The 288,358-nt window shown below is 42.8% G+C and overlaps 2 protein-coding genes, 1 long non-coding RNA gene and 1 pseudogene across 6 annotated transcripts; 1 reads left to right on the top strand and 3 right to left on the bottom strand.

Annotated features, from left to right (window-relative positions):
• Nucleotides 1–127,242: 127,242 nt before the first annotated feature.
• dusp7 (dual specificity phosphatase 7) lies at nt 127,243–132,747 on the bottom strand. Its single transcript, XM_078543404.1, has 3 exons — nt 131,967–132,747; nt 130,753–131,187; nt 127,243–129,149 (listed from the first exon to the last, which is right to left on the bottom strand). Exons 1-3 carry the CDS (start codon nt 132,355–132,357, stop codon nt 128,842–128,844), a joined length of 1,134 nt encoding a protein of 377 aa, XP_078399530.1. The 5' UTR covers nt 132,358–132,747; the 3' UTR covers nt 127,243–128,841.
• LOC144681626 (POC1 centriolar protein homolog A-like) lies at nt 131,049–273,918 on the bottom strand. Of its 4 annotated transcripts, none has more exons than XM_078543402.1 (12): nt 273,769–273,902; nt 273,287–273,371; nt 266,757–266,928; nt 252,537–252,716; nt 250,661–250,768; nt 247,676–247,791; nt 242,768–242,901; nt 220,637–220,705; nt 215,059–215,208; nt 167,828–168,028; nt 154,113–154,198; nt 131,049–131,187 (listed from the first exon to the last, which is right to left on the bottom strand). In XM_078543402.1, exons 1-11 carry the CDS (start codon nt 273,781–273,783, stop codon nt 154,118–154,120), a joined length of 1,311 nt encoding a protein of 436 aa, XP_078399528.1. In that variant the 5' UTR covers nt 273,784–273,902; the 3' UTR covers nt 131,049–131,187; nt 154,113–154,117. The 4 variants fall into 4 exon arrangements, 3 of the variants coding, with proteins under 3 accessions (XP_078399528.1, XP_078399527.1, XP_078399529.1); XR_013576812.1 differs by lacking the exon at nt 131,049–131,187 and adding an exon at nt 158,942–159,064; XM_078543401.1 differs by lacking the exon at nt 131,049–131,187 and having other exon boundaries at nt 153,815–154,198; nt 273,769–273,918.
• On the bottom strand, nt 176,873–177,376 carry LOC144681628 (peptide YY pseudogene; annotated as a pseudogene).
• Nucleotides 229,333–251,448, top strand: LOC144681629 (uncharacterized). Its single transcript, XR_013576813.1, has 5 exons — nt 229,333–230,054; nt 231,861–232,007; nt 237,388–237,467; nt 250,462–250,595; nt 251,252–251,448. It is a non-coding gene; the product is annotated as an uncharacterized LOC144681629 (long non-coding RNA).
• Nucleotides 273,919–288,358: the final 14,440 nt, after the last annotated feature.

Here is a 288,358-nt window from a genome sequence, read left to right as displayed (position 1 = left end):
AAGAAAAAATTTTAAGACATGTCCCCTCATGTGACACTGTCACATGAGCTGGGACATGTCACTGAACGTTAATGAAAACATTTATTTAATTTATAAACCCTTCATGAAACCTCATCCCGCCCATGGATGAGGTTCCACGAAAAGTGTGAAGGCTACCTGGGCTTTTTGCTTTTTGCCTACCCGCCAACCTTGGACGGGCAGCTCAGCTAATTAGTTTAATTGATATTTAAGTGGCCTTAATAGGCCTTTGACAGTTCGGTGGGCGCGTGCCCGCTGAACTGAAAATCTAAATGACGCATGGTGACATCAGGAGACCTGCCCTCATAACCTCTTGCAGTACCACTCACAGAGAATATGCTGTTTTTGAAGGGCAAGAGCATTATAACCATGAACTGACAATATATTATTGTTTTGCTAACGTGTGTGTGTGTGGCCTTGAATTTCTTCCGAAGTTGCACCCAGGGCAACACATAACCAGGGTGCAATCAAATCTGTGGCCCAAAAATTGCAGAATTTTGGATATAAGTGAGTTACAGGCACAAGAACAATATGCCCAAATCTTGATTTTTTTTATTACCTATCGACCCCTCTGCCAAAGACATTTCCATCTACAAAACTGGTTCCATCCCCCAGTTCATAGAGTCTTATGTATAATTTTCCTACACTTGCACTCATTCAGGGGCACTCTTCAATTTACAATCAGATTTTCCAGGTGTAGGAGAAAATAGCCATATTTTTTAAAGCAATTGTAATTAGAGCATTAAAAAAATATATCTTCACTGAGATCTTCTGTTTTTTGAATGCATTTCATGGTATAATTTTACATTTAAGTGTATTCTAATGAGAATTGAAGGAAATTCCATCTTGTGGGGGAATCTAGAACTAGGGGGCACAGTTTAAAAAAGAAGGGTCTCCCATTTAAGGTGGATATGAGGAGAAATTTCTCTATGCCACAGGGAGCAGCGGAGGTTGGGTCATTGAGTATATTCAAGGCTAAGCTGGTCAGAGGTTTGATCGATACAGGGGCCAAGGGTTCTGGCGGGTGTGGAGTTTAGACCTCAATCAGGTCACCACCCATGATCTTTTTGACTGGCAGAACAGGCTCAATGGGTCAAATGACCTACTCCTGCTCCAATTTTCTGATGGTCTTATGATCTTATGAGTTGCAGGAAATTTGATCATCAATTGAGACAGGCAGAATGTGCATGGGAATGGATGTATTTTCAGCTTGAACTTTCATGTTATACCCACAGTAAGCCCCTTTGAAGGCAACAGGGTATATAGGTCATGTTCCTTCCTGGATCAGTTAGAGGCTAATTGCTGTTGGACGACAGGAGCAATTATTATCACTTGTTTTTTTACTGCCAGTAAACTTGAAAATAACCTACCCTCTGTGCAACATCAGTGGAGATTGTCTAAAGACATCGGGCAGAATTTTGCGCTTGGTGTGCGAGCGCGCGCCCAACACGCCTGAGCATAAAATGACATGCGATGAAGTCAGGCGTGTCCCGATGTCATCGCGCACTCATGCGATATTTGGTTTGGTGGGTGCGCACGCCTGCCAATCATTAAAAGGCCTATTAAGGCCATTAACAAGATAATTAAATTCAAATTTACGCTGCCCTGTCCAACCTTCTGGTTGGTGGGCAGGCGAAAAGGCCAAGCGGCCTTTACATTATTTAGGAAACCTCATCCACAAGCGGGATGAGGTTTCCTAAAGCAAATAAACATTAAATAAAAACTTTATTTTGGAATTAAAAACATGTCCCATCTCATGTGACAGAGTCACATGAGGAGACATGTTTTATTAAATTTTTACTGTCTTTACTAATTTTTTTAAAAAGCACTTCAATCTCCCTGAGGCACGGAACTGCCTCAGGGAGATTGAAGCACTCTTTTGCGAACTTTGTGAAAGGCCCGGCTCTGCCTCTTCCCCTCGTCCACACAGGCAGCGTTCAGCACTGCCGCTCGCGATCCACAGAGCGGAGCCAATTGCTGGTGGCGATTGGCTGCCCCCGCCAAGGGCAAAATCCTGCCCATAGTATTATAAACATATATGATATATAAACTCCTGTAGCTAATACCGATTGCATGCAAGGCCAACCTCGTGTTGCTGGAAGAAGTTTGCCAGTTTGTCCCCTCCACTCATTTTAACAGGATCATTTTGTAGTCACGCCTGGGACAGGACTTTAGGTCCCACGGGCGGGCACGCGCCCGACCCGATTGGGCATAAAATAGCGTACGATATTTCAGTGGGTGGGTGCGCGCGACAGTCTGCAGCACACCCGCTGACAATTAAGAGGCCTATTATGGCCATTAATCAAGTAATTTAAGGCAATTTTTATCTACCCATCCAATTTTACGTTCGGCGGGTGGGCGGATCAGCCAGGTAGCCTTCGGGTTTTTTTAGGAAACCTCATCCATGGGTGGGTTGAGGTTTTTATAATTAAATTTAAAAAAAAGAAAGATTTTGTGGCAGAACTTTTTAAATACACAAGTTAAGGCGAGTGTGTCCGCTGTGCGTACATTTGTTCTGGATTTTTAAAAACTTTATTCAGCGGTTTAAAAGGCAGCTCAGGGATTCCCTGAGACTTTTGCACTCGCACTCCTCCCGCTCCCACCCGGGCAGCGCTGAGCATTTCAGCGCACATTTCGCACTGGCTGGCCATTAACTGGGCCAGCGGGCTGTTTCCCAGCTGCTCCCGGGCCCACCTGCCGCATTCGCCCACTGACCTGAAAATCCTGCCTCGGGAGTGTAGGAAGAGTAAAAGCGTAACTTTTATGCAACAAAAAAAAAGGAATAAAAATGTTTTGACACAACAATGATTAATATCTATCATTTTAATTTGTAACATAATGATTAATGCATTTCTATGACCTAACCACAGCTCTCCATGTAAACAGATATATGCAGGCATACTCCCCAGCACTCAGGAAATAAAGCAGGGTCTTCACAAATGATGTACCTATACGTAGAAGACAAAGGCCCAAGAGACTGCTGAAGCCACCAGAGAAAGGCCTAAGATAAAAGCAAAATACTGCGGATGCTGGAAATCTGAAACAAAAACAAAAATAAAAATACCTGGAAAAACTCAGCAGGTCTGACAGCATCTGCGGAGAGGAACACAGTTAACGTTTCGAGTCCGTATGACTCTTCATCAGAACTAAAGAAATATAGAAATGTGGTGAAATATAAGCTGGTAGAGAGGGCTGGGACAGGTAGAGCTGGATAGAGGGCCAGTGATAAGTGGAGACAAAGAAAGGCCTAATTTGTTCTGCCATTATCACATTCTGCTTTCTTACCTTTATGCCACTATCAGCACCTTCTTAGCCCTTACCACTACCATTAATACTTCCTTTGTCTTTTTGTCCGTGACATCTTTGTCAATCTCTCCTTAGCCCCCACCTATCACTGGCCTTCTATCCAGCTTCACCTGTTCCACCCCCCCTTAAACAGTATAAATTTAATCACATTTCTACTTCTCTTTAGCTCTGAAGAAGGGTCATACGGACTCGAAACGTTAACTCTGTTTCTCTCTCCACGGGTGCTGCCGGACCTGCTGAGTTTTTTCAGCATCTTCTGTTTTTAATCCCAACAATAAAGCAGTCTAATTTCTTTCTAATTACTATAATGGTAGGGATTTTCCGGTCGCCGGGCAAGCTCGGTGGGGGCGAGCGGGAGGGGCCGCGAAACAGACCGCCGCCCGTGATTGGGTCCCGACCGCGGTTTCACGCTGGCTGGCCAATTAACGGCATGAATCGCGCGCTGAAGCGCTCAGTGCTGCCGGTTGGTGGCGGGGGGGGGTGGGGGGAGGGGAGGAGGGCGAGCTCGGAAGTTTGCGCATGGGTGCGCGCAGTAAAAGTTCCCCGAGGCACAGAGCTGCCTCAGGGAGCTGAAGATTTTTAAAATAAAAAATAAAGAATTAATAAATGTTAAAACATGTCCCCTCACGTGACTCTGTCACACGAGCAGGGACATGTTAGAAATTAGTTTGAAATTTTTAAAAATATATCACTGATTGAGACCTCAGCCCGCCCGTGGACGAGGTTTCGCAAAAAAATCCAAAGTCCGCTTGGCCGCTCCGCCTACCCGCCAACCATTGAGGTTGGCCGGGCAGCGAAAATTTTATTTTAACAATGACTTTAATTGCCTTAATGGGCCGCTTAATCGTTGGCGGGCGTGCTGCTGACTCCCGTGCGCGCCCACCAACCAAAATATCACGCGAGCGCACGATGACATTGGGGTGTTCACCCGACATCATTGCGCGCCATTTTAGGCTCGTTTGGGTCAGACGCACACCCGCCCGACAAGCGGAATATTCTGCCTATTGTAAATATTCAATTGAACTGTATCTAAGCAGGTGGAAACAACATATAACAGAATCCAAGTAGCCAAGCTTCCTTGGCAAGTAACATTGGAGCCTCTTCATTAAGTTTAATGATATTTTGTCAATTTTTGTCTAATTTTGCCCCTGTGAAGCACCTTTGTGGAGATTTTACTACTTTAAAGACATTATGCAAATAGTTGTGGTTTAGAAAAAACAATTTAGTCTTTTACTTCAGTAATCAATATTTTTTATACCTTTCCTGACTGAAAAACAATCTTCATAGCTACATTAGACCCAATCCTTACTGGGATAGGGCCTCGGAGTGAGTTCCTTGGTGGAGTGGGGTGCGGGTTTGCAGAGCTGGAGGAGGCGGGTGGTGAGGTTAAGGAGAAATTATGTTCAGGAAACCCAGAAGTGGGAGTTTTAACTTCAGGGCGTGTGAGATATTTTTCCCAGGCTTCCCACCTGGGTGCCAGCCTGACTGACAGAATTGGCTGCTCATCAGATGTAAGAAAACTCCAGAAGAGTTGCAGTTTACCAATCCTAGATATTTCTTCTACTTAGGTATGCAATATTTGGTGAAACCAAGTGAATTTTAATCATTATTAAATACTCGAGATGTCATCATGAATGAAGACAGAATGTGTCAGAATTCATTTGATAGTATTAAACATAACAAATATAATGCTCACTATCCATTACTATTTCAGAAGTGGGACGGAGGAGATTTCATGTATTCATGTAAAACTGTAAATGCATTCTTTGTGCACGTGTTTATTATTTAGCCAGTGATGTCAGAACTGAAAATATATGTAAAGCTTTGGCTTTTTACTCCATATACTGAGAACGCAAAACAATGAAATGGATTAATTCAGGAATCATTTAAAGAGAGGTTTTCATTAAAGGATGAATGGCAAGACAGTTTCGGTTAGCAAACGTATGGTTACATTCTTTCAGTCCTGAAAATTTACAAACTTTTTTCGATTGCAGCCAAAAATGCAAGGATCGTGATGCATGATTAACCTGCGCCCATTCGCTGTAATGCAGGCAGCATGCCAACTCTGTGCTGCTTGCCAATTTAAATGATAGTGATGAGCAGCCCAGTGCTAAATTGAATCCTCAGCCAGGGGCCCAAGTTTACGCATGGCCCGCACCACTTAAAGACAGCTTGCTCTACTTACGCATGGCCTGCACCTCTTAAAGGGGAGGTACGTTCTGGCTGCAGTAGATACTGGAAGTCATTGTTGAAGATTGTCTGACCTACACAAGGGTCAAAATAGTGCAAGATGGCAGACAGCAGGCTCCAAGATATTCCAGTGCAGCACTTGAGGCCCTGGTACAGGAAGTGGACAGGAGGAGTGAGGTCCTCTTCCCAAGGGCCTCAAGAAGCCCTACAGATAAGCATTCAGAGAGGAATGGGAGCAGACAGCTAAGGAGACCAATCTGAACAGTGTTGCTCTGAGGATCTGGATTCAGTGCCACAAGAGGTTTAATGGCCTCGCACAAGCGATCAAGGTCAGTGAATTCACCTTCAAATGCCACGTCCTTACAACTGAACACTAGCCATATGCAAGGCTCAGTCCACCACATGCCCTTCACTCAGTTACCATCATTCTCTATATAAACATAACTTATAACACCCTTATAGTTTATCCTCATCCTTAAACACTTAGCACTGGTGTAAGCTTTACACCCACATCTCAAAAGCTTATACACACTGCCAGCTATTCAACCATGACAACTACACCATCCAATGATTTAGATGAAGAGACAGAGGGTAATGTATCTAAGTTTGCTAATGATACCAAGCTTGGTGGGAAGGTAAGCTGTGGGGAGGACAAAAGAGGCTGCAAAGAGATAGAGACAGGTTAGGTGAGTTGGCAACCAAATGGCAGATGGAGTACAATAGAGGGAAATGTGAAGTTATTCACTTTGGTCATAAGAATAAAGAAAGCAGAATATTTTTTAAAAGATGAAAAACTTGTAAGTGTTGATGTTCAAAGAGACTTGGCTGTGCTTGTATGAGGAATGCAAAAAGTTAGCATGGAGGTGCAGCAAGCAACTAGGAAGGCAAATGGCATCTTAGCCTTTATCGCAAGTGGATTGGAGTACAAGAATAAAGAAGTCTTGCTGCAGTTATGTAGAGTTTTGGTGAGACCGCATTTGGAATAGTGTGTGCAGTTTTGGTCTCCATATTTAAGAAAAGATATACTTGCATTGGAGGCAGTGCAACGAAGGTTCACTAAATCGGTTCCTGGGATCCAGGGGCTGTCCTATGATGAAAGGCTGAGTAAATTGGGCTTATATTCTCTGGTGTTTAGAAGAACGAGAGGCGATCTCATTGAAACCCACAAAATTCTGAAGGGGATTGATAGGATAGATGCGGAGAAATTATTTCCACCGGCTGGGGAATCCCATACACGGGGTCACAATCTCAGGGTAAGGGGCAAATCATTTAGGACTAAGAAGAAATGACTTCACTCAGAGGGCTGTGAACCCTTGGAATTCTCCGCCCCACACTGTTGTGAATGCTCCATCAGTGAATACATTTAAGGCCAAGTTAGACAGAATTTTGGTCTCGGGGAATTACGGGATATGGGCGGAAACTAGAGTTGAAGCCCAAGATCAGCCATGAATGGGGGAGCAGGCTCACTGGCCCGCGTTGTCTGCTCATGCTGCTGTACCTAGTGTTATGACACTCACTAAAGACACTTCCCTCTCCCTTGCAGCCCAACACAACTGCAGGCAGCAGCAGGTAATCAGCAGGGGACTAGCATGTTTATACATCCTTACTCCCATAAAGAAGACAGTGATTGCCATAATTGGAGTGGCCATCACTGAGGCCATGCTGAGTTCAAAGAAGATAACAATATGTTCCTACCAAATCCACTTTCTTATATCCCACTTTTCTTTCATCTCACAATCCCTTCTGATGTCCAAGCTGCAGGTGATGTCAGCATGCACCTCTTACTTCCTCCCCACTCCTTCACCAAAAACCTACCCTTGTGCCTTTCTCCTTTTAGATACCCAAGAACTGCCACCTGGCCAGGTAGTGGTGCAGGTATGTGAAGGCCAAGAGGGGCGGGATAATGATAATGAAGCACCATCACTTGAACTCACACTCGCAGCCACCAGTTCAGACACTGGCATTGCGCCTAATTTAGAGGGTAGCATAGAGATGGGGTCTGCACATGGTGGGCAGAATTTAATGGTCATAGTAGTGGGCCTGTCCCCCAGCTAGACAGTCGGTGACAACCCTGCCCTGGTGATTCCGGCCCCCCAACTAATGCCAACCTGGTTGGCGACAGGGTGCTCAGCGTCTGCAGGGGGAATGTCACAACTCCACAAGCTGCTGGCCAGTCATAGGCCGGCAGCTGTCCAGTACCAGCAGTGCCACCCGAAGTTCCAATGACAGTAGGACCAGGATGATCACAGGAGCCCTGGAGGAGAGAAAGGTGGGGCAGGATTTCCAGGGCCAGCCAGGAAGGCCCTGGCAAGGGAGGGTAGAGGATGTCAGTTTAAAGAGTCGGCAGGGGTTTTCCCACACGGGACGGTCCTTGCCACCAGAAGGCCTCTCCGTCGGGCACTGCCTGCCCAAGTTGGAGGGACCCTGGCCCACCAGGCCGCAGGTATACCCGCTAGGGTTTCCTGGAGGTTCGCCCACATAGCATGCCCCCCCTCCACCATCTCTGCTAATGGAGTACCAGCGGCAGTGAGATGAGGCCCTTATGTGGCTACTTAAAGGCCTCAATTGGCCTCTGAGCAGGAAGGCCGTCCTCGACCCAGACTTAATTGGAGGGAGTCAGGAAGGCAATGAGGTCTCCACCCTGCACCTTCCCACTCAACTAAGCAGCACCGCCCCCATCCCCCTCACCTCCCAGGCTGCCTCCAAGGGGCAGGAGATTAAACTCTGCCCACTGGGTCACTGGGCTGCAACCAGGACAGAGGGAAAGGTTAGCACAGATGAGAGCTCCCAAAGGGTAAGGTAGCACACAAGTTCTGCTGCAGAGAACTCAGCCGAGGAATTCATTGGAGTGGTATACAGGAAAAGGTCGATAGGCATGCACGCAAAAATGCTTGGTGTATTGACAGGCTTACCAGAGAGCTTGCTGTCCCTATCAAGGAGCATGGAGGAGTCTGGCTTCAACTTTATGTAGAACCTGGAGTCCATCTTTTCCAGCATTGATGTGGTGGCCAGCTCCATGGGGAGCCCACCATGGTGCACTGTCTGATGGCTGATATCTCAGCTTCAGACTGCTGCCGTGGTGGCTCTGGATAGCAGTGCTCAAAGGGGCTTTCAGGGTCTTACAGCAGTCCAGTCACCTGTGTTCCAGTAAATTACTAAGATTACTGAGGCACTGAGCCGAAGGAATGGCAGTTACTCCGTGAAGCACAAACCCGCTTCCTCTCTGAGCATTCATGCTCCCACTGCTGCCACTCCACCAGTACTCCTGCTGTTGCCAGTCAGGCAGCCAACCAAGACTGCTGCTGCCCATGTGGTGATGGCACCGTCTGAAGTCAGGTCTTTAGCCCAGAGCTGCTCAGGGACATGGTGCCAGGCTATCTGCAATATCCCCAGTGAAAGTCAGCAGTCTTCCACTGGCCGTGATGCAGTCGCTGGAGTAGCACTGCAGAGAAGCACTAGGACAGACAAAGACACCTATAAGAAAAGCACTAAGGGAATGCTAAGGGTGAATAGTTCAGTTTTTCACTGAATAGTGGATGTTTTGGTGGATAAAGTCAGTTTGGAATGGTTGTTTTGTGGTGGTTTTTATCTAAGCATTATGGCCATGGGGACGCTTTGATGATCTATAAAAGAGGGATGGGCAAGGTGTGGGATTGTTGTACAATGAGAATTTGGGTTTAGGTTCACAGGAACTTTAGTTGAATAAGGTGATCATGGACATCTCAGCCATGGTGTGGATATGCTGGTTGCCTCCTCCCTTCCTCCTCCTCCTCCATTTTATTCCTAATAGCCAGTTGGTGAAGGAAGAAACCAGAGTCAGTCTTTACTTGGAGTAGATTTATTCACAGAGTGAAACATCTCCTGACTTCACTCTACTGTGTCAGTGTCTGTTTATGTGTGCTCAAGTAACCATCCAATCAATGCTGTCCATCTATATGAACTTAACCTCAACTGATACAATTAACTTCCTCTTCTTCCTCCTCCTCCTGGTTCTGAGCTGCTCGGTAGCAAGAACTGGGTCCTCATAATGACCAGGATTTAAAGGATAGAAGAAATCACCATGAATCAGGGCACCCATTAGAGGGTTCCTCCAGAGGAGCTGAGGCAGAGGAACCATTGCTCCAGCAGTCCAATTGTCTGCTCAATGATGTTTCTCATGATAGCATGACTCTCATTGTACACTAAGATAAAAGCAAAAAACTGCAGAAGCTGGAAATCCAAAACAAAAACAAAAATACCCGGAAAAACTCAGCAGATCTGGCAGCATCTGTGGAGAGGAGCACAGTTAACATTTCGAGTCCGAATGACCCTACAGTTCTGTTGAAGGGTCATTCGGACTCGAAATGTTAACTGTGCTCCTCTCCACAGATGCTGCCAGACCTGCTGAGTTTTTCCAGGTATTTTTGTTTTTGTTCTCATTGTACACATGCTGGCCAAGTGAGGTGCAGAGTAGAATCATAAGCTGGGTGCTAAGTGGATAGGCCTTGCCACCCAGCATCTGCCCTCTGTGGTGTTAAGACTGAGGGGACAGTGGACTGGTGCAGAATTAAAGCATTGTGACTGCTGCTAGGGTAGTGGCAATTCACTAGAATGATGTGGTGTGTGTGATCACACACCAACTGCTCAGCAGGCAGTAACTTTCGCGTATCTCAGCATTTAGGTGCGGTGCCCCCAAAACTGTGTGTGTGCAGTCAATGGTACTCTGCAGCACGAGGAAACCCGCTATCCTGGTGAAGCCACTTGCTTGCTCCATCTCCTTCTCTCCAGTCAAAGAGAATACTTGAACTCTCCTCTCTTGGCATGAAGTGCCTCTGATGCAGCAGTTGTGATGACCAACTGAGAGATGTCAGCTATATCTCCTGCTTCAGCCTAGATGGATCCTGACACAAAGAAATTCATGGCCATGGTCACCTTCACCCCACTGGCAGTGCATCTTTGCTCTGCTCTGAGGCTGCAGGTCTGCTTCCAAGGTGTAGCAGTGTTCTGTGAGCACCTGACAAAAAGGGATGACCTGAAACACCTGCTTCTCTCTCCAGAGCTGCTACCTGACCTGCTAAGCATTTCCAGCATTTCTGTTTTTATATCCGTGAGCACCTGATTTATAAAGCATAGATGATGCACACACTGCTCATCCTGACTTAGGTGGAGGTAAGAGAAGTGTTCCCCGAAGACCCTAGGGGAATATAGCCTCCCACCAAAAGCCCTTCTCCCCCTTCTCCTTCTCCCTCTGCAAACAGCATACCCTCTTCTTTACTACCTCTGCTCCATTTCCCTTTCATTCTGCATTCCAAGGGAAATTGCAACTATAGCACCCATAACTAGGAGCAAATGGGAATCATAACCAAGGCCTTCTCCATGTACAACACTACTTCCTGCAGAAGTCACCAATTGTACACCTCCAAACCCCAGCACTTCCAAAAACTCAGAGAGCCAGTAAAAAGTAATTATTCTGCAATTGTCAATCATTCTTTTGAATAGGGCTGGTGGGGGAGTCCTATCTACTGCTGAACATCTGTTCAGCTGCACGAGGTTAAGAGGGTGTGTGAGCTAGAGCGACGAGATTGAAAATGACATTGCTGCTGTCAAATCAGGATTAGGTGCTGATTTAGGTCGCAATCTGCATAAATTCCATGCACACTATTAGTGCCCATACTCATCCCCTCACCAAGATGGGGTACAATGCAGGGTGTGTCGGATATACGCATGCAATTTTGCTACCAAAATGATACCCTTGGTGCTAAAACCACAGGCATTACAGAACCAATGGGAGCCAAGGTAAATCGTGGGAAGAGCGAGGCCATGTTCTTTGGGAACTGGGCTGACCGATCCTTTGTCCCCTTCACTGTCAGGGCTGACGGCCTGAAGGTGCTGGGGATATGGTTCGGAGGGACCGGGGCATGCGTTAGAAACTGGAAGGAGCGAGTGGCTATGGTGAAAAGGAAACTGGGCATGTGGGAGCGACGCTCCCTCTCCATTGCGGGTAAGAACCTGGTCATCAGGTGTGAGGTACTCTCGCTGTTGCTGTACGTGGCGCAGGTCTGGCCCATTCCAGACTCCTGCGCGACGGCGATCACTCGAGCCATCTTCCGCTTTATCTGGAGGTCGAAAATGGATCGTGTCCGCAGGGACGCGATGTACAAGCCTCTAGATAAAGGGGGAAAAAACGTGCCCAACATCGCCCTCATACTGATGGCCACCTTTGTGTGCGGCTGCATCAAGCGGTGCGTAGACCCTCAGTACGCAAACACCAAGTGTCACTACGTGCTGAGGTTCTACCTGTCCCCGGTGTTGCGAAGGATGGGTCTGGCCACGCTGCCGCGGAACGCTCCAAGTACTTGGACCGTGCCGTACCACCTGTCCCTGGTGGAAAAATTTATGCAGAAAAACACCTTTGACCACAAGTCTATCAGGCAGTGGTCAGCACGTAACGTCCTAGAGGCCCTGAGGGAAAAGGAGAGGGTGGACCCTGTGGGATGGTTCCCCGAGCAGACTGTCAAAGTCATTTGGCAGAATGCCTCATCGCCAGAACTTTCCAACAAGCACCAAGACGTAGCTTGGCTGGTGGTGAGAAAGGCCCTCCCCGTCAGATCCTTCCTACACGCCAGGAGGCTCACCCCCTCTGCACGTTGCCCTCGAGGTGGCTGTGGTGGGGAAGAGACCGTTGTTCACCTCCTTGTGGATTGTGCCTTTGCAAAGAAAGTCTGGAGAGAGATGCAGTGGTTGCTGTCGAGGTTCATCCCGAGCAGTTCTGTGACACAGGACTCTGTGCTCTACGGGCTGTTCCCAGGGACACACACCGAGACAAACATCAACTGCAGCTGGAGGATCATCAACTCGGTGAAAGACGCGCTTTGGTCTGCCCGAAACTTGTTGGTCTTCCAGCACAAAGAGTTGTCCCCGACCAATTGTTGCGGACTGGCACAATCCAAAGTCCAGGACTACGTGCTGAGGGACGCACTAAAGCTTGGGGCAGCTGCCGCAAAGGCGCAATGGGGAAGGGTCGCTGTCTAAGACCTTTCTACCACAGCGCACCGAGAGACTGGGAACTGTTTAGAGCCCCTCGGGCTGTACAGATCAAAATGAAAGGCTGTAAATGATTGTAATATTGTTTGTACTGATGCACCTGGTGATACATTTTGTAAAAGTTTAACCTGGATTGTACCCTTGTAATGTTGTTTTTGAAATGGTTTGGAATGTGATTGAAGATATTTTATGAATAAAGTATATTTTTACAAAAAAAAAATTACAGAACCAATTTTGCAACCTTTCAACATTTACTAATGAAAGGTTTCAATGTCTGGTTGTTTTTATACAGCTGTGACTGATTGGCTAATAAGAAAGCAGCTTATGTTGGATATATGCACTGCCTGACAGATATTACAATGACAAGGTGATATAAATCATGGCAAAGCCAGTGGATTTCTTGCTCATTGTGGCATTATGCTTAAAGAAAGGCAGATTCTGTTTTGCCCTCATTCAGTCAATATATCTCCAGCAATGATTTCTTTTCCCACATCCAAAAATTCACGTTTGCAATTCCCCAAGAGTATATCCTTTACCCCTGCTCTTCCTCACCTACAATCTGCCCTTGGTAACATATCTGCAGCCTCACTTAATAACACTTAGTTGTATCTCTCCTTCATTTCTCTTAATTGGATTATAAATGGTTTTGGGATACTGACCCCAAATCTGGTAAATGATAATTGGGATGAGGAACTTCAGTCACAGAGATAGATTGGAGAATTTGGGAGTGTTTTCCCTGGAGAAGAGAAGGTTGAGAGCAGATTTGATAGAGGTATTCAAAATCTTAAGGGGGCTGGACAGAGTAGATTGAGAGAAATTGTCCCCACTTGTGGAAGGATTGAGAATGAGTGAGCGCAGATTTAAAGTAATTGGCAGAAGAAGCAATGGAGGTGAGGAGAAACCTTTTCACCCAGGGGTTAAAGATCTGGAATGCGCTGCTTGTGAGTGTGATCGAGGCAGGTTCAATCTAGGTATTCAAAAGGGAATTAGACGGTTATCTGAAAAGAAAGAATGTGCAGGGTTACAGGGAGAAGGCAGGGGAATGGAACTAGATGAGTTGCTCATTCGGAGACAAAGTGCAGGCACGACTGGCCAATTGGTCTCCTTCTGTGCTGTAACAATTCTGTGATTGATTCTGTGAAATGAGTTTCAATTAGGAAAGTGCTCAGCTATACACGTAGGTGCTAAGAGTAAGAGCATTGTATATGGCATGTTAGCGTTGAGTAAAGGTAACTGTGAGAGAGGGGAAGCTTTTGTAGTGATCATTCTCTCAAGGCTCAAATTTCTTATCAGGAAGCTATCTGGTATTAACTGGATTATTCATTAAAAAGGAAGGACCAGAATAATAGGGTTATATAAGGATCTGGTTTAATCTTATTCATAATACTATCCCCACCATCATCAGCAAGGGCATTGTGACTTTGACAAAGTTTCAGGAAGGGGCATCAAGGATATTCCCAGCATGAGAAATAGAGAGATAAATTTGAGGCTTTGAGTTTGTATTCAGTGAACAGACAAAGATTTAAAGGGGATCTGATCCAGAAATTTAATGATTGAAGGCATCATGCAGCTAGTTGGTATGATGTGATGGGGTTGGTTACAACTGATGTTGCATGTCCAGAGGTTGTACTATTCTCAAACTTGAGCATCAGGGGATAGTAAATACTTTTCTTTTTGCAGTCCTTGCAGAAGGAGTTAGATGGAGTTCGAAAAAAACAAGTGACAACTTCATATGAAAGGTAAGAGTCTTACCTGACCAAGCTATGAGGGAGCAAAGATTTTTTTTTCCAGAGGATTCCTGGATTTCATGCAGATCTCAAAGTTCTTCCAGCAGTGAGATGAGTGGGGGAGGTGGGAGGCTTAGTGAGCAGGGAATAAATTATCTGAAAAAGAATAGTGAGCACTTATGGGCCTGGTAGTGTTTCCTTGTTTTAAAAGCATAAACAGACCATATGCTTTTAGCCATATGATATTGGGTTGCACATGCAGGGACTGACCTTCACTTAACCACTTAGAATTTATTTTAAGGGATCATGTAATTTTGGAATTAGCCTGCAAGTGCAAGTGCTTAGGGAAAGGAGATCTGCTTCACAGCATTTCAGATGCAATGGGAGCACACATCAGACTAATATGGAATCAGATAGTTCCACAGTAGACTTCCTGAGGAACATGTGATCCCTTACCACAGCTGTCTAAAGTGAGAAAGAATGCCCTGATAATTGCAGAACCAGTATCTTGATTTTATTTACTTTTAAGCTTTTTTTTTACATTGCTGTTATGATTAGTTAAGGTGACTAATTTTACAACTTTTACTTATTGCTTCATTTGTATTCTGTTAAAATTTCCTTCCTTCATGTCCTGTTAGTTTTATATATTGCAAAACCCCAATAAACATTTTTAAAAAGCCACATTAAATTTACTGGAGGTTCTTACTATGCATCACAACTGCTGGTTGGAAGCTAAACAGAAGCAACGTTTTTACACATAACTTCATGTGACACTGCACTCCAGTGACATTTGAAATGAAGAATTGTTTCCAAGGTCCACTATTCCCAATTTTGGTGTTATTGGAGCAGAACATCAATGATGCCACATATCACCATGAGTCCACTGTTTTAAAACATGGTAATGAGGAATGACAGAGATGCTGAGAAATATTCAGGTATGCAACAATTCACTAGAATACACTTTCTCTTTAAGTATATGGTTAAGGTCTGTCAGAGCTACACACCTGCAGAGCAAATGGAATATGTCACCACTAGCAGTGAGCTCCAATTATTCTCCTTATTTTGTGAAAGGTTGCAGAATAATTGGGCTTGCACATTCATGAGAACTTCTATAACTGACTGTCACTGGTGAACTATCCCTCATTTAATCCACAATGAGTGTGCATGCTTAGAAAGTAAGCAGGTGGCTAGAAAATCTTTTTGAATATCATAAATAGGGTTTCTATGGAAATTATAAAATTGGTAAATTACTTCCTATTAGATCATTGTCATTGAAAAAAATGTTATGATCTTTGATAAAGCCTCGTGTTCTTTTTAATTAGTCAAACTTTGTTTCAAACAAACAGATATGCACATCCCTGATCAAATGTTATGAATGATCAAAGACAAGGGACAGTCCAGTTTCGAAAAATAATCATTTACTGAACAGTACAGCAGGTTGCCAATTATATCGCCAAACTGCAATCGCTGCTGAGACATCAACTAACTCTTAAAATACCTATCAGCGGAATGCTAAAACTATCCTTTCAAATAGAAATCGTTCCTTGAAAGCTTAACAATCCGACAGATGAGAATGGAAGGAGAAGAAAGTGTTTTGCTTTAATGAAAGTGTCAAGTTCTCCCATGGAAATTTCAAATTTCACTTTGCCATCAAAATATCAGATGATGTGGTCCAAACACTTGAAGCAAGATGAATTGTTCATCCCTGATGCCAGACAAGGTCAATGGAGTAAAGTTAACTGGAACTGCTTGTTAATACCAGAGTTGGTGCCAGTCATTTATTTTTAAGCAGACCAACAATATGAACTCAACGGTTCTTACAGCCAATCTGAATTAGCCATGCGTGTCGGTGCAATAAACATAGACCATTGAAGATCTGTAATCCAAAGGTTACCTTGAATCGGTCAGCTTGGTCAAGCCAAATTAAAAATGATTTGCTTAGGATTGGATTCAAAACTAACCAGTCGGGAATGATTAAGATTTTGCCATTCAGAATATCAAGTCTGTTCCTCAAAAACATGAAGGGTGTGAGGATCAAACAGTCCAGAAAAACAGTACTGGAGCCAGAATCTTGATCAATTTAAAGTGGGAGCTGGATTGCTTTTTGTTGTAAGCTGTAAGTGATGAATATAAGACAGTGGGGGTGAAGTTGATTACCACCATGATTATTAAACAAACAGAACTGCTTTTGCTGACAGTTATGTGACATGTCCAACATCCAGTTCGATTGAAGTCAATGGAACCGAACATCAGGCAGAGCCTATGACAGGCAATCGATGCAATGTTGCCTACATTCAAACCCATGTCCGATTATACACCCAGTGTACATTGTGATATCTTTTGAAATTGGGGATTGGCCCAAGAAACACAATGGATTTACATTCCTATGTTCCTGCTAGTTGATCAGCTGATATCAGAATAGAAGTTTCCAATTTTTTTTAAACAGTGGTTATCTTATAAGGCAAGGCTGGACAGGTTGAGCCTGTGTCCATCGGAGTTTAGAAGAATGAAGTTATCTTATTGAAACATATACGATCTAGAGAGGACTCAAAAGGGTGGATGCTGAGAGGATGTTTCCCCTTCTGGGTGAGACCTAGGGGTCACAACTTAAAACTAAGGGGTCTTCCATTAAAGGTGGAGACTTTCAGAGATTCGTTAATCTGTGGAATTCTCTTCCCCAAAGAGCAGTGGAAGGTGGGTTATTGAATAATTTTAAAGTTGAGTTAGATAGATTTTTGACTGACAAGGGAATCAATGGGTCTAGGGAGGAGGCAGGAACTTAGCGTTAAGGCCACAATCAGATCAGCCATGTTCTTATCAAATGAAGAGCAGGTCCCAGGGGCCGAATGGCCTACTCCTGCTTCTACTTCATGGCCAGGATTTCGCAGTCAGTGAGCGGGGAGCGGGGTCCGCTCGCCGACACATAAAATGATGTGAGATGGCATCGGGTGGAACTCCCGACATCACCGCGCCCCATTTAAATTTTCTGGTAGGCGGGGGCTCAGCAGAATTAGCTGTGCGCCCGCTGACCTGTCAATGGCCAATTGAGGCCATTGACAGGGTCATTAAAGTAATTAATGGACCTGTCCGTCCAACCTTAAGGTTGGCGGGCAGGCCAGGAGCCCTGGTGGGCATTAGAAAAAGAATAAAACCTCATCCATGGGCAGGATGAGGTTTCATGTAGGTTTTAAAAAATGTAATTAAAGTGTATTTATAAGTGATGGACATGTCCTAACTCATGTGACAATGTCACATGACGGGACATGTCAGGGAAATTTTTCTTATTTTTCAAATTTTTAAACTGTGGAGCCGATCTCCCTGAGGCAGCACTTGGCCTCAGGGAGATGAGTGCGCATGCATGCGTGAAAGAGTGCATTCTCAGCTCAGGGAATTCCACCCCCACCCCGCCCGCACAGGGAGCACATAGCACTTCTGTGCGGACATCATGCTGGGCGGGTCTTAATTGGCGGGGGGGAAAATTCTGCCCCATATGTTTGTATGTATGTTCATGGTAAAGATAAACAGCCACAGATATCAAATTCAGAATTGGATATTTGAATCTCTTCCTGATCTATGAAAACAAAGCAAAACGCCTCCAAGACATCAACCCGACATTATTAAACCCTTGTTGCATTCCACAGATGTCGTGGAATAAAATGTTGAAAATAATGAATGGTTAAATCAAGCTTGGAGTTGAGCCAAGTTTTCACTTTGCCGTTGGGAACAGCAAGTTTAATGGTTCACATTTGACTCTGACTTGAGGAGAGGCCTGTGACTCACCAGAAAAAGGAAATGCTTTAGCTATTAATGTCAACAGATGATTGGGATTTTTTTTCTCCTGAAATGAGAGATCCTTCATTCTCGAGCTTCCAACTATGGCAAAGTGAAACAGTGCCAGATCTCGTGTTTCTATTTGTTTGTTCTAAAATGTGATGTATAGCAGGATTACCCTGGAATGATTGGGGCTAGAGCTGTGTAAAGCTAGCATCTTAATAAACATGCCACGAGTCCTTTTATTTTACAAACATAGCCCCGATTGTATATCCAGGTTCAGAAACAATAACAACTTATACTTACATAGCACCATTAATGTAAATGTCCCAAGACACTTCCCAGGAACATAATAAAACAAAGTTTGACACCCAGCCACTTATAAAGAGATATTAGGTCAAGTGACCAAAAGCTTTTTCAAAGAGGTAAGTTCTAAGGAGCGTCTTAAAGGAGGAAAGTGAGGTAGAGAGGTGAAGATGTGTAGGGAAATTATTCCAGAGGTTGGGGCCAAGTCAACTAAAGGCACAGCCACCAATGGTGGAGAAATTAAAATCGGGAATGCTTAGGAGGCCAGACTTAGATGAGTGCAGATATCTTGGAGGGCTGCGGGGTTGGAGGAGATTACAGAGATCGGGAAGGACAAGGCCACAGAGGGATCTGAGAACAAGGATGAGAATTTTAAAATTAAGCCATTGCTTGACCAAGAGTCAATGTAGATCAGTGAACACAGGGGTGATGGGGGGACAGGATTTTCTGTGAGTTAAGACACGGGCAGCAGGGCTTTGGATGACCTCAAGTTTCTGGAGGGTAGAGCGTGTAAGACCAGCCAGGAATGTGTTGGAATCGTCAAATCTAGAGGTAGCAAAGGCGTGAATGAGAGTTTCAGCAGCAGATGAGCTGAGACAGGGGCAAAGTCGGGTGACATTACGGAGGAGGAAATAGATGATGGCATGAATATGTGGTTGGAAGCTCATCACGGGATCAAATGTGACACCAAGGTTGCACACAGACTTAGCTTAATCTCAGGCCAGGGAGAGAGCTGGAGTTGATAGCTAGGGAACTGAGTTTGGAGTGAGGATTGAAAACAATGGCTTCAGTCTTCCCAATATTTAATAGGAGGAAATTTCTACTCATCTAGTACTAGATGTCAGCTAATCAGTCTGATAATTTAGCAACAGTGGTAGAGTTAAGAGAGGTGCTGGTGAGGTAGAACTCGGTGTCTGTCATCAGCATACATCTGAAAACTAACACTGTGCAAATGGAATGAATAATGTGAATCAAAGGCAAAGTATGACATAGACTTAACAAACATTATGCACTTCAAATTAACAATAAATTTCACTTTCATTTGTTAGTAGTCAAAAATATGAAATTATAAAAATTAGTATTGATATATGCTTACTTCAACATTTATGCATTAACCCACTGAAATCAAGTCAAAATAATTTACTTAGAATGTAATAAAGACAATAATTTTATTAAATGTACCAAGATTAACCACTATGGTATGTAAACTGTGTGTTTTCTGTAGGTCAGTGCTTTTTATTCCGTTTCTACCCCTTTAGATGAATAAGCAATGTCACACAGAGGAGTAGAGGACACTGATGAGATATTCTAGGTAATCAGGAACAATAAAATCAAGATATCATTGGTACAAAATTATGATGTCTATCTAGCAAGACAAAGTGGAAAACTAATAGAAAGAAATGCATGTCGTGTGCCTTATCAGCTAAGGATAGTTAAATAAACTGCAAACAATCTTTATCTTACTTGCTTAACAATCTTTGGCCTAGTTTTTTTCTCGGCAGTAAATGGGTGGAACAGTGTTAACAAATAAAAATCAGTCAGCTGGCACAATGAGAAAAGAGTTGTTCTGGGGTCAAGCATAGCAACATCATGAAGACATCAATTGGAATGTATTTACACACTGACAGGAGCAATGTATTGTCTTTAGTAAAACTATTATACAACTTTATAGCCGGTTTAATGTTCTTTCTCATTCACCTGAAAATATTGAATGTTCAACTATCATCGAACACACACAAAACATGAGGTAAATGGTCATTTCACCAGTGAAATTTTTAATCACATTTATTTTTCTGCCCTTCCATCTGAATGTCATTAAAAGGATTTATGAAAGCATCAAATATAAATTTTCTTTCATGAAAGCCATAGAGCCAAGCACATAGAATCATAGGCTGGAATCTTGTGCTCTCACTGATGGCGAGTTTGGAGGTGGGAAAGGCATTTACTTAGGTAGGATGGTGACATGCCAGAACTCCACCGTCTTCCCGCCCCAACCTGAATTAAGTTCTGGGCAGGGAGGCCTACAGCCGACCTTCCCGCCCTGCTGCCTAGTGAGGCCCTTAAGTTGCCAATTAATGACCATATAAAGGCCTCATCCTGCCGCCACTGGTTTTAATACAGCTGCAGGCAGGCTTGTTGCCATGCGGTGTGCACAGCAGCTAAAACCGTGCGGCCAGCTTGTCACCTCCTGTTGCTGGGGGAGGAGTCCCTTGGTGAAAGGGGGACTCAACGTTGGGAAGGGAGGGGAGCCACACCCTGCCCTTGCTGCTGACTCCCTCTACATCCCTCTCCCTGCGACCCCCACTCCGTGAAACCCCAGCCCCCCACATGACTTACCTGTGGCCTGGGTCGCTCCACAATCCTGGGACTCCAGTGCCTGTCCTTCCAGCAGCCATGGCCTTCCCATGGCACTGCTGAGCTCAAGAGCTGCCAGCCTCTGATACAAACATATGAATTAGGAGCAGGAGTAGGCTACTCAGCCCCTCAAGCCTGCTCTGCCATTCAATAAGATCACAGCTGATCTGATTGTACCCTCAACGCCACATGCCTGCCTACGCCCGATAACCTTTCACCCACTTGTTAATCAAGAATCCATCTAGCTCTGCCTTAAAAATATTCAAAGATTCTAGTTCCACCACCTTTTGAGGAAGAGAGTTCCAAAGATTCCAAGAGAAAAAAATTCTCATTTCTGTCTTAAATGAGCGACCCTTATTTTTAAGCAGTGACCCCCCTAGTTCTAGATTTTCCCACAACAGGAAACATCCTCTCCGTATCCACCCTGTCAAGACCCCTCAGGATCTTAATGGTTTTGTTCGAGTCACCTCTTACACTTCCAAATTCTAGTGGATACAAGCCTAACCGGTCCAACCTGTCCTCATAAGACAACCCATCCATTCCTGGTATTAGCGTTGTGAACCTTCTCTCAACTGCTTCCAATGCATTTACAAATTTCCTTAAATAAGGAGACCAGTACTGTACACAATACTCCAGATGTGGTCTCACCAGTACCCTGTACAACTGAAGCATAACCTCCCTATTTTGTAATCAATTCCCCTCACAATAGATGACAACATTCTAATAATTTCCTAATAATTTGCTGTACCTACACACTAGCCTTTGTAATGGACCAGCAGATCCCAGTAAGCTAGACTAGGTCAGTTAAACCATTTGAGCCTGTTCTGCCCATTCAGTGAGATTGTGGCTGATCTGTAACCTAACGTATAACGTATGCCCACCTTTGCCCCGTATTCCCTTAATACTTTTAGTTACCAAAAATCTATCAACCTCAGATTAAAAATTAACAATTGAACTGGAAAGAATTTGCAGAAGAGACTCCCAAACTTCTACCTTTATGTGCAGAAATGTTTCCTAATTTCACTCCTAAAAGATGTGGCTCTAATTTTTAGATTGTGCCCCTTAATCCTTGTTTCCCAACAAGCAGAAATAGTTTCTCTCTACCCTATTTGTTCCCCTTAATATCTGATCAAATCACTGCTTAGCCTTTTAAATTTCAGGGAATACAACCCAAGTTTATGTAATCTCCCCTTGTGATTTAACCCTTGAAGTCCCATTATCATTCTGGTAAATCTACGCTACAGTCCCTCAAAAACCAATATATTCTTCACAAGGTATGGTGCCCAGAACTGCTCCCAGTACCAAAGGTGCAGTCTAGGGCTTTGTATAGGTGTGATGTAACTTCTACACCCTTGTATTCTACTCTTCTAGATACTCACCATCAAAATTGGCACTGCATAGCATCAAGCACTTCAAGGTCAAAGGCACCAATGTGGCTCAGGAATGGCACATTTAATTAGTTACAAAGACGAGGTATCTCAACTCAGACAAAAGGTTGCTATGGAGAAAATGACAATTTTACAAATCAACATCCTGACGCTACAATGAAAGGAAAACCAGCAAATGGAAAGGCTTTCCTGCAGTAATCAAATTGTGTACAATACTATATATCTGGAATATTCTCCATAGTTGAGCCATGCTAACTCCTTGCCATAAATCCCTGAATAACCCTTTATAAAGGAATCCAGAGTCAAGTGAGTCGAGGTAATTTTAAAACCTGGTGTAGGTGGGAGGTTAAAAGTAAATGGATAAACCAACCCCACCCCACGCCCACCCCACATTCTGATTTTCACAGAATCGAGTCAGGGTGAAGGTGATCAGCCCACATTCAATAGGCGGGACAATCCTTAAAATATTTTGAAGCTGTTTACCTCCATTTTATGTCATTTTTATTATTAATACCCAGGCTTCAGGTAATCAAGCAGCTGAAGAGACCATGAAGGATCAGATCCCTATGGATCTTCAGAACAATACTCGTGGGTCAGGAAGAGCAGGAATTATATCCCCCAGGCTCAGCTAGTAAACTTGACACACCTCGACAATCTGTCCACTGTCCCCCCCCTCCCCTCCAGTGATCAACCCAATCCACTTCATCGCAATCTACCACAGACTCCTGTACCCAACCCCCCCCACCGCCAATGACCTGACTAACCCCTACCCATCACCTGAATGATCTCTGTTATCAGACAGGCTCCAGCACACAATTTCACCACTTATCCCCACCATGAGCTGACCATATACCACCCCTCCATTCACTGGCTGATGCCTCCCCACCCTGTGACCTGTCCAACTCCCCCACAATCCGACCAACCCTGGCTCGTGGTCTGACCAAAGGCCCCATATTTCCATGATCTGACCACCAGTTCCCTGCCATGATCTAACTCACCGCCACTGATCTGACCAACAAACCCCACCCCCCCACCAACCGATCCAATTACTCACTCCCCACCTCAATCTGACCAACGCTTCCGAGACCTGACCACTGACTTCACCCATCCCGCAACCATCCCCCCTATGCCCCTGGTGGAGACGATCAGTCATCTCTCCTGAACCTTCCATAAAAATTCAGCACCCCCTCATTCCTTCCCAGTGATGTCCCTGGGACAATGTTTTACTTAAAAGGCACTGTATAAATGAAAGTTACTGTTAGTGAATGAAAGCCTTTCCCATTCAAAAATGCCCTGGGTTAATGTTAGCAATGAGACGCTACATTTTTGGAAAGCCTGCCTCCCTGTAAAGGTGCTATATCTTCTCACGCTGTTGCCTCATTTTTATGAAGAAAACAATGAAAGTGTTTGACAGGGTGTTTACTAAAACCCGATATCATCACCGCCTTCAACACCTCTTTGTCCTTTTGTCTATGACATCTTTTGGCTACCTCCACCTATCACTGGCCCTCTATCCAGCTCTACCTGTCCCACACCCCCCCAACCCCCTGCTTAAACCAGCTTATATTTCACCTCTTTTCTATTTTTACTTAGTTCTGTTGAAGAGTCATACGGACTCGAAACGTTAACTGTGTTCCTCTCCGCAGATGCTGCCAGACCTGCTGAGTTTCTCCAGATATTTTTTATTTTTGTTTTGGATTTCAAGCATCCGCAGTTTTTTGCTTTTATTATAATGAAAGTGTTTCCTCTGGCAAACAAGACCGAAGGCTAATCAACGTGGTAAATGTCATCTGTGGCTCAGAAGGGTGGAATGCTGTGGTTACCTTTAGGCCACAGGCAGGGTCACTCCTGAGGGAAGTTCTGTTAGGGCTCGAGAAGATGTCACAATGCCATGACAGCACAGCTTGGAAAGGGTAGATGTTAGGCATGCCTGGGTCTGAAGACTCAGCTCCTGGGATGAGAATGAATGGCGGCTGATACTGGAGCTGAAATTAGACATGCTTCTGTTCCTGTTGCATGAATTCCTCCTCCACCTCCACAGCGATCACTGTTGTTGGACCGCTGAAATTCCCAAACGTGGTTACTTGTTACAAAGCGGTAGCTGCCAGCAATAGTGCTGAGGTAAAAGATACCTGCAGAAGGAATGTTGCAGCAGCAAACAGTTCACCAGCAGTAATGCAGATTCAGCGATTGGAAAAGCAAAGGAAAAATCAGTTTGAAACACTAAACTAAACTGTTGATCACACCTTCCAGGGTCAAGGCTAGAACAGGAAATCCCAGCAGTATATTTTTTAATTGGGTGAATAACACTGAAAGAAAGCACAAATGGAAAAGATTGAAACAAATTTACAAGCAATTGATTAAATGACAGTAACTTGCATTTAATGTGTTTAAACAAAGTCCCAATGGGCTTTCCTAAAGTGAAAAGAATACTCGTCACTTGGCCAGTGAATGAGTTAGAAAGATGGGTGACCAAAAACTGGGACAAGAGCTGGTTTTAATGAGAATCATAAAGGACAGTGGAGATGTGGAATGGCTTATAAAGAGGGAATTCTAGAGCTTTGGACCTAGATTGGTGAAGACACAGATGGATGAAGGAATGGGGAAAGGTGAAGCACATTGAGACTGTTGACATCTCAAAAAAGTTGGAAAACTTTGCAGGTTGCTGAATTGAATTTGGCAGTCTGCAAAAACAAGTATAATTACCCAATTCTGCAAGCTACATTCCTGGAATGTGAAGGTTCACTTTGTGAGCATAATGTGCTTGAATCAGCCCTGTCAGTATAACTCTGATTTCAATGGTGCCCCAAAAAGTAGAATATGCTAAATTTCAACAGGGTTGCCTTCTTATTCACTGCAAGTTAACAGACTGAGGTTACAGAAATGTCCTGATGTTGAAGCATATAAGCAAATCACACTTGTAAAGGAAAGGTTTTCAGGGGTATGGAGAAAGAGCAGGGGAGTGGAAATCAATAGATAGTTTTGTCAAAGAGCCAGCACAAGCACAATGGACAGAATGGCCTCCTCCTGTGCTGCAACATCCTATGATTCCAATGATTCAGCATGTTTATGGAAAAAAAGAAGTTGGGCCTATGTTTTTATGGCTGTATACAGCTGTAGGCCAAAGCACCACAAACATTATGCAAGGGTGAGGTTTCTGATTTCAGCCCAAGTTCTGTCTCATCCTGTTCTCTATGTGGAGTCATGTATCAGGTTGGCTCTCCCATTCCAAAACTAATCTGATTGCCTACTTCTAATCCAGTAGTTGGACATTGACTACAATAGGAAGCGGTTCCACAAATAAAGGGATCCATGCTCAAAGATGACAATTATAATGTGATCCTTGCCACACAGCTCAGGTCTGCACATATAAAGCCTGAGTTCTGCCTCAAAAATCATCACACACTGAGTACAACCATCTCAAAAAACCATCTCAATGCACCCAGGAGATCATTTAACTCAGGGAAACCCTCCCAGCCTGAGACCAGATCCAGAGAGAAAGCTAGCCAAATGATTAGATCAATAAATCTATGGGTGTTGTAATATGTATTTAAGGGATGACAGCATGCCATCACTAGAAGGGAAGTGTGTCATGTGATTCAGTCTCCATTTCACTTTGGCCTGTGAGCAGAACACAGCAAAGTCCTGATGTCTTCAAGTTTTCTATCCATGTATATATGTTCTCATGTGCCTAGTTTAAATAAATGAACCCACAAGGTGTTTACACAATCCCTTATGAGTGATTGGTGCTTTTATATCATTATAAAACATATCAATGGACACAGTAACAAGGGAAACACATCAATGGTGATTAGACAACCTACCCACAAGCATGGCCCTATTAATAGTCTTCAGCTTTTTCAAACAGCAGGGAAACTAGTCATAGAGACTGAAAAAGGTAATACTGGAGAAAAACCAGGTGCGGTAGTACTAGCACAGCCAGTTTCAGCATAGCAAATCAACCACTGTGCCTGCCCTGAAAACCTTCGCAAGCCACAGGCAAGCTCAAACTTAGCCATTGGTGAAACCTAAGCTAAGGAGCTTTCCTCCATTAGTAAACTATCCACAGCACAGGGCATCAAACAGCACAAAAGCCAAGACCTGATTACTGTAATATATACTGGGTTTCATATTTTGTGCTTATATGTGTAGTTGCAACAGGTTAGTGTGAACTGTGTCTGTAGCACCCCATTGTTGATCAATGATGCTGTAAAATATTCAGCAGATATAATATCATTGCCACTTCCAAATCTGTCCATCATTTAATCCCTAATACAACATTACATTTGGCACATTAAAAAAAATCAGTGAAATTGAGACAAAGTATTTTAAGTCATACCAAAATTAACCGCATTGAATCACGCTCAGTAGCAATAAATAAAACTGTATTTTTCCACCTTGTAAATCATGCTTTGCCATTAGCACTGCAGAAACACGAATAAAATGTATCTATGTAATTAACTACAGCAAGATATTAGTGCCTGCCTGTTCTTAAAAGCTTGAGACAGAAGATACTAATGACCGTGTCTTTTATGTATGGAATAAGAATGGCCACCTAGCTTTTGAATGTCACAAACTGTGATAAATTATCCAGATCTGGGACCCAGTGGAACATCAAGCAGACTAAATGGCTTGACTATTACCCACTCTGCATTTTGAGTATGCTTGTATCTTTAGAATTAAATTATTTTACTTTTTATTTTAAAGCCATTCCGCTTGGATGAAAAAAGCAATTGGCACAATTAAGCATCAAGATATAAGCAATATTTGTGTGTAAGTGCAGCACCAGATTTCCCTGCTATCATATGCAGGCCAGTTATCAATTTTACAATTCCATCTTTAACATGTCCAAGATAAGTAAGAGATTCCTTTTATGTTATTTATCCCACTATAGCATCACCCTTGCTGTCTGCCATCCGCCAACACATTCACTAGAACAAATGCCAATTTTCCATTTATTTCCTCCTCATTGTACACCCACACAACACTACTGCTTAGTGAATTCAGTCACGATGTGCTGAAACGACACGGAAAATGTACAGTAATTATAATGGCCTGGCTCCGGTCTAGTTTTATTAACAGCACGACTGCTGAAATGTGTTACAATACCTAAAGTCTGTCGTGTTAAACCTGGCAACATAAAGAGACCTCACTATAATTAAAAATCACTGGGGTAAAATGAGTTGGTAAAAATAAGAAAATGTACATTTAAAGCTCCTCATCATTATTTTTAGACAGCACTGGGCAATTGGAAAATGATAACAGAGCTGATTTATTTGACAAGTCTCCCCACAGCTCTTAATAGGGTTAACAAGTAAATCTATTGTAAGTGGGAGGTAGCTTTTACTGGCAAACATTGCCTAAAATAGGAAAAGGTCTAAAGCAGTAAAGCCTTTGGTAGATGACTTTTAGCAGGGATGGACACAACTGTGAATTGTAAAGCACAGTTGTCATAACAAACAGAAGAGCAATTAACAAGGATTTAAAAGATAAAGTGCTGTAATCTCCAGGATAATGTACTTTATTTATCCACAGAAATCAGTGGAAGTCTAAAGCCTGCGTACATTAGACACAAGATGAGTAACGTTAGTTGAACTCTCTCCACCAGCTTCAGTTGCAAACAGAATTGAATTTTTTCCATTGTCCTGCAAATCCCTGTGCAGAAATGGATTAATGTGAGTCATCTGTTTCAAAGCGCGTGTACATTAGCAGCAATTAAAAGCAGGAAGGATCCTTTCCTAACTCTCATTGCTCTCAACAACACTCACTGTTACTGATGTGAGGTGCAGTCACCGAATAGAAGCACTCCTTTATCTCTTTCTAATCTTGGACAGTACCAGATGTAAAGTTGAGGTGGTGAGCAAAAACAGCCTGAGTCGCTTTTATTCCACCATGTGCATTAATAATTAGAAACAGCTCTGAAGATGGTGCATGCACAAAGCAAAATGTTGCTCATTTTAAAGTACCAGAGAGCATTCCCAATAAAAAAACATTCTTAGTTTGCCGATTGTGCCACAGGTAAATTAAGGCCAAACAAAGCAAAAACTTAAGAATGAAGCCATACCACTTTAACTGCTGTCAAAAGAATTTCCATTGAACTTTTAGCACAGAAACAGACCAGCTAGAACAACTGGTTCTTGCCAATGTTTACACTCCATATGAGCCTCCTCCCATCTTAATATATCTCATCCTATTAGTGTATTCTTCTTGCCCTCTCTTCCTCAAATATTGATCTAGCTTTCCTTAAATATATTCACGCCTTTCTCCTCAACTACTCTATGTGAGAGCAAGTACCACATTCTAATCACTCTCTGGGCATAGAGGTTTCCCCAAAATTCCTCATTAAATTTTTTTAGCACCTAGCTAACATTTATTTTCCCTACTCTTGCAAGTAGAAATATCTTCTCTATGTTTTCCTATCAAACACCTTCACAATTGTGAAGGCCTCTATTAGGTCATTCCTCAGCCAATCTGTTCTAGAGAAAAAGCCCAGCCTGTTCAGTTTTTGCTAATGGTTATAACCCCTGAGTGCTGATGACATTCTTGTAAAAATTTGAAAACGCTGCAGTTTTTTAAGTTTGAGCTGAACTTGATTGGAAGCATCACAGGTGACAACCACATTTCATAGGTGATTTGAAATAGACTGCTTGCTATGTTCCTGCTTCTGTTTCTCTTTCACAAAGCATGCGGGACCAGGGAATAATTTCATTAACTAATCCAGCAGTGATAGGTTAAAGCTAGACAAAAGTCTACATGTGGAATAATCTTAATTTGAAAGGTCAATCACTTTAAAATAAATGGTGTCCTTTTGCCCAGAGAGACAGTTATCAACTTTGAGAGGCACATCAAATTCTGTAGTCTCAGGTCCAATGACAAACATTGGATAAATTGGTGTACTGATTCAGAGATCCCAGATTAAGATCACGATTTTCCAATAGATTGTCCAAGAAATTCATGGAAAAATATATTGTATCCTGTACTTATCCATTATGTGTTGACAAAGGTGAAAATGCACCAAGGAAAATATAGAAATAATGTAATCGTTATGCTTTGATAATTAGTCAACACGATAATTACACATGATTCAAACTGACACTTCCTCTCTAACTCACAAGTGCCACTTCCACAAGGAACCCATGCAATGAGAATTGCTGGTTTGAGGCTGCCTGGTTATCCCCTCATGGAAGTTACACAGTGGCTGCCTGTTTCCAGACAAGGGGTAGTTTCTCAATTTTAAAATAACTACAGTCCATCAATATAGGACACAGTATGACCCATTCCCCATTAATTACCAGCATTGTTCATTTTATTTCCAGTACTTCTAAAATGTAGGAACTCCCAAAGATAATGTTACACTGGATTTTGCAGTCTGTGTCCATCCTTATTTATAATTTGGTGGAGGTGGATATTTGCCACTGAGGAAGCTCAAAGATGGTCTGACTTCCTCCTTAATTAATTGCTGGATCTTTTCCAAAAACAACCTTCATAGTATCTAAATACCTGGTGTTTAAGAACCTGAAATAATACAGGTGTTCATCTCCATTGCTGAACATCTCACTCAAGGAAAACAATCCAGAATGTTTGTGTTCATGTTCATAGCCTTATTTTCAAGTACAGTACTGAAGGCACAAAAGGACTGGATTCTAAAATAGCCAAACTAAAGAGCCCATATAACTTTATTAATCTAAGTTCCTAAAGTTATGAAAGTTATGAAAATGAAATTATCCCTCTCTCTCTCACTCTCTCTTCAGATACCATGCCCTAAGAAGGTGTTAGTGGCCATGGACCTCCATGTTAATCGTGCTCTGGATCATCTTTGTTCGTGGTACATTCATCCAGTTTACGAGGTTCTTCAGAAAGATTGTTCTTTATCTACCTCAATCTCTTTTACCATCAATCTTTTCCATCAGCATCAGACTTTCTAATTTATGGATTTCTTATTACCTGCCCAAGAAATTTCAAACTTTTTCTTTTTGACCTTGGTCAGCAGGGTTCTTTTGGTCTCAGATTTTACCAGCATTTCTGGGCAGGTATCTTCATTATTCAGATCAAAAACCATAACTCTGCAGCCTCAACTCTTCTCTGTATTGCTTCATTGATCACCCAACACTTGCTTCTGTATATCAAAATTGGTGTGATGTAGCATTATAAGGTAGTATAAGCTTACCAAAATTAAATAAAAAGCAGCCTAATATAAAGTTCTCTTGTGCTTTCTGTATTTATCACTCCAATTGACCCCCCTACATTATTGACATCAGTGAGAATGAATTGCCTGGGTGAATAACCTAGTAACAATGATGAGCGAAGAATTTGGGATGTTACATTCAATGGCTGGAATTTCCTGTCCCTGTTGGCATTAGGTATTATGGCGGGCGGTGGGGAGTAATATGGCGAGAAGGCCAAAAATTGGTTTCGCACCAGCGTGAAAGCGCAACAGGATCATCCAATGGTGCCCGGTATGGCATCATGCCAATCTCACTGGAGGGCAGCGTGAAGCCACTTACATCCCACTAATGGGATGCAAAGTAAGGCCCGATCAGATTCATCCCCCCCACCAGATTCACTGCTGTGTCGGCAGGAAAGCACGCCTGCCCAGAACACACCTGGACGAATGTGATGTGCAGAAGTCGGGACTTACTGTTAGGGCCTTGCTCAGGTTGCAGACATCTGAGGAGCAGAAGGCGATGGACCCCTACAGCTACCGGACCTTGGAGGAACACGTGCATCATATGCTGGGTGGATTCTCATGGACATAGCCCTGCTATCAAGCAGCTCTGAGAAGATGGGACATCTCTGTTGATGTCTCGGGTCTGCTTCGGAACATCACGGTCTTGGTCATGGGATGTTATGGATGATCAGCGAGCTGAGGGGAGGATGGAGAGGAAGGTCCAGCTGTGAGTGGGAGAGGAAGATGTACCGGGGTTGGGGGGATGGGGGAGGGGGGAGGGTGGGGAAAGGAAGGTGTCAGGGGGAAGTGAGGTTGGGAGAGGGGAGGAGGGAGTACGGGGAGGAGGGGGAGAATGCGATAAGGTAATGAGGAGGTAGGTGTAAGGTGGGGAAGGAGTCCAGGGGGAGGAAGGAGTAAGGGGTGGCAGGTGTCCAGGTGAATGTGCAAGGGAGGCATCTGTGGAGTCAATGACTGCCTCCTGGGAAACTGAAGGTGGCATGGTAGGAGAGAATGGTGAATATGAGGTGGGGGGGGTGGGGGGGGGTGGGGGTGGCTAGAACTGTGGGAGGATGAGGTAGCAGTAGAAGGGACAGCGAGGAGGGTTGGTGTGAACTCGGAGGCAGACACTGGGAGTGGGAAGAAGGAGGTCAGGGAGGTCAATGTGGATGGGGGTGGGATTCTCAGGAAGGAATGGAACGTGCACATTCACCTGGACAACCTGGAAAGAAAAGGGTTTGGGTTGCTAGGTGATGGGGAGGTGGAAGGTGATGCAAGGGGGGTCAAGAGTGATGGGAGAAAGGATATGACTGACTTGAGGAGGGGGAAGGACAGGGGAACCGAGCAAAAATTGATCTACGATAGTCATTATCGAAATTGAAAGTGAGCGGAGCCTCGTATGGACAGGCACAGGTGCTGCATGAGAGTGCGATCAGTGGGTGGGCGGAGATGCAGGTCAGCTCAGATGGACAACTGAAAGAGAGACCCAGCGGCAGCATTGAAAATGCTCAGGACAGTAAGATGAGTGTGATGGAGGAAGACCCCGTGTATGTGGAGGAGTGCTTGCACAAGGCTCCAAAAGGTCCTGCCACACACACACACACACACACACACACACACACACACTTCTCCCTCCAGAATCATTCATGGTCCGGCTATGTGCAGCTGAGCTGCTAGTGGTAGGGGGATGCAGTGGGAGCTCTCACAAAGCCTGTAAATGAAGCTGAAAGACAATATTACACGTTATAATCTGAGAATATATTCACTTTCTCTGAATAAAGTGACAAAACGTGTTCACCCATGCAGCCACTTGTGCCCAGAATTTCTTAACTTTTCTAAGCCTACAACTTCTTCTAGGTGCTGCCCTGACATCCGCAGCAGAGGTGGAGACAGCCTGTGCAACGGTTGGCCCTGTTGCCTCTGATTACTTCAGTGTGGGTCTTCTGAAGAGATGAGGCCTGGAAGGCCCCGGCTTGCTTTGGCTGTTCTCTTGTGGGCCAGCTGTTTCCGCTGCAGTGACAGAGGATGAGGTTAAGAGGGTTACAGGCAAAGGGAGCTCAGAGGGAGTGGGCATCCTCTGAGATTCCCAAGTGGATGACCCAGGGGCATCCAGCTGCCACTCCTTTTCCCTTCAGGTGCCCAAGGGCCCCAGCCTGACTCCTTGAGGGGAAAGAGCACCTGGAGGGACGTCGAGGTGCCCCGTTTCCCTCTGGTGTTGCCACTGGAGGAACTCACCCATGGCTAGTGCAATGGAGTGCGGGTCTGCGCGCATCTCCGCATTCTGCTGGGCCAGGGTCTCCATGGCATCTGCCATCCTCCCCATGGAGACCTCCATATGCGCACATGTTGGCACCACTTCATCTGAGGCTGGCAGACACACTCCTCTGACTCGCGTGCCACTCTGTTGAGGGCTTGCAACAGCTCTGCATGATATTCTCCTGCCTTCTACTGACTCTCCACGATGAGTTGGAACGCCAAATGCAGAGGCTTATCATCTGATTCGGACCTCACAGATGCCTCGTCCCTGGCAGTCCTCCGAGTGCCGGGGAGCTCAAGTGAACCTGCCTCTTCCTGCTGTGGGCACGTGCGCAAGCAGTGACCATCAGGTTGTGAACCCAAGCCTGCTAGATCTAGGTCCCACCAAGGCGCTGGTGGAGGGTGTGGGTAAGTGCTGTGTCAGGTCTTCCAGGCTGCTTATTTCCAGTTCTTCAAAAGGAGGATATGTCCTCTTGGCTGGAGGTGAGGACATGAATGGAGCTGAGGGACTGGCTGGCTGAGGGCATCAGTCACTTGGCAGAGCTCCCTGTGAAGCAAAGTAAAGATAATTAGTGCACGGCAGCAGAGTCAAAAACAGGAGAGAGACCACTTGCAGTTGCGTTGGGAGAGGGATGATGGGAAGCAGGATCCTCACATGGGTGTTCACCTCTGACCTCGCCATCACCACAGGCACGGTCTATATCCTCACCAATCAGCGCAATGGCATACTGCTCAAAGTGAGTGAGGCAGCCTAATGTGGGCCACTCCACCCACCCAGTCTGGGACCTCTCCCTGCTGTTGTTAGCCAGCTTCTCTTGCATGAAAACAGATGGAGAGTGTGTGTGTACGGCACTGCGTGGAACGTTTGTGTGGTGAGTGGAGCCATGGATGGGATGAGGATGCGAGAGAATATGAGCCTGATGGAGATGTGAGGGTGTGTGTGAGAGTTAATGGTGTTGCCACTTGAGGCGTGAGATCCCTGTGGATGTGTGAAGGGTTTGGGAGTGTGTATGTTGAGAGTGATGAGGTGGTTTAGTTACCCTGGCGAAATGGATAAGAGCATTCACCTGGAGCACTGGATGGCTGACCTCCTCTGTGCTCCGTTGGCACTGACCGCCACTGCCATCGCCGCCAAGGCCAGATTGGTGACTCTGGTAGACCTCCAGCGGCCAGAGCGGGTGTAGAGGACATTGTGGCAGCCTTCCACTGTGTCCAGCAGGCATCCCAGTGAGGCTGCCATCATCATTGCTTTCAGGGCCATCTGTCGCCTGGAGCAGTCCTGGTTTGTAGACATGAAGTAGGCATGCGCTTTGATGTGCTTTAAATATGGCGCCCAGAGCGTGGAAGCACTGAAGTCACAGCAGGGAGGGCAAATCTGAGCCTGCCCACCAGCAATCCAGTGTGTTTCCCATGAATGTATTATGAAGGAGGTGGAACACTCTGGGAATGGGTCGACACAGCATGAAAACCCAGCAGGTAAAACAACTTTCCTCCTGCCCTGCTACCACACTTTGTGCAAATCTGGGATGATTCTGCCCAATGTTGCAACAGATGTCTAGTGCATCAATGAAAAGCAAAAGCTTGAATTCATATGGTACTTTTCACATCTTCAGGATCCTCAAATTGTTTTAAACTAGTGAATTAAGATGTGTGATCATTTTCGTTTTGTGAGCAAACATGGTGACTTGCGCACAGCAAACAGCAAGTGACATAAACAACCATTCTAAACCTCCTTTTATGGTGGAATCACTATCAGCCAGCTATACACTGGTAGAACTCCCTTGTTTTTCTCTGGATAATGCCACACAATCTTTTACAGCCACCTGAAAAGGCAGAAGGGGCAGCAGTTTAACAATTTCACTTAAGAGACAGCATCTCTGGTAATGCAGCAATCCTGCAGTATGGCATTAGTGTGTCAGCCTGGATGCCTGGATTACGTTCAAATCCTACAGCAAACCCACAGGCCTGAATTTTCACTCCCAGGTTGGGAGAGCAGAGTCGGGAGAATTCCCGGCTCCATGAGCCTGACTCCTGAAGTGGCCCAGAACTTCTATTTTTCATTCCTGGGGCTGGGTTTTATAGAATCGTGCCCGCTTCCCCTGGAAAGAGTTCGTAGGCAGCACAGGGGCTGGGTGCAGAAGTAGGTTGGGCGAAAGACCGGCCTCCGTGATCTTTGTTCCAACTCCAAAAAGAACAACAAAGCAAAAATATCTTTTTAGCCTTCATCCCCTCACCCCATACACACTCCCCGTGCCCCATCCATGTCTTCCCATGCCTCCTCATGCTGCACACCCACCCTCATGGCCCCTCATACCCTCCATACCAACCTATGCCCCTCTAACCAGCCCATCTCCTCTCATGCCCTCCATGCCAACCTATGACCCCTACCATCACCCCTTACTCTCCATGCCAACCTTGCCCCTCCACTCAACTCCCCATGGTCATTTATAGCCACAATGCCAACTTAGTGCCAACTTATGCCAACCCATGCCTCCCCACCCACCACCCTTTGCCCTTACACCCTCCATGCCAAATCACCCAGTATCCATCGAGGGCATACCTCGGAAGCTATGCTGAGAGGAGATAAAATAAAGCTCTCAGGGCAGAATTCTCCCATCCGCCTGCGGTGGGTTTCGTGGCGGGCGGGAGTTGAGAATCCAGGCAAAAAGTCGCAAATCCGGCATCGTAACAATAGTTTTTTTTATTCGTTCGTGGCATGTGGGCGTCACTGGCTAGGCCAGCAATTCTCCCAATGCTGTGTTTACGGCGGGTCGGTTATCCTGCCGACTAGTGGAGCAAATGCTATTTGCATTCATTAATATGTCACGAATGCCCATTAAAACAGCAGCTCGCCGGAATCGTACCGAGCCTTCCAATCTCGCCAGCGGGAACTTACATCGGCCTCAAACCCATTTGGAAAGGGTGATTTGCACAAGTCGGACCTCAGTTTGCTGGTAACTTTGAGGTGAGTGGAACATACGTAGCCTACCTGCCATAGTGCTGCTCTGGTCTTGTTACGATGAACACCGCACTGTTGGGGCTGTAGGGTTGGTCTGCTCCTGCTCTTTGCCTATGTTGTCCCGAGGAACGCCACTGTGCTGTGGCACTCACGCAGGCCTCCACTTTCAGAAACTAGCACATCAACCGGTGGCGGAATGTGAGGCGAGGATGGGGTTGATAAACACGAGATGTGCAACGGGTAGGGTAGGCTCTGTAATGGCAGTGAGGGAGAAGGGCAAACATGAGGGGAGCAATGGGTAGGGAAGGCTTTGGAATGGCAGTGAGGGGGACGGGTGAACATGAGGGGGCCTTTCTGGGGTCTCTCTCTAACCTCTTGTTGCCGCAGGAGTGAGCAGGAGTCTGCTTAGAAAGAAAAAAAGTAAGACTTCTTGCGATGAAAGCCACTTAAAGCCAAAGGCTTCTTTAGCACTGTTAAAGGGTTACTCAGAACTCAGTGGCTTCACATCACAGACGCTGCATTTCAGGAGTAATGCATAGGAATATAGAATTTGGGAATACAGGCAATAGTGAAGGAGGCACAGCTGTATCATATATGGCATTCCATCAATGAAGGCCTGTCACATGTTCACCTGAATTTACACTCCTAATGGGCCAAAGGGCATCCACTCACTGACCATGAGCAACTGATTGGTCATTAATATGCCACATCAGAGATTGGAGCACAGAGCTAGGTTGGGTCAATCATCTCATTTAAACTTTATCACCCCACACAGGGCTCAAGGTGTTACATATCTATTATGCCACCTTGGTCACCTTGATGTGTGGGCGAGCGTCTCAGGGACAAGGCAGCATCAGCCACTATGCAAGTAGGGCAGGAAAAACTATGGACCCTTACAGTCTCCAAACGTATCATCCTCTGACCTTCACTTTCTTGCCCCTTAAGTCATTAATGTCTTCAATGTTTCCCTTCAGAGAGAAGGCAAAAGCAGATATGAATCCAGGGCTCAATGCTGCTTTTGTCAGGGTCCTAATTCAATGGAGGAGGTGAAGCAGGGAGAGGCGACTCCATGCGCAGCTCCAACAGGAGGTACATGCTCGAGCAGAGCCACAGCATGGACAGGAGGGTCAGGAGGAGGCCCCCAAACAATTGGGGGGGGTGGGGGGGCGCGACTCATCAGACCTAGGATTTACCGTAGAAGGGTCTCCTATTACAAATGAGTGAGAGACAAAGCCACGCACATCTGTGCTTGTCCCGAGATCTGGTACATCACATATGCCACATTCTTCGTGAAGACCTGATGCCATGTGGAGTTGGAGGCTGTCCCTGCCAATGGCTTTGAAGGTGACCACAGTACTAAATTTCTTTGCCTCTGGGTCTTTCCAAGGATCAACAGGGGACCTATGCGGCATCTCTCAGTCTGCAACACATCGATGCATAAGCAGGGTCTCAGATGCCGTCTATGGGAAGGCCCATCATTAGGTCAGGTTTGCTCTGGATGAAGATAGCCAGGCTGCAAGATTCCCCGGCTTTGCCACCATCTCAGGCTTCCCAAGAGTGCAGGGTGCAATAGACTGCACCCATGTGGCTATACAGGCTCCATGGCAACAGGCTCTCATGTTTATAAACTGCAAGGACCATCATTCCATCAATGTACAACTAGTGGGTGATCACCAGAAGCACATACAGCACCTTTGTGCATAGTACCTTGGGAGTTGCTATGACTCCTACATCCTGAGTTATTCCCAGATTTTCGAGAGGCCATTATGTTTGCAAGGATGGCCACTTGGGAATAAGCAGTACCCACCAGTGCATCGCCCTCAGAGTCGTTCCGAGGAGAGGTACAATGCTTGCTCACAGCTCCACATGCTCCCTTTTGGAGCAGACCATAGGGCTTCTGAAGATGTGCTTCAGATACTTGGACCTGTCAGGTGGCTCACTCCAATACGCTCCCAACAGGGTTTCCCGCATCATTGCAGTGTTTTGCGCCCTTCACAATCTGGCAGTGGAAAGAGGTGAACCCCTGCCAGAGGATGACCTGGAGGAGGATGAGGGCTCATTGGAGGATGAAGATCCGGAGGCCCAGGAACCTCAGGAGGCTGCTGAAGGTCAGTATGAGCACGATCACGGCATGGAGGAAGGAAGACGTGGGGGAACGTGCCTGTGATACATTAATTGCTGACAGGTTCCAGGAAGAGTCAAGCTAAATGAGGTAATATGGCCACATCTCTCCTAGCCGCCAATGCCATTTTCTTTCAACTCAGGGGATGTCCACCCACTGCATTCACTCTTGTGCATTTTGACCTCATGAATCACCAGGCTATGATCTTCACTTTGGTCCGTGGGACCCTGTGAGTGAGCTCACTCTGGGAACTGGGAGTCCACTTCAGAACAAGAGCAGTGCGGGAGAAGACTTGAAGCCTTCACCGCCATCCATTGATGCAAACATTGCTGCGACTGAGATGTGGACATGCCAAGGGATCTCCTCCTCCCGTGCATGTCTTTTCATCTGCCACTACCACTGAGCTGCCCTCACTCAATGGTGTTCCTTGAAGAAGAAGGGTTCGAAATGGTTACATCACACACTTCAAATAAATATTTAAACACATCTCCCTGACATCACACAAAGGTGCGGAGACTAGTTCAACCTAGGTTGACATCACAGTAATATAAATCTCACAGAGGGACACTATCTCCAAGTGGGAGCAAGGCTAAACCAAAGTACAATATCACAATGCCTTTATTGACAGGAACATTCACATAACCATCAAATGTGTTAACAAGTGCAATTTCCTTACTTGTCCAGCATACCCATGATCCAAAAGTGACATCAATTTTTCTAAACTTTCCTAACTCTACAGCTATGCCTGGGTGCAGCCCCAACATCTGTAGCAGAGATGGAGGCAGCCTGCTGACTGCTTCGTCCTGATGTCCGTGATGAAATTGCCGGGCGTCCTCTGGCAGCCCGAGGCCTGGAGGGCTCCAGCCTAATAAGGATCGCCTGCTCAGGGACAGAAGTGCCCTCAGTGGCCTGAGAAGCTGGAGTGAATGGGGTCAGAGGCAGAGGGGGCTGAGCAGTTGCACACCCTTAGAGTGCCCAGAGAGGAGACCCCCAGGGTATCCGGCTGATGCTCATCCTCCCTGTGGGTGCCCCGGAGCCCCTCTCTGACTCCTGCAGGAGATGGTGCATCTGGAGGGAGATCAAGATGCCTCGTCCCCATGTTGCCCACATCTAGATGGTGTCCAACAGGGTGTGTGGCCACGGAGTGCAGGGCCAAGCACAAATCTCACAAGACCTGCTCGACCAAGGTCTCCATGGTAGTCGCCAGCCTTCCCATGGCGACCTCGAGGTGCTCGCATGTCACTGCCTCGACAGCAGACAGAATGTGAATGGACTCCTCCACCGTTCGCTCTAGGCTGCTGAGTGACACGAATCTCTCCCTGATGTTCTCCCGCCTGTCGTTGCATCTCCAGCATTGATTTGGCAGCCGTTTCCAGAGGCTCATCATCTGACTCAGCAGCCCTCAGAGAGCCAGAGCTTGGGCTGTCCCTGCCTCCAGATGCTGTGGGGACATGTCAGCGAAGTGATGCCAAGCCTAATCTACAGCTGTGCCCCACTGGCGTTGTCTCTCTGAGCTGGTGGAGGGTGCGTGTGAGCGCCGTGACGGTTCTTCCGGAGCTTCCCCTTCTGATGAAGTCTGTGGGCTTGGACTGGTGGTGCCGGACTGGCTTGTGGGGCCTCGATCTGCTGGTGCCTAGAAAATAGAGTTTCAGTTAATGAGCATGAGCTAGATAAGACTGCACGTGGCTCACTGTGAATGTCAGGATTTGATGAAGCGATGGGGCTGTGACCCGAACTGGGTTGGTGGGTAAGGCCAATCTACACTTCCCTACAGGAGTGATCCCCATCCTCCCCTTACCTACAGGAGCGATCCCTGTCCTTCCCAACCAGCTCAGCTGCAGCCTCCTCAAACTCAGTGATGGCGAAGATGTCGGCCGTTCCTCCCCCCGATCTGCACTCTCTCGTGCCTGTTGTGCGCCAGCTTGGCCTGTATGAAGAAGAAAGAAAGACGTGTGATGAGAAGGGATGGAGGAGAGGGGTGAGGTGCATGTCCCCTGCCTGTGGTGAGTCCTCCCCACAAGGGCCAGAGGATGGAGTGTGAGCAGCACAATAGATGGCTCTAAAGAAGAGACATACAGACCAGAAATGTTAACTCTGTTTCTCTCTCCACAGTTGCTGCCAGACCTGCTGAGTTTTTCCAGCATTTTCTGTTTTTATGTCAGATTTCCAGCATCCACAGTATTTTGCTTTTATGTTATGATAGATGGGATGACGATGATGTGAAAGTCCTGGTAAGAGAATGAGTGCTGATATGTGCCCCCACGAATGGTTGTGTGAGATCCCTGAAGAGAGTAGCCGTTTGAGTGCATGATGCCATGATGAGAGTTTGATATTACAGAGTGTTTAAAATGACTTACTCTGGTGAAGCGGATGAGATCATTCATCCTCTTTCTGCACTGCGAGGCATTTTGGGCACAGCTGCCAGCTGTTCTGACCTGCTCCTCCATGGTCTCCCAGGCCAGAGAGGTGAGGCTCTTATGCTTCCCGCAGCCACCTCTGGGATAGAGCGTATGCTTTTGTGCCTGCACCCCTCTGATTAAGAGGTCCTGGTGCATGGCATGGTGTGCTGCCTTCTTCTTGAGGCTCTTGGCCTTCCTCTTCTGGCTGCCAGGCATCTCGGGTGGGCTGGAGTGGTTGAGATTGTGTGTTGGGCTGGCCTTTAAATATGGCGCCTGGACCTTCGAACCTGCCAGCTGATGGCGGCTACATGAATCAACTCCCGACCCACCAGGCGATTCAGTCCAATACGGCCTTTGCATAATTAATGAGGCTCCAAGTGCAAAATCGGGTGCGAGTTCCCGCCATTCCGGACTGTGGGGTGGGCACTAACTGCACTTTCATTTTTGAGAAATTCTGCCCTAAGTGTCTATTGATGAATTCACTATATTAAAAAAAAGAATGCTTGCATTGATAAAAAACCCATTCACTACTTTTATATCCCATTAACCACTTAATCCCTCATAACAACAAACATTTGTATTCACAGACCCACATCAAAGGCTTTATAACAACTTAGAGCTGTCAATCAAACTGTGAACTGACAGGCACCCCCCTGTGATAATGACAGGTTGTGAAATTAGTCATGCAACACAAATCCTATAATGAAAGCCCTCAAAATTTGAACAGAATGAAAAAGCAAACAATGAATTTTTTAACAACAAACAGCTTTTTTTTTAATTTAAAGGCCAGGGGATTTAAATCTCTTGACAGTTCCAATAAGCTTTAAAAGCTCCCTTGACAGTTCCCTTGACAGCTCCCATGACAGTTCCAATGAGCTTGACAGGTTCTGTGAGTTTATCCACTTTTCATGCAACTTCATGTCTATTTTTAAGAATCTCTAAGGACACATCGGCTCTTCCAAAGGTTTCCCTGGGCCTATCCAAAAGGGACCCTACCTTTCCAAAGGGGTATTGTTATAACCAGGTGATGAAGGGTGCAAGGAATTGCCCTCTTTTTCCTACTCCTCAGTTGATCGCAACAGGTTTTTTGAAATTTAAATGGATCAATATGCTAATTCAGTGTGTGTACGTACTTAACTATTTGACTCTAATTTTAACCAGACATGCTGATTGCAAAGAACTCAGTCAGACAGGTTTCCTTCAGTTGAAACAAGGGGTTCATTTTTATTGTGCTAAAAAAACACCCAAGTAAAGATATTAAAAAGGTAAACACACGTCCCAACTACACACACACATACAAGCATGCAACAATATATGAGTTACAAAATAAAGGAGGTTAACTTTTGGCCGAATTAAGACAACAATGTAAAAAGAGTTCACTGGCTTTAAGTAGCTGGCTGGTCTGGCTGTAGCAATTCAAAACCTTTGGCTCTTGGCTGGTGAAGTTTAAAGGTGTAGCTGTTGTTTCTTCTTTCCTGGAATGTGGAAATCGAAGTCTCCCTGTTCCTGTCTGCTGCCCACAGTCTGATATAAGCAAACAGGTTTCAACTTAGTTGAGAGAGAGAGAGAGAGAGAGAGAAGGGGCAAACTGCTTTCTACCCTGTTGCTGGTCTTCTGGTTTCTGATGTTACCTCTGTAGGCTGCTGCATAGCAAGCAGGGGTTTTATAATAAAAGGGACTTCAAAAAAGATAGCAAACAGTTTTGATCACATTACCTCTTTTACCTTGACAATTGTATTTCCTTGACAATTGTATATTGTACAAAAGGTAAATCTGGACAGACCTTGGCTAGGTGATTAATTTTTTTAAAAGGTCCAAGCAATCACTTCTGAATGGCCCATTCTTCCATTTGATGAGTTAGGGAGAAAATACCTCCATGGCAGCAATTGTTTCTGTAGACACTGTGGATCCATCCTGGAGAAATGTTATATAAAGATGCAAATTGTGACAGCCATTTTAGATTTCAGTCCATCCTTGAAATATTCATTGTCATTAGCAGGTGTGAAATTCTGAAGGATGGTTGTCTAGCCCTGTCCATTTGTGATCCACATTGGAAGGTTCCAGAGACTTGGCTAACTTACAGTTGCAGGACGGTCAGGTGGCCTTTTGTTGTCATCCTAACTCAGTGTCTTTGTTTCAACAGTTGAAACTCTCTTTTAAAAAGTTCCATTTATGTGTCCAGCAGATGAAACTGAAATTTAATATTTGAAATTAACTCACCTCCGTAACAGGCACCCTACCTCGCCAAAGAACTCTGCTAACTTTAGACTTACTCCTGATGGTCTAAAGTACCCAAGTTGTGGGTTTTGGGGCCAGACCACTAGCCAAAACTGGATCTTTAACATGTGCAGCTGCCTCCATGAGCCCTGGATGTGCAAACCTCAACCCACTGCCCCCATTCCACCTCCCCACACCCTGCCCTGCCCCCCGCAAAAATGAAGGGGGCCAGGTTCGGGGGGTGGGACTTCCATTTTCACAAAGATGGAGATTCTCTCCGTTTGCATAAAAACCCAGGCAACAATTTATGGCTCAGAGGCAGCCCCAACCGCTAATCCCAACTGATACTAGGAAATGCAACATGAGTGGGCATAAATAGCTGTAAGGTCATTTGTCTTCCAAGTATTTGTTGAAAATTACATTCCAGCAAAAGATATGCCCCACCATATGGGAATGTACAGATGAGTTGCACTAAATTTACTTGTGTATCAGGCAGCCATTGTGTGGCCACATTCTTCATCGCTACACTTCTCTATCTTCATAGCAGATCTATTTTTGCTTCTAAAAGTGACTCGAAAAATTCAAGAAATATGATTGAGCAATTAATTACAGATCTGCATAGATGGTCTGGACTTGTGTTGATGGCAGCACCCAGTCATGCACACATTGTCATGAGCTGGTTTTGAGCCATTGTTTTGCAAACCACAATATTCTGTACACAGTCTAAAATTTATGATACAAGAACCTATGATTTTAGCAAACACCGAGCAGTAAAAGAATTACGTAGATTACAGTTTAATAACATTCAGCTGTAATTTGTTGATACAGGCTTTCCTCTGTAGAAAATGGCTGGGACTTATGGGTAGTCGCTGTTTACTTTTACTGATAAAGTATTTTCAAAAATTGGCCAATTGACATAATGCGTTATCTATTATTCAACTTATAGAAACAGACAACATTCCTTTTCATTGGTCTGTAAAGATCGGATGTTCAGCTGTCAACAAATCAACCACACCCAGCCTGTGCCTAGTGATTACATTCTGGATGCTTAACTTCCGTCATAGACCAGAATAGTTTCCCTGCAGAGTGTAGATGTCATTAGTACATTGAATAAGTAATCTGAATTCAACCGGAATTTCTAGAGAAGCTGTGTAAAGTGTTTTGATTTTTTTTCTAATTCAGTATGAAATCATGTCTATGGAAGCTGTTAAAAAAGGCGTCTTCAATAGGTAGCTAATAATAGGAATGATACAGAAGTGGAGTTAACCTCATAAAAGGAAGTGATCAGTATCTAAATCACCAAGTTAAAAGAAGCTGTCAGCAGCATGGTATTAGCTGCTACCTTCTCCTCGCACAAGATTAGCACACACTGTATTCGCCTATGATTCTCTTGCCCTGTTTTATTTAAAGAATTTCTATCCAGCAATAGCAGTGATCATCATGTAAATACATTTTCACAAGTCTGGAAATAAAGTAATATGAAGCAGGGAGGTGGATTTAATCACCTCCTTCTAATTTTATATCTTAAATAGATCATTGGAGATAAAATCAACCAGAAATAGATTTTATTTCTGTACAGTTGAGTTTGATTTGTTTCTTTCTAACATGACACTTGTCTCCTCTTTTAGATATAGCTAGGCTCCTGTTCTCATTGGGGCTGGGCTTCAGCCTTGTTAAAACACCATGAGGGGGGATGTTGCAGCAAAAGAATTTGTGCTTTTGGGATTCAGAAACCATTTGCAATATAATCTCATATTTACCAGCATCTTGGATTTCTGATCTTCTCTTCCGTCAGTGGTGGCTATGCTTCTTTTTTAAAAAAAAAAGTAATGTGAAAATAAACCTGTGCTCAGATTTGCTGCAGGCTGGAAAAGCATCCAGGCCATCAACCCTTAGAGAACACATTACTAGATGCTTAAGCTATGCCTCTACTTTCAGTACACATTAAGAATTCTATCCTACCCTGCGAGTCAACTAATTATACTCCTGTCACAAGAACAGGTGCTTATAAACAAGTCTGCATTCATTTTTGGGAGTGCAAAGACTTGACTTATTTTGACATGAATGTGACTGTTGCTGTGAAACCCAGGTGCTCTCTTCTGTCTTTAGGAAAGGACTGTACAATTTGCATTGCTTTAGCATCATATTACAGTGAGTCATATAGCGGGAGTTCAGGCAGAATTCCACAGCTGAAGCATTTGTGGAGAGGCTGCTTCATGAGTTTATCAATTATTCATGCATTCGGTCTGAGTGCTGTGAATGAGCACACACTCTTCATTCACAAGATATATTCTGCACAGGTGAGGTAAAGTGTGGAGTTAAGAATGGAGATTGCAAGTACCATTCTTTGGCTTCAGTGTATCTTTCAGCACCTGTTTTTTTGAGAAAAGCAACATCAGAGACTGATTTTTAATACCGAATCTTTTTCTGTTACAAATAAATAACATACAGAGCATGACTTGACTAGTGAATAGGTTAATATAGTGAATATTCTGATTAATTGGTTTGATCTAGCGCAGTTTCTCAGTGATACTGAATTTTTCTTTCAGGGCAGCAATCCCCATTGTTTTTTTTTAAAAGTAACCTTACCTTTTCGGGTGTCTCTATGTTAGTGGTTGAGAGGCTCCCAAGGATGCACAGGAAGGGCACCTAAGAACAAGCTCAGGATAACGTTCCACACCTTCCCAGCCCCACATGCCTCTGGGTTTTCCCACACTTCTGAGGTACCTGGCCGCCAATCAATGGTTTGAAGAGTTGTGGATGAGAATCTGCACCCAATTATCCTGTGGTGAAGCGGTGTTACATTGTACCATCACAATGCATATGAGTAATTTGAGACATGACTAGTGGTGAGTGTAGCATGCTTGAGTGTAGCTAGATGAATAGGTGACTTAGCATTCAAGGTTCTCACCAATGGGGCTTTCCTCACATCCTGTGTGGGTTTGTTGCAGACTAATTGATAGAGATTGATTACCATGTTTACTCAATTATCATTGTATCATGTGACTGGCAGGAATGTAGAACGTAAACTAAATGGATCCTTGTCCAATTTCATCCAGCAGTTCCCATGATCCTATGTACAGCATTTGGTTTTTACACAATTTGGAGCTTGTTTATGGAGCAGTAAATTGAAATGGCAAAAATCTTTCTCAAAGTGCAGTGTAACAACGTTGAGATAACAAATTAGCCAAGAGATGGTATTCATCTTTGTTGTACAAACTACATATTTTTTAGAAAGTTAGAGTTATACAAATTTTTACTTCATATTACTTCAGCCACTTTCTGTATAAGAACATATACAAAACATATTCCATTCCTCTCATCTCTCATTTAAAATCCTTGTTCTGTACTGCCCACCCATGGGCCATGCCAAATTTCTCACTCAAGTACCTTCACTGCTTTCATCCCTTAGCCTCTGTACTAAATGACTTCCAATCTTTGGTGATTTAAATTTGCATCTCAACTCATGTTTGTTCTCCTCTAAGTTCACTGACTTCCTATTCTCCCTTAACCTCACCCTCCATATAAACTTGCCTACCCATATTCATGGCCAGCATTTTGGCCTTGCCATCTCACTTGGCCTCCTTACTCCCATCATGCAATGCTTCAATGTTAAAATCTCATGTTTTTTGCAAACCTTTCAATGCCCTCTCCCAACTCCATCTCTGTCATCTCCTCCAGGCTTACAACCTTTGCGCTTCTTAAATACTGACCGCTTCCCTATCTCCTATTTTAATGTGTTCTCCATTGGCATCCATACCTTCAGATAGCTGGGCCCTAAAGTCTACAGTCCCACCCTAAATATCTCCACCTCTACCTCTTTCTCCTCTTGTAAGATGTCCCTTAAAATCTACCTCTTTAACCAAGCTTTTGTTTTCTCACCAGTAAACTGTAGTAATTCCTTATGTGGTTCGGTGTCAAATTTTGTTTGTTAATGCTCCTGTGAAGCACCTTGGTATGTTTTATTATATTTCTAGGTGTTACATGAACCTAAGTTGTTGTTGTTTATAAGAAAGCAGGAGAAGTTGTTTAGTTCAGTTTGCTTGCCTTATCATCTGGGCCCGAGTTTTGAATTTCTTCCGACCATATCCATCTCTCCCCTATGTTGGGCAACAATTGTATGTCCACCCATTTGTTGTTTTAGCTGGGGTTTGTCCATTTCAATTTGGTTGTTCCTATTGAGTTCATTACAAAATAATATTCGAGATTAGTTATCAAAACAAAGTAGGAACTCACTGGATCAATTCTTGGTCTTGCTGGCTCAACTGATATCAGCCTGGCCAAAGATAAAAATGCTACAATTGACCTTAATGCCCCAGGGTTGGTGTGGGTGGGGGGAGAGAGAGAAACCAGACATGGTTCCTTAAGCTCCAGCTAGTGCCCCTTGCGGATAAAGTGCACAATGAGCTACGGGTGCAATGCCTTCTACAATTGAATGCCTTTCATCGCAACATCTAGGTTCCAATCAGATAATTACAGCACAGGAGGCCATTCAGCCCATTGTGCCTGTGCCAGCTCTTTGAAGAGCTTTCCAAATAGCCCAGCCCTTTCCCAAACACCCGCAGATTATTCCCCCGTCAAATATTTATTCAGTTCACATTTGTGATGAATTATCACTTAGATGATGTGAAGGAAGCTGGCAGCTGGGGATTTCCAAATGTCTTCACTCATTTTCCTCACTGGTGAGAAAACAAGCCATGTAGAGCCAGAGCTTGTGAAGTGAAAGATCTCGATTACAACTACACGACCTACTGCATTAATAAAAAGTTTTCATTACCTCCATGAATTATTCCTTTCTTTCAGGTAAGAATAATGCCAGGAATTACCAGCAATGGTACTTACATGTGGGAACACAAGAGACCATGAGAACTTGTGCTCTTGAATTGTTTATTTTATAATAGACCTTAGTATTCTTCTCCAAATAAACGTCAAGCCAGAAAGCCTATAATTCCTAGCATCATGACTGTGAACAATTATCTTTGAGAAATCTGCCTCTTCCATTTTTGCACACACAACATGCCTTAAAAAAGAGAGATTCTTTAGCCTACTAAAAGGCTAATATGCATTATTTTTGTATATGGATATAATGCGTCAACTCAATTTGTAACTGTCTTTGCATTCCTGAGCAATGTTTTTCTTCCGAAAGCATAGTCTGTCTTCAGCAGGTATTCTACCACAATGTACCTTTGAGTCTGTTGAATACTCCTAGATGCAGGGTTCTCCAGAATCTTCCTTGAGAGATACTAAGTCAAAGCTGTCCTATATCTGCAATTGCCATTGGTTACAACCCTCAGTTTCTTATTATTCAATTAAAAATATAGTTCACAACTTCATTTTGGACCTTGCTAGTTTTCATTTTAGCATTAAGTCGCCCTCAAGGAACCCTGCATGTTTTTCTAAATATTGAATATTCACTATTTTGTCCTTACTTGCCAACTGTTACATCCTTCAAGAATTCTAATAGATTTCTACGTCATTGCCTTCTTACCTTAAGCTTGTGCTGGTGTGGATCAGCTGCCTTTGTTCTCAGTAAAGGTTCTTGAAGTACTCTTTGTACAACAGACTTTGTTACTTTTCCTATATAAACCTATAATGTCCATGATCATGCTTGTGGAAGGTTGTTTACAGACAACCCTGCCCTTTCCATTCCCCACACGCAATGCATTTCAAGAAACTAGGCCTCCTTTAATCAATTAAAAATTAGCTTAATAGATCTTTCAAAAGATTCTACAGGCATACTGCTATGTGCAGTTGCATTATTATTGTAAATTAAATCATTCAAAAAAATCCATGGAGTCATACAATGAGGATTAAAATAAGGCTACATTTCAAAATGAATGCTCTTTTCTGATCATAATTACTGGGGAGATCATCTTTACATCTGTGTCACAGGATGAGAACTCAAAAGTATCACAGGTTATGGTCCACTTTGGAAGATGTACCACATTTGCCTTCTGTAACTTTTACTGGCAATTACTGATTCCTTAGTCCACCCCGCTTTTAAAGTATTTGACAGAACCAGTGCTGCTCTTGTATTGGTGAGTCATTCATAAAAAATGTACACAAACAGAATGGGCCAATAAATTTTTCATTCTACTCTGTCACTGTTCACTTCATAAGACAGAGCTAAACCAGATACGGGCAGCAGCATAATTATTTTAAAACTCTAATCTGCAGTAACTTTTCAGAGTTGCATCAAGACAAAATAGTGCCAGCTTATTTTTGGTCCAATTTTATTAATTCTTTGCCTTTGTGAAAATATGTGTCCTTAGATATAGTTCAGGGTTACCATGGGCCAATAAATCACTTAGGTTTTTCTGACAACACATTTCTAAAACAAGATAAATTGGATGCAGTTGGCAGTGCAACAATATTAGCAAAAAAAACCTACTTAAAATGAAAAGGAAAACTAAAATTTGAAGTCCACAATTCCAAAATGGAAAGTTCAGGTTCTCATTGTGGTTCCAACAGAAAACTCCACAATGGAAATCTCACAAGAAGCATGTGGTACACCCACGGTTACAATGCAATGGGACAACTCCGAGAGAGTAAGAATAAAGAATATGAGACTCAGGAAGTGAGTTATTGCCTGCAAGTTTCAACGGAACAGTTTCATCAGTATCCTGAGAAACAGTGATAATCCAGGAATGATATGCTGCAGAAAAATACTTCAAATAGCAAAGAAGAAAAACGCAGAGGTGGGAGACAGAATTTTGCCATAATGTCCTAAATACCCTGTAAGATTAAGATGAACAACTTCTTCATCGCAATTTTATACAACAGCTTTAGGGCAGCAAGCTATTTGCCATTTTCTTCTTCATAGCTACAAACCCTTTATTAGCATTTCTCTGATGAATATTTCTTTCATTTTGATTTTGCTGTTAATCTTATAAACAGATTAGTGCCTGCTAAAAACAAAAGAAAAAACTTGCCTGTTTTATTTTGGATTGTATTCAGCTGGACAGAATCATTACATACAAAGATCTCTTGCTCCTCCTCATTTTACATTTGTGAATTAACGTTAATCCTCTATTGTCAATGCTTTGAAATCCATTACTGAGATGGCCCGGGTGTGCTAATGGCTTTAGCAATGATTCATAGGATTAACCGTAATCCTTACACAGCAGGAAATGAAAAGAAATGGGACTAGATGGATACTTACACAAAATATTTTCAGCAAATATTAAATCTCCAAGATTATTTCCTGGTCCTTCACAAAAATGCTGTTTTAAAAATATATTTTGTTCTGCTGAACACAAAATATCTCTCGTAGGGATATAATCTCTGTTTATTATTGTACGTTTAAATCATTAGCCTTCTTTGTAAATATTTTTGTTATTATCATTTTTAATATTCTCCTTCCCTTTCCATCCTCTCCTCTCCTGATAACTTTAACCCCCTCAATGGGGAATGGTTAATACTGCTTGGGGCAAGTGGCCACTCACATGTGAGCCTTGACGATGAATGCTGGCAGCTTTTTGACAATGGAGTACATCACACCTGAGCCTCACCCCTGTTCAGAACAGGAAGAGAACTTTTGTCCCCTCAATTCTGTGACTACTATTCCCCATGTGAGCCACATAGGCTAGCCACTGCTATCTTCCTAAACTGATTAATATTCTTCCTCAAGCAACCATCTAACTGTCTTTTAAAAGTCTTCTTAGATGTTAAGTTTCAAAAGGACAATCAGGTGTGAGTACGTTGTGAGTTGTCCCTACTCTACATCTTGACACGATGGTCAATTGTGACTGTGCTCTTATAAAAGCAAAGAACTGCAGATGCTGGAAATCCAAAACAAAAACAAAAACAGAAATACCTGGATAAACTCAGCAGGTCTGGCAGCATCGGTGGAGAAGAGCACAGTTGACGTTTCGAGTCTTTGAAGGGTCATGAGGACGCGAAACGTCAACTGTGCTCTTCTCCACCGATGCTGCCAGACCTGTTGAGTTTTTGTGACTGTGCTCTTGCTGGTTTGGCTGAATCAATTCAACTCACTATTTACCAGAGAAAGATGGACAAAACTAGAGCTCCTTTTGTTACAACAGAGAATGGCAGAAGGTAATCTGATAAAAGTGTTCAAAATTCTGAGGGGTTTTGATAAGGTAAATAGGGAAAACTGGTCAGTGTGTCAGTAGCCAGAGGGCATAAATTTAAACTAATCACAAAGGAAATGAAGTAAGAGGTTGGGGGATATTTTTTTAAACTTATATTACAACAGTCATATAATAATGTCCTGGGATCTTTTACATCCACCCCAGGGGTAGGTAGGGTCTTGGTTTAACAACCAACCTGAAAAATGGCACCTCCAACAGTGTAGCACTCTTGTCAATATGTACCCTTGGATCTTTCTGCTCTGTGAGGGAGGAATCTTAGATCTCAGGCATTGGGGCCATTTCCGGATCCTGACCCCACATAGATCAGATGTGTGCCAACAGGTGGAATTTTCTGAGACACAGCCAATTAAGAGTGTTCACAACAGGTGCAACAAGTTATCCTGTTGCAGTAAAACCAGAGGGAAAGGGCAAGACTCGCTCCTCCAGAGTCGGTCTCCAATTCCCTGGCAGCCATATCCACCGGCTGCTGCACAAGGGTCACTATGCCGAGCAGGTCGGGGCCAGAGCCCCCATCTACCTGACCACAGTCCTAGAGTACCTGATGACCGAGATCCTCGAGCTGGCCGGCAACACAGCCCAGGACAACAAGGCCACCTGCATCATCCCCCGCTACCTGCAGCTCGCCATCTGCAATGACAAGGAGCTCAACAAGCTGCTGGATGTTGTGGGGGGGTGGGGGGTCACCATAGCCCTGGGTGGGGTCCTGCCCAACATCCAGTCTGTGCTGCTGCCCAAGAAAACCGGCCACCCCAGCAAGGCTTATGCCTGAAGGGGCAAGATCAGGAAAAGATCAAATTAAGGACAGCGGGCAGATTCCTGAGGCAGGAGGCCACAGCACTGAATGGACAGCAGCCCCACTGGGAGAGGTGGGCGCTACTGAGGTAGGTAGGAAGTCTGAGAGCACCTCAATATGGAGGCGCCCTTGGAAGCCTACTGAAGATTTAAAGATAAGGAAGGCCCACAGCTGTTAGGTCTGTCAGTGTGGATGGAAAACCCCACCCCCTCGGGAATGGTCACGTACCCGGCTAAAGGCCTTTGGATTCACGCGGCTCAATAATGGGGCCAGTGGGATGAGGGACAGCTGGTCCTCTGGCTGCCTCCCATCTGCTGCTGGCCTCTCGGTTCAGTGAGGTGCTGGTCTGACACCAGAAAAATTCCAGCGGCATCTGCACCTCGACCCTAAGTGGATCCTTACCTGACCCTGGCCTGGCTGGATAGCCGTTACTACTTAGACACCGTCTCCAGCGAAAGTACACAATGGTGTGAATACGTCAGGGAGTCGAGTCAACCCAAAATGTTCAGAATTTAGTGCGGTCTCTAAATCCACCTCCATGAGGCTGGGAAGATTTTACCCTTTGTCTCAGAGATAGAATGAGTAATAGAATTCAAATGGAGATCCATTATTCTAAACTTTTATAGAACCTTGGTTAGACCACACAGAGTACTGTGCACTGTTCTGCTCTTCATATTTCTTTTCTCTAGAAAAGATATGGCTGAGGAGTGACCTAACTGAGGTCTTTAAAATTATGAAGGGGATTCAATACAGCAGATATAGAGATGAAATTTCCAACCTATGTGGCGAGTCCAAAACAAGGGGCCTTAAATATAAGATAGTCGCTAACAAATCCAATTAGGAACGAAGGATAAACATCTTTACTCAGTGGTAAGAATGTGGAACTTGCTACCACATGGAGCAGTTGAGGCAAATACCATAGGTGCTTTTAAATGGAAGCTAGATGAGTACATGTACAAGAAAGAAGTAAAAGGATATGCTTATAGGGTAAGATGAAATAACATGGAAAGAGCCTAATATTGGGCATAAAGAGTGGCAGAGACCAGTTGGGCTGAATGCCCTGTTGCTATGCTGTAAACACAATGTGAAACTTACATCGCATCTTAGACTAGGCTCAGGAGCAGTCTTAAGCCTGAATTGTCACTGGTTCAAGGCCCAACTCCAGAAACTTGAGGACAGAATGCATCAGTATAGCAGCATTGTGGTTATGTTACTGCACTAGTAAACCAGAGGCCTAGATGAACAATCCAGAGACACGGAGCAGGATTTTACCAGCCCTCTGAAGATGGACTGGGATACGGGAGGCCTCAAAATAGCAGCAGGAGGCGTTGGGTGGGGAAGCCATGTCTTCCTGCTCTCAAGATATTTTGATCAGTGGGAAAGTCAGCGGTACAGCCGCCCACCGACTGGAGATAGACAACCAATTAATAGGCCAATGAAGCACCATTTCCTGTCCCCACCAGCATTTTACAGCTGTCAGGACAGTCCAACCATGCGGAGAGACCGCTAGGGGAATTATGGTGGCCTCCCAGCAAGTTCCAGGAGTGGGAGGGTCTTCCTTTATGGCTGCTCCATGGCCCAATGAGCTAGGGGCTCCCTGGTGGCAACAGCCACCCCCATGGCTCCAGCACCAGTATTGGAGCGTTCACTCTTCCAATCACCAGGGCCTGCTGCCTGGCTCCAGCACATTGAATAAAAAAGAGCTATCTTGCCTTCAAGAGTGCCTCAACATGAAGGAACTCTCCTTTTCTCCCTGCAGCCTCAGCAGCAGCTAGCTCTATTTGCAGTGCTGCTGAGGCTTTTGAGCTACCAGCCCTCAGATTGGGCTGGCAGCAGTCTGAGAGGCAGGCCATTGTCCTCAATTGGACGGCAGTCCTGGCAGTGAACTCATAATTGGCCACCACTGATAAAATGCCACCCAAGGACCCATCGCCTGTCCACTTGGGCTCGTGGCCTGCTATTGGTCCCCATGGCAGTGCAACCCTAGAGTGAGAAAATTCTGGCCACAAGTTCAAGTCCCATCATGGCAGCTAGGGAATTTAAATTCAGTTAATTAGATAAATTTGAAATAAAAGCTGATATCAGGATTGATGACATGAATCTACTGGATTGTTATAAAACACCAAGGGCGGGATTTTCCATCCCTGATACTGGCGGGCATTGTCGTGGATGGAAAGGAAAGATTTGGAGGGCCATTAAAAGTCAACAGCTCTCTAAATTTGCCCGTCCCACCCACTCACGGTGATGCCCACCACTGGTGGGATCGGAAAATCCCGGCCCAAATGGATCGCTAATGTCCTTGAGGGAAGGAAATCTGCCATCCTTACTCAGTCTGGCCTATATTTGACTCCAGACCTACAGAAACGTGGTTGACCTTTAACTGCCTCTGACATGGCCCCAAAAGCCAGTCAATTGTACCAAAGGCATATGGAAGGGGCAATAAGTTCTGGTTTTGCCAGCAAGGCTCATATCCTGTGAATGAATAAAAAAAAATTTAGACAGACACTTCAGTGTAATACCCCAGAGACTTACTACACTCTTTCCAAGGCCTTAATATATTTCTTAAAGGATGGCACTTGCAACTGGGCACTGACCCTTCCGATCTCCCCCCGAGGTTTCTGATCTCTCCCTCCCTCCCTCCTCTCCATTCCATAGCTGTGGCCAGGGGTCAAAGGTCTACTTGCCCAACAACCAGTTAGCCTCTCAATCGAGTTGGCTGTGGCAGGAAGCTCAGGTGAAAAATGTTGATCAGGTCCTACCTGAGATTTAGGTCAGTGAGCAGATATTACAATCACCCCATCACTTGCCCAGCTGAAATCCACTCCAGCTTAAAAACAACTCGAGAGCTTTAGGTGGGAGTTTTAGGTCTGGGCCCACTTAATTGCGGGGAGGCCCCATGTCAGCCTCCTGGTGGCTAAACTTCACCTAACAGAGTCGGAGGGCAGAAGGGGCTGGCATGGGATCCCCAGCCGTCGGTGATGGGATGTCAATTAGGCTTGATAATGAGCCAATTGACACTCACTATCCCTGAGCCCATCACTGTTTGGTGGTGACTCAGGGGTTAAATGGGAGCTGCACGGCATTCCTGCACCCTCAGAAGGCTGCCCAGCAAACCCTGTTGTGTGGGGGGACAGGGGGTTGGTGAGGGCCACATCATCGGGCACTGCATGCCTGATTCAGGGACCCAGCATCAGGGTGTTGGGGGTGGGGTGGGGGGGGGGGAGGGGGTGTGTGTGTGTGTGTGCTAAAAGCCACTCACTGCCCTTGTCTCTAACCCTGCTTCTGCCCATTTCAGAGAGACCCCCATCCTGTCCGCACTCACCTTTGTCCTGGAGTCCCTCAGCAACCCTGGGCCTCTGATGAGTGCCCACTTCCAGCGGTGCTACCTGTAATGGAGAGCTGCCAGCCTCTGATTGGCCAACAGTTCTCAGTGGCAGGACTTCCTCTGTCAGGGACCTGAATCCCAGGAAAGGCCTGGTGGTCTGAATATCATCGGGCCTCCTATATGGAACTGACAGGAGTTCCCCATTGGTGCTCTGATCAGTGGGCAAGAGCCCCTTTGGGACAATTAAATCCTGCCATTAGAAAACGTATTGATCTTTTGCATTGAGAAAATAGGAAGCCAAGCTACAAACTTAGGATAATAGTGCTTCATCTTGTTTCTCTTAAATACAAATCACATCACTTCATACAACAACAACAACTTATAGTTATACAGCATCTTTAACGTAATAAAACAACCAAAGGCACTTCACAGGAGGACGTTATGGTCTTGGTAGAGACCAGTAACAGACTTTTTTTTAAAAGAAGAAATATAAAATCCCAGTTCTGTACTAAAAGAATGAAAGCACAATATTCCACAGTTTAAAACAGAAGAATTTTTACTATACAAGAGTCAACATAGCAAATGCTAAATACTATCTATCCTATATTCTAACATCCAGAATTAATATAAGAGTTAAACATGAACTAACAGGCAAATTGCGGTTGATCATAAACTATAAGTTGCACACTAAATTTCAGATTCAAAAAAGGCAGATTTTATGAATTGACTCAGCAGTCTACTCAGATTTTGGTGATCACAATCAATCACAAAGTCCTTCAAATTCCGTCTTCCTCATGGGTTGTTTCAGCTCCTCCCCTCCTAGCAGCTAATCTGATCCCCAGCCAACTGCTGTGCACAACCAGGCATGGTCTTTGCCACAAATGGCACACATCTGCAGAACCTGCTCAACTCAGTCTGGTGGGGATAGATCTACCAATGTTGTCTTCAATTAACAGAAACAGCAGCAACAAGTTATCCTCAGATTATAGGTCTGGGCTCTGCCTTCTTCAAATTGTTTGTTCTGCACCATTGGACTCATCAACTGCTACTGCTCAGCTTGGAATGACCAGTGTCCTTTTATGTCTTTCAACCAGGGTCAGTTTGTTTTTTGTTTCCTTAGAAACTGGGAGGGTCAGTTTCCTTTCTATGTTTACCTGTTCTGTTTCCCTTTCTGTTTTCGTTTTCAGTTCAGTTTCTGTTTTAGTTAGGGTCTGCCTCAAAAAACATACAGAATAAATTTAAAAACACAGATTCCCTGACAAGCATGATAAAACAAAATATAACACTGAGCCACATAGGTCAGGTGACCAAAAGATTGGACAAAGAGGCAAATTTGAAAGAATGCCTGAAAGGAGCAAAGTGAAATAGAGAGGCAGAGAGGTGTAAAGAGGGTGTTCCAGAACTTAAGGACGAGGCAACTGAAGGCACAGCATCATGGTGGAGAGATTAAAATTAAGATGTTCAAATGGCTAGAATTAGGTGAGTGCAGATATCTCATAAAGCTGTGGAGCTGGAGGAGATTACAGAGAATAGGTGGGTGTGAGGCAATTTGAAAACAAGGATGAGAATTTTAAAGCCCAGATTCTGCTTGACCAATAGTCAATGTAAGTCAGCGAGCACAAGGGCGCCCATAATTATTAGTTTGATAAGTAGCAGTGCAGTTTTACCTTTGCAAAGAAACATGGGTAAGAACTGTTGCTATTTTCAGATTGCCTGCAGGGTTTTAATATTTAGGTACTAAATGCTTAGAGCTTAGATAATGAACAAATGCTTACCCACAAAGAGTATTTGAAATCCATATCTTTAGCTCAAACTCTTCCAAAGATTGTGAGCCTTTATTCAATCCTTGTTTACAGGGAATTAATCATAGCATAGTGAACAGACTCACAATAAGCCCATTGGAAATGAAATGGGAATTTTGCCTTAGAAGTGAAAAAAAACAAGACTTTTTGCGAAGGATACACTTCGGTCTGGAATGAAAAACTGTAAAGAGATTAATTGTATATGGCAAGTCAAATGGTAAGCAGGTGAATGGATCTGGGCATGTATTTTAATTAAAAACAGTGATACTTGGTTAAATGAGACCCGTCTTCATTCAAAACAATTGCAAGCCCAAGCCATTGTGATTCCTTTCTGCCATAAAGCCATGACGCACAAATTACACCCGATATGCTTCAATGGCGTGTACAATATCACATCACACATTTGTAAGAAAGATTCATCCAAAACATTTTCATGAGGGCTGCACCCAAAAGGAAGGTATCTTTTATTCAGTATCATGGCCATCTTAAAACCAAGACTGGATATACTGGGGACATTCTTAATTCAGTTTTGCCAGCTGACAACAGGCACTGACTATCATCAGACGAAGAATTTTACATGAAACTGTAAATCATTGAAATCAATTTTTCTGTATCACCAGAGTGCAAAGGGCATCTGATTTCCCTTTGTCAACAATCCAGCCAGTTCACAGATTATCTCTTAAATTCTCTCTCACCGATCCATCTGTTATTCAGAAGGAGCTTAAGGCTCTCTCAGCTTCTTAAGGTTACAGGTCTGGCTTAGATTGATACAACATAACTTACGTTTGTTGCTGATGCTCTTACAGAGCTATTAGGTCATATTGTTAGGTTATATAATCAATTCATCTTTTGACCAAAGAACGAAGTAGAAATGTGCTTAAATTAATCCACTCGATAAAGGTGAATTAAGCACTGTTGTCTACAATTATCACACAATTTCATTTTCAAAGTTATATTACAATTATTGGTAATGTAACAGGTTTCTGGACTCTAAACAATCTGACATTCAATCTTTCTAGTCAACAGGTATTGCTTTTTCCGAATTCACTAATCAAATCTATTCAGTTGCCGATTCCAAGAAACCTGACGTGATTTCTTAGACCTTTAGAAGCCATTGAGTACAATGAGCTACAATTTCTATTGTGAGAATCTATTGAATTTTGATCCATCACCTACTGCAATGACTGTGCAGTTTAAATCCTACCCAACACTAGAAAATGATAACAATTATTGAATCCAACTTCCAAACTTAGTCCAACTGCCCAAAGACCTCTCTAATAGTACTTAGAATCAAATTCTTCTTTGCGAAACATAATTTTAAAATTGACAATTAGTTGGGAAAATAAAGGGTCGTAGTTAAATCCGAAGTGGCAAATGTGACATATTCCATCTGTAACAGTATTGATAATAAATGGCACTCAGGTGGCTATCGTCAAATAGTCCTGGCTTCTGCATTACAGGAAGAATACTTGCCTGTCAAATAACATAATAACAATGTCAATTCAAGCCACAAGAATGAAATTACAATGATCCATTTTCCCCCCCCCATCAGATGTAAAATGTTTTTAACACTTAATTTGACAGCTATTTGATTCTAGCTGTCTGCTGTCAACACAATCAAAAGTATAAACTGTGCACATTATACATTTACATAGTACATTTACAAAACCTAGCTGGTGAAATATCATCAATTTGTCCTGAGCTGCTTTTCTATCTGATTTTACAACCAATTTACTGCTGAAGCAGTTTGTCTTACCACACAACAAGCATACTGGAGATAGATCTGCTTTTATTAGTCTTGTCAATGCCTGAGGCCAGACAAGCTCACCCTGTTAGTTGAAGAAGGAAGTGAGGAGGTGAGCAGTCAGTCACATGGGACAAAGGGTCTGACATTCAAATAAAATAGCAATAACATGTTAAAGACTGGAGTCTGCTCACTGGGACTCACATTACAGCATCGGGCCACTCAAAAATCTTTTGTTTTAATTGTAATCTGGAGCACAATTTCAACTCAACCACTCATCGGTGAGGTCACATTTGGAATCCTGTGTACAGTTTTGAACTTCAAAAGGAAAAACTTACAAAACAGAACTTTTTTTCATTAGAGAAAGAAAAGATTGTCAGGGCACAAGATCTAAGCTTTGTCTTTAAAATATAAACATTGGTCAAAAACCTGGCTGGGAATGGGATTGAACACTCCCAACATAAATACAGGTACAGATAATTAAATTGTGTGTGGAATGTGTTGGTTTTTATGCAGTTCAAAATCAAGACAGGCTGCTGGCCTAGTGTCATAATTTAGGGAGACTTTATAAAGGTACTGTGCAGTTTAGCTTGCTTTACTTTTGTGAATGGGGTGTGGAGAAAGTTTGCAGATTCTTTCTGTATTCAGTACATTTAAAATAGAATAAACCATGCAAAGCTTTGATGCCATGGCTAGATAAGTCAAGCGGCCCTTTCTCATTCCATTGTTTCTTTTGCCTTTAATCTTATGTCATCTCTACCTGATTAATATTTTAAAGAAATCTATTTGTACCTAATACTTTTTGGCACATTTCCCTGAACCATGTGTGGGTCTATGTCACATTCAAACTTCCTCTATTTCTTCTGTTTCTTTAACATATGGTTTCATTCCTGTTCTTTTACTTAAGCCAACTATGTCTCAATAATAATACTTTCACCTGTGTCAGAAATGCAAATTGTTTCTTTCTTTTCATTAGCCAGAATTCCTGATGAGGGAATGTTGCATTGCTGGAGTCTTTCAAGTAAGAATTTAAACTATCAGTTCTCTCAGTTGGATGCAAAAAGTTCCAAGGTACTTTTTTGAAGAACAAGGAAATTTTTCTGTTGATCTGCTCAACATCTCCAGCAACACTCCCTCGTCACCTCACTGAAGTATCAGCTGAGATTATGTGCTCAAGTCTCTGGAGTACGGCTTGATCCTATGGCCTGCTGACACAGAATTAGAAGTATTAGATTGAGCCAGAGTCAATATTTACCTGCCAACTCTCACTAAAACAGATTCTGTTGTCATCTACCACGTTGTTGCACGTGGGACCTTGATGTATACAATTTGGCTGTTGCATTATTCTCAGTTCAACAGTAACGACATCCCAAACCTTTCAGCGCATCCTGAGGTCATGAAAAGTTCGATATAAATGCAAATTGTATCTTTCTCGTCATTAGCTAGAATTCACCATCAATAGGGGACTTGCTTGGAAAGGTCAAGAGAATAATTTCAGAGTGGTCCGATTAAGTTAATTAATTTGTATAATTGTAACTTGAAACTGATTGGAAAGTATTTCTAGCAGGCTAATCCCTGGATCTAACATGGAAAATGGCACACTGGGACTTTGGAGATGAGCAAATAGAACATATAAGAGAAAACTCGGGCCAAGGTGGGGTAGTATAATAGGAAGTATCAAACAATAAAAGGATATAAAATAATTTGTAGGGTTGGCCTATTTGCCATTCATTAGCATTTAAACTTAATAAACTGCTCATTTAAATCCAGCGTGGATGTTTTGTACAATAATATCACACTGAATAAAACCCAGTATTGGACAAGTGCATGCATCAACTGCATAAAAAAGTAAAGATTAAAAAACTAATTTCAGTTTATTAATGCACTAGATCCATAATAACGCCATCTGGCTTAAGCACAAGATGATAATTCAATTGATTAATATCCCTTCATTGAAGGTTTATGATTGGTAGGCAAGGGGAGAGTATTCCAGCACACTCCTGGCTTGTGTCTTGCAGATTGTGAACAGGTTTTGGGGAGTCAGGAGGTGAGTTACTTGCCACAGGATTCCTAGCCTCTGACCTGCTCTTGTAGCCACAGTATTTATATGGCTAGTCCAGTGTAGTTTCTGGCCAATAGTAACCCCCAGGATGTTGATAGTGGAGGGGGGGGGGATTCAGCGATGCTAATGCCATTGAATATCAAGGGGTGATGGTTAGATTCTCTCTTGGTTGGAGGTGGTCATTGCCTGATACGTGTGTGGTGTGAATGTTACTTGCCACTTGTCAGCTCAAGCCTGGGTGTTGTCTAGGTCTTGTTGCATTTGCACATGGACTGCTTCAGTATCTGAGGAGTTGTGAATGGTGCTGAACATTGTGCAATCATCAGTGAACATCCCACTTCTGACCTTATGATGGAAGGAAGGTCATTGATGAAGCAGCTGAAGATGGTTGGGCCTAGGACACTACCCTGAGGAACTCCTGCAGTGATGTCCAGGAGCTGAGATGACTGACCTGCAACAACCACAACCATCGTCCTTTGTGCTAGGTATGACTCCAACCAGTGGAGAGTTTTCCCCCTGATTCCCATTGACTCCAGTTTTGCTAGGGCTCCTTGATGCCCCACTTGGTCAAATGCTGTCTTGACGTCTCACCTCACCTTTGGAGTTCAGCTCTTTTGTCCACGTTTGAACCAAGCCTGCAATGAGGTCAGGAGCTGAGTGGCCCTGGCAGAACCCAAACTGAATATCAGTTAGCAGGTTATTGCTAAGCAAGTGCCGCTTGATAGCACTATTGATGACCCCTTCCATCATTTTACTGATTTAGAGAGTAGACTGATGGGGTGTTAATTAGCCGGGTTGGATTTGTCCTGCTTTTGTGCACAGAACTTACCTGGGCAATTTTCCACATTGCTGGGTAGATGCCAGTGTTGTAGCTATACTGGAACAGCTTGGCTAGGGGTGTGGCAAGTTCTGGAGCTCAAGTCTTCAGTACCATTGCTGGAATGTTGTCAGGGCCAATAGCCTTTGCAGTTTCCAGTGCCTTCAGCCATTTCTTGATATCACGTCGGGTGAATCTGTGATGCTGGGAACCTCTGGAGGAGGCAGAGATGGATCGTCCACTTGGCCTTTCTGGCTGAAGATTGGAGCAAATTCTTCAGCCTTATCTTTTGCACTGATGTGCTGGGTTTATACTGACCTAAAAAAGTACATGCACAGAAACACAAAAAACAGCGCAGGCGTCAGTGAGGATAATTTTTTTTTTAATTGCTCATAAAGTATGATGTCAGAAAAATGACATCGTTTCATGCTGTGCCTAAAATTCTGGGCTTAATTTTACATCCATTTTGAACCAGCAAAGCTGCATGAAATCCATGTGTTTGGCTCTTTATCCTGGGAATGGAGCCATTATAATAAACTGAGATACATTCAGGGGCAGGGATCAATAGTCAGACATAAAAGAGTGAGAAAACTTGGAAGTAGCATAATATCACGGATAATATACTTGCACTTGAATCTGCTTAAACTTTTCCACTGGGTATTAGCTTTACACCCTGATTAGCCAATATCTGGATTCAGTACACAGAATAATCCAACCCAGAGTCTTGTATACTGCGCGTTGGCTATTTTACTGAGCAGATTTGCCATATACATGTTGGATGTTACTGTCAAAAAGCTTGATGTAGTTGGAATGCACTTCTGCCTCCCTCTTTAGTTATTTTGTGTTTGTTTATTGATGTACTTATGCATTGTGAAAGAAGAACAAAGACTACTTGATGTTGACTCTGTAAATGCCATTGATCTACATTTTTATAGTTTTCCATAAAGTTGTTCAACGAATGGGCATTCACAGCCAAGTGGGTTAATGTGGGTTACCTTATGAACAGGACATGGGACAGAAGAGAGAAAAGTACATGTTACAAAAGAAAATGTATAACTTTCAAATATACAAACATTGTTGAAAATGGGTCAGAGCTGCTGTTTTTTATTCTTGCTGAGATAGATTACAGGAATAAAGACTTGGGGCAGAATTTTACTGCCCCGTCGCAATATGGGTGGGGCCATAAAATGTGGCGAGCCATTCAAGAGTCCATTGACTTCAGCGAGACAGGAAAATGCCACCAGCGGGAGGGGCTGTAAAATCCCATCCTTGATGTGAGTTTTATTCAACGCATACTTGCATTGTTTGACGCATGCTGGCTCAATTTATTTTACTTAATGTGAAATCGAATGTAACATTATTTCACAAAATATGAATGAGAAATTGTCTCCCAAGCACTCCACAAATAGTGTTTCAATGCAATCATTAATCGAGGCTGAATCTGATTAAAACAAATTTACACATTTAATGATTTAATGAATGAGGCCTGGCATAGATTCCTAACATGACTAATGGTGTTGTTAGCCACCAAGAAAGCATATACATTAATCACTTTATAAATTCTTTCCCTAATTAATCAGTCAATGTTTTCCTCTTAACGACATGATCTATAGTGTGAAGATTTTCATTGCTATGCACAGCCCTGTCCTACAAAGTGCCAAAGTTGCTAAGATGACAAGTAAAACAGTAGCAGTTGCTATGGCAACATGATTCACCTCTTATATCACTCCGGAAGACATGGGCTTCACCCATGCTGAAGTTTTAATTAATAAGAACTCCGTTTTCATTAAAAAGAAAATCTTACCAATAAGACAATATCACATGAAATGCCAAGGTACATAAAAATTGTGGATGGGTGCTAAGAAAGTGCTACCTTTAGAAAAGAATTTGTGCCATAAATACACATTATCTTTATCAGATCTTTTACATGATTAAGATAAAGACAAGTCCAAGTGTTGTATCCGTCCATTGAGGATTATGGTGAAATCAAATGTAATATCACCTTAAGGAAGAACATTTTTCTGCCCATCACAGAGGGAGCTGATGATAACACAATCTACATTGTTATCAGTGTGTCAGCCAAGCCTGAGCCAGTCTTAATCTAATTCCTGTAGGTTCAAGGGACAGTCACCATAGGACTAATTCAATATTGGGCCTAATCCAATGATATCACTTTGCTACCTAATACTATTTCTGCTGATAGTATTTTAGAATAGATATCTCTAACATCAGCCTGTATCTGGTTTAGAAACAAGCTCTCATGAGGACTTGCCACCTCATATTAGGTAGTGCTTCGATGGGCAGTTTGCTCAGCAGGATGTAATGTTGAATGTTGAAATTATACTAAATACTTCTCCTGTCTTATTTTTCCAACAGCACTCACACACACTTAGGCAGTTTTAAATTCTTCTTCTCCTGTTTAATTACCTTCCATGCCAATTCCGAGACTAAAAGATTGGGCAAATTTCTTCTCAACATTTGAACCCCTGCAGGGGTGTGTACGTGTATGTGAGAACAGTTAACTTATCTTCCAATTCAACTCTACTGCCGAGAGAGCTGTTCACTGATTTGTTTTAGTGAGATCAAGAAGTTACCATGATGGGAATCACAGCTATGAGCCTAAACACCACCACGTTGGTGCATATATGCACTCTGCTAGTTGAAGTGCTTTTCCTTAAATGCTAGTTGAAGTGCTTTTCCTTAAATGAAAGTGCCAACAAAGACCTGGAAAAGTAATAATGAGTGTCAGAGTCTTCACATAGGCTAATGCTTCTCTTTCACAAGAACTTCCTGATAGGAGCAAAGTCCAAGTGACAATATTGTGAGAGAGATCCACACCCCTGACATTCTCTGCAGGCTTTGGTTCAAATTGTTGAGTTTCAGTCATAACTGCAGCAGCACTTATGTTTCATGTGAATTTTGAGGTCTGGCTTGAGTACTTGTGTCTCTTCTGATGCTAATCTGGTTATCACCTTGTAAAGTACTAACAACCCCATGTTGACCCAGCCAGCCATATTTCCCCATTGCCCTAATGTGAAGCAGGCATTCTTATCAATTTCACTGTTCTTAACAACTCTGGACTATTCAGAGGTCAGGAATTTCTCGTTCTGTAGTCTCCTTAGCCCATTCCATCACTGCAGATAAAGGTTTTGCAGATACTTAGGCTCTGATTGGAGTGTTGCCAAAAAAATAGAGACATTTTTGTCAAAGCTTTTTGTCTTGCACTCATCAGGACAATTTGCAAGAATACCAAATATAAAGGGAACAACAATTTATACTGTATGAGAATAGAGTGCTAATTGGTTAGCAGATGGACTCTGATTGGTAGAGTCATTGCCATGGAGAATGCACCAGTTGATGGTGACTGACAGTTAACTGCCGATCATTGTTTCAAATTTAAACCAGGCAGCTTGACTCTGATTGGCCAAAGCATCACCCTCAGGAATGAATCAGTGAATGGCTGTTCATATGTGCTAAGAATTACGCTGGCACCAATTTAAGATCATCAGTCGGGCTCGCACTGTGGTGCGCTTGCAGGTACTAGAAGCTACATATATTAAATACACAGGGCCCTGTTCTTTGCAGACGGAAGAACATGTACGCACACTGCACCTATTTCAGCTAAACAAAATAAGTGACAGTCATGACCAGTTTTCTCCTCCCTAAATCGAAAACTCAAGAATAAAGAGCGGTTGTCATCGACACCCTCTTGCACGGGGCTAAATCATGGGTTCTCTACAGAAAACAAATGTGCTGCCATCAATACTGTTTTAGGATCACCATGAACATCAGAGGTAGGACTACATCAAAAACAATGAAGTCCTCAACAGCACCAATCTGTCCAACATTGAATGCATTCTCTTGCAATGCCAGTTGTACTGGGCTGGACATGTAGGATTACAGAATGCCAAAAGCAGTGCTTTATGGTGAACTATGCTCTGGTAAGCGAGACCATGGTACACCTCGCAAATGCTTCAAAGACCAGCACTCTCTGACTGACATTAACAAATGGGTGAGGGAGTAGGAAGCTGCCAACAGAGACAGCTGCCACAGACCAACAAGGAAAGCAACCTACAAGGTGTGAGGCTGCTGAAAATAGGCACAGACAAAGGAAGGGGTCTGCTTATATCAGAACCCTTCCAAACCAGGAGTTCCTGTGCCCCAATTGCTCAAGAGCCCACAGACTGAAGAGCCTGCTCTCTTCAGTCACTAAAGATCATGCCAACCACCAGAGACAAGCCTTCCCATGATCTTTGCCTGCAAAGAACTTGCTATCACCATCATTGTCAATTATTCATCTGGTCACCCTGGCTGAGCAGAGCCCAGTGATTCAATTGGATACCTTGGAATTCCCTGAGGGCTGAGCGCATCCAAATATAATTTCCATCTGTGAAGAACTGCCTTTGGAGACATATATGAGCGGCCAAGTGCCTCTCATATTATGAAAATGAGGCCCAAGACTCAATTTCAGGTGATCCTTTGGCTTCTGGTATAAGTTTGCTAATATGACTATTCCAACAGGCTAACTACTGTACACCAATATAACAAGCTAATAACTCTGTATATTTTTTTTGTAAGTAATTTTTATTCATTTGGCATCAGGGGAATCATGGTTGTGGACTGACACTGGGCAGAATTTTCTGTGCTCGCTGGCGTTGGGCGTGTTCAGCGGCATGAGCAGGCAATATGGTGAGAAGGCCAAAAATCAGTTTCACAACGTGGGCCGTGTTCCCCGCCATCAGACGTCGGGAACCTCATTGTAATACATCTGCATATCATTATCAGGCCAGCCCGCCAGACTCATCCCTCCACCCTCCCGCTGGATCGTCCACCCACATCGGCGGGAAAACACACCGGTGCAGAACACGTCTTGACAGTGCAGAAGTTGGGGCCTTGCTCACATTGTGGACATCTGAGGAGCAGAAGATGCTGGAGCCCAACACCATCGGCACACTGGAGGAACGTCCGTGGCAGGCTGGGAGGATTCTCATGGACATGGCTCCGCTACGAAGCAGCTAGTGGAAGTTAGAAACTCACCAGTGAGGGTCTGCTCACAGCAGATGAATGGTCAAGGGGATGCAGAGGAAGATCCAGCTGTGTTTGGGAGAGGAAGGTGTGCCGGGGGAATGGGAGGGGAAGGTCTAGGATTGACTAGGAGAGCAAGAGTGTTGGGGGGGGTGGCTGCTGAGCTGAGGTGTTGGGGGGCGGGGGGGTGGTGGGTGGGGGAGGTGAGAATGGGAGGGGGAATGAAAGTCAGGGGGAGGTTAGGAAGGGGAGAGGAGGGGGTAAGGGGGGAGAAGATGGCAATTGGGTAGATAGGTGTAAGGGGGTTAGAAGTTGTAAGAGGGGGGAAGGAGTGCGGAAAGGGGAGAGAATCCAGGGGGAGGAAGGAGTGCGGAGAGGGGAGAGGGGAGAGAGTCCAGGGGGAGGAAGGAGTGCAGAGAGGTGGGGAGTAAGGGTGGAGGAAGGAGTTGGGAAGCGGGAACAAGCAGGGGAAGACTCATGGGTTGGGGGGGTGGGGGGTCCGGGCCGGAGAAGGGGTCCAGGGTGGGGGTTGCCTAGGTGAACGTGCAAGGGAAGGCTCTGATGAGTCCATGACTGCCTCCTGGGGAGCGATATGAGGGTGGACATGAGGAACTGGTGAGAATGATCGAGGGCAGAGTGAGGCTGGAGGGCTGTGAGGGGTCGATAGTAGCGGTAGAAGGGACGGCGACGGTGGTTGGTGGGGGCTCGGAGGCAGACACGGACACTGGGATTGGGGAGGTGGAGGTTGGGGAGGTAAATGTGCATGGGGTGGGATTTTTGGGAAGGAAGGGAACATGCGCATTTACCTGGACATCCCCAAAGGAAAAGGGTTGTGGCTGGTGGGTCAAGGAGGGGAGGTGGAAGGTGATGCCGGGGAATCAACAATGATGGGGGAAATGAAATGGGTGACTGGGGGAGGGGAAAGGATGGGTAAGAGAATGAAGAACTGAATCACCACCATGCTGTCTAAATCAAAAGTGAAACGAGAGTCATGGTGGGTGAGATCAGGGGCTGCATGGGAGTGTGATCAGTGAGTGGTCGGAGATGGCGGTCAGCTCAGATGCGCAAATGAAAATGAACACCAGCAGGCAGCATGGAAAATGCTAAGGATATTGAGGCGAGTGAGATATGGGAAGGGTCCGTGTGCATGGGAGAGAGTGTTTGCACGAGGCTCTGAAAGGCCCTGCTACACACACACTTCTCCCTCTAGAATCACCTGTTGGTCAGCTGCTCCCTCTGCCGTGACAGGGGATGTGGTTGAAGGACTCACAAGCAAAGGGAGCTCGGAGGGTGAGGACAGCCTCTGGAGGTTACTGAGTGAATGCCCAGGGCTGCCCAGCTGCCGCTCCTCCTCCCTCCAGGTGCCCAGGGGCCCCGGCCTGATGCCTCGAGGGGAAGCAGCATTTGGGGGGATGTCGAGGTGCCCAATTTCTCTCTCGCTTTGCCACTGCAGAAATTCACCCATGGCTCCCTCGATGGAGTGCAGGTCTGCACACATCTCCGCTTTCTGCTGTGCCAGGGTTTCCATGGCATCTGCCATCCTTCCCATGAAGACCTCCATATGCCCACGACTTCATCAGAGAGCAAGTGGATGCACTCCTTTGACTCACAAGCTACCCTGCTGAGGGCTTCCAACAGCTTTTCATGATATTCCCACTCCTTCTGCCGACTCTCCAGGATGAGTTGGAAGGCCAAACCCAGAGGCTTGTCATCTGCTTCAGGCTTCACAGATGCCTCCTCCCTTGCAGCCCTCGGCTGAACCTGCCTCCTCCTGCTGCGGACATGTGTCTGTGCAGTGACCACCAAATTGTGAAACTGAGCCTGCTCTAGATCTAGGTCCCACCGAGCTGTGTCTCTCTGCGCTGGTGCAGGGTGTGGGTAAGCGCTGTGACGGGTCTTCCAGGCTGCTTATTTCCAGCTCTTCAATAGAGGAGGCATTCCTTGGCTGGAGGTGAGAACCTGGATGGAGCTGAGGGACTGGCTGGCTTAGGGTCACTTGGCAGAGCTCCCTGTGAACCAAAGCAGAGATAATTAGTGAATGGCAGTAGAGTCAAAAACAGGAGAGAGCACTCAACATTTACCTTGTTGCGGGGATGATACGGTGCAGAATCCTCATGAGGGCGTTCACAGCTGACCTCACCGTCACCGCAGGCACAGTCCATGTCTTCACAGGGGCCTAATGTGGGCCATTCCACCCCGGCCCTGTCTGGGACCTCTCCCTGCTGATGTCAGCAGGCTTCTTCTGCTTGGAAACAGATGGGGAGAGTGTGAGCAAGATGCATGACACTGCATGGATAGTTTATATGGTGAGCAGAGCCATGGACAGGATGAGGACATGAGCTTGAAAGGATATGGGCCTGATGGAGATATGAGGGTATGAGAGAGAGTTAGTGGTGTTGTCCCTTGAAGTGTGAGATCCCTGTGGATGTGTGATGAGCTTGAGAATGAGAGAGTTGGGAGTGGTGAGAAGAGTGAGCTACGCTGGCGGAATGGATAAGACAATTCATCCTGTAGCAGCACTGGGTGGCTGTCCTCTTTTGCAGGGCATTGGCACTGACCAACACGCTGCCACAGTCTCCCATGCTGGATTAGTGATGCCGCTGCCCCCTCTGTGGCCAGGGTGGGGGTAGAGGACATCATGTTGGGCCTCCATGGCATCCAAGGCACTTGAGGGACGCATCACTAAACTGGGTGGCTGCAGTCTTCTTACCTTTCGGGGCCATCCTGTCTTTTGTGCAGCAATCCTGGCTGGAAGTACTGAGAGGTGTGCACGTGGCTACACTTTAAATATGGCAGCCGGCATGATAAAGCAGCGAGGTGATAGCGTGGCGGGCGAATGAGAGCCCACCTACCATTAAAGTGGCGTGTTTCCCCGAGAATGTATAATTAATGCAGCAGCTTTGGTAAAACATCGTTTTCCCGGTCTGCTACCACACTTAGTGCAAATCTGGGCCGATTCCGCCCACTGTGCATAACACTCCTTATTTTTTATGATAAGCCAATTTTCAGCTCCAATAATCAAATGCCAGCATGTTACCACTCTTAAATTAGATCAAGGAATGTTTTTAAAGCAATTTTTTTTTTTGACATTATGTTTCACAACAATGCCTAATTTGTACTGGCTCATGGCAAATTTTTCATTGTCCAGCAACGTGTAAATGATTTTTTTTGAGATGAAATGTGAGGGAAACAAAACACATGAATTTTGGGGGCAATTTGTACCTGGAGCATCGATTGCACCCAAAGCAGAAACTCGACAACAGTTAAGGTATCATTAAGAAAAATCCGCTCATTATTTCTCACAATTCAACAATACATTCTGCCAAGCATCTCAACAGGCAGTGAAGCTGTCTCTGCGAGTTTAAATGCCTCCTTCAATGCTGGGAAACTGGTTTTTCCAAACAATATGATTTATATCTTTGATGTGATCACTACTTTTGTCAATGACTCAACTTGGCAAACTTTGAACAGCAAATAAAATCATGGAGAAATTAGGTAGATAGCAGGTGAGGCAAGAGACAGTCACCAGCACAGCAAGTCACATGATGAATTACGCAAATTGCTGTTTTACCATAGGAAATAAAAAAAAAAACACTTTATAAATGTCACATAGCTAGTTAAGTTGATTGAGCTTGTACAGTCATTATTTCAATATTGAACAAGTCAGTATATTAAATTGAAGAGTTTTGTTATCTTTGTGCAGGACTGAACCACTTTATGACATGGCATTATTGTGCTCAGGCAATGCTCATTGTGAAATAAAAACAGAAAATGTTGGAAACACTCAGCAGGTCAGCTGGCATCTGTGGAGAGAGAAATAGCTTTAACAATCCAGAAATTACTGTCAAAACAACGGTGAAGCTAACAATACTCATTTATTGATGCGCAAAATGAACAGCAATTTCAGGCAAAGGGAGAGGCACAGTTAAACACAAACATCTGCAAGTTATTGTACAAAAAGACCCACTCCTATGCAAGCTGCACAAAAATAGTATCTCACTGTCTAGCTCCCCATTCAAATGTCTGCTGAATGGTGTGAAGTTGCTGGACTTGCATGCAGACCAAACTCAGCAATGAAAATTATGACTTGTTCATTTCAGTGTAACTTTCTTTAAAAGGTGTGATAAGTTTTGATTATTACCAAGCTACCTCTCTGGCACTGAAAATTACCTTATGCAAATGTGGCATCTAATTCATTCAGCCTTTAATTATTAGTCGAGATTCTTTTAAAAGTTACTTTTTTTTTAAACTTTTCATTTATTTTCTCTCTCAATGTAATCTTTCTTTCCCTATATTTGCTTTCCAGACATAATTTGACCTGTCGTGCCCATTAAAGATATCAGATTCCTAACTTTCAAAATACAGGCTTAATTCAATGTGGGCTTTTTGAAATTGACTTTAAAATGTGCTGCAAGGATGGCTGCTGAGGGTCAGGTGATCTTTTGTGATTTCTGCACAGACAAGGAATTAACTCAGGTCTCTGGAAAGTTCTTAAAATGTAAATGACTGTGGGTGGAATGCCTTCCCTTGAAAAGGCATTCAAAATGCAAAGCCACTTGTGAATTTACATCTCCTACTGACTGGGTATTTACCAAAACTCAAAATCAAAAGCCCACCAGACTCTGTCTGTGAGCTACACTTAACAAGAGGGGTGTGAAAAAATCAATTTATCACAAGCAGGTGGGTACAGCCACCATTCATCCCCCCATTGTGTAGCATTGTGTGGACAATAGGAGTATTGATCATGTGGTCACATGATCAAAACTGGCTTCAGATAACAAACCTTATTACTCCAAGAATTAGCCAGAGACAATTCAGTTTGGAAACCAACAGGACAAGAGGTACCATTTCTCCAGCAAGAAGACTAGAACCCTGTCAGATCAACCAGTCAACCCAGGCAGCGAGAGGGGGACTAATTTATCTTCACCTGCAAAGATTCATCTCAACAGACATTCGACCATGACTTCGTCTGGAAACCCAGAGGCTTCCAACTTCCATGCACCCAAAGAACCACGAGAGAGAGAGAACTTATCCAGGCCTGCGACACGTGCTTCTTAAATAACTAAATTTATAGACATGATTTGCTTCTTGTATTTCTGTTAATAATCTAAATGCATACTTTATCTCTAGAGTCCATCTTTACTTGTGTACGTGTGTGATTGTGTGCGTGAGGGACTGAGTTTGTCATTGTGTTTACATTTCGGGGTGTTGTGTGAATAAACGTCATCTTTTCTTTTGATTTAAACTTACCCAAAAGCCTGCTTCATGTCTATTACTAAAAGTCACAACACTCAGAAGGTTTTAAAAGACTCCCTTTAAAGAGAGAGGTGAGGACAAAGGGAAAGAAGTTATCCCACTCTTCCATCCGTAACAGACATTAAATTCACTGTGCTAACTTACACAGCCTTGTTCAGACCCTGCGCTGTTCAGTAATGTATTTCAATCTGAATGGCTAAGGAGAAACATATTTACTTGCTCTTTCACACAGATCTCAGATGCCCTATAGAAATGATCATGCTGTTTCAAACTCCCACTTACAGCAACTTCCAGTCATAGCAATAAGGTCAGAGAAATTAAACAAACAGCAGGTACTATTCTTTGCCAGCCACAGTAAATTCTGGTGCAACATTTCAGATTAACAGTTTTCTGAAAGGTCATCAAATTGTTTCTACCTCCACAGATGCTGACTGAGTGTCTCCAGAATTATCTGTTTTTATTTCAAATTTCCAGCATCTGCAGTGTTTTGCTTTTGGTTCACTGTATTGGATTTGTTTGTTTGCCTGTTGATGTGAATGTTTCAAGGTACATGCTAGAACTGGAACCCAAGACAGTCTTGTGGGTGCTTCCAGTTAATGAGTGAATAGCCAACATATTATCAATTGTAATGAAAGCAGAACTGTCAATGTTTTTCAGTTTTATATTGTATTGAATATGCTGTTCAAATACCTAATTCCTCACCACTAAATGCCCTCTTATGGCAGATTCATACTCTAACTTTTTGCAGCCTGATCTGTCAAAAAACAAAGCGTAGTGAGACTCCCTGGAGGAGGTGGTCTGGAGTGTAGCAACATTGTGAATTAAACCACCAGCAATGCTTATGACTCTTATTAGATATATCATATTTGCAGGCCACAATGTTAAATTGAAGTACATAATGATACATTATTGATTGATCTAGCAACTTTGGTCAGCACATATTTTGAACATGTTACCCTGTACAGGATTGCCTTTGTGAAACTGTATCGCTACCTAGGTGGAAGTGAGAAAGGGCGCTTCACATGCTCTGGTTGTCAGTAGGCTTATTTTTCTTAGAGTCTTTCCTGCTTTGGTTACTGTCAAAGTTTACTGTTATAAAAATGGGTTTTCACTCTAATTGGGCTAGGAGCTGGTACAAGAGAACTATAAATGAGGCTGGTTTTACGTTCCCAAATCGGGCAGGCTGTGCCCCCTACACGAATGTTAAATAGGGCATGATGGCATTGTCTGTGCAGTATGATGGCATCACACAAATATCCCAAATTATGGAAGGAGGGCAGACATGGAAAATCGGCAGCCCGCCCACCATTAAGCTTGTTAACAACCCAATCATCCGCAATTTTGCATTGCCTGTTGCATTTTTTGGGCCTTAGATGTGAAAATGAGGCAGCACAAATACAGGAGGAAAGGTCTACCACCCAGGGCCATGGCTGAATGCACCAGCAGATTCTGCAGGGGAACACAGCAGCATGTCTATTTTTTTTTAATGACTTTTAAAAAACTTTTTTCTGCTTTCAATTAAAAACAAACACCGATCTGAGAGCAGGTGGTCTTTAAATTTCTAGCCATGACCAGCCTCCTATTCGTGGCTGACAGTGTCGATTGGGTGCAGAGTCCCCCTTTGCTCCACCAATTGGCCCCGTTCCTGCCGGATGGCCACTAGTTGGCCATCCATCCCTTGATTGGATGCCCAGGGATGGCAGGGCCGAGAGCGAGTAGACTCTTCTTTTCTTCCTCCCTCATCCCACCAAGAAACTCAAAATCCAACCCATGGTTTTCAACATATGTGGGGCACAAGACAAAAGAACAACTTGTGAATTCTTGTTAATGTTAGTTCAGGAAACAGAAATGGATCTCAGGTTCTGATGACCGAAACGTTGGCTGGGATTTTCCATGCCTGCCGGCATCTTGGCGTGTTTGGTGGCGTGAACGGACGACATGGCGCGATCAGTTTCATGACGGAGTGAAACCTGTTCGCGATTGTCTGCTAAGCCCGCCGATGGCAGGCCACGTTCTCTGCCATCTGATGTTGGGAACTTCATTTTTCATCAGCATATAAATTAGGCCAGCCCGCTGGATCGTCCGTCAATGTCGGCAGGAAAACACGCTGTGTTTCACAACAGAACATAAGCGACATGCACTTGGCGGGCTGAAATTCGGTCAGGACTTCAAGGTTTGTTTGCCTACCTTGCCTCGGTCAGCACTTGCAGTCATCAATGCCAGGCTTCACAGACAGCACCACATCACTTCTAGCAGGGCTCATGGCAGGTCTCTAACTACCAGATCATCCATATGTGGGTGGCTTTTCAATGGCTGCAGGGCTAGGGCTTGCTTGGTTGGTGAATGGGAAGAAGTGGCCTCAGGCAAGGGAAGAGGCTGCAGGACGAGGGCTATACTGGGGAAGGAGGGTATCCCAGGGAGTGTGTGGGGGGCATATGTTGATCTATACAAGTGGCCTCAAGATGATGATGCCTGAGCAGGCAGTCTCCAGAGGAGATGAAGCCAGATGGACATGTGAGACTATGTGTGAGAGAATGGGTGGTGATGTCCCTTGAGCTGGCAGTGGGTGAGATGCCAGTGAATGTGTGATGGGCTTGAGTGTGAGTTTAGAGTGGTGATGAGATGGTTGCCTTACCCTGGCTGCATGGATGAGATCATTAATCCTCTATCTGCATTGGATTGTCAACCTCTTCTGTGCAGCATTGGCACTGATCACCACTGCCATCGCCTACCAAGCCGTAGTGGTAATGTTGCTGCCTCTCCTGCGGCCAGAGTGGGAGTAGAGGACATCAAAGTGGGCCTCCACGGCATCCAAAGGGTACTCAAGGGCTGTAGTCTTATTGCCTTTTGGCATCATGTCTTCTTTGCTGCAGTCCTGGGCTGGAAGCAGTGAGCGCAGCTGTACTTTAAATGTGGTGCCTGGCGTGATGAATTGGCGAGGTGACAGTGTGGCAGGCAAATCGGAGCCTGCCCACCATGGAAATGGCGTATTTCTCAGGAACGTATAAGTACTGCGACATGTTTGGGACGGTACAGCATGAAAACCCGCCATCGTGGCTATCGTTTTACCCGCCTGCTACCACACAGCGAGATCTGGGACAATTCCACCCATTAACTGTTTCTCTCCACAGGTCTGCCTGACCTGCTGAGTATTTCTAGCATTTTTTGCTTTTATCTTGGGTCTGGAGATGTTTTCAAACACAGAAGTGCGTTCACACTCCACAAGTTTAGCATTGGTTGCCCTTGCCAGTGATGCTCACATACCAGGAATGACAAAGCTGAAACTGCAGCAACACTGCAGGGTAAATTGGGTGCCAAGATCAGAATTAATTGCCAAGTGTAGCGGAGTTAGATTCCTTCATTCAAGGAGTCTCACCCTCCACTGTTCCAGTGTCACATACGGCCTTCATGCGAAATTCAAGTAGTATTTATATTCTAACTGCAGCATCGCAAAGCCACAACATTCCACATAGAACATAGCATAAATGTACATTTGTAACCAAGCAAAGAGACCCAAGCTCTGCAAAATTTATAATAAATGAATGCATTCACCCATAGCATGGCTCATACTGCACTCGAGGTATGTTGGAAAGTACCATTAGTTACACCCCACTGTTTATTTTTGCATTTCCTGTTTCATCCAGGACTTAATTGAGACTTGTTACTGCTATTTCTAACCACTCACTACCTTCTCTATACCAGTGATCCATTTTATTATTATTTTCATGATGCGTTTCCTTTGGTTAATATTCAAGTCACACTTTTTGGTGAGTGAAAACTTAATTTAATTAAATTGATCCTTTGTCACCAATTGATGAGTAACATTTTTCCAGCCATGCCGACTCCAGGGAACTGGGGTGCCAACATCCTCAATCTGCCTATTCCAGCCTCCTTCACCTGTGAGTTAAATGGAGAAAAGTAGTAAAAGTTTCTCCACGAGGGAATCCAGAAAAATCAGTCAAGTATGGAGCAGGATCATGCGAGGATACATGACTGTTTTGTCATTGTAATTTTATATCATGCAGGTTAACATAAACAGCTCTAAGTTAACAATTCAGAAAAGAAATACCTTCCTTGCCTTCTGAAAAAAGTACTAAATGCTGAGGGTGGGGTAATTTGAGTAAATTATTACATTGGAAAGACTCAGGCATAAACCTTCTGTATATCTACTAGCTTTGAGAAGTTAAACCTGAAGGACAAAATTGATATGTTGGAACATTTGCATTTTTCAGAAAGCCTAGGAATGTATTTATTAGTTAAGTCGATAGCTGATGTGACAGCTAGTGCACGCCCAAACTAGCACTGATAGCTAGGCATCAGACAGCTATGCACTTTGGAATCCCCCACAACTCAACTTTAGAGCCCACTGATCAGACATGTTCAACTAGTAGTAAACAGGGATAAACTCAAAGGAACATACTCAACCAGTTGTACGGAGAGAATGTCATATATTCAAACAGCAGAGCCGAGGTATCAGAAACCTGCTCCCCAGTAGAACACAAGAGTCAGAGGGCCACCGGGAGATTAGTTGGATGCTTCACCAATGAATCTGAAAAAATTGGAATTTCTCATCCCACCCACAACCTGCTCAATTGTTTGCCATCACATATTTTCCATTGAATTATCACAGAGCACCATTTTAACAAGGTAAAAGACCACCACGCAGAGTGTCGCTTTTTGGGTTGTTTCAAGTTACACATTTTGTTTGATGTTTCTGAATCTGGTTTTAGTGGCATGATGATTCAGTTTGCCTGTCCACAATAAAATAATTACTTACCCAAAAGTTACAAAATATGGTTATTTTCTCACAATGATTGCACAAAATATATGAGTCCCTAGTATAACTTCAAATTATCTAAATGCACAGTTGGAAACTGTCCCAAGTGAAAAGTGCTTCTCCTTGAGAGCAACCAGCCAAACAAAATAGCGCTAACTTATGGACCATGGAATTTGTTCTTGTAGCCATAAACCATGCCATTCATACTTGTGACTAAGTCTTTTATCTAAATCGCACTGAAGCATTATTAAATCCAATGCCAAAAGGTGACTAAGTACATGGTTGTTTTGAAGAAGTGACAAATTTTATGTAAAAATACAATAAAGATGGAGCAATCCATGGACCATATTAGAACAGCAAACAGCAGCCAACAGATCTTGAACCACTGACTGGCAAAATGAGAGTTTATGCCTTGCTAACCCAAAACATTTACAGGGAAAAAAACATTAAAGTAGCAAAATCTATGCAACTAAAGGAAGTATTGCTCCCATTGGTAAAAAAAAAAGACATATGGATAATTTCAGATCATACTGGAGAATGGGTTCAGTATGTAATTGGAACTCATTACCTCACCAACTGTTGGAACTTGAAATACATTTGTGATGTTGAGAGCCCATTAATTTACTGTGTCCTGCTAAATTATTTTTCTCTAACCCTTTTTTGCCCCTGAATATGCTCAACAAGATTTTCCACAACCTTGAGGAAGTAGCTTTGCAAATGAGTCACTTCTTGTAAGTTTGTAAAGAGCTCTTTGGTGGATTTACTAATAGCATGGTGTGATGACTAATAATTGCATTGAGTAACTCCATTTGTTGGTAAGACGTTCTGCACTTCTGGCTAGCACAGCAGTAATGCTTACATTTGTACATAATCTGAGGGGTTATATATTAACTCCATTAAGAAGCTCTAAAAGCTCGCTACCAGGGCAGTGACCCGAGGAGCCCACATAAAAAGCACTTCAGAATTTCCTGAAGAGCTTTTAGTGTGATCCTTCCCTTGTTAAGGAAAAGCTCTCTTAATGTGATTGATATTCTGTTGTTCCCTTTTCAATAGTGCATTTAACATATCCACGTTCTGCAAGCTGACTTTAACATATGTTTAATTTAAGTATTAGATTTTTAATATGTTGATATCCCTTTAATATATGAATTGGACATGTATTGTATGTTTATGCACGTGCCCTTTAATAAATCTTACCAGAATTATATCACTTTCCCTATTCCTGTAAATTATTTTGATTAACATGGGGACTTCAATCTTGCCAGGTGAAATGAATGAAAGAGGGCAATTGTGAACTAAATATCTTCAGCAGGACTTTTCTTCAAATTACTTACTTCTTTTTAAAGAGAGTATTTTGTCATATTTTGCTTTACTCAAAATTAATGATTTTAATTAACGGGTTATGAAGTGGAGTGCCATTTTAAAGTGAAGGACTCAGGATTCAGTACATTCAAGAAACAAAGATTTTTATTTTCCATGCTTGTTTTTTTATTTTCTCTCCTTCCTTAGATGCTCCAGGCTACATACCAGACCCTGACCAAAAGAGCAGCCAGATATTCTGCTCTCGGGATTCTGTCAACGCCGCTCTTGAACCACTTGCTTATTTATGTATTTTTATTATTTAGAAACCGACGTAAAGGGCCAAATATATAATGTGGAACATCACCAATGTTAGGCAGATTGGAAGATAAGGCAAGTTAAATATTATTAGCGGAGGCTAATCTTGGGGTTTAAAAATTGGAAGTGAAGACGGAAGGAGGCTAAGGAGATTCAGTGTTGAGGTCCTGGGAAAGACTGCGTTGGAGTAGGAGGCAATGTAAGGATCTTGGACTGTATTTATACTACACAATTGCTAATTGAGGACAATGGTTCACAGCTGCAATACACAAGTTATACTGCAAGCTGCCTGGAGCTATAAACTGTACTCCATTCTCTATGTTAGTGTTCTCTGTGTGTATGGTAATAGATTTTAACTGTCCCTAGTATAGGTGAGACCTTCACATTTTGAAAACATAAAAAAAGTGCTTCAGTTAATAAAGGTCCTAGAAATTCCAACTAACTCACGACTACTTTTTACACCAAGGTTAACAGTGCACTGGAATTAGATTGGGTACGTTAATTGATACTGTGCTGCTAAAGAGCTGTTTTCAAAGAGATAATAGATAAGAGAAAGGGTTTCTAAAATGTGATTCCAATTCTACAACCATCCTCCCTTTAAGCATAGCACCCCAATAGAGGCTTGGGATGGCTGGATTTTCCCAATGCTCAGTGCAGTGACAAGTCTGTGATATGAGATGGCCTCTGAGACAGAGCTTCAAAGCACGGCAAACATGATTCCCTTATCATCATTGCCACTGTCATTGGCATCCTTCCATTCATGTGAGATGATGGACATGCAACAAATTCATTGGTAATGGGGTAGCTTGACTTTTGCTGTTGGCTGAAGAGACCAATCCATGACAGGAAGGTTCTGCCACAAGTGTTGCATACAAAGTAGCATCAGGTGTGGTTTGAGAGCTGTATTCAGCATTGGCACATGTTGCCAAGCTGCTGTAGCCACTGATCATCATGGTGGCACAGATTGGTCCACAGGTAATGTGGTCATTTCCCTTTGTTGTTAGTGTCTCCCATGAGTGAACACTAATGTTTATATCATACCTGCACGGATCTTTTAAGTGGAGCATTGGGGTGACCTACTGGTCCTTTGGCTCTGGCTACATCATCAAACATAATATCCTTGAGAATGTGTCTAGCTTCCATCCTGCAAATGTACCTGAGCCAGCAAACTTGTCACTGCTTGAGAAGTGCTAGCATAACTGGGAGATTTGCCTTTGAGAGGGCCATCACATTCGTGATTTTGTCCTTCCATGAGATGCAGAGAACACACAGTAGACACTGAAGATGAAAACCATTGAGCCTTCTTTAAGCTATTCATGCTGCATAGCCATAAAACAAGGTGCTGAGAATACAGGCCTCATAAACCATCATCCTGGTCCCAAGAGTCAGCCTGATGTCATTCCATGTATGTTTTGAGAGTTAGCCAAATGTAACTGCTTTCCCTATACATGTGTCAAGTTCTGTCTCAAGAATCAGATTGTCTGTCACTGTGGACCCAAGGTAGCAGAATCTGCTAACCGCTTCCAGTGGAGTGTTGCTAATGTGATCAAGGGCAGAGATATGACACCCGGTCCCATAACCAGTCTTCTTGATACATAGTAAGGGAGGACAAGTTATAGGCATGGGGGAGACAGTCCATGTCCAGATTTTTTGTTTGAGCCTAAAATCGCACACGATGACATCGGGTGAGCGTCCCGATGTCATTGCGCATTCGTGCAATATTTCGTTGGCGGATGCGAGTGAGAGTTGGAGCTGCGTCCACTATCAATTACGAGGCCAGTTAAAGCCATTAAAAATGCAATTAAGCTAAATTTTACATTGCCCGTGTGATCTTGCACTCATCGCACAGGCAAAACAGGCAGGCGGACAGCCAACAATTTCAAAAATCTGATCCAAGGGCGGGATAAAAAGGGTCAGCAGCATTGCCAGTGTGAGTAGTGAGGAGTTTTGGAGACAGTTGTCTGGCAGCTTCATCTCTGTTTGGGGCTTCATTCTTTGCATTTGCAGACTTCACTTCAGGAGTTATTGGTGTCCGTAAGACCCCGGAGGATTCAGACCGTGTGGACACTTCCAGGTATCAGACAGCCTTCCCTTGCCCTGGTAATGGGGATTGTGGTCTTTGCCGGTGGCACCTCCTCTGAGGAGAAAGAGAGGGGCAGAAGGGAGAGGAGGCCAGGTGCCCCAAAGCAGCTTCCAGGGGAGGGACCTGTGGGAGGAGAGGCGCATGCACAAGGGGCTCAGGGCCAGCAGGAAGTCCAAGGTGGAAAGGGCTGAAGAGATGCCACTATCCTGCTGCCAGAGTTTACAGGCACAGCTACCTCAATGTGTATGAGGTGAAACGCCAAAGGCGGCTCCGCCTCTCAAGGGAGAGGGTGACCTCCATCTGTCTGATGATTGTGTCTGAGATCACCTCCGACTGTGTGGTTGGACACCCCATACCAATGGTTCTGAAGGTCACAGTGGCCCTCAACTTTTATACCTCCGGCTCTTTCCAGCGGTCAGTGGAGGATCTTTGTGGAGTCTCCCAATCAGCTGTCCACAGTTGCGTCAAGCTGGTGACTCTGGCAGGCAGGATACTGACCTTTATTCTTTACCATACGGATGAGGCCAACCAGTCTGATCGAGCCAGAGACTTTGCAGCAGTTGCTGGGTTCCCCTGCGTCCACGGTGCCATCAACTGCACACATGTGGCCATCAAGGCACCAGCGGGTCAGCCGGGAGCCTTCATTGAAAGGAAGGGCTTCCACTCCATGAACGTGCAGAGAGTGTGTGACCACATGATGCAGATTCTGCAAGTCTGCACAAGGTACCCTGGCAGCTCCCATGACGCGTACATCCTCAAACACTCCCAGGTGCCGAGGCTCTTCAGTGCTCCACCCTGACTGGATAGATGGCTGCTGGGTGACAAGGGCTATCCATTGACGAGCTGGCTCATGACACCTCTCCACCACCCAAGAACAGAGGCAGAGCAGCATTACAATACGAGTCATGCCTCCACAAGTGCAGTGGTAGAGAGGATCATAGGTCTTCTCAAGATGAGCTTCTGATGCCTGGACCATTCACGGGGAGCACTACAATACCCCCCAGAGCGGGTGTCACTGATCATGGTTGCATGCTGCGCTCTCCACAATCTGGCGCTGGCAAGTGGGGACCAATTGGAGGAAGAGGATCATGACAGCTGCACAGGCCACAGGTAATGAATCCAGTAGTAAGTCAGAAGAGGAGCATGGTGAGGAGAACGCTGAGGGTGTGGAGGCAGACCTCAGTAACCTCCAGGGAGGCAGAGACACCAGGGATGCCTTGATCTAACGTTCCTTCAACTAGGCTACCAAGGGTCTGCTTCCACCTCATGCCAGGGCTGCCGCCTCCATCCCGGATGTCTGAAATCACCCTTTCATTTGCACCCAAAGTCCATTCAATGCCTGTGCAATAAAGTATCAAGCCACTCACGTCCAACATTACATACTGGCGTACCCTGCACCAGAAAGAAAAAAGGTGAAGCATACTCAGGCCATCAGAACCAAAGCAAATTTAGTGTTATTGTCACATTGAAAGCATAATGACATTACCCTTACAGGTGTTGATGTCCACACCAGCAAACATATAAACCAAATGTAAATGAGCTGAAAATCACCCGTGAACTGCCCCTCTTGTGCTCATGGTGCCTTTAACTTAATTTCCAAGCACTAGGTCTTGGTACTCCCCCACCCCTCGCTGGCACTGGCATTGGGGGCAGCCTGCTGCCTCTGCTGTCTTGTTGGCCTTGATGACCTTGCCGGTCATCTTCTGGCACTGGAGCCTGTGCTGGCCCCGCTTGGGAGGGAGCGGCCAATGCCATGGCTGGCATCTCCCCAGTCATCGTAGCCTCATCAGATGCACTGGTGGAGGAGCGGAGGAGCTGCTGCCATCATCCAGAGCGCCCTGAGAGGAGCCCGCAGAGATGACAAGCAGCCCCTGTGCCAAAGTGAAGTCGCTCTTGGCCTCTCTGCTCACCATTGATGGACAGGCACCTAGCTGAGATGCTGGGTGTCTCATCCATCTCCCACACTGGCAGTGACCACCTGAGGTTAATGCCTGTGTGAGGGCTTGCAGGTCCAAGTGCAACCCCACGAACCCCTGATTCTGTCCCTGGAGCTGCCTCTCCATGAGAATTGCCACTCTCTCAATGGAGGAGGCAGTGTGATCGACCATGAGGGTTCAATGCAGTGCTCACACTCCGCATGGACTCTTCCACAATGGAGACCGTGGCACGCAGGTCCTCATGGATCTCTGCCAGGTCCTCCTGCAAATCTCGCTGGACATCCAGCATTTGCCACCTAATGGACGATTCCAGAGACTCATCATCAGCCTTCGACTGAGCATCATCCTGGTCTCCAGCAGTCCTCCAACTGCCAGTGTCCTGAGCACCCTCTGCCTCCACCCGCACCTCAAGCAAGTGTGAAGTGCCCTCACCAATGTGCACCAACACTCTAGCCAATGATCTAATGCCCACCAAGGTGCTGGTATCTGCGCTGGTGCCTGGTTCAGAAAGCAGGCATGACATAGGTGCAAACATGGACCAGTGTTCCTCCAGCGACAGGGATGGCCCGTCAGGGTCCAGAAAGTGACTACCTGCCGGTGAACCTGAAAGGGAGAACAAGGACATCACAATGTCACTGTGCATGCCAGGCACCCTGGTGAGACAATGGAGATCTGCATCACGTCTTTCAATGATCAACAGGGACTCCAAGTTTCAGGCTCCCATCAATTAAGAGACAACACTACAATGGTTACACAATCTGAAACTTTTACCTGTGTATTGCACTCTTACCTTCGCCTGGCTGCCCCGCCTCTCCACGTCTGGTTGCATGGGGACCGTGCCGGCTCTCCAGCTCCAGGGCATCCTGCTCGAACCTGGTGAGCAGCAGCAGGTTGGGCGGGCCTCCGCCTGTCCATGACCTCTCCAATTGGCTATGGCTTGTCTTCTCCAGAAAGGACAGAGGAGCATTGATTAGTCCACTCTCTACCTGCAGCGCCATTGCAGCCTGGGCCACCCCCAGCTGAGGAACATCTCGCAGGGCTCATCCGAGTCATGGCCCTCGAGCCACAGGGCACTCAGTCCAAGCAGCCAGGGATTACCCCCTTGGCCAGCTCCGGCATCAGTGACAGTTGGCACTAACAGCCTAATACCCCGGAGTACACACGGGGCGACGGTCACGCCAACACTTCTGCACACTGACCTCTGCCAACATGGTTCCCACCCTTCCTGAATGCAGGTGGTCATTGAACCTCTTCCAGCACTGCACCCATGTGTGCCGCACCACATCATGGCTGCTCACCAGCTCTGCCTCCTCCTTCCATGCTCTCTTTGTGAGGTGTGGTGGCCTCCTCCTCCCATCTCTGGGGACAGGGTTTCCCTCCTGACAGCCACTCCATCAGGAGGACTACAAGGCACTCATCCAAAAGGCTGGGGGGGTGCGGGTGCAGTGCCCCCCAGACCGACCTGCCGTCTCCAGCCGCACTCAACTCCATAACCTAAATGTTGAAGGCGCAGATGAGAGGTTCTTCCGTGGCAGCCTTCCAGGGGCCGCCGGGTCCCAATTGGACCCAGCGACCTGCCCCCACCCACCCCTGCCTGACCAGTGAGGAGCCACATTTCATGCGGGGTGGGCCTTGATTGGCCTGCCAGCGTGAAGTTGCGGTCAGGGGCCAATCACGGGCGGTGGGCCGTTTCCCAGCTGCTCTGGGGCCCGCCGACCTCTGCCCCTTTGTAGCTGAGCTTCCATGTGAGCAACTGGCACCGCATCAGCAGCAGGGAGGAGTGCTCTGATCAGGATGTGCTGTATTTTTGTCTTTGCTTTCTGTCTGGACAGATTGTAGAGTCTGTTGCCTGACCTAGAATGCAGGTGGACTCTTTCCACAAGTGCAGGGAAGGCGAAGGTCAGGAGCACAGAACAGCAAATGCCAAACCCAGTGCTTCAAGGTACAGCAAAAGTGACTACATGCTTGATAACAACACTGAAGGTGCAGAGTAGAGGCAGGATATTGTTTTTGCAGTGCACATGATGGGTTGGTGGTATCTTGTGCCCATCTATGCTGCGCTCACTACAACCCAAGACCAAGATTAGAAACCCACTGCGCATGTCACTGCATGGGACAACATATTAGAATGCAACACCTCACTGCACTTCAGTTTTGACATTACATAGAAACATAGAAAATAGGAGCAGGAGTAAGCCATTCGGCCCTTCGAGCCTGTTAACCCTTCATTATGATCATCCTACTCAATAGCCTGCTCCCGCTATCACCCCAAGAGCTATATCTAACTCCTTCTTGAAATCATACAATGTTTTGGCCTCAACTACTTTCTGTGGTAGCGAATTCCACAGGCTCACCACTCTCTGGGTGAAGAAATTTCTCCTCATCTCAGTCCTAAATGGTCTACCCCGTATCCTCAGACTGTGACCCCTGGTTCTGGACTCCCCCACCATCGGGAACATCCTTCCTGTATCTATCCTGTCTAGTCCTGTTAGATTTTTATAGGTCCATAGATCAATATGGAATAATGGATATGCAAAGCCATTGATTAACTGAAGGTTTCAGATACTGTTATACAGTTGGCATTATGCTCTTGTACCTCCTGTTCTATTTGTGAGGGGGAATATTTTGTTTACGCAACTCGATTTTTTTTAAGCCTTGTTGTTTCAAGCAGTAAAGCTGTGCACTTGTTTCTAATCGGCAGCTGGTAACTTTAATTTAGCCCGTTGTCTTTCTCATGTTGGTGGATAAAAATACTATTTTCTGGCAGCAACAATAATAGTTTTTGGAGGTGTTGCTGGGTTTCTGTAGCAAGCTTGGAACGGAGCAGATTAAAAGGGGGAGAGGGGCTGTGAAGTCATTACTGTGGGTTTACAGAGAAATAAGCTTTAGCTTGCTCAGGAAAAGCTGCTTTTACAATTTAGACAGTGAGAAGAAAGTGGTTAATTGCAAGTGGTCACAAGAGAGTGATCAAGTTGAACCATGTTCAATTTATGATCATCTGCTGAACCCCAATAATAGATTCTTGGGGGCATCACTCAATGCATGTGCCATTATTGATTGTATCCTGCAAATTTCATGGTGCAGTTTAACGCAATTTTTGATCCACTTATATTGTCAACAGTACGCATGTTTTTGACGTGATGACATTAACAAAGTAGGCTGAATGGCTGCATGTTTATCAAGAATATCTAGCAGGTTATTATTGAGAATCTGTATGGCAGTGCATATTAGAGTGTTCACTGGACTGTTTTTAACTATTTGATATGGAGTTGTGTCAGTTACATTGCTGTTTGCGATGTCAGAAATTCTTCAGGGAACATTCGAGTCATGCATAAATCAGGGCATCATCACATTTCTTAGCCTTCAGCTTAGAAGAGATTTTGTCTTGTCTGGCTTTAGAACAAGAAGGATTAAAACCTGAGTAATATTTAACCATTTCAAGGCTGCAGTTCTTTTGGTTGCCACAATATGAAGCAGTTATCGGAAACAAAAAAAATCACTTGCATTACATTGCAATGGGATTCCACATTGTATTGTTGCTATTTGATCCGACAATTTGCCATTAGGTTCATTTTAAACTCTTCAAAAATGTGGCCCATGAAGAGCCCACATTATTGACAAAATATGTTAAAGGAGGATACAAAAGTTGAAAAAAAGAGGGGAAAAGGAAATGATCTGATTAATGGTGGACATTGGAAGGAAAAACATCCTCCGACCACAGGATGAAAACATACCAAAGCATTGTTTGTTTTACTGACAAGTTATAGGGACCATTCCCATTACAACCAAGGTGTTCTTGGCCAGCCTTCCATCATCTTGAGCTCATCTAAAATTCTGCTGTCCATATCCAAACTTACACCAAACCACCTTCACCCAACACCTCGCTACCTTGGTTCCCAGTCCAGCGATGCCTCAATTTTAAAATTCTAATCTTTGTTTTCAAATCGCTCCATTGCTTTGCTCCTCCCCATCTTTGTAACCTCCTCCTGTCCTACAACCCTCCAGGATCTCTGCATTCTTCTAATTCTGATCTTTTGCACATCCCCAATTTTAATTGCTCCACCAATGGCAGATGTGCCTTCAGCTGACAAGGCCCTAAACTCTGGAATTCATTCCCTAAACCTCTCCATCTCTCTCCTCCTTTAAGGCTGAAAACCTACCTCTGAAAAAGCTTTTGAGCCATCGGTGCTAATATTTCCTTATGCGGCTTGATGTCAAGTTTTGTTTGATAATACTCCTGTGAAGTGCCTTGGGACATTTTACTATGCTAAAGGCAGTATATAAATACAAGTCATTTGTTGCTGCTGACATTAGCCTGAATTGTCTCTATATTCAAGCTTAAGGGTGTTTTAACAAGGCACCTTCTTGTTTCTTTATTTAACAATTAACAAAGCAGCAGAGACTGAAAGCATTCTCAAGTTGCAAACAAAAGCTGACAGAAAATGAAATCAAGGAACGAATACCGTTTCACTATTTCGTAGTAGTTCCCAAGCTCTTAAAGTTGCAACATCACGATGACATCTGCAATAACTAAAACACAGGAGAGTGGCACAAATAAATTAAAGCTTTATTAAACAAATGCCACTGAGCATTGCTTTATGATTAATATTCTAGTTGAACAGCATATTGTTATAGCATTGGGATACATCACATTATTTATCAGCAGACCTTGGCCAGTACTTCAGTCAACATCACCATAATTGTGTAACAACCTGTTACTGTGTAACTTATCACCGGATGTGCCAAGTCTTATCTGCTGTGTAGCTTGTCCTTTTACACAATTTTCCATTTCAGAGCATATTGAGACAGGCTAAAGGTTTATCAGGGAATAGCTCTATCTTGCTGTCTGCTGTAGAAATATTCTGACCTTGGAGAACTTAACAGGCTACACTTTTCCCATATTTTTTTTTTAAAAAGTCTGAAGATTTTAATAATTAGTTCATATTGATGCTTGTGCATACTTGTGCAATTTTACATTTAAAAATCCATTTTGTTGCAATTATGTGTGTACACGCACAACATTTAACCTTGTATTTTAGATTTCCAATTATGCTGACAGAGCAAGCTCAGTGTCCGAATAAAGTTGGAAAAAGCATTGCCTGACTAAGATGAGACATCAAATAAAATTTCATCAAGCTGGAGGGAGGGGAGAGTTAGGAGAAAAAGATGTTTCCTGTATTATAGATAATTGATATGTAAAACATGTTTTTAAAATTTTATAAATTTGTATAAAATGCCCAATGTTGAATCAAACTAAGTTTCATAACTACAGATGTTGAAATAAAACAATATATTTACAATAAATGGCATTCTTGAAAAAAATATGGACTAGCTTTAAATAAATTATATCTTGGCTTCCCTTCCGGAAGATATGAGAAACTCTGACAAGCAACTGTTGCCAATTCTGAGAGGAAGAGACATTAGAAGGTCTCTGTGTTCAATATGGAACAGACTAGATGCAAATAAATGGCTGGCTGTTGGTTTTGTACCTCAGCCTGTTCCTCAGCTCCCAGTAGAGTTCCCTTGAAACCTTTTTGAATAAATACTCTTTTATAACTTAGTCTGCTGGAGTGTTTGAAAAGGGCTTAAAAATTCTGAAGATATTATGTTCCAAAACAAAGGAGACCATTTAAAAAAAGATAAATGTTGAAAAAGATAAGATAGTTTGAATTGCCATGCTGGCAACAGACATAGAAAAGCCAGCAGTGCAGGGTCAGTGTAAGACAGAATAGGAGGCAAACGTCACTACACTAGTCTTTGGGCCAGTCAACTAAATTTTTCTAACTTATCTAAATATGCAAAATGCGTAATAGGGTTGAACATCATTGTTCAAGTAGGGAGAGCTAAAAGCTGTTGGTGTAACATCAGCCACAGACTAACCCATAACATTCATAATTAGTGATAAAATTAGTGAGCATTAGTAAAGTATGCATTAATCAAGCTTTGCCAGCATAGATTTGTTAAAGGCAGGTCAAGTTTGATACATTTTACTAAGGGTTTTTGAAGAAGTGACTATTTGCACATGCTAAGGGAGGAATGCAGCAGATACAATGGACACGGGTTTTCAGGAGGCATTGGGCAGGTTATCTCACAAATTCAGGACAAGAGAAACTGTAATAGCTTGGATATAATGATTGAGAGACAGTAAAGAAAGAGGAAATGGCTAATTTTCAGATTGGAGAAGGGTTAAAGATGTGGTGTACCCCAAGGATTAAAGCTGGGTATAACTTGGTTCTTGATGTATACATAGACGGTTTGGACTTGGGTAAAGGGATTAAAACCTTGAAATTTGCTGCTGGCACAAAAGTAGGAGGTTTGGCAAACACTAAGAAGGGCGTTTAAAATTGCTCAATGGCAGCATTCTCGCCTCGGAGTCAGAAGGATGTAGGCTCAAATCCACACCAGGACATGAGCACACAATCCAGGCTGAACCTTTAGTACAATACTGAAGGACTGCTGTACTGTTTTGATGATATGTTTAACAGAGACCCTCTGTCTCTTCAAAAGATCTGATGGTATTATTCAAAGAAGAGCCAAGTGTTCTCCTGGTGTGCTGGCCAACATTTATCCCTCAATGAACATCAAAAGAGCTTGGCAGGTGAGCTATCTCACTTTGTTTGTGTGACCTTGCTGTTTGCAAATTGGTTGCTACTCATGTCTGAACAACAACAATGACTACATTTTTAAAGTGATTAAGTGGCTGTGAAGGATTTGGGGACATTATGAGGATGTGAAGAGGCCTTAAAATTGCAAATTCTCTCTCTTTCTTAAAATACTTCAGAAAGACTCAGGCAGGGTGGTGGAATGGGCAGACAAAAGAGAAGCAATTTAATAGTTACCAACTGGGAAATCCTTCTTTGATAGTGTCACTCATTTATTATACAATTATACCAGATAACACACCTTCATTCTAGCAGCTCTTCACTGACCTTTTACACTGGATTGAAGAGCCCAGCAAGGGGCAGAAATCTATTGCATTTCTAACTGCAATATCCCCAGCTAAGGAAGGATTAATGGACAGGAAACAAATATTTTTAAATATGATGCAGCAGGGAAGTTGCTTCATCAAACAAACCATTTTTCAACACTTCAAAGGCCTGATTGGATGTTAGTAATATCCAAGTGTGTGAACTATAGTGAAAGACTGTTGATAGTGCAATATGCAAACTCGTGCATTATTGCTACATTTTAATATTTCAACATCCAAAATTCTCTTAATCAGATGTTGGAAACTTTATAGATAATGCTGAACATTTCTGCATCAAGGTAACACTTACCTTGCAATACGTCTGGCTCCTCATGGGGCCAGGTTATCACGGAGATGAAGCCACAATGTTATCTGAGCAAAAGTCTCAGTAAAAACTGAAGTCTGGTCCAGTGATTTAATGGCAGCCCAATCTGCATATGTAAAGAAGAGCCCCATTGCCTTTCATTGGTTGCCCCTCTTACCGGCTCAGAAGAGCAATTTCTGATTGCGAGTCACAGGAAGACAGCAGGATCAGTGCAGATGAGGTGCATTTTTTTTTATTCACTCATGGGATGCAGGCATCACTGACAAGACCAGCATTTATTTCCTGTTCCTAACTGCCTTTGGAGAGGTGTTTGTGAGCTGTCTTCTTGAACTGCTGCTGTCCCTGTGGTGCAGGTACATCCACAGTGCTGTTAGGGATGGAATTCCAGGATTTTTGCCCAACAATTGTGAAGGAAGGCAGGATAGTGAGTGACTTGGAGGGGAACTTGCAGGTGGTAGTGTTCCCATACATATGCTGCCCTTGTCCTTCTAGGTGGTAGATGGTGCAGATTTGGAAGGCGCCTTCAAAGGAGCCTTGCCAAGTCGCTGCAATGCATCTTGTAGATGGGATAATTTGCAACTGGTGGTGGATGGAGTGAATTGAGAATTGAGCACTGCACTATTGGCAGAAGGAAGTGGTCCTGGGAATCCTTAATATTGACTCTGGGCCTCTTGAAATCTCACAGCATCAAATTAAACGCAGCCAAGGAAACCTCCTGCCGATCACGACCTACTGCCCTCCGTCAGCTGATGAATCACTACTCCTCCACATTGAACACTACTTGGAAGTAGTACTCGGGACCAAGGGCACAGGATGTACTCTGGGTGGGGGACTTCAATGTCCATCATCAAGATTGGCTTGGTAGTACCACTATTGACTGAGCTGGCCGGAGTCCTGAAGTACTTGGCTGCCAGACAGGTGGTGAGAGAACCAACATACGAATATACAAAATAAAAGGGCCTTTAGGCCCCTCGAGTCTGCTCCGCCATTCATTAAGATCATGGCTGGTCCGTTTGTGTTTCGAATTCTACATTCTTATCTACCCCCGATAACCTTTGATTCCCTTGCCTAACAAGAATCCATCTACCTCCGCCTTAAAAATATTCAGTGACCCCACCTCCACCACCTTCTGAGGCAGTGTGTTCCGAAGTCTCACAACCCTCAGAAAAGATTTCCCCTTATCTTTGTCCTAAAAGGGCAACACCTCATTTTAAAACAGTGCCCCCTAGTTCTGGGCTCACCCACAAGAGGAAACAGCCTTTCCATATCCACCTTGTCAAGAACATTTAGGATCTTATATACTTCAGTCAAGTCACCCCTCACTCTTCTACACTCCAGTGAAAACAGGCCCAATCTGTCTAATCTTTCCTCATAAGACAACCTGCTCATTCCAGATATCAATCTAGTAAACCTCCTCTGAACCACCTCCAAAACTGCATACAATATTCGAGATGTGATTTCACCAGTGACCTGTATAACTGAAGCATAACGTCCTTACTTTTATGATCAATACAAAAGGAGAGCATTCCCTTCGCCTTCTTAATTACTTGTTGTACTTGCATACTAACTTTTTGTGACGCATCCATGAGAACACCTAGATCCCTCTGCTATTCTGTACCTGCTCTCCATTTAAGTAATACTCTTTTTTTTATTCTTCCTGCCAAAGTGAACAACTTCACATTTTACTTCATCTGCCATATTTTTGCCCACTCACTCAACCTATATCCATCTGCAACCTCCTTATGTCCTCTTCATAACATACTTTCCTACCTATCTTTGTTACCTGCAAATTTGGCCTTTGCTCCCCTCATCTAAGTCATTGATATAAATTGTAAAAAGTTGAGGCCCCAGCATATCCCCTGTGGGATTCCACTCGTCACATCCTGCCCTATCAGAAAAAGACCCATTTGTGCACATGCTGTGTTTTCTGCCAGCCAGCCAATCCTCTATCCATGCTGATACATTACCCCCATACCATGAGCTTTTACTTTCCACAATAACCTTTGATGTGGCGCCTTATCAAATGCCTTCCGGAAATCCAAGTACAGCATGTCTACAGGCTTCCCTTTGTCCCCAATGAGTTACATGTGAAAAAAAAATCTACTTCTCCTCCCTTCAAAATTTTCTTACAACCCAACTTTTTGTCTAAAGCTTTAGTGAACCCTCCTAAACTCTCTCTACTTGAGTAGCATACTGTCTCTCATTACTATCCTGTAGAATGCTAGTTAGAGGCATGAGATATTGTTGGTGTTGTTTTATTTTTAGTAGCAATAATAAATTGAAGTACTGGTTTTCAGCTGTCTTCAACCTCTATAAGTGCACTTTTCCCAATGTCCTTATATACAGACTCAAGATAGGTTTCATTTGGCTCAGCTTGTAGATCATTTCACAAATATACCAATCCTTTGGTATTAACAGGAATATAAAATACCAACAAGGATAATTTTTAAAACCAACAAGTCTTACAATGAACAACTTCAGAATCCCATATTTTTAGTTCAACATAATTTGTTTATGCCCAGTTTCCAGCATTCTCTCCTCGTCCAGACTCTGCACAGTAATGGCTTGATGATGTTTGGCTATCATCCTGTCTTTGTGCTTCACAAAACTATGAAAAAAATCATCTTAAAGTTTAGAAATTGCGTGGGCTAGATTTTAAATCTGCACTCGGACATCCTGTCAATTTTTCCCATTATAAATTCCTTTGTCCCCTTTTGTAATGGTAACTGCTTCTTACCATGTTGTAAGTACACCTTCTCCCCAATGGATATCCTGCAGTGGCAACACTGGTGGAAAAGTGTAATTACCACATGTTAAGTTTACATAGGCAGTTTCATCATATAGTAAATGTGGCCATAAGGATTTATAGTGGAAATATTAAAGTAAGGGCAGAATGATTAATCACTTTAAAATAGGGGTTGAATTATATCTGTGCACCCTCTCTCAACTATTCCCTGTCCTCTGGCCCCCTTCCACCTGAATTGGGAGGCAACTTTGACTTTGTACAGTAGCATGAAATGCACAATATCAATTCAGCAACTTGTTAAAACGCATTTCCCTATGGAACTGAAAATCAGGAGAAGCACTTACCAGGTGGCTGAGTTATTAACTCACATTTAATACTATCTTCCAAAGTTAAAATGATCACATGGTCTTCACTCACTGTATGTAAGATCATAAAAGATTGAGAAGTATTTATTTTATATGAATATATTTTACAGTTTAGAACTACTTGGTAGTATTTTACATTTAATAATGTTTTCTTATATATTACCATATCCTTATTAAAAGAGAAGCATACAATTGCAGCAATTAAAATACAATCACCAATTTTCACTATTATTTAATATAGAATTCCAAATTTACAATGTTATCCCATCAAACACCAGCTCATCATTCAATCCATCAAATCACAAGGAAAGGCATTTTTAAACAGAACTGGCTGTCATGTGTTTTGACTGGATACAATTTGTGCTTTTCGTCCTCCCTCCATCCTGACCTCAAATCCACCTGAATATTTAGCCATGCATTTGTTATCTCAAAAAGAATCAAATCTTGAATGTCATCATCAGCCTCTCAAATACCACCCCACACAAATTTTAACTTGTTCAAAATGCCAACACCTCCTTGCCCCTCACTGCTGATTTTTCTTTGGTCTAACTTTTTTTTTTTAAATGTACCACCTGAAGGTCTAATGAATGATATTTGGATAGCTGATCATTTTTTCCCCAATAAGCCTGACACTTGACTTTCTTCCGCCTATGAGGAACAGAGAACTACTTTGCTCAGCAAGGTAGAATTCTCACGCCATCTAACACTCTCCTACTGAGCATGAGGTCAGGATATGTGATTCTCGTTGATCTGCATGAATTATCACCACCTCCGAGAAAGAACATCCACCTCATCTGAGCTATCTAGATTCCATCTAGGAGAATGACATTGCGGGAAAAACCTCTGCCAGTTATTCTTGCCTCTACTCCTGCCTTCCTAGTAAACCATCAGGAAGTACTTTGAAATGTTAGAACAAGGAAAAATCAACAGTATGGACATGGAGTCTTGGACAAGTTGAAGTCGGTGTGGAGTTGAGTTTGAGATACAAATCTTCGGGTAATAAATGCGTGGTTAAGGATTCAGATGGAGATGAGGTCAGAATAGGAAGAGGACAAAAAGCACAAAGTGTAGACAGTTTAAAAAAAAAATGTTAGCCAGTCTTGTTTAAAAATGCCTAACTGTAATTTGATAGAATGAATGATGAACTGTTGTGTGATTAAATAACCTTGTTTAAAGAATTCTGAATCGACAATATTGGTAATTGTATTCTAATGGCTGCAATTTATTAAATTACATTCATATAAAATAAACACTTCTCAATCTCTTGGGGCCTTGCATACAGAGTGTGAAGGCCAAGGTGATCATTTTAACTTTTGGGAAGATGGCATCAAATGATAGTGTCAATGACTCAGCCACTTGTTAAATACCTCTCCTGATCTTTGGTTCCAAATGGAAATGGAGTTTTACCTGTTTCTTTCATTGCTTCTTCCCTGCTTCCAGCTCCTGTGGTGAGATTAAGACAGAAAATGCAATGAAGTTTCTGCTATCCATTGTTTTCTTATTGTAGTGCTCATGTGTTTCTTCAGAGTATGAGTGCACGGAAATCAAAATTCTTTTTTGATCTTTGAACATCAGCACCTTTTCTAAAACTTAACAACCGAGCGTACCTGATCTCCCAGTTTTCCTACCCCAGCACCTTAATTGGAGAGATCTTTGAATCTTAATTTCCTCCTACTAGTTTAACGGGCAAATGTCTGTTCTTCCTCCTTCTGTAGCTTGTTGTTCCCTCAAATTATATACTTTCTGTATGAAAACGGAATGCTAATTACCTTTGGGCACAGACCCATTTACTTAACAACCATTGGAGATCTTATGTCACTTGTGTTATGGAGTTCTCAGAGAAAATGATTCTTCAAAGGGTATGCATTGGAGAGTGTTCTATAGTGATGTTAATATTTCCCATAAGGAATGCACGGATTTCATTTGCTTCACAGTTTATTACTGCAATTGTATGATTAATACTGTTTGTAGCATGTAAAGGTTAAAATATGCATGAGTAGTAGTTTGATGCCATCAGACTTTGCTAACTTTGTCACTAAATCTTGCATTTGTATAATGATATTCACAACCTCAGGATATCCCAAAGCACTTTATGCCAGTGAAGTATTTCTGAAGTGTAATCACTGTTGTCGAGTAATGTAGAAGGCAGCTAATGAGCATAGCAGAGTCCCACAAACAGCAATGACCAATGACCAGGAATTCCCTTCCTAACTGCATTGTGGGTGTACCTACACCACCTGAACTGCAGCGGTTCAAGGCAGTGGCTCACCACCACCTTCTCAAGGGCAATTAGGGAAGGGCAAAAAATAGCCTAGCCAGCAACACCCACATTCCCTGAATGAATAAAAAAGACTAGATCATCTTCATTACTGGCGAAAGGGAGTCGCTACTCACTACCTGAGCCACCTTCTTCTGCATGATTCTGGCTACTTGCATAGATAGGTCTCTGCCATTGCTTCCATTATTCTCTCTCTCTCTCTCTCTCTCTCTCTCTCATTTGCCTAATTTCAGTCAGGGGGATATTTTCATCACACTTTGAGAGGTTTGCTGCTTTCTTATTTGTTCCTATTGGAGCCTTGTCTTCACTTTCCTGTGTATGGTTCAGCTTTACCAGCAGTTGAATGTCCAACTTTCATGTTTCAGTTGTGCATCCTCCACTTTCTCCCCCAAATGTAGTTTCCGAGCCTCTTAAGCACATCCCACCAATTACTGAACTTGCACTTTAATCCACCCAGCAAGGCTGTAATGGGTTGACCTCCAAGATTTCTTGATAGAGGTCCGTCAGTATTGCAGGCATTGGGCAGTTGGAAGTCCCACCTCACAGGACTCAATTTTGGGGCCTTGACTTTGTGATTTAACCAGCTATGTAGTTTATTCCATCGTGGGTATGCGTATTGTCTTGAATTTCAATTGACTCGTGCCTTAATTCTGGTTTTTGTGTAATACATCATGCTTTAATCAGTTTGCTCCTTTCTCCAGTATGAAAGCCTGCCTGTTGAGATCTAATTGATTAAATAAGATAATCTGTTTATAATTAGAATTGCAGCTATGAAATGTATGTTTTCCTCCTCCAAAATAAGCAGTGTAGTGATTTTTTTTTTTTACTATATTCCAAGTCTTTCTAAATTGATCAAAACCAAACTGATGAAGCACAATTATGCTCATGCCGACCATCTGGTGCCTCTACCTGAATTTGCATTTACGTTTAAATTCATCTCCATGTCTTCCTGCTTCTAAATGTAACTTTAATTCTGCATCAGTTTTGAATGATGATTTAAGCGTAATCCAAAACTTCAACCAAAAAAAAAATCCCCCAGACAAAGCAAGCTCCTGGTGTGATTTTTTTTTGTGTAATTGGAGACATTGTGGACTACATTGAATACTGAACGGAAAGACTGAACAGGCAACCCGATAAAAACACACCAGGTGCATGAGAAGTAAATAGAAAGACATTAACGTCCCAAAATATAAATCAGAGGAAGAGAAAGAACCACACTTTTGTAAGCTGTAACATGCTCTGATAGAAGGTGCTCTCTGATATCATGTTGTTTCCCATTGGATCAGCATCCAGGATGTGATGAAATGGCGTTAAAGTGGCAGTGCTGTAAAATTTGTTACAACATTGTAACACAATGACTTTGCGTTAGGAAAGCATTCACTGTCACAGTTCACATAAATAGTGGCCACTTCAGCAAAGCACAGTGCCTGTTGATTGTATCTCATTAAGAAGTCAATGATCTCATGAAAAAGATCAGCTTCAAAGAGATCATACAAACACACTTGTACTGGATAGAGCGAACTTTATATGGGACAATGGGGATGAGAGTCATCTGAATAAAGATCATTACCAATAAAGATCATATCCGTGTTTACATTATTTTGTCCAGTAGAGTGATGCAGGCATTACTAGGGCATTGTATAGAAATGTTACTGAATGTCAAAGACGTCAATTTATCAGAGTTAATGGATTTACAAAAGCAATTATTAATCTTATCAATTCTGTACACAAATGCAAGGACACCTATAATCAGTAATGCCATTCAGGATAAAGTGAACAAAGCCCTACTGGTACAGCTGTCAAAGAGAATACAGCAGCTTTGAAGAATGGTACAACCAGTTTACAATACAAGAAATTTAATCTTGTATTACCTGCAGGAACACCTTGCTTCAATTTTCAATAACATTCCAGCATGTATCATATTAACGAAAGTGGACATGGTCAAGAGTTACTTTTTTATCCTGATGCTAACTAATAAATGCCTTATTTTAAATTTTCTGCATGAGAAGAAATTAATTCAAAGGCCACAAAATGAGTGAAAATGCCCAACCAATGGTGCAAACTGGGATCTGAACCTACGACTTTAAGTTGAATGTTGACACTTGGTCGCTAATGCCCTGGGTATTTCCTGACATTTCCTTGTTATTTACAGTGCTGCAGAAATGTGTGGCTGAATAATTTGAAGAATCAGTTCACTTGCAACTACTGCTACACCAGATTGTCCTGTTTCATGTTAAACCGTGCACAGACCACCTAAACTATTTGTACATTTAGATTCTTTTCCTGCAATGTAAACAACATATGCAGAACAATCGTTGGTAAATAGGCCATGAATTAGATGTGCCACAACAGAGCGTGTGCGCTTCTCCTCACTCTTAATGGCATCATTAAGGCTCAACACTGCAGGCTCTGAACATTCTTTGCAGATTGCAACATAAGGGTTAACCCATGGTTGTCAATGTGACAATATATTTATGTGATAAGTTACATGCGGCCACATACATATTTCCTCTCTGCACAAAGTTTAGCTACGAATGCTTCTGCAAAGGTGAAACAGTCTTGGTTGTAGGTATGACACTGCTTAGGCATCATTAAGGTCCTCTGTGTTCATAAGGGATTGTATCACACTAGCAATAACAGGTTTACCCTGCATTTTTATTGAGTTAAAGAACTTCGGCTTTAAGGGAAAACAGCTCGTGGACTGACACCAATTTCTTTTTCATCATCATATGAATCCTTTTAAAAAAAAAAATTACCTTCTCATTACCACTTCTCTGGAAAGCATTGACTCTTGCTCAGTTATACTTCCACTGATGCTGGAAGTTCTGAAATATCATCCAAGTGACCATTCTTCTAACGTGAGCCTGCCTGGCGGCAAAGGTCAGCATAGCTAGGTGAGATCCTGCCCTCATCCAAAACCCATATATATCCCAGATTGTTGTGTACAGATCCATCAGGAATGGGAATCCTTAATTTTTCTCCTTATTGACCAGAGGTTGGTTGTAGCACTCTCCAACCCTGCCTCAATTTAAATAAAAAAAACAACACAGGAGGTTGAACCTGGGAACTTCTGCTTTGAAAGGAAAAATATTACTGCAGGCAACAACATGGGCTATTTCTAAGGCCAACATTTGAAACAAGACAGTACTATTACTGAGGCAAAGCAGCAACTTTGCAACAATACACACGATTCTTTAATACAAATGTATAGTCAGTATTCACATATAGTGGGATCTTGCACGAGTGCCCATGCAGCTACTTGGAATCTATAATATTAATCGGAATCAATTCCAAAGATCAAACCTTACATTTTTCATCTGGATTTAAAAATGCTGCTGATATCCCAAGTGCCTTCTGTGTAACACATATGGTTTCTGTCAGCGTACAGCAGCATTTATAAATTGACAATCTGACTCAAGGAAGTATGCACAATAAAACAGTAAACTCCAGCACAGCAGTGTACTGTTGGATCAGTGCTGTGCAGGGACTCTGCTTAAAGCAATTATGTATGGATGGAGTGAAATCACAGCACAGCAAGCAAGCGAGCACCAAAGAAAGAGTGTGCTGGCCAACTTTAAAAATAGGAAAATTCATTTTAACAGAATCCAAGATTAGGGGGCCTAGCTTTTCCACTTCTAATGAAAATGATGAAACTATCTCTTCGAGTGCAATGAACAGCTTTCTAGGCCTGAATTTTTCCTGTGTCGGGCGGGTTCAGTGGGAGAGGTCGTAGAGCTGACTGTTGCTTGCGATCGGCTCCACACCACCGATTTATGGAGGCAGGCCAATTAAGGCCTGCCCAGCGTAATACATGAGCAGTAGTGCTCAGCACTACCTGTGTGAGCGGGAAGAGGAAAGAAAGTCAGGGCCAGCGCTCTTTCACACATGCGCGCAAAAGAGCGCTTCAATCTCCCTGAGGCACAGAGCTGCCTCAGGGAGATTGAAGCAGTTTTAAAAAAAAATTTTTTTTTTTTTTTTATTATATACATACATTAAAAATTTAGTGAGACATGTCCCCTCGTGTGACTGTGTCACATGAGATGGGACACGTTTTTATTTTCCATATAAACTTTTTATTTAAGTAGTAAAAGCTTCAGAAAACCTCACCCCACTTGTGGATGAGGTTTCCTAAAAAACGTGAAGGCCGCTTGGCCTTTTTGCCTGCCCACCAACCTTAAGGTTGGACGGGCAGCATAACCATGACCTTAATTACTTTGTTAATAGGCCTATCAATTATTGGTGGGCTCGCGGAGTCGGCTGCGCGCTCACTGAATGAAACATTGCAAGTCAGCTCGATGACGTTGGGAAGCACGCCCAACGTCATCACACATCATTTTATGCGCCAGTGTGTCAGGCCCGCCCACGCACACTGACTGGAAAATCCTGCCCCTAATGTCATTGCAGAAATGCATGGCTCTAAAATACCTGATGCCTGAAAATGTGATTTTGGAAACAAACAATAAAGTGAACAAAAACAAAAAACTACTGCGGATGCTGGAAATCCAAAACAAAAACAGAATTACCTGGAAAAACTCAGCAGGTCTGGCAGCATAATTCTGTTTTTGATAAAGTGAACAACTCTATTATGCATCTGCATCAGGACCCTCAACAAACAAACATGCTAGCAACAGTAAACATACCAACATTTGTTCATCCAACTATGGAGGGCATTTTGTTTTAGGAAACTGGTGTAAGATCAAGTAAATAAAAGATTTACTAACTGTTCTCGCTTAGTAACAGACGTTAAGAAACATGAGCACATTTTGGGTAAGAGAGATAACCCCAAGGAGGTATGAAGCTTATAGATCATTCCAAATGTGAGCACTGTTTCAAATATTAGGAGGAGCTGACTAGTCTGGAAGAAGCTGTATGACTTAAAGAGTACAAAGATAGATATGTGCAGTACATACATTTATGAACAGGAGCAAAGAGAATAGCATTAAGGAAAAATATTGACAAGGATTAAAAAACAATTGCATGGCTGGAGAAGAAGTGGTGCAGGAGGGAGAGTTTCAGATTCCTGGGGCATTGGGACCAGTTCTGAGGCAGGAATGGACCTGTACAAGCTGGATGAGTTGCACCTGAAAAGGGCTGGGATCAATGTCCCCATGGTGAGATTAACTACTGCTGGGAGGGAGGGTTTAAGCTCATTTAACATGGGGAGGGAAACCGGGATGGAACAGCAGAGAGGAAAGACAAGGTGTAAACATGGACAAATTCCAACAAAGAATAATGCAGAAAAAGCAGGAATTAGATGTAGGAAAAAAGCAACGCTCTTGATAATAGCTCAGGGTGGGTCTTCCTTTGACGGTTGGTCCTAGGTTGTCGCTGCAGAGGTTCCGAACCTCTCCCCTTTTATAGGGTTTTGTCCAGTTTTCCGACTGTTCCAAGATGTGCTTGGTCACAGAAACTCACGACCCTCATGATCTGAGGTTTGACATCATTAATTCGACGTTGTTAATTCAGTGACCATTGTAAGCAGGACACCTCTGCTCCCTTTGTTCTTCTTATCAGGTCTTTGTTTAATCATCTTGCTGATCACATCTGTTTCACGTCAAGTAACTGGTCATAAGATGTTTTGCTCATCTTGGATGATCTTGTTAAACTGCAGCCACAGCCCTCCTTACAGGTCATAGATCAACTGCAGGATTATCCCTTCTCCCAGCATGCTGTGGGGCCCAGGCCTTAGCCTACAGCTACAGACCTTGCCAGCATTGCGATGGAAAGCACCCTCACAGGAAAGATCAGTGTCCACCGAGTACTACCCAATGCTTTAACCGCAACCAATAGCGACACTTTGGTAAACTGCAAGCCCAAACCCCAGCACTGCACAGACACCCCAAAGGTCATCCACGAGATCGAGTCCAAAACCCTGAATGCACACCACCGTGCTTCTTGGGGGACATCAGAGATTGCAGTTCTTCATTTTGGAACGCTGACATCCTGGTAAATGGAAGGGTTATAAGGCCTCCAAACCACGCAGGCCTCTAACTTAAAAACTTGAAGGGGGGGAAGATGGGGTAGTGAGAGAATGTTGTTAATGTTAATACTGTAATGGCAATAATGTTGGAATAGCACTAAGGTTGTAAAAATAATAAAGACATCATGGTGTCTGAAGGAGGATTCTTCAATATCTAAGTCATAAATATATCCTTCAATGTGCACAACATGTTACGTTATTTTTTCCATACACTGAGTAGGCACAGAAGTCTAATAGTGCACATACTAAAGTACCCGAATATGCTTATATAGTCATAACATGGCTCCATTTGCAGGTCCACCTAAACAGCATTGCTCTTCTAAACAAGAACAATCATCAATTCCACGTGAAACGCACATGGGAAAAAGTCGCATATGTTGCATAAGGAAGACAATTCAGATTGTTTAATCATTGGTGCAAGTAATCTGTATTTTCCATCAGAATGAATCGCTTGATCGTTTTGCTTAGATATGAATCTTCAGAAACTTCTTCCTGATAGAATCTGTTGAAATATCACAGGCTCTAGGGGAAAATACCCAGGCTAGACAGAACACCATTAATGTGAATAGGGCAAATTAAATTGTCCTACTTGACTTCTGGAATTTGTACCATTATTTTACAGGTTCCCTAACATTCCTTGATAGGGAAGGTCTTGTCGTGCAGTGGGCGGCATCTCTTCCTCTGAGCCAGAAGCTCTGGGTTCGAGTTCCACTTGATGGCCACTGAAGCCAGAACCTGCAGAAGGCAACGGCAAACAACTGCAGTACCTTGTCAAGCATAACCATGGACCAACACGAAAGTACATGGTCACGAACCATGGGCATCTGAAGAGAGAGAGAGAGGGAGAGGGAGAGGGAGAGGGAGAGAGAACATATCTTGATATAGAGAGATTTCAAACAATGTCATTAGACTTGTATGGTGGCCTTTAGCTGGCTGAATTGGAAACACATTCATAAGCTTACTCTCCAACTAAGACGCCAGCATTGGCCCTCTTATTCCTCAAGTACTTCCTATTGTCATGCCTATCTCCATCAACCAGAATAGAATAGTTTGCATCACATTTTTATACAACTCCAAACCACACATCTAAGATGGACCAATGGATAGAATGTTTCTGAAATGTGGGGCCAGTTTGGCTCATTTGCTCTTTGCCCCATCAGCTCACCCACTACCAACCTGCTGCCCAATACTTCACATCACTCAAGAACCAGAACAATTTACTTACTGTCAGGTGAGTGAATTTCAAAATCACAAAGATGGGGATTGAAGTTCAACACTTTGTTGGGCGTCCAGTAATCCTTTACCCATGCCTGTCTAGCTTTTGTGGCAACTCTTTTAATGATGGCAAAAGTTGGAACTTCCTCCTGCAAGTTTTTCTTGTTAACTAGCTTCCTAAAATGAAGTTTGTTTTGCTGCCAAACTCGACCTGTACTGGAGGAATGTCCATGGTTATTTTCTCCTCCTTCACCATAATTTTTGTCCTTGCTTTTAGATTTTTCTCTATACCAAGCACTATATCGTGGGTTCAGCCAGGACCACTCGACTCCTGACCTCACTACATCCTTGATCCAGCATGGACAAGAGAGCTCAACGCAAGAACATCAAAGCAGCACTTGACTGACGCCAGGACTTTGTGCCTGCTGGAGACGGGCGTGTTCACTGGCTTGAGCGGACAATATGGCGTGATCAGTTTCACAATGGCGTGAAAGCAGTTTGCAATTGTTCGCTCAGCTCGCCGATGGTGGGATATGTGGCCCGCCGTCGGACATCAGGAACCTCATTGTAATACATCTGCATATCATTATTAGGCCAGCCCACCAGAATCATCCCCCCAACCCCCCGAATCGTCCAACCACGTCAGTGGGAAAGCATGCTGACATGTTTCACAGCAGCATATATAAAAGGCATGCGCTTGGCGGGCTGCAATTCACTCGGGACTTCAAGTTTGTTTGCCTACCTTGCTTCGATCAGCACTCGCAGTCATTAGTGTCAGGCTTTACAGACAGCACATCACTTTTAGGGAGGGCTTACGGGCAGGTCTCTACCTACCAGATCAGCCACATATGGGTGGCTTTCAATGGCTGCAGAGCTAGGGCTTACTTGGGGAAATGGGAGAAGTGGCCTCAGGAAAGGGAAGAGGTTGCAGGATGAGGCTGTACTGCGGAAGGATGGGTGTGTGGGGGCACATGTTAATCTGTGCCAGTGGTCTCAAGATGGTGTGGGCTGAGGAGGAACTCTCCAGAGGAGATACTCTCCAGAGGAGATGAGGCCAGATGGACATGCAAGAGTAAGTGTGTGAGAATGGGTGATGATATCCTTTGAGCTGGCAGTGAATGAGATGCCAGTGAATGTGTGATGGGCTTGAGTGTGAGAGTTTAGAGTGATGAGATGGTTACCTTACTCTGGCTGCATGGATGAGATCATTCATCCTCTATCTGCACTGGATGGCCAATCTCTTCTGCGCAGCAGTGGTGATCAGTACCATCACCTACCAAACCAGAGTGGTAATGTTACTGCCTCTCCTGCCGCCAGGGCATGGTTAGAGAACATCACAGTGGGTCTCCACAGCATCCAAAAGGCTTCTTGCCTTTCGGGGCCATGTCTTCTTTGTAGCAGTCCTGGGCTGGAAGCACTGAGCGCGGCTGCATTTTCAATGTGGTGCCTGGTGTGATGAAGCGGCGAGGGGATGTGTGGCAGGCAAATTGGAGCCCGCCTGCCATCAAAATCGCATGTATCCCGGGAATGCATAATTAATACGGCCGGTTTGGGATGATACGCCGTCAAAAGCCGTCATTGTGGCCAGCGGGTAAAGCATCGTTTTTCCCCACTCCCTACCACACTTAGGGCGGAATCATCCCAGATTTACACTGAGTGGGACATCGAGGACCCCTAGCAAAATTAAGTAAATGGTAATCAGGGAGAAAATTATCTACTGGTTGGAGTCATACCTATCACAAAGGAAGATGGTTGTTGTTGGACGCCCATCACCTCAGGCCCACGGCATTGCTGCAGGGGTTCCTCAGGATAGTGTCCTCAGCCCAACCACCTTCAGCTGCTTCATTAATGACCTTCTCTCCATCATTAAGGTCAGGAGTGGGGATGTTTGATGATGGGTGCCCAATGTTCATGACTTCTCAGATACTGAAGCAGTCCATGCCAATATGCAGCAAGATCTAGATAACATTCAGACTTGGGCTGATAAGTAGGTAGCATTCTTGCCACACAAGTTGCGATCAATGATCATCTCCAACCATCGCCCCTTGACATTCAATGGCATTCCCATTGCTGAATCCCCCCACTATCAACATCCTGGGGGTTACCATTGACCAGAAACTGAAATGTACTAGCCATATATGTGGCTATAAGAGTAGGTCAGAGGTTGGAAATTCTGAGGCAAATAACTCACCTCCTGACTCCCCAAAGCCTGTCCACAAGTCAGGAGTGTGATGGAATACTCTCCATTTGCCTGGATGACTGCAACTCCAACAACAATCAAGAAGCTAGGTACCATCCAGGTCAAAGCAACCCAATCGATTGGCACCCCATCCATCACCTTCAACATTCACTCCCTCCACCATTGGCAGACAGTGGCAGCAGTTTGTACCATCTACAAGATGCACTGCAGGAGCTCAAGGCTCCCTTGACAGCACCTTCCAAACCTGTAACTGCTACTACCTAGAAAGACAAGAGTAGCAGATGCATGGGAACACCACCACCTGTAAATTCCCCCCCAAGCCACACACCATCCTGAGTTGGAATTATAATTGCTGTTCTTTCACTGTGGAAAGGTCAAAATCCTGGAACTTCTGACCAAACAAAACTGTGGGTGTACCTACATCTCATGGACTGCACTGGCTCATGAAGGCAGTTCACCACCAGTTTCTCAAGGGAAATTAGAGATGGGCAACAAATGCTGGTCTCGCTAATGATGTCCATGCCCCATGAAAGAATTTTAAAATAAACTGGGCAACTAAGCTATCTTCCTTCCCCAGGTTTGCAACCAGCCTCGCATGGGGCCTACTTCCACCCTTTTGAAGATAAATTTACCTCACTGCAATGAGCATACAGAATTAATCTTGATTCTTATGGACAGGGGAAATGAGAACTCCCAGTTTACGGAGGCCCCATTGCTGGCCCCCTTACTCTGTATAAGGTCTTGATAGATACTCTACCCCTTACAAGGGTGAGTGCAAGTTCTGAACAAAAATCGGAATCTTGTCCATCTATTTTGGCCCTTTTCATGCAGTTTTAAATACAAAAATATTTAGTATTAAAACAAAAATTATGTTTATTTAGCACCTTTAACATAATGAAACATCCCAAGGTGCTTCACAGGAGCATTACAAAGCAACATATGACACCAAGCCACGTAAGAAGATAGTAGGTCAGGTGACTAGAAGTTAGGTCAAAGAGGTACATTTTAAGGGGTGTCTTAAAATGAGGAAAATGAGGTGGAGAGGCAGAGAAGCGTTGGTATTGGAGGTATATCAAAGCCTGGGGCCAGGCAACTGAAGGCACAGCCAGCAGTGGTGCAGTTAAAATTAGGGTGTCAGAATTAGAGGAATTGGGTCGGGTCGTGTGGCTGAAGGAGATTACAGAGAGAGGGATGGAACCACATTTGAAAGTCATTTATTAATGCCAAATATTGATCAATAAAATAAAAATGCAAACATTTTCCATAATCTGTTTTCATCTGGAGTTCAATTTATATTGGGTTGTGGGCAAGTCCAACGCTAAAATCTAAAGTCAACATACCCTCCTGAATTCCCGTTAGATTTTTATCCAAATCTCCTCCAAAACAGTAAGAATAATAAATGTTAATTCAACCCATATGGAAGCTTATTTTATTAGTTAATTTGAGAGAATTTCCAAGAGGGAAATATTCTGTTAATACCACAGCAGTGTTTTGTTAAATCTTATTATGATCTGCTATCTGAATCCAGCATATCCGGCTAAACAATAAGCCAAACAATTTCATATGCTAGTGATTGGTTTGCATACATACATGTCAAACCAACCTGGCTTGTCAGTCTCATCAACCTTAACGAGCTGACACTACAGAACTTCCTTGCATGCAAGGTCTATACCTTCAGGGATGGAATTTGCTTAATGGCAGCTCAGACGAAACATGTAATTAATACCCCTGTATATAGTGGAGTTTCTCTGTTGCCTTTCAGATGTTAACTGTCAGGTCCTACAAACCCACAAAACCTGAACACACCTTAGGAAGGTAACACTTGTAATTATACATCCAGTTTGCCTAACCCAGGATTCTGTTTAACATCCGTTCAATTGTTTGTTTTTTTTCTCTATTTTATCTTCTATGGTCCCTCATGCCCTGTTCAAGCTCAGTTTGTCAATTAGACTGACTTTTGCCCACTTGGCCCCTTTCCTACAAATGACTGACCACACAATTTCCCTTTCAGCACGCTCCACCCCCCCACCCCCATCCCAGACAACCCCTACACATGCTGACTGATATTGTAAACGGCTCCGCGCCTCAGATACTGTCCCCTTCGTTTCAAAACTGCAACCCTCATCCCAACTGTCCTGGCAAACCACCACATCCATAAACTCCCATTCCTGTCCAGAGGCTTTCAACTTGCTGTCACCTTCCAAATCCTGGACATCCCATGACTGTAACTGTGGTATATTATTCCTCCTCGATGCCCTTGATACAAGTGACCACACCCTTCTCTTCCAATATTGTCCAGTTTAGTGGGATTACTTTTATTTGTTTTTGTTTGTTCCCTTCTAATCGTAGGCAGAATATCTCCAGCAATGGCTTCTTTGCCCACCTCTGCACTATCTTCGACACCCCCAAGGGTCTAAGCTTAGTTCCTTCCCCAGTTGCGTGGAGACACAATTCACAGATGTAGGGCTGAAATTTACAGCCATCAGGGAGCTGGTTTCCCATTTGGTTGCAGGGCGGTGGGGGGAGCACATAAAATGGGGTGGGCGCCCATCCCACCAATGCGAGCTCTCCCGCACACTAGAGGATGGTGGGCGGGTACCAAAGTTGGCAGCCTGTCTGCCACGTTTAAATGAATAATTAAGGGTCAATTAAGCTTGTTTTCAAAGAGTTGGTGCTGTTGCCATCCACCCCACCATATTATTTCGTCCATAGTGTCAGCTGACTTAAGTATGCAGATGATGCCCAAACCTACCACCTCACTCATTCCACTGCCTCTGTATTGCCAGACTATTTGTCCATTATCCAGTCTTGATGGGCCACTATTCTCCTGGCTATGCATTGTGAAGACTGGAACCATCATCTATGGCCCTGCCACAAACATCGCTGCTTCAGCATGCAATTCGATCCCACGCCCTGAAAATTTAGAGTTATAGGAAGATGATTATATGAAAACATCATATAGATGCAGTAGTAGATGCAATTGAGGCAAAAATAAAGGCATAAAATAAACTGCATCTAGTCTATGCCTTACCCAACATGGGTGCATTTGATGCTGATAAGATTTTGAGGTCCCATTCGCCAGCCATCAGATTGATGAACATAACTCATTGAATTATGTCTTAACAAGGAAACAAGTTTAATAGTCAAACCCCTTTTAATGCACAGCAGTTTTTTCTCTCTCTCATAACAAAAAAAATCAGTAATTTATACAAATGTTGACAGATCTTCTAAAGCACCACTTTAATTCAAAGTCCTAAAGCAAGTATAGTGATTCTTAAAAAAACTTTAATCAAACCTGAAAATATTTCAGCAACATAATTGTTTTAATAACCAAATTTGCATATTAGGTAAAGCCAGGAGTAGAATTCAAGGGGTCTTTCACCAAGACTACTGGCCATAATGGCAGCACGATACTTAAAACTATTTTTTGAAAAGGTTGAAATATACTGTTGTGCAGAAGCTTTATTTTAAAGAAATCTGCATCCTGTGTAGATAAAGAGTGCCTAACTATTTCTCCCACTACTTTGATGTATTTATTTGTCAAGATCTTCTTGTTCTGTAGAATGCTCACTAATTATAGGGTGCATTTGAGATGTTCTAATTCTGCTGGGTTATAATTACATTGTACGATAAAGCCAAGTGCACACAGTTTTAGAGAAATGTAGAGTTAACCTATCAGTCAAAGAGCCTAACATGTCCGACACATAGTAGCCCTGGGCATTCCCCAGGCAGCTATATATTTTCCTCCTGAATAATAATATCTTGGAAAAGATTAAAATTCCATCAGCCTGCCTAAATTTCTAGTTTACTACAGAATAATAAATTCTACTCAGTATCTCAAATAATTTACTTTGGTTTCAGACACTATAATTCTGCAGAAAGAGTCAGGTGAATGAAGACACACTGGGGGAAATTTTCATATCCTCAATGCTCCATTTGCAATACCAGAATAGCACACAGAAAGAAAGTATAACAGACTGCCAAGTTGTGCAGACCTCCACTTGGTAGGCATAGCAAGCTTAGATGTTAATTGGGATCAGAAGGCACAACTAGGAACCGCAATGCCATTTATCTCTGTCCACATTGCTATTGCCATTTCCTGCTCTTGCCACCAACTGTGGGTGGTACAAGTTGGAATGCATCTACTGTCAGCATAATTTAAAGGGATCTCGAGCTGCAGTCAGGCAAATCTGGGTGGATATTTGGAACACATTGGTCCAAAACATCTGGTCAGAGTCAGAAGTCTCCAACCCTAACTCAGTCAGAGTTTTTTTGGGAGGGTCGCAGGGAGCAGGGGAACTGCCCATCAGAAATTCAAGCTTCCCGGGCAATTCCCACAGAGTCATGGCATCGCAACTTCTGCAGGGTCCCAAAGTGCATCTTGGGGGCTACATCTGGTCTCTGATGATCCAGAGACCAGAATATCTGGGCTATTGTAACCCCAGAGTTCCAGGGTGTGGCAACTGTGGGGGGGGGTCTCTCAAAGATGCGCTGGGGAACCCTGCCCCAACCCCACTCCCAGGTGTCCCCAGGTAAGGATTGTCTGGGAAGTTCAAACTCCCATTGGTTAAATTCCCTGCTCTGGGAACTATCTGAAAGTATGATATAAATCGCAAACTTCAGATGGTTCTGACCGTCTTACAGTAATAGTTAGCCAGAAAATGTTAGGAGATTTAACTTCTAACTTCTGGGTAACTATAATACTGACCCCCACAACCCACCATGGAACGCCCCTCCCCCACCCCACGGGACTCCACCCCGCCAACTGCCCCGACCACCCCCATCCTACCCACTTACCTTACAAACTTAGCATCTCCCTAAATCTGAAAGTGGTTAGACCTTTGAAAACTTACTTGCTTTACAGCAGCTAGTGCTGTAAAAAAAAAAAAGGGGGCATGGCTTCCTTACCTCCGACTCTCCTGCCCTTGACACAAGGCCTTAGGAACCCGCTGCACTACACTATTCCCACCCGACCTCAATTGGAAGGTCGGGCGAGAAAGGAGAGGCTTCATTTCCAGGTAAGTAGGAGCAATCTGACTCTGATTGCCATTCCACAGAAGTTACAAGCCATTACAATGTAACAGGACTCCCCTGTGAATGGCTGCTATAGTCCAAAATTCTGCAGAAGCTAGTGTACAATGGTCTGTAGACTTCTTGGCTGCAGAATGGAATTCTACACAATGGGTGTGAGGAGAAGCCAGTCTACCACATGGTATGCAATGGCTGAAACTCAGTGTCAATGCTCAACTTAAGAATCATTGGTGTGTACAGTGGAAAAACAGATACAATGGTCACCAAACAGAAACCAAGTTACGAAAGGAACATTTATTGACACACATTTTGCGAGTCAGTCAGGCAGTCTGGGAGGTGAAGAGGCTCAGAGGGGTGAGATCCAGCCCAGCAAAGGAAGGACTCTGCCTCAAATCCATTAAGAGGCACACAAGTGGGGCAAGCCTTTCACCTCTCGATTTTGAGGAACTAAGCCAGATCTTCGCTTCAGAGGCTCAACTACAACTAAGCAAGAAACCTGTTGCTATAAGTAATATGCCATTGTGAATCCATTGCCGGAAACTTCCAAACTCCATTTACTTCAGTGAACCAAAAAAGAATCACCAGGCATGCAGCATTTCCAGCTTCCATCTCGAAAAACTACAATGAATCTTTGGACTTTTTCCAAAAAAAAATTAAGTGCATGCTACCTCTTTTGTAATCACTATTTTGCGTCTACATGTGTGGGTGTGCCTGTGTTGTTGCAAATACTTTCAGGTGTTGAGAAATAAATACTTATTCTTACTTATTTCTTATCTTATGAGAAAACTTGTCTTCCTGAGATTCACAGTCTTGACCAGTTAAAACAATTCTTCTTTAAAACATCTATGTGTGGTCAGTCAACAGATTGAGAAAGGGGGAACCATTTGATCAGCTCTCCCATGTCCATATCAGTTACAAGGCTCCTTTTCACAATTTTAATGATTATAAAAATATCATTTATAATATCTCTAGCATGATATTTCAGAACTCATAGGCTTGTGCTGATGGTTAGGTCTATCAGTTCTGAAGTGTGATCATATTTCAAATTTCAGTAACATGCAAGATTAGGGTCAGATTACTTGAGTAACTATTCTATTTCAAATCTGAAGGGGTAGTTGTGGGGACAATAGCAAGAGAAGAAGCTTTAGTAATTGTGTGGAAGAGTACAGTTGTATAGTGGACGAGCTAACCCAGAGGTCATGAGTTCAAATCCTAGCATGGCAATGCCCGTTTCCCAGCCTAGGTTATCTGTAATGCCATTTAGTGATGAAGTTGAGGTGGTCTAGAAGGTCATTCAGCTATAAACAGTCACAGCAAAATAAACTCATGGGTGTTTGATATTTTTCCTCTCAGCAGCAACTGAGACACTGGAGCAGCACAATCCCCACCCAGTCAACACTGCAAAGCTATGGACTGTGAAGACAGTTTTTTCGGTGCGCAATATAGCACTAGCTTCTCTAATTTGATAAAAACAGTATGGAAAATTAGTAGAGCGGAGGTGACGCTCTTTTGGAACATTCTTCAGCTGGGTGGTGACTGCCGAATATGTGGAGGCCATCTGAGGGAGACTGGATTCTGGTTCAGGGTTTTTAGTTGAATGTGGTCAGCAAATTGCCTGTATGAAATGTACTCCTCAGTAGGCAGCTCACCAAACTGGAGCTAGGAAATTGGGCAGGGTTGCTGAATATGAAGATCCTGCAGCAGCACATTAAAAAAGGAGGAATTGACACTTTGAGATTGGGTTAAAAAATAGCATTTCAGAACAATTCTTTACAAAAATATCTACATATAAAATAGTCCCTGCACTATTTTTATAGTATGTTCACATTTCTTTTTATATAGAATACTTCTGCATGTGTTTTGCATTTCCTGCTGCTATTTCCAACTATTGGTAGCGTAAGAGCAATTGAACACTTGGATTTGTACTTGCCAAATACTGCATTCATCTAACAGTTATTATGACACCTACATCAGCAGGTACATTCAATTTGGAAGTCTTTTGTGCTCAAAACCCACAGGTGACTACCAAAAAAGGTTGTTTGCATTATAATGTCCTGTCCAGATAAGCAGGCTAACTGCCAGCTTTGCGCAGTTTCATGTATATTGGCAGACGAGGAGGTCACCTGGCCTCTCAGCTCAATCTTGTTTTAAAGCAAATTGCCCATACTCTGTTTTGTTTTTAAAAAGTGTCCGTTTTCCATAAATCCATGGTTATAACTTTGTGGGTGTGACGTGAAGTTATCTTCCTATAATGTGTACAGGAACACAACCATACAAAAGAAAATACCGAGTTCACAGTTAACACAATAAACAAACAGTTACACAATTATGGTGCCACCTACTTTATAAATCCAAAGGCCACTGTCAGTAAAGTGATACAACATTTACTACTCATCAAGTTTTCCAGTAATCAATTACAAATTACTTCCCCAGTTGAACCATAGCAACTGTGATGTTATAATCCATATCAGCATCACTCACTTGGTCGCACTCTTGCCTCATAGAACATAGGTTGTAGGTTCAGGTATCGTCACAGGTACCTGAGCACAAGCTCTAGGTAGAAAGTTCAGGGAAGTAGTGACGGCATGTTACATTGACACAGACACTATCTTTCAGATAAAAACTTAAACCAAGGTCCTTTGGAATTAGTTAGACCAGGAAATTTCTCCTTGTGTTCTGGTCAACATTTCAACACCACCAAAAAAAAAAATTCTATGATCAATTAATATCTTCACTGACTTTTGCATTCCCTACTCTTGCATTGTGTAAATTGGCTGTGCTTCTGAATAATTATTTGGCTGTGAAACACTGACATCCTGAAGATTCAAAAAGGCACCATAAAAATGCAAAAGTTTTTTTGAAAATGGTCTAGGCAGTGGTCAGGGGGTGCTATGACTTTGGTTGAGATATTAAAATGGAGGCTTGATCATACAGGAAAGTGCTAAAGCACAAATCAAAAAGTAAGATAAAAGCAAGATGTTGTCCCGGTGTCCTGGCCAACATTTCACTCAGAACCAGTAGCACCAAAATATGGATCAACTGATTATTCACTGCCTTACACATTTCTGGGATGTTGCTGGTGCATTTCCCTAATGACAACACTCATTCCAATTTCAAAGTATTATTTTAACATGAGGTCACCAAGTATAAATATTAAATGATGTGCAACACAAAATTAGAACCTAAAATGGGAAAAAAAATCACTGTTCAATGTACAATTAGAAAAAAACAGAACAATGACTTGTTTCACATCAGCAACCTAATTGAGGATGAGTGATGCTTTTGCATTAATATTATCTAAAACTCTAATAATATTTACCATTCAGAGCCCTCTCGTTCTACAAATGTCCAGTTATATTTTGAACAATATTTGACATGAGAGTACAAGGCAAAAAAGAGAAAACATTGATTTTTGGCCAGCATGCTAACTTGCATCATTTATCACTGGCTCATCTATACTTATGCAAACCACTTCATTTATAGTTTAAAGTTTCAGTGTGCAGTGGCATTGAAACTATTACTGCTGCATAAGTGACATACACCTGAAGGTGGAAAAGCTTGTAGATGACACTGTAAACAGACTCCAAAAATAAAGCTTAAAATATGAGTATTTTAAGCATGTTTGAACTTCTCTGCTCTACCTGTTAATTCTAATCGGAGTAGAGGAACGTTGGGTAACGGATTTTTTTTTCTTCTGGACAGTAAATTATTTACATGTTAAAAAAAACTCTCAATTTCCAAGTATAGTTATGGTAATTCCCTAGCGCAAGTCCTGCCATCTCAGTTACAGCACTGATTCTGCTGTGAAGAAGCACAATACACCCAAAATCATTGTTGAAAGGGACTCCAATATTCATTTTATAGGCTTCACTCAAAGAACTCAGCTCATTGCTGTCCAAAAATATTTAAGAATACTTCAAACAGTTGTGTTTATATCCTTCTCATCATCATAACGAATCAATTGCAAGTCTTTTTTAAAAGATTAATCTGTGCGGTTCGGTCTGTATCAAAAATTATTTTGAATGCATTCATACTGCAGTTACCCGTGTGAGATGTGTATATGGAACATGGGAGGATAAAAAGGAGCATTAGCCAAAACAAGTATTTATACAACACCGCTAGCCTATAAAAATATGCCAAGTTAATTCACAATGTGAGTAGGGAATAGATACCAAACCATGGAAAGAGATTTAGGAAGGTTGACTTAAAAGCTTGTTCAAAAGATGGCTTTGAGTATTTCTTTTCACAAAAAGGATGAAGAGATAAAAGTGCTAAGGTGAGGAGGGAGAGTTGCCAAGGCAACTGAAGGCTCGGTGAGGCAAAAGGAGTGGGAGATGCCAGAATCAGAGGACCAAACATATGCAGGGGAAAAGTCAGGTGGAAATTAGAGTTGGATGCGATGAGGTCATACTATTTGAAGGTATGGATGAATATTCAAAAATTAATGTGTAAATTAAGGATGGAGGTGGCAAGCATGACAGCATAGCACAGGAGACTAGCTGGAACTTGGGCTGAAAGGAAAACATTGAAATGTCAAAAGGTGGTAAGAAATAAGGGTTTCAGTCATAGACGTGTTGGGGTACCCCATTTATTCTGTCAGGTTCAAACCTAAGTTTAAAGAGTGGGCTATTCACGTGGATGATTAAATTTTAATGGCGAAGGGAGAATTTAAACGTTCAAAGAGCAGCCTGTACTCTCTTTAAACATTCAAATGAACTCCAGGGGCTGAATTTTGAGGTCAGTGGGCAGGCATGGTGGGCGGGCCCGGGACCGGCTGGGAAATGGCCCGCTGCCTGCAATCGGCCCCCAACCGCGATTTCAGGCTGGCTGGCCAGTTAACAGGCAGCCAGTGTGAAACGTGCGCTGAAAGGCCCAGCGCTGTCAGGGTGGAGCGGGTGGAGGGAGGGGTGTGGGGAGCGTGCAATGAAAGCTCCCTGAAGGCAGAGAGCTCCCTCAGGGGGCTGAAAAATTTTAAACCATGAAATAAAAAGGTTTTAAATTGCAAAAAAAAATGTCCATACATCGGACTCACCAACCTAAACATATAGATTATAAAAATACTGCCCAAACATTTTTTTTAAAATTAATATAGGAAACCTCATCCCGCCCTTGGATGAGGGTTCCTCAAAACCTAAAGGCCGCCTGGCCACTTCACCTGTCCGCCAAACTTAACATTGGACGGGCAGCAAAAAATTCATGTTAATTTATACATTAATGGCCTTGGCCTCTTAATTGGCAGTGGGTGCACCGCCGTCTTCCGTGCACGCCCACCAACCTAAATACCGCGCGAGTGCGTGATGACGTCGGGATACTTGCCTGATGTCATTGCACACTATTTTACACTTGGGCAACTCAGGCGTGCGCCCGCACGTCGAGGGAAAATTTCTGCCCCAGGTAAATTTACAAGAGATCCTAGAGCACTTCTTAAAAACGGTGATACTCCACTCAGTGTCAAACCCAAATGCTGCAAGGCTACTGGAGTCTTTATACCATTTTCTCTCAAGTTAGGTGTGCCTTCAACTCCAGACTGAAATACTGTAACTGTAGTGTAGTATAACAAAATACGATAATGCTACAATTGAGGTTTATAAGATTATTATATTTTGCGACTGTATCTTTAAATTAAGGGTAATTGAAGGGGGTCACCTCAGTTGAGCAGTAAGCCTCAGTGGCTTGATTGTAAGAAATCAAAAGGAGACTTGGATTGTTTAACTGAGAAAATGATGCAAGATATTTGCACTTAGAGACAATGGCAGCAGTCTCTGAGTATACCATAAGCATAGCCAGAGTCTTCAAAAGTCACAAAAAGATGTCATTGGTATACAAATCGTCATTTGGTAGTAAAGAACTTGAATATTGCTTAAAGGAGATATTTTGCTGAAGCTTTTCATCTTGCACTCATCTGGTCAATCACAAAAATACCAATTTTCAAACGATCACAAGAATTTATACTACAGGAGAAAAGGGTGCTACTCTGATTGGCCGAGGCATTGCCATGGAGAAAACAACAGGGAACTATAGGCTCCCTAAGCTCCCGGGTAATTCAGAGAAGGTATAAGGCTTGAACATATTTCATTTATTTGCAGAGAACGGATCCCTGTCTATAAATGTATGTCGTTTCTAGCACGCGTAAATGAGCCATGTTACAAGCTCAACCGATTATCATAAATTGATTGTTTGCATAGCTATTAGCACACTCAGGATTGTTCAGCAGATGCTGCCCAATTGCAGATTTTCTATTAACAGGATGGTGCCATCAGTTCAAAAGACATTATGCCTACCAGAAAAGAAAATGACATCATTTGTATTTAACAGCATTCAACGGGCATAATTTGTGATAATCTCCCCATAAAAATGATTTAGCCATTATTTGACATCCCAAGTAGCAATTAATTGATATCATTAGTCATTAATTGACATCAGAGCTCAAGCAATATCATGTGTGATCATATGGCATCATTTAATTACCTTCAAAACACTCGAGCACTCAACTGACATCAAAAGCGATCAGAGAATTAAGTTCTAGCGATCACGTCAAAAGTTGACTAAGTTTCAGGCATTAGGTGATATCAACAATATCATGCCATGGATTTTTCTAAATTACAGCGGATGCAGCAGGTTATGCAAGCATTGTATAGATAGGCAAAGCAGCCCACTGATTGCCACCACATCCAAACATTCACTCCCTTCACCACTGATGTACAGTAGCAGCAGTGTGTACCATCTACAAGATGCAATGCAGGAATTCACCAAGGCTCCTTCGACAGCACCTTCCAAACCCACGACCACTACCACCGAGAAGGTCAAGGGCAGCAGATAGATGGGAACACCACCACCTGCAAGTTCCCCTCCAAGCCACTCACTATCCTGACTTGGAAATATATCACCGTTCCTTCACTGTCGCTGGGTTGAAATCCTGGAATTCCCTTCCTAACAGCACTGTGGGTGTACCTACGCTACATGGACTGCAGCGGTTCAAGAAGACGGCTTACCACCACCTTCTCAAGGGCAACTAGGGATGGGCAATAAATGCTGGCCCAGCCAGCGAAACCCACATCTCGTGAATGAATAAAAAAAATTGTTTAACAGTGCAAAAATCAAGTTATGCTGCAAACACACCTTTTCCCCTGTACCTATGATTTTAAGGTCCTCCTTTCCTTTCCAACGATGAAAGTTTTGACTCATCTTGTCCATGCCAATCAGACCCCTTCACACCCACTAAGATGTCTTGACCAATCATGCTTCCAAGGCAGTGACCCACTGGACTCCTGGCTAAGACATTTCATGTCCCACCTTGTCAGAATCCTACTGGTTCCATTGCGTCTACATGCATGCAAGCATACAGATGTAATAATGTGTATGGAAGGGGCACATATTCAACACTTCTTTTTTGAAAACAAAAGCAAATCATGATGGGCTGGATATCAAGCCAGTTAATATCTGCACAGTTAAGAAGTAAAAATATAGTATGCTTTGTAAAGTCATTTCTCAACCACTGGACCCAGGACCAGCCATTGCCACAGAGGCTGGAAGGTTCATAGTTTGGCTAGAGGGATGGAATCTACAATGTAACCCTCACAGTGAAGTCAGTACTGGGATCAGAAGTTACCCAGCTGGGAAAGTAAAAAAGGTAGCATGCCATTGGGAGCTGAGAATACTTTTAGACTGGTTCCTGGAAAGTGTTCAGTTAAGGAACATTATAATGGGTAAGCACAGCAGGGGAATTTTGGTCTTACTAAAAGTTAATGGAGAATCTCTTTTCTGTAGTATAAAGTTTGAGTTGTCTATAAAAAGACAATAGTGTTTAGTCTATAGTTTTTTTAAAAAAGTAACTTGCTACAATAAAAGATTTAAAACATGAAATCTTGATGTGTTGTTCTTTCAGCTGTTAACTTTTAATGAGAATTTGAACTTACAGATATCAGTCTCTATGGAGATCATAACAATAAAGTTGGACTATAAAATGTTCATTGAGAATTTGTTTGGTAGAGAGCATGAAATTATGTTTACTCATTACTTGGGTATGAAATATTAGTCATATACTTAACAGTCGCTAGTAGCAGTTTTAACTATATGGAAAGAGAAAAGTATTAATTATTCAATGGCTAACCTTTCCAAAGGCAAGCATAACAGTAGCAAATTATATTACAAATTTCAATAGAATAGTTAATTTTCCAGGTAATTCATCTTCAGGTGATCCATAAAGGTTTAAAGAATGAAGATAAATGTTGGCTTGATTCTTGGCGGAAAAAAAAGTGACCTTTTCACAAGCCCAGTCAGTCACTAGCCAGATGCCTTGCCAAACTTCATGTGATAGTAGCCAACAAATGTCAGTGGACTTCTCTTTTGTGGAGGCAAAAGAGTCGAGCTGGAGTTTCTTTTCTGTAATTTTCTGCCCATTCCCTTTAGTCAGACAAAAAAGAAATTCCCAGATTGGTGAGTGCAAAAGTGGAAAACACATGCCTGACTTTTCTTTCCTGTAAGGCAGGGGAAGCAATAATAGTTTAATGTCAGCTTTAACAGTTTATTGAATGGCTTCAACTCACGTAGCATGAATGGTTGCGATGCTACAAGGAATTGATCTCTTAGGGCAGGAGTTCAGTCTATAGGCAATGGTCCGACTTGGATGGCCGCAGTCACAATTGACCACCCACAAATACACACTTTCCAGTGGGGAGCACTGATAGCAAAGAAGCAGAACCTGGACTAGCTCCGGAAAGTAAACGGTAATGGTTTACATCCTTCCAACCGAGGCTAGTAAACTCAGCATAGACCACAGATTGAACCACTGACCTTTCTAGTTTGTACACCTAAGCAACTGACCATATTTACGCACTGAGCTAGTAGGAAATGGAACAGTTTTTAAAACAATTTGCGATCAATATTAAACATTTCTCAGGTTCATATATGGTTATTCCTGAATTTGATTTGTTTTCTTTTAGTCTGTCATTCTGAGAAATACTTATAATATAGAGGGTAGGGGATAAAGGTAGTTACTCAGAATAGCAAAAGATAGGAAGAGATATTCCACAAGGATTGGTGCTGGAATCAGTTTTGTCTACTATTTACATAGTAGATTTGGGCTCAGGAATCAAATGTAATTTCAAAATTTGAGGGCAATACTATATGCGGCTGGGAATGTGGGCTATAGTTCATACAGAAGGACAATAACAAAATATAGGAAGACATTAATAAACTTGCAGGATGGTGTGTAATTGGCAATAAATCTTCAATATAGATAAGTGTGAGTTTGTACATTTTGGGATGAAGAATAGGGAGATCACAAACTCCTTGGAAAATAAGAATCTAAATGGGATAGAGAAACAGAGGGACCTGGAAGCACAAATAATTAAAACTACTGCACAGGTTAATAAGGCCATAACAAAAAGCACTGGGGTTCATTTATAGAGGATAGAATTAAGAAGCAGAGAAGTTGTATGAAATTTATATAGAACCTTGGGTACAGCATATTTAAAGTATTGGGAATGGTTCTGTTCTCTACAATATAGAAAAGATAGAGATGCTGGAGAATGTGCAAGAAATATTTAATGGAATGATATCAAAACTGAAAAGGTTATACCCATCAGGCTGGGGTCCTCTAGAAAAGATTGAGGCATAACCTAGCCAAGGTCTTTAAGATTATGAAAGGGTTTTTATAGGATAGATGGAGAGAAAATGCTTCCACATGTGAGTGAAAACAGAATTGAGGCCATAAATAGAAGATTGTCACTAATCCAATAAGAAATTCAGAAAAAAACTGCTTCACCCAGAGATTTGTTAGAATGTGAAATTTGCTACCACATGGAGTAGTTCAGGCAAATAGCATAGATGATAGGAAGCTAAATAGGTAAGACAGAGAAAGGAAAAGATTATGCTAATGTAGTCCAACGATGTAGAGTAAGACAAGGCTCACGTGGAGCATAAATGACGGCATAGAGCTGCTGGGCCAAATGGCCTGTTTCCGAGCTGTAAATATTTTGTTATAATTGTAATACAAAAGTACAACACACAAACCTATCTATGCCACAATGAAGGGCTTGGATTTGAGATGCAAGTAATGTATCTTTGAGTCAGGAAAAGAATTAGACAGACATTATTATCCAAAAGCCCTTCCTCCTACATACCTGCATACAATGTTCAAATTGCAGCTCAACAAAAGTAGGTCAACATTTTGCAACAATACCCAAGTGCTACACTTTAAATCTTTGAAGGTTACTGTATCATTCTTGCACTATGTCCCAAAATAAAACAAGATTAGATTTGCCAGCTTAATTTTTGTTGTCGGAATGACCTATCGAGGCATACAGCTTGAATTCTATGTTCTGTAATGCTGAATATGATGTGAAATTTCTGTGGAGGTTCTCAATCTCCTGTTCCATTAAAGCTAGGTGAAAATGGAGAATTCGCAATTATTTCTATGGGGGTTTCTGCAGATGCTATGGGAGAACCTCAGCAGAAAATCCAAACAATATACAGCTCTACATGTATGGTATATGGTACATGGTACATGGTACAAGGTACAAGGTACAAGGTACACTAAACAAACAGAAAAAAAATTAAAAGCAAAATACTGCAGATGCTGGAAAAAAACTCAGGTTTGGCAGCACCTTTGGAGAAAGAAACAGAGTTAACATTTCAAGTCCGTATGACTCTTCCTCAGAGCTCTGAAGTCGTACAGACTCAAAACGTTAACTCTGTTTCTCTCTCCAAAGGTGCTGCCAGACCTGCTGAGTTTTTCCAGCATTTTCTGTTTTTATTTTATATTTTAAAAGTCAACTGGATGAATACATGCCAATAAAAACATTTAGCGTCAATTACTTATGTGCAGTGCAGCCTCGTGTGCCAAACAGCTTGCCAATGATAAGATGGTGAACATTCATGCTTTTATCAGGTGCAACCACCTTTCCAGAGGGAAAAAGCATGGAGGAAATATACACTTTAGGCCATTCTTAATCATGCCTCAGTAGCTGATAAGTGCTGCCAGCAGATCCTAAGGTGCCCACTATCTTTTCAGTTAGATACTATTTAGTAGTGTGGTAATGGCACAGACAATTCAAGAGTAAGAGTCATCCTTTGTTAGAGGAAAAGAGATTATAAAACATCAACAAATAGAAACTACAGTAAGTGTGCAATCTTATCACAGCCCATTACAAAAATCAGTTATATTAAATAGTGTATTAAACAATAACATCCATCATTTTAATTACGTTTATTCAAATATATATTCACACAGAAGCCCTGATAAAGACCTCCTTGGCTGCATTCCTCAATGCAGACCAATTTCTAAAGCCCAACGTGCAATCTTATCTTATCTTCTGTAGCTCATCTGGCCTGCTCTGTACTGCTCAGCAGTAGGCTGCAGCCTGGTCTGAACTACAAGGTTACAATAACATTTACTATACTACATGCAATACACACATTTAGAGGGCTGTAGCTTGGAAGACTTTCTTTGGGGCACAATTTTTATATTGCTAAAATCAGAAGTAAGCACAACATGGTACATGGAGAAAATCAAGTATACTAATCCCATGGAGTGACTCAGTGCTTTTGCTAAACTCAGACAAATTTAGGTATGGAAGTATTACTTACTTTAGACAAGCACTGCTGAAGCTAAATGCAGTTGCTGCATCAATATAAAAATAATCCTCTCTATCTTATTTGTTTTTCTTATAAACAAAAATCAATGAGATTTTTACATACTTCACCCCTACACTTCTAAGCTTGCGCTACTCCTCCACCCAGTATGGCACCACTCCACAAGAAGTCAACATATGATTTGCTCACTCACCGCTGCTGGCTCCAAGGAAATGTGCGAAAACATCCCGGATTCATTTTTCCCCTCTGATCTTTCCTCCATCCCCAAGGAAGAATGCTTCATTGCTGCTTGGTAGATCCACAGGCAGTTCAGTTGAGTTCAGTAATTCCATGTGAAAAACTGTGGACATGAACTAACAAAGCTGCACTACTGATAAATCAGGTGAGCATTTTTAGTTAAGCAGGTGAGAAACTAGTGATGCAACCATTTTAGCACTGGGTTGTCCAAATATCACTTTTTCTAAATTCTATTAATTTAGTCGGATTAGACAATTATTGCAAGTTCTGAATGCAGTATTTTGACAACACTACGAATATTCCTACTTCTGAGATCTTGACAGCTAACCAGGACAGAACACTGAAGCTTACATAAAACAATGAATCATATCCTACATTGTGGGTGCAGCTCAGCTAGACAAACATATGAATCAATGTGGCAAATACACTTCACTTAGGACAATACAGTGAACACAAAATCAATTGTGTTATAGACCCCAGGTTGACAGAGTTCAATTCTAACATTGGTCACTTTTTGCCCAAGCACTTAAATCAAAGGTGTATCCACAGAAATAAATACTTTGAGAGAAAAGGAGTGCAAAATGTTAAATCTACTAACAGCTCATTCGTACAGGATTCAGCAGCTTTGACTTTTTCCCCAATCCGTTCTTTCTTTCTCCCCCTTTTTTTTTGTTCAGCCCCTTGAGGGGGCTCATTTATCACCTGGCTTTCAGTTCTAGTGATGAGTCTATATCAAAAGCACTAATTTGGTTCCCCCCCACCCCCCTCCAACTTTAAAGATGCTGATAGACTTATTTATTGCCTGGAATTTGTTCTTGGCTCAAAAGGTATTTTGACAGTTGGTCACAATTAGTTGCTTACAATAGATAGATACAGTAGCAATTAACTTTGCAATCCTCACTAATGAAGGATTTGGCTAGTACTAGCTGTTCTTGCACCAGTAATGGTATTGTTAGGTTTTGTTAAGTAAATAAAAACTCTGTGCCAGGCGAGTCCTGTCAGGAACTTTACACCTTATGATTTTGTTGGTGCCATCACCATTTTTTTAAAAAAACAGACAGCAACATTAACTGCATCTCCAAACACCTGAAAGCAATTGTGATTAAGTGTTTTTACATACCTGCAAATCCCAGCTATGGGCAGATTTTAAAATGGAGGAATAAAAATACATTGGGCCATAACCTCCTCAGTGGCAATGTCGGATTGCCACTCCGTGCCCACTTACCCTTGCCAAATTCCTTCCATGCCTGTCTTGCCCGACCTTCCAACTCAGACCGGGCGAAGTCCAGGCAGCATAGCTGTCTCTGAAGTCCAGCACTGACAAAGAACAAAGAAAAGTACAGCACAGGAACAGGCCCTTCGGCCCTCCAAACCTGCGCCGAACATATTGCCTGTCAAACGAAAACATTTTGCACTTCCAGGGTCCATATCCCTCTATTCCCATCCTATTCATGTATTTGTTAAGCTGCCTCTTAAACACCACTTTCGTACCTGCTTCCACCACCTCCGCTGGCAGCGAATTCCAGACACTCACTACCCTCTGTGTAAAAAACTTGCCCTGCACATCTCCTCTAAAGTTTTCTCCTCTCACCTTAAATCTATGTCCCCTAGTAATTGACTCTTCCACCCTGGGAAAAAGCTTCTATCTATTCTGTCCATGCCACTCATAATTTTGTAAACTTCTATCAAGTCGCCCCTCAATCTCCGTCGCTCTAGTGAGAACAATCCGAGTTTCTCCAAACTCTCCTCATAGCTAATAACCCCCAGACCAGGAAGCATCCTGGTAAACCTCCTCTGCACCCTCTCCAACGCCTCCATATCCTTCTGGTAATGTGGCGACCAGAATTGCACGCAATATTCCAAGTGTGGCCTAACCAAGGTTCTATACATGACTTCCCAGCTTTTATGCTCAATACCCCTGCCAATGAAGGCAAGCATGCCATATGCCTTCCTGACTACCTTATCCACCTGCGTTGCCACTTTCAGTGACCTGTGGGCCTGTACACCCAGATCCCCCTGCCCGTCAATGAACTTAAGTGTTCTGCCATTTACTGTATAATTCCTACCTGTATCAGACCTTCCAAAATGCATTACCTCGCATTTGTCCGGATTAAACTCCATCTGCCATTTCTCCGCCCAAGTCTCCAACCGATCTATATCCCGTTGTATCCTTTGACAATCCTCTTCACTATCTGCAACTCCTCCAACCTTAGTGTTGTCTGCAAACTTACTAATTAGTCCAGTTTGTCGAATTAAAGGAGAACATGCCCCCTTTTATACAGCACTATCTGCCGTAAAGCAGGTAAGTTTAAAGTTTCCATTGAAATTAACAGGCCAGGGAGAGGGTAAGAGAAAGATTTGGGGTTGATGCAGCTGGCTGGGCATTTAGAAATGGGGGGGTGGGTTGTCAGGTGAGGAGTCCTGTGTGGGTGCGGGGAATCCCATGGGGGAGTGGGGGTGGTTAGTCAGGTGTGGGGGAGGCCTGGGGCGGGGGGCAGGGATAATTGGTCTGGATCTTTACTAATTACCCAGAAGTTAAGAGAGGTTTTAATTCTTCTAATTTTTTCTGGGTAACTATTGGTATAACCCTGACAGAACCATCCGAAGTTTGCGATTTAAATTACATTTTCAGATGATTCCCAGCGCAGCGCAATCACCCAGAGGAAGTGTGCACCTCTGGGCAATTGCCATGCAAATCCTTACCTGGGAGCTTCCCAGAGGGATTCCCCTACGCATCTTTGGGGTACCCCCCAAATCCAATGCTGGGGAGCTCAGATGTTGTGGCCCAACAATTAAACACAAAAGGCTAGTTTCAATATCTATGTGTGCTATATCTTAGTGTGCAAATCAAGGCACTTCTAGATCCACAATTCTGCCAACAGGTTATGGGAGCTATTAGTTGGCACACAAATGCAGCATTCCCACTATCTACACTAAACTGTATCACTAAAAGCAATTTTGATTGATTTGTACTGCATTGGAAGACCAACAGCTAAAAAGGATATTATTTCTTAATCGTTTACAGCTTCTAATTAAGAGCAATGCATTCTATTATAAAATCTATGACAGTTGACATAAGGCTAGGTTATTTGTCTGAAAGTTATTTACTGGGTTTCAAGTTATTTATAACTCCACAAAAACTATCTGTACAGTTGCTTCTTTGTAAGCCCTAAGAATAGTAATTTTCAAAATTGTGCAAATTTAGCATGTGTTAATTATTTGATTTTTCTACAGCCTTCGTTCCCTGGATGTGCAAAATTGAATTTAAAACTGAGTCAAAAACACCAATGATTTAAAGGTCTATCACACGTATGAAATTCAAACCTTTCCAACATCTATGTTTTTAAAAAGCATTTTTTTTTTTAAAAAAAAGCTTTATATTTTTATTGGCTGATTTTAAAGAACTAGACTTAAATACATTAGCTATGATCCATTAATCTCCACTTTCTCCTAGTTAATACAAAGGATCATTTTGAGCATCCATGAACTGGGAGGGGTCATTCTGCAGCAAATAATAGAAAATATCAGTTTCACAGAAACTGAAAACGCATCACAAAACTATGATGATTGACAGGGTTAGATATTATGACCACCTGAAAAGGCAATACCTCAACCATACATACACTACAGTCTCGTCTTCATACAGGAGAGAATGAAGTTCTCAATGGCAAGCCAATTTAAGCTGTTAATTACAACACTAACCTCACAGGAAAAAATACCAACATAAAAAGATTGAGAACTCTATTGTGTCAGACCTGATTTATAAAGGAGTCTATATAAAATTCTAACTGGCTCCAATGCCAGTACTCAAGATGGTCATTGCTTAAGAGAGCCTGGAAGTCTAAGTTCCATTTAAAATATATTGAACATGTCTTCAGGCATTTGACCTCATTCTTAAAACATACTAGCAAAACTTAAAAACTTCTCTTTAAATATGAAAAAAATACCCTTTGCATAAAGTTTGGAGCACAGACAACACCTGAAATATATTTTTAAATTCAGCTGACAGTAAATTGGATTGGTAGCCTGTTTTATTTGGAAGCAATAATGTCTGGAGTTTCTGGGTCACAAGCCAGAAATTCTGTTTTAAGAGGCTGAGTAGCCTGTTAAATTGATCAGGAATGGGTGCAGAAATAGCAGCCATCTGCAGAGATTTTCTGAAATTCACAAATTTTAAAGGAACAGCCGTTTTGAATTACTCATATGGACTGGAAAGAGAAAGGGGAAGAGAGAGATAAGTTCAGCGGACTCATGTTTCAATGTTTCCATCATTGATAGGGATGCTGCAGTGTGACCACTTAAAGGAGTTCCAAATTATCTACAGCATTGCACTTAAAAAAAAAAGGGAGGGAAGTGCATTTAACATCCAGCTTGCTATCAAGTTCAACTCATTGTGCTAACCACAGAAAATCTCCAACATTGTTGGGTGAGTAAAATAGTGGGTTTTGGAATTTATAAAAAGCACATTATGTAGTTGAGTAAAGTTCAGAGAAGGAAGACTATTCTGGGTATTAGAGGAGAATGAAAAATAATATGACAACCTTATCTCAAAAAATACATAAACATGCATAGAAATTTGAAATTTGCACAGTACCCTTATAGGGCAACCCTGATCTGCCCTGACCATGACTCACTGACATTTTGAGGCTGAGGAAGGAAGAGAAACTTCAGTGGTGAGAAATATCGGAAGCAGGCTAGTCACATGATTGTGTGTTTTGAAAACCACAAATGATACAGGAAGCAAAATAGCAACACAGCTGACCTTCAGACAGACACAGTCTCATTGTAGATAAAAAGCGCACAACTTTTAGAACCAAAAGCATTTAGCACTCCAGGAGTTCTGGTCACCACCATTATTTTTCCTTATAGAGTTAAAGTTTTTAAAAATTGTAGCGTTTAACTTTAGTGTTTGCTTTATGGCAGATTTAGCTTTAATTGCTTGCCCATTTATACTGTAAAAATAACAACTTTTTTGGATGGGGTGACGTTATAGCAGTAGGCATCATGCTGACCATTTCCTTCTATAGATTTCAGCAGTAAAGCTGCTCCATGTCTCGGAGCCTCCATTCACTACATGCTAGTTCTGGATATTAGAGTCAGAATATATCACAAGAGGTATCCTAATTGTGGCTCTGAACAAAAAAAAAGGCTACTTCAGCCTGTTTACAATACATTAGAATTAAGTTTAACTTCCTTATGAATGGGAAAAATTTAAATTGCTATAGTTAATTCAGTCAAATCACAACCTCCTAAAGGGCAGGAAGGCTTAGCATTATTTGTAGAGTTCCTCTATTGCACGTGTAAGCAAATTACATGGGGACATGAAATCGAGCAACCAAACCCCTATGATGACGGCACATTATATTAAATATAGGTCTTGCCTTCAGCTGCTGAAGTGCTTTGGCAGAGAAACTTGTCTGATTTGGAAAACCCTCCAATAGTCAGGACATGGACTTAGCTTCTGGCTGTCTGACTGTTGCAGCCACAACTTGTTTAAAAGAAAATCTGAAATTTTTAATGCATTAAGTATTCACCTAGTGAAGTTAGGTATGAAGAACTTGACATTTCACATTACTGAGAGAATAGATTTAGGAAACTGTATCCATTTTATTTTGAAGTTTATGGTAGATATTTTCCTTTTTCAGTATCTTTGTTACCATGTTAACAGTTCCCTCATAATAAAACAGTGCATATGCAAAATTAAAACACATTTAAATATAATTTTAAAGTGAAAGCATTAGGTCACATCAATCCAACATGTTCACATGCAACAAATGAAATGCAACCACTTCACCAAAAGGTTAAAGATACTGTATAATTTACTATATGCCAATCAGCATTATTTTTTTTTTTAAAAAAGTGTGAACCTAAGGTGCAGGAGTTACCCAAATATTTGACATTCATTCTTTACTTGCAATTCTATCTTCCTTTCTCCTCACACAGCCAAAGGAGAGGGTGAAATTAAGAGACTTCCTGGAGGCCAAACTCAATGAGAGAAATCACAGCCCTGTCAAATAAAAACAGGTACCCCTGGTACAATGGAATAAGTTTCAACTTTGGCATGTCCAGTCAGCCCTTCAAACCGCGCCCCCCCCCCCCCCCCCCCCAAAAAGAAAAATGGGTGCTTAACAACTACAAGGTACTTCAAACATCCAATAGCCTACAAGCAAGTATACCTGTGCACCAGAACCATAGTGGAGCTTAATTGTCAAAACAAGCTCAGTACAATGACAAGTCGGGGTGCAAGACTACCAGAGATGAGCATTTAATTTTGAATACCCTTCCCAAAAAGAAAAGTTACCATTTTTTTTTAAACTGGCTAATACTGAATGCTGTTAAACAGTGCATATGTCAGAGATAAAAAAAAGAGGAAATCCTGATGAGAAACTTTAGTAGAAGACATTAACCTAGTGAACAGGAAGAGCAGGAAAGTACAAAAACAGGAACTGCTAGAAAAAAATTATAACAAAAGGATAGTAGCCTAGTGGTTATGGTACCAGGCTAACAACTCAGGAGGTCATAAGTTGTGAAACTGAACTCCAGTAAATGACTAAAAACAAAACTGACTCACTCATCTCTTTCAGAACTGCTCTGTGTGTATTTCTACTCCCATACTATGTGGTTGACTCTTCATGCTCTCAAGGTAACCAAGGAGGGGGAATAAATATTGGCTTGCCAATGTCATTTACATCCCAAGAACAACAGGTTTTAAAAGAAAATGAAGTGGACACAGAAATGTGACGCAGCATCTAAAGAAAAAATAATTCAATATTTATTTGTAGTATAAACATGTGTTGTATTGGTTCAGAATATTATACAATATAGAGTTTTTCCTTCATAAATCAGAAAGCAAAAACTACCCTCTACCAAGCTCATATTGAAACATGTATGCATCTCAACCATGTACAGCACAAAAGCTTTACAAATCCACTTAGCTGTAACACGATAACTGATGCATTTTCATAATCCCTGAAAGTCCTCAGTGAGGTAAGATGCAAAATGATCCATTTTGTAATGAACCGATTCCCCCTCCCCCAAATAATGCCTGTGTTCTTTTAACTGCTAAACCTTTTCTTTGTATCTTACACGGTCACGTTAACATTCCTCCACAAAAAAGGCTAAGAAAATTGGACTTTTCATTAAAAAAAGGAAACAAAATGCACAAAATATTGCAGAAATTTGGACCCAAAAGCTTCGGTCATCAATACAAATCACGTCAAAGTCATTTTTAATACCAAGCATCTCAGTGGATTTTCAATACATTAAAGAGACCATACTACAAAAAAAAAATGCTGAAATAGGTTACAAGGTCAGCCAAAGCTGAAGCCTAAGACAATTTTCCACCCAGGTATAACACTACAGTAACCTTGGTTTCTGTTATTTGCAGCTCAAAGGTTTCTATTTCAATTGTGTCTGGGACCTCAGAGTAGCAGCAACAGTAAAAAAAAAGTTCAGTATGTAATATGCAAGATAAGTGCTGGCATCTACAATTACTTCCCACTGACAGACTGACCTGGATCTGATTTAGCCCAGCTGTTTGACATTAATCATAGCCTGTTGACTATACACAGCTAGGGCAACTTCAAGCATGCTGTAAAGAAATTGGTTTAGGACTTCTAAAGGTCCATCTTCTTCAGCTTTAAGCATTTAGGGAAACAAATTTAACAACTGTCTTCTTGCACTGCTAACTCTCCTACAAAACTGTCAAGGCATGACCCGCGTACAAGGAACATCTGGGTCTGCTCCATTCACATTTGCTAGATGCCTACTACAATGAAGTGTCCATTCTCTCTGTGGAGTACCAGTGAAGTGCCGTGGCTTGAAGGCTTCACAACTGTGCAAACTGCATTAGGTCAACAAATAACATAGAAAACAATCATAAAAATGTGACTGAACAATAACTGCTTGTACAACAGTCTGGTTATTAGAGGGAAATACAGAACCCTACATTTTGTAGAGTAAAACTACCTCAAAAGGCAAATCAGAAGAGTACTGGGATGGCACCTTCCTGGAGATGTCCAAGTGCCTAAGTCTTTTCATCACATTTAGCCAACAGATTTGTAGTGGGTTTCAGTGCCAGCCTTTGTGCTTAACGAAATCAGCTGTCACAGAAGATAACTGCGCTCTGAAAACCATTCTTCCCAAAACTTTAATACCTTGAGACTGAAAACCCACTCTTTAGTGAACGCCAGTTTATTTCCTGATTACTATTATCAGGGCGATACGAGATAGCAAGCTCTCCAAACAGTGATCAGATACATCAACCTGGTCAGACCAGTTTTCCCCCAAGATCGCCTGATGGTAAGCTTTTCAAACGGTTAGGATAAAGATTTGCACGCGTTCCTTTCTTCATGTTGACTCAAGAGATTCCAGCTGGAAAACATTGTGGTTGGTAGGAGTGGTGAAATACAGCTGCTCTTTAGGTGCCCTGTTGTCACAAGGGCTGGTAAGTCCTAGAGTTCTTTCAAAGTCTAAAAGCTGCCCCATGAAGTTGAAGTTCGGAGAGATGTTGGACTTTTTCCTTTTTACAAAATCATAAGCGTCATTCAGGGATAGGTTTAATTTCTGCATGAGATAAGCAACAGTCACAGTGACTGACCTGCTAATCCCAGCTAAGCAGTGAACTAGGATGCCACACTTCTTGGATCTGGCTTCATCTATCCCAAAATAAATATAAAAAAGTAAAAATATTAATTACAATGATACGGATTCAAGCTAAAACTCTTGTATCCTAGATACAAAACTTTTCCACATTTATGCACCTTGGTTACATATTTAGTTCAAGAAATGTTCCAGCTACTTCTAAACTAATAAAAAAAATTCCCTGCATGTTACTATTGTTACTGAACAACATTCAGTTGGTCAACATTTAGTAAAGTCCAGCAACAATTTAAAAACTATTTGCTAGACTAGTCTCAATGAAGGCTAAACAAAGCAGTTTACTGCCCCCACCACTACACAAGTGGGAGCAGCTCAAGCATGCAAGCTGTAGGTGTGTTCAAACTTGAACATTGGGTTTCCAGTTTAAAAGCTTCGCCATTATGTAATTCAGTGTATTAATTCATTCTGGGAAATAGTTGTCTCAATTACAGATACACAGAAGCATGACAGCAACTGTTCATTTTTCCAAATAATTCATAAAAGTATGACTGCAAATATGTACACTAACAAAGTGACAAGGTGGAGGAAAGAGATGAAGGGGAAAATTTGCTGTTGCCACCTGGGACCATTAAGTGGCCATCATACAGAGCAGTCTCTGGCTTTCCAGCCATGTGCATGGAATACATCTGGACAAGAATAAAAATGATATTTTTAAACCACAAGATGCATTATGATTTTTAAATGATCTTGTATCCCAGGTATTGCAAACAGACCAAATAAGCGTATGATTATGCAACTAAAGTCACTAGAACTGAGACAGGTAGCCTGCTTAACCAAGGGATGGGAGTGAAGGAGAAGGCAAATGTAGAAAGGTTCTATACCAGACCATAATAATTGAACCACTTTAGGTTTAAGAACAAATTCATCATCTTATAAGGCATCAACATAGCAGTCTAAAGCAATGTAACAATTTCAGGTGTTCTTTAAACAAAATGTGAAGTTTCCTTCCTAAGTAGTTTACTCAAATTTATCAATCTGACTAGTGTTTAATGTTTTAAAATAAATCATGTCATTAAGACAACAGAAAAGTGTGCTACAACTAACATTAAAATGGTAATATTCCAGGCTGTGCATCATAATTAAGTAACAAGTTCATTAACGTGTCCAAGCATTAAAATAATGTAGCTTCTTTTCAGTAGTCACTTATTTTAATGTTTAATTTCACATTAAGAACAGTTGAAACAAATAGATCAAACAGGACTGATTACGTAAATCATGATTAGCAGATTGTTAGGCAATAACTAAGCAACTGAGTTAATTCTCAGATTTGTTCAGAAACTGGCATCTTCAATGTCTCCAATGCTTTCTAAAGCCAAAATTATACTAGAAAAACTGTAAAGTTAGATATTCCCAGGATGACATTAAATCAATGAATTGCTTCTAAATTATATATCTTTTAAACAGATGGAATATACAAATAAGTGAGGACAATAGCAACACAGGCATATATGAGGTACATAAATACACACATGCCAATACACCCAGAATAAACTTTGAAGTATGGCGGAGGAGCTCAAGGACAGATTAAATCAGCTCCTCCTAAACACACAAAACATATTACCGACAATGAATGGGAAACCTCTGAAAAGAAAAGCTTACCTATGAAAGAAATAGCTTCTGGGAAGAACTGAGAAAGATTTTGGCTCCAATGGTCTGAGATTGGAATCTGCTTGTACTTAAACTGCCCGTCATTTTCAAACATGTTGGGAAGATTAGGGGTTACATTCAGGATATATTTGATGCCATACTTTCCCAGGACATCCAGGTTGGTCGAATCTTTGGCACACCCGAGGTACAAATACGGCAGGATTTGGACAGGAAAAGCTGGCTGATTATTTGGCAGGGGGCTCCCCTCGGACTCGGTAGCGCTGTTGGGCTCGCGATCGGCGTCGGACTCTCCATCGGAGCAGTCGGAACTTATCCGAAGTCCTCCCAGACCCAGCACGGACACGGGAGGCGAACTGCTTGGACAGGAGCAATCCAGGTTGGTCTCACAGTGCTCTAGGTATTCAGTCTGAAACTTATTAAAGCCCCCTGTGTGAGAGAGAGAGGAGACAGGCAGACAACAGGAGTTGTAAATAGAAGCAGCCCACTGACATTTCAGAGCATCTTTTTAAACAGTGAATATTCAGAAATCATTAAAAAAAGGTTACGATGATATAAGCCCGGGTTTTAGACATTCTAGTGACTAGAAACAAAACACCAGAAGAATCCTTCATTCATGAAAACACGGATTTTACTCAACCAAGACAACATGGCGGAGCCATTTTGGAATTTTTGGTGGAAAGATTTTGTTTCTTTTTCCCCCAAATATTACACGAACTTTGTACACGCATTGGAGCAGTTAACTTTATATATACACACACACACACACAAAACAAAAAGAGTCCCACAACTATTTCCCAAAGTTTGAACGCACATCTGATGCACATCAAAGACTGGCGCAACAGTGATTTTTTTTAAAAAAGTTTCACTACCCAACATGTCACTGCATCCAGAACAGAACCCAAGAGAGTATGTCCCCGGGGGGGGGGGGAAGAGAGCCCACATGGAATCAGTGACTTTTTCCACACAGTCCACGAGTAAAGTTGCTCAGAGTGACTTTTCAAGAATTATTATCGCACAACATTGAATAAAACAGCCTGCCTGGAGAAAAGTTGTTTTGAAGCTGCCATCTGATCATGATTGGGGGGGGGGGGGGGTGGAAGAGAAGAGAGAGAACTAATACCCCTCCAGGCAGAAAGTTCATCTTTCATTTGGCAGGGTGTTTATTTTTTAAATTACAGATCTGAGAAGGAAGTTTCTAATCTTACCCTCCAGGTAATAAGCCTTGCAGCCATCATCTCTTAATTTCTGTAGCAACAAGCCCAGGACAGAGCTCGCCCCATTTTCGTGCCAGTCGATCGTGCACTCGTCGTACAGAATGACGGTGTCGGTCCTGCACCGTTTGACGAATTTCTCCTTGTCCTCGTTGTTGGGGATGAGCGACTTGATGGGCAGGTTGCCCTTCTTGAGCCTCCTGAGCATCAGCCCCGGGATGACCACATTGATGGCCGACTCAATGTGCGAGGACTCGTACAGCTCGTGAGAGCGGCAGTCAAGCAGAAGCAGAGTCGCCTCCCCGGATTCCAGTTGCTCTTGGAGCCAGTCGACACTCTTGTTCATCGCCATGGCCGAGGTAGTAGAGAAAAGCTTATTTTTCATGAGGAAAACCTTTTGAAGGGAATCGCCGACGGGCTAATGTCCTCTTCTGAACTGGAACGTTGCCCCCCACAAACCCTCCCCTTCCTCCCTCCCTCCCCCCCCCCCAAAAAAGGCACACGTCCAATGCAATCGTGTGTTCCTTTTAAACAGGAGCTAATAAAAATGTTGCTCCAAAGAAATGAACATTCAGAAGCAATTCCTCTGTAAAAGGGTCGGGAGAGCTCATCAAGCAGTAATCCTTACAATTGAAACTACTTGTCTTATCTGGCTGCTTTTCATTTACCATCTCCTATGCAGCTAAGCGTTAATGCTAAAGGACTCAGCTCAGTAGCACTGATCCCCCAGTGTGTTCATTCTCTCCTCCCAACTCCCCGAATTAAGGCAACGCAGCCCGGCTGACGCTCCCTGATTGACAGGGGGTGCCGCCACTCGCGAGGAGAAACCAACCCCCAGCCCTCCCGCTTTGGTCGGCCCTTTCCACCAATCAGCAGCGCCCCCGCTCGCGGAGTCGGCCAATCGGCGGCAAGTAGGGGCCGAGTGGCCCCGCCCTACTGCTTGTCACATTGATTTCCAAGCGTGTAACAAAAGCGACGGACCAATGAGAAGCCTTGAACGTCACGTCTCCATGGCAGCGGTCCGGCTGTATCTCCTTGTTTGGGTGGAGAAAGCGCGGGGTTGGTGCGAGTCAATGAGTAACTCGCCCGTGCAATCTTATTAATGAAAGTACAAGATGGGGACATTAATCAGGTCGTGTGTAATCAGTAACAAATCTTACTAACAAGTCATTAATTATTGCTCATCGCCCAGTCACTTAAAAATAAAGTGCCCAAGGGTTCCTCTGACATTTCATCTTAGTAAAGTGTAAAAAAGTGAACCAATGGGAGGAGTTTCATGGTTATAGAGACGCATAAACATTGTTTGCAGCCCAAAGGGCAGATGCGCAAAGTAAATATAATTAATCCAGGGTCTAAATATGATCCTGCCCAAGGAACTAGTGTCACCACTCAACTTGTTTTTGGCCCGTCTCCAGGGAAGTTTCAAAACAATTTCCTGCAACGGATAGTCATAATGCGATTTCCTGTAAAACAATCTGAAACACCATCCATAACAGGATTAACAACTTCTGTCTTTACTCAAGTTGCTGAAGTGCAACATTCTTCTTTCATTCTTTTAAACGGGGCAACCTATTTATAATTGCTGAAAAACACTCCATATTATGCTCGAGGTACTAAATAAAAATCACATTGCATGAGCCCGGGAATCAGTTTAATGGTTCTCTTACTGAAATTTAACATTTGTTGAGGGATATAAGTCAATAGTCTGATTTCATCGAAATAATATGTCAATTTTTAAAAAATCACTCAAACATAAACTTTAGCAATTCAGATCTCGTAAAACTGAAATGTCTGACCCTCTGCAATACCGTCTGATTAATAGCATGTCTTTGGCTACAATGCCCAAAACTTTAGATTGGTTGACTGAATGTGCTCCACAGCTACATTGTCCGTTGGGAAATGTTGCTTCTGTCACAATATTTTAAGTTAAATGTCACTTGTGAGTTTTTGAAAACATTCTAAACACTGTGATGTTTGTGCAACAAGTAATCGCAGCAGCAAGACATCAAAATTGCAAATGCATTAAAGTCAAATAAAAAGTATGACTTTATGTAAGTCCTCAAAAGTGAGAGCAGATCGCAGTTGGGTTATCACGTAATTTGTGCACTGCCAGATTTTTTTTTTACTAGGCAAGTACTTCTATTTCAACAAATTGTGCAATAATCAGCAATGCCATGAGGATGTGGTTAAATTTGGAGACCTCGACTGGGATACTATATTTAAGACCTCAAGTGTGTAGGAAATAACTAAATTCAATGCAAGATTAGCATTGTGGTTTTGTAATTATGTCCATACTATACAACATGGCAATCCAATTCTCACAAGCACAAAATCAAACCGGCGACAAAATGCTTGCCATCACAGTGGTCTTTAAAGGAATTTCTTCCTGTAATGTATCAGAATAATATTTATAAAAACATGGCTGGTGCCTCCAAATTTCAATTCATTCAGTCCAAGTCAATACTACACTGTCCCCCACCACCCCCCTCCCCACACTGTGGTTGACAGGGCTCTCAACCGTGTCTGACCCATTTCCGGCACTTCTGTCCTCACCCCTCCCCTCCCCCTCCCTCCAAGAACCATAATAGGGTTCCCCTTACCCTCACTTTCCACATCCACCAGTCTCCATATTCAAAGGATCATCCTCTGCCATTCCTGCCACCTCCAGCATGATGCCACCACCAAACACATCTTCCCCATACCTTCCCTGTCAGCATTCTGAAGGGACCATACCCTGTGTGACACCCTGGTCCATTCCTCTATCACCCCCAACACCTCATCCCCTTCCCAAGGCACCTTCCCATACAATCGCAGGATGTGTAACACATGCCCTTTTACCTCCTCCCTCCTCACCGTCCAAATCCCAAAAACTCCTTCCAGGTGAAGCAGCGATTTATTCATGCTTCTTTCAATTTAGTCTACTGCATTTACAGCTCACAATGCAGTCTTCTCTACATTTGGGAGACTAAACACAGACTGGGTGACTGCCTTTTGGAACAGCTTCGCTCAGCCTACAAGCATGACCCTGACTGTCCTGTCGTTTGGTATTTCAATTCGCCATCTTGCTCTCATGCTCACATTTCTGTTCTCGACGCGCTACAGTGTTCCAGTGAAGCCCCCAACACAAACTGGAGGAACAGCATTTCATCTTCCAATTAGTATTTTACAACCTTCTGGACTCAACATTAAGTTCAACAGCTTCACACCATGAACTCTGTCCTCCATTTTGATTCCCCCCCACCCCCCACCACCCACCAAAAGTGCCAGTCTGTATCTTATTCTGCCATTAACACATATTATATTTTGCTTTCAGAGAGTGCTGACCTTTATTCTGGTTGAACTAAATAGTGTATTAACACCTGCTTTAATTTTTAATACTATCATTATCACTCCCTTTTTCTTGTGTTCAATGACACCTTTGTCATTTAATCTCTCCTGCCCTCTGACTTTCTAGTTTGCTTCACTGCTCCCCAATTTTTCAACAGCATCAAACCCATCACATCTCTACCTCTCTTCAGTTAAGAAGAGTCATATTGGACTCAAAATGTTAACTCTGTTTCTCTCTCTGGATGCTGCCAGACCTGCTGAGTTTTTCCAACATTTTCATCTTTATTTCAATGCAAAACATCCTCCCCAGACCCAACACATGCAGCTGTCTTCTTAATGAAACCAAATTAAAATCCCCTCTAGCCTCAAAAAGAAGAACTAGTATTCAGACCAGGTCCAACTTCACAAAAACTTTCCAATGTTGTAAAAAATTAAATTTTGTAGATACACAGAATTACAATGTCAGCTCATCAGATTCATACCTCAAAAATGGTTAACTTTCCCTAAAAGGAAAATTTATAGCACAAGAACATCTGAACGAGGGAGGAAGGAATACATCCAATTATTCCAGTAGAGATAAACTTGACGATTGTCCTCTCAGTATAATTCACTCCAGGTGGTTTGAACAAAAAAATCACTCTTGGTGTACAGAGGGAGTGCTGCACTGTTAGAGGTGTTGTCATTTGGATGAGAAGTTGAACTGATGCCAGTCTGCTGTCTCACATGGACCTAAAATATCTCCAGGCCCCAGTGTCCTGGCCAACATTTATCCCTCAATCAACACTGCAGAAAAAGATTATCCGGTCATTATCACATTGCTGTTTGTGGGAACTTGCTGTGCACAAAATGGCTGCTGCATTTTCTACGTTACAACGGTGACTACATTTCAAAAATACTTCATTGGCTGTCAAGCGCTTTGGAACATCTTGTGGTCATGAAAGGTACTATTTAAATAAAAGAAGAAAGACTTGCATTTTGCAAAGGTATGCAGTGTTGGCTAAGTAACTGTGATGCATCAAAACAATATGCTACAAAATGTTGATGTTAACCTTATCCAGGTTTATTTTGATTGTGAAAGTGTTGGTTAGTACACAAATAAAAAGAATAAGAGACACTTTGTTAACCCCCTCAAATATATTTTGATTATTAAAATTTAAGTTCTCTATAATGAATAGATTATACGAGTTCAATTCTCGTCTAGGTAATGGCCCGAAAAGATGAAAATTGATGGTAAATTCCTTTTGACATAAAGGGTAGTATGATTTCTACCCAAAACCAGTACCCTGTATATATCTAAACCCTGGATTTAAAAGCATGATAGAAAACTAAGAAGTTGAGGTTCACTGTAACATCATTGTGGAAATGACGTATAATGAAATAGATGGAATTAAGTAAAAACAGGAAATGCCTAAGTTAGTTCTTTTGTAAGGTCATTGACCTGAAATGTTAACTCTGTTGCTCTCTCCATGGATGTCCCTTACTTGCTGAGTATTTCCAGCATTTTCTGTTTTTACTTCAGGTTTCCAGCAGCAGCAGTATTTTGCATTTGTAGATGGAATGAAGATTAGATGTGATGTAATAGCCCTTTAAAAAATCATCTTCAACTCCCAAGCAAAGTTGAAAGACATAATTTGGTAACAAGCCTAGAAAATAAAGACCTTACAATTAAATATTTCTCAAATGAACCATATTTGGCCATACTGAGTTCAATTGATAGTACACAGAGTAATAGTTCAGTTCTTTATCCTAAACTTTGGTTTGATCTAGATACAATTAAATTTCCTTGCTGCGGATCCATACAGTTTGCTTCTTTGCACCTGGATATGATAAGCTAGATTTTCCTCCATGATTCCACCCAAAATTGGGTAGTACAACAGAATGGTGAAGATTCCAGTTATGACCACACATATTCCACTGATTAATGTCAACTTGTATGTGAACACAAAATTAATGCCATCAATATAATACAGTCATCAAGAAATCCAATAAGGAATTCAAAATAAACTTCCTTACCATAAGAATGGTAAGAACGTGGAACTCACTAACACAGGGGCTGGTTGAATTAAATAGTGTGGATGCATTTAAGGGGAAACTAGTCAAGCTTTTGAAGGAGCATGGAATAATGGTTACAATGGTAGATTTAGATGAGAAAAGATGCCAAGAGGCTTTAGTGGACCACAAACACCAGCATGGACTGATTGGGCGGATGGCCTGTTTCTGTGCCGTACACTCTATCCTCCGTCTCAATGTGTAACTCATTTGTGATAAGCAACATCTCATCATACATGTGAATTCTTGCTTCCTTCACAGCTGTCAGGAAAGCTCCACTACGAGGAAGCAGGGTATTTCTTGACCCCAAAAAAAGAAAGTCTTTGGGTGGCTCCTGGGAGATCATGGGTACTCTATGCAGCAATGGCTGATGATCGATGTTTCCCAAAACACCAGCTCAACAACCCTCCATCAATATCCATTTTTCCATCAGAGTCATTTTAGAGCACAGTTGGAATGTTGAAGGTGACTTAAGTTGCCCGCAATGGGTGGTTTGTTTGGGAGCAGTGCTCTGCAATACAGTCTCAGGGATCATGGTATCATCCTGAAATTAGGTATTCTTGGGCAGTGGGCATGAGTGCCAGATGAGTAACAGTATCCTGAAATGGCTGTGGAAGACACCCTGTTGCCAATGTCAATCTGACGCAGGAAACCTTCTCTTGACTACCACATTTGACCGCTCATTAACAGTCTTGTCTACATCTTCTCTCTTCCCACCACAAAAATGTCTTCACGTACAGACACTTTTTTGTGTGTGCATCAACTCACACAGTTCTCATTTATGCCACCTCATGAAAGACACTTCAAAATCTTGCCAAAAATAATGTCTGCACACACACTAACTATTGCACAGCCATAAATTTAATTGAAAATCCATACAGCATTTGGTCCTAATGTTTCCTTCCACTGTGTTTCTATGAAAGTGTGTTAAAAGTGAACTCAACATTGTGTTGTGCTTCTGCTAGGTGCTGAGTGGCAGGCATGCGTGCAATGGCTGTCTGCTCAATTCTAAAATGACCCTAATGTGATTGAGGTGACCCTTGTCCAATTGGCAGCTAAGTGCTGAACTTTCTGCAGGCTACATGTTTTGTGCTGCTTTATGAGCAGCTTCAATCAGTCTACTTTGTGTTATGTCATAGGCACCTGAGGTGGGTTGCAGGAGGGCATGGATGCTCTGCAATCCTGCATGCCATAAGTACTGTGTACTGACTCTGTATGGACACTGATCTCTGGGAAAACAGACTGATTGGTAACGATCAGATCAGTGAAGCCCTGAGAGATACCTGTCCCAGGCACCTTGAGGCAATTTTCTACGTTATAAGTATTGTATATAATGCAAGTTGCTATCTGCACTGCAGCTAATCACTAGGCCAAAACGATAGAATCCTAAAGCACAGAAGAGGCAATGTGACCTGTTGTGCCTCTCAGCTCTTTGAAAGAGCTATTCAATTAGGCCCATTCCCCCACTCTTTTCCCATAGCCCCGCAACCTTTTCCTTTACAGCTATTTAAACAATTTCCTTCTGAAAATTACTATTGAATCTGATTCCACAAACCTTGTCAGGAAGTGTATTCCAAATCATAATTCCAATGTATAGAGAAATGTCTCCTCTGTTTTATTTGGCAATTATAACATAACTGTGTCCTCTGGTGACCCATTCACTTGCCAGTGGAAACGGGCTCATCTTATTCTTATCAAAACTTCTCAATTTTGAACAATCCTATATAATCCCTTCTTAACCTTCTCTTCTCTAACAAGCTTAGCTTTTCAAAATTTGCTGATGGACAATGAAGGGTACAATTGTATGAGAATCTAGAAACGGAAAGTTACAATGAACCTGCAGTAGATAGATGTTGTGGAGACTACCATCTAAGGCCAATCTCTTTCTTGTGTTATGGGCGGTGTCAGGAAGATATAATAACTTTCATAATGTTATTTGGAATTTATTGTAGACTAATAGTGGGGTATGTGTGCGTGTCTGGGTGTGTGGAACTTAACTGAATTAAAGGCAGCTGGTCTGAAGGCTTTGATGTATCAGAAGACAAGGTAGGTTTGAAATTTTAAATAGGTAAACATGGTTGAAGTGCAGAATGTGAGATGTAAAAGGAAAATTTGCATTTTTAAATAAACTAGAGTAGCTTGAATTCAAAAGAGGGGTTGAAATGTTTCACCTAGCCAGGAGAAGTTAAGAAACAGTGTGGGCTGAATCTTCCAGTTGGCGTGCGAGGGCGGGCCCGACACGCTGACGTGTAAAATGACACGCGATGACGTTGGGCATGCGCCCCGAGGTCATCGCAATATTTCGTTCGGCAGGCACGCGCAGGAGTTGGCTGCGCATCCGCCAAAATATTAAGGGATTAATTAAAGTACTTTAGAATGCTATCCGTCCAACCGTAAGGTTGGCGGGCAGGCAAAAGGTCCAAGCGGCTTTCAGGTCTTTCACGGAACCTCATCCACGGGCGGGATGAGCTTTCCTGTAACTTTTAGAAAATAAATAAATTTTCCCAACTTCACAAACATGTCCCAACTCATGTGACACTGTCACATGAGGGGACATGTTTAAATGAATTTTTACTTCATTTATTAAAATGTTTTATAATCCATTCAATTTCCCCGAGGAAGCCCCGTGCCTCAGAAAGGTTGCTGCGTTCTTTCGCACACATGCGTGAAAGAGTGCAGGCCCGACTCTCCCTCCTCCCCCAACCCGCACAGGTAGCACTGAGCGCTCTTGGCCCCAAGTTACGCTGGACGGGCCTCAATTGGCCTGCCCGCACAAAAAGGCTGCACGCAGCCGATTGTGGGCGATGATCGGCTCCGCACCCGCCCCTGCCCCCGCCCAGCCTGCCCGACATAGAAAAAATCCATGCCTGTTTATTTTTCCCAAAGGTTACTGGTAAAATTGGTACGATGATAGATTTTTATTATTGGAGAGGTAAAGTCCAAAGTGTTATGACACAGCAGTTGGTAAAGGCTAAATTATTTAAAATCCCAGGGGAAACTTTAAACAACTGTCATAACCTATATTTTCAATTGGTACGTTTGAGATGCATCTCTGAATTCAAGCCTGTAGAGGATTTTTATATAAGTTAAATATTTATTAATTTAACAACAAATTTAAAAACATACACATGTCTACAAATTACTACCATAATAACTATTAAACAAATCCCCAGATTAATCACTCCAAGGTAATCTTCCCCAAGGCAACAATAACCCACAGACTTAAACCCATAGACACCAGGCAAAGCACATTTTATCTTACAAATTCAAAATGAGGTTCCATTCAATTTGTTCCTTCGCAGACAGTGGTAGGCTTACAGGCTTAGATTTTATGTGCCTCTGACTTCCACACACAAAACTCTTCTGTATATACTTAGCTTTCCCTTTGAATGCAAATTCTCATTGTATCACCAGGCTCTTTGAACTCCACCTCTTCTAACAATAAAACCCCTTTCATAGTACCAATTTCATTAGTAATATAAACATATTGCTTGGTGTCTCCTATCTAGTTGTTGAATAAACCAGTCTTTGAATGGTTTATTCAACAAAATGAAAATGTACACTCTACCTTATGGTTTACACCTTAAAACTACTATACATCAAAGCACCCAGACTAGCTGGCTTTAATCCCATTAAGACACACACACTCTCACACCCACAGACACAGACCCTACTACAAACCCAATTTAAAATAATTTCCAATAACATTATATACATTAATATCTCTTCATGACAAAAGAATAGTGAAACAATGGGAATTTGCATTCAAATGGGGAAAATATGTATAAAGGAAAGAAAGCTGTGTGTAAGGGCAGGCATTCTAAGATCTAACACGAGTGTGAAACATCTAAGCCTCAAGCTGCTGCCTACAAGGAACCAAAGCTGAGAAAAACTCACTTTGAATTTGACTATTCAAGGTATCGTATTACTTTACCTGGGTCTTTCAGAATGTATGTGTCTTCCTGTTGCCTTAATGGAGGTGTAACTGGAAGTTAGATTAACTAGGGGAGCTAGAAGTTATCATAGTAGTAATTTGCAAATCTATGCATGTGCTTAAAATCATTTTTTTAATTAATAAAGGTTTAATTTAGTTTTGTAAGAAACTTATAAGACTCTGTGGTCTTATTACTACTGAATTCAAGGCACGCGTCTCAAAATAAATACAAATTGTAAAAATGGCTGTGGCAGTTTTTCAAGTTTCCCTCTGGGGTCTGAACAGCTCAGCATTTACTATCCGCTGTACCATAACAAAATTGGGGGCTCTTTGTGAGATATGTTTGAAATTCCTTGATTGATTTGGAGTTGGTGAATCTTAAGGTTACGGGTATGAGAAGCACTTTGAATTCAGGAGTTGGTGTGAGTTTTTAAAAAAAAAAGTGGTGAGACTGCAATATGGCTTTGGCAGTCGCTGAGAGAGTCTTGGTGTATAGAAGTTTTAAGGTGTAAACCATAAGGTAGAGTGTACATTTTCATTTTGTTGAATAAACCATTCAAAGACTGGGGGTGAAATCTTGCACCTAGATAGGAGACACCAAGTCTGGGAGTTGAAGTTATAACTTTGATTGGTTTACAAAAGGCATATAAAGCTAGGTTAATAGAATTGGTAGATAAGTGACAATTAGGGTTACCAGCAGGGGTAAGGAAATCAGACATAATTGAAGGTATAGCACAACATTTGAAATTGGAAGGAATACCTGAGAGACCAAGTTCTCCAAGGGGTGGTTCATTGCAATGGGCTCAAATTCAGTTGCAAATGGAAAAAATGGAACTAGAGGCAGCAGAAAAAGAAAGATAAAGAAAAGGAAAGAGAAAGGGCAATCCAAAGGGAACAGGTAGAAAGGCAGGAGAGAGAAAGAAAATAGGAAAGGGATTTAGAAATGGTGAGGTTAGAAAAGGAGGAAAGAGGAGAGAAAATTCCAGCTTAAACTGCTGGCAGATAAAGAGATCTCAGATTCTGAGGAAAGTTCTGATGATGAAAAAAACCTTTAACCTAAAACCCAGTGGGGAGATGTTTAAATTTGTACAAGATCTTCAGAAGTTTGAGGAAAGCGATGTTGAGGCATTCTTTATTTCATTTGGGAAGATAACTAAACAGATGAAATGGCCACAGGAAAACTGGACATTGTTGTTACAATCCAGGTTGGTGGGTAGAGCACATGAGGTTTATGCTTCACTATCAGAAGAAATGTTGATGAACTATGATATGGTTAAAAAAAAACTATTTTGAATGCATTTGAGTTGGTTCCTGAGGCATACAGCCAGAAATTTAGGAAAATGAGAAAACAGCCTGGGCAAACTTATATTAAGCTTGAAAGAGTAAAACAAAGTAATTTTGACCGGTGGATGTGGGCATTAAAGATAGAGATGACATATGCAGCTCTTAGAGAAGTAATTCTTTCGGAAGAATTTAAAGATTCAATTCCTTCAGTAGTGAGAACTCATGTGGAGGAACAGAGGGTTGAAACGGTAAGACAAGCAGCAGAGATAGCTGATGACTGAGTTAGTTCATAGAGCCAAACCTCTTTCTCGTCACCTTTTTAAATCAGAGCAGGATAGAAAGTGGGAAGTTGAAAGGAAGGTGGGTGGTCAGGGAAGAATGGAGTAGGTGGGAATTTGCAAGCAGATTTTTTTTTTCAGAATAAAAAAGGAAGGTGCTGAGGGTAGAGGTGACTCTCAAAAGTTGAAGTGTTTTCATTGTAATAAAGTTGGACACAAAGTCAGTGTGTTGGAAATGGCAGGGAAAATCTGTTGGGATTATTGGGATGCATAAAAGTTCTGGAAGTAAAATACTGTGGGTTCTGAGTTTCAGGCACAGGAAAAAACAGTGGTTTATGTACAGGTAAAACAGGAAGAATCAGTGATAGGTAAAGACATGGGAAAGTGTTCACAATTTACCCAAGAAAGTTCTGGGGAGCAGGTTGCAGAAATGTTCAAAGATTTTGTATGTGAAGGGGAAGTCTTTCCATGTGTACAGGGTAGTGTAGGTAAAGATGTTAACATTTTAAGAAACACAGCGGCTAGTCAATCCTTAATGTCGTGAGATAGTGACATTTGTTGTTCAGAGGGAGTATTGCAGGAACAGGCGATAATAAGCGGGGTTCATGGAGATGCTAAACCTATTCCATTGTGGAAGGTAAATTTAAGAAGTGGAAAACAGGTGAGGTTAATTGGAGTAGTGGAAAAAAATTGCCCATTGCAGGGGTTCAATTTATATTGGATAATGAAATAGCTGGGTCCCAGATGTGGATGATGCCTATGGTAGTTGAGCAGCCTGTAGAAGTGTTTTCAACAAACTATTGCAGAGAGAACATCCTGGATTGTTTCCAGGTTGTGTGATAACAAGATCACAGGCTCATAGGTTGAAACAAGAAGAGCAGGAAGTTCAAAGACAAAGAGAAGGTGTGGAAGTCCAATTAGCTGGCACTGTGTTTGATAACATTGTTCAAGAAAAAAGACTGGAAGACAATGCAGCTGAGGTGTTTAACTCAAGGCAGTTAGTGGAGTTACAGAAAAAGGATTCACAAATAAAACAGTTATATAAGACAGCTTACTCAGAAACAGAGGCAAAATGTATTCCAGAATGTAAGGTAATTACCTTAAGGGTAATATTTTAATGAGAAAATGGAGGCCTTATCATGTTTCAGCAAATGAAAGCTGGAGGGAAGTGCATCAGATTGTAACACCATTTTGATATAGAAATGAGATTCTAAGGATAGCTCATGAAATTCCAATGGGGGACAGTTAGGAATTATAAAGACACAGGCAAAAGTACAAAAACATTTTTATTGGTCTGGATTGCATAGAGATGTAGTCAAATTCTGTAAAACATGTCACACATGTCAGGTGATAGGGAAACCACAAGCAGTGATTAAGCTGGCGCCTTTAATTCCAATTCCAGCATTTGAAGAACCTTGTACTAGGGTCATGATTGATTCTGTGGGATTGTGTGGGACCCCTCCGTAAGGCTAACAGTGGAAATCAGTACTTCCTGACAATAATGGATGTGTCTACAAGGCTTCCTTGAAGTGATACCTTTGAGAAATATTACAATAAAGAGAATTGTGGAAGAGTTGGCTCAATTTTTTTTACAAGATATGGATTACCTAAAGAAAAACAATCAGACCAGTGTTCAAATTTCATGTCACAGCTGTTTAAGAAGGAATGAACAGTTTGGGAATAAAACAGTTTAAGTCACCAGTTTACCATCCTGAGTCTCAAGGGGCTTTGGAAACTCGAAAAACTATGATGAGGGCATACAGTTAGGAGTATCCACAGGATTGGAATACAGGTATTTGATAATCGGGTTGCTCCTATTGCATTGACTGATTTTAGGCCTTTTTAGCTAGTTTACGCTCATAAGGTAAGGGAACCACTGAAATTGATTCATGAGAAATTGGTGGGTCAAAATTCAGAAACTACTCTCCTGGATTATGTATCAAACTTCAGAGAGAGATTAGACAGAGCATGTGAGTTAGCTAGGGAACATTTGAGGCTCTAAATGAAGGAATATTTGTAGGCGAAGGCTGGGGAAGTAAAAGGCTCAGACTAACTCTGAGCATTAACGGTAAGTTCTTGAAGCTGTTTAGCACAACAGGCTGGAGTGGTTTCAAGTTGCAGACTTGTTTTGTGCAATTAATTCTTGTAAAGTGTTGATGACTCTGCTGCCTGACCTGGTAAAATTATTGAACTTTTTGCAGTAAAGAGCTTTCATGCATTGGTGCTAGCACTCAAATCTCCTGGCTACCTCCTTCCACTGGATGTCCACACATCCTTTTGAGGATTTTTGCTGTGCAGTCCCAAACGGATCTCCCTCCTCTCCTCTATTTGAGTCCAAACTGTAGTGTTGCCCTGCAGTATAACTGTATGATTCTGTCCAATTAACTTAACTTTGATGATAAAAATGTTTGATGGCTGCTAGGCCCTTAGCTGCTAAAAGGCATTTAAATTCTGTAACAGGATATCATTTACTACTCCAAAATGGGCAAGGTTCCAGAGATGTTCAAAAAATCAGAACTCACCTAGAATGTTTCCTAGGCTGACTCTAGGACCCCCAACAGGGTTGGCATTTATGCAACTGAGTAGCAGAAGTTCTGCCCATCTCATTTCTGATAATGATTGCATTAGAGAAAAATTGAGTTTCGTTAGAAGCCAAGTTACTAAATGCCATGCAGCTTTGTTCTGATGAATCTTTCATCTGAAAAAAATAATCAAATGTGAAATTCATCTTAAAAATTTGTAGATCAATAATAATCTATTGGAGGTGACTGCAGTTAAAAGTATTCCTATTGTAACCACTTAACTTCAAAAGGAGGCCAGCGGGTTTGTCACTATTTTAATAGAGTCATGTTCATAATGTTAATGTCTTTCTTTTTCAGATACTGACTAATCTGGATGCATTTCCTGCTTTTGTTATTCAGGTAAAATTCAGTTCTAGTGACAAAGTAGCAGCTTGTCTTGGTAGGGGGTGGGGAGGTGTGGACAGGGCACAGAGAGGAGGTGTGGTGAAATTAGCTAGAGTACTTAGCCTTCATTGCTGTCCAATGACACTGCTGGAAAGTATGCATATGGGGAGCTTGTTGAGGACAGGATAGGGTTCACTTCCAGAGTCTATCAGGTCGCCTTGAACAGAAAATATTTTGCAAAACTCATTTGGCCATATCTACGTTTCAATTTTTATTAAGAAGTGTCACAGAAGATTATTTACAAAGAGGCAAAAAAGATCTCCAACTAAAATTCCACCAGTTAATTGTTTTCCCAAGCAGCTTTATCTCTAAAACATGTAAGAACCCATAAGATCACCTGTCATTTCAGGTGCCAAACTGTCATTTGTTATTTTAGGAAATTCTCAAGACCACATGTTAGAACTTTTGAATAACCTGTGAAGTATATTCAATTGTGTCTGATTCTTCTCAACTGACTCTGAGCAAGGTCTATGAAAATACTGGATTTTTAAACTTAAGATAGTGTGGTAGTATTATGCACACCAAGGTTCCTTTGATCTTCAGTACTTTCCAGGATCCTACCTTTCTTGTGTAATCCTTTGCCTTGTTAGTCCTCCCCAAGTGCATTACCTCACACTTTTCCGGGTTGAATTCCATTTGCCCTGCCCACCATTGATATCCTCCTGCAGTTTACGGCTATCCTCCTCACTATTTACCAGCCTACCAACTTTTGTGTTATCTGTGAATTTCTTGATCATACCTCCTACATTTAAGTCCAAATCATTTATATATACCACAAACAGCAAGGGCCCCAGCACCGAGCCCTGTGGAAGCCCACTGGAACCAGACTTCCAGTCACAGAAACATCCCTTTACCATCACCCTCTGCTTCCTGCCTCTCAGCCAATTTTGGATCCAATGTGCCACTTTGCCCTGGATCCCATGGACACTTACTTTCTTGACCAGTCTGCAATGAGGGACCTTATCAAAAGCGTTACCCTCATCAACACTCCTGGTTACCTCCTCAAAAAATTCAATCACATTTTTCAAACATGACCTTCTCTTAACAAATCCATGCTGACTATCCCTGATTAATTCATGTCACTCCAATATGCACGCCTTGGTATGCACATCCACAGATCCCTGAAGGTAGCAGGGCAGGTAGATAAGTTGGTTAAAAAGGCATATGGGATACTTGCTGCTTTTAGCCAAGGCATAGAATACAAGAGCAGGGAGGTTATGCTGGAACTGTATAAAACGCTGGTTAGGCCACAACTGGAGTACTGCATGCAGTTCTGGTCACCACATTATAGGAAGGATGTGATTGCACTGGAGAGGGTGCAGAGGAAATTTACCAGGATGCTGCCTGGGCTGGAGGGTCTGAGCTATGAGGAAAGATTGGATAGGCTGGGGTTGTTTTCCATGGAGCAGCAAAGGTTGAGAGAGGGCCTGATAGGTGTATACGACTATGAGGGGCATAGATAAGGTGGATAGGAAGGCTCTTTTTCCATTAGTGAAGGGGTCAATAACCAGGGGGCATAGATTTAGGATAAGAGGTAGAAGGATAAGAGGGGAGTTGAGGAGAAATTTTTTCACCCAGAGGGTGGTGGGAGTCTGGAACTCACTGCCTGAAAAGGTGGATGAGTCAGAAACTCTCGTAACATTTAAGAAGTATTTGGATATTCATTTACGTTGCCATAGCCTCCAGGGCTATGGGCCAAGCATTGGAAATTGGAATTAGTATAGTCAGATCTTTGTTGGCTGACGCGGACACGATGGGCCAAATGGCCTCCTTCTGTGCTGTAAATGTCTATGGGTCTATGAGTCTATTACTCACATTATATCATTAACGACAGTAAATGTTATTCCTTGCATCTATTAATACAACCTTATAATTCAAGAGGCAGCTGCTGTATATGATCCCTTTATCTGAACCCAAATGTTCACATCTAGAATCTGTTGGTTTCTGTCCGTAAGGAGTAGGTATATATGTATGTATGGTAAACATTTTCCATCCCATTGGAATGGGGGGGGGCGGGCGGGCGGGGGGGGAAGTTGGGGGACCGGGCGCGGGCAGGCGGCCCTCTGATCGGCGCCTGCGCTCAGGGGGCTGCCACCATTTTACGTGGGCGTGCCAATTAACACCCACCCAGCATGATGTCCGCCAGGAAGCGCTATGCACTCCCTGTGCGGGCAGGGGATTCCCTCAGCTGGGATTGCGCTCTTTCGCACATGTGCGCAAAAGAGCACACAGATCTCCCTGAGGCAAAGTGCTGCCTCAGGGAGATCAGCTCCGATGTAAAAGTTGAATTTCAGTTATTAAAAAAAAATCCTCGCCATGTCACATGAGTTGGGACATGTCCATAACTTTTATTGAAATATTTGCTAAAATTTAAAAAACCCCCATGGATGAGGTTTCATGCTTTTTCCGAGGCCTGTCTGGGCTCACGGCCTGCTCGCCAATCTTAAGGTTGGATGGGCAGGTCCATCAATCAGGTTAATTAGTTTTTAATGGCCTTAATAGGCCGTTGTGAACTGAAAATCTAAATGACGCAGGGTGACATCAGGACGCATGCCCGATGTATCCCGCCTCATTTTACGTGTCAGTGAGCGGGCCCCGCCCCCGCTCACCGACCGGAAAAACCTGCTTCATATGTTTAAAGATGTAGGGATCATGGAAGGAAACAGAGTATGAACTGAAGAACAAAATAAAATAAATTTTTGTTGTACAAACTCAAATTATACTTCTGTTTCACACAGGTTATTAATAGAGGAACGGAATGTATAAATTTATATTCCAGTAATCACTGTTTGTTACTTGTTATAATGTAATGGGCTAACCAAGATGATTTTAATTGTGGGAGTTCAATCTCCTATATGAAAATGAGAACAATACCATTTGATTTCATCACAGCTGCACTCTTGAGCATAAAAGCAATTGTGTCACTGGACAATTACAGCTTTATATACCCTCTTAACTTTCAGTTACTTGAAACTGACAGCTCTTGTATCTGAATCATAAAATACAGGACCAACAAAAATCACAAATTAAAGGAAAATTTTACTGAGACCTTTGCTTGTTTGACCTTTGGAACCAGAAAGCAGAAGGGTTATCCGTTTGGTAAACATTTACATGTTATTGAATTTTAACCCTGTACCTGATTGACCTAAAGATTCAAATGATTGGAAAACAGTACATCACCTAAATAAAGTGATATTCAATATTCTATCTGCACTTTACACACCAGTAGTGCACATTTTCTTCACAATCTCCCAAAGCAAATTTATTTCAAGTGCAATATTTTGGGCTATGACATAATTTACCTATGAAGAGTTAAATTGCAAGGCATGTGGCTTTTTCTGCAGAATAAAATACCAAATCAACACACGAAAATATCAATCTATGATTTGTGTGGAATTCTGGCAATGAGGGACACAGTGTTGAGGAAAGACATCATAATTGGCATAGCTTGACAGGCTCACATCCAAATTTTGCTTTCATTAAATTTGATTCACCAGGCATTTATTGAAATCATTTTCTCTTGATTCCCTTCCCCAGTGCATACAGTGAAGGACTAACACAATAGAAAATGCTCTGCTGTGCAATTTACTTCCTAAAGCACCAATAAAGTGTGCCTTTGCTGTCTGGTCTCTATCACAGCAATTCCAAAGAACATTTGAATTTGTGTTGTGTGTCTTGTTTTCTCAACTTATGAAATGCCCAGTTCTGCTGATCTGTAACAATTATTTGTTATGGTACATTTGACACTGATTAGCTGTTGTCCATTTTCTGTTTCTGATTTGTATTTTAACTATAATGTCATGAACTGCCTCTCAGTGTAGTACTTCGATATTTTGCAAAATATTCACAAAACGTAACCAGAAACGCTAGCTTTTGCTGGCATCATTATAAAAATTAATATCAATTAAATTGTCACATAGCATGGCTTTTGCCACAACCCTGTTATAGCACATCAGTAACAGTGTATGTGGTTGCCAAATTTCCTATGCTGATTCACACTTAAAATATTGTCGTGACATTTGTAGTATGAAATCACTCAATTCATATCTGGGATGTGGGGTGGGGGGTGGGGCGGCGGTGAGGAGTTATCTTATGGGAAAAGATTGGACAGATTAGATTGATCCTTTGGAGTTTAGAAAAATGAGAGGTGATCTTATTGTAACATATAAGATCCTGAGGGGACATGACTGGGTGGATTCTGAAAGGATGTTTCCCCTTGTGGAAGGGGATGCAGTTTAAAAATAAGGGGTATCTGAAGGAGAGTAGAATTTTTTTCTCTCAGAGACTCTTTCCCTAGGGTGGTGGAGTCATGGTTATTGAATATTTTTAAGACAGGGGTAGATAGATTCTTGACTAACAAGGAAGTCAAAGGTTATTGGGGATAGGCAGGAATGTGGAGTTGGGGCACAGTCAGATCAGCCATAATCTTATTGAATGGCGGAGCAGGCTCGAGGGGCCGCCTACTCCTGCTCTTAAATTGTATATTCATATGTAGATGTTCATTTGACTCACTGATTACTGCTATAACAAAAGCCTTTACTCTGTTATATTGTGTTTGTACTGTGATTTATTGTCCATAGTTATGATTTTTAACAAGTATCCATCACAGGTTATTATCCATAATAGTGGATTTCCCATAGTAATCTTGGAAGATATGGGGACTGAAATTCAACTTCAGTGGGTATGCAAAATTGACAGTCACAGATTAGATGCCCACTATACAATTTTCATTCGAGTGAAGTTAAAGTGGAAGTTAAATTTTAGCCCTGCGCTTTTATACATTGTAACACTGTATTATCAGGGCCACTAGCTTACAGATATCATAAGTTAAAAGTAATTTTTTATTTCATGACTTTTTTTTTAAACCAGTGCTTTGGAGATAGAAAAATAGACAGAATCACATAATTTAAACCGTAAATCAGTAGCTTGATTATTTTATGGGCAGAGTTTTGAGGTCGTTAGGTGGGCAGCCCTGGGAGCGGCGGGAAATGACCCGTCGTCCACGATCGGCCCGACCGTGATTTCATACTGGCAGGTCAATTAAGGCCCGCCCAGCGTGAAACGCGGCTCTTCACTGGTCGGGAAGGGCCGAGCTGGGGTGGATGCCTGTTGGCCGCTGAGTCCAATGGTGACCCAGTGGCCGGTTTAAAAACGGCCCAGGCAGCCCCAGAAAGGCTGCTACAGAATGACATCTGTTCTGCGTTGTCTCGACGGAGTCGAGTGCGGCTGGAGACGCCAGTGTGGGAGCAGGCCGGGTGGGCACTCGGCAACCCCCCCCCTGCTTTTCAGATGAGTGCTTCACCATCCTGCTGGAGGAAGTGGCTGCCAGGAGGGACACTTTTGTCCCCAGAGATGGGAGGAGGAAGCCACCACACCTCACAAAGAGGGCATGGGAGGAGGTGGCAGCACTAATGAGCAGCCATGACGTGGTGTGGCGCACATGGATGCAGTGCCAGAAGCAGTTCAATGACCTGCTGCACTCAGGAAGGGTGAGTACCATGTTGGCATGGGTCAGTGTGCAGAAGTGTTAATATGTGACCACCCCACTGTGGACCTCAGGGGTGCTAGAGTCTGAGTGCCAACTGTCAGTGATGCCAGAGTTGGCCAAGGGGGTGAGCCTAGCCACTTGGGCTGACTGCCTTGCGGCTCGAGGGCCACGACTCAGATGTGCCCTGTGAGGTGTTCTTCAGGTGGGGTTGCAAGGCTGCAATGGCGCTGCAGATAGAGAGTGGACTAATCAATGCTCCTGTTCCTTCAGGAGAAGACGAGCCATAACCAAGCAGAGAGGGCATGTACAAGCGGAGGCCTGCACAACCTGCTGCTGGTCAGCAGGTTCGAGCAGGACATCCTAGACCTTGAGAGCTGGCACGCTCCCCGTACAACTGGGTGTAGAGAGGCAGGGGTGCCAGAGAAAGGTAAGAGTGCAGTACACAGAAGTGAGAGTTTCAGATTGTGCAACCTTTCTAGCGTAGTCTCTTCATTGATGGGAGCCTCGAACCTGGAGTCCCCATTGATCATTGAAAGATGATGGCACTATGATGCAGATCTCCATTGTCTCACCAGGGTGCCAGGCATGCACAGTGACAGTGTGGTGACGTTAACTAATGACATGTCCTTGTTCTCCCTTCTGGGTTCACCAGCACTCACCTGATCTCTAGGCCCCAAAAGGCCACCCCTGACACCGGAGGACCATGGGGCTGCACTTGGGCCTACATCGCACCTACAATCTGAAGCAGGCACCAGCGCAGATACCAGCACCACTGTGGGTATTAGATCGGTGGCCAGAATGTCGGTGCACATTTGTGAGGGCACTTCACAATCACTTGAGGTGCAGCAGAGGCAGAGCGTGCCCAGGGTGTCGGCAGTCGGGGGACTGCTGGGGACCAGAACGATGCTCAGTCGAAGGCAGATGATGAGCCTCATTCATTAGGTGGCAGATGCTGGATGTCTAGCGAGATGTGCGGGAGGATCTGGCGGAGATCCATGAGGGTTTGCGTGCCATGGTCTCCATTGTGGAGGAATCCATGCAGAGTGTGAGCACTATGTTGACTCTCATGGCCAAGCGGACTGCCTCCACCATTGAGAGAGTGGCAACTCTCATGGAAAGGTAGCTCATGGAAAGGCCAGAATGAGGGGTTCCTGGGTTTGTGCTTGGACCTGACAGTGCTGCTGAGGTCAGGGACCATGAGGTATCTCAACATAGAGGTGCCCTTGGAGGCATCCATGAAAATCAAAGGCCAAAGCCCTCAAGAATGGAGTGGAAATCCTGCCAGAGGAATTGTTTGGGCTGCAGCCTTTCCTGCCCATGGTCCTGTCTGACTCTGACGGCTCACCAGCCTACTGCAGGGAGGCTGCCTCCATTGAGCTAGTGACCTCCAAATGTGGTGAGGCTGCAAAATCCTCCCTAATTGGAGCTTTAACCATCTTAATCGGCTGCCTGCCATGGTGCTGCGGGCAGCTGATCCTATTCCCAACCTGCTCCTGGGAAAGTTCCATGGCAACAAGAATGTTCCAATGAATCGTCTCGATGCGACCACCCCCCCACCCCCCACAATTTTCCTGCCCCCACGGTTGTCACCACGGAGCCAGGAAAATTCAGCCCATTAACTCTGTCTCTCCAGCGTTATGGCTGGACTTGCTGAGAACTTTCAGCATCATTTTTATACAGAAGTTATAACTGCTTTTTTATCTAGTGGTTATAAGATCCTGGGAAGAACACTCATTGATCCTAGTATATAAACAAACTCAAAGATATCCCGACAGGGTGGAATTTTATCAGCGGTGGGGAAAGTGAGAAGGCTTTCCCAGCCAAAGGCCAATTGATGCTCTTAAGTGGCCAATTAAGGGCCAATTAAATGCCTCCTCTTGCTACCATTTGCATTTTACCATAGGCCGGGGTATGCACCGCCATATGGGGAAACCACCCCGTAAAACCTGGCAGCATCCCTGTGATGATGCACTCCCTGGCCCACCAGGGCACCCCTTCCTGGTGGCAAGGGCTGCCCCCAATGAAATACCATGCATGCCCTCACCAATCACTCCCAACCCACCACTGGAGTCTGCCTGCCTGGCCCCAGTGACTCCAACCCCACTTTATCTTGGTCCAAGGCTGGCATCCATGCAGTTTCTCCAGGCCGGTGCAGTCCAGCAGTACCCACTGCTCCTGGTGGCGTAACTGGTACTGAAGAGCTGCCAGCCCTTTGACCGGCTGGCAGCTTTTGGAAGTGGTATTTTATCTCTTAAGTGGATGGGAGGCCCAACGGTAGCTCATTAGCTGCCTGATTGGCACAGAATCTGGTCGGGGGTACCCCAAAAGACAAAGGCCAGCAGGGTTTGCCACCGCTGTTCGGGTTACCGCTGACCCGACAAAATTCAGCCCTTTACGAGCAACTGAAACTTTTAAAAACAATTAAAGCACATCTGATGGAATTGACAAATTTTAGCTGCTAATTTCAAGATCGAAATGTTATTAGAATATTAAAAATCTAAATACATATGGATCCCTTTTGGTGTGAAATAAAACAATTTATTGCATAATTAGAAATTTATTGCATTATAAGAAATACTCCCTCACATAGAGGGCATCATTATATAAAACGTACAAAAAGATATACAAATCACTGCTGAAAATATCAGTGCAGCTGTACTCAGGGAACATATTAACCAAGAAGGATTAACTATTTTACAAAATTTTGATTGGTAATCTGTGGATTAATACACATTAAGATTATCTGCCAGTTCAGATACTTAATCTTTCAATTTCACTGGTGTTTCACTCCTGTTTTCAAACAGTAGACCTTACTTTAATCATGACTTCTGTTGGTTGTCAAGACATTCACGCAGCTTGTCTTCTGTTAATGTAAGTCGCTGTTCAAGAATCGTCACAGTCTAAAGAGTAAAATTAAAAGATAAAGTGCTGTTCATTGGAAATAAAGGGAGATGCAGCAGAATAGCCTTTTCATATGACAGCATTTGGGGCTTGTGATACTGTTTCCTGTCATATGTAAACACTTCTGAGTTGAAAGGAACAGGCACATGTAAAACAGCAATGAATGTACAGGATAAGAGTAACCACAAATAAAGTTATACATTATTTTGAGTGGCCTTAGAGTAGCACATCATCTTTCTTGCGACAATTTGGTTGATTTCACACCAGTCACAGAATAAAAGGGTTTAATGCATATAGTCCATACCCAAATAACACACACAAGAAAAAAAATTGGTTCAAAACTTTTATCTAATTCCCAGTTTCTTTTCACTGCCTCCTCCAATATAACCAAAGGCTAAGGAAGACAATAGTATTGCTGCTCTCTTTCTGCCTGCAATTCAGATACCATGACTCTAACTTTATGAGCTCCGACATCTGGTATAGTGAGATTCTTCTAAATGGATCATAGTGAAGCAGTTTCCTTGATATTCCCTTGGGGTTGGGGCCCACATAGGACAAAAACATTCACATCACAGTATACAAGGGGCTTCTAATTCTTCGGAACAATGTTGTAACCTTTACTGCATACCATTCTAACCATAATAATATCCCAATTATTAACCAATTTGCAAGAAATTGTAATCTTTGGAATGTTGTTAATACAAATGTCATATTAAATAATTGCTTGTACTAGTTTAACTGACAATCCATTTTATTGAAATGTAATTAACTTGAATGAGTAATTGAAGAAAAGTATCAAGTTGAACCATTAATATGTAAACTAAAATAAGATTGGTTCCATTCAAAACACATAATATGGTTTAAAATCTGCACTTGGAGAAAATATCAACTTAAAGCAGAGGTAGATGAGGCGTCCAAAAGTCTTTTGAAGAATACTATTATGTACTTTTCAGTGAAGTACCTAGACAATTAAAATGGATAGGATCAAGTGCATCCGAATTCACTTACAAACATTTTAAAGTACCCCATTTCTTCTACTGAGAATTTAATTTTTATCCCTTACTATCTTTTGAGCTGAGCAAGACAGAATGCAAGATATACCAGTTGGCCACAGTTAGCTGGTCAGGGGGAAGTGAAGACACACTTGATTTGAAATTGCTGCAATCGGTTTGGCTGCAAACAATGTTGATTAGACTTTTATGCTCATCATTGACATTGCACAATATTTGTATTGCAAATCGCACGTCCCAAAAATACGATCTGGCATTGATACGCAAAGATAAAATTTCACATTTGGACAGACAAGATAATATTGAATCAGTAAATGCACAGCCGTCTATAAAGTCTGAACTGCTGTGTCATTTTCTCAACTAGACCAGTGGGAAAAATAATAGCCCATGGAGCATGCACAGAACAGGCTTAAATTGAGATAGAATTCTATCAGTTCATTGTAATCCAAAAATATTTATGTAATCAGCAAGGTTTGTGGAACAAAAGACAGAGAAAATTAATAGTTGAAATCAACAACATAAAATAGACATGGTAAAGGTTAGCAGTTATTATGGTAATTTCATATTCTGGACAAACTTACATAAATGCATAGGAGTGACCTGACCTTTTGGCTACCACATGGTTACAGAGCTAAGGTCAGAGCTCAGCATGTGATGATGGGGGAAGAGAGATTAATACATCATTGATGCAAATGTGCATCCCATTACTCTACAGTTCAACAGACGAGCACTCCAACGCCATGCCACTCAGGTTGTTGTACAACTTTTGAAAATGATTATGATAAATTCAAAATATCACCCTATTGGTTAAGTGCCTGTGCATTCCACAGCCTGAATTTTATGAGGGGTAAAATATTTGGGAACAAAATCAACTGCTCAAATAAAACTTCTTCCAAAGAGCTCCTTTGTTGAGTGCTCCTGACCAATATTCTGTTGAACCAGATGGGAAGCAGATGAGCTCTGCATGGTGCACATCCACTTGTTAGAATACCTCATAGTTACATTGTGTGTAAAGCAATTAATGTACTCTTTGGGCAGCATTTGCCTGTCGGTGAGCAGGGGACGGGGCTCCTTGCCTCATGGAGATCCCTGCGCTCTGTCGCGTGCATGCGCGAAAGAGCGCAGGGAACCATGCAGGGAATCCCCCCCCACCCCCACCACACTCGCACAGGGAGCTCACAGTGCTTCTGGGCGAGCGTCACGCTGGGCGGGCCTTAATTGGCCCGCCCACATAAAATGGTGGCGCGGTCCCGATCAAGGGCGCCGATCAGGTTCGTGCCTGCCCCCGCACAAACCCCCCGACAGGGGGAAATTTCTGACCTTTAATTTAAAATCCATCACCGATTCATTGTCTGAACAGAAAATCAACAGGAAACTGGGTATCATTTTATAGTACTCTTCACAAGAGAAATAAGCAGCTCTGATTTCAGCGGCACAGCAATAAAATAGATGAAATGAATTGCTGGCTTCTGTGCATCCAAGACCGACTATAGGAAGTGGTTTCTGTAGATATCTCCAAAGGCAGTGGCAGCTCAACAGGAATATAATTCCAAAGGCATTTGCTTTTGGAAGCATAGAGCCAGTCTGATTTAGTTGATAGCTTTGGAACTTTTGAAATAAGAAACAGGAGCAGAAATAGGCCATAATACCCCTCGAGCCTGCTGTACCATTCAAAATATGATCATGGTTGATCTTTCACCTCAACTCCACTTTCCCACCTTGTCACCATATCCCCTGATTTCCTTAGTGTCCAAAAAATATAAGTATCCTTGCCTCTGGATTTAAGTTGCACTCTAGGACTTGACCACCCAATCTAGACTGATGCTTCAGTGCAGCACTGAAGAAATGCCATGGTACCAGGGAGCTATTTTATGAATGAGCCATTAAACAGAGGCAAAAGTCCCGTGGCACTATTTAAAGAAGGGTAAGGTGTTGATTCTGCAACCATCATAACAAATCAAGTGGTAATTTATCAAATTTGTTGGAACCTTCCTATACACAAATTGGCTACCACATTTCCCTGTGTAACAAGTGGTTGAGTTTTCAAAATAATTTATTTGCTATAAGTTGCTTTGGAATGTCTTGATGACATGAAATGTGCTACAGAGATCTAATTAATTTTTCTTTTCCAGACAGCAAAGAGCTGAACGGTTTAGCCCACTAGTAGAGGGCAGCAAGACAGTTCTGCACGCACTATCCTATATACATACTCGCAGCCACTGGCAGTTAGAAACAAAGCTAATAATAACAAAAAAATACTATGGCTTTGCAGGCATAATTGTTTTTCCTCAATGATTTAGAATTTTATCCATAATATAAATAGAGTTGTTTCCACATCACCAGGGCCATAAGGAGCCATTATAAATGCAGTATTAGCTGCACTGAAATAACTTAACAGAACTCAAGGGTCAATGCAATCTTAATCAAGGTAACTAAATGAAAGAATATTAAATATTATTTAGAAAATAGTTACCAAAGTAATTCCAGACATATATTTTCAGATGAAAGTGATGTACTGCAAATAAAGCTATAAGGAAAAGATTAAATTGTTTTTAAAGTAGAAAAGATTCCCTTGTTCCTAGAATGTCCATCTTGTTAAAGTGTTAGCAATCAACAAGCTTTACCCATCTGATCCATCCAGCTATGCCCTTTGCCTTTTGGTCTTACAGGCAATCACAAATGACCCAGATTAACTAGGGGAACCACTTTAGGTATCTTTGAAAGTGTGACAGCAACCCTGCAGAACCAGACTGCTAGGTCAGAGGGCAACAGTCTAAGCAAATGGTTAAGAGTATGGAATGTCAATAAATTGTTCAATATGCCTGGAAGCCTTCTTTTCTGTTAGACTTGTGCTATTTACCACATGCCATGAGAGAAACACGGCAGTTTACAAACCTACTTCCTCCAGCAATATAAACCATATGTCCTCTCTCTCAGGTAGACAAAATGGTGGCTTTCAATCCAAATATTAGAAACACATGGAAATAAATGAATTCCTGTGAGTTTACAAAACTTCTTCACATAGGATATGGCTATCTGATTTCAGAAAGATTTCTTTTGTTTCAATCAGCAGTTCAGCCTCTGAAAACAGATTCTGTATCACAGCATCCAATTTGACAATCATCTTTAAACAACTACAGTTAACATTATGTGCTTTTTAAAATCTTCGCTGGAATATTTAAAGATTATAATATAGTACAATGTTTCTTCAAATGTGTGAGTTGTATATGAAATACATTTTGACATAGATAGTCAATTTTAATGGGAGAATAGAACACTTTTGGATTATAATACATGCTTGTAATGTGTTTCTTTAAACTTGTGAACTGTATATATAATTAGATTTAATTTAAAGCTAGCTCATTTTAACAAGGGTCGCTTTTTTAAAAACAGTAAGAACCATTTATATTATGGAAACCTTCTGTGCAGAATCCCTAAATTCAGTACCAGTGTGATTATATGCTTTAAAACAGCATGCATCCATTGCAAATAGGGCCAACATCATTTGTAACCATATTGGGACATTTGTGTGCATTTCCTTCATGACATTCTTACCGTTTATTTTACCCCCATAAACTTTTCTTTAGAAGATGAGAATGGATTTCTATTAGCATTACTCTAACTATTAGATTATGTTCAATTTGGAAAGCTTTCAATTTGTTTATCTTTCTTTTCCAATAAAATTAGGAGGGAGAAACTAAAATTCCTAATGTGTAATGTTTAACTACTTACTGTAGGTTGGATATTGCTGATTCTCTGAATAAAGTTCATCTTACACAAACAAATCCACAAGGTAAATCACCTCCTGACACATGTAACATTGACCACCTCAGACAGTGCAGTGATAGAAAGAAGCTGTATTACAAAAAATAAATAACGGGTTTAAATAATAGATAAAGCACATAGTATAGGCTTGAACACAGGCAGTTTATTTCTTACACAGCATAGGTTGATCTATCTCAGAAAATACTGTCACACTTGTAATAAATTAACGTTGTCCAATTTATGTTCCACTCTAACACAACTTCACAACTATAACACTAACTAGCTGAGTCCCATAGTCAGGAACAGATAAGATCAAAAACAATCATGGGCTCGATTTTCAATTGCCGGTGGGGACAGGAATGACTATGGGTGTGATTTGAAAACACTGCATCCTACTACCTCTAGAACACAATTTTCAAAGGGAGGGCAGGAACCCAACTGCCTCCAATCAAGGGCCTGTTAAGATCCTTGAGGAGCTTGTTGCATGAGGTCAGTAAATCATTATTCCCCGACCAGGAATTGAACCCAGGCCGCAGCAGTGAAAGCGCCGAATCCTGACCACTAGACCACCAGGGAAGCTAAAGCATGAGCCCTATTTACATGGCAGACGTGTGGGGATAAACCTAACGGACCAGGAAGGGTGAGAAGGTGGTTTTTGTAAATCACCGAATGTGATCAACCAATTTAAGATAAGCAGTCAAACTCAATGTGGCTCATTTATGCTTGCTAGAAGCGACATATATTCATATGCAGGGGTACGTTCTCTGAGAACAAAAGGAACGCGTTCAAACCATGCACCTTTTTTAATTACCTGGGAGTTTGGGGAGCCTATCGTTCCCTGTTTCTTTCTCCAAGATAATACATCGGTCAATCAGAATCTACTTGCCAAATGATCAGCACCCTTTTCTCTTGTAGTGTAAATTGTTGTGACTGTTTGAAATTTGGCATTCTTGCATTTGTCTTGATGAGTACAAGGTGAAAAGCTTCAGCAACACCTCTCTCTTTTCAGCAATATTCAAGTTCTGTACTACTAAGTGACTGTTTCACTGAACGCCTCCCCCATGCAGTTAACTCAGAAAACCCCTCTGGTTATCAACTGGATTATACTGTGGTTTTTCCCTTCTCGAGTTTGTCTAAGGAGCCCAGGCAGAAAGTTCCACTTTTCTCCTAGGTTGCTAGCAGTAGAGCTCAGGAGAGCAACTCTCAATTCCAAGAGATTCCTGGGAGATCCAGAAGGGCTGACAATCCTAGGGGAGGAATTCCCATTTTATGTTGTGGTACAGGTTAGATCCCTTGGTTGTCATCCAATTCTGAAGAGTTATGCATTTACTTGTTATCATTTCATATTTTGTGCTGATGAATGTTAGTTCTGGGGAATTGTCCTTTTCTTACGCCAAGTATAGTACAGTCAAATGCAATGTACAGTTCAAGGGTGAGTTTTTCAAAGAAAATCTTTTGAATTTCCTCTCATCTATTTACTGAGACAGAATATTTTCTGTTCAACTAATTATCAAAATGATGAGCTCACAACAGGTATTAAAATTCCTACTGTGTCGTTAACATGTGCTCTACTCATATGTTGCTGATATCTATCTTATCATAATTTTAAAAACTGTTCATCCAGGAGGGACTGTTCATGTCATGTGCTTTGGACGGACTTTTTTCCAATCCCCTGTGCAAGAGGGCTCATTCTGAGCTGGGCCCTTGGTTCTTTTATCAGACTACCAAGAGCACCGAAATACTCAGATCAAAAATAAACACTACCAAGCCCCAACAGTTCAGCAAGGCTTTCCACCAAGAAATATTGCAATGCGAAAGATATAACTTGCCAGTTTATCGGAAGTCTTCTTTCCAAATAAAACAAAGTGTCTGAATTAGGAACAAACCTACCAAAAGGCTAACGAACAGTGTTTGTTACTTAAATTATACCTTTATTTTCAGTGGCAGAATTTTCAGGTCGCAGATGAAAGGGTTTAGTGACCTAGATGCAAATTCAAGTTCCACCATTCTACCAACATTTAATTAAATAAATCTGGTAATTTCTGGGCTTGCACCAGAAAATGAATCAGGATAGCTATGGATTATTGTAGAAACCCAACTGGTTCATTAATGGCCTTCAGGAAAGAAAAAATGCCATGTCTACCCAGTCTGGCCTACACTTTGGGTGACTCTTCACATCCTCAGGGTAACTGACTTGCCAGTGTTACCAATATCCCAGGAATAAATTAAAAATATAGAACTTCAGGAGCATAATTTTCTGCGATAAACTATTTTAGCCAATAAAAACAAACATGGTCCAAGAGCTGCTTTAACCAGCTGCCACGTAAGTGAAGCACCATCAATACATGCATTCAGATAATCCTTTAGGCCAAAACAAGGCCAAAATGAGCACTAACAAGAGATCGCCAAAATATATATAATGGGCAAGATCTTCCCCCCGTCGGGGGGATTGTGCGGGAGCGGGCGCAAGCAGGCGAGTTCCCGATCGGCGCCCCTGGTCGGGGGTGCACTGCCATTTTACGTGGGCGGGCCAATTAAGGTCTGCCCAGCGTGACGTCCGCCTGGAAGCGCTATGCACTCCCTGTGCGGGCGGGGGGATTCCCTGAGCCGGGTGCGCGCTCTTTTGCACGCATCGCACAGATCTTCCTGAGGCAAAGTGCTGCCTCAGGGAGATCGGCTCAGGTTTGAAAGGTTCAATAAAGAAGGGGAAAAAAATTACTGACATGTCCACTCATGTGCCACTGTCACATGAGCTGGGACATGTCGATTTTTTTTATTTAAACATTTTATTAAAATTTTAATACCCTCATGAAACCTCATCCCGCCCGTGGATGAGGTTTCATGCTTTTTCAGAAGCTCGCCTGGGCTCCTGGCCTGCCTGCCAACGGGCAGGTCTATTAATCATGTTAATTACTTTTTTAATGGCCTTAATAGGCCGAACTGAAAATCTAAATGATATGGGGTGACGTCGGGACAAACGCCCGACATCACCCCACGTCATTTTATGCGTCGGCGAGCAGGCCCCACCCCCTACACAGAAGATTCTGCCCAATGTTGATCCACATTGAAGTAATTGAAAATCTATGACCATTTGACAAGAAGATACCTACAGTAAGTCAGAAATAATGTTTTTATTGGCATTAAAGTGGTAAGGTGACTGCACCCTTAACTCAGATGCACTCTGCCCACTGCGATCAAACAAAAAAGTAATCAGTCAAGATTTAGAGTCATAGAGTCTTACAACATGGAAAGAGGCCCTTCGGGCCATTGTGTCCATGCCGGTCATCAAGCCCCTATCTACTCTCATCCCATTTTCCAGCACTTGGCCCGTAGCCTTCTATGCTGTGGCATTTCAAGTGTTCATCTAAATACTTCTTAAATGTTGTGAGGGTTCCCGCCTCTACTACCCTTTCAGACAGAGTTCCAGATACCACCCCCACCCTCTGGGTGAAAAACCTTTCCTCAAGTCCCCTCTAACCCTCCTGCTCCTTACTTTAAATATATGACCCCTGGTTATTGACCCCTCCACTAAGGGGAAAAGTTTCTTCCTATCTATCCTAACTATGCCCCTCATAATATTGTATACATCAATCAGGTCCCTCCTCAGCCTTCTCTGCTCTCAGGAAAGCAACCCCAGCCTATCTTGTCTCTCTTCACAGTTGAAACGCTCCAGCCCAGGCAACATCCTGGTGAATCTCCTGTGCACCCTCTCCAGTGCAATCACATCCTTCCGTGTGGCAACCAGAACTGCACACTGTACTTCAGATGTGGCGTAACTAATGCTTTATACAGCTCCACCATAACCTCCCTGCTCTTGTATTCAATGCCTTGACTAATAAAGGCAAGTATCCCGCATGCCTTCTTCACCACCTTATCTACCTGTCCTGCTGCCTTCAAGGATCTATGCACATGCATACCAAGGTCCCTCTGATCCTCTGTACTTCCTAGGGTCCTACCATTCACCGTGTACTCCCTTGCCTTATTAGTCCTCCCAAAATGCATCACATCACACTTTTCAGAATTAAATTCCATTTTTCACTGTTCTGCCTGTCTGACCAGCCCGTTTATATTGTCCTGTAGTCTAAAGCTTTCCTCCTCGCTATTTAACACACCATCAATTTTCATGTCATCTGCAAACTTACTGATCATACCTCCTACATTCATGTCTAGATCATGAATGTACACTACAAACAGCATGGGACCCAGCACCAAACCCTGCGGTATGCCACTGGACACAGGCTTCCAGTCACAAAAACAGCCTTCGACCATCACCCCCTGCCTCCTGCCACTAAGCCAATTTTGGATCCAATTTGCAAAATTGCCCTGGGTCCCATGGGCTCTTACTTTCTTGACCTGTCTCCCATGTGAGACTTTGTCAAAAGCCTTACTGAAGTCCATGGTGACTACACCAACTGCACTACCCTCATCTATACACCTAGTCACCTCCTCGAAAAAATCAATCAAATTTGTTAGACATGATCTCCCCCTGACAAAGCCATGCTGACTATCCTTGATTAATCCTTGCCTCTCGAAAGTGGAGGTTAATTCTGTCTCTCAGAATTTTTTCCAAAAGTTTCCCAACACTGATGTTAGACTCACTGGCCTATAGTTCCCTGGTTTATCTCTACTACCCTTCTTGAATAATGGTATGAGATTGGCTGTCCTCCAGTACTCTGGCACCTCTCCTGTGGCCAGAGAGGATTTGAAAATTAATTAGTGCCCCTGCAATCTCCTCCCTTGTCTCCCATAGACGCCTGGGATACATCTCATCTGGGCCTGGGGATTTATCCACTTATAAGCCTGCTATAACCGCTAAAACCTCCACCCTCTCAATGCTAATTTGTTCAAGTATATCACAGTCCCCTCCCTGATTTGTATACCTACATCGTCATTCTCTATAGTGAATACATATGCAAAGTACTCATTTAAAACCTCACCTATATCTTCCGGCTCCTCACACAGATTGCCACTTTGGTCCTTAATGGGCCCTACTCTTTCCCTAGTTATCCTCTTGCCCCTAATATACTTATAAAACGCCGTTTGATTTTCCTTTATTTTATTTGCCAGTGTTTTATCATGCCCCCTCTTTGCTTCTTTTTTTAAGAAACTCCCTGCACTTTCTATACTCCTCTAGGGCTTCCACTGTTTTGAGCCCTCGGTATCTGCCATAAGCTTCCCTTTTTTTCCTTATTCAATCCTGTACATTCCTCAACATCCAGGGTTCTCCGGACTTGTTGGTCCCAGCCTTCACCTTTATGGGAACATGTTGGCCCTGCACTCTCTCACTATTTCCTTTTTGAATGACTCCCACTGCTCTGATGTAGATTTTCCTACAAGTAGCTGTTCCCAGTCCACTTTGGCCAGATCCTGCCTTAACATATTAAAATCGGCCTTCCCCCAGTTCAGAACCTTTATTTCCGGTCCACCTTTGTCCTTTTCCATAACTACCTTAGTTAGTTCAACACTGTCTAAAGTAGTTCTCAAAAAGGGAACCCTCTCACTCCTCTTCAGGGAAGAATGGCAAGATTGCCTGAACATTTAGGGAAACTGCCACTAATTTTAGAAACCTGGTTGAAACCTACAGTATCTCAAGTATGGTGCATTAAAGCCAAAGAAGCCATAAGATTCACTAGTTGGAATGTTCATGAAACTCCTGAATCAAAATCAGACTTACTTTACTGACACCACATTGGAATAGGTCTGGAGATTTGATTTACAAAAACAATTTAATCACACAAGGATACAGCATAGGAGCTTCTTACAAGTTTCAAATCTAATTCTCTGCAGATGAGGCCTGGTCATAGGAGAATGTGTGTCTCACTTAGCATGAAATGGGATTTTATGTTCTAAGGCCTACTTCCAAAACATTGTTGATTTGCTGGCCTAACTCAAAAGTGGTCCCTTAAACCAGTGTTAGTAAGGTATTAATTTATATCAATAAATTGGTACAAAGGTGGAAATTCTATTCTATTTCTATTCACCATCATCTATTTTTCCCCATTTGCTTCAAGGTCACTGGCTTGATTATTATCACGTAAATACATCTGTTGCTAAAATCAAGTGAAATCAGGAACCAGTGCACCACATTATATTTAACATGGAAAATGTTAATCTGATCCATCATCATATTGAAAACTAACATGCATTGAAGAAGAAAAATATGAATTATTATTGAAGGTGAATTCTCTATTGCTAAACAAGGTTAGTCAGTTGTCTGGGTACAGTCATACTGTACTTTTGCAGTGACCTGATGCAGTTTCAGATATGTATCAAAATAAAAAAAAAAGGAAAAAATGAATTTTAAAGGTCTTTATATATTCTATAGGATTTCTTGGAAGCTTAAAAGTTTTGGAATATAGGTGGAACAAACTACCATCAAACAAACTATGATGCACCCACACCACACCTGGGATCACAGCTAAGGGTTGTGGATATTTTCCAGTCCGAGATGGTTTTGCTGTCATGGCATGAGGGAAAAAAAAAGTGAAAATCTATCCATTTCAAACATATTGCCTCTTGGACATTACCCAATCCATTTCATTTCCTGAGGAAAGTTTCTGCAACGTATTACAGAACCTCGAGGTAATTTCCCCCTGTGGGATAACAGAAATTTATATTTACATGTGGCGTTGACTAGTTGAGGAAGGATTGATGATTAATGGCACACTGTGATCCAGCACAACCACACACCAATTTGGAAAATGACCTGGAATTGAGAGATCTGAGCCTTTCTCAGAAGCATTGGGGGAGATGGTGGCATAGAGGTAATGGCACTGGACTAGTAATCCAGAGGCCCAGGCTAATGCTCTGGGGACATGGGTTCAAATCCCACCAAAGCAGCTGGTGGAATTTAAATTCCATTAATAAATCCGGAATATAAAGCTAATCTCAGTAATGGTGACCTGACAGATATCATCGATTGCTGTAAAAACTCATCTGGTTTACTTCCTTTAGGGAAGGAAATCTGCCATACCTGGTCTGGCCTACATGTGAATCCAGACCCAGAGCAATGTGGTTGACTCTCAACTGCCCTCAGCTCAAGGGCAATCAGGGATGGATAACAAATGCTTGCCTTGCCAGTGATGCCCACATCCCATGAAAGAATAGAGAAAAAAACATCAATATAGAAGCAACTAGGATGAAAATTGCTGTGTAAGGATCTTACATGGTAGGTTGTCCTTGGGTTTTAAAAAAGAAAATCATACATTTATATTACGCATTACGTCCCAATCATAAAGTCCAGTTAAACATTGATATGAATTCAAACCCTACATTAAGTCTATTACCAAGACCACTCAATTCTATTTCCAAAATTATCCTCACTATTGATCCTTACCTCAACATAACAGCAGGTAAGACCTCATCTTATGGTTTTGTTACGTGCAGGCTGCAGTTTTCCAATGGCTTCCTGGTCAGCCTCCCAAACTCCACCTGTAGAAACTCCTGTTCAACCAGTAGAACCCAATCCTATCCAGTTCCAAGTCTGGTTTCCAATCACGCCAGTTCTGAGTCACTTCTACACTTGATTCTCATCATCACTTCACTAAACCTCTGCACTCTATCAACCCAAGGGAGGAATTTTTCACTCAGCGTGCGGGCACACTCCTGACATGCCTGAGCGTAAAATAGTGCACAATGATGTCGTACGTGCGTCCCGACATCATCTCGAACTCATGCGATATTTCAGTCGCATGACTGGAAGCATGTCCGCCAACTATTAAGAGGGCTATTAAGCTCATTAATGGTGCAATTAACTGAGATTTTTCGCTGTCTGTCCGAATCGGCCAGGCGGCCGTTGCATGTTTCAGGAAACCTCATCCAAGGGCAAGATGAGGTGTCTGTCATTAAATTAAAAAAAAATGTTTGGGCAGAACTTTCATGTTGTATATATTCAGGTGACTGTTTCCAATGCATGGGCATTTTTTCGTAGTTTTAAAAATCTTTATTTTTTTGAGTTTAAATTCTTCAGCTCCGAAGCATCTCTCTGCCTTCAACTGAGGCAGTTCTCTGCCTTCAGGGGGCTTTCATTCTGCGCTCCCCTGCACCCGTGCTGACTTCAGTGCACACCCTCTTCCCACTCAGGCAGCGCTGATCGTACCAACGTGCGCTTCACGCTGGCTGGCTATTAATTGGTCAGGCAGCGTGAAATTGTGGTCGGGGGCCGATCGTGGTCAGCAGTCCCTTTCCCGACCACTCCTGGGCCCGCCAATCATGCCCACCCGCCGAGCTGAAAACGCAGGGCCATGTCTCAGAACTCACACTCTACTATGCTGAATTGAGACTTGTTGCATCTTCCCTCCATTGCATATCAATGGCACAACACCTATCAGAACTCTGGAGTTCTTTCTGAACCCTTGCTACATCTCGCTACATTTTGCACACCTTCTGAAAGTTTTCTCAAAGTGAACCTTTTCCATCAGGCCTTTGTGTGCTTCCTATTATCTTCTCATAATTCCTGTTTGCTTTTTCAAAGCAACTTGGGATATTTAACTGTGTTAAAAGCACATTAAATGAAAGTGGAAATTGTTTTTGTAGGTGGAAATCAGAGCAATTGTATGTTATATCCTGCAATTTTGATCAAGTTGAAATATTTTAAAGCTTAAGCTGGTTGCTACGATGTATATCGGTAGCATTTAAACATTAGGGTGCTTCTCCAGTAAAATAAAAATAGGTTTACTGTGTTGCTACTTAAACAAATGCTAAGAGTGGTTGTCACAGGTCTTCTACACACACACAGACAAACACACACAAACCTGCCCGATTTTCCAATCCTCACCGGACCCAGGTAATCCAGATCGGAAATCTTCCCCAATATTTCACTAGTGACAAAGTGCTGCAACTGATGTCACCTACCTGAGTCAGAACATCCAGCTGCCCTACTATGTGTTCTAGAGTATTTGCAAGGGTTGAGGGGATGATGTTCCCTTCTTGCAGATGAAACTGGTCTAAGGGAAGGACAGGTTTTGCATCTGATGCCAGAATGTTGCTTGAATGGCTCTTTTGTTGATTTAGGTTAGTTGACCCAGTGTCTGAAAAGTTTGTCTCCAAAAGCTTCTAAAACACAAACAGAAGATATTTAAAAGCTGGCACTTTGTTCAGGAGTAACCTTAATCATAATTTTTTTTTGTAGAATCACCCTAGATCATTAATATTGATATATTGAGGTCCTACAATACTTCAATTTCGTTAGTGAGTTGTATATGAACATAAAGAAGCAGCTGTGCAATAAATTCTTGAAAGTTTAATGTTCTGTTTGTCCTGCACAAATATGATGTTAAAACTTCTCCGCCCAGAGACTTTTACTTACCTCTCTCACTAATGTTGTTTTTCGTTTTTGCAATGTTGCATAGAGCTTTGAAAGACTAGTTTTACACTAATTTGATCTCAAAATATGAAATTCTTGTTTTGCTGTGCTGCAGCAAGACCTCATATGGGCCACTTTGTTCAGTTTTAGCTTGTACAGCAGGCTCACATGAATTAGATTGTCAGAAATTTCCTTTTGTACTTTTTATCTAACGTAGATTTAGAGACCCCAGTATATAAAAGGATTTTCCGAGGAACTAATTTCTGAATATGGTAGCAAATAAAGGTTTAGAGTAGAAATTCCAATTGGCAATGCATAAAGTCTCAACACATATTACTCATATTATAGTTCTATGTACGCTATTTTTCTCTGGTGTAGTATCAGCATAAAAACATATGCAACAAAGTAGTATCAATGTACTGTGCGGTTCTATACACACCACAATTGGAATTCATACCCTTTATTGCTACTATGGGCGGAATTTTGCGCCGGCGGGATTTTACGATCCCATCAAAGTCAATGGAGTTTAGAATGGCTCACCGCATTTTATGACCCTATTCCTGCCATGATGGGGCCGTAAAATTCCGGCCTATATATTACAAGCATTAACAAGCAAAGTTTGATTCGTTTCCTTCCAGTGTCCAATTATCCCAATTCAGAAGCTTTTCATTCAAAACTTTTATTTAATTTATTTTTAAAAAACACATTCATTTAACCTGCTGCACAAGTTCCTTTGCTGAGTGGCCTTTGAACTGCTGTGGGCTATTTAGGTTTTGCCCAAAATGGTAAGTGTGGTTCCTACTCAGTCTGAATAACTCAGTGTCTAAGGGCAGAATGCCCTTACAAACATCTTGAGGTGGTAGATCATCACTTTATTTGAGTAACTGGAAAAGAACTCTGATTTCTACTATCAACGATTGCCCAAAGGGACAATACTTTTCCTTCAAACAATTTAATTCTAAAATGTTGAAAACTGAAAATCGTGGAAATCAATAAATATAGTCAATAATTCTCAAAGTCCTACTATTATGCAACAGATTAAAATGGAGTGCCAGAAATTTCCAGGACTGTTGATCTTGCTTTCAGTTTTACTCAAATAGACATAACTATGTACAATTCTCAGTGCAGCATTCCAAGCAGCAGTTGCTGTAACATATTTGGGAAAATTCTGACTTTAGGTGATAGTAAAAAGCAGGTGATATCAGAGCCTGTTTTACATTTCTCCAGATTTTCATTTCCGAAATGAATATCTGCAGCGATGTTTAACCAGCGGTTAATCTGATATCATTTGTCGGCCACTATTGTCCTAAGCTAAAGGCTACTCCCTTTGAGTTTAAAATTTCAAACAAATTTTACACTTCATTTAGGAGCACAGTTCAGAATCATTACCTCACCCATAAGTGAAATTACAAAGATATGTGTGAGCATCATTTGAAGACAAATTTTGTCAGTAGCAGAAACAATTTTAATAAAGAAAATTAATCACAACTAGTTCTGTATCTTTCCAGAGGCAGTAACCAATTTGGCTTTGAGGAGAAGCTCATAAATATGGCTAACTGACTACTAGATCAGGAAGTGAGAAAAATAACTCAAGAAACAATTCTCATGTGAGAGAAAGTAAGTCATTGCCACTAATGTTGGGGGAAACAATTTAATTGGCCTATATTTGTCATACTTAAAGTGAGGGAGTCATTTTGCTGTCACAAATTAGGTTTTTATAGTGACGTTTTGGTATTTTATCCTTCACACTACTAGAACTGATTTATATTCAAAGACAAAAGGGGAAGAATAATCACAATTAAACTAATGGCTAAGTATAGCAAGTATTGGACGGAAAGTGACTCAATCACGTCAGCTCGTCACTTGCAACTGCAGCATTCGAATAAAATGATCAACAGCATGACTGGCTTTTGAGAAAACTGAGATACAGACTGAAAGCATAACTTCTTTGCACAGCCATTTTCACAGATGCAAATCCAATTGGACAACTTCCAAGAAAACAGCAAATCAATTTTTGATTTTTAAACAGGGATTTCAAACCTCGTTTATTCACTCTGCAAAATGTGGTAACTTCTCCCAGCTAATGATTTTTAGTAGAGTTTTTGCAACATGTCTATCAACTCATTTCTTACTTTGACAATGGACATTGAAATTGGTAACTTCCCTCCTCAAACAATGACTGTGTCAAACCACAGCGTTGTCTAGATATCATTACACTGCTAACATTGCTTGCATATTAAATCATAATTCCTACCTCAAAGGGAGATGATGAACCTGAATCCTAAGTTAATGATGAGGACACTGTAGATGTTGATGTATAAGTCGACCTTTGAAGCCTCCAAAAATAATTTCAAAAACAGCAGGTGACTTATATGCCAAGTATAAAATGTGAACCACCAATGTGTGGATGGTTGCCATTTTGAAATGTGAAAAAACACACTGGTAATACATATTAAATTAATGTGGCACAGTTTATTGAATAAATTAATTGTACAAAGATATCTTTTGCCATAATGAAAGTGTTTTAAAACCCGCCAACTTTACTGTCTACAGCATGCAATGCAAAGAGTTCATCGAATTTATCCTAAGTAACTTTGGCTATGGCATCATTTTAAGGTTTCCACTCTGGATCAGATGTTTCGTTTTCACTTTAAAATCATTCATCCACAACAAATCATCTTCCCCTCCATCCACTGAATTGGACATTGTGCATCTTTTGAACTATCTGATGACAGTTTGTGCAATAATAGTATCCCATGATTTGATGACAAAATCACACAAAACATCCAGCGGGGCAGTGTGCATATCTCCACCCTTTGTGAAGGCTTTTCTCCATCAATCATCCACCTATTCCATTCAGTACCAACATGATTGTTGAATGGCTTGTTGAGGCAAACATCCAAAGGTTGAACTATGGATGTTGGATGCCCTTTTATAATTGCATTGTGGGTATTATTACTTCGCAGGCACTCTTGATCTCATTGATTATATGGAATCTGAACATATCCACACATTAACGATCCATAACTTCACTCCATCCTCATCCATTCAACCATTGTCATGGACATGTACAGAATCTCAAGGAACTTGATTTTTGGCATAGTTTTAAAAATTACCATAAGCTTTAAATTTCACTCTGTCGGCCATGCAGGCTACCATAATTCTTGTCTTCTCATGTCCTGTGGCTTTTCACGAGAACTGTTTGTGAACCTTTCCACTCCACAGTTCATTTGCCAGGCATATCAAAATTCATAGGTGTTTCATCCATGTTGCCGATGTGGCAAATTGGGTGCTCATGTTTTTGCTGCTGTCTCACGATGAACCACTGGAAACTGGTAATTTTGGCACTGAAGTCTCTTGGTAGTCTCTGAGCGATCTTGTCTTCTGCCGTAACACCAGGCATTTTTGTTCCATAAAATTACTACCCAACTAGCTGTTGGTGAAATCTTTGCTGAACTCAGGGTTTGATTTGGCCTACTTAAGTGTGTACACATTGTATTTCTGATGACAATGAAACCATTCTGACAATTTGAGGACCCATTCCTATACATGCTTCTTAAGATCAGGCCAGTGGTTGGTTCCTGTTTGCATGATGCATTTGATCTTCAGCATCTTCTTCAGGGCAGATTTCTTCTTCTTCCATTCTTGCACCAGTTTTTCACTACCATGGAAATCCCTTGCTGCAGCACAGTTATTTGATGAATTAGCAAATGTTACGCATTGTAGCTTTCATACTTCATTTGCTTTGTTGGAAGACTCAATTCTCTTCGTCATTCGCCACATGGGATGTGCTCTGCGTGGACCTGTCTTAAATTCCTGTGCATCTTCGCAACACAGTCAATATCACCTGCTCGATCCCTTGCACACAGCTATAAAGCAAGTAAAACATGCATTTGTGGGGTGAAAAATTGAGGCTGATTATTACTGCATGTATAGCATGTTGTGGCTGAAAAGTGGGGCAAGAGGGGTGGTTGACTCATATGCCGAATATATACAAAAACATGATTTTCAGAGCCAGAAAGATGGAGTTGTCTTATATGCCGGGTCATATTATACATCCTGATCTATGGTAAACATGCCAAATCTTACTTTCTATCAATTCTTTTCAGCAGCAAACAAACCCCAGGACCAACATGATCTGCAACAGCAACTCAACCCACAAAAATATTTTCATTAAACTACAAAGAAAGATTTGCATCATGCATGTTAGAGACTTCAATGATGTAAGTTGTAGCTATTTTAGAAGGAAATTGAAAAATATGGAAACAAGAGGATTTAACACACATATTCTTGTTATATGAAATCCTTAGGTACAAGAGGAACAAACAATATAATACATTATAATTATAATAAACTAATATATTGTTGAAAACTCAGGCACATTGGATGAGATATGAAGAAAATTCTGAAATCTAAATCAAATCCAGCTTCACACATTTACTTGTTTCTAGATATGAAGTTCTGCTAGCACCAGCAATTCCATTTTAAAGACCACTTTAAGAAAAAACACACACATATACAGATGATGAAGCCACAGCAGACAGGAATTTCCTGCTGCAGATAATTCTAACTCAGCTTAATTAGATGTCGTCAAGGGCTTGCAGTTGAAAATCTTATTGATGTTGTATTACCATATTGAGTGAAATGACCCGTTTGGATACACTTCAAAAAAAAACCCTTAATTGTCTTTTTACCTCAAAATGCATGCAATATACTGCAAAAATAAAATTCCCCAGAAGATGCTATATTTCCCCCACTTGAATTAAAATTGCCAGTTGCTTGCTCATCTTAAGTCAGTAACCCTCACATCTGTTGACCAGGTGAGGGTTTTAAGCACACGTAAGCAAGTTACATTCCAAGATGGAAATCATCAATATTTACAGAATGCAGCAATGCTGATATTTTTTAAAAATTGAATCATAAGCATTTAGTCACACATTGGTTGATTATTAAGGACATCTGAATCATCCATTCACAATCCCCTAAAAAAGGTAAGCATATTACTTCATTTTTTCAGAGATCTGGAGTTAGTAAAAACCACATTATCAAGCAGTTCAGTCACTGCTCAAAACCAGTTTTCCAGCTTTCAAATTTAATGTGTGCTTTTCACTGGATTGACCTTTGGTCTTTCCTGACATGCTCTGTTCTGTTTGAAGGTGAATTTATGCTACTGCCTTCACAAAAGTATCTGGCATGTTAAACTATTTCAAAAGCCTACAGAAAGGTAACAGGAAATAGTATGCACCTGCAACCTATAAATTATTCCATAGTGAACAAACCTATCTAGTGGGTACCTGGAAGTTATCAAATAAACAAATTTAAAACATGTGTTTCTGTCAATGTTTAAAGTAGGTTTCTGATATCAATTCAGAATGCCCTTTTAGTATATTGCATTGATGGGAGCTCACAAATTCTGCCCTTATTTCCTCCTAGGTAAATGACATTTGTATTTCTTAAAGTTAACCGAAATACATAACTAGTGAAAAATACCACAATTTACATCATTCGGTTAAGGGGGCTTTTTATCTGACACTTGTTATTTTTTTGCTGTTCACAGTCCCACATGCCAACCATCTGAATACACCATATGTCAGACCAAGTTCAATGTTTCTGTTATTAAATATGTCCTAAATTTCTTCTGAATTTTCAGTGAAACAATTTGAGATTAGCTATGGAAGGCTATGAGAGATGTTCTCTTACAGGAGATATTGTTGCAGCAAATCATCTTTCTAAAATGGTTTTAAACTTTATTTAGGTGATGATTTAGTTGTTTCCACAAGTTAACAATGAGGTAAAAGTAGACCAAGGGTATTGAATTTTGCTTTATATGAAGAAAGGCAACAAGTGATGCACATGACACATCACATTTATTCTAAGAAAACAGGCTATTTACTCTATGAAAACAGGATTTAAAACAAAATATTGTTAATAAAATTTTGTGTTTATCAAGGTGACTAACCATGGTGAGGACTGGAACGCCTTCACCAATTTTGTTAACCAACGTCAGGAATAGAATGGCAGATGCAGACTAATGTTCTCCCTACTTTGCCTTGGCTTGGTGGTAATGGTAGAGTGGGGGATATGCCAGGCCATGAGGTTACAGATTGTGGTTCAGTACAATTCTGCTGCTGCTGATGGCCCCCAGTATCTCATGGTTTCCTGGTCTTGAGTTGCTAGATCTGTTCAAAATCTATACTATTCAGCATGGACTTTCCTCAATGTGAAGACGGGACTTCGTCTCCATGAGGACTGGGCGATGGTCACTCCTACCGATACTGTCATGGGCAGATGCATCTGCGCCATGCAGGTTGGTGAGGATGAGATCAAGTATGTTTTTCCCTCTTGTTGGTTCCCTCACCACCTGCCACAGACCCAGTCTAGCAGCTATGTCCTTTAGGATTCGACTAGCTCGGTTGGTATAAGTGCTACTGAGCCACTCTTGGTGGTGGACATTGAAGTCCCTCACTCAGAGTACATTCTACGCCCTTGCCACCCTCAGTGCTTCCTCCATGTGCTGTACTATATGGAAGAACACCGATTCCTCAGCTGAAGGCGGGGTGGCGGTACGTGGTAATCAGCAGGAAGTTTCCTTGCCCGTGATTGACCTGATGAGATTTCATGGGGTCCAGAGTCAACGTTGAGGACTCCCAGGGCAATTCTCTCACGACTGTATACCACTGTGCCGCCATCTCTGCTGAGTCTGTCCAGCAAGTGGCACAAGACATACCCAGGGATGGTGTGTTGTGCTGTCTGGGGCATGACCTGTAAGGTATGATTCCGTGAGTATGACTTTGTTAGGCTGTTACTTGACTAGTCTGTGAGACAATCTCCCAATTTTGGCACAAGCCCCGAGATGGTGGTAAGCAGGAAGTTGCAGGGTCAATAGGGCTGAGTTTGCCGTTGCCGTTTCCAGTACCTAGGTTGATGCCAAGTGGTCTGTCCAGTTTCATTCCCTTGAGACTTTTTTTTTAGTGGTTTGATACAACTAAGTGGTTTGCTAGGCCATTTCAGAGGACTTTTCAGAGTCAACCACACTGCTGTCGGTCTGGAGTCAGATGAAGGCCAGGCCAGTTAAGGACAGCAGATTACCTTTCCCTAAAGGACATTAGAAGAGTACAGGAGGGCATGCCAGGAGCAGCACCAGGCATACCTAACAATGAGGTACCAACTTGGTAAAGCTTTGACACAGGACTACTTGTGTGCCAAACAGCATAAGCAGTAAGTGATAGACAAAGCTAAGCGATTCCAAAACCAACTGATCAGATCTAAGCTCTGCAGTCCTGCCACATCTAGCCGTGAATGGTGGTGGACAATTAAACAAATCACTGGACGAGGAGGCCCCACAAATATCCCCACGCTCAATGAAGGAGGAGCCCAGCACGTCAGTGCAAAAGATAAGGCTGTAGTACTTGCTACAATCTTCAACCAGAAATGCCGACAGGATGATCCATCTCGGCCTCCTCCAGATGTCCCTAGCATCCCGGATGCCAGTCTTCAGCCAATTCGATTCACTCCATGTGATATCAAGAAACGGCTGAAGGCACTGGATATTGCAAAGGCTATGGGTCCTGACAATATTCCGGCAACAATACTGAAGACTTGTGCTCCAGGACTTGGCTTGTCCCTAGCCAAGCTGTTCCAGTACAGCTACAACACTGGCATCTACCCAGCAGTGTGGAAAGTTGCCCAGGTATGTCCTGTACACAAAAAGCAGGACAAATCCAACCCGGCCAATTACTCCAGGAGTGTGGTGGAATACTCTCCCCTTGCCTGGATGAGTGCAGCATCAACAACACTCAAGAAGCTTGACATCATCCAGGTCAAAGCAGCCCGCTTGATTGGCACCCCATGCACAAACATTCACTCCTTCCACCACTGACGTACAGTAGCAGCAGTGTGTGCCATCTACAAGATGCACTGCAGAAACTCACCAAGGCCCTTCAGATAGCACCTTCCAAACCAACAACTACTACCATCTAGAAGGACAAGGGCAGCAGATAGATGGGAACACCACCACCTGGAAGTTCCCCTCCAAGCCACTCATCATCTTGACTTGGAAATATATCGCCGTTCCTTCGCTGTCACTGGGTCAAAATCCTGGAACTCCCTCCCTAACAGCACTGTGGGTGTACCTACACCACATGGGCTGCAGTGGTTCAAGAAAGCAGCTCACCACCACCTTCTCAAGGGCAATTAGGGATGGGCAATAAATGCTGGCCTAGTCAGTGAAGCCCACATCCCCTGATGAATAAAAAAGTATTAGATACAACCTCAGGATCTTTAATGTATCATAGGAACATAGGCTGGAATTTCCTGGCCTCGTCGCGTTGGGACCTGCCGCAGGAGATTAGGCGGCCCAGCCAAATGTCCATTGATTTTTGGTGTGATCAGATTATCCCGGCGGCGGGTGGGGCCAGAAAATCCTGCCCATAGGAAATAGGAGCAGGACTGGGCTATTCGGCCCCTCAAGTCTGCTCTGCCATTCAACTATATCATAGCAGATCTTCTACCTCAATGCTCTTTTTCCATACTATCCCCATATCACTTGTTATCTTTAATATCTAGAAATCTATTCATCTCTGTATTGAATATTGATTGCCATATATTAACAATAAATTATGTACAATTGTCTGCCACAAAAAAGCTTCAATAGTTTCTCAATGCATGAAAAAGGTTTGCATGCAGTGATCCTTTTGGTTTGGTGTAGTCTTCACATAATTCTTTAGAGGTCTGATCCTCCTGCACCATAATTAAAACGCAAAGACACTAAAGATAGACAAGGTAGAAAGAGGAGGGAATCACCACTTCAAGGAATCATTGTACCTTGACCTCCCAATGTGATCCCTGCTCTCATCAAAGAGGGAATCTGACAAAGCTTCCGAATTATCTCTCATCCCATGTTTCTGCCGTGTGATGAGATTGGCGTAATGCCTGAGAGCAGAGCAGTACTTCGCCAGTTCCTCTGAGGGTGCATCCTCTCCTGGGTTCTCAGGTTTGGGAGGATAGGCACCCACCAAAGTCCCGAGGCACACCAACACACAGATAGCAAGAGCAATCAGGGTTGTCCAAGGTTTCTGAACGGCCACCATATTTTCATTTATCTGATATCTGGTCAACGAGCAGAGAAAATCCTAATGAAAATCCTATCCTGACTCTTGCTCAGCTGTGTTCAGTTGTCTTACTCCTGTGCTACTGACCTTCCTAACTGCTTGCTGCACCTGCATGCTAGCTTTCAGTGACTTATGAGCAAGGACACCCAGATCCCTTTGGACATCAACACTTCCCAATCCCTCACTATTTAAGAAAGAGTCTGCTTTTCTGCTTTTCCTACCAAAGTGGATAACTTCACATTTTTCCACACTATATTCTATCTGCCATATTCTTGCCCACTCACTTAGCCTGTCTAAATTCCCTCGAAGCCTCTTTGCATCCTCCCGACAACTCACATTCCCACTTAGTTTTGCGTCATCAGCAAATTTGGAAATAGTACATTTGGTCCCTACATCCAAATCATTGATATAAATTGTGAATAGCTGGGGCCCAAACACTGATCCTTGTGGGACTCCACAAGTCACAGCCTGAGAATGACTCATTTATTCCTACTCTGTGTTCTGACCGCTAACCAATCCATGCCAGTATATTAACCACAATGCAGCATGCTATAGCTTTGCTTACTAACCTCCTACGGGACCTTACTGAAAGCCTTCTGAAAATCCAAATATATCACATCCACTCGTTCCCCCTTATCTTTTCTGCTAGTTACATTCCCAAAAATTCTAACAGGCTTGTCAAACTTGATTTCTCTTTCATAAATCCGTGTTGACTCCGTTCAATCCTACCACTATTTTCAGAAACTATATACCGTATATCCTGAAAATAAACAAGATTTGGGTATGTGTTGTGACATTGGTGAAATTCCCACAGTTATTTCATAGCTTATGAAAAGTATCGGTGTGAAGTTTTTCACTTCTCACATGACATCATCAACAATTTGCACCTATACAGAATTTAGAACAAAGGATCATAATCAGTTCACAAATTGACAAGGCAAAGACAGAGCTCTAAGGTAACTAAATGCTGGGCCAAAGAGTAGGTTTTAAGAAGCATCTTATTGGAGTTGGGGAGGAATTGTACTGGTAGAAGAGAATAAGGCAGTTAGATTGCCTCTTTCGGAGAGTCTACGGCAGAAGTAGTCAAGGTTGGTGCATAAAAATCCAGAAGGTCATCCAGGAGGGACTCAAGCCAATAACAACAACAACAGGAAAATTGTTGCATCGAATCGTAAAGAATAACTACCTCAAACTGATCAGAACAGAAAATTGCAGTTAATATCTCAAAAATACTGATCACTTCTACTGTAGCTGCCAAACTTCACATCATGCTTTACCTTAAATACATTTTTAACATTTAGGTAGAACCTTGATTTATGCATGATACGAGAGAAAAATACAACCTTGCATTATGTCTCTAAAAGTAGCTCAAGTTGCTTCACATGCAATGACAGAGAGTAGAAAGGACACTTACCCCTCTAACCCAACACAGGAACACATAATTGACCATACAGAACACAATTGTGACATTTAAATCCATTTCTGAAACTATATACTGTGCATCCTAAAAATAAACAAAATTTGGGAATGTGTTGTGACATTAGTGAAATTCCCACAGTTATTTCATAGGTTATGAAAAGCAGGCTAAATGATAAATTGCATAAGAAACCAGGCCAGGTCGATTGATCTGGAAATTGGTCAGGACACAAGGTCCGCACTGTTCTAGGTATCAGCAGATATGATGAGGATGTGTGATAAATTAGCCATTCGCATTCTATGTGGTATTTCCTTCTTATTGTCTGTTGTTTCATGGTTGAGTAACAGATATCTTTATAGACTCTTGGAACTGTACAAAATTCTCTTGTACTTTTTAAATTTGGGCAGGATGTCCAAACTCCAAGGCCAAAGTGAAATTTACATTGTGTCTATGCATTGCTACGGGTGGAATTTAATGGTCACGGTGGTGGGCCTGTCCACCTGCTGGAGATCCGGTGGCAACCCCTCACGATCATTTCCGGGAGACCAGCTATGATTAAGGCCCAATTAGGCAGTCCACTAGCTGTCTTCAGGGTTTCCGACTCCACCAGGGGCAATTTCCAGCCACACTTCCTAGTGTGGGATGGATGTCCTGCCTCCAAGAGCTGCTGCCCAATTTGACGCCGGCAGCTATCCAGTGCCGACAGAGCGGGGGCCAATGCCAGTACAGCAGTGGGATCATCACTGTAGCCCCCAGACCAGGCAGGGAGGCCCCAGGAGATCGTTGTCAAATGCAGGGGAGTGGCTTCCCAATGGTTCCGCTGTTTCTGCTGGTGGGGTCCCTCCTTTGGACACAGGATGCTTGAGAAGGAGGCCCCTGCCCTTCCAACCCTGCTGCAAACATATCTGCCAGGGTTCACCTGACAGTTTGCCCACATGGTGTGGCCCTATTCACCGCTGATTAAATACCAGTGGTAGCAGGATGAGGCCCTTAAGTAGTCACTTATGGGCCTCAATTGGCCCTCTGGGTGAGAAGGCCATCCTCAAACCCTATCTGCCCTGGACTTAATTGGTGGGAGGTGAGCTGGTGACGGAGTCTCCACTCCAGGGCCCCTTCCACCTGGCCTCCCAGCCCACCTCCATTAAATTCTATCCTACATCTAGAGGAAACACCAGGGTGTTATCTGAAAGTCCATTTTTTTTTAAATAAAAAAAAAATCAGCTTTTAGGATATATTGACTGCTTGTCCTAATTTTCTTTTCAAGTCAATCTATTTCAATATTGAATTTTACTTGCAAACTGTCCATTATTTAACCTGTAAATAAGTCTAGTCAAGTAGATTTAGCCTATATGCAGCAGCTGGATGTCATGCTAGTTTTCATTTTTTAATGTGGTAGGCATTTGATGCAATCTCCAGTCAGCAATGCAATGCAATAAAGGAGTTACAAATATCATAAACTCAGGCACAGTAAGTCATACGCGGAATATATAAATGCACAAGCTTCAGTTAATAAGACTCAATCTATTTGTGGAAACCGCCTTCTATACTAATGAGTTAACAAACAGAGCATTAGAGCAGTTGTACAGGACTTTGAACATACATAAAAATCAAGTACTGTATCAATAAATAAACCAGAAGGAAATGCAGGGTGGTAGGTGATAAACAACAATATCAAGTAATATCCTAGAAATAAATTAGTCACTTGTTTTAGTTTCTAGAGCTTGAAAGATAATGAAAGCATGCCACACTGCTAGTTTTTCCAAGACCCAAAACAACTAGTTTATATTCCTACAAATACTTTGAACAAATGTATGGTCACCCAACAAGAAAACTAAGGGCAGAATTTTACATTTGGTGTGCAGGGGCGGGACCGACACACCAGAACGTAAAATGACGCGCGATGACGTTGAGCGTGTGTCCTGATGTCTCGCGATATTTCGTTCGGCGGGCACGCATTGGGGTCGGCTGCATGACTGCTGATAACTGAAAGGCCTATTAAGACCATTAATTAGACTAATTAACTCCAAATTTATGCTGCCCGTCCAACCTAATGGTTGGTGGGCAGGTGAAAAGGCCAAGCAGCCTTTACGTTTTTTAGGAAACCTCATCCATGAGTGGGATGAAGTTTCCTAAAACTAATACTGATTATATAAAAACTTCATTTTGAAAATAATAACATATCCCATTTCATGTGACACAGTCATGAGGGGACATGTTTCATTAAATTTTTAACGTTTTTAATAATGTCTTTAAAAAAGCGCTTCAATCTCCCTGAGACAGCTCTGTGCCTCAGGGAGGCTGAAGCGCTCTTTCATGTGCCCGCTCCCACCGAGCCCACCCGACTCATGGAAAATCCTGGCCTAAGTAAATAAAATGATATTTCACAATAATAAACTTGTGTAATAGGCATATGAACTTTAATAACAATAAACATGTGGTGGTAGAAAGAAAAAGTAGTCCACGTACTTTATGGAAAATATAAGGGGAATTTTACTCCCACCCCTGCCCAAAATAGGTCCATTTTAAAATTAATCTTGGTAAGCTGAGTTTCGCAGGCCTCAGGAAACCCAGCAGCTAAAAGGAGGAAAGGGCCAGTGGATCCAGCCGGTGTGTTTCCACTTATCTGCTGGATCCAATTTGCCTGTTTCTCCTCCCCACTAACTCCCCATCCTCATTCTGAGCCACAATCTTGCCACTCACAGACACCTCTAATTTCCGATCTCAGCTCTCCTCCCACCCAAAGCTTCTGATCTCCCCAGCCCCTCTGCTCTCACCCCTACGCACACCGCCCCCCACAATGCCTCCGGTCTCCCCTCTAGCTGGCTACAGTCAGAAAGTGGGGACAAAAATTCTTGAACAGTTCCTGCTGTCAAATTCAGCAGAACCTGAGGGAAGCCCATGCTTCCAGGTTCCTGACTGTGAAACATCTGTGCCTTCCAACCCTGATCCCTCTCCACTCCTGAGCTAATATCAGGGCCTACATGTCCAAATGGGATAAAGGAGCAGAAGGATCTGGGGTGACAAATACACTAACAGTAGCAACACAGGTTAACAAAGCCACGAGAAAAAAACAAAATATCGTAGTTCATTTCTAAAGGAATAGAATAGAAAAGCAGAGAAATTACATTGATCTTCTACAGAATCTTGGTTAGACCTCAAAGTGGAGGCACCCCACATAAAAATGAAAATTTAGGGGGGGCGCCAAGGGTGGGTAGGCCCAGCGGGACAGAGATGAAACTCCTCCAGCTGATATCAGCCCTAGGTGCGACCTTTCCTGCCCGCAGTATCCTCTTTGCACCCTAGAGCCTCCGACTTTGATTGCCCCAGACTGTCTCAGGGAGGCTGCCTCCATGAAGCTGATGGCTTCCTATTGCAACGGGACCACTCTGTCTTCAGTAAAATACGGCTGCCTCATAATTGGGGCCTTAATTTTGCAATCAGCAGCCTGCCTCCTGCCCACCACTGGTAAACTTCCTTGGTGATGGGGCAACAATGGAGCTTCCCAACATGGTTCCCCACCTCCATTCCTGTCACCTGGATGAAGAGTAAAATTCAGCCCAATACCTCACTACTGGAGTATCAGCCTCAATTATTCTCTTAAATTCTAGTGCGGTGCTTGAAACCAAAATCTTCTTCCTCAGGGGTGAGACTGTTTTGAAAGACCATCTCATAAGAACTAAAAATGTGAATGGCACATATGACTAAAGAAAATGCAGTTCATCCAGGAATTAGGAGACATGGCAAGGTATTGTGGTAATTATACAACCTGGACCCCAAACTTACGGCTGTGCTGGTATTACTGTAGGACTTGAGGATTGCAGGACTTGATTCCAGCTATTCCAGCAATTCAATTATACACATTATGAACTACTTATAACATTATAAAACAAACTATGTTCACATAAAATCCTTTGCTGTCATTGCCCAAAGCTTACATATTATGTGCCACTTGTCAGCCTAAATGCTGCCCAGTTCTTGGTGTAGGCTGCATCATTATTGCAGGAGCTCGATCAAGCAACACCTTTAGTTTAAAATTCTCATCTTTGTTTTTAAAACCCTCATGGCCTTTCACCTGCCAATCTTTGGAATCTCTTTCAGTGCAACAACCTTCCGAGGTATCTATGTTATTCTGACCTCTTGAGAATCCCCAATTTTATTCACTCCACCTTCAGCTGCTTAGGCCCAAGTTCTGGAATTTCCTCTCTAAACCTCTGCCTATTTTCACTCCTTTAAGAAGCCCCTTAATACCTATCAACTTTTAATCATCTGCTCTAATATCGCCTTATGTGGCTCCTTATGCCAAATTTTGTCTTATAATGCTCCTGCAAAGTGCTTTGGGGCATTTCATTAAGTTAAAGGCACTATATAAATACAAATTGTTGTGAATGAAGCTGCACACTTCAAAATGATCAGAAAATAGTTCTACTCCTGAGCTTTATAGTGGAATAGTTGAAGGTGGCTTTGCCAAGGATGCAACTTTGTTTCGCCAACAGGAATTCCAGGCAATTATTGGTCTCCAATTGCCATGGCTATTTTCCTCTGTGGGGTACAATTTCAACCACAGCAGCCTTTTCACTTTGAATTTAGTTTTGCTAGGGCTCCTTGATGCCACACTCACTCAAATGCTGCCTCAATGCCTCATGCAAAGACTGTTATGCTCACCTCATCTCCAGCATTCTGAAATGAAATAGACAATTCTACAAAAATATTCTTAAAAAAACTGAAAAAGTATTCACTTTTTTCTATGTTGTCTTAGTGAAGATGAAAAGGATCTTCATTAGCAAAATTGTCTCTGTGACATTTTATTAGCTTTTCTGTGCACAACCAAGTCAGCAACTTCTAGGAACCCTAGAGTTAAGGCCATTTCAGGAAGCTCTCTACCTACTTCCCAGTCAATAAAATTTAGGGAGTTATAAGCCCTGGAATGGAAGTCTTGTGGCGCAGGGGGTAGCTTGCCTGCCTCTGACCAGAAGCTCCAGGTTCAAGTTACACTCCAGGATTTGTTGGCCAAGAAGTAGTGTTCATGATACAGCCAAGCAGATTGATAATTAATCTGTTAATCCTTCCAATACGCTCATAGCAGGCAGTAAGAGTGGGAGAGATTCCTGGTCAGCCATTACTGGCAACATGCCTGCCAGCACGTCAGCACAGGATGAACGCAGCCAAAGAAGCAGCAGCCCTGGAAATGGGAAGATATAAGAGACACACAAAGAAACACAACTACTGCACAATTTGTAAAGCAAAAATAAAAATACCTGGAAAAACTCAGCAGGTCTGGCAGCATCTGCGGAGAGGAACACAGTTAACGTTTCAAGTCCGTATGACTCTTCAACAGAGCTAAGTAAAAATAGAAGAGAGGTGAAATATAAGCTGGTTTAAGGGTTTGGGGGGGACGGGGACGGACGGGACAGGTAGAGCTGGATAGAGAGCTAGTGATAGGTGGAGATAACCAAAAGATGTCACAGACAAAAGGACAAAGAGGTGTTGAAGATGGTGATATTATCGGGTTTTAGTAAACACCTTGTCAAACACTTTCATTGTTTTCTTCATAAAAATGAGGCAACAGCGTGAGAAGATTCATACGGACTCGAAACGTTAACTGTGTTCCTCTCTGCAGATGCTGCCAGACCTGCTGAGTTTTTCCAGGTATTTTTATTTTTGTTTTGGATTTCCAGCATCCGCAGTTTTTTGCTTTTATCTTACTGTACAATTTGTGCCTGGGTGGAGGTGATGAAGCCAAGAGAAGAACTGGAAATTTTTCTCTCTTTCTTCAGGGACACCATAATTAATATATTTCAGAACATAATGCTCCCAAATAAACCTTCTAACTGCAATAATTAATTTATGATGTACTGAAGAGTTGAGAATTTTTTTTTTAAAAGAACGAGAAATATCAGTGTATCCGAGATATATACAAAATAGGTTTAAAAACAAGTATTTATGCATCTGGTAAATTTAGCATCTAGTTAACCATAATTTACAGATCAGTGCATTAGAGTCAATTTAGATCATGAAAAACATGTCCAGCTTTTACAAACTGCAACTTTCAAATTAGTTAAAACTGAATTAACACGGGGATTTACTGAAGGAGAGTAACTTAGTATGACAGTAGCAACGAACTACCACAAATGTTTTAGTGTGCTTTAACGGTGCAATACAGGATTACAAAAATAAGCAATATCAAATGAATTCTCTGCTATAGCAAAAGCAAAATTGATTTCATGAAGCTAAACTTGTTTTAAGATAAACATTTTTCCTTTGCGAATTAGGAAGTGATTTGAGGATAGTTCTGCTGCATTCTAAAGAACATTATCATGGAATTAAAAGACAACAGGACAGATTTTTAATCTGTTGTTTTCATGTGCCATTTGTTGTTTCAGATATATATCTAGAGACACAAAAATGGGAAAAAAACAAGGTATTGTATGCCAGATCAAACTATGATGAGGCTTGCATTATAACACTGTGTCAAAATGAATTTTGGGAAGGCATTATAAGTAACACTAAATTACTCACAACCAGATATTTAATAACAAAACAAGCACATTGATGAAGAGCTAATCCTTCCATCTGAACCATAACAGATGGTTTGAGTATTTGCAGAGTGTGTTCCTGTCACAAGTATAATATAAGGCAACCTACTTTTACTTTAACATCGTATCACTATAACATTTAAACCTCAATTGACAGAACTGCATTGACAGACCCCCAACACCACCCTGCCTGAACCCATTTCAAAATATCCAAATTTGAGACTAAACACAGTTTGATAATTCACAAACCAGCATTTGATCCTTCCCATTTAACATGCACATGATTTGCTTAAAAAGACTAGTTTCTGACCCTCCATAGTATGGACATAAAATCAGATGCATAACAGAAAAACAATAACAATAAATTTCACTTACAGGATCACAGAATTGTTACGGTGCAGAAGGAGGCCATTCGGCCCATCATGTCTGCACCAGCTCTCTGAGCATTTCAACTTAGTGCCAATCTCCTGCCTTTTCACCGTAATCTTGCACATTGTTTCTATTTAAATAATCATCCAATGCCCTCTTGAATGCCTCAATTGAATCTGCCCCCACCACACTTCCAGGCAGTGCATTCCAAACCCTAACTACTCAGTGTTTTTTTTTAAAGTTTTTTCTCACCTCATATTTGCTTCTTTTGCAAAATACTTTAAAACTGTGCACGCTGGTTCTCGATCCGTTTACGAGCAGGAACAGTTTCTCCCGATCTACTCTGTCCAGACCCCTCATGATTTTGAAAACTTCTATCAAGTCTCCTCTTAGCCTTCTCTCCAAGGAAAACAATCCCAACTTCTCCATTTTTCCTCAAAACTGAAGTATCTCATCCCTGGAACCATTCTTGTAAACCTCTTCTGCACTTTCTCCAATGCGTTCACATCCTTCCTACAGTGTGGTGCCCAGGACTGTAAACAATACTCCAGCTGAGGTCTAACCTGTGTCTTTTATAAGTTCATCATAACCTCCCTGCTCTTGTACTCTATGCCCCTATTAATGAAGCCTAGAATACTGTATGCTTTAGAAATAGCTCTCTCTATCTGTCCTGCCACCTTTAACGACTTATGTACATATACACCCAGGTCTCTCTGCTCCTACACAGCCTTTAGAATAGTATCCTTTATTCTATACTGCGTCTCCATGTTCTTTGTACCAAAGTGTATCACCTCACACTTCTCCGCATCGAACGTCATTTGCCACCTATCTGCCCACTCCACCAATGTGTCAATTTGAAGTTTTACACTGTCCTTCTGACAGTTTACAATTCTCCCAAGTTTTGTGTCGTCTGCAAACTTTGAAATTGTCCCCTGCACACCAAGATCTAGATCATTTATATATATCAGGAAAAGAAGGTATCCCAATACTGACCCCTGGGGAACTCCACTACAAACCTTTTGCCAGCCTTAAAAATACCAATTAATCATTACTCTCTGTTACCTATCCCTCAGCCAATTTTTTATGTACGTAGCTACTGTCCCTTCTATTTCTGGAAGTTTCCCCACCACCAAAGTTAAGCTGATTGGTCTGTAATTGCTGGGCAGATCCTTACAACCTTTATTGAACAAGGGTGTAATGTTTGCAATTCTCCAGTCCTCCGGCATCTCTCCCGAATCCAGGAAACATTGGAAGATTATTGCCAGTGCCTCTGCAATTTCCACTCTCACTTCCTTCAATATTCTTGGATGCATCTCATCCGGTCCCGGCGCTGACAGCTTATCCAATACCTCTTCTTTATCAATTTAAAACCCATTCTAATGACTGAGTTTCTTCCTCTGCCACCATGACCTGGGCAGCATCTGCTTCGCAGGTAAAGACATGATTTTCAAAGTATTCATTTAACACCTCAGCCATGCCTCTTACCCCTAAATCCCTTTTGGTCCCTAATCGACCCTACTTCTCTTTTTACCACCCTTTTACTATTGATATGCTTATAGAATACTTTGGGATTTCCTTTTATATTAGCTGCCAGTCTTTTTTCATAACCTCTCTTTGCTTCTCATATTTGCTTTTCCACATCCCTTCTGAACCTTCTGCATTCAGCTTAGTTCTCAATTGTATTTGCTACCTGACACCTGTCATAAGCACACATTTTCTTCTTTAACTTAATTTTTATCTCCTTGGTCATCCAGGGAGCTCTGGATTTGTTTGTCCTACCGTTCTCTTTTGAGCAAACATAGATTGACACTGCCCAAACCATCTCCTCTTTGGAGGTAGCCCATTCTTGCTTTTCCCGCCAAGCTTTGGTTCCAGTCTATCTGGACCAGCTCCGTTCTTGTCCCATTGAAGTCCCCTCTCTGCCAGTTGATTAATCTTACCCTGGATTGACCAATGTCATTTTCCAACGTCATCCTAGATCTTATGATACAATGATCTCTGTCCCCGAAATGTTCCCCCATTGTCACTTGATCTACTTGGCCCACCTCATTCCTAAGAACCAGGTCTAGCAGTGCCTCCTTTCTTGTTGGACTGGGCACATGCTGCTGTTGGAAATTCTCCTGAACATAATCTAGGAATGCTTGTCCCTCACTGCCCCTTACACTACCACTACCCTGTCTATCTATGGGTACTCTATGATGTTGACACCTCTCCGTAATTTCCTTGGAGATTTGTTCCTCTATATCCTTCCTACTAGCTGGTGGTCTATATATTATACCTCAATGTAACTGCATCTTTTTTATTCCTTGGCTCTAGCCAGATCGATTCTGTCCTTGAATCCTCTGACATATCCTTCTTCTCCAGTTCTGCAATACTCTCCTTTACCAAAAACGCCACCCCTCCTCCTTTTTTCCCTTTCCTATCTTTTCTGAACACTTTGCAACCAGGAATATTTAACACCCAGATCTGCCCTTCCTTAAGTTACATCATCATAATCCCACAAGGTAACTCCCCAATTTTATTAACTATGCTCCATGCATTCACATACATGCAGTGTAACCCTGATTTAGACTTCATTACTTGCTGCCTTACTCCGACTCCATGTATTAACTTACTATTCTCTATTTTAGTGCTATCTGCCTCTCCCAGCATTCCATGCACCCTGATATTACTTTCTAATATTCTCTCCTGGTTCCCACTCTCCTGTTGAGTTTGTTTAAACCCTCCCCAACAGCACTAGCAGAACGACCCGCAAGGAACTCAGTACCGGCTCTGTTCAGATGCAACTTGTCTGGCTTGTACAGTTGCCTTCCCCCTCAGAGCCAGTCCCAGTGTCCCAGGAATCTAAAGCCCTCCCTCCTGCACCATCTTTCCAGCCACGCATTTATCTTCCTATCTTCCTTTTTATCTTCCTATTTCTGTACTCACTTTCACGTGGGACTGGGAGTAATCCGGAGATTATTACTTTAGACGTCCTGTTTGCTCATTTTCTACCTAGCTCCCTAAATTCCGATTGCAGGGCTACATCCTCCTTACCACCTATGTCATTAGTACCAATGTGGACCATGACCTCTGGCTGTTCACCATCCCCCACAAGAATGTCCTGCAGCCATTCTGTGACATCCTTGACACGAGCACCAGAGGGGCAAAAAAGCATCCTGGAGTCACGCTGATGGCCACAGAAATGCCTCTCTACTCCCCTAACTAAAGAATCCCCTATCAGTACTGCCCTCCTGCTCTTCTTCCTCCCCTCCTGTACAGGTGGGCTACGTGTGGTGCCATGGGCTTGGATCTTGCTGCGCTCCTCCATGGATCCATCAGCCTCACCCATATCCAGAATGGAAAACCGGTTTGTTAACGGGACCTCTGGGGGTTCCTGCACTACCTGCCTGTTTCTCTTGGACTGCCTGGCGCTCACCCATTCCCTACCTGCCTGCTTGCCCCTAGCTTGCAGTGTGACCACCTCTCTGAACATGCTATCCATGTAGTTCTCTGCGTCACGGTTGCATCTCAGTGACTACAGCCGCTGCTCAAGCTCTGAAATGCAGATCTCAAGCTTGTGCAGCTGGTGACACTTCCTGCACATGGACTTGTCTGGATCACGAGAAGTGTCCACAACTCCCCACGTGCCACAGCACGGGCACTCTGCTTGGCTGAGCTGTCCTAACATTAACCTTAAACTTTTAAATTACTTTTTTACTTAAGCTTTAGTTACTTTTACTTACTTTAACCTTACTCTTGTACTATTAACTATAAACTGGATATTAGTAGAAAGTAGAAATTCTATGCCTTTACTCACAAATCAGCTCCCTTTCCTGTACCTATAAATTCTTACTTTCCGTGTGCTTTAGAAATTTACGTTTCTGTACTCACGCTGTTTTCAATCTCCCGACTGTCTCTCCACTTGTGCCGTTTTATCCCCCGGAACTCTCGCCGTTTTATCCCCCCGAACTCTCGCCGTTTTATCCCCCCGAACTCTCGCCGTTTTATCCCCCCCAAACTCTCGCCGTTTTATCCCCCCCAAACTCTCGCCGTTTTATCCTCCCCAAACTCTCGCCGTTTTATCCCCCCCAAACTCTCGCCGTTTTATCCCCCCCAAACTCTCGCCGTTTTATCCCCCCCAAACTCTCGCCGTTTTATCCCCCCCAAACTCTCGCCGTTTTATCCCTCGAACTCTCGCCGTTTTATCCCCCGAACTCTCGCCGTTTTACACCCTGAACTCTCGCTGTTCAGGGGATAAGCCAAGTAGAAAATTACTTTAGTTGGCCCTACTTAATAAACCTTACCAAAAGCACAGTTCCTACTTTATTCTAAACCTTATGAGTAGAATAAACCTTAAACGCTTACTAGATACTCACCAAACAGCGAGCTTCTTCTCCAACCAATCAAACTGCTTCTTTCCTGTGATATCACAATTTGGTTTTTTCACTGTCCTTTTGAACTCAGCACAGGCCAGTCCCGAGCAGCTGACAGGTCCCCTGTCTGACTGCTCTTCCCGAAGGCGAGTAATGTAGGCCGTGCTCCCCGGGCTGTATTTATCATCTCCCCGCTCCATGTATCTCCACAGGTCTGCCTCTCCAATTGCTCTTCTCAAAGGTGAGTGATGATAGTGCCTGGCTACATTTTGTATGTTAGAAGGCATTAGATAAAATGAAAGCTATTGTCCTTGTAGAAACAGCCAGCAATGGTGGGCCAGCAAGAGAGAGGGACGCACAACGTGTCAGAATTTGAGGAATGGAGAATTCTTGAGGGGAGGGTGGTGCCTAGGGCTGGCGGGAAGCTACAAGATAGCAAGGGTCAGAGCCACGAAGAGTTTTAAATGTCAGGAGGGGAATCTTAAATTACAGACTTCAGGAGAATGGGGCCAACGTAGACCAGCAAGGACAGGAGCGATAGTTGAAGGGGACTTAATGCAGCTCTGAAAGCAAAGCTTTGGTGAACTGAAGTTTACAGAAGGGCCAGATAGGAGAGCTCTGTAATAGGTGATAAAGTTTCAGTTTCAGCAGAAGCTGAGCTGAGGCAGGGATAAACACATGATTTTATGGATGTGGAAGGAGGTGGTCTTTGTGATTGAGAGGGTCTGAGGGCAGTAGCTTATCCCGGATTTGAATAGGCTTTGTGATCGTGAAGTCTCAAAATTCTATTGCTAAATCCCTCTCCTTTCCCTCTCCTCCAAGAACACCCCAGTTAAAATCCAACCATACACAGTTTCAGCTTACTTGATTTTGTATGAAGTCTAGAAAATATACATTCCAAAAACTAAATTTCCCACACAAATTAAAAATGACAAACACAATGACATCTTCTAACACATATGAGCACATGCGAGCACAAGAACTTTGGGCAGAATTTTTCGTGCCCGCTGACATTGGGCGTGTTTGGCGGTGTGAGTGGACAATATGGCGAGAAGGCCAAAAATCAGTTTTACGACATTGTAAAAGCAGTCTGCAATCCTCTGCTCTGCCCATCAATGGCAGGCCACGTTTCCCGTCGTCAGACGTCAGGTAACTCATTATAATGCATCTGCATATCATTATAAGCCCAGCTCACTGAATGATCCCCCTTCACATGGGATCATCCGTGCACGTGCACGCGGACGTGTTTCGCAACAGTATATGTAAGGCGTGCACTTGGCGGGCTATACTTCAAAGGGAACTCGGAGGGGAGTGCACGGTAACCTTGTGCAGTGCTCCCGAGGGTCGCCTGTTGGGCTTCAAAGTTGAGGCATTCAGGCGAGGGACCAGGCAAGTCTCTTTTTCCCAGCTGGCTGACAGTGTGGTGCTGGAGCAAGGGCTGCGCTGCAATTGAGGCGACTTGGTGTGTGTGTGTGTGTGTGTTTGTGGGCGGTGGGGGGGGGGAACAAGGGCTGCACTGCGGTTGATGGTAGTGCACAAGCACATGCGGAGTGGGGGGGAGAGGGAAACAGAAACCTTGCATAAAGCGACCATTCCTCAGCAGATGAAACAGTTCAGATGCAGCCACATCAACATTCCTGGAGTCGGGCCTCTAGCTTATCTGCCCACTGAAACAAGGCAGGGCCATGAAATTGCCACCAAGTGCCCCAGAGCTTTTCATCCCTTGGATACAGACTGCAAACTAATGAGCATTTTAGTGGACTACAGAACAGTTGGATGACTGCACATGTTATACAATCTCCTTGCAAAAGCTGGCCGTGGAACAGTCACTTGTGGAGGCGCTCACAGCCCCTTGCAATGTCATTATTATGATTTGGACCAGTCTCCCCCATGGTTCAAGCTAACAGTGCAGCCTTGCAGTGCAGGTCAGGAGAATGCCTGCGCCTGGGCTGAGGGTACAGCATGCAGTCTAATGAGCAAACCTGCCGCCAATCGGTCAGGTGGAGTGGGGTGGAGGTGGGTTTTGGGCAGCCATGCAGCACACTAAACTCTGGCCATCCAAGTGCTGGCCAGCGATCTCCGGGATCCGTTAAGGGGCCATCAGACTTAACCAAGAGAGGTTCTTAGAATGCCCAAGCTAACCCTGCAGGAGGAGTGCATCAGAAGCATGGACCTGGTGATCTAGCTGTATGCCTCATGGCCTAAAGAGAGCAGAGATGAAGGAGAAGAGAGTGACAGAGGCACCTGGATGGGTAGAGAGAGGAGCAGCACCCTCAGGAAGGAGGGGCGCCTGGGGCTCCCGCACATGCAACTGAAGAGCCAGCAGCTAGCTAGACCCAGGGTCTATAGATGCTGCCTTTCATTCCAGCAGGTGACCAAGAATCAGTGTTGTCGAAGGCTGCGCATGTCTAGGGAACTGGTTGGTCACAACTGCCTCCTGCTGCAGGATTTAGCGCCATGGGGACATGGAGGGCATCCACTGCCTGTGGCCGTGAAAGTGGCCGTGGTGCTCAATTTCTAAGCGAGTGGCTTCTTTCAGAGCTCCACAGGTGACCTATGTGGGATAGCGCAAGCTTCCACCCACAAATGCAACCTTGAGGCCAACGGACACCACCTTCACGAGGGCACACAACTTTGTGCATTTTGCCTGGGACCAGGAAAGCCAGGATGCAAGAGCATTTGGATTTGTCCAGGTCTCAGGTTTCCCACAGGTGCAGTGTGCCATCGACTGCACTCAAGTGGCACTCAGGTTTCCGTCGCAACAAGCGGTCAACTATGTCAACTGCAAGGGCTTCCATTCGCCGAATGTGCAGCTGGTGTGCGACCACCACGAACGTGTCCTTCAGGTCTGCGCACGGGTCCCAGGGACTGTCCACAACTCCTACATTCTCAGTCGTCACAGGTTCCTGACATCTTCCAGGGTCTACAGAGTCTACAGGGATGGCTCCTCGGGGACAAGGGCAACCTGCTAAGGACGTGGCTGCTAACATCTTTGCGGCGGCCTCAGACTGTAGCAGAGCAAAGGTATAATGAGCTCATGCTGCAACTTGCACCTTGGTGGAACAGACTAGTGGGATGCTGAAAATGAGGTTCCGGTCATGGACCGGTCTGGTGAAGCCCTGCAATATAGTCCACAGAAGGTATCATACATCATTGTTGCCTGCTGTGCCCTTTACAACTGGCACTGCAACGCAGATAGGAGCTGGTTGAGGAGATGCAGGAGCGGGATATCTCCTCCAATGAGGAGGATGTCGACAGGGATGAGGGTGATGAGGTCCTCACACTGGCCAAACGAGGCAGGAACGCTCAGGTGGCCCTCATGGCTGCTAGATTTGTGGAGGATGATGACGACATGCAGTGAGGAGACACTATAGATCCTCACATTGCATCTGTGGACGTTTGACTCCAGTCTGACTAATGACAGTGCACATACTCTCTGTGATAAGGCTCCTGTCATAGAGATGCAGCGGAGGCCCTATTGGTTACTCGATTCCAGGAGCAGGATGATGACATGGGGTGTGAGGACACTCCATAGATCTTCACATAGCAAACATTAAAAAAGCATCACTGGTCACAGATGCTCACAAGATGGGGGTCAGCCCAACCTTAAAGGTGCTGAAAGCACACAGAGAGAATAACAGTCCTCTGTGATGTCTGGCCACCACATTCTGGCAGCAATGACAAGCATTGTTGAGGTGCAGGCATTAGTAATGTGTCCAGGGAGTGTGAGGCTAGACCATCAATTGGCCTGAAGGCTGCACAAAGCACAGAGAAGAGACCCTGGACTGAGGCACCTGCCTTTATCTTGTGCAGGAACCAAGGTTTCACATCTGAGTGACACAAACACTGCTTATCAGAACAAGAAGCCATAGGCAGGGAGACATTCTTGGGAGCTTATTGACAATAGTGAACAATATGTACAAGTGATTAACACCCATACCCAGGCTGTGCAGCTACATCTTCTTAACTTTCCTAACCCTGCTGCTACTTCTTGGTGCTCCCCGGACATCTACAGTGCAGGTTGAGGCAGCCTGCTGTCTGCTAGCCCTGTCTGTGATGACCTTGACAGGGGTCCTTTGGAGGGCTGAGACCTGGAGGGCCCGGGGCTGCTTTTGGGCTCCTGTTGTGTGGCAGTGGCACCCTCCTCAGCCTGTGGAACTGCAGTTGCTGGGATCACAGGAAAAGGGGATTTGGATGGGCCGGACACGGCCAGAATCACTTGGGTGGATGGCCCCAGAGTGTGCACCTGCTGATCCTCCTCCCTGTGGGTGCCCAACGGCCTTTGGCTGAATCCTTGAGAAGGGGTAGCTGGAGTGAGATCGCGCTGCCCTGCACCCCTCTCACCTACACACTGTTGGGAGACCAACTATGGAGTCAGCGATGGAGTTCAGCTCACGGAGCAGCGCAAGACCTATGTCCTCGACCAAGGTCTCCTTGGTGGCCACCATCCTACCAGTGTTGACCTCAGTACATTGGCATGCCAGTGCTATCACCCCAGCCTGAAGGCAGACGGCCTCCTCCATTGTGCCTTGCAATCTGAGGAGTGCTGCGGACATCCCTTCCTGATATTCCTGAGCTTGCCTTTGCAGCTCCAGCAACTAAGACATGACCGAGTCCAGAGGCTCATCATCTGACACGGATTCAGCACATTTCTGGCCTCCAGCAATCTTCCGAGTGCTAGACACCTGGGAAGTTCCTGCCGTTGCCTGCTATGGATCAGAAAGTACAACGGGCTCACCAGATTGTGATCCCGAGGCTACTCTAAAGCTAGGTCCCGCCGCGGTGTTTCTCTGCGCTGGTGGAGGGTGTGGGGTGAGCGCTGTGACTGGTCTTTAATGAAGGTGTCTTCAGGTTCCTCTTGGGAGGTTTCTTCGGGGCTTGGCTGGAGGTCCTGGGTCATGGACTCAGTCAGCTGCTTCTTAGACGTGCCTGTGATAGCAAGGAGCGATAGTCCCTGGCAGGGGACTATGGAACAGGACACATCACTCACATTATGGTTGTCTGATGGATGTTGCACTGCTGGATCCTCACTTAGTAGAGCACCACCGACCTCGCCATTAGCACAGGGAAGGTCCATATCCTCGCTGGCCAGCTGGATGGCTCTGTTTTTAACGTCCACGAGGACCTCAATTTCAGGCATTCCTCCACCGGTCCACAACCTCTCCCTCTCGTCATGTGCCAGCTTATCCTGCATGAATAGAGATGGAGAGAGTTTAAGCAGGACGCCTGCCAGGCCAGATGATAAGTATACCTGGCATGTGTGGGTGTTGAGTGGTCCCATGGGCGGGATGAGGACAACGATGGTGTGTGTGAGAGAGTGAAAGGTGATGTCCCTTGAACTGGCAGATTGAGATCCCTGTGGATGTGTGACGGGTTTGAGAGTGTGTGAGTTGAGAGTGATGAGGAACGGAGGAGATCATTCATCCTTTCTCAGCACTGGGTGGCTGTCCTCTTTTGCAGGGCAATGGCATTGACCACCACTGCCACTGACTCCCATGCGGATTAGTGATGTTACTGCCCTTCCTGTGGCCAGAACGGAGGTAAAGGACACAATGGCAGGCTTCCTTTGCATCCAAAAGGTGTTCAAGGGACATGTCATTAAACCAGGGTGGCTGCAGTCTTCTTGCCTTTCGGGGCCATGCCTTCCATGCAGCAGTCCTGGGCTGGAAGCACTGAGAGGTGTGTGCACAGTTGCAATTTAAATATGGTGCCCGGCAAGAGGAAGTGACGAGGTGATGGTGTGGCGGGCGAATGACAGCCTGTCCGCTATCAAAAAGGTATGTTTCTCGGGAATGTATTATTAATGAGGCGGGATTGGGGTGATACTGCGTGAAAAGCCACCATTGCAGCTGGCGGGTAAAATGTTCTTTTTCCCGCCTGCTACCCTGTTTAGTGAAAATCTGGGATGATTCCGCCCTTTGAAAATAATTGCACAATAGCCGTTTGTTAGAGTTAAAATCTAAGACCATACACTGGTACAAAGCCAAGTTTGCAAATGTTACATTTCACATCCAATCTGATATCACCAGATTGCATTAAAAATAAATTCAGATTAACCAATAGTGTAGCATTTATCACTGCAGTGAAATAATGTTATTAAATTTCACTATATAATGTAGAGGTTCAGCCAGATCCAAATGTCGCATTTAGAAAATCTGAGCTGAATCAATAATATTTAAATATGTAATTAAGTTAAAGTACAATTTTAATAGAGTCAAAGTAATCTATAAAGTTCAATATCGTAACAGAAGTGATAACAGTGTGTGGTTTAAATTCAGTTTTTATCATTTATACAACATACTGTATTATTTTTACCAAGTATTTAAGGAATTGATGCCATTATACCATACACTATTGAATACATTATTTAAAAGCTTTCCTTGAAACTACAAAGTAAATTGAGAGCAAGATTACATTATAATGTAACTAATTCAAGCACCAACCCATTAACTGTGCACATATTTTAACAGCTGTTGCCAAGAACTCTTGCAATTAAATAAACTTAGTACAGTTAACAACTCATAGGTGTCAGATGTAGCAGCTCAAAGGCAAATGATTTTCCCTGCATTTCCACAATAAAGTCAGATATTCCTAATTTTTTTCCAAGACTAGCATCAATAAAAGGAAACTTGCAGTGGAGAAGTATTCACCATGTTGCCAATGTTGATGGATCAGAAATGGCCTGTTTTCAGCCCAGGTAAGAACTAGTGTCAACAATGTTACAGTACGTCTTCTGCCATTAGGAGTGGAATTTTGTTGAGGCATCAGGGGTCTCGCCTGCCAGCTGGGGAGGCAGAGAGAGACCCGCGCTGCCTCTTTTCAAGAAGGCTCATCCAATCATGAGCCAATCAGGAAATGCTGAGGCCACTGGCAGGCCTTCCCCTGGAATCAACACCCCGAGGGCGAAAGTCTCGCCTACCGAGAGCTCCCGGTCAATCAGAGGCCAGCAACAGAGGTAAGTGTTGTGGTGGTTTCACCAATCTCCCTGACCTTGTTTGGATCTCTTTCTCGGAGGTTGCATAGAATTCCGGTTCTCCATGCTCTCTCACTTGAACTCTGTTGAGTAGCTTGTACTATTGGTTCTCTGATCAGGTTGTACTCCTGATCATATGGATAGTTAGCCCATTCAATTGATGGCCATCTTCTTGTTGATATGAGTACATTTCTAATCCTTCTCACTATCACATTCTCTGTTTCAACCGGATACGATCTCGGACTTAGTGTCTTTTCCAGTATTTGGCCTTCTCTATTCTAGTCTCTAACCCAGGCTGGTTCATCTGGTTGTAGTTCTGGTAACTCATGCATTCTATGGCATCGATTGTAATTCTTTGTCTGATTTGTACAATATTTATCCTCCTTCTTCCTTACTCTCTCGATATCAGAGGTTCTTAGACATGGTATAAGTGTATGTGGAAGAACAGGAAGTTGAATGCATAATCTCCTTCCCATCAATAGTTCTAAAGGAGCTAACCCATTCTGTGGTGGTGTGGAACTCAGCTCAATAGTGCTAAGTTGAGATCATCATTCTTTTTCAACAATGCTTTGACTGTTCTTACTCCTTTCTCGGCCTCACCATTTGCTTTTGGGTACCCGGGCGAACTAGTTGTATGGACAAATTCGTAGCCTTCTGTAAATTTCTTGAACCCTTCATTTGCAAACTGTGGACCATTGTCTGAAATGACAAGATCTGGAATGCCATGTGTGGCAAAAATTTATTTTAGTGCTCTGATGACCGCTAAGGTTGTTCTATGAAGACGTTTAACCTCAATCCATCTGGAGTAATAGTCAGCAACTATGAGGAATGTCTTTCCCTTGAGCTCAAATAGATCCATTCCAAGAAGTTCCGAGGATCTGGGTGGAAATGACGATACAATCAAAAGTTTCTTCTGCTCTTGGCAATGCATTGCACAGGTGATGCAGCTTGGAATCATGTCCTTCAGTGAATTTGAACTTCCTGACCACCAAGCTGAATTATGTGCCCGAGCACTTTCTAATGCCTAGGTGTCACTGGTCTTTTCTTTAAAGTATTTTGAGTCTGAGGAATCTTGTTATGACCTACCTCTCATCGTAGATTAATAAGTCATCCACATTATTGAGATGCCAGTGTTGCTCGAAGAACTGTTTTAGGATGATATTGTTAGAAACATATTCTGGCTATCCATTTTCACAGTATTCTCTGATTTTAATACATTCTTCATCTGTTTTTTATGTTTGGTATATTTTATTCAGCTTCCATGTGATTGTTGGCAAGAATGTTTTAAGTGAGTTGTATGACTCTACCTCCTCAGCAAGATTTTTGTATTCTTGTTTAGACTTCCCAACAGGATTGTGTGACAATGTATCTGCTGTTATTTGCTGTTGGCCTTGTAAATATTCAGTCTTGGCATCGAATCTCATGAATGTCAGCAGGAATCTCTGGGCTCTACATGGCATCTTTGCTAGTTCCTTGTTATTTAATAAGGTGACCAATGGCTTGTGGTCCATTTCTACTGCAAACTGGATGCCGAGGACATAGTTAGTGAACTTCTCATAGGTCCATGTGGCTGCCAGTGCATCCTTTCTGATCACCATGTACCTTTGTTCAGTTTCAGTTAATGACTTAGATGCATAATATACAGGTCTGTGGGTTCCATCTTTCTGGATTTGGAAGAGTTCTTCTGCCAGACCAGTTGCTAATGCATCCGCAGCAATTTTTGTGGGCAGTTCTGGATCATAATGTGCCAGTACGTCTGGTGAAATAAGCATGTTCCTGATGTTCTGGAATGAGATTTGTTGGTGTTCTCCCCAAAACCATGCCTAGTCTTGACTAAGCAGCTGTCTTAGTGGTTCGTTCACATGTGCCAAGTTAGGGAGGAGCTTCCCTGCCTGGCTATGGCTGAGATTGGCTATCTCAATGAAGCATTGGAAGTCTGTAATGATGCGGGGCGGTGGACAATTTTTAATGGCCTTGGTCTGTTGGGAGTCATCCCTGATGCCTGAATGATATGTCCCAAGAACCTTATAGTGGGTTGTGAAAACTTACACTTATTGTTGAGAGTTGGCCCTGCTTCTTCCTAGCTTTGTTACACTGCTCTCGCTCTTGTATCATGTCCCTGTGTGGTGGACCCATGGATCACGATGTCATCCATGTGGTAAATGACTCCTTCTGATCCCTCCAAAATGGCTGTCATTGTTCTCTGGAAAATCTCTGGAACTGACGTGATTCCAAAAGGTAGGTGATTAAATCAATACCTCTCGAAGGGTGTAATAAATGTAGTCAGTAGTTTGGATTCCTCGTCCAGAAGTAGTTGCCAGTAGCCACTGTTAGCATACTAAATGGTACCTTTTGCTAGTAGTGCCAAACTCTCATTTACAGATGCTATTGGGTAGATCTCCCCTTCAACTGCCTTGTTTAGCTATGGGAGGTCAACACAGATGTGTTATCGAGCTACTTGGTTTTAGGACAGGAACCATGTCTGAACGCTAATTCGTGGGTTTGGTGACAGGTGAGATGATTCCCTGATGCAGCATGGTTTAAGTTTTCATTTCAATTTGTTTAAAGATGGGTGTGAAACCTTTCTTGGGATGAACAAGCACATCAGTTTTGCATCTGGTCTCATTGTGATGCGACAGATTGTTTTTATCTCCCCTAGACCTCTGAATAACTTTGGAAATCTGCCCTGAATGCTGTTGATTTTTCTGAGCTTCCTAGCTCATCAACTTTGTAGATGAGTTGCAGATCTGTGAAAGCTTTCCAGATCAACAATGAGCATTCTTTATTGTGAATTATATACAAGGTTTCTGTGATTTCTCTTCCTTTGTGTTGGAGTTTTGCAGTCAACTGTCCCTTGACTTTCAGCTGAATGCCTCATGGACCATGGAGTCTTATGGTCAATGGCTAGAGTATCTTAAAACCACGTCTCTGTATTTGACAGAATTGAAGCTCCTGCTCCAGTGTCTAACTTGAAGTTTCTTTTATGTCTATTGACCATAATATCTGCAATCCAATCATTTCCAATCGGTCATTTGACTTTGCCCAAGAGTGATACTTCTGGTTGTTTTTCTTCAACTTTTTCAATGTCTTCAATTTCCTGAATGGTATATGATCTTCACTGTTTCTCCTTTAATTGTTTGGTTAAAAGCTGTTTGCTGCGACAAACTGATTTAAAATGGCCTTTCTTCTTGCAGGAATAGCGCTCCATATTTTTGGCAGGGCATTCTTTGTGCCAATGCACCCTTTTCCCGCCACAAGAATATTGAATAATGTACCACGCCCTTTTCTCTTTTTGAGGTTAGGTGCACTGCAATATTTATGTGCTATAAACTGGACTGTACCAGCCCGTTTTCTCCACGAGATTTCTTTTTCACCTCGAATAAAACTTTTGTTTTCTCTCTTCTGTCTACCTCGCTACTTGTACCGTTTTCAATGGGGCCAAGTCTTACCGCGACTGCAAAAAATCGGAGAATGTCACTTCTAAGACTCCCATGACAATGTAATTTTTAATTAATTTGTCTTTCAGGGCTCCGTATTCACATTTTCTACTAATCGATTTAGCTCATTAATAAAGGAACCTATGCTCTCTCCTGGTCTTTGGGTGCACCTATTAAATTTTGCTCGCTCTATAATGATGTTTCTCCCCCAAGGTTAAAATAAGCACTGAAGGCTTTGATAACTTCTTCATATGGTGCCGTGTCTTTGTTTATGTCTTGTGTGACCATAACATCATCTGTGCTTTTTAAAGATTCATTCATCGCTGGCCAGAGCAGCATTTATTGGCCATCCCTAATTGCCCTTGAGAAGGTGGTGCAAGCTGCCTTCTTGAACCGCTGCAGGCAGCTCACCACTACTGCCGATGGCATAGAGTAAGGTACTGACCTGCTCCTTGTTAGTCTTATCTGCTAGTCCTGATGCTGTTCTGTATCTGGTAAAACCTGCAATGCCAGTTCTGCCACTTCTTGGCTTAATCTGGGCCTTCCACATGGCCAAAACACTTTAGTAAAGGTAGGACTTTTCCCATCTCTTCCTTTTTGCTGTTACTTCTTCTGGAGTACAGTTGTAAGAGTTTCTCACACTGTCCTTGTCCTGCAGTCGGTTCGATTGTCGCTCCTTTCAGTCACTGCGCTCTTCACTTGTTGGTCCTTTTGTCACCTTTAACCACTGCCACCTGCTGTTGTCATCTTTGGTTTGTTATGTGGTAGTTGTGGTCCTGGGCTTCAAGATAATATTGGAGGCAATACTATTAGCAAACTCTATTTTTTACTGGCATAATGCTAACTATTTACAAAGTAGTCTCTACATGAGGCTCTATATGGAACTATGTCTCTTCATGCTCTGTTATCATGTGAAGCTACGTCACTGATGATGTAGTCTGTATATTTACTTCAGAAGAAGTAACATGTTCCATTTGATTAATGCAAAGAAACTAATATCCTTGTGCACATTATATGTGAGAAACATTATGAAACATTTTACAGTTTACCTTACTTTCCAACTAACCACATATTCTAAATGACCACTGAATCCAGTCCTTCAAAGCAATATTTAGATCCTGTGAAACATTAAGCAAGAGTGAACAACATTCTCATAAATGAATAATAGATTTCATTAATTGAACAGCTTATTATTTAATTTGTTTTCACATTTTTGTGCTACATAAAACCAAATGTTTTGCCTTCAAATAGCCATGTGAACCACTAACACAATTCATTTAAATGTCCCCACATTGAGGCTAGTGTTTGTGCAAATAGTTTAACACACAGGTTGACCTGAATGTTTCAGCCGGCGTGTGGGGGCGGGCCCGACACGCCGGCACCTAAAATAATGCGCGATGGCATCGGGTGTGTGACCCGATGTCATCTTGCTGTCTCGCGAAGTTTTGTTCAGCGGGTACGCGCCAGAGTCGGCTACGCACCTGCCGAAAAATGATAGGCCTATTAAGGCCGTTAATGAATTAATTAATGTAATTGTTTATGCTGCCCGCTCAACCTTAAGGTCGGAGGGCAGGCGAAAAGGCCAAGTGGCCATCACGTTTTTTTAGGAAACCTCATCCATGAGCGGGATGAGGTTTCCTAAAGTTATTACTTAAATTTCTGAGATATAAAAACATGTCCCATCTCATGTGATACAGTCACATGAGGGGACATGTTTAATTAAATTTCCAAACCATTTATTTATTTATTTAAGAAGTGCTTCAATCTCCCAGAGACAGCTCCATGCATGCGCAAAAGAGCCCTGGTCTTGACACTCCCTTCTCCACCCGCCCACACAGGTAGTGCTGAGCGCTATGGCTCGCATCTTGCGCTGGCAGGCCTTAATTGGCCCGCCCGTGTAAAATGGTGGCGCAGAGCCAATCGCGGGCGGCGGTCAGCTCTGCGACCACCACCACCCCCTCCCGCCAAACCCACCCGCCGACTGAAAAATTCAGGCCGTTGTTAAACTAATTCATCATGAGCAATTATATTTGTCAACTTGTTCCTTACTTCTTTGGTGGAGTCAGTTGGTCATAATGTACTTTCTATCTATACACATGGAGACCTTGTCATTGTACTCCTGGACTGAAACACTACACATCATTATATGAAGAGCAGTTAAAGGTGTCTTTTTAAAGTTATGATCAAACAGGAATGAGCCTTTGTCTTAGTGGTGGCAGTCCCATCTCCGACTCGAGAGCTGCAGGTATGGAACCCAACTCCTGACATTCTCGGTGAGTGGAATGCTCCAGCTCTGAATTCTTGGTTGACATCCAGTGGGATACTTTCATCCGGTGAGCAGAGGTGGCACCCCTCATTGTTTGGATTCTGGAGTCCATAAAACCCTTCTGTAATGTCGAACAAACCACCCTATCATCTGGCATGGTTACGCCCATGGAAGAAGCATTCACATGGTAGCCTGTCAGATTGTTAATAAGCTTACCAGCCTTTGTCCTCCAGGGGAAGAATGTGTAGATACAAAAGCAGCCATTTATGGATTGATCCCAAATGACAAATTAAAAAACTCATCAACATCACAGGCTATATTCAGTATAATAGGAGCAAATTGTCTTGCGAAGTCCATCGGTATAATAAAATTTCAGTTAATGGTTAAAGTAATTCTGCCCTTATATAACTTGCGAGTGTTGGTTCTCTCTAACTTATGCAACTTGGAAGAATCAGTTCACGTGAATACAATTTAGTCCTTTCATTATTTTATAAATCTTGATCAAGTTACCTGATTCTATGCTTTTCTAACGTATACAGAACCAGCTCTTTGAGCCTATCTGGCTAACGGAGGTGTTTTACACTGAGAATTAATCTTATGGCCTTTCTCTGCACACTTTCAAAGCCTCAGTATCCCCACCATGTGGAGAAACCAAAACCAGACACATGGAAGACAGACAAAAAGACAAACAGAAATGCAGATGGAGAGAGGCAGACAGAGCGATTTGTGATTATATAATGTCTTTCATAACCTCAGGAAATTTTAAAAACAGCCAATTGTAAGAAATGGTAGTTTAGAATATCATAATCAGCAGGTTTAGGGTTGTGAACCTCTAGCAGAAAGTTGGATCTCTTTCCCTCTATCTTTGGGAAAAAAAAGTTCTGAGTAGCCAGGGGCAGAGGTAAACAGAGATAATACCAAGGAGAATGGTGCTCTCAGGGGTTTCATGTCATGGTCTCCTGACACAAGCCTCCATGCTGAAATTGCTAAGTTGACAGGATGGAGTCTTGTACCCTTTTACCAAGGGAAACAGGAAAGGGAGGGCAAACAAATCCAGAGCTCCCTGGTTGAAAAAGGGGATAGAAATTGAGATAAAGAAGAAAAAACGTGCTTATGACAGGTGTTAAGTAGAAAATACAATTGAGAACCAAGCGGGATACAGAAGGTTCAGATGGGAAATGAAAAAGCAAATAAGAGAAGCAAAGAGGGATTATGAGAAAGGACTGGCAGCTAACAAAGGGGAATCCCAAAACCTTCTTTTGGCAAACAGTACAAGGGTGGTAAAAGGAGGAGGAGGGCCAATTAGGGACCTAAAAGGGGATTTACACATGGAGGCAGGGGGCATGGCTGAGTTGTTAAATAAATACTTTAAGAAAACATAAGAAATAGGAACAGGAGTAGACCATTCAGCCCCTCGAGCCTGTTCCGCCATTCAATAAGATCATGGCTGATCTTCTTGTGTTTCGATTTCCACATTCCCATCTAACTCCGATAACCTTTGATTCCCTTGCCTAATAAGAATTTGTCTTTACCAAGAAAGCAGATGCTACCGAGGTCACGGTAATAAAGGAGGAATCTCTGTCACTAGAAGGGTTCAAAACTGATAAGGAGGAAGTGTTGGATAAACTGTCGGTACTTAACGTTGACAAGGCACTGGGGCCGGACGAGATGCATCCAAGGATATTGAAGGAAGTGAGAGGGGAAATTGCAGGGGCGCTAGCCATAATCTTTCAGTCTTCCCTCGACCCAGGGGAGCTGCCAGATGACTGGAGAATTGCAAACATTATGCCCTTGATCAAAAAAGGCTGTAAGGAAAAGCCCAGCAATTACATGCCAGTCAGTTTAACTTCAGTGGTGGGGGAGCTTCTAGAAGCAATTATTCGGGATGGAATCAATAGTCACATGGAAAAATGTGGGTTAAGAAGAGCCAGCATGGATTCCTAAAGGAAAAATCATGTTTAACTAATGCTGGAGTTTTTTGAAGATGTAACAGAGAGGATAGATGAGGGTAATGCTGTTGATGTGGTGTACATGGACTTTCAAAAGGTATTCGATAAAATGCTACACAACAGACTTGTGAGAAAAGTTGTAGCTCATGGAATAAAAGGGACAGGAGTAACATGGATACAAAATTGGCTGAGTATTAGGAAACAGAGGGTAATGGTCAATGGATATTTTCAGGCTAGAAGAAGGGTTGTAGTGGAGTTCCCCAGGGGTTGGTATTGGGACTCTTCCTTTTCCTGACATATATTAATGAGCTAGGCCTTGGTATGGAGGGGACAATTTCAAAGTTTGTGCACAGTATGAAACTTGGAAGCATTGTAAACTGTGAGGAGGACAGTATAGAACTTCAAAACGGCATAGGCAAGTTGGTGGAGTGGGCAGATAGGTGGCAGACGAATGTTCAATGCGGAGAAGTGAGAGGTGATGCATTCTGGTAGGAACAACATGGAGAGGCAATATAAAGTAAGGGGTACAATTCTTAAGGGTGTGTTGGAGCAGAGGGGCCTGGTGTATATGTGCATAGATCATTGAAGGTAGCAGGACAGGTGGAGAGAGCAGTTAATAAAGCATACAGTATCCTGGGCTTTATAAATCGGGGCATAGAGTACAAGAGCAGGGGGGTTATGATGAGCTTATATAAGACACTAGTTAGACCTCAGCTGGAGTATTGTGTACAATTCTGGGTGCCACACTATAGGAAGGATGTGGATGCATTAGCAGAGTACAGAAGAGGTTTACAAGAATGGTTGCAGAGATGAGAAACTTCAGTTGTGAAGAAAGGTTGGAGAGGTTGGGACTGTTCTCCTTGGAGATGAGAAGTCTAAGAGGAGACTTGATAGAGGTTTAAAATCATGAGGGGGCTGGATAGAGTAGATAAGGAGAAACTGTTCCCACTCAAAGGGATTGAGAATGAGGGGGCACAAATTTAATGTGATTTGCAAAAGAAGCAAATGTGATGTGAGAAAAAACTTTTTCACACAGCGAGTGGTTCGGGTCTGGAATGCACTGCCTGGAAGTGTGGTGGAGGCAGTTCAATTGAGGCATTGAGGAGGGCATTAGATAATTATTTAAATAGAAGCAATGTGCAGGGTTCAGGGAAAAGGCAGGAGAATGGCAGTAAGTCATAAAGCTCATTTGGAGAGCCGGTGCAGATACAATGGGCCGAATGGCCTTCTTCTGCATCGTAACAATTCTGCAATTCTGTGAAGTGTCTGGCAGGAGTTTAAAAAAATGGCACCCACTATGAGATAAGCTGAAAGGTGACCTCGAGGCAAGGTGATGGACGGTGGGGGAGTTGGTACCTGGTCATCAGTAACTGGGGATCGAGCAAGAGATTGACATGGGGTAGGCTCCCAGACCTTGAAATAAACTGTATAAACAAGCGCTCAGAGGGGAAACAGCAGCCTTCTTCAAACGAGGACACTTCACTAGAGGACAGAAGGCTACCATCCCCAGCTACAGAGATCAACACTCAATCTGCATCATCCGTCCATTCATCCTCCAGGATCTGTAAACCATTCTCACATGTCACAAATCATATGCTTTTCCTGTTTATTTATCTGATGCATCATATTTAAACTTATGCTTCAAAATAAGCTATTCTAAAATCACATGAGCTCAATCCTCTTTTTGGGTAATCTGAGACTCCTAAACTCAAACCTTACACAATGAAATACTTCGAAGTATAGTCACTGTTGTAATGTAGGTAGAGATGCTACTTACAGTCCTTGGAAGCAGAAATGGGCTGATTTTTTTTTTGTTCTTTCTTGGAATGTGGGTGCCACTGGCAAGGTCAGCATTAACTGCCCATCCCTTGAGCAGGTGGTGATGAGTTGCCTTTTTGAATGACTGCTGTCTAGGTGGTATAGGTATATTCACACTGCTGTTTGAGAGAAAGTTCTAGGATTTTGACCCAGTGACAGGGAAGGATGGCGATATAATTCCAAGTCAATATGGTGTGACTTGGGGAGGAACTTGCATATGGTGATGCACCCACGTCGATATTAGTAGTCAATGGCAAACGATGGTGGGCTTGGGGTGAGGGTTTGCAAATGTTATAGTCACACAACTATAGTGGAATTCTACCCTGGTTGCAAATCACAGAATCACTGACAAGGTCCCACATAGTGGCTGGTCAGTAAAATGAGATCTCATGGGATACATGGGAAGGTGGCAGGTTTAATCCAAAATTGGCTCAGTGACAGAAAACAAAGGGTAATGGTTGATGAATGTTTTTGCGAATGGGAAAAAGTTTCCAGTGGTGTTTCCAGGGCTCAGTGACAGGGCCATTGCTGTCTGTTGTACATACGAATGATTTAGACATAAATGCGGGAGGCATGTTTGGGAAATTTACAATGACACAAAAATTGGCCATGTAGTTGATAGAGAAGGGGATAACTGTCGACTCCAGAATTACATCAATGGTTTGGTTGAGTAGGCAGAGAAGTGGCAAATGGAATTCAATCCGGAAAAGTGTTAGGTAATGCAATTGGGGAGGGCAAACAAAGCAAGGAAATACTCAATAAACGGAAAGTTATTGAGGGGGGTTGAGGGAGTGAGAGGCCTTGGAGTGCATGACCACAGGTCCTTGAAGGTGGCAGGACAGGTGGACAAGGTGGTCAAGAAAGCATATGGAATACTTTCCTTTATTGGGCGAGGTGTTGAATACAAAAGCAGGGATGTAATGATGGAACTGTATAAAATGCTGGTTAGGCCACAGCTGAAATTTAATGTACAGTTTTGGTCACCATATTACAGGAAGGACATAATTGCTCCAGAGTGCAGAGGGGATTTACAAGAACGTTGCCAGGGCTTGAAAATTGCAGCTATAAGGAGAGATTGGATAGGCTAGGGTTGTTTTTCTTAGAACAGAGGAGGCTAAGGGGTGACCTAATTGAGGTGTAGAAAATTATGAGGGGCCTAGATAGGGTAGACAGGAAAGACTTGTTTCCCCTAGCTTAGGGGTCAATTACCAGGGGCCATAGATTTAAAGTGATTGGTAGAAGGATTAGAGGGGACATGAGGAAAAACCTTTTCACACAGAGGATGGTGGGAGCCTGGAATTCACTGCCTTAGTTGGTAGGATGGGGCTGAAACACTCAACTCATTTAGAAGGTACCTGGATCTGCATCTGAAGTGCTGTAACCTGCAAGACTACAGACCAGGTGCTGGAAAGTGGGATTAAAATGAGTGGCTTGTTTCTTTTTACTCTTTTTGGTTGGTGCAGACACGATGGGCTGAATGGCCTCTTTTTGTACGGTAACTTTTCTATGGTTCTATTGCATCATATGATTGCATAATTAGAAGTCTGTATACACTAACTTTATCTGTGAATGCTAACTTCTGTCAAAATATAGTAAACTGTTTAAGTCAGCAGTAATCCTCTTATGATCAGTCAATACAAATATTACATCATTCTACTTTGCTATAGTTACTGAATTGTATTGCCGGAAAAGTATCTGCAGATGTGCAGACATTAGTCTACTGCATACAGTTTCAAAAAGGAAGTCAAAGACTGATTACAGGAAAACACAGTCAAGATTTTAAGTAACCGACGTTAGGCATGGGCACAGGAAGCATGGACAATTCACATCCATGCTCCTTTCTGGAATACTGCAGTAGATTTCCTCCTATAAAGGTCAGAAATAACGTGCTGAAGATTTAGATTATTTAAGCGACAGGATACTGTTCACATAAAGACGCCAATGAGTAAGCGTCACGAAATTAAAATGACGAGCAAATACAAGTGGAAAGAAGTTGATGTTCTCCTGACACTACTAGTTCAAAAGGGAGCCATCTTGTGGAGGTCCTGAAAAACTCTGGTACAGGAAAAGGGCATTAAGGAAACTGCAACTGAAAAGCAGGTTCATGCAATGCCAAATTAGCCAAAATTCTAATCATTCTCTGAATGTCCACGAAATAACAGGTCTTCAGATCACAAATGCTGACATCTTACAGTTTATTATTAATTAAGAATTACTGATCAAGAGACTGTGGCACTGAGATTGCACAGTGGTTCCACCAGTTTCAGCAGTAGGAGTCCCATGAAAATTGCTAAGAACCAGTTGCATCACATTTTCAGGAGTGTCTGTAAAGCAATGTAAACTGTGGAACTTCTGTTCACCTGTTACAAGACATATGATGGCAAGGGGTATGAATTCCATAAACCAGGAAGGAAAGAAAAAAAAAGTATGAGCGGCATGGTCATGGCAGTTAGGATGCTGAGTAGCTGGTTTCCCTAAAGGCGGAAGAAGGGCTGTCTTGCTGGGGTGCAACCCCTTAAGAAATATAATTTTTAAAAATGCTGCAAGTCGACAAGATAGGCCCATTGATAGGGTCAGAAAGGGGCCTGATCAAATACCGACTTGCTCTTGCATCCATTTGACACATGTAAATGAGGTGCCCCCTTGCCAACTCCTCAAATACTGGCATTTATCAGATGGTTGGATGGTAATGGAGTGCAATTTTTGTGTAACTATGCTATCATGTGTATCTAACAGGTCGATGTGATGCATCTAGTATGTGGGTGAAGAGAGTTAGCACGGTTCCTGCTTTTTGTGTGCTACATTGCTTCTCATTTTCAGCCTACACCTTGAGCCAGCAGAAATGCGAAAAGGAGAGCCAAATGCACAAGTCTCTCCCTGTCAGTAAACAGCCTCACCATCAGCAAGTCCTCTGCTGTGCCTCCTTGTGGTAACACACAGACATTAGGTACCTCGTAGCCCCAAGTTAAAGCTTCTCAGCAAATCGGAGGAGCTTTGGCCCCTGGACATGCCGTGTGCAGGCCCACTGGTGTGTGGATATGTCTGGCACTCATGAACCAAAGTCCCTAGCTATGAGCGAATAGCTCTGTTGCCTTCTGGATACCTCAGGTTAAGAGTTAAAGGTTAAGGGAGTAAATCCCGGCAAAAAAATCTGGAGTGGGGCCTAAGGGCAGACTAATATCTAATTATGTTATCTTCCCGGTAACTCCTGCAACCAAGCCGGTGCCAAATGTGGTATTCCACATTTCTTTGGGCCCAAGGTGATGTTTGTTGCAGCCCAAGGTCTCCATAAAATTTACCCAGGTTTGTGCCCTGGGGAGGCCACTCTAGTTTTACTTAGGAGCATTAACACAACACAGGAAACAGCAGTTACAAATGGTAAGTCCAACTTGATTGGCGTCGAGACCATGGGCTGTCTGCAACAGTGGGGGGGGGGCCATCTCAAGTTGGGCAGCCCCTGACTAGTAAGGTGCTGACCCACCACAGTCCACCTTCTTCAATGGGTGCCAGGGACTTTGAATTTCTCCACAACAAGTGGACCAAATTTATTGCACCAGGCAAACAAACAAGAAGAAATAGGATGTGAACTCTTCGATTGGTAAGCTGGAATGTAAGGACCATGTGAATGGAGCTGACAGACGAATTGCAGCTGGTTGGTAATGTGTGCAAGACAGCTGTGATTGACATGGAAATTGAGAGGATGAACATTGACATAGCTTCTCTACAAGAGACAAGGCTCACCAAGAGTGCATCACTCAATGAAAAACATTCCTCGTTCATCTGCCCGGAAAAGAGTGCAGCGGACACTCATGAGCTTCACTGTAAGGGACTCACTACTTTCAATGATAGAACACCACCCCCTCCGCCCCCCACAAATGGTTCAGAATGTATTCGCTCTATTCACCTCTCAACTCAACAAGGGCTAGTTAACCTCATGAGTGTCTATGCTCCAAAGCTGTGCTGCACTACAGAGATAAAAGATCAGTTCTATGAGAAGTTTGACATTGCTAAGAGCAGAATCCCTAAGACAGAACGCCTTTATATACTGGCGGATCTCGATGCAAGAGCGGACACGGACCATGAGACATGGCCCTCCTGTCTTGGATATCATGGTACAGGAAAGATAAATGTAAATGGACAGAGGCTACTTGAGCTTTGCTGCTACTTTGAGCGCTGTGTAACTAACACTTTTTTGGTAAAAAAACCATGCCACAAGTTGTCCTGGAGACTTCCAGGGTCAGAATATTGGCACCAGCTGGGCCTGATCATCACCAGATGTGACTCTCTCAACAGCATTCTCAACACCTTCAGCTACCACAGTGTTCACTGCGATACAGGTTGCTCCCTGATGTGCACCAGGGTTAGGATGCAACCCTGGAAGTCCTTTTCATTTAAAGCAGAAAGGTTGTCCTCGTATCAAAGTCAGCCATGCTGTCTATCATATAAGAACCAAAGTGTTCCTTAACTCAACTGAGCAGGCGCTCTCCAGCATTTCCACACAGGGTGCAGAGGCAGAGTGGAACATTCTTCAAGACATTATTTATGATACTACACTCTCAACATATTGGAAGCAAGAGCAGAAAAATCCTGAGTGGTTCAAGACTAACATCGCTGTAATGGAACCTGTCACTGAAGTCAAGGTCCGCTCTCATTAATTACAAGAGATATCAGTGCGAGAAGACTAGGATACACCAAGAGCTGCTTGAAGCAAAGTCTAACAGGCACAATGCCAATAACTACTGGTTACAACTTTTCCAAAATATCCAGATGTCCTTCAACACAGGCAACACTTGGGGCATGGACGATGGGATCAAACAGGCAACAGGTCCATCAGGAGGATAACAGTTCCATTGAAAAAAGGGCGGGAGGTCATCGCTGACTGCAATAAACAGTTGGAGAGATAGGTGGAACACTAACTTTAATTGTAGTTAAGGGAGAACATGTTCACTGAGGAAGCTCTGGACAACATAGAGACCCTGCCTATCATGGAAGAGCTGAATGTCAAACCCACAGTGGAAGAGCTTAGCAAAGCTATTGACTTGTTTGCCATTGGCAAAGCTCCAGGTAATGATGTTATACCACTTGAACTCATCAAGCATGGCAAAGAGGCACTCCTGCAGCATCCGCACAAACTTCTCTGTCCCTGATGGAGGGAGGGGGCAATGCCCAGGAATATGTGTGATGCAAAGGTTGTGATACTGTACAAGAACAAAGACAAGTGAAGCGATTGCAACAATTATCGAGGTTTCCCAAGATATTCAGCAGAGAGATAAGTACTTGCCTACAATTGTCAGACTGTAGACTCTGGCTGAACGCATCTATTCCAAATCTCAATCAGGTTTCAGAACGGGAAATTCTACAATCAATGTGATCTTCTCCATCCGGCAGCTGCACAAGAAATGCTGTGAACAAAGGAGATCACTATATATTGCCTTCATTGATCTCACCAAGGCATTCGACCATGTGTGCAGAGTCTGTTTATTTAAGCTGCTGAAAATATTGGCTGCCTGCCAATGCTGCTCAGTGTGATCTCCCCTTCCATGACAAACTAATGAGTAAGGTCAGTTAGGGCAGGGCAACACTGGAACCCCCTGAAATCCACAGTGGGGTCAAACAGGGTTGCATTCCGGTGCCGACACTCTTTGGCATATTCTTTTTTTTGCTGCTGTTATATGCCTTCAGTTTATCTATAGAACAGCAATCTGTTACAGCCTTGCCCACTTGAGATTCAAGACAAAAGTGTGCCAAATCATCAAAGAGTTGCTGAATGCCCATAATGCCACACTAACATTTCATACCAAGGAGCACTTTCAACAGCAAATAGACAGACTCTCTCGTGCACGTAAAGAGTTCAGTTTGATCATCAGCATCAGGAAGACAAAATGTTATTGTCCAGGATGTTGCCATTCTCAATCAGCATTGAGAACGTGATGCTGGAGGTTGTTGATAGTTTCACACTTTGAGGCTCTACATCACCAGCAATCTGTCACTTGATGCCGAAATCATCGCAAAAGCTGCAACTGTTACGCAGAAGCTGAGTAAGAGAGCATGGAACGACAGCAACCTGACCGAGAACACCAAACTGAAAGCCTGCCAAGTCTGCATTCTCAGTTCACTCCTCTACACTGGCGAGACCTGGACAATATTATGCTAGATAGGACAAAAGACTGAACAGTTTCCACCTTCACTGTCTCAGACATATCCTTGACATCCCTTGACAGGACAAGGTAACTTCGAGGTCCTGGAGCATGCTAATTCCATCAGCATACATTCATTACAAAGCTAACAATATCTGCGCTGGCTTGGCCAGGTCCATTGGAAGAATGATAGCTGTACATCAAAAGGCCTGTAAGGTGAATTGGCCACTGGATCATGACCTGCTGGATGTCCATACCTCCACACAAGGACAGCTGTAAGTTAGGATATTGGCACTGACAATGGGAGACAGTTGGTGACAGCCATAACCTCTGGAGCCTGACTGTTTGGAGGGGAATTGGAAGAGGCAAGGAGAAATGGAAAACTCAGCTAGCTGAGAGAAAACAAAGGCCAGCAAATTCTGCACCTTCTCAGCCGACTGCCTTCATCTGCAACAAATGTGGCAGAAGCTGCAATACCAGAGGGTATACTGAGCTACACCAGCTAAGGTTTAACACAAAGTTGACCACCAAGGCGTAAACCATCATCACACGAGACAAAGGGTGTCAAAGCAAAATAAGTTGGTATCATAATGCGAGAAATTTCTGGGCCACTTGTGTGCACATTATTATTCTCTTTCACGCACATTATTCCGTTTCTTTCATTCCAAAATTTGAATAGTAATCACAATCTGAGAGAGTTTTTTTTCCCTTACCAACACACTAGTGGATGGGGGAGAGCATCCAGTAGCACATAGGTACCGTGTAATTTTAACTCCATAGTGTATGTCTTTTGGTCCCTCCAGGTTCACCGCCCAGAAGTCAGCCTGATTGGCAAGCTTGGTTTACAATTGGACAGGGAGGACTCCAGAGGAGACCACTAAACCAGGCAGGACCGATCCTGGAGGGTGGGACCATCCTAAAGGGCAGTGGGGTCTGATTGTAGGAATGCTTGAGAGGCCGAGAACAAAGCACTCCTGCTCCTCCTGGCACACAAGGAGTGCTGTGAAGCCTGGGAAATCCAGCTCCTAACAGTTAAATCTGCAAAGCAGCTTAAGTCCGAGGCTTCCAGCCTTATCAATATATTTCAAATGCCAACCAGCATTGTGTGTGTAGTTTGGCTGCTTGTCACTCTTCCCATCTCAGTAAGCCAAAGCCAAAATTGGAATTTTTGCTCACTTAAATACCCATCTGCCCACCCATGGTAAATTATCCCGCCAGATCTCATAGGCTCAGTAAACTTGGAAGTCACCCACACCAAGTTTAATTTTTTTCCCCAAAAGATTCCAGACTATTAAGTTGTGCCTTATAGAAACAAACGTGTTTACGTTTGCTCGTCCATACTTATCATTGATCAAATTGAATTAGTGGGTAGGTGCAATGTAACTACTCAGAAGGCAAAATAAAGTACACACAAATTGTAATAAATAAGTCACAATTTTTGAAACATCTATACTCTACAGGAATCAGAGATATTGGAAGGGTTAAGGCATTGAGCAGTAATGAAGTAGAGATGTAAATATTTGAAGTAATTTCTCTCAAACAGGAAAATGCAAATAATTGTAACATGTATACAAAAACAAAATACTGCAGATGCTAGGAATCTGAAATAAAAACAGAAAATGCTGGAAATATTCAGCAAGTCAGGCAGCATCTAGGCAGAGAAACACTGTAGAACTGTGACCTAACTGCCAAACTCCTGACATTACACTAGAAGGGAAGGTTATTGATGAAGCAGCTGAAGATCACAAGGATATTTCCAGGAATTCCCGCAGAAATGTTCTAGGCTATGATAGTTGGCCTCTGACCGCCAAATCAGATATGAATCCAGCCAAAGTCAGCATTTTCTTCCCTTTCCCCCCATGATCTTAATATTGGGGATGTAACATTGAGAGATGCCACATTGAGAAGTGTCACATTTGCTGGTGAAAAACAGTTTAAACAGCAGTAGCAGCTTGACTTTCTGGCACTTTGGTATTGCGTTTCAGAGGGGTGCCGAGCCTGCAACTCCCAACATGCAGCCACAGGAGCCCCAAGGTGAACTTGCGGACTAATTTTCACCAGGTCTCTCATACCTGGCATAGGCACATCCAGCAAATTTACTTTGGAACTGCTGCCAGTTGTGCAAGACAGTCAAAGCCAGTGGTCTTTGCGCGCCATTAAACACAATATAAAAAAAGGTTTTACTGGAAGAACTGCACTGGAGTATTCATCAGTATTTGTGCATTGATCACACATGTCAGTGCATTTCTAGGAACTTGTGTGTGTGTAAATACAATACCTGTTTCACTCAAAAAAATAGAAAAGCAAACTTCTCAGTATTCAAATGAAAGGTGAAACAATGTATTTACACAAGGTATTTTGTGAAGAAGGTGTAAGTACCATAAAGAGAATATTATGTAAATCAAATAGAACTTACCTCCACCGCATGTGACTTTGAAGTATTCTCCGGTAACCGAGAAGGACCATCAGAATTCTTCAGCATACAATTAACAGTCATTGGTCGAGATTGATTTTTCAACATTTCCCCATAATCTTCAGCATCAAAATTAGTCTTCCATACCATAACCTGAAAAATGTATTAAATAAGTTTAGCAAGATGTTGACTACCACATACTTATAAATTTGAGGACATCACATTACACTATTTATTTAAAACAAGTTCAAAAATAAACCAGCTCAATTTAAAGCTATTATTTTTGCTTTTTTAGTGAGATGAGGATTCAAAACTGAACTAGGAAGAAAAGAACTTGCATTTATACAGCATCTTTCATGACAGAAGGACATCTCAATGTGTTTTGCAGCCAATGATTTACTTCTGAAGTGTGGTTACCCTTGTAGGGAAAAGTAGCAGTCAATGTACACATAGCAAGGCCCCACAAACAGTAATAATATTAGGAACTAAATAAATTGTTTTAGTAGTTTCCTCCCTGCAAAACCATGTTGCTGCTTCCCAAATCTGTGCCCATCTTTAACTGGAACTCCATGTTTGAATCCCTCCAATCAGGTTTCCTCCCTGTCACAGTACCGAAATGGCTCTTATCGAAGTGACAAATAACATCCCATACAAGTGCGACAAGTACTTCTCGACAAGTTTATAGCGTTTGACATGGTTGATCACACAATCTTTCTCCAATGCCGCTCCACTGTAACCCAACTGGGTGGGGCAGAAATCACCTGGTTTCATTCTTATCCATCTAATTGTAGGCAGAGAATTACCCGCAATAATTTATTTTACCATTCCTGCACTATTACCTCTGGTATCCCTTAAGGATCCATCCTCAGTCCCCGCCAATTCTCATCTATATGCTGTCTGCTCGGCCATATCATTAGAAAACTCCGTTTCTTCTGAGCTTCAGCCTATATCTCTTGTCCTTCATTGTAGCCTTAATAGTAATATTCTTTCCTCCAAGTCAGAAGGTCCATAGGTACAAGCCCCTCTCCAGGGATTTGAATACATAATCTCAACTGTTCAGTGCAGTACTGAGGCAGAGTTGCACTGAGGTGTTGTCTTTCAAGTGGGATATTAAAATAAGGCCTTGTTTCTACCCTCTCAGGTGGACATAAAAGATCTCATGACATGATTTGAAGAAAAGCAGGAGAGTTCTCCCAGTTTTCTGGCCAATATTTCCCCTCAAACAACAAAGTCAGAATATTTGGTGATTTAATTTATTGCATTTGTGGGACCTTGTGTATAAAATGGCCACCACATTTACCAAGATTACAATACTTGCTAAACTTCAAAAGGACTTCACTGGCAGTAAAGTTGCTTGGGACACTGTGGGGATATCTTGAACATTATACAAATGTAAGATCTTTTTAAAGTTTTTTCTCCATTCTTGGGTATCTCAGTGTCCTGACTTCTTACTATCCCCTACCAACCACCCAGCCTCAAGTCTAATCCTGCTCTAAATTCCACCTCTGACTGCTTCTAGCCTCCAGCGTCATAGTCTTCTCCGGTGCTGATCCAATTATTCACCACTTCATATTCCATTAACCTGAAGACTAAACTGTCTTGCCTCACCTCGCCATGGGAGACTGACCTATAACCAAATAATTTTGCTGAAGTCTTGTAATAGCAAATGAGTCACAATCTTTTAAAGTTAGAATTCCACATTACACAACTCTTAAAATGTAGAAGCATACCATAAGGCTACATAATTTTTAACTGTGACACAGAATGTATGTTATGCTCAACTGCTACACAGAAAATTCTTTCAGGGTGAGATTCTTGGGTCCAAGCTAGCCTATTTACTGGAATAATGCTGCTTGCTCATATTGGCCAGTATATATGCAGTAAAAACAACTGAGTAATTTCCAAGAAATGTTGAAATTATGGCTGAAATACTCTTATAAATAGCTCATTTTATGAAACAAATTGATTCTGGACCAAAAACTAATTAGTGGTAGTAAGTCAAATATTCCAGCATACTTTTCCAAAAAAGCTTAATATATTTTGATAATAATGCTTTTCTAACCTTTCCTCAAGTCACGAATTTAGCATCTTTCTCATATTGACAATTTTTTAAAAATCGCATGACAGAAAAAATGTGTAACTTGTGAACACATCAGTCTTTACAGATTGGAATAGATTAGAAGCTTAGGTATTAGGTAAAGTTTCAAAACATGTTGAAGAAAAAATAGTCAATGGAATTATGTTACAATATTCAAAGTTAGGCTTGCAATAGTTCAGTGAGTCTATAAACAACTTGGCTTGAGGATGAACTACATGGACCAAGAAAATCCCCAGTTTGACAGCTTGTTTATATGTAGTAACATTAGGTTTACTGTGCATGCATGTGAATATGTAAAGTATGGTAAATGAGGTTGGTGAACTGTAAGCGCAGATAGCCACATGGGAATATGATGTAGCAATATCAGAGACCTGGCTCAAAAAAGGGCAGGTTTAGATACTAATCATTCCTGAATATGAGGTCTCAGAAAGGACAGGGATGGAAAGAGGGAGATGTCAACATTAATTAAGGAGAACACTACTATGCTGGAGAGAGGGGATGTCTTCAAGCGGTCAAGGACAGAATCTATTTGGTTACAGGGAAGAAACGATAGAGATACCATTACACTGCTGGGTGTATGCTATAGGCCACCATCTAGTGGGAAAGAGATAGAGGAACAAATCTGCAAGGAAACTATGAGAGTTGCAAGAATTATAGAATCATTATAATGGGGGACTTAAATTATTCTAATATAGACTAGGATAGTAATAGTATAAAGGGAAAGGGTGGGGAAGAGTTTCTAGAGAGTGTTCAGGAGAATTTTCTACAACAATATGTTTCCAGTCCAACAAGAAGGAGGCACTGCTGGATCTGATTCTGGGGAATGAGGTGAGTCAAGTGAATTACATGCCAGTAGGGGAACATTTAGGGGACAGCGACCATATTGTCATAAGGTTCAGATTACCTGTGGAAAAGGATAAGGGGCATCCCAGAGTAAAATGAATCAATTGTGGTAGGGCCAATTTCAATGGGGTGAGAATGAACAGAGATGAGAAGGAATTTCTTCTCTCAAATAAACTTAATTTTAGAATTCTCTACCTCAAAAAGTAGTGGAGACTAGGTCATTGAATATATTCAAAGCTGAGTTAGATAGATTTTTGATCTACGAGAAAGTCAAGGGTTATGAGGGAGTTGGCAGGAAAGTGAAGTTAAGGCCACAATCAGGTCAACCATGATCATATTGAATGGTGCAGCAGGCTCAAGGGGCTAAGCTCCCATTTCTTACGTTCTAATGGATCTGGCCTAAATTGGAAGCAAAGACCTGAGGGCAAAACCGTAAATGAACAATGGGCTGACTTTAAAGAGGTTTATTCCCATGAGGGAGGAAGGTAGGACAAGCAAAACCAGAGCTCCCTGCATGACGAAAGAGATAGAGGGTAAGATAAAACATTTAAATGTGCATGTCAGATGTCAAATTGATAATACAAGTGAGAATCAGGCTGAATATAGAAAGTTCAGAGAGGAAGTGAAAAAAGAAATAAGAGCAGAAAAGAGAAAGTAGGGTGGAAATTGCACAGGTACTGGCCATAATCTTCCAATTCTCCTAAGATACAGAGGTGGTGACAGAGGAGAGAAAATTGTAACATTACACCCTTTTCCAGAAAAGGGTGTAAGGATAAACCCAGTAAACGCAGGTCAGTAAGTTAACCTCCCTCATGGAAAAGCTTTTAGAAACACTTTTAAAAACAATATTCTAGGACAAAACTAACAGTCACTTGGAAAAATGTGGATTAATTAGGGAAAGCTAGAATAGATTTGTGTTTAACTAATTTGATTGAGTTTTTTGATGAGATAACAGAGAGGATTGATGAGGATAATGCAATTGACATAGTGTACATGGACTTCTGCAAGGTGTTTGATGAAGTGCCACATAACAGGTTTGTCAGCACTGTTGAAGTCCATGGAATAAAAGGGACAATGGGAGCATGGAGGCAGAGGGAATGGCTCAGTGACAGGAAGCAAAGAACAGTTGTTTTTTGGACTGGATGACGGCATATAGTGGAGCTCCCCAGGCGTTGCTATTAGGTTGCTAAAAGCTATTACTGCTTTTCTTGATCTATATTAAAGACATAGACTTGGGTGTGCAGGGCACAATTTCAAAATTTGCAGATGCCACAAAACTTGGAGACATTGTGAACTGTGAGGAGGATAATCATCGACTTCAAGAGGCCATAGACAGGTTGGTGGAATGGGCGGACATGATGAAATTTAATGTAGAGAAGAGTGAAGCTATATTTCACTAGGAAGAATGAGGAAAGGCAATATGAAATAAAGAATACAATCCTAAATGGGTTTCAGAAGCAGAGGAACTTTGTATACGTGCACAAATCGTTGAAGGTGGCACGGCATGTTGACAAAGCTGTTATTAAGGCATATGGAATGCTGGGCTTTGTAAGTAGAGGCATAGAGTACAAAAGCAAAAAAATTATAGTGAACCTTTATAAAACTTTAGTTCGGCCTCAACTGAAATATGAATTCTGGACTTTAGGAAGGCATTGGAGAGGGTGCAGTAAAGATTTATGAGAATGTTTCCGGACCTGAGAGACTTCAGTTACACTGATAGACTGGAAAAGCTCAGTTACACCGATAGACTGGAAAAGCTCAGGATGTTCTTCTTAGAGAAGAGAAACTTAAGAGGAGGTTTGATAGAGATGTTCAAAATCATGAGGGTCTGGAGAGAGTTGATAGGAAGAAACTATCTCATTCGCAAAAGCATTGAGAACCAAAGGACTGCATTTTAAAGTAATTGGAAAAAAACCAGAGGCCGACATGAGGAAAATCTTTTTATGCAGCAAGCGGTTAGGATCTGGAATGCACTGTTTGAGACCACAGTGGTGACAGATTCAATCATGGCTTTCAAAAGGGAATTGGATTATTATCTGAAGAGAAAAAAATTGCAGGGCTATGGAGTCGAGGTGGTGGGTAGGAAGGCAAGGCAAGATCTTTGGACTAACTGAGTTGCTCTTACAGACACAATGGGTCGAACGGCCTTCTTCTGTGCTGTTCTTATTCTAGAATTCTATGAAATAGAATGTCAAATCTCAATGCTTGGGCTCAAATAATAGCCACAGAGGGAAGAGGACTATTGGACAACCAGTACTCATGACAATGTACTTGCACAAATTTGTTTCTTTAGTATAGGAGAGCTGAATGGTGTAATAAATGGAGAAAAAATAATTGCCTGAAGTGGTAAGATTTTTGCATTCGCTTAGATACAAGTCCACTGGAGGATATTGGAAGTACCGAGCTGACGTGTTATCCATCTCAAGTTAGGAGAGTGTAGCAATAGTGCAAAAAATTTACTCGTTTTTACAAAAGAATAAACTGCAACTAAAGTCTTTTTCACAAAACACAGAACTCCCAATAATGCTTTAAAAATCTAAAGCAAAATTACATCTAAATACAAGAAAAGTTTATTGGGACATTTTAAATGACAGCACTTCAACCACAAAGGTACAAAGAAGAAACGCAATAGATACCCACCTGTTCATCTGAGCCACCTGAAGCAAAGAAGTCCCCGGCACTGGAAAAAACTACACAAGTAGCTGGACCCTTCAAACAAAAAACAAGGAATTGAACATAATTACTTTTCATCCACACTGCACTAAGGAAAATACCCAGAGTAAATCTGACCACTAACGTGTACAGTTGATAAACGTGTAACACTGAAATCGCTTACATAATGGCGGAGTTTCCTCTGCCCTGCTCCTAAACAGTGAAACCTAATCCTATGCTCTTATTCTGCTCCCAAATTTTATCAAAATTACACTGTGGGTGTCAGAACCTGATTATACAATGTAAATGTACGCAATTTAATGTCAGAAAGCTTTGAACACAGATTTCTCCAATTGTACTAGGTGTAGATCAGAGATAAAATGACCCCATAAAAATCCAGTGCTACTGCCTCATAATCTGCTGCGTAGGTGCTATCTTTCTTAAAGGCAGGCTGACATTGACATTGACATTAACAATAAAAAATGGTTCTGTCCCTTCACTAATTGTTACCAAATGTTGTTCATCTTTTACACAGTGATGGAGTCCAAATTCAGCACAATGCCACCCCTCCCAGCTTTTTGCAATATGGCTTATTTGGAGGTAAATGAGGCAAAACAACCACATCTTTTACAACTGCTGAATAAATTCATCAGGCCTTCTCCTCAGCCACATCAGCTTCCTACCAACAAGCAAAAATCCCTCTTCACCTGCCCACACATCTACTCCGTGCAATCTTGTATAGAACAAATAATCTCAGGGTCAAACTTGCACTCTCCTCCTATTACTTCACCATCATCCTTTGCATCCACACTCACTTTCTCTGGTTCTCCACTTACTGCTTAACACTATGGCACTGCTCTCTTACCAACTCCCTCCTAGACATAGAACTGAGGCATGAGGCCTCCTTTTGCCATCCTAGCAATGGCCCAGAAACACAAGCACATTCACAAGGAACAGCATAGAGATGAAGGCCATTAACAGGCAACTTAGAATTTCTGGCATGTACAAGTGAATTTGAGATGTGCCATCCTTACTCAGATATTTGCAAGACAAAAATTCCCCCCCATAAACTGTCCTGCAATTTATCTTCCTGGAACTTTCAATAACCATGCCCTTGAAGGATTGCTGCTGTCTTTAGGATCCATACATGCCAGAACTTCCTTTGGGTTGTTCTGCTGCACGTGAGAGTGCTCCCACTGTGAGTCCGCTTCACTATAACAAACTTTAACAGGAAGATCAGGCGCTCAAGAGTGGCATGTACTTCAGGTGCACTCTCTACTAATTACTCCTGATCAAAAACAGGAGAGGAAGATCAATCTCACTGCATACCTTTTAAAAAGGTACAAAATTGTTTTTAATTGTTAGAAATAGCGCACTGAATTTTCAAATTTGAAATCATTCTAATATAACAACTTCCATCTACTTTAACGTATTACCACCTCTTCATGGACTTGCATTTTATTCAAGGACAAAAACTTTGAGCCTTTCTGAAATTTTCCAAAAGCCCATTTTGGAAATGGTTCGAAAACGTGTTCCATAATACAAAAATGTGATGAGTGCTACCTCTATTAAGGCTACTCTAATTACAATATGCCATCAATTATTAGCTCAGTACAATATATTTTAATAGCTTTTAGAGCTTGGTTGTGGTTGAAGATTAAATCAAATACATCTTCCATGACCAATCATGTGTGCATGTGTGAGAGTGTGAATGAGTGACTGTTTTTGGGTGGGTGCTTGTCAGTCCTACTTTTGATGCAACAGACCTACAATGCAATTCTTCATTTACAAAACTGACTACTTCCATATCTAGCACAGGAAATGTAACTGTCTAGATTACCTCCAAATCACCAAAATACTTTAGAAGAGTTCTAAATTTTGAATAGAAACACACAAAAAAAAATTGCGCAATTTTCTAAGTCTTAACTTTCTCACAAACTAAACAACTTGCACTGTTGACTGTAGCAAAAAAATGCTAATATCTGGTCACTTAACGATATAATGGATAGACAATATATGTGCCAATTGAAATCTCTCAAACTGAAAGCTATCATCCCAATATTTCCAGTTGCACAGCTTACTAAGATAACTCCAAGTCTTATTAAAATGGATGTTAAAGAAATAATTTTCTGAGACTGGTGGTGCACATCAGGAAACGTGGTCATGCTGCCAGAACTTCTTCGTCCATTAGAATTAATAGATACAAAATCATGGACATACACCTGAGGTTTCCTAATACGTGCAGCTGGCAGGCAAACCATAAAAGTCAGCCTTAAGAATTTTGTACACCGAGACTTTTCACTAGGCAAAATAGAATGGTCTTAAATCATCACAATTACCCATTGAGCAACCTAACTAAAATAGCACATGTAAGCATTAACATTTGTTAACAACTTGTTAGCTGTTAACATTTGAACTAGTAAGGCAGATCATATCTTGCTAGCAAAATTCAGAACTGTACCAATATTATAAGTCATTAAAGACTTGAGTTCATTTTCTTCATTGATTAATTAAACACTTAATCATACTGTTTGTATTGATATAATTATTAAACATACCGATTAAGCTTTTCAACAGTTTCAAATTCTTCTGACATGACTACTTTCAATTTTTTTATGGAACATGTTCTCCAAATGTGCCACATAAAATATTTTGGAACTATTTGAAAACCAGTGGCATGTGACTTGAGCAGTGACACATGAATCAAGCAATTATAATACTCGCCTCGCAGCTATGTAATAACTAATAAGGTATTCTATTTGGAGGGTCAAGAGAAAAGACAGAGAAAAATAATATAAATTAATAAGACTTGGTATTTCCTAATTTAAATTGTACATTAAAACATTACAAAGGTAAAATGCTTTTACAATCATTTGGTTTGGTCTATGGTTTATGATCAATCATTTCATACAAGTGTGTTTTTTGAGGAATGTATGTGAAGCAACTGCTATTCCGTGTAGGGCATGGTTAGCGAATGAATACAAAGCAACACAATGTCCCACCACCATGCAAACTGAGAGAATAAACAGGCCATCTCACCAGTGACTAAGTACTCACTCATCCAGAAAAACAACTTTTCTGCCCTCAATGCACCCATAAGCTTTGGATCTTTCATACTTCAGACAGAACTTTCACAGGTCAGTCATGGGAATGCCCTCTTTGTATATAATATATGAATAATTATGCTAATGCAAGTCACCTAGTAATTACTGAAATAAAACAAATTATGTGCTGTTAGCTTGAAGCAGAATTAAAATGATCAAGTGTTAAACAGACAGGAAACCTTTAGGGGCAGGATCTTTAGGTCGACGAGCAGGGGGTGGGGCCCGCTCGCCAACATGTAAAATGACACGGGATGACGTTGGGTGGAACTCCCGACGTCACCCCACATCATCTCCATTTTCAGGGCGGCGGGGGCGCAGCCGAATCAGCTGTGTGCCCGCCGACCTGTCAACAGCCTATTGAGATCATTTAAAACGTCATTAACCTAATTAATGGACCTGCCCATCCAACCTTAGGGTTGGCGGGCAGGCCGTGAGCCCTGGTGGGCTTCAGAAAAAGCATGAAACCTCATCCACGGGCGGGATGCGGTTTCATGGGGGTTTTTAAATTTTAAATAAAGGTTTGAGTTTAAGTGATGGACATGTCCCAACTCATGTGGCAGTGTCACATGAGGGACATGTCAGGGAAATTTTTTAAACATTTATGTTAGAAGTTTTAACTCTAAAGTCGATCTCCCTGAGGCAGCACTTAGCCTCAGGGAGATCAGTGCACTCTTTCGCGCACATGCACAAAAGAGCGCACTGCCGGCTGAGGGAATCCCCTCCCGCCCGCACAGGGAGCGCTTAGCGCTTCCTGGCGGGCGTCACGCTGGGCAGGCCTTAATTGGCCCGCCCATGTAAAATGGCGGTGCCCCCCCCGGTTGGGAGGCCGATCGGAGGCACGCCCGCCCCCGCTCCTGCACTTCCCCCCCCCCCACCGACAGGGGGAAAATTCTTACCTTAAACTTTCTTTCACTGAATTAACCCATCACCATCTTCATTCAAACAAGTGCATATATGGAAAAGCAGCTGCAAAATGTCACCAGCATGAAACTAAAAAGGTCTTAGTTAACAACAACCTTGGAAAGGAAGGACCATCTCAGTTATAATTATATACAAGAATGTAAACTTGGCCCTGCTCCCTGGGTAAGCTAGCGATGATCAGCTGGTATCTTACATACCAGGCGCTTGAAACAGAGGTCTTATTACGTCAAAGCATATTTCTGGAATACTATCACTTCCCCTTCTAATCTATCACTTCCTCAGTTCCCTCCCAGAATACTAGTGAGCTGCCAGACAAAAACATATGTCAAATCTGGAACAGGCACATTCACCCACACAAATAAATACAGCTGGAAGTTTTCTCAGAACAAGCTGTTCTGCAAGTACATAGAACACTACTCTGAAATACTTCATGTTTCCCACTTTTGTTGCTGAGCATTGTTCTATCCATGATATAATTAAAAAAATGTAGATTCATTATTATTTGGAACAGCTACATTTTTTAAGGAAAAATAGATAATACTATTGTATTTTTCAAATCTATTGTTCAAATTAGAATTAGGTTTAAAAATGCTAACATGCACAAATTTCCTTTTCTTGTGTTCCTCAGTTAATCTTTGTCATCTTCCCCGACCTCCCAACTGACAAATTTTATCCGAGCACTAAAATATTAATTTGTCAAAGCTTTCACTTTGAGTCAAAAAAGTTATATTCATAAGGTGATATTTCAAAGGATGGTGAAGGAATTTAAAGACTCAACAAAAAAAAATAGGAAGGACATTATCTATGTAAACAGCTTATATTCTTCCAGATGATATAAAAAATGAGAAACTACAGGTAAGAGGAGAGATCGGAGAGACTGTACTATTTCTACTGGTGCCAAGAAGGCCAAAGAAATTAACAGAGGTATTGAAAATTATCAAGCATTTTAACAGTGAATTGGAAAATACTACTTTCTCTGGCTGAAGAGTTAATGACAAGAAGTTGCCAATTTCTAATTATCATTAAGAGTGCAATGACAAAGATGAGGGAAAAAATTATGTAATGTGCTGCTGAGGCATCTTTTAAGGGAAAAGTGCATATATATTTGAAACAGGGAGTGATAAAATATATGTAGAGGCTAATGCTAATTTTGGATTGCTAGCACAAACATAGGGACCCAAACAGCTTCTTTCTGTGCTGTGAAGGTCTATAGTTTTACTTCTATGAAGCACCATGAATGGGACTAAAAAGAACTATAAACATTGGGAGCAAGACTAATTCACTCAGGCTGCAACTGACTGCATTGGCACTAAAAAAAGGCAAAGGCAGATGATTGCCAAAAAAAATTTTTTAAATGTTAAACCCAGCTGATGGCCAGAAACCTGGTGAGGTCAGGTAATGGATTAAACACTGCTCCCTATGGGGAACCAGCAGATTAATGACCAATTAAAATGTTAAATACTATTGCCAGCAGGGAACCTGTGGGCAAAGTCTGCTGACTGCAACTACTTTATAAACAGTGTTCCAGACTGATGGCAGGGAACCTACATACCAGGCTGCCTGATGACCAGAAAAATATTGATAGTGTTTTATCATTACAAATGCTAACATAAAAAGTGTAATTTAAAAATCAGGACACAGATAGTACACCTAGCATGTACACAAGTACACACCATTCACAAGACTTTTAATATTACCAATATATAAAAATCTTGCACATATTTCATATACATATGCACTCATACAAAAAGCAGTTGTTACACTTCAAAAACATCCACTGTGCAAAAAATAGTCACGGTTAGTTAAAATCACTCTTAACTATTCATTCTAATTGGTTTAAGAATCCTGTTGGTGTCCAAAGGAGGGTGAACCTAAAAGTATTTAATTCACTAGACAGGTATGGAAAACTATCCATCAACAATAAGAAAACAGCACCAAACAAGTTAACAAAAGTGCACATTTTGATCAGTAATTGCTTTCCTTAAACCCAGGAATCTGGAATCACCAACTACCAGAAACCAAGCTTTTTTTTTAATTGCTCTCTGCTGCTGCTAATTTTGTTCTTCCATGGTCAGTATTATATATATATTGGCATCCATCTGTCTCAGGAGACAATGGACTGCACCCAAGGTGCACCTCTGTATTGAACGTCGTCTGTTGTGGCTGTAGAGGCAGATTCGTGAATGGCAATCCCTTCCACAGCTGGCACAGATGAACAGCGTAGGCCCGAGGTCGGCTGATGTTTTTCCTTCTGCCGCACTCTCTTTTCCAGCATCTGGTCATTTCTTTTGTCCTTTGCTTCTTCCACGCCCTTCCTGGTTGCTTGCCTCCAGGCACGCCAGTCAGCAGAGAGGACTTCCTATTATCAATTCTAATCCTGGTCAACTTAAGTCTCGCTGGCAGATATCCTTATATCGCAGACGTGGGCGATCTGTTGGTCTCATGCCGATAGCAAGCTCACCATAGAGCGTCTGCGGAGAGATGCTGTCCACAGATGCTGTCAACCTCTGTTTCCCTCTCCACAGATGCTGTCAGACCTGTTGAGTTTTTCCAGCATTTTCTGTTTTTATTTCAGATTTCCAGCAGTATTTTTTTTAAAAAATCGCCGTACAGCATGTCTTTGGGGATATGGACTTCATCCATTCGGCTCACATGACCCAGCCAACAGAATTACCGCTGAGTCAAAAGGGCAAACATGCTATTTCAGCACTGTCTTGCCAGGAGATATCTGAAGAAATATTCGTCTAAGGCAACAGTGGTGGAAGCTGTTCAACCGATTTGCTTGGCTTGCATAAGCCATCCATGCCTCACTACTGTAAAGGCTGGTGTTGAGAACACAAGCCTGGTACACATGGAGCTTTGTATTTTCAGTTAGTTTGCTGTTGGTCCACACTCAACTCCTCAAATTTGATATGACAGCTGCAGCCTTGGCAATCCTGGTGTTGATTTCAGCATCAGGCACAGGCTGCTGGTAATTGTTGATCCGTGCCATGTGAAGCTGTCAAAGACCTCCAGAGTGAGATTGTCAATGTTGATGGAAGGTGGAGTCTCGAAATCCTGGCCCATAACTTTGGTCTTCCTGATGCTGATTGTCAGGCCAAACTCCTTGCAGGCCCAGGAGAACTGATCTACAAGCTGTTGCAAGTGAACTTCAGTATGGAATATCAGCGTGGCATCATCAGCAAACCGCAACTCATGAACGAGGACATTACACACTTTGGTCTTGGCGTGCAGTCTTGCCAAGTTGAACAGCTTGCCGTCGGCTCTGGCATGCAGGCAGACCCCTCATTTGAATCACTGAAAGTGTACAATAGCAGCATGGAGAAAAATATGCCAAAGAAAGTTGGCGCAAGAACGCAGCTCTGTTTTACCCCATTGCTGATCTTGAAAGCCTCCAATGATGCTTTATTGTAACTCACGAAACTGTCCATGTTCTCGTGGAAAGAAGAAATGATGCCCAGGAGTCCAGCCTATTTTCCACAGCAGTTTAAAGAGTCTGCCTCTGCTGACAAGGTCAAAGACCTTGGTGAGGTCTATGAGAGCAATGTCGAGTGGTTTGTGCTGTTCGCAGCACTTCTTCTGTAACTGCCAAAGTGAGAAAATCAAGTCAACTGTCAATCTGCCAGCCGTGAAGCCGCACTGAGACTCAGGGTAAGTGTGTGATGCCAGGATCCGCAATCTGGTCAGAGCAACACGAGCAAACACCTCCCCCACAACACCTAACAAGGAGATGCCTCAGTAATTAATGCAGTCACTGCAATCCGCTTTGTTTTTGTACAAGGTGATTTTTGCACCACAAGTCATGAGGCACAAATCTTTCCTGCCAGCAGAGACACAATGATTCATGGAGATGCTGCAGCAGTGCTTGTTTTCCACTTTTGATGATTTCAGGTGAAAAGCCTTCGTTTCCTGGGGCTTTACCACTGGTGTAACGAACTCCGATAACTTAATCGGCAGTCGAAGATCGGTTGTTCCGAGGCCAGGCACTGCAGTTCCCAGCGGGCCTTCTCCGCATCTGCAGCTGGAAAAGGGCCACACATGCACAGTTAGCCTTTTTTTAACCGCTCTTTAGGCCAGGAATCGGCTGTGCGCAGAGGTAAAAAGAACCACGGCCAAACGTCTGAAAGTGTGCTTGGAGGGTGAAGCTTGATTGTATGTGGAGATCCAGAGAAAACGAATCTCAGAAGGCAAGATTGAAACCCCGGAGGTGAATCATGGTTGAAGCTGCCCGAGTTGGAGCAACGTTTGGAGAAAATTCCAAGAAGAGTTCTTCAAACGCAAAAATTAGAAACTCTTGTGAAAAAGACAAAGTTTCAGTGAGACCAGTTAGCTCACAGTGTAACAAGCGTCTGGATAGGTTGTTGAGAAATCCATCAAATCTGCTTTGATTGCAACTGTCATTTACGTTGGAGTGTGGTGTATCTGACCAGAGGTCGTCCATTGGTTCACATGTACCGCATACTTACCCCGAATATTAGAATATAAGATAGAATGGTAAATTGTTTTATTTTTCCAAATTTGAATGTGTCTGTAACAATATGGGTTGAAGGTATCGTGAATTATTTTCCTGTGTTTGTACTGAGATCTTTCTAACCTTTTTGTCTGGTGTAATATAGGTCATTTTTCTTGTTTAATGTTTTATTCGTTTTTGTTAGAAGTTCATCAGCAGACTCCTGTGAATTTGTTCAGTAACTTACCTCCACGATCTCTAAAATAATAAAATAAAATTTAGGATCTATCAAGCAGGTTTCACTCTGTGACCTGACTTGTCCAGTAGCAACATCAGTTGGGGTCGCACAACTAGCTCCTCCATGACAGGAAAGTCTGGAATGTTGCTGAGAGCTGCTTCTGTGACAATATTCTGCATTGCACAGAGTTCAAAATAGTGCTCCACATACCTTTCCATCTGCTTGCTAGGTTAAAAGATGATCATCCCTGAATTGTCTACAGGGGGGTTAATTTGGTTGCCACTGGGATAGTGCTTTCTTCATTCCTTCATACATGCTTCTAGCATCCCAGGATTCAGCAGCAGATTGTATGCTGTTGCAGAGTTTCAAACAGTGTTAATTGGTGGAGTGCCAAGCAGTCTGCTGAGGCTTGATTCTGGCAGTTCTGAGAGCATTTTTTTTATGCTGGAGACCTGCTTGTAGTTCATGAGGGCTCTCCTCTTGGTTGCAGTAACTGGCTCCATTTCAATCCAATAAGCCTCAAGCCAGTCATCTTTCCTCTGCGCTCTTTTCCATACACATTGAGTGCAGAGTTATAGATGGTGATGCGCAGATGATCCACTTTGAGACCACATTCTAGCTTTGGATGTTGTCAAAAAGAGCCTGATCGAGGTTGTTGAGGAACTCCTGGGTCCCTTCTGGATCAGTGGTATGGCAAGTGTTGATCCAAGGATGACATTTCTTCTTGAGTGGTACTGTTTCCTTGGCTAAAGCCTAACCTTGCTACACACCAGAGAGTGGTCAGTGTCACAGTCAGGGCTGTGATAACTACGAGTGATAAGGACACTGTTTAGGGTGGTACGCCTGGTGATGATGAGACCTAGCTGGTGCCAGTGACGTGATCTTGGATGTCTCCAGGAGACCTTATGGCATGGCTTAGTTTGGAACTAGGTGTAGAGTCCATGGTAACAGCATAGCTCCAGCAACCTCTCTCCATTTTCGCTCATCTTGCTGACTCCTGCTGCTAATTTCATCCTTCCCTAATCAGTATATACAGGTGGAAATTTTTAACATCAAATGGAGAAATTGGAACAAATTTCAAGCCTGGAACAAATAACTAAAACAAATCCATTTGCCAAATTGTGATACACCACACTGCCAGTCTTCTGAAGGTTTAATGCATTTATTCAGCAAGGTCAAATCCATTGATTCGAGTTCACAGGCTGGATTTTTCAATTCTGGGTTAGGAACCTGTCTGTTTCAGCAATTCCAGATCCTGACCCCACACTGATGTGACACAATTTTTAAATGAACATGAGCTAATTTGCTCAAGGGCGGGCTCGGCACCCAATCAGCAGCGCTGGGAGTGGCCTGGAAGTGGGACACAGAACTGGAGGGCCTTTTGAAAGGCAAGTAGAGACATAACAGGGCTTGCTACTCAGTGAAAATGTTTGCGCAGTAAGCTGATTGGGAACAGGCTGGCGCTGGAAGGGGAAGGCGGGCATGGGTTGCCCCAAGGTTTACGAATGCCTCCCCTGGAGATCTTCACTGAGGCTGTGCCTGAGAGGCAGGAAGTTTTTACCCAGTCTCTGGCCAAAACCCGCCCTCCATGGCTGGAAGTGGTGAAGGAGGTCAGCAGTCTCGGCATAACCAAAAGTGTCAAAAGCACTCCAATGGCCTCATAAGATCTGGGAAGTGGTAAGTAGCACCCGGGGGACAGGCCTCTAACTCTGTACACGGTAGCATGCACACGAGCTCAGTAGTCTACATGCCCAAAGTGCTCCCTATTATTGTCAGAACAAGTGCCCAGTTGCATCACTGAACATAAGACATAGGGGCAGCAGTGGCCATTTGGCCCCTTGAGCCTGCTTTGCTATTCAATAAGATCAGGGCTGATCTGATTGTGGCCTTAAGTCCACTTTCCTGTCTGTCCCCCCATAACACTTGACTCCCTTGTAAATTAAAAAATCTGTCCAGCTTAGCCTGGAATATATTATAACCCAGTTTCCACTGTTCTCGAGTAGAAAATGCAAACGATTAATGATCCTCTAATGCCCTCTGGGATGTCAGCCATCCTCATTTTAGGGTGAAAATGAGAAGAGGGCAGTGCTAAGGTGCATAATAGCTCATGTCGGTGTCATGCTATGAGAGTTGAGGGAGGGCAGCCTACTCATGCATCATTTTCGCCTCATCATGCAGGAGAGATGAGCTCACAATACCTGGGAGATGATGCGCACAGGAATCAGATTGCCAGGTCTGCATTTGCTCAAGGCAATGGAGGAGGCAGCTTGCACAGTGCAGCGGTGCCATCACGACAGATCATCTACCACAGTGAGATTGGAAGTCCAAAAGAGCAAGATCACTTGATAGCTCTATCCTCAAGTGAATGTTATTCAGTAGATTCCTGCCAAATGTACACTGTAGCTCATTGACCACTGTTATCTAAGGGGTTGGTTGTGCTGCTGTACCTGCTGAGTTGCCCAAGTTCTTAACAACAACTTCTCCTTGTGTCTTCTACAGGACCCAAAGTGGAACAGCACAGGCTTCGTTGGTCTCCTCAGTGGGGGGCACTCCACAGACCCTACATTGTCATAACATATCTCCACACCATCCACCAGCACAGACACAATCACCTCGGTGGGGCAAAATTTAGCTCCGAAGCACAGGGTGAGCAACACATCACCAATGAGCAGAAGGAGCAGAGTGAGACAGGACAGCTGTAGGCAGTCCCCTGTGGAGTACAGACATTCTCATGCTCCACAAGTCAAAGATGCCTCAGGTGTCACACACAAGGGTCATCTTGGAGCAAGACGCAGATGAGATCCCTATTATCTGAGATCCTTGAGGTATTGCAGAGTCATGGGCAATCAGTGGAGGTATCCATGCAGTGCATGTTCTTTAACATGGCTCAGGAGTTTGAATGCATGTGCTCCTCCACTGAGAATGGCCATCCTCAGAGAGCCATATGTAGCACCACTCTGAGTGAATGCAGGAGCAATGTGCTGAAATAGTGAGAATGGAATACACAGTGTTGCTGGTGCCGCAGAGATGTGAGAGGCGGATGCCAGCTGTGACCCAGCTAGTGGCCTCGTCCAGCATTGAAGGGTGCCCATGAAAGGGCTGAGGGAAAGAGGCTGATGAGGGGGGGGCCACCGTCAGGGGGCACCAGTATTATCTCTCCCCTCCTCGGCCTCTCCAACTCAGGAACCATCCCTGCTGCAAGGCCCTATGGCAGGCTGCTGCTGCATGGGTGCAAGCACAGCAGTCTATGGAGGTGCCCCCGCAGGTACATTCAAGACGAGGACAGAAATCCACAGGCATCTCAGCCAGATGCAGGTACAATGGAGCAGGCTGCCTTCACCTCATCCTCAGGGGGTGGGCATGGACACAAGGTGACACACCAGTAGCTGCAGTTGATGGGTTACCTGGGTGAAGTTCTGTGTTTTTTTTCTCTCATTTGATTTATATTGTTACAATAATATTGCTTGATGACATCGATCAGTTTTCTGCGTATTAATGGATTAAGGTGAGGGTTGAAAAGAAGGGGGCCTGGGGGGTGGGGGCATGGCCTTGGTACAGGTGTCTGATCTGTGATGCGAGTTGATGATGGCACTGGAGACACCGTGTTTCAAGTCTTTCAAGTGTGCATGCTGGACAGTTTATTTATCTGACGGAAGTATTGCAGTCATCTGCCACAGGCCATGGAGCCACTCAGTTGATGCATTGCTGAATCAGCGTAACCCACCGATCGCCATAAGGCCTGGGCTGGCCTCAGCAGTCTTCCACCAATGTTTGTTTGTCGGGCTACTCTGCAGTGCCCCCTTCATCCTCCTCTGCAAAAGAGTGGTGCATTATTCCCTCCTCCTCATCCACCTATGGGGAGAAGGTGGTGTTGTGTAATGTCACTGGACGAGTAATCCTGGGACCAAGGTTAATTCTCTGGGGACACAGGTTCAAATCCCACCATGGCAGCTGGTGGAATTCATATTCAATTAATTATCAAAATCTGGAAGTGAAAGCTAGCCTCAGTGACCATGAAACTATAACTGATTGTCGTAAAAGCTCATCTGGTTCACAAACATCCTTTAGGGAAGAAAATCTGCCATCCTTACCTGGTTTGGCCAACATGTAACTCCAGACCCATAGCAATGTGGTTGGCTCTTAACTGCCCTATGACATGGCCTAGTAAGCCATTCAGCTCAAGGGCAATTAGTGATGGGCAACAAATGCTAGCCCCGTCAGCAATGCCCACAGGCCACGAAAGAATAAATCAGAAGAGCTTCCTTGTATAGTCATGTTGTGCAGCGCACAGATGACGACAGTACAGGGCATCCTGGCTGGCTGGAGGATGCCACCTGACCAGTCAAGGCAACAAAAATGCATCTTCAACCTCACAATGAGCTATTCAATGCAGGTCTCTTTTAAAAGAGGGGCATTTTGGTGCCCCTCTGCCTTCATGTCTGGGTGCAGAACGGGGGGGTCAGGAGCCATCTCTTAAAGGGGGTAACTCTTATCCCCTAGCAGCCAGCCACTGAATCTGGGTGTTGGTCTGAAGAGGCGCGGCACCTGAGACTCTCGCAGGAAAAAGGAATCATGACACCTGCTCAGGAACCGAGCTCACATCTTCAGGAGGTGCTTCCTGTGGTCACAGACCAGTGGACATTCAGTGAGTGGAATGCTTTTCTGCTGAGGAACTCGCTGGCTGGTGTGTCAGTGCCTTAATGGCTATGTGCAATCAATGAACCCTTAGGGGAGGAATCCATCGATGGTGGCCAAGCCCAAAGCCTCCATGTCTACACTGGCCCATCTGTCTCAAAATGTATGTATTTCCCGGTCCCGGCCTCCAAAATAGGACCTGCCCTTTGGCATAATTGAACTGCCTACTGCGAGATGCCAGCCAGGTCCATGGCTGATTCCTGGAATGACCCGGATGCATAAAAATGCATGGTGGCCTTGATAGCTGGAGGTGGAAAACTGCCATGAGGCCAAGATGCATCAGGTTATCATGGATCAGGGCGCAAATGTCCAAGACTAGCCACCTAGATAGGCGCAAGCTTCATTGGCGTTTTCACTCTGTCATTTGAAGGTAGCTGACTGGCAAGCAGTACACAGGATGTTGTGAGTAGCACTTTCTTCTCCTCTGTGTTCCTCTGGCTTGCTCGTGATCAGGGGAATGCCTCTGTTGAGGCTCCTCCTCACTAATCAGTGCAATGTCACAGTAGCCTGTTCCCATTTCCAGTCACTGAGCTGCAGGGCATCCTCTGCCAACCTCCGCTGCCCAGGTGATGTCAGTAGCCTGATGTTCCTCTCAAAACTTGCACCTCAATGTTGAGAAATGCATGCTTCTCAGCACCAGCAATGGCAACTCTGTGCCACTAGTTGAGCAGCTGAGCACAATTGTCCATCTTATAAATGATTTGACCACTGCCTCCATTAGCCCCGATGGCTCCCTGTTGTGTACACATCAGGTTTACCGTGACTTGTTCCAGACACTGCCTGTTCTGTGTGACTGCTGATTGAAATTCTGAAACTGGCCCAGTGAGACTTTTTGATTCGCTCTACAACTATCTTAACAGGCACTTAAACTGGGGGCGTGGTGGGTTCCAGACACCCTCCTCCCACTGAAAACTGCATCACGTCCTGGGGGAGCGGGGTCCAGTGCCACCCTCCAGGAATGCAATTTTCAAATTGCACACACATCTTTCCTGTGCCCCACCAGTCATTGAAAATCCAATCCCACCAGTCTGAAGCAGATCTGAACAGGAGCTCCAGTTTACAGTCACTTCTATTTTTAAAGCCAAATCCAAAGGTATAATATAAAATATTACCACTAGCCTTTGCCTCACACCATCATCCTTTTATTATTTAATCACATCTACCTTGCACCCTATCACAGACGTTCCCTTTTGTTCTTTCGTCTTTCCCCACCACCTTTTGCTACTTCTGTATCTGTTTACAAACCATTACATCCCTAACGCTTTGCAGTTCTGGCAAATGTAATTGGCCTGAAACGTTAACACTGTTTTTCTCTCTACTGCCTGACCTGCTGAGCACTTTCTGTTTTCATTTCACATTTCCATTATCCGCTGTATTTTGGTTTTGCATTAGTGTTTAACTCATTGCCACTTCTCTTCCAGGAATACCCACATTGAAGAAGTCCGGTTCTTCTCTCTGGGATTTCCATTTGTCTTTTTTACTTTGTCCATCTTCATTGCTTTCTATCCCCCTTCTTGCCTTTGACCAGATTCCATTCTACTACTCACTTTTATAGTCACATCCCTTTTTCCTGAGCAACTGTCTCCAGCTCAGAATTATTTAATGTGCATTCCAAATTTAAATTCTGCCCCTAATGTTTCAGGTCCATCCATGATTACAGATATCTCCATGATATTCAGTGTTCCTTGAACAATTGCTCTCAGTGTTTCCAGAGATTCACACTCAAAGTCATGTGATACCACATGCACATCCTCAACATTCTCTTCAGCAGCATCGACTCATTCTACTTGAGGGTTGTCCTGGTCTTCAGTTCCATTTTATCCTTTGCCTCATCCAGGGCTTTAACAAAATACTTTTTTTTTTTTACAGTCCTTTCAGGTGTCAAGGGCCATGTCTTCAACAACTCTCAGATACCAACACCCCTCTGGATCCTTCTTCCCATTCATTGTCCATTGACTCCATTCTTCCTTCCAATGTCACAATTAACTTTGTTTTCACTATCCCCTCTGACCCCAAAGGGTTAGTCCTCAGCAAAGGCCTCAGTTTCACCCTGCATACTTCAATGATCTTTGATCTCAGCGTGATGCATTTGTGGAAGATAGATTGGTGTACACAAGCTCAAGCAGGGTTTCCCCCTCAATTTGGTTCTCTAACCATCTGTCACAGGAGCAGTCTGACAGCTAGTTCCTTCAAGACTAGACCTGCTCGCTCAGCTGTGGTGATACCAAGCCACTTTTGGTGATGAATATTGAAATCCCCCTGACCCAGGGTACATTTTATGCTCTTGGTACTTCCAATGCTTCTTTCAAATGCTGCTTAACATAAAGTATGGATTCATCAGCTGAGGAAGGGCAGCAGGTGGTAATCAGCAGGTAAACTTGTCCATGTTTTACCTGATGCCATGAGACTTTATCGATTCCAGAGTCAATGTTGAAAGCTGCCAGTCATTCCCTACAAACTGTAAACCAATGTACCATCACCACTGGCGGGACTGTCCTGTTGGTGGGATAGGACATAGCCTGTCCTGAAGAAGTCTGGGATGTTGGCTAAAAGGTGTGATTCTGAAAGTATAACTATGTCAGGCTGCCCCCAGGTGTTAGTTAGGAGTACTTTGCAGAGTTAGCTGGGTTGGGTGTGCCTTTGTCATGTTTCATTCTTATCTGACATCCTGTACAGGATCAGCAGAAATTTCCTCCAATTAAATATTGGGAAGACTAAAGCCATTGTTTTCACTTTCAGTTCCAAACTCCACTCCCTACTACCAACTCCATCCCTCTCCTTTGCAATAGTCTGAAATTAAGCCGGTCTGTTCGCAAAATTGCTTTTACATTTGACCACGAGATGAGCTCCGACCTCACATTGGTGCTACCAGTAAGACCACCTATTTCAACCTCCTTAACATTGCCTGACCCCTATTTCAGCTCATCTGCTCTGAAACCCTCATTATGCCTTCATTAACTCTGGACTTTACTATTCATATGCACTCCTGGCTGGTCTATCACATTCTTTTCCTTCATAAACTTGAGGCCATCCAAATCTTTGTTGCCTGTGCCTTAATTCAACAACTTATATTTATATCGCACCTTTGATATAATGAAATGTCCCAAGGTGCTTCACAGGAGCATTATAAAACAAAGTATAACATCAAGTCACAAAAGGAGAATTAGGTCAGATCATCAAAAGCTTGGTCAAAGAGGTAGGTTTCAAGGAGTATCGTAAAAGAGGAAAGCGAAGTGGAGGGGCAGAGAAGTGTAGGGAGGGAATTCCCCTTGTTATAAATTGCTGTTGTTCAGTGCCAAGGTCCACCTTGTTTTCTTATTGTCTTTCATAGGGCTTGCTAGGCCTATTCAGAGGGCAGTTAAGAGTCAACCATATTGCTGTGTGGCTGAAGTCACAAATGGGCCAGCTCAGGTAAGGAAGGCAAATTACTTCTGCTAAAGGACATTAATGAACCAGTTGGGTTTTTGACAACAATCTGGTAGTTTCATGGTCACCATTACTAATAGTAGCTTTTTATTCCAGATTTTATTTCACTTAATTTAAATTCACTAGCTAATCCTATCTCTAGGCCAACAGCTCCACTGTCGTCATCTACAGGTCCTTTAGACCTATTTTTTGTTTTTTTACTTGTCCCATTACCATTCACTTTGTCTTGAAGAATCATCCTTTTTGTCATGTAAATCATTCCTGCCTTCCACACTGAGATCTTCTCTTCTGTTCTTTCCTCATCTTCCTACCTCTGTACTGCTTAAACACCATTACATCGCTATACCTCTACATTTTTCCATTTTTGATGATAGGTCAACAACCTAAAACTTTGGGGGTAATATTAAATGCCAAAAACAGGTGGGTTTGGGTTAACTGGATGTGGAAATGTTTAAAATCTCATACCTGAACTCAACCTGCCTCGAACCTACCTACTTCTGGTTTTAACATAGGTGTAACAGGGGTGACCGATAGACTCGTTCCCAGGAAGTGGGTCATTCATTTAAATATTTTAATGAGCTATGTAGCTCAGATTTTACCTATTGGCTGAGCAGATTTCTCAGCCCTGGAAATTCCAGCATCTAATAGGAAGTGAGGAATGCTGCATAGAAGAGGCAAGTGCTTTTCCAGCACTGCCTGTGGGCCAGGATGAGTAGGACTGCCACCCTACCCCTCCCAAGCAGATCTGTTTCCACCTCCACATGATTGGGATTCCTTTTCAGTGCGATCACTTACCTCCCCAAACCACACTATCTCCAGCATCCCCAACCCTGCTGTTCCTGGGCAGCAGCCTCTTCTCCAGCATTCCCACCCAACTGGGAGTTAAGCCTGCCAATCAGACTGGCTTCTGGATGGGATAATCTGTTTAAAAAAAAAAAATGGACGCTGTGGAGTTAATCCAAAGTCCACCTCCACCCACCCCCAGTTTCGTAATACCGCCCCACCCATTAACCTTGTTTCTCCTTCCAAAGATGCTGCATGAGCTGCTGGCCCATAACTTCTGAGCTCTGGGGCGTCGTACCCAGAGAGTATTCCAAAGATGTGCTGGGGGACCCCCCGGAAGAATCCATGTAAGGATTTCACAGCAATTGCCTGGCAAATTCAAATTGCCATTGGACAATTGCCATTATTACGGAGAGGGGCAAACCAAAATCCTTTTTTATCTCCCCATCTGTCCGTAAGCAGAGGTGTTTTAATTTTTGAAATAGATTGTTACGTATTTCCCCAGACCCTCTGTTTGTAAAGTCAATTTTAAAGTGAATCGCAGTCAACTCTCATCAGGGTTAAATCAGAAGTATTGTTTAGTCATACTTTCAAACCCGGGAGATGGTCGTCACAACTACACACACAAGCACGTAAGCAGGAGATAGGAAAGAAAAGAGTTTTACATTCTAGGAATAACTTTTAAAAACCCATATATTTGGATATTAATTCATGTGAATATCAGAGCCCATTGAGGGTTCCTTCACGTAAGAGTTAAGGTTCAGGAGGGTTCAGCTAGCTAAAAGCAGGGATCACACAATTCCTTTAAAGTTGGTGATGACGCAGCATGATGATGTTGGGATACCGAGATGTGGTTCGCACTACAGACAATGGCAGAAATCTTCCAGAGAACCAGGTTTTGATGAAATTTAGACTTGAGGCAGGCTCTGTTGTCAGCCTGGAGTCCAGTTTTGATGTTGACAGGCTGGAAGTTTAACAGCAGACAATCCTGGGAGTCCAGGAACGTAACATTAAAATTTTCTAAAAGCCAAGGGAGCTTAGGTCATGCGGATTTGTCCACTGGTGAGTCAGTTTCAGGGTAATAATCAGTTTCTATGCCTCTGGTCAAAATCCATTGTTCACCTTAGGAGATAGATGGTGGCTATAAGTGCTTTTGCAGGTATAATGAGTTTTGATGGCTGGCTTTGTTACAAGTCCAGGCTGGGGAGACATACCACCTGCTGCTCCTTGTTTCGTTGATTGTTATGGGTCCACACAATGATAGGTGTGAGATTCCACAAGGATGAGGGTTGAGCTTTGACTTGTAATTACTGTTGGACGTTTTCAGTACTGTAGCCAATTTGTAAATCATGTGACCTGCAGCAGCCATGTTTTTGGTTCAGCAAAGTCCATTTTTAAATAAGCAGAAGATAAGGTTTTATTTAAACAGTTTATGATCTCTTTCATGTCTTATGTGCACAAAACCCTGCACTGGGGAACATCTGATACTCCAATTTAAATGGCAGTCTTCAGATGGTTTCAACTGTCTTATAGGAATAGTTACCCAGTAAAAGTTAGAAGAATTAAAACCGCTTCTATCTCCTGTGTAGCTGTAGCACTGACCCCTCCCCACCCTGAGCCGCCCCCACCGACTCAACCCCACAACTGACTAACCCCCAACCCCAACTACCCTCTCGGCACCCCTCCAAGAGACCCCCCAACTACTCTCCCCAACCCGACTACCCCCACAGCTACCCTCTTCAACCTTGACCACCGCCCCCACCAATCCTAACTAACATCACCACCACCGCCCCCACCTACCCCCCCACCCCACCCAAACTACCCTCCCCACCCCTTATGGGAACCACGACCACTCTCACCACCCCCCGATTACCCCCATTGCCTTACTACTCCCACACCCCCGTCCACCCTCCCCCCACCACCTGCTCTCTTCAACCCCCAAATACCACCAGCCCCCAACAGCCCTCCCCACCCACCCGGCTATCCACCCCCCACAACCAACCCCACTAACTGACCAATACCCGACTGCCCCCCGACTACTGTCACTGACTCTCCCCACAACTCTCTGCTCCCCCCCCTGTCACAGCCCCCATCCTATTCACTAACTTTGCACACCTACCTCTCTCCCTGGCTTTGTAAAGTGGCTGGACCATTAAACATACCTGCCTTACGGCAGCTGGTATCGTAAAAAAAGGGAGGGCGCGTCTTCCTTACCTTCGACTTGCGCTCAACAGAAGGCCTCAGGAACCCGCTGCACTGCACTATTCTCACCCAGACTGAGTCGGAAGGTCAGGAGAAAGGTGCGGCTGCATTTCAGGGTGAGTAACTAGCAGCGGAGTGGCAATCCAACTGTGACTGCCATTCCACAGAAGTTTAGGCCTGCTGGATATTTCCAGCATTTTCTCTTTGCTTTTTTTTTCATTTCAAGTTTCCAGCATCCACAGCATTTTGCTTTTGATTAGCTGGGTCACATTCTTGTTGAATTTTAATATATAAATATTAACAGATTATCAGTAAATATTACACAAGCTATTTGTTACAGGAGGTTTGCAGTAATAGAAATTGTTATTATAAGTTTGCCCCTTCCCTTTGTGAGATTCAACAAACAAGTCCAGCCATTAAACTCATGGCACAATGGAGAACAACAAAAAACCCACTTTATTTCACCACTGGCAGACTCCATATCACCCAAGCATTTGGTTGCAGTTGTATAAGGGTCCTTATTGGGTATTTAATTGTATATTTTTATAAAACTAGTTAGCTTTGAATGTTAAAATCAGGTTTTCTTGATATAGGTGGGAATTTTAGATAACAGTTTAAATGAATATTCTCACCATCAATAGTGACAGCAAACCTGTCTCGGATTCCAAAAAAATGCAACAATAATCTAGAATTTTGAAACAAAAAAGATGAGCAATACTGCAAATTACCATCACTGTTAAAGCTCAAATACTTTATATGGAATAGTGCTTGGAAGCAGACTTTGTAACAAATAGATTACTTAATCTTCATCTAGACAACAACAAAATATGTTAGATGGGGAAATTGCAACTCTGCAAATTGAACCCTTTCAGCATCATGGACGAGTTTACTTGTCCTGGTGCTGTCAGGCTGAAGAACTCATAGATCTTCAGTCACGTGCACAGCATTTCCACAACCCTCCTGTCGGTTGTAAAGGACATTAATGAACCATTTGGTATTTTTACGACAATCCGGTAGTTTCATAGTCACCATTACTAATACTAGCTTTTCATTCCAGCTTTTATTTAACTGAATAGCTAGTCTTATCTCTTCTGTTCTTTCCTCATCGCCCCACCTCTGTACCTGCTTAAACACTGCTACGCCTCTAAATGTTTTCACTTTTGATGAAAAATCAATGACCTAAAACTTTGGGGGTAATCTTAAATGCCAAAAACAGGTGGGCTTGGGTCAGCTGGACGTAGAAATGTTGAAAATCTCATGCCTCAACTCAACCTGCCTTGAACCCACCTACTTCTGGTTTTAATGCAGATGCAACAGGAGTGGCTGATCAGCTCGTTCCCAGGAATGGGTCGCTCATTTAAATATTTTAATGAGCTGCATAGCTCAGACTTTATCTCTATTCTGGCACATTGGCTGGGCGGATTTCCCGGCCTTGGAAATTCCAGTAGCTAATGGGAAGTGAGGAAAGCTTCCATATCAATGTTAGAATTAGCAGTGGGGTGTAACCCAAAGGCTGATACTTTTTTTCAGGATAAGCATTTCAAATCCATTCCGGAAGGCTAATTTACTTTCACTCACTGATATCTTGGGTGAAGGACATTAAGGCTAACGAAGGGGGTTAAAGCCATATATCCAGTACTAACTGAAGGGCCAGCACATCCAAGGCATCACAGAATTTTGACGGCACATGTGGCCGCCATTCGGCCCATCTTGTCTGCACCGGTTCTCCAAATGAGCATTATGACCTAGTGCCATTGCCTGGCCTTTTCCCAGTACCGCTGCACATTATTTCTATTCAAATAACATCTAATGCCCTCTTGAATGCCTCGATTGAACCTGCTTCCACCACACTTCCAGACAGTGCATTCCAGGCTCGAACCGCTCATGTTTTTTGTCATGGAGGTTATTTCCTCCTTTTGTAAGGAGAAGATGCTCTACTTGGGATTGGCCTGCCGCAAAGAAGTCTTTCTTCGAGATATCTTAAAATTAGCAGCCATGAAGAACCCAAAGTCTTACTTTCGCTCCAGTTGAGCTTCTTTGACATTTAAAAGAGACCAGAGGAATTGAAACAAACAATCTGAATTGTTGTCCTTGTAGCCTTTAAGAAAAGCCCTCATTATAATACGTACTTTCTTGACAGGACATGCAAAACCAACTAATTTAGAATTGAGAGCCATAGTGAAAAAAAACTCTACAAATATCTTTCACAGATAGTTACACCATGCAAAACACAAAGACCCTTCACTATCAAAATAAAAAGATTCCCACTGAAACAAAGAAATCTGATATAATGAGCTTACCTGATGACCATGTAGAGTGTAGAGTAATTTCCCTTCTAGTAAATCAAGTATCTTCAGTGTTGAATCATTAGATGCAGTGATGAGATAGTTTCCATTTGGATGAAATGAGAGACAGTTTACCACAGCACTATGCACTGTAAGAAAATAAAGATTACCCAACTTAAGTCATCATTCCTTGAATTAAGTATCCCACACACCAACAGGTTTTCCAAAATAGAAAAGCTTGACCATTTTGAAATTAATGACCTCAGTCAACGCCCAATTCCCCAATTTGTCACGAAGAATAAGAAGGATTCCCCACCCACTGAAAACCATTATATTTTGACTCAGTCCCTGAGAAACAAACGTAAGTGTCAATACCAAATTTAAAGCAGCCTCATGGGATGACAGAGTGAGGGCTTGATCTGTGGTGAATGCCTACATTTAAAAAATGGGACAATCCTACAAGATGGGTAGCCTTTCCTTCTTCAGTTGCCATCCTTTACAAACATAAGCACTCTGGGGAGTGGAAACAGGACGAGCAAATCCACTGCAAAGAACATAATGTCTGTCTGCTAGAGGAGACTGTCAAAACAGATAACACCTTCATAGTAATAATAAAGCATCACAGATGTGTGCAAGTTACTCTAATTCAATCGAGTTCATTCTATTCCAATGAAAGCATGTTTTAAATTAGTCCCTTGACTGGGCACAAAGTTTCCTGCCAGTTAGGAGTTATCCACCCGGAATGTATCTCATCATCCATTTCACAAACTTTATTTTACATTAAGAATGACTAATGAAATGCCTTTGAGCTGTAATCTACAGAGTTGCCAGGATTTACAAACAAAATCCAGTGCAGTATAAACACGGCATTAATATATCATCCTCACTCACTCTTATTTACTGTCTCTACATTTACTTCCTCTTTTCACATACATTCCTTTTTCTCACATTATGACACTTTTGCTCCTTTTCTAACCTTTTTCCTCTAGATTTTCCACCTTCCACGTTTTGAAAGGATTCTCATATGTATGTCCCAATTCCCTGTGCCTTCCAGGGTACCTTCACTGGCCTATAAATCTCATTGCAATGCAACCTTTTGTACTACAGTTTGTGACATTGTCTTCAGGATTTACTGAAGTTACATGGGTAGGGACATAAATATCCCTTATAAAATTCCATTTTAGGAACTGGAAAACCTTTACATGGGTGAGCCTGAACTATACTAGTTGAGCAGACAACAGTCCCTATTAGTAGCAAGGAAGCAATGTCTGGGGAAACAGTGCACACTTTCATACTTTCTTAGGGATCACATGATACCAGTTGATACATAGGCTGCAGACAAATTTAGTGGCTGCTCTCCTCAGTAGTACAATTGTTGCATTGGGAGGCCAATTAATTCCAACTGAAATCAAAGCAATGCCCCCAACACCCACTAAGGGTTAACTCAGCAGGTCTGATAGCATCTACGGAGAGAAAGACAGAGTTAACGTTTCGAGTCCGTATGTCTTCTTCAGAGCTGAAGAAGCTCTGAAGAAGAGTCATGCAAATTCGAAACGTTAACTCTGCCTTTCTCTCCACAGATGCTGTCAGGCCTGCTGAGTTTTTCCAGCATTTTTTGTTTTTATTTTGGATTTCCTGCATCCGCAGTATTTTGCCTTTCACCCACTATGGGTTACTGCCTTTAGTACTGGCTAGATTAATACATCACACCAGTTATGGACGGCAGAATCCTGGATTCTGGAGCAGATATTTATATCTGGAAGAGAAGTATTGGAAAAGAGCATGTCATCAACATTTTAAAAAATTTTCCAAGAAAGCAAGCCCCGACAAACTGGAGCCCATCAAACCTGTTATGAGCCACAAATGCCCAAATATACATAGGGCAGAATTCTCCCTTCAGCGAGCGGGGGCCTCTGTGCCTCAGGGAGATTTCTGCGCTCTTTCACGTGCATGCGCGGAAGAGCACAGGCCCCGACTCAGGGAATCCCCATCCGCCCGCACAGGGAGCGCTCAGCGCTTCCAGGCGGATGTCACGCTGGGCGGGCCTTAATTGGCCAGCTCACGTAAAATGGCAGCGCACACCCAATCAGTGTCACTGATCGGGTTCGCGCCTGTCCCCGCACAACCCCCCCCCCCCCCCACAACGGGGGGGAAAATGCTGCCCATAATCTAAAATCACAATCTGACAAAGGGACCTGTAGTTAATAGTAAAATGTTTGAAACAGTTATACGTGAAGATGGTATTACTCAACACCACCAGCTTGTGTCAATGGTTACTTCACCAAAAAAAGCTGAACATGAATGAATAACTTTTGTCAAAAGGTCCATGAGGCTAGCATGGACAAGAAGTAAATGAAAATAGGTTAAAAAGGCAGTTTAAAGCTAAATAACACTATCTAGTTGAAAAACTTGAAGGGATATATCTGTGTCATGTATAACCTAATTGATGCTCTATGGGTACTACATGCACCACTTTCTGTGCAAGAACAACAGGGACAGCATGTTGCATTTAAAATGCATTTTGAAATAATTGCACCAGCCACTGTGATTAACACACGGCCATAAAAATCCCTTTATCCTGCAGCTCTCCTTTTCTGCTTACACACACATATACGCTGGGGGATCTTCAAAGACCCAATGTAACTTGTGTGACAACCTTTGACCCAGAAGCAGTACAGTAAGGAACATTTATAATTTCTTTAAAAGGTCTGTGGAATCTGCATTTGTTTTTAAGAATGTTTGAAAAGGCCTTTTAAGAGTTTGCATAAATTGTAAAGGGATCGGTTGTAATTTTCTTGGTTAATAAGAAATACCAGTCCATGTCATCCGGCAACCCATGATCTGAAAACAGTAGCAACAGGAAGGAAGTTCAGAAAGAAGCCATGTGGCCAGGCACAAAGCAGAGCTACAGACACAAAGGTGAACTACAAGCAGTGGAACTGGGGGGTGAAGGCAATCAATGCACAGATGCAGACACAAAGAGAAAGCAGACAGAGACAGAAAGAGGAACACAGACTTTTTGTGAGAAGAAACAAATCACTCTCAGGAAGAGGTCAGCTTTTCTGTTTGGCAGAAAAGAAGAAAGGAACTCTTGGAGGTATTGTTTGAGCTGGCTAAAAAGGTCTAAAGCCCGGAAAGCTGTGTGAATAGCTCACAGACACTAAAGGGCTGGGTGTTTCCCCAGAAGTAGCCAAACTGTGAACCAGTTGAATCAGTTGAAAGAAACTCTGGAAAGCTACACCATCAAGACTGTCATGGCCTAAGGGAGAGAGGGTGCATAGAAGTGTGCCTTGTGATGATAATTGTATCAGTGAAACTCGAAGGTGAAATCAATTGTCGGACAGGACTTCTGATCTACCCTACGTGAATAAAGACCAGCATATTGTGGAACTCTGTAGCTACAAGGTGCCACATTTGTGTAGGGAGTGAAGTGAACGCTTATGGCTGTGTAAAACATATCTTTGTTGTATCAACTATTTAAAGTCAATTTAACCTTTTTATTTGAAATATCATTTGTCTGCCAATTCATGTGTAATTTCTATTGCTTCTGATTTATGTTAAAGTAAAAACTACAAAATGTGGAATATTGTTGATAATCACTTCATTTGAGGAGCACTCAGTAAATTTTGTTATTTTGGTTTACAGTTCCCCCATGGGGAACACAACACTTGCTTCAAGCACCCTGTGCCACACCTCAATACCTAATTTTTGACTTTCTCTCAATATACCTTTCTCAAGCAATTTTTTCCTCCTTGGTGTAAAATTTTCTAGGCCAGAATTTTGCCCCCGTTGGCGGGGGGGGAAGAGTTCAGGAGCTGGCACGTGAAGGCACACCTCTGATCGTCGCCGCCCAGCGTGACATCCGCCAGGAAACGCTATGCGCTCCCTGTGCAGACGGGGGGAATTCCCTGAGCTGAGATTGCGCTCTTTCACACATATGCGCGGAAGAGCACACTCATCTCCCTGAGGCTCAGTGCTGCCTCAGGAAGATCGGCTCCACATTTAAAAATGCTAAAAACGGAGAAATAAAATTTCCCTGACATGTCCCCTCATGTGACACTGTTTTTACTTTAACATAAATCACATGAGTTGGGACACGTCCATCACTTTTAGTTTAACTTTTTTAAAAAACCCACATGAAACCGTATCCCGCCTGTGGATGAGGTTTCATGCTTTCTCTGAAGCCTGCCAGGGCTTCTGGCCTGCCTGCCAACCTTAAGATTGGATGGGCAGCCCTGTCAATTATCTAAATTGTTTTATTAATGGCCTCAATAGGCTGTTGACTGGTCGGCAGGCGCACAGCTGATTCGGCTGAGCCCCCGCCAACCTGAAAATTGAAATGACGCGGGATGACGTTGGGAGTTCCGCCTGGCGTCATCCCATATCATTTTACGCGTCGGCGAGCGGGCCCCACCCCCCCCACTCGCCGACCGGGAAATCCTGGCCCTAAATTTTCATGTAAGAAGAACAATTCTTGCTGTAAGTAATCCATTTACTTTTAATCCATAGGCACAACTGGAGTTCAAGATCATTAATTTCAGTTACTTTAAAATGACGTTTCAAAGTTTGTACGGATCATTGGAAAGTCCTTCCTGTTAGATGATCATAAAAGATACTTCCCATGGACAAAAATGTATAACCTACAAATTTGGATCTATTCCCTGGACGTAATTAAAGTCTAAGAATTTGTGGAACTGACCAAAGATATCTAATAAGCAAGTACACAAAACAGTTATTGTAAACACATTTTCAGCTCCCAACACCTCATACTAATTAAAATAAACAAGACCAGGTATCAGAAAATTAATTTAAAGATGTCATCTGCTTCAGGGGTCAGTTAAATATTATAAACCCACTTAAGATACTCATTATTCCAACTCCATTTTCCTCCTATGCATAATATGGAGAATGCTATCTACTTACCTCGATAATGTTGAAGAAGCTTATTCATACGAATGTCCCAAAGTTTAACAGTGTTATCTGTTCCTGCTGCTGCTATACATGTTCCATTGGGATGAAAATCTACATAATTAACAAACCTTTTAGGAAGGAAAGAAAATAACTTTTAGTTTGTTGATATTTCTCACTTTACTCAGAGGAATAACTACTGACATACAGGAAAACCAATTTTTTTGCATACATTGGGTAACAACAATGCAGACAGCTGAGCCAAACTACAACAAAAGTATCTTAGCAGTTGGTGGGAACATAGAACATAGATTTAACTGTTTGAGAACTGGATAAAACAATAGGCTGGATTTTGCCAGCGCAAGAATGGCAGACTTGGAGGCAAAGGGGTCAGCAAAATAGCGGGAAGCTGGAAAACTGGGTCAGACAACTCCCCAACACGTTCCTGTCACCTGGGAACTTAGGGGTTGGCAGGAAAGCAGATTGGCTGCCCACACCACAGAAGCAGGCAGCCAATTTACATAATTAAGGCCCCAATTAGGCCAATTAAACCAACTTACTGGCATTTTGCCAGTGGCAGAGAGCCCTTGTCAAATGAGGAGGCCTCTCTACGGCAGTCTTACATTTCCTGTGCGCCTCCTCCCATGGCCCCATCAAGCCAGGCGGAAGGATTTCCCCAACAACCTGAGAGGCCGACAGGTTTCCTTCCCTCTGAAGAATATATTTAATTTTACCCCTTTGAGTGTCCTCCATTTTGAGGTTCCCTCAATGTCTACTGCCTGCCTCAGCAGCATCACCTCTCCAGGTGCAGCTGCCGAGACTTCAGAATTGTCAGCCCTCTGATTGGCGCTGCAGCATCAGAAGCCCCGCCCTGCCATCCTTAATAGGCTGGCGAGCTTGGAGGCGCCAATTAGGAAGCCGGCTCCAGGAATATCACTGTGCCGATCTCACTGTGGTCAAGTGCAGATGTGGAACCCCCATCTGGTTCTGATGTCGTGGTCCCAAAGCCTTCAGGAAAATTCTGCCCAATGTCTTTTTACATCTAGAACTTACTGATGGATAGATATTTCCTTTTTCCCCAGTGTCTTCCAAATTATATATGTTTGAGCAATTTTAATCAACAACTTGTCAACAGAGGTTCATAGAACAAAACTCAATATTGTATTGTATACAAACTGGCAATTACACTCAAAGGTAACATGAAAAGTTTCTGTACAAAATTAAAAGCGTCACTGGTGCAGCAAATAGTGGGCCGGAATTTACTGTAAAAAATGATGAGGCTAACGGCATTCACCATTATTTATATACAAACTGGACAGCAGCTTCAGAGCAGTGCAACTTTACAGCTAAACATGAAAATCCAGATGTTGCTGTCCAAGATGTGTTGTTCCTCTGCAAGCTGCATGAAAATAGTATCTTGCTATCTGGCTCCCCAGTCAAATGTATTGAATGGTGTGAAGTTGTCAGACTCGCACAGTCAACATGGACTAACCTCATCACAGTGGGTTAATGTTTGTCTATTTCAGCCTAACTACCTTTTTTAATGGCGTGACGTCTTAATTACGGTCAAACAATTTCTCTGGCATTGAAAATTAACTTTCACAAGTGTGGCATCCTATTCCTGCAGATTTTAATGGTTATTGCAGATTTTTATTCTTTCGGTCTCTTATTTCGCTCCATCTCACTCCAGTTTTTCTTTCCGTCTTTTTATATTGTTTTCTATATCCGATTCGACATTCAATTCACTATAAAACTTACACTTCCTGGTTGACAGTCTGTGCAGTTCCTTTAACAGTACTCCAGCCTGATTGGTTGAAGAAACACACAGTTGCTTGCCCTGTTCACACAGAGCACAGATGCTCTGTCAAGGGCCCATTCTGTTTTGATCTCCCACTTTCAGGAGCTTGGGCAAAAAGTCAGAGAAATGAAATCTGCAAGGGAAAATCTAACAAGCAACATTGTTGGCATTTGTTTGCCAGTTGCCAGGTCTATTGTTTTTCTAAGGTTGGACCAAGCACTGAGTAAAAGATGAGTCTTGTATCTGAATTCACACTAAAACGAATTCAAGGAGTGTACATAGAGAAAAGTACCATGTCTCAGCCATCAGATCCAAAACTTTCCAAGTGTAAACTTAATGCATTAATGGAGCTCCATTGAGCATAAATTTGATAATATTCCAAGCCTGTGTTTCGTGAAGAAAATCTCCATCACTAAATTTAGTTTACTGGATGTGGCATAAATCACTCTCCATCTGCTGTATTCTGGAAAGTAGTAATGTAAAGTTTAAGCTATAAACTGGACAAATTCATTAACAAGGTAAGTAGTAGCAAAGGAAAACCAGATGGCAGTAGTTTAGCAAACATATATATCCTTTCCGAATAAAGAAAATAACAAACACAATCTCTTCCCTAATCCCCATGTAGCCAAAGGAAATCAAAAATTCAAATACAAATGACATTAAACCACTGTTGGCTAATAATAAGTCAGACCTAAATCCACTTATCATATGATTGCATATTTATTTAAACTTAACGGGCCATCTGCAGGTGACAAAGCAAATTTCAGGTGGCATCAATCCAAATGGTTTTGTATAATGAACCCCTATTAACATACAGAATCTAACGAATGTCATAACAGCTAGTTTACTCACAGGAATAAATATGCTGGAAAAGTGAAACCCACAGTTCCCAATTTGGCTTGCTTTAAGCAAACCTCTTTTAACTCCAGGGTATCATAGCAAATAGATCATATGTTAGAATGTACAGAATGTAACTTCATCCATGTTCCTTCCTCCCTTTCAGAGGAAGCTCCACATCCTGCACCAGCTCATAATATCACAACTGAGATTAGGAATTTGGCATGCAGGAAAATCATGGGTGCAAACCTACATCCCACCATTCCACTGCATAGTGGAGTGACAGTGCAAGCACGACAGGTAAGAATTTTTCAATTATTAATACAGAAAATTTATTTACAAACATATGGAATTAAAAATCTCACCCTCCATGTTCATAAAATGAATGTATACATTCTCTAGTAGCTTTATCCCAAATTTTAATGGTTTTGTCATCACTTGCAGAAACAATGAGTCGTCCATCTGGTGAAAATCTTGAAATTGAAAACAAAAAATACAGTTAAATTATTTAAAAAATGAGCAAGTATTTTACTCCCAGTTCTATACACTGAATAGAAGTGTGGATGGAAATTACAAAAATAAACATGCTTCAAATACACTGACCAGGATTTGTGATAAAAATAATGGTAAGCCTATCAGCGTTCACCGTTATTGAAGAGTAAATTGCACAGCAACTTCCAGCAACTACACATGCAAAATTAAATATGGAAATCAGGAAGCTGCTGTTTGAGTTACCCTGCTCCTTCAGAAGCTTCATTATAACAGTGTCTTGTTGAGAGACTCACTATTCAACTACATGGAATGATGAGATATCATAGAATCATAGTTATTTACAGCACAGAAGGAAGCCATATGGCCCATTCAGTCTGCTTCCTAGTTTAGATTCTATGCTTCATTAAGGATTCTTCAGTCTAATTGGTTAAGGAGACACACCATTGCTTTCCTTGTTCATTCAGGTCCCAGGTTAGAGCCCGCTGCACCATTTTGGATTTCAAATCACTGCATCTTCCAGCGCAAAAAATGACAGAAATTCTGTGGGCAAGTTTAAGTGTAATGAAATGGTAGAGAAGTTTGTTTGCTGCTGACTGCAAAATTTGGTCCAATGTACACCTCAGGCATGCAAATTTTCTGTGATGTGAAAAATGTGACTCTGTGCTAGCTTTTAATTCTTCTGCATAAAAGGTAGTGTTTTAACACTAACATGATCAGATTTTTAATCAAAGTGACACTGTATAAAAAGGAAGGGTCTTAAACACATTTTTACAATATTCAATAATACTGTCCATAATGCATAACCTACTGAATTACACATCCCATAAAATGACTCATTTGTAGTGACCTATTCTAATCTATTAATGAACCCAAGTATTACCAACCAAAAAGAACAGTCCACGAAGAACGGAAAAGCAAATTCTGCCAGTCATATATAAAAAGAAAATCCTCCCATCTGATTTTTAAAAGTTATTTTTTGCATTTCACTTTCTAGATTTCAGGAGGCTACTGGTTGAGTATGTGAATAAGCAAATTAGGCCCAGGAGTCATTCAATATTGCTCTAAGTTGGCCACATGGAAGTAGAAAAGAACTGTTTGTGTGGCACATTCTGCAAGTTTTCTCCTTCCCTCATACTTTTGATTACCTCTATTTATAGTTCATAGTTTCCCAGAGAGTCAGTGGAAATCTAAACTCACCAAGTAAAGAATGGCAAACAGAAATACAAGCACAAATAATACTAGTACTAGGATATCAAATATAAATATATTGGCCATCCAATCTCACCAAGCAAGGAATAGCAAACAGAAGTACAAATCCTAGTATATAATATAGGATATGTAGCATAAACTAGTATCTAAAAGTAGTGCTGGTGTAGTAAAATAACGTTTTAAAATGAGCACAATACAGCAAACATATTCTAACTTCTTCCAAAAGAAAGAACAAATTTGCAACATGTGGAAAAACAAAAGATAGCAGGGAGGATAACTTTTCACGTTATTAAAATGCATATCAGCATTTAGGAGCATCACTGAAATGAAGTAAAACACAGATCACCCCCCCATCCACACTATGAAGAAGAGTCAAAATGCCTTAAAATACAAAGTTTTAACATTACAGATATGCTCATAGTCTCTGTAATCACACAAAGACTAACCTATGTATCAAAGATGTGCACCATATAGAGGAATGTCAACCAGACCATTTCCTGCCTTCTCTCTAAGTATAATTTCTGCCATTTAAGCACTTACTTGGCGCAGCGAACCCAATTTATGTGCTGGCTCAGAGAAAAAAGAAACTTCTGCCGATGAACTGTCCAAACTTTGATGGTTTTGTCATCAGAAGCTGTAACCAATGATTGTCCATCACTGGAGAACTGAACACTTCGTATGGTTCCCGTGTGAGCTTTTAACACAGTTGACTCACCCTTTCTGTAGAGAAATGGGAAAATAAATCCAGTGAGTCCATGAAAAGCAGTATTATGCACCACACAGCAAATGTTTCCACAGATTAGGTGTCCAACCATTGAACCATCTCTTTAACGGCAACTTCCCTTCCAATACCTCCCACTGACCACTATCATTTCCCAAGGTCCCAGTACTTCCTAACTTCAGGAAACCAGCTACATGCCATAATCAGTTTAACAAACAAAGGCAGACATTTCAACTTAGAGGACATAAGTTTTAGTGGGAAAAGTCTGATATAAAATTAAAAATCTTTTTAAGGCTCAGTATTCTGCAATTATAAATAATAAAGAAAAGGCCTAATTTTTGATTAAACTGTCCTCATCTCCATATCCTTGGGCTTGGTTGCCCTCCATAAGCAATGAATACTGGTTGGAAGGAAGGGGATGTGCAGGAGTAGTGAGAGGGGCGATAGAGAAAATGTGCTGAAAACCAAACACATCTTCTTATAATTTCCCAGCCTAAGAAGTGATGCATGAATCAGTTCCGAAGAAGAGTCATACTGGACTCGAAACATTAATTCCGTTTCTCTCTCTGCCAGACCTGCTGAATTTTTCCACCATTTTCTATTTTTGTATAAGTGATGTTGAATGACAGGTGTGATCAAGTGACTAGCCAATAAATTCAAAGCAACACAAAAAAAGTAAGCTGGTGGTGATGCTGGGGACAGGGGAAGGAAGAGAGAGAAGTAGAGCACATACAGTCAGGTGAACGAAAGTGAGGTGGACTTGAAACTGACTCCTTGAATTCAGACAAAGAAATCAAATTTCAATTCAGAAACACACGCAAATTTCACATTTTGTGTGACTAAAAATAATAGTTTATGTTTTAAATTTTAAAAGTGTCTCACATAGGTTGGCATTTTGAGGAATAATTAAATGCAGACCATCGGAGTGAGTCAGTCATAAAAGGGACTGTTCCACTTAGTCCTATAGTTCTTTTAAAATCCCTCTTGTCGATTAATCCTTGTTACATGCTGTAGACTTAAGCAGTGAATCAGGACATGCTCACCAAACACCTTTGTGAAATTTTAATGATTGCGATGCAATTGCAAAGTATCTTTTCAGAGGATGAAATATTTCTATAGATTACAACCTACATACTATGATTCAACATTAACATAAAAATGATTTATTCTCCAAGTAAAATTGCAAAATAAATCCTTTAACCCATTGGCTCAACCCTTAAACAAATTTAATTGTCCAATATATTCACACACTTGAGGTCAATATTATCAATCCTGTGGCTACGGATGAAGTGGCATGAAGAGACAGGCATATTGAAAATATTCTTCTCCATTTTATGATTTGTTTATCCCCACTTCCCCCCCTCCACCCCACCCCGCACTCCACTCAACCGTCTGTATATCTGTATTTTTGCAGTGGCCTTCCTTTCACGGCTCAACTGGTTTTAAAACATGGGGTTAGAAGGAATCTCAGTTGCCCCCACGATCCAGGAGAATATTCAGGGTCAGGGGCTCCACACCCATCTCACCCTCAGCAACAGGCTGCCTTGCCACAACCATCCATTCTCCATCACCTCCTCCTCTATCAGCGTCACCACAGCGATGAATTGCACTCCACCTCCCATCCGTTTACACTCCCTGGCATTGTGAGTATGTTTCTCCTGCAAACCCATACACAGTGTCACTCCTGTCTCAGGCCCAGTAGTGCTACCCGCTCTGAGCCATTGTAAATGTGCAGCAGCATGCTAGGCAGTGGCTAGGGGCCATTCAGTCACCTCAAGACACTGCTCACCTCTGACTGACTATGGGGTTTGGGTGTGCAGAAAACAGGCACCTCGATGTGGAGGGTGGGTCTGGTCATGCCCCAGGCATGGGTCAACCATCTGGCCTCACATTTCATAGGCATCATTTCATTCATGTTAGGCTGCCAGTTTGCAATTATGAATGGCCACTTACTGTTCCAGACCACATCAGGTCATTGAATCTCTTCTGGCACTGGGCCCATGTTCTTGCAGCCATCTCGCAGCAACTGACTTCATTGATCTTTGAGAGGCTTGCTGGCCTCCTCCTCCTCCTCCTCTTCCCTTCAGCTGGAAACATCACCTCTCTGTTCCCTTGCTTCCTGCAGGAGCACCTCTAGGGAGGTATCACTAATTCTTGGAGCGAACTTTCCTTGCACTGTAGCCATTCCTCTGCAGGCTCCCTTGCTCGACACCCTGTGCCTGCAGCATGCCTCAAGGCTGGCACTAGCTTCCTCACATCGCCCATAATTGGCTGGGTCCCTGGCCTGCTGGTCGTTAATAGATTCCACTTGGTAACATCAACGAGGAAGTTTCACAACTGACTGTGCGGCCGGGTGACCAGGATATGGTCTCACTGGCGGATTCTTCACACATATGGTCAAACCCAACCCTTATTATCGGATCCATTTCCACCAACTTTTCAGACAGTGCATTCTCAACCATAACAACTCACTGCATTTTTTTCTTTCATGTCCTCTCTGGGTCTTTTGCCAACTACCTTAAATCTGTGTCCTCTGGTTACTGATTAGTCTGCCACTGGAAGCAGTCTCTCATTATTTTCACTATCAAAACCCCTTATGATTTTGAAGCCTTTATCTAAAATTTTCTCTTAATCTTCTGCTCTAAGGAGAAAAATCCCAACATCTTCCAGCTCTGAAGGAAGGTAATCAATCTGAAACATTAACACCTTTTCCAGCATTTTCTGTTTCACTTCAGATTTCCAGAATCTGCAGTATTTTGATTTTGGTAATTCCAATTTTTCTAGCCCTGGCACCATTCTTGTAAATCTCCTCTGCATCCGCTCAAGGGTTCTGAACAAGGCTCTGTTAATCAAACATTAGTATACAAAATTAGACAGGAATACCGAATCAGCTACTTATTAAAAAACAGACACCGGAGATTATAATTAGTTACAAATCAGCAATGAGTTTCAATTTTATGTAACAAAGTAATATTTAACAGGTTGCACTGATCCTTGAATAAGATTCATAATGAAACATTTATTACACAATTGATGATTAATTTTACACTTCGATTTCTACTTTGATTCCTAATTCAAGATCTTTTTTGGTGGTAATAGTTTAGAAAGGATTGCTCCCCAGGACACTGGGAAAATTCTTTGCTCTTCAAGCATTATCAAAAGGATTTTTACCACTCACCTGAGTCACTGGACAATGCATCGGTTTGACTCCCACAGATGGCAACAATATGATGATACAGCATTCCCTCAGTTTTGCAATTGATTGTCATTTTAGATTATACACTACAGGGAGTGGTTTATTTTTTGGTTCATCAACAATGTCACAGGACGTTAATTATATGTCATTTAATAATAAGCTCTGGGCTACATGATACAATAATCCTGCAGTAAAACAGCACATCTTCCAACTCAGTGAGCAATGCCACAGGAGATCTGCTTGTTTACAACAGATCTCAGTATACAATAATTGAAGAACTGCATAAATTATTCAAGAACACATTTGTCTATCCACTGAATATGAACTAGAACCCTCAAAGAATTAATATCTTTTAATGCTATTGTTCTATTTTTGCATCCAATTAAAAGCTCTAAATACAATGACATTTATTCTAAATCGGGACACATACTTGAAAAATAACTACAAACCCACATTTTAATCAAGGAGCACAACCTCAAGGTATGTACATGAAAACAAATTGCTTATAAGTTCACACTGCTAAACATAGCTACCACATTTCTTTATCACGGGCCATTATTGTTAAATTTATTTTTGGAACATCTATTTGAACATTCTTATGTTGCCCAGCAACAACCTACAAGTACTTTCAGACCTTTTAATCATCAGCTCTCTTGGTCTTGAATCATTCTATATATGGACTACGGTGACTTCACCAGGATACAACATAGTGATGCCCATAAGACTTAATCCTGAGCACCTGCACAATACATCAATTTAAACAAATTTGTTCTCAAGAACTATTGTACCCCTTTCAAGCTGAGTAAGTGAGCAGCAGACAACATTATTTTTTTTCATTTTCACTAAAGGTCAAAATCGTCAACAAATTTTATTTTTAATTCAAATGCTGCCAGACCATTTCATAAACAATGTTCACAGACAACTTCTGCCAATCTAAACAATTATGAATCAAATAAATCACTTGTCAATAGTCTGCATGCAAAAAGATATTTTAACCAAGCTGTCTGAATTTAATGTGCATTTGGTATTTTGCTTGGGCAAAGTTTGAAAAGTGTTAATGTTTCAAAACAGAAAGCAATGCAATTAAAACTGAACATCAAAATTTCAAGTACAGAGTTGCTTGGCACTACTTGTGCAAAGTTAGCTGGTTTATGGCTATTGAATGTAGCATTTCAAGAAGGCGGTTCACCACCATCTTCTCAAGGGCAACTCGCAATAAGCAATATATGCTGGCTTTGCCAGTGACACCCATATCCCATGGAAGAATACAAAAAACATCTCATGAACGTGCTGCTCATGATTAGCCTTTCATCCATCAAGGGCACAAACCTGTTATGGGGATCTGTCTCATGCCAGACTAATTGTGAAGCTCCTGGGGGAAAGTTGGTAAGGTCTCTGAGGTCAAGGGTAACCTAAGGTGACATGCCTAGTGAATCTAAATCAAATGAACCTACTACTATAGACTCAGTATCCCAAGAATAGCTCACTGGTGGCATCTGGAGGAATAAACCATCACTGGGATCCATACTGGGAGCTGTACCTGCATGAGTCACAAAAATTTAGTATGCAAGTACAGCATGTAATCAAGAAGGCTAATAGAACGCTATCCTTTATTACAAGAGGAATTGAACATAAAAAGTAAGGATGTTTTGCTTCAGTTATACAGGTCATTGGTGAGACCACATCTCAAATACTGTGCGCAGTTTTGGACTCCTTGCTTAAGAAACGATGTAAATGCGTTGAAGGTGCTTTAGAGGAGGTTTACTAGATTGATACCTGGAATGAGTGGGTTGTCTTATGAGGAAAGGTTAAGACAGGCTGGGCTTGTTTCCACTGGAGTTTAGAAGAGAGAGGGGTAACTTGATTGAAGTATATATGATCCTGAATGATCTTGACAAGGTGGATGTGGAAAGGATGTTTCCTCTTGTGGGTGAGTCCAGAACTAGGGGGCACTGTGTTAAAATTAGGGGTCGCCCTTTTAGGACAGAGATGAGGAGAAATTTTTTCTCTCAGAGGGTTTTTGTGACTTTGGAACTCTCTACCTCAGAAGGCGGTGGAGGCGGGGTCACTGAATATTTTTAAGGCAGAGGTAGATAGTTTCTTGTTAGGCAAGGGAATCAAAAGGTTATCGGGGGTAGATGGGAATGTGGAACTCGAAACACAAACAGATCAGCCATGATCTTACTGAATGGCGGAGCAGGCTCGAGAGGCCGAATGGTTTACTTCTGCTGCTATTTCGTATGCTCTTGCCACAGCTCCAGGTAGGCATGCAAGCCAATGCCCCAACAAGTAGGCTAGTCCTAGGTGGACAAATAGCATGCTGCAGTTCTGATAAGCATGGTTATAGTTAGGTGAACTCCAGCAGTTTCCCAACACGTAAACATGGGGATCCCAGAACGTAGCCTCTGCTAACCTGCAAAAGTTCTGTGAACTTGGGTAACTGCGTTGTACCCCTACAAGAGGAATATACAATTTATGTTGGGCAGACAGAAACCTTGCAGGGACTTGATCTGGAGGTTCAAGCCTGGTGAGCAACTTTTGCACACCAGAAATCCAGTTGCTGAATAAGCAAACTAATAATACGAAACCGAAGCTCATATGGCTGCTATTATCTGCAATACATTATTGAAACAAACTCTCCATTGTTTTATTCCATACAAAACAAGTTGACTTTAGGGTGATTGTTTTATTCTGTTTTTGGGAATTTATTTGAAGGGTCAAGATTGCGAATGTCACACTGGTTTGCAGTGGCAAACTCATGATTAAACTGCAGTGTAACTTGTCTCATTTCACTGCCTATTGCAATAGCCTCAGCATACTGTTGCTTCAATATATAAAAATAGACTTAAAACACCTATCCAAACACAGAAAATATTATGGCCCTAAACTACCCCAGAGAATATGGAAGATGTCACTGAGTGTATTCAAGACAGAGATCGATAGATTTCTAGATGTTAAAGGCATCAAGGAATATGGGGAAAGTGTGGGAAAATGACATCAAGTTAAAAGATCAGCCATGATATAGTTGAATGGTGGAGCAGGCTCGAGGGGCGAATGGCCTACTCTGGCTCCTATTTCCTATGTTCCTATATTCACATCCAGAGGCTCTTCTTAATATATAGTTCTATTTGTTTTAAAATAGCTGTAGATCAGGTGTTTTATTGGCCTTCTCACAATATCAAAAGATATTTACTGAAGAAATAAAACAGTGCTCCACTGATTGCAGTATACCTGCATATTATTATAACCTAGCAATTGTTAGATGCAAACTGGATAAGAAACAAATATAAAAACAACTTAATGAAGTACTTTCAGCTTGTTGAAATAATCTCATTATTTAATCTGGAGACCACTTCAAGTGTGTTTTGCACGCAGAAGAAATACTGGGTAATCACCTCTTATGATATCATTTCAATATGTTACATTGTGTATTGCTTGATGAGTGCACCCCAAAGTACTACAGACCTATAAGAACTTTTACACCCTCAGCAAAATTCTAACCTCAAAAAAATCTTCATTTTTAAAAGAACAATAGCAATAGCACCACCTAGTGACCATTTAGAAGCACAACAGGAGAAAAGAAAAAATGCACTTTTCAATAACGCCTTGTGGTACTTAAAATACAGTAAATTACTCTAAGATGCAATGACTTTTATGCAGGTATATGATGGTCATTTTGCAGACAGCAAAATCCCATAAAAAGCAATAAATGAAAGATTAGTTAATCTGCTTTTAATGGTTTTGGCTGAGGGAAGAATTAAGGTGAACTCCCTGCTCTGCTTCGAATAATGTAATAAAACTGAATTTAACATCGCATTCAAAGGGCAGCATCTGTAAAAATGATACACACAGTCAGTACTGTACTACCTGATGTGTCCAAGCCTTGGGGTGAAGCTTAAAAAGAAATCATCATTCTCCAGCAAATAAAAATAAAACACACAGATGCTAGAGCTGTGGTAAATGAACTGCTATAAATCCATAGCATACCAGAGAGTTGACTCTTCTGAAATCCTCTCAAGTTTACTGACTCATCAGCACTCCTTTTCGTTATGGGGAAATGCATCACAGATTGACACAACATTGGGCCCAATTTTAATTAATTCAAAATCCATTTACTTACACGGAAATAAAATTGGGTCCAATGTCGATTTTGAGTTCTCTGTCATTAAAATAACCAAAAGGAGGCTCTTAGTCTTTTTTTGGCTAATCAAATGTGTTCTTTACCTATTCAAGGTGAAGAATGTCATTGCTGGTAAGAAGAACACTTTCTATTTCAGGAGGCAGTGACAGTATTATGCCCAAGCCAAATACAAACCAGTTAGGTGAAGATTAAAGCTCTCGATACTTTTCGCTAATAATGCACCTTAGGAGAGCAACACCAACTGCACCAAGGTGGCATTTTTACATTTCCCACACCAACTAACCTGGAGCCTAAGTGAGTTTCCCATGCTATTGCCTTTTTCAGATGGTTTTCTTCTGTAGCCCCATGGTTACTTAGAACTGAATAAAGACTGCCCAACTTCATATAGCCAGCAGAAAGAAGCAACTTTTAGCCCATCAATCTGTGCTTAATTTCATCATGGGCCAGGATTTAGAGGTCATTGACAGTGCTCGCTGCTGACATCGAATAAATCTCTGCACAAGCCTACCACGATTCCGGTGGTGAAAATTTCATCTGCCTTTAGGGGGTTTCCCCTCTCGCTATGGGCTGCAGTGAGCCCCAGGGGCATCAGCTAGTTGGGACAAAAATGACAGGCAGTTGTGGTTTACATTCACTTTTTTAAAAATTCATTCATAGGATGCAGGCTTCACTTGCTGGGCCAGCATTTATTGCCCATCCTTAGTTGAGAAGGTGGTGGTGAGCTGCCTTCTTGAACAGCTGCAGTCCATGTGCTGTAGGTACACCCACAATGCTGTTAGAAAGGGAGTTCCAGGATTTTGACCCAGCGACAGTGAAGGAACGTAGATATATTTCCAAGTCAAGATGGTGAGTGACTTGGAAGGGAACTTCCAGGTGGTGGTGTTCTCATCTATCTGCTGCCGTTGTCCTTCTAGATGGTAGTGGTCGTGGGTTTGGAAGGTGCTGTCTAAGAAACCTTGGTGAATTCCTGCAGTGCATCTTGTAGATGGTACACACTGCTGTCACTATGCGTTGATGGTGGAGGGAGTGAATGGCACCACACCCACAAACAATCAAGCGGGCTGCTTCGTCCTGGATGGTGTCGAGCTTTTTGAGTGTTGTGGCAGCTGCGCTCATCAGGCAAGTGGGGAGTATTCCATCACACTCCTGACTTGTGCCTTGTAGATGGTGGGCAGGCTTTGGGGAGTCAGATGTTGAGTTACTCGTCGTATGATTCCTAGCCTCTGACCTGCTCTTGTAGCCACAGTATTTATATGGCTAGTCCAGATCAGTTTCTGGTCAATGGAAACCCCAGGATGTTGATAGTGGGGGATTCAGTGATGGTAATGCCATTGAACATCAAGGGGCGATGGTTGGATTCTCTCCTTTTGGAGACGGTCATTGCCTGGCACTTGTGTGGCGCGAATGTTACTTACCACTTGTCAGCCCAAACCTGGATATTGTCCAGGTCGTGCTGCATTTGGACATTGATTGCTTCAGTATCTGAGGAGTCGCAAATGGTCCTGAACATGGTGCGATCATAAGCAAATATCCCCACTTCTGACCTTATGATGGAAGGAAGGTCATTGATGAAGCAGCTGAAGATGGTTGGGCCTAGGACACTACCCTGAGGAACTCCTGCAGTGATGTCCCGGAGCTGAGATGACTGACCTCCAACGACCACAACCATCTTCCTTTATAGTAGGCATGACTCCAACCAGTGGAGAGTTTTCCCCCTGATTCCCATTGACTTCAGTTTCACGAGGGCTCCTTGATGCCACACTGTCAAATGCAGCCTTGATGTCAAGGGCAGTCACTCTCAGCTCACCTCTGGAGTTTAGCTCTTTTGTCCATGTTTGATCCATGGCTGTAATGAGGTCAGGAGCTGAGTGGCCCTGGCAGAACCCAAACTGAGCGGCAGCGAGCGGGTTATTGCTAAGCAAGTGCCGCTTGATAGCACTGTCAATGACCCCTTCCATTACTTTACTGATGATCAAGTGTAAACTGATGGGGTGCAAATTGGCTGGGTTGGATTTGTTCTGCTTTTTGTGTACAGGGCATACCAGGGAATTTTCCAAATAGCCGGGTAGATGCCAGTGTTGTAGCTGTACTGGAACAGCTTGGGTATGGGTGCACCAAGTTCCGGAGTACAAGTCTTCAGTACTATTGCTGGAATATTGTCAAGGCCCGTAGCCTTTGCAGCATCCAGTGCCTTCAGCCATTTCTTGATATCACGTGGAGTGAATCAAATTGGCTGAAGACTGGCATCTATGATGCTGGGGACCTCTGGAGGAGGCCAAGATGGATCATCCATTCAGCACTTCTGGCTGAAGATTGTAGCAAATGCTTCAGCCTTATCTTTTGCAATGATGTGCTGGGCTCCTCCATAATTGAGGATGGGGATATTTGTGGAGCCTCCACCTCCAGTAAGTTGTTTAATTGTCTCCACCATTCACGACTGGATGTGGCAGGACTGCAGAGCTTAGATCTGATCCGTTGGTTGTGGGATCGCTTACGCTGTCTATCACTTGCTACTTATGCTGTTTGGCACGCAAGTAGCCCTGTGTTACAGCTTCACCAGCTTCAGGCTGACACCTCATTTTTAGGTATGCCTGGTGCTGCTCCTGGCATGCCCTCCTGCATTCTTCATTGAACCAGGGTTGATCCCCTGGCTTGATGGTAATGGTAGAGTGGGGGATATGCCGGGACATGAGGTTGCAGATTGTGTTTGAGTACAATTCTACTGCTGCTGATGGCCCACAGCGCTTCATGGATGCCCAGTCTTGAGCTGCTAGATCTGTTCGAAATCTATCCCATTTAGCATGGTGGTAGTACCACACAACGCAATAGAGGGTATGTGAAGCCAGGACTTTACCTCCACAAGGACTGTGCAGTGGTCACTCCTACCAATACTGTCATGGACAGACGCATCTGCGGCAAGCAGGTTGGTGAGGATGAGGTCAACTATGTTTTTCCCTCTTGTTGGTTCCCTCACCATCTGCCGCAGATCCAGTCTAGCAGCTATGTCCTTTAGGACTTGGCCAGCTCGGCCACTGCATCACAAGAACTGGGAATAAAAAGTTACTGCAGTAAAAGAGCATTGGAAAATCACATTAAAAAGATGCTAGAAAATAATATTTTTAGTACACATAATTAGTTCTACAAAATTTAACATGTTAAAATTTATAAAAATAATTTTGATCAAATAAACTATTTTAAAAAGTGATATTTAAAGAAACTGATCAGTCACGCCAAAAAGTCACTTTACTTTTTAACTTGATTTATCAGATTTTTAAAAAATTCATGTTAATAAAATGAATTGATTTTTAAAAATATTTAACTTTTAAAATGGGCTTGGCCTCCTTTAAATATTCACAAATTGAAAGGAAGCCCTTTATGTTTGAAAGTGCAAGCGTAAAATTTTAAAAACTAATGAATTCGGAATCAGTGAGCAATTAGCCCAACTTTGGGTTGGTTCCTTACTTGGCATTTGAAAAAGCAAACCCTTAGGAGTAGCACTGGTTGACCCACCACAACTTTTAGATTAGTACACTATGCGCTTTGGAAGTTGCAGGGCCTCATTGACATCCAGGAGCAGCAAATGCTGAACGTGTCACGCTACTAGCGCCACAATCTCTGGCCCAAGGTCTAGAATGAGAAAGGTTGACCCAATGTACCACCCAATGCTTTTCAAACCGGAAATATATCCAACGTTGCTTCCATCTTCAAGTTAGTGGGATCAGGGAGGCGAAAGGAAATTAGAACTAAAACTAAAGGGTTTTTTTATTTCTATTGTGATTTTGGTTTAGGTTCAATACCACAGCAAGTTAAAACAATTTATTATTGTATTTTATCAGCATCACAGTGCAGGAATCAAAAACATGCAAAATTGGTTGGAGTAGGGAGAGAAGTTTCCCAGGCCTGCCAGTAATCTGAGTTATGCCCTTCAGATAGGCAACTTTGAACAACACTGCCCACCTTCAGCAACAAGTGTGTTGGAAAAATGTTTTTCTCCAAATCACAGGTTTTAGAGTCATAGGGCAGAATTTTCCCCGTTGGGGGGAAGTTGATGGGCGGGTGCACTTCGATTGGCGCCCCCGATCTGAGACGCGGCGCCATTTTACGTGGGCGGGCCAATTAAGGCTATGCACTCCCTGTGCAGGTGGGGGGGCAGGGGATCCCTAAAATCGAGAGTGCGCTCTTTCGCGCATGCACACGAAAGAGCGCACTCATCTCCCTGAGGCTAAGTGCAGCCTCAGGGAGATCGCCTCTACTTTCAACAATATTAAAAATAGAAAAAGAAATTCCCTTACATGTCCCCTCATATGACAATGTCACATGAGTTGGGACATGTTCATAATTTCCATAACAACTTTATTTAAATTTTAAAAACCCCACATGAAACCTCATCCCGCCAGTGGATGAGGTTTCATGTTTTTTCTAGTTGCTGCCAGGCCTCCTGGCTGACCCGCCAACCTTAAGGTTGGATGGGCAGGTTCTTTAATTACTTAATTGGTCCTGTCAATGGCCTCAATTGGCCATTGACAGGTCGGCGGGCGGGCAGCTGATTTTGTTGCGCTCCCACCTTCCTGAAAATTTAAATCGGGCACGGCGATGTCGGGAGTGCCCCCCGACGTCACTGCACATTATTTTATGCGTCGGCGAGCGGGCCCCGCCCCCATTCACCGACGGTAAAATCCTGCCCACCGAGTCATAGAGATCTACAGCACAGAAAAAGGCCCTTTGGCCCATCGAGTCTGCACCGGTCAAACAAGTGACTAACTATTCTAATCCCATTGTCCAGTGATAGGCCCTTAGCCTTGTATGCCGTGGCACCGCAAGTGCACATCCAAATATTTTTCAAGCAAGGGTCTTTGAGAAGTTCCATGGGGACCACTCTGTATTAGCATGGTAATTCTGTTACATTCAATTAAATGTTTTCTACAATGATGGTAATGTTCTTCTTTGCTAGCTGGCATTGTGTTTCAGAAGTTAGGGAAGAGAGTTCCCTGAAGTGTGTCAACATTAGCGGGGAGTCCCCCACAAAGAAAATTTCAAAAACCACTACTCTAAACTAGTCTGAGATAATACGCAAATCTAAGCCATCATAATTTAAAAATGATGAATTGATCATAATTTTGTTACCCACCTACATCTGCCACCAATTCTAGTGGTTGAGGCCCCAAGACAGCTGACCCGATTATCTCAACTGCCTAAATTTCCTCCTTTGAACTGCAGCTCTGAATTGGTCAACTGCTGCCTCAATTTTTGCCGCTAATGTCCCACCATCTGCCATTTCTTGGTTTGATTCTATGGTCCATCTATCACCCTGGCTCCCTTGGAACATCACAACTATCTTTGTCTCCTTTTTGCTCACGCCTCTCCCTACCTTTCCACAACCTCCTGTATATATTACCATTTCCTTGCATATACTTCATCGACCCTACAGAAACCGACTTCCTTCAACCTTTCTCAATAATCCCAGATCAAGCACTGATTACCCCCACTGATCAAGCTCCATTGAAGCCCACTTTCTAACTGACACTTATTGCCCCATCATTTCCAATTCACAGATAAAACTAATCCTCACCTAAACAGCCACGGATTGAGTACAGGCCACATGCTGTAAAAGGCAAGTCGCATCCGATAAATTTAATAGAGTTGCTTAGGCAACTAACAAACTGTATTGCTGAAGGAAATGCCATGGATATTGCATATATGGAATTTCAAAAAGCTTCGAGAGGCAGGCAGCATTAAAGGGACAGTAAGACTATGGATAGGAAAGTGCAAAAAACAGAGGGGAGCAGTTAACTGATGTTTTCTGGGTTGGAAGGATATAAACAGTGCTATTATCTTGTGGTTAGTGTTGGGGCCATCAAGATCTGGACAGGTAATGGAGAGCAAAATATGAAAATATGCAGGTATTTTAAATGTGGTTAACTGTAGAGAGCTGCAAGCAGTTTCAGGAAGACACAGACAGGTTAGTAGATTAGGTAAATAGATGTCAAGTGAAATTGATCAGAGAAATGCGATGATACATTTTGGTAGAATAAGGAAAAGACATATACACTAAATGGTAAAAGTTTAAAAGAACAGAGAGACACATAAAGATCCAGATACGTACATCTCAAAGTGAAAGGGCAAAGTGACAAAGTTGCTTACGGAGGCACATGTGGCCCCAGGTTTCGAAGACTGCAAAAACAAAGAGGCAATGCTAAAATCTATACAAATCATGTTAGACCACAGTTAAAAAACATATGCCCGGTTTTGACTGCTTTCAGGAAAGATGCCAAGACTACGAAAAGAGTGCAGCAAAGATTTGGTAATATTTTACCAGGGATGAAAAGCTTACGTTAAAAAGGAATATTAAAGGAAATTGTGTCTTTTCATTGGAACAAGGAAGATCAGAGGTCCTCAGAGATGTTCAAAATTATGAGGCTTTTTGACAAGTTAAAAAGGAAAAACTTTTTCCACTGCTCAATGAGCATAAGTTTAAGATCATCATCCAGAAAACAAGGAGAGACATTAGGAGAATTTTATTCCAGGGTGTATACTTACCTAAGTGTCGGAAACTTTCCTGCTTGCAACCAATAAAACAAAAATTGGCAGGCACAATAAGAATTGGGACTAACGTGAATCAAAATTGATAGCTCTAGAGCAGTAATAGGTATCAACCTTTCATGTCCCATTTTAACTCACAAGTACAAAAAAAATTGTTCTTACACACTGGGAACCCAGAGGCGGACTGTTTTGTCTCGGGATGCAGAAGCGACTAAGTGGCCAGAGGGAGAGAATTGAACTGAGAGGATTGCATCTTTGTGACCTACAAATCGATAGGCTCTCATCTGTGGTTTCAAATTCCAGATCATGACACAGGAATCCATTGATCCAGTTGCTGTTAAAAGAAAAGAATGGTTTAAGGTTTGTTTCGAACCTGCAACTTAACTTTACGTTTTCTTTGTTTAAAATTATGCACAAAAGCAGTCTCTTTCAACTCCTTTTCCTAATTGGTAAACTGAGTACATGACCACCAAATTCCATAGTCCTCCAATGCTGTAATTTCCGTGATGCTATGAAAACTATGCCTCATCTGTCTCAAATCTGTCAATTTTGATCAGTGTATAAAAACTGTGAAACAGAAGTTGGTCTTACACCAGATTTTGGATCTCTTTGCTCCTTTCAGGAACAGGGACTACCCGAAAGCCCCACCATTGGCAGTACTACTTTTATTTTCTCTCACCAACTTTCGCCCCTCCTATTCTTTTCTCACTGGATGGCATTGATTCCTTATAGTTACGTTAGCCATTATTCATCCATAAGCCTCATGAGCCAGTGTTAGCAAACTAATCAATAGTGAAGGCATCACAGCCAAACATAATTCTGTTCTGACCAAACAAGCATCAAGGACCATCAGACACAGATTAGGAGCCGGATTTCTAACTGGTTTTCCCCTTTTTAAGTCATGGGGGCTGAGGCCAGTTGTGACCTCACCACTGCCCCAACTAATTTGGGGACAAAGCTTTGGGCTTTCCTGACCTATGAGGACCACGTAATCAATGGATAAATTAGCCGAGCCAGCAGATAAGCCAGTGAGAAAAATAAGCAACCATATGTCCTTCTTTTCGGATGAAAAAGTAAACCAATGCCCTGCCTGCTCTTGAGCAGATGTAAAACATCCCACGCACAATTTCAAAGAACAGCAGGGGAGTTATCCCCTGTGGCCAATATTTTATCCCTTAATGCCATGAAGCTATTAACGTATATGGGGAAAAATTTCCCCCGTTAGGGGTGGGGGGCGGGGGGTGGGAGCGGGCGCCAGTTAAGGCCCACCCAGCGTGACATCCACTCGGAAGCGCTCCCTGTGCGGGTGGGGTGGGGATTCCCTGAGCCGGTAGTGTGCTCTTTCGCACATGCGCGTGAAAGAGCGCACAGATCTCCCTGAGGCTAAGTGCTGCCTCAGGGGGGTCGGCTTGGAATTAAAATTTGTAATACAAATGATTAAAAAAATTTCCCTGGCAGGTCCCCTCATGTGACATATCTGGATCTTTATGTTGGGACATGTCCATAGCTTTTATTGAAACCATTAATAAAAATTTAAATAACCTCATGAAACCTCATCCCGCCCGTGGATGAGGTTTCATGCTTTTTCCGAAGCCCGCCAGGGCTCCCGGCCTGCCCGCCAACCTTAAGGTTGGACGGGCAGGTCCATTAATGACTTGAATTAGTTTTTCAATGGCCTCAATAGGCCGTTGACAGGTCGGCGTGCACCCCCGCCAACCTGAAAATGGAAATGATGCGGGGTGACGTCGGGAGTTTCACCCGATGTCATCCCGCATCATTTTACATGTCATCGAGCCAGCCCCACCCGCGCTCACTGACCGGATGATCCTGCCCATAATATTTTGGAAAATAATTTTCTTCTAAAAAAGAGGTTTAGTCTGCAGGTATGTCTTAACTGGATTAAAGCCAGCCTTTCTGGGTGCTTTGATATGTACTAGTTTTGATATGGAAGAGAGATAGTGTGCATTTGCATTTTTTTAAACAGAGCTATCTAGCAGATACCAAGCCATATGTTTATATTACTAATAAAATTGGTACCATGAAAGGGGTTTCATTGTTAAAAGATGGAGTTCAAAGAGACTGGTGAGACAATGAGAATTTAAATTCAATCAGTGGTGGTAGGCATAATTTAAGCAGTTTTCGGGTGTGCAGGCAGACGCAATTGAAGATCAAAAGGCAGCTGCAAGCCTCCAACTGGCTCCACACTGAAAAGAACCTCATTTTGAATTCATAAGGTGAAAATGCTTTGCCTGGTGTTTGGTTAAGTCTATGAGTTGCTGTTGCCTTAATGGAGATTAGTTTGGGAATTTGTTAAAAGTTATGATAGTAGTAATTTGTAGCCATCTATACATATATTTTAACCTGTGTAACTTAATAAAATGTTTCATTTAGTTTAATGTAAAACCTCAAGAACTAGTGGTCTGATTCCTGAGTTTTGAGTCGCATCTCAAACATAACACTTAAATTATTGGTTAAGACAGTTGTTTAAAGTTTCCCTCTGGGATTTTTAAAAATAACTCCGCTTTACCAAATGCATCGGTCATAACACTTAACATTACAATAAACAGATTAACTGGCCATTATCACATTGCTGTTTGTGGGAGCTGGCTCTACACAAATTGGCTGCTGCATTTCCTACATTATAGCGACTATTCTTCAAAAAATACTTCATTGGCGTAAAATGCTTCAGAAAGTCCAGTGATCGTGAAAGGCGCTATATAATGCAAGTCTTTCTTTCTTTCACATTATTAGTTTGAAATAAAACAGATGAAGTATGATGCCATTTTGTGGTAAAAATTTATTGTGTTGAACTTCTTTTCAGAAACAAAGAAATAACAATGGCAGTTAGATAAGCACTGCTGTTTTATTCTATTTTACAAAAATCTGTTTAATAGCTGTAAACAGTCCACGCTTAAAAATGTCAGCTAAAGTAATGTTCGTTCTTTGAGTGTCAGCAGTTTATGTCATGTAAACTTTAAGGATCTTCATAGAAACTCTGGTTTTCCACATATTTGGTATTTAAGATTCGAGCATTCATCAAAATAATCAATCTTAAGAAACTGTCTACTAACTAAAGGCATATTATATTCCTTTTAATGAACATAAATACAATATTGAGCTATACTTTCTCCTAACAAATAGCGATCATCAGGTTTAGAGTCATTAGGGAAAGAGATGGAAAAATCCAAGGTGATGATACTCAGCTGGACAGGGGCTAATTTCAATGAGCCGGAAAAGGGTCTAGCCCAGGTGGATTGTAAATAATGGTTGGCAAGCCAAACAGTAATTGGGTATTGGGAGGCCTTCAGGGAGGAGGTAGTTTGAGTACAGGGTAAACACATTCTTGAGGGGATAAAGGAAGGGCATCCAAAGACAGAGCTCCCTAGATGACTAAAGGGATTAAAATGAATCGGAGAAAGGCGGCATGATAAATGTCAGCTTCAAAATGCAGTAGCGAATCACACAAAGTGCAGAGGAGAATTGTAAAAGGAAATCAAGGATTGTATTAAGTCAAAGGAAGAGGCATATAGAGTTGCCAAAAAAATATGGTAAGCCTGAAAATTGGGAGCATTTTAGAATTCTGCAAAAGAAGACCAAGAAAAAGATTAAAAAGGGAAAACAGGAAACGAGAGCAAACAAGCAAGAAACATAAGGGCTGTAAAAGCTTCTATAGGTATATAAAAAGAAAAAGATCAGCAAAAACAAATGCGGGTCCATTACAAGCAGAGTCAGGGGAATAAGGAAATGGCAGAGAAACTAAGCAAATGCTGTCCGTCTGTATTCACAGAGGAAAATACTAAAAAACCTCCCAGAAATAATTGAGAATCAAGGGACTAGTGTTAACGAGGAACTGCAAGATATTAATATTCCGAAAAAAAAGTACTAGAGAAATTAACAGGACTTAAAATAGATAAATCCCCTGAACCTGATGATCTATATCCCAGATTGTTGAAAGAGGTGGCTGTAGAGGGAGTAGGTGCATTGGTGGTCATCTTTCAAAATTCTATAGATTCTGGAATGGTTCCTGCAGATTGGAAAGTGGCAAAAGTAAGCCCACTTTTTAAGAAAGGAGAGAGAGAGAAAATGGGGAACTACAGACCTGTTAGCCTGACATCAGTAGTAGGAAAATTGCTAGGATCGATAATAAAAGATGTGATAACAGGACACTCAGAAAATAATAATAGGACTGGGCAGAGTCAACATGGATTTATAGAAGGGAAATCATGTTTAACAAACCTATTGCAGTTTTTTGAGGATGTAATTAGCAGAATGGATAAGAAGGAACCAGTGGATGTGGTATATTTTGATTTTCAGAGAGCTTTTGATAAGGTCTTACACAAGAGGTTAGTAAACAAAATTAGAACATACGGAATTGGGGGGATTACACTGGCATGGATTGAGAACTGGTTAATGGACAGAAAACAGAGAGTAGGGATAAATGGGTCATTTTCAGATTGGCAGGTTTTGACTAGTGGGGTACCGTAAGGATCAGTGCTTGGGCCCCAGCTATTTACGATCTATATCAATGATTTGGATGTGAGGATTAAAGGTAATATTTCTAAGTTTGCAGATGACACCAAACTAGGTGGAAGTGAAAGTCGTGAGGGGGATTTGGAGAGGCTAAAGCAAGTGGGCAAAAATTTGGCAGATGGAATACAATGTGGAGAAATGTGAGGTTATTCACTTTGGTAGGAAAAACAGAAATACAGAATATTTCTTAAATGGTGAGAGTCTGGGAAGTGTTGAGCTTCAAAGGGACTTGAGTGTCCTTGTTCATGAGTCACTGAAAGTTAACAAGCAGGTACAGCAAGCAATTAAGGCGGCAAATGGTATGTTGGCATTTACTGCAAGAGGATTTGAGCATAGGAGCAAAGGTGTTTTACTGAAATTATATAGAGCCTCGGTGAGACCGCACCTGGAACATTGTGTGCAGTTTTAGTCTCCTTACCTAAGGAAAAATATACTTGCCATAGAGGGAGTGCAACTAAATTAATTCCTGGGATGGAGGGATTGTCCTATGAGGATCGATTAAAGGGCCTTTATTCTCTAGAGTTTAGAAGAATGAGAGGTGATCTCATTCAAACATGATAGATACAGGAAGGATGTTTACGCTGGCTGGGGTGTCTAGAACCAGGAAACTTAGTCTCAGAATAAGAGGCAGGTCATTTTGGACTGAGGAGAGGAGGAATTTCTTCTCTCAAAGGGTGATGAATCGTTGGAATTCTCTGCCCCAGAGAGGTGTGGAGGCTCAGGCACTGAGTATGTTCAAGACAGAGATTGATAGATTTCTACATAAAAAACATCAAAGGACATAGGGATAGTGCAGGAAAACGCTGTTGAAGTAGAACATCAGTCATGATTTTATTGAATAGTGGAGTGGGCTTGAAGGGCTGAATGGCCTACTCCTGCTCCTATTTCTGAGTGAATGAGGATAGACTAGCAGATAACGTAAAAAGGAGCACCACAGTCTTTTCTGAGCATTTAAAAAGATGGTGAAAGGAGGGTGGGGCCAATTGATTAAGGACCAAAAAGGAAATCTTGAAGACAGAGGGCATGGTTGGCAAAGTAAATGAGTATTATGGATCTGCCTTCACACAAGATGCTGCCGCCAACGTCAGTAAAGGAAGAACAAAGAAATAAAAGCACACGCTGCCCAGCCAATCCTACAAAGTCCTCTAACATCTGGGGACTTGTGCCAAAATTGCAAGAGCTGTCCCAAAGGACTGCCCAAGCAAAAGCCTGACATAGTCTCCTTAACAAATCATACCTAATAGCCCATGTCCCAGACTCCTCGATCACCATTCATGGGTAGGTCCTGTTCCACTGGCAGGACAGACCCACCAGAAGTGGCAACACAGTGGTATACACTCGGGAAGGAGCAGCCCTTGGAATTCTCAACATTGACTATGGACCCCATGAGGTCTCATGGCATCAAGCCAAACATTGGTAAGGAAACCTCCTGCTGATTACCATCAATCATCCTCTCTCAACTGATGAATCAGTATTCCTCTATGTTGAACACTACTGGGAGAAGCACTGAGGCTAGCACTGAATGTCCTCAGAATGAGAGACTTCAATGTCCATCACCAAGAGTCCTGCAGTAGCACCAGTACCAACAGAGCTGGCTGAGTCCTGAAGGGCATATCTGCCAGACTGGGCCTGCAACCCTCAGAACCTTACTAATGGCATTAAGTAAATGGTATAGTGTGTATTTTACTGACGATTGGATATATAATGTCAAAAAGTGTGGACTTGACGAGCCAAAGTTGTGTTTTTCAATTCCATTTTTTGGCTTTGCTTCCACAACAATAAGAATATAAAGTCTGGACCTACAGTGATAGTAGTCCAGTTCAGAATGAGGATTAGGATGTTTTGATTATCCATGATCAACATTGATGTTGACTGAACTCTGGCCTGGTGAAAAAAAAATCTAGGATTTTGTCTGGTGTTGGAAACATTTTCCTACATTGCAACATTTAGACTTCAAAAGTACATCCTTGGCTATAAAGCGCTTTGGAACATCCTAAGGTAATGAAAAGCACTGTAGGTCTTTATTGCTAGGTAGCTGGATCTCGAGAAGTCCTCAACGCCTTCTCCCTGGACACAGAAGTTGTCACACATCCGATCCCCTAACTTTATGGGTGTCCCAAAAGATTATAAAATTGATCATTTAATCAGGAAATGCAACATACCCAACTGCTTCATGTTAGCGTTAAAGTCGATACTTGTGACAGTGTCACGGTGGCCTTTAAAGTGGCGTTCTAATGTTGGATCCTCCTGCAAAATAAGAAGTGAGATCTTAAATGTTTGCACATACTGTGTTACAAACACCAGCCGCACCAGTCAATAACTATTGCTACTGTACGTTGTTTTTTTTTTAAATGATGAGCAGAGGTGACTCGATACCCTCCGGCGGTTGTGTGCTTGTTCTGGGAGGATAGTCAATGTAAGAGTTAGATAGAGTAGGATGCAAGAGGCCAGCCCGTCCAACCCCCGCCAGCTCCAGTCTCCCACAGGCAGCGAGAGGGCCTCCGGTCAGGGAAGCCTTGCAGGTCTCGCCTTCCCGCGGCCGGAGCCCCAACCCAGAGCCGGGGCTGACAGCCGCCGGGGTCGGGGCCCTCAGCCGCCCAGCTGGGGGGGGGGGGAGGGGGTGGGGAAGGAGAGGTTAACCTACCAGGCCGGAGTGCATCTTGTCTCAGTGTCTTGAGTCAGGATAAAAGAGGCCACCTGCCCTCTCAGCCCAGCGCTACCTCCGTCTCCCTGGTTACCCCCGCCTTCACCAATCAACGCGTTCTCCTCCCGCGCGCTGCTCGCCGCCGCCGCCGCCGCCAGGCCACGCCCCTCCCTTAAAGACAAAGGCACAGATCGAATTTCTCTCGGCCGATTTATATGTCAACCTGTGGTGAAGCGGGGTACCATGTACCTTTAAGAGAATGCAAGTGGACTAACCATGTGACAGTACTGACCAATCACTGTACAGCGCGGGCTACTGGTTAACTGTAAGTCTGGAGGTGGTTGTGGGAGTATGGAAGGGTTTGGTGCTCTGCCTTCTTTGCAATAAACAATCACAGTTTGTTCTTATGTAGGGCTCTCTCCGTTATTGATAGCGAGCATCAACTAATAGGTGGATATGAAGGTGTGTAATTCGAATTTATTTGGGTAGTGAACTCATAGACTTAAGACATAAAACAATCACGACAGTGGAAGAACTAGAAGCAGTAGTAAAGTCACCTTTGAAAGAATCAGACACTTTTCAAGTCATGGTCCTCCCTACGTCGTGTCTCCTGAGCATTATTTTTTGCACTCGAAGCAACATTTTATTTTACACACCCCACATTACACTGAAAGATTTTGGCCCAGATCTTCCAGTCTCCGGATGGCCAGAGATCGGACATACAAGATGCACACAGACTCCTTGGAATAGCTAGGTAAGTTTGAATTTCCGATGGGCAACTCCCCTGTTCCACCAGACTGTCCAACAAAGTCTGCAACTTAGAAGACTTACATGGATAGTTACCCAGGAAATGTTAGACGGAAACATCCTACTCTAACTCCTAGTAATGACAACTGACCCCCCCAATCTTTCAAACTAATCTCTCCGCAACCCCCCGATTCCCCCCCAGCCAACCTGACCAACCGTGACCACCCGACTACCCTCGATCCTCCAACTACACCCCAACTCCCCACCAACCCAACCTGACCACCTCCCACTGCCTGACTACCTCCCCGACCCTCCAACTCCTCCTGACACCCTGACTCCCCACCAACCCCCACCTCATCTACCTTACCCACCCTACCCCCACACCCACCTTACTCCCTTACCCACTTCCTTTGCATAGCTGTTCAAAGAAGCTTTGGGACATTTAAACTTTTTACTTACCAGAATAGGGCAGCTAGTGCCGTAAAGAGCGGTGTGGCTTCTGGCAGATTCCCTTCACTGATGTCTCTGAGGTTTCCTGCACTGAGTGAATTTGGAAGGATCCTCCATTGGAAGATTGCCCTGAAATTTCAGAGGAAGGTAAGTGGATTTTTTTTGTCCGATCAGTGTTGGAAGTAGGGGTTCTGACCCTGATCAGATGAATTGGACCCATGTATCAAAAAGAATAACCCAAACTTTCAGCCACCCCCAAAGCCGCAGGCAGATCTTGGTTTCTCGCCATCATCCAAATTGTTGACAAGTTTAATTGTTTTAGAATTCCACAAGGAACTGCAAGAAAATACAAACAACAAGGTTATTATTGAATGGCTCATTTTTAAACAACAAAAAAAAGTCTTGAGGGGAAAGCTAAAAAATGTGAACACAAAAGCAAAGTACAATGGATGATGGAAGCCCAAAATAAAAACAGAAAATGTTGGAAATACTCAGTCGGACTGGCAGCATCTGATGACAGGTCACAGACCTGAAACTTCAATTCTATTTCTGTCTCCACTGATGCTACCAGACTAGCTGAGTATTTCCAGCATTATCTGTTTTTATTTAATACAAATGCGACTCTTTTATTATGTCAAGTTTAAAAAGAGGAAAAAAAGAAACAGTACTCGGTGGGATTGTAAGAGAACAGAAGGAAAGTAACCAAGTTGTAAACCTTTACATACATCCCAATCTAGAAAACTAGCAAAAGTTGACCAACAGTTTTTAAAAAAACCTCAAAAATCAAAGAAAGTCTGGAACAAAAACATAAGACATGTGAAAGCATATTATATTGAAAGTGAAATGGTGCCTGGGATAGCAATTTGCTATGGATGAACTGTGAGATGTAACCTTCTACACTTGACAGATTACTCTACTGTTTGGATGTAAGAGTTACGAGAAATAATGGGACAACACTGAAATTAAACAGTAATATCTTTACTAGGTTTGGTAGGAACAACACCCACTGAATCACCCTCTACAATGACTTTTATACTCTTCTTTCCAAGGTGGACAGGATGTTGCATTGACAGCTTCAAATTGTCTTATCAAAATCCAGCTTAAGTTACAATTGTCCAGTGGGGCATCTAATTCTTTGTTCAAACAACAACATTAGAATCCACTGTGACGTTGTGTATCTGTTTTAAACTTATTTCATAATCCCATCACTCTTGGATGCTGTAGATATCCATAGATCATTATCAACAGACACAACAGTGGCCACTGTTCAAACCTGGCGGTGCCAGGACTATGGAGCTGTCGGCTAATCAGATTGGCTGATGGATCTCTAGGGCAGGACTTCCTCCCGGATGAGGGTGGAGGTCCCACTCTGAAACAATGTAATATTGCTGCGGGGCAGCCGGGTTTCGAGTCGGTAGGCTGACAACCGACTTTTCAGTTGGGAGGGCAAAGAATATGGTGCTCCATAAAATCTAGCCCCTGCAGTACTACTTAGGAACATAACTACACATCAATGCAAGAAAAATTTCAAGACATTTATACGAATAAAACGAAATATAAATATTTAAGATAAGATCTTAATTATAATATATAATCAAAATATTTCATAGGAGTTTACAAGGTGTACCAGTCACTTAAAAGCCAGGGGAAATATTGCTTCTGTTCACTATTCATAGATAATTGTAAATACATATACAAAAAAAGGCATTTCTAAGTTTGCCTTCAAGTAGTGAGTAGAGCAAATCTCTGCCAAGTTATTTGGAGAGTCTCAGAAACAGCCATTCGATGAAACTAGACATCTACATCTGAGGGAAATTACCACAACATTTAGTGCAGGAAGTATATTATTTCTACCAATAGTATGAAAAAAGAGTTCATTCCTGTTCAAATATTGTATTAACTGCTCCACCGAAATCTGTGTGGTGAAATGGATGCTCAGATTTATTTAAACATTCATTATAAATTTATGGAGCATTACTCACATTATGTAACTCCAAAATAATTAATTCCACTTGTACAAGTTATTATCCGCTGATCTTCAGACACAAGCAGAGAAGAAATCAATAAATAGATGCATTCCTCATCATCAAACCAAGAAGGTCATTATGCGCAAGCGATAACTTATGCCATCCACGGTCCCAAGAGGGAGCCTCACCCCAACGAAACACAAGTTGGAGAATCAATGCTATATTGATCTTTCCTCTTCTAATCTTCCTTCTGCATGTCAGCCCAAGATCCCTAAATTTGCCTTTACGTCTAATATTTTGGGTTAAAAGGAGATATGCAGATGCCAGGAATCTGAAATAAAAATATTTGAAAAGAGGAAAGATTGGGTAATAAAACAGAAAATGCTGGAAATACTCAGCATGGCTGGCAACATCTGTAGAGAAAAAAACAGTCCGGTTGAATTTTTGCCACAGAGGCAGGAAACAGGAGCTGGGTTTGTTTTGTGTCAGAACCCTGCCTTTATGGAAAACTGATTAAAGTTCATATTTTCAAAGAGGTTGGGGTGGGCATTGGGAGAGGATCTTAATTGATATGGAGACAGGTTTCCAGTTCAATTAGAACCAACGGGGGCAGGAATGAAGGTGGCCAGATGAATTGTGGGACTCCTTTGGACACTCCATGGCAGATCGGCTAGTTATGCCAAATCCTTCCACTGCACAAGAGGGAATCAAGATAGCGCAGAGGAGCTGGAGGCCTGGCACCCGTGGCAGGGCAGACCCTCACTTCATCGATGCTGACCTGAATCGAGATCCTCACTTCATCGATGCTGACCTGAATAGAGACCCTCACTTCGTCGATGCTGACCTGAATAGAGACCCTCGCTTTGTCGATGCAGACCTGAATCGAGACCCTCGCTTCGTCGATGCTGACCTGAATCGAGACCCTTGCTTCGTCGATGCTGACCTGAATCGAGACCCTCGCTTCGTCGATGCTGACCTGAATCAAGACCCTCGCTTCATCGATGCAGACCTGAATCGAGACCCTCACTTCATCTATGCTGACCTGAATCGAGACCCACGCTTCGTTGATAGACCTGAATCGAGACCCTCGCTTCGTCTATGCTGACCTGAATCTAGACCCTCGCTTCATCAATGCAGACCTGAATTTAGACCCTCGCTTCATCGATGCTGACCTGAATTTAGACACTAGCTTCATTGATACTGACCTGAATTTAGACCTCGCTTCACCGATACTGACCTGAATTGAGACCCTCGCTTCATCAACGCTGACCTGAATTTAGACCCTCACTTCATCAATACTGACCTGAATCGAGACCCTCACTTCATTAGTGCTGACCTTAATCCAATTCCAGACGCAGGGAGGGAGAGGAGGGAAGTCCTCTTCCCAGAGTGGCAGGAGGAGGCAACCTCTTTGTGCAGCAGGCGCTACTCTCTGTTCAGCGTCATCTCCCTCTGCCTCCAATTCCTACTTCTCTCTTATCCTGCTCCTCCCCTGTCCACAAGGTCCATACCTCTCTGCAGGGCACAGCACCACCACAATGACCAAGACTTGCATGAAGGTATTGGAGGACCCCATGCCGCTGGTACAGGCACTGGAATCACATGTTAAGAAGCCCAATGGCCTACTCAATGGCTGTCCTGCTAACCAGGTGGCATTGGTTGTATCGCCTCTGTGCTTCTGTCTCAGGCTTCGGTGAAAGGCTCAGTACACATCTCTTCATGGGATTTCCCTTGTCATATGGGATCTATCCATGTGCTATGAGGGTTGGACTGCTATCAGGCAGCTTGGACTGGCAGAAGAGGAAGGAGTCGTGGCAGCTGCCAGGAAAACGAGAGCACACATGGAAAAAGCTCTCGTGGTCGCAGACCAGTTGAATGATGAGGGTATGGGAGCCCTTCCTGTTGATGGATCTCACAGGCCAGTCACTTGATGCCTTGGTGGCACCTGGAAGAATCCACCAATGGAGGCAAGACTCAATTCTCACTCTCCCTCCAAGGTCATGTCTGTTATTAAATGAAAATGATGTCCAGCTCTGGCAAAGAAGGCATCAGTGACCATTGAGATGCAATGGTGTGCAGCCATTTTTATGATGGCACTAAGGTCCACAGCTGATCTTTGGAAGGAACCAAATGTGAAGTTCAAGGCCATAGTTAAGCTGACAGCCACTGGCAGGGCATGGCAACCAGTGCTGTGAGATGTGAGGTCTTTAGCAAAGAGGGCATAGATGTCTGTGACCATCTTCCTGGAGAGTCACAATCTCCTGCAGAACTGGGCCTCATCTCCAGGTACCTTCGTCTTCGGCCATCAATCCTATGTTAAGAGTTTGGCCTCCATTGCTTTCCTTTCCTTGCCCTCCTGATGCCCAAGGCTCTGCCCTTCCTGCGAAGGGTGTTGCCTCTCTTCGCCAAGGGCCCCAAACTCCTACAGTCATGCCGTAAATACCAGCTGCAGGCTTCCTTCTGGGCAATTGGTTGTTCCATTGTCCTTAGTAACCTTGCTCCAATCTTCTGCCTCATGATGCCGACCGCACTCAAAGCCCAGAGACTGAGTGCCCCCTGTCCCTGCCACTTGTGCGGTACCAAGGGCACCCCCCTCATCAAGTGCCCAACTCCCCTTGCACCGCTGATCCTCATATGGGTTGGCATTGATGCCCTGTGGCAGCCTTGACAGGTTCCCCATTGTGTACCCACCTCCCCTTAGCTGTTGTTAGAAAGTTACAGCTTCTAAAACCTGTCCCATCCTCCCCTTTCTGCAAGGTCTAAACAAGCTTTCTAACAGTCCTAATTGGCCTGAAACTGGAGTGTCCTCTCAGGAGGGGCGTGGAAAAAGCAGAGGGTAAAAAAATGACCAGATGGCGGAAAAGAGAGCCCACCAAAAGGAAAAAATATCGGATGACCTCCGGCCAACACTATTCATCTGTGCCAGCTGCGGAATGGACTGCCACTCACAAATCTACCTCTACAGCCACAACAGACCTTGTTCAATACAGAAGTGACATACACCCTGGACTCTGTCCATTGTCTACCGAGAAGAATGGATGCCTAACTAATTAGGAAACATAGGAAATGGGAGTAGGAGCAGGCCATTCGGCCCCTCGAGCCTGCTACATCATTTACTAGATCATGATTTTCTACCTCAACGCCATTTTTGCGCACCATATCCCTAGATATCTTTAATATCTAGAAATTGAGTTAGAGGAAGAGCAGGATTCCTTCCCTGCCCTCCCCAATGCAACTCTTTATTGCAGGTACCGGGATCACGCCAGCCAGCGCCAGTATTTTCGGGGTTTCCTGCCCCCTTCCCTGTCTTTGGGGGGGAGGGGCCCCACAAATTCAGCCCAATGTTTCAGGTCTGTGATCTTTCATCAGAGTTCAGGTTTTCAGCATCCACGGTATATTGCTTTTGTAAAGATGGCAGTTTTGGGTAAAGTCTCCCTGTCAGATGTGGAAAAGGAACCCTTTTTGAGAGAATTTTATAAGCCTGGACAAAACAAACAGCAGCCATGGATAAACAAGATAATGGTCATAGGTCGGAATTTTACAGCCCTGTCATGGCAGGGGCAGAACCAGAAAATATAGCGAGCCGTTCAAATTCCATTGACTTCAGCGGTACCGGAAAACCCCGCCGACGGGAGGGGCCGTAAAATTCTGCCCATTCGACTGAGATTCCTGAAGTGATGGAGGGTGCAGTTCAGATTGATTGCTTGCAGGTGGAGGCAGGAATTTGAGGCAGAATGCAGATTTGTTGGGTTTCTACCCTATTTAAGATCTGTCTCAAACCCTGATCATTGAGGAGTAGTGAGCAAGTGGTTTAACTGCCGCCCCGCACCTGTGGCCAGCTTTCGGAACATGTCTGGGGCATTCTTGGAACTTGCAGGATTCTGCCAAATACAACATTGACTTGGTATTTATACACCATGTTTAAAATGAAATAAAGTGTCCCAAGGTACTTCACAGGAACGTTAACAGATAAAATTTGACACGGAGCTCCATAAATTGGTCAAATAAATGGTTTTTAAGCAAAATCCTGAAGGCAGAGGCAGCGAGGTTTAGAGTGGAAATTGCAGAGCTTACGGCCTGGACAGCTGAATGGCGGAGTGAAGAAAATTTGGGATGTGCAAAAGGCCAGAATTAGAGGAGCTCAGAAATCTTGGAGAGTTGTCGGACTGGAGGAGGCTTACAGAGATGGGGGCAGCAGTGGTGGGTATGAGTCCATTGGGAGAGTTGAAAGCAAGGATGAGAATTTTAAGATTGAGGTGTTACCCAATCAGGATACAATGGAGGTAGGCGAGCACAGTGGAGGTAGGCGAGCACAGAGGTGGTAGGTGAACATCTCCAAAGGCCCAGTGAAAGCTTTGCTTGCAAGAGGAGGTATGGATCCTGTTTTGGGTTTTTCAAAAGACCCAAACAGCTTAAGGAGAAAGGATAATCGACTCCAGGAGGGATATGCTCAGACTGCTAACCTAGGAGGGAAGTAAGTTTTTTTTAACATTTAACCTAAGGCCTATTAAGGGCCTTAGGTTTCACCCTCCGACCCCATCAGTGTTGTAAGGTGCCACCAGCTTTTCCGACAGTTTTTCAGTTTGGGTTTTTGTTGTGCCCCTACAAGAATGGAGCCAGTAAAGTCCCAGAAAAGTCAACGGCAAAATACTTCAGATGCTGGAAATCTGAAATAAAAAGCTGGAAATACTCAGCAGGTCCGGCAGCAACGGTGGAGAGAAACAGAGTTAATGTTTCAGATCGATGACCTTTCATCACAACAGTCAGCTTTTTTAAAAAAAAGCTAAATTTCTTTGCAAGCCAGGATGGACAGATACACCTCCTTATAGGTCTCTGCTCTCCTCCTGTTCACTTACTTTGCTACAAGGGACTATTATCTCTGGTCCCCAGCAATGGCCTCCTACTTACCCCACCACCACCACCACCCCACAATTCAGTTTTAACATCTGGGCAGCAACTGACTTCCAGGCCATTTTGATCAGGATATCTGCCAGTGTCATGAAGCGCAGCAGTTAAAGTCAGCTAGGCCTCCACTCTGCTACTCTCAGACAAGCCAGCCACTCACTAGACCATTTTCCCACTTAAGACTTAAAATCAACCCCCTGGTGCCTCTCTTCTCTGACACATAGAGATCAAAGAGTTTGATGGCGCTATGATTTGGCTAGATTTTGCCTGAATGACTCAATACGTTCCATGAATAAGTCATTGTTTGGGATCAGTGCAAAATAACTGCCCATCCTGCATTTAAATCACCTCTCATATGTATATTGTCAGCTAACACAGGATAAGGCTGTCTGGAAAAACACTTCACTTTCAAGCAGATTGCTGCCCAAAACACTTACAGTTCCCACGACTCCTAGTGGGGCCATTGGTGTTGACGCTATTTGCTCAGTACAATAAGACTGTTGCTTTTTTTATTCTTTCATGGGATGTGGACATCATAAGCAAGGCCAGCATTTGTTGCCCATCCTTTGCTACCCTTGAATTGAGTGGTTTGCTGGGTCATTTCGGAGGGCAGTTAAGTGTCAACCACATTGCTTTGGGTCTGGCGTTACATGTAGGCCAGGTCAGGTACATATGGCAGATTTCCTTCCCTGAGGGGCATTAGTGAACAAGATGGGTTTTTATGACACCATTACAGCAACTAGCTTTATATTCCTTTATACAAGAAGCAAAATTGTGGATTTTCTCTGGGTCCTAAGCCCTGGAATTCCCTGCCTAAAACTGTCCACCTCTCTTCAACTCTTTCCTCCTTTATGATATTCCTGGAAAAAGAGACATGCTATCAAAGCTTTTCGCCTTTCACTCATTAGGACATCCTACGAAAGATAAACCAACAGTAAAGGGAACAGCAATTTATTGGAGAGGCACATCCTCGTGCTGCAAAGAGGACAACCAACCAGTGCCACTAAAGGATGAATGATGATCTCCATTCCGCCAGGGTAAGTCACTCTTCTCATCACTCTCAACTCACACACTCTCAAACCCATCACACATCCATCAGGATCTCATTCACTGCCAGTTCAAGGGACATCACTCTCTCATACACACCTTCATTGTCCTCATCGCATTTGTGCGATCACTCACCACCTACACTTGCCAGGCATCCTTCTCATCTGGCCTTAAAGCGTCCTGGTGACACTCTCTCCATCTTTATTCATGCAGGACAAGCTGGCACACAACAAGAGGGAGAGGTCGCAGACTGGTGGAGGAAAGCCTGAAATCAAGGTCCTCACGCACTTTGTAAATAGAGCCATCCAGCTGACCGGTAAGGATCTGGACCATTCCTGTGCTGACGGTGAGATCGGCAGTGCTCTATCAAGTGAGGATCCAGCAGTGCAACTTCCATCAGACAACCTTACTGTGAATGATGTGTCCTATCCCGCAGTCCCCTGCCATGCACTAATTATCTCTCCTTGCTTTTGCAGGCACATCTGGGAAACCGCTGACGGAGTCCATGACCCAGGGCCTCCAATCAAGTCCCAAAGAAACCTCTGAAGATGAATCTGAAGGCGCCCTCCTTGAAGTCCCATCACAGTGCTCACCCACGACCTCCACCAGTGCAGAGACACATTCCTCAGTAGGACCTAGCTTTCGAGTAGTCTTGGATCACAATCGCACAGAGCACTGTCTGACCCAAAGCAGGTGGCGGCAGGGACTTCCCAGGTGTCTGGCACTTGGAAGACTGCTGGAGGCCAGAAATCTGCTGAGCCTGAGTCAGCTGACAAATCTCTGGACTCGGTCATACCTCAGTTGGTGGAGCTGCAAAGGCAAGCACAGGAACATCAGGAAGGGATGTCCGCTGCACTCCTCAGATTGCAAGGCAAGATGGAGGAGTCCGCCCACCTTCAGGCTGAAGTGATAGTGCCGGCATGCCAAGGCACTGAGGTCAACACTTCTAGGATGGCGGCCACCACGAAGACCTTGGTACAGAGCATTGTTCCTGCACTGCTGCATGGGCTGAACCCCATCACTGACATCATAGTTGGCCTCCAAAAGTGTGTACGCGAGAGGGGTGTGGGGCGGCTTAATCTCACTTCAGTTGTCCCTTCTCCTCAAGGAGTCAGCCGTAGACCCTCAGGCACCCATAGGGAGGAGGATCAGCAGGTGCACACCATGAGGTCAACCACCCAGGTGACTCTGGGAGTGTCCAGCCCATCCGAATCCCTACTTCCTGTGACCCCAACAGCTCCAGCTCCGTTGGCGCGAGGAGGGTGCCACTGTCGCACAGCAGGACCCCAAAAGCAGGCTGGGGCCCTCAAGAGGATGCCTGTCAAGGTAATCAGACAGGGGTAGTCAGTCAGCAGGCCGCCTCCACCTCCACTGTGGATGCCTGGGGGAGCAACAATACATAGCGGCAGGGTTAGAAATGTTAAGAAGATGTAGTTGCACAGCCTGGGCATGGGTGTTAAGCACTTGTACATAATGTTCACTATTGCCAATAATCTGTCAAGAATGTCTCCATGCCTATGACTTCTTGTTCTGATGAGCAGTGTGTCACTCAGATGTGAAACCTTGGTTCCTGCACAAGATAAAGGCTGGTGTCTTAGTCCAGGGCCTCTTCCCTGTGCTTTGTGCAGCTTTCAGACCAAAGTGATGGTCCAGTCTCACACTTACTGGACACATTAGTGATGCCTGCACCTCGATGGTGCTGGTCATTGCTGCCAGAATGTCGTGGGCAGGCGTCACAGAGTTCTCTCATTCTTTCTGGATGCTCTCAGCACCTTTAAGGTGGGGCTGGCCCCCATCTCATCAGCATCTGTGACCAGTGATGCTGTGCTCCTGAAGGGGTCAGGTGCATTGAAGTTTCACAGTTGTGTCTCCATGATATGACTCTGATCACAGAACACAAGCAAGCTGCCCTCGGACAGACAGGAGTCAGACATTCACAGAGGCTTTGTGAAGATCTATGGAGTGTCCTCACTGCATGTCGTCATCATCCTCCAGGAATCGAGCGACTATTGGGGCCTCCGCTGCATCCCCGTGACAGGAGCCTTATCACAGAGGGTCTGTGCACTGTCATCAGCCAGACAGGAGTCAAACGTTCACATATGCAAAGTGAGGATCAATGGTGTCTCCTCATTGCGTGTTGTCATCATCCTCCATGAATCTGGCAGGTATGAGGGCCTCCTGAGTGCGCCTAACTCATCTGGCCAGTGCGTTGGCCTCATTGCCATCATCGTCGCCTTCGAGGACCACCTCACCCTCATCCCAGTCAACATCCTCCTCATCGGAGGAGACATCCGGAGGTCTATTACCTCCTCAGCCAGCTCCTTTCTCCCATTGCAGCGCCAGTTGTAAAGAGCACAGATGATGTGTGACACCCTCTGTGGACTATATTGCTCCGCAAGACTGGTCCAGGCACCAGAAACTAATTTTCAGCATTCCGATGGTTTGCTCCACCAAGGTGCGAGTTGCAGCTTGAGCCTTCACTCTGAGGCTGCCGCAAGGATGTCATCAGCCACGTCCTCTGTGGTGGCCCTTGTCCTCAACAAGCCATCCCTGCAGTCTCTGTGGACCCTGGAAGATATCAGGGAACTGTGACGGACTGAGAATGTAGGAGTCATGGACACTCTCTGGGAAGCTTGTGCAGCGAATGGAAGCCCTTGCAGTTGACATAGTTGAGCGCTTGTTGTGATGGAGATCTCAGCTCCAAGTGAGTGCAGTTGATGGCACCCTGCACCTGTAAGAAACCTGAGATCTAGGCAAACCCAATCGCTCTTGCATCCTGACATTACTGGTCCCAGGCAAAATGCACAAAGTTGTGTGCCTTCGCGAAGATGGCATCTGTGACCTCATGGATGCATTTGTGGGTGAAGGCTTGCGATATCCCACAGAGGTCACATGTGGAGTCCTGAAAGGAGCCACTAGCGTAAAAATTGAGTACCACGGTCACTTTCACAGCCACAGGCAGTGGATGCCCTCCATGTCCCCGTGGCACCAAATCCTGCAGTAGCAGATGCAGATGTGACCCCCTAGACATGCGCAGTCTTAAACGACACTGGTTCCCGGCCATCTGCAGGAATGAAAGGCGGTGTCTATAGGTCCTGCATCTAGCTAGGTGCCGACCAGTGACAGCTCCCTGTGGCTCTTCAGTGGTGTGTGCAGGAGCCCCAGCCACACCATCTTCCTGAGGGTGCTGCTCCTCCCTCTGCGCAGCCAGGTGCCTCAGTCGCTCTCTTCTCCTTCACCTCCACTCTCTGTACGTCATGAGACATACAGCTAGTTCATCAGGCTCCATGATCCTGATGTTGTACTCCTGAAGGATGAAAGAAAGAGACATGTGGGTTAGCATGGGTGTACTAAAACCTCTCTTAGTTAAGTCTGAAGGCCCCTTAACCATCCCAGAGAGTGCTGGCCACCATAAGGCATAGGAGCAGAAATTAGGCCATTCAGCCCATTGAGTCTGCTCCGCCGTTCAATCATGGCTGATAAGTTTCTCAACCCCATTCTCCCGCCTTCTCCCTTTGACCCCCTTACCAATCAAGAACCTATCTATCTTGGTCTTGGATGGCCAAAGTTTAGTGCACTGCCTGGCTGCCCAAAGCCCCATCCTCGTCCACCCGACTGCGCCTGACCAATTGGCAGCAGCTTTGCCCATTGGACTGCATGCTGTGCTCTCAGCTCAGGTGCAGGCATTCTCCCAACCCACACTGCAAGGCTGTACTGTTAGCTTGAACCATGAGGGAGACTGGTGCAAACTGGAATAATGACATTGCAAGGGGCTATGAGCGCCTCCACCAGTGGCTGCTCCATGGACAGCTTTCGCAAGGAGATTGTACAATGTGCGCAGTCGTCCAACTGTTCTGCAGTCCACTTGTTACCCAGGCTGAGGTGAGAGAGAAGGTAACTGGTGCACTAGAAGAATTTACAATCGAGTGGAAGGAGGTGTTAGAAAGGCTATCTTTACTTAAAATAGCTAAGATACCAGGAGCGAATGAGATGCGTCCAAGGGTACTGAGGGAAGTGAGAGTGGAAATTGCAGAGGCACTAGTGATAATCTTCCAGTCTTCCTTAGACACAGGGGAGGTGCTGGAGAACTGTGAATGTTACACCCTTGTTCAAATAGGGGTGCAACGATAAAGCTAGCAACTACAGGCCAGTCAGTTTGACCTCAGTGGTGGGAAAACGTCTGGAAACTACAGTACGGGATAAAATCAATAATCACTTAGACAAGTGCAGGATAATTAAGGAAAGCCAGCATGGACTCATCATGGGAAAATCATGTTTAACTAACTTGCTGGAGTTTTTTGAGGAGGTAACAGAAAAGTTTGATAAAGGAAATGCTGTTGATGTGGTGTATATGGATTTTCAAAAGGCATTTGATACAGTGCCACGCAACAGACTTGTGAGCAAAATTTTAGGTCATGGAATAAAAGGGAAAGTAGGCACTTGGATAAGAAGTGCAGAGGGGAACTTAAAAAGGAAATTAGGAAAGCTAAGAGAGTGTATGAGAATGCATTGGTGGGTAGAATAAAGGAAAGCCCAAAGGGTTTTTTTTTAGTATATAAAGGGCAAGAGAATAACTGGGAAAGAGTTTTGTTTATTCATTCACGGGATGTGGGAGTTTCTGGCTAGGCCAGCATTTATTGCTCATCCCTAATTGCTCTTGTTCAGGGGCATTTAAGAGTCAACCACATTGCTGTGGGTCTGGAGTTACATGTGGGCCAGACCAGGTCAGGATGGCAGATTCCTTCTCTGAAGGACATTTTTACAACAATCTGCAATGGTTTCATAGTCATCATCAGACTTTTAATTCCAGATTTTTTATTGAATTCAGATTTCACCATCTGCTGCGGCAAGATTCGAACCTGGGCCCCCAGAGCATTATTCTGGGTCTGTTGAATACTAGTCTAGTGAAAATACCACTATGCCATCGCCTCCCCAATTAGGGACCATAGAGGTAATCTGTGTATGGACCCAGAAGACGTGGGTACAGTCCTCAATGAATACTTTGCGTCTGTCTTCACAATGGAAAAGGACGCACAGGTATACATCAGAGGCGATGGGCCAAATGGCCTCCTTTGCTGTAAACATCTATAAGTCTATAAGAAATTAGCTGAGTGACAGGAAACAGAGAGTAGTCATAAATGTTATTTTTCAGATTAGAGGAAGATTTGTAGTGGAGTTCCTCAGGAATCAGTCTTGGGATCCTTGCCCTTTCTGATATACATTAATGATCTCTAGACTATGGTGTACAGGACATGATTTCAAAATTTGCAGATGATAGGAAGATTGGAAGTGTTGTCAATTGTGATGGGGATAGTTGTGAACTTCAAAAGGACATAGACATGTTGGTGGATTGGGCAGACAAGTGGCAGATGAAATTCAATGTAGAGAAGTGTGAAGTGATTCATTTTGGCAGAAAAGATATGAGACAGTATAAAATAAACGGAAAGCCTCTAAAGGAGGTGCAGGAATAGAGG

This window comes from Cetorhinus maximus, chromosome 6 (assembly GCF_964194155.1).
Source record: "Cetorhinus maximus chromosome 6, sCetMax3.hap1.1, whole genome shotgun sequence".
In the NCBI taxonomy this organism is placed as follows: Eukaryota; Metazoa; Chordata; class Chondrichthyes; order Lamniformes; family Cetorhinidae; genus Cetorhinus; species Cetorhinus maximus.
The sequence above is the reverse complement of the archived record's forward strand: the minus strand, read 5'-3'. Positions and strand labels throughout refer to the sequence as shown.

Excerpts from the sequence above, each read along its gene's own strand:
- dusp7 (XM_078543404.1), bottom strand. The coding sequence starts at position 132,357 with ATGAAAAATAAGCTTTTCTCTACTACCTCGGCCATGGCGATGAACAAG. Across the intron at positions 131,188-131,966 it reads CAAGGCTTATTACCTGGAGG|GGGGCTTTAATAAGTTTCAG; the intron begins GTAAGATTAGAA and ends TCTCTCACACAG. Across the intron at positions 129,150-130,752 it reads AGAAGCTATTTCTTTCATAG|ATGAAGCCAGATCCAAGAAG; the intron begins GTAAGCTTTTCT and ends ATTTTGGGATAG.
- LOC144681626 (XM_078543401.1), bottom strand. Across the intron at positions 266,929-273,286 it reads CGCTAACATGAAGCAGTTGG|CAACTGGATCAATGGATTCC; the intron begins GTATGTTGCATT and ends TTCTTTTAACAG. Across the intron at positions 250,769-252,536 it reads AATTGGGTTCGCTGCGCCAA|ATTTTCACCAGATGGACGAC; the intron begins GTAAGTGCTTAA and ends TTCAATTTCAAG.